The sequence below is a fragment of the Urocampus carinirostris genome, chromosome 19, assembly GCF_059441175.1.
Source record: "Urocampus carinirostris isolate Australia breed hairy pipefish chromosome 19, RoL_Ucar_1.0, whole genome shotgun sequence".
NCBI classification, from domain to species: Eukaryota; Metazoa; Chordata; class Actinopteri; order Syngnathiformes; family Syngnathidae; genus Urocampus; species Urocampus carinirostris.
Window position 1 is genome coordinate 29,182,082 of NC_142367.1, and position 288,358 is coordinate 29,470,439.

The window sequence follows — 288,358 nt, forward strand, 5'->3', positions numbered from 1 at the left end:
ACCCCTTACGTTTTTTTCGATATTTTCGACATACTAACCCCTTACGTTTTTTTCGATATTTTCGACATACTAACCCCTTACGATTTTTTCGATATTTTCGACATACTAACCCCTTACGTTTTATTCAATATTTTCGACATACGTTTTTTTCAGTATTTTCGACATACTAACCCCTTACGTTTTTTTCAATATTTTCGACATACTAACCCCTTACGTTTTTTTCAATATTTTCGACATACTAACCCCTTACGTTTTTTTCGATATTTTCGACATACTAACCCCTTACGTTTTTTTCGATATTTTCGACATACTAACCCCTTACGTTTTTTTTGATATTTTCGACATACTAACCCCTTACGTTTTTTTCGATATTTTCGACATACTAACCCCTTACGTTTTTTTCGATATTTTCGACATACTAACCCCTTACGCTTTTTTTCAATATTTTCAACATACTAACCCCTTACGTTTTTTTCAATATTTTCGACATACTAACCCCTTACGATTTTTTCAATATTTTCGACATACTAACCCTTTACGGTTTTTTCGATATTTTCGACATACTAACCCCTTACGTTTTTTTCGATATTTTCGACATACTAACCCCTTACGTTTTTTTCGATATTTTCGACATACTAACCCCTTACGTTTTTTTCAATATTTTCGACATACTAACCCCTTACGTTTTTTTCAATATTTTCGACATACTAACTCCTTACGTTTTTTTCGATATTTTCGACATACTAACCCCTTACGTTTTTTTCGATATTTTCGACATACTAACCCCTTACGTTTTTTTCAATATTTTCGACATACTAACCCCTTACGTTTTTTTCGATATTTTCGACATACTAACCCCTTACGTTTTTTTCGATATTTTCGACATACTAACCCCTTACGTTTTTTTCAATATTTTCGACATACTAACCCTTACGTTTTTTTCAATATTTTCGACATACTAACCCCTTACGTTTTTTTCAATATTTTCGACATACTAACCCCTTACGTTTTTTTCGATATTTTCGACATACTAACCCCTTACGTTTTTTTCGATATTTTCGACATACTAACCCCTTACGATTTTTTCGATATTTTCGACATACTAACCCCTTACGTTTTTTTCAATATTTTCGACATACGTTTTTTTCAGTATTTTCGACATACTAACCCCTTACGTTTTTTTCAATATTTTCGACATACTAACCCCTTACGTTTTTTTCAATATTTTCGACATACTCACCCCTTACGTTTTTTTCAATATTTTCGACATACTAACCCCTTACGTTTTTTTCAATATTTTCGACATACTAACCCCTTACGATTTTTTCGACATACGTTTTTTTCAGTATTTTCGACATACTAACCCCTTACGTTTTTTTCAATATTTTCGACATACTAACCCCTTACGTTTTTTTCGATATTTTCGACATACTAACCCCTTACGTTTTTTTCAATATTTTCGACATACTAACCCCTTACGTCTTTTTCAATATTTTCGACATACTAACCCCTTGCGTTTTTTTCGATATTTTCGACATACTAACCCCTTACGTTTTTTTTGATATTTTCGACATACTAACCCCTTATGCCTTTTTTTCGATATTTTCGACATACTAACCCCTTACGTCTTTTTTTTGGACATTTTCGACATACTAACCCCTTACGTTTTTTTCGGATATTTTCGACATACTAACCCCTTACGATTTTTTCGATATTTTCGACATACTAACCCCTTACGTTTTTTTCGACATACTAACCCCTTACGATTTTTTCGATATTTTCGACATACTAACATCTTACGTTTTTTTCGATATTTTCGACATACTAACCCCTTACGTTTTTTTCAATATTTTCGACATACTAACCCCTTACGATTTTTTCAATATTTTCGACATACTAACCCCTTACGTTTTTTTCAATATTTTCGACATACTAACCCCTTACGTTTTTTTCGATATTTTCGACATACTAACCCCTTACGATTTTTTCGATATTTTCGACATACTAACCCCTTACGTTTTTTTCGATATTTTCGACATACGTTTTTTTCAGTATTTTCGACATACTAACCCCTTACGTTTTTTTCAATATTTTCGACATACTAACCCCTTACGTTTTTTTCAATATTTTCGACATACTAACCCCTTACGTTTTTTTCAATATTTTCGACATACTAATCCCTTACGTTTTTTTCGATATTTCGACATACTAACCCCTTACGTTTTTTTCAATATTTTCGACATACGTTTTTTTCAGTATTTTCGACATACTAACCCCTTAACTTTTTTTCAATATTTTCGACATACTAACCCCTTACGTTTTTTTCAATATTTTCGACATACTAACCCCTTGCGTTTTTTTCGATATTTTCGACATACTAACCCCTTACGTTTTTTTTGATATTTTCGACATACTAACCCCTTACGTTTTTTTCGATATTTTCGACATACTAACCCCTTACGCTTTTTTTCAATATTTTCAACATACTAACCCCTTACGTTTTTTTCAATATTTTCGACATACTAACCCCTTACGATTTTTTCAATATTTTCGACATACTAACCCTTTACGTTTTTTTCGATATTTTCGACATACTAACCCCTTACGTTTTTTTCGATATTTTCGACATACTAACCCCTTACGTTTTTTTTGATATTTTTGACATACTAACCCCTTACGATTTTTTCGATATTTTCGACATACTAACCCCTTACGTTTTTTTCAATATTTTCGACATACTAACCCCTTACGTTTTTTTCGATATTTTCGACATACTAACCCCTTACGTTTTTTTCGATATTTTCGACATACTAACCCCTTACGATTTTTTCAATATTTTCGACATACTAACCCCTTACGTTTTTTTCGATATTTTCGACATACTAACTAACCCCTTACGTTTTTTTCGATATTATCGACATACTAACCCCTTATGTGTTTTTTTGGACATTTTCGACATACTAACCCCTTACGTTTTTTTCAATATTTTCGACATGCTCACCCCTTACGATTTTTTCGATTATTTTCGACATCCTCACCCCTTACGTTTTTTTCAGTATTTTCGACATACTCACCCCTTACGTTTTTTTCAATATTTTCGACATACTAACCCCTTACGTTTTTTTCAATATTTTCGACATACTAACCCCTTACGTTTTTTTCAATATTTTCGACATACTAACTCCTTACGTTTTTTTCGATATTTTCGACATACTAACCCCTTACGTTTTTTTCGATATTTTCGACATACTAACCCCTTACGTTTTTTTCAATATTTTCGACATACTAACCCCTTACGTTTTTTTCGATATTTTCGACATACTAACCCCTTACGTTTTTTTCGATATTTTCGACATACTAACCCCTTACGTTTTTTTCAATATTTTCGACATACGTTTTTTTCAGTATTTTCGACATACTAACCCCTTACGTTTTTTTCAATATTTTCGACATACTAACCCCTTACGTTTTTTTCAATATTTTCGACATACTAACCCCTTACGTTTTTTTCGATATTTTCGACATACTAACCCCTTACGTTTTTTTCGATATTTTCGACATACTAACCCCTTACGATTTTTTCGATATTTTCGACATACTAACCCCTTACGTTTTTTTCAATATTTTCGACATACGTTTTTTTCAGTATTTTCGACATACTAACCCCTTACGTTTTTTTCAATATTTTCGACATACTAACCCCTTACGTTTTTTTCAATATTTTCGACATACTAACCCCTTACGTTTTTTTCGATATTTTCGACATACTAACCCCTTACGTTTTTTTCGATATTTTCGACATACTAACCCCTTACGTTTTTTTCGATATTTTCGACATACTAACCCCTTACGTTTTTTTCGATATTTTCGACATACTAACCCCTTACGTTTTTTTCGATATTTTCGACATACTAACCCCTTACGCTTTTTTTCAATATTTTCAACATACTAACCCCTTACGTTTTTTTCAATATTTTCGACATACTAACCCCTTACGATTTTTTCAATATTTTCGACATACTAACCCTTTACGGTTTTTTCGATATTTTCGACATACTAACCCCTTACGTTTTTTTCGATATTTTCGACATACTAACCCCTTACGTTTTTTTCGATATTTTCGACATACTAACCCCTTACGATTTTTTCGATATTTTCGACATACTAACCCCTTACGTTTTTTTCGATATTTTCGACATACTAACCCCTTACGTTTTTTTCGATATTTTCGACATACTAACCCCTTACGTTTTTTTCAATATTTTCGACATACTAACCCCTTACGTTTTTTTCAATATTTTCGACATACTAACCCCTTACCTTTTTTTCGATATTTTCGACATACTAACCCCTTACGTCTTTTTTTTGGACATTTTCGACATACTAACCCCTTACGATTTTTTCGATATTTTCGACATACTAACCCCTTACGTTTTTTTCGACATACTAACCCCTTAGGTTTTTTTCGATATTTTCGACATACTAACCCCTTACGTTTTTTTCGGATATTTTCGACATACTAACCCCTTACGATTTTTTCGATATTTTCGACATACTAACCCCTTACGTTTTTTTCGACATACTAACCCCTTAGGTTTTTTTCGATATTTTCGACATACTAACCCCTTACGTTTTTTTCGATATTTTCGACATACTAACCCCTTACGTTTTTTTCAATATTTTCGACATACTAACCCCTTACGATTTTTTCAATATTTTCGACATACTAACCCCTTACGTTTTTTTCAATATTTTCGACATACTAACCCCTTACGTTTTTTTCGATATTTTCGACATACTAACCCCTTACGATTTTTTCGATATTTTCGACATACTAACCCCTTACGTTTTTTTCGATATTTTCGACATACGTTTTTTTCAGTATTTTCGACATACTAACCCCTTACGTTTTTTTCAATATTTTCGACATACTAACCCCTTACGTTTTTTTCAATATTTTCGACATACTAACCCCTTACGTTTTTTTCAATATTTTCGACATACTAATCCCTTACGTTTTTTTCGATATTTCGACATACTAACCCCTTACGTTTTTTTCAATATTTTCGACATACGTTTTTTTCAGTATTTTCGACATACTAACCCCTTACCTTTTTTTCAATATTTTCGACATACTAACCCCTTACGTTTTTTTCAATATTTTCGACATACTAACCCCTTGCGTTTTTTTCGATATTTTCGACATACTAACCCCTTACGTTTTTTTTGATATTTTCGACATACTAACCCCTTACGTTTTTTTCGATATTTTCGACATACTAACCCCTTACGTTTTTTTCGATATTTTCGACATACTAACCCCTTACGCTTTTTTTCGATATTTTCGACATACTAACCCCTTACGTTTTTTTCAATATTTTCGACATACTAACCCCTTACGATTTTTTCAATATTTTCGACATACTAACCCTTTACGTTTTTTTCGATATTTTCGACATACTAACCCCTTACGTTTTTTTCGATATTTTCGACATACTAACCCCTTACGTTTTTTTCGATATTTTCGACATACTAACCCCTTACGATTTTTTCGATATTTTCGACATACTAACCCCTTACGTTTTTTTCAATATTTTCGACATACTAACCCCTTACGTTTTTTTCGATATTTTCGACATACTAACCCCTTACGTTTTTTTCGATATTTTCGACATACTAACCCCTTACGATTTTTTCAATATTTTCGACATACTAACCCCTTACGTTTTTTTCGATATTTTCGACATACTAACCCCTTACGTTTTTTTCGATATTATCGACATACTAACCCCTTATGTGTTTTTTTGGACATTTTCGACATACTAACCCCTTACGTTTTTTTCAATATTTTCGACATGCTCACCCCTTACGATTTTTTCGATTATTTTCGACATCCTCACCCCTTACGTTTTTTTCAGTATTTTCGACATACTCACCCCTTACGTTTTTTTCAATATTTTCGACATACTAACCCCTTACGTTTTTTTCAATATTTTCGACATACTAACCCCTTACGTTTTTTTCAATATTTTCGACATACTAACTCCTTACGTTTTTTTCGATATTTTCGACATACTAACCCCTTACGATTTTTTCGATATTTTCGACATACTAACCCCTTACGTTTTTTTCAATATTTTCGACATACGTTTTTTTCAGTATTTTCGACATACTAACCCCTTACGTTTTTTTCAATATTTTCGACATACTAACCCCTTACGTTTTTTTCAATATTTTCGACATACTAACCCCTTACGTTTTTTTCGATATTTTCGACATACTAACCCCTTACGTTTTTTTCGATATTTTCGACATACTAACCCCTTACGTTTTTTTCGATATTTTCGACATACTAACCCCTTACGTTTTTTTCGATATTTTCGACATACTAACCCCTTACGTTTTTTTCGATATTTTCGACATACTAACCCCTTACGCTTTTTTTCAATATTTTCAACATACTAACCCCTTACGTTTTTTTCAATATTTTCGACATACTAACCCCTTACGTTTTTTTCAATATTTTCGACATACTAACCCCTTACGTTTTTTTCGATATTTTCGACATACTAACCCCTTACGTTTTTTTCAATATTTTCGACATACTCACCCCTTACGTTTTTTTCAATATTTTCGACATACTAACCCCTTACGTTTTTTTCAATATTTTCGACATACTAACCCCTTACGATTTTTTCGATATTTTCGACATACGTTTTTTTCAGTATTTTCGACATACTAACCCCTTACGTTTTTTTCAATATTTTCGACATACTAACCCCTTACGTTTTTTTCGATATTTTCGACATACTAACCCCTTACGTTTTTTTCAATATTTTCGACATACTAACCCCTTACGTTTTTTTCAATATTTTCGACATACTAACCCCTTACGTTTTTTTCGATATTTTCGACATACTAACCCCTTACGTTTTTTTCGATATTTTCGACATACGTTTTTTTCAGTATTTTCGACATACTAACCCCTTACGTTTTTTTCAATATTTTCGACATACTAACCCCTTACGTTTTTTTCGATATTTTCGACATACTAACCCCTTAGGTTTTTTTCAATATTTTCGACATACTAACCCCTTACGTTTTTTTCAATATTTTCGACATACTAACCCCTTACGTTTTTTTCAATATCTTCGACATACTAACTAACCCCTTACGATTTTTTCAATATTTTCGACATACTAACCCCTTACGTTTTTTTCAATATTTTCGACATATAACCCCTTATGTGTTTTTTTGGACATTTTCGACATACTAACCTCTTACGTTTTTTTCGAGATTTTCGACATACTAACCCCTTACGATTTTTTCAATATTTTCGACATACTAACCCCTTACGTTTTTTTCAATATTTTCGACATACTAACCCCTTACGTTTTTTTCGATATTTTCGACATACTAACCCCTTACGTTTTTTTCAATATTTTCGACATACTAACCCCTTACGTTTTTTTCGATATTATCGACATACTAACCCCTTATGTGTTTTTTTGGACATTTTCGACATACTAACCCCTTACGATTTTTTCGATATTTTCGACATACTAACCCCTTACGTTTTTTTCGATATTTTCGACATACTAACCCCTTACGTTTTTTTCGATATTTTCGACATACTAACCCCTTACGTTTTTTTCGATATTTTCGACATACTAACCCCTTACGATTTTTTCGATATTTTCGACATACTAACCCCTTACGTTTTTTTCAATATTTTCGACATACGTTTTTTTCAGTATTTTCGACATACTAACCCCTTACGTTTTTTTCGATATTTTCGACATACTAACCCCTTACGTTTTTTTCGATATTTTCGACATACTAACCCCTTACCTTTTTTTCGATATTTTCGACATACTAACCCCTTACGTTTTTTTCAATATTTTCGACATACTAACCCCTTACGTTTTTTTCGATATTTTCGACATACTAACCCCTTACGTTTTTTTCGATATTTTCGACATACTAACCCCTTACGTTTTTTTCGATATTTTCGACATACTAACCCCTTACGATTTTTTCGATATTTTCGACATACTAACCCCTTACGTTTTTTTCAATATTTTCGACATACGTTTTTTTCAGTATTTTCGACATACTAACCCCTTACGTTTTTTTCGATATTTTCGACATACTAACCCCTTACGTTTTTTTCGATATTTTCGACATACTAACCCCTTACGATTTTTTCGATATTTTCGACATACTAACCCCTTACGTTTTTTTCAATATTTTCGACATACGTTTTTTTCAGTATTTTCGACATACTAACCCCTTACGTTTTTTTCAATATTTTCGACATACTAACCCCTTACGTTTTTTTCAATATTTTCGACATACTAACCCCTTACGTTTTTTTCGATATTTTCGACATACTAACCCCTTACGTTTTTTTCGATATTTTCGACATACTAACCCCTTACGTTTTTTTCGATATTTTCGACATACTAACCCCTTACGTTTTTTTCGATATTTTCGACATACTAACCCCTTACGTTTTTTTCGATATTTTCGACATACTAACCCCTTACGTTTTTTTCGATATTTTCGACATACTAACCCCTTACGTTTTTTTCGATATTTTCGACATACTAACCCCTTACGATTTTTTCGATATTTTCGACATACTAACCCCTTACGTTTTTTTCAATATTTTCGACATACGTTTTTTTCAGTATTTTCGACATACTAACCCCTTACGTTTTTTTTGATATTTTCGACATACTAACCCCTTACGTTTTTTTCGATATTTTCGACATACTAACCCCTTACGTTTTTTTCGATATTTTCGACATACTAACCCCTTACGCTTTTTTTCAATATTTTCAACATACTAACCCCTTACGTTTTTTTCAATATTTTCGACATACTAACCCCTTACGATTTTTTCAATATTTTCGACATACTAACCCTTTACGGTTTTTTCGATATTTTCGACATACTAACCCCTTACGTTTTTTTCGATATTTTCGACATACTAACCCCTTACGTTTTTTTCGATATTTTCGACATACTAACCCCTTACGATTTTTTCGATATTTTCGACATACTAACCCCTTACGTTTTTTTCGATATTTTCGACATACTAACCCCTTACGTTTTTTTCAATATTTTCGACATACTAACCCCTTACGTTTTTTTCAATATTTTCGACATACTAACCCCTTACGTTTTTTTCGATATTTTCGACATACTAACCCCTTACGTTTTTTTCAATATTTTCGACATACTCACCCCTTACGTTTTTTTCAATATTTTCGACATACTAACCCCTTACGTTTTTTTCAATATTTTCGACATACTAACCCCTTACGATTTTTTCGATATTTTCGACATACGTTTTTTTCAGTATTTTCGACATACTAACCCCTTACGTTTTTTTCAATATTTTCGACATACTAACCCCTTACGTTTTTTTCGATATTTTCGACATACTAACCCCTTACGTTTTTTTCAATATTTTCGACATACTAACCCCTTACGTTTTTTTCAATATTTTCGACATACTAACCCCTTACGTTTTTTTCGATATTTTCGACATACTAACCCCTTACGTTTTTTTCGATATTTTCGACATACGTTTTTTTCAGTATTTTCGACATACTAACCCCTTACGTTTTTTTCAATATTTTCGACATACTAACCCCTTACGTTTTTTTCGATATTTTCGACATACTAACCCCTTACGTTTTTTTCAATATTTTCGACATACGTTTTTTTCGATATTTTCGACATACTAACCCCTTACGTTTTTTTCGATATTTTCGACATACTAACCCCTTACGTTTTTTTCGATATTTTCGACATACTAACCCCTTACGTTTTTTTCAATATTTTCGACATACTAACCCCTTACGATTTTTTCAATATTTTCGACATACTAACCCCTTACGTTTTTTTCAATATTTTCGACATACTAACCCCTTACGTTTTTTTCAATATTTTCGACATACTAACCCCTTACGTTTTTTTCGATATTTTCGACATACTAACCCCTTACGTTTTTTTCGATATTTTCGACATACTAACCCCTTACGATTTTTTCGATATTTTCGACATACTAACCCCTTATGCCTTTTTTTCGATATTTTCGACATACTAACCCCTTACGTTTTTTTCAATATTTTCGACATACTAACCCCTTACGATTTTTTCGATATTTTCGACATACTAACCCCTTACGTTTTTTTCGATATTATCGACATACTAACCCCTTATGTGTTTTTTTGGACATTTTCGACATACTAACCCCTTACGTTTTTTTCGATATTTTCGACATACTAACCCCTTACGATTTTTTCGATATTTTCGACATACTAACCCCTTACGTTTTTTTCAATATTTTCGACATACGTTTTTTTCAGTATTTTCGACATACTAACCCCTTACGTTTTTTTCGATATTTTCGACATACTAACCCCTTACGTTTTTTTCGATATTTTCGACATACTAACCCCTTACGTTTTTTTCAATATTTTCGACATACTAACCCCTTACGTTTTTTTCGATATTTTCGACATACTAACCCCTTACGTTTTTTTCGATATTTTCGACATACTAACCCCTTACGTTTTTTTCGATATTTTCGACATACTAACCCCTTACGTTTTTTTCAATATTTTCGACATACTAACCCCTTACGTTTTTTTCAATATTTTCGACATACTAACCCCTTACGATTTTTTCGATATTTTCGACATACTAACCCCTTATGCCTTTTTTTCGATATTTTCGACATACTAACCCTTTACGTCTTTTTTTTGGACATTTTCGACATACTAACCCCTTACGTTTTTTTCAATATTTTCGACATACTAACCCCTTACGTTTTTTTCAATATTTTCGACATGCTCACCCCTTACGATTTTTTCAATATTTTCGACATGCTCACCCCTTACGATTTTTTCGATATTTTCGACATACTAACCCCTTACGTTTTTTTCGATATTTTCGACATACGTTTTTTTCAGTATTTTCGACATACTAACCCCTTACGTTTTTTTCAATATTTTCGACATACTAACCCCTTACGTTTTTTTCAATATTTTCGACATACGTTTTTTTCAGTATTTTCGACATACTAACCCCTTACGATTTTTTCGATATTTTCGACATACTAACCCCTTACGTCTTTTTTTTGGATATTTTCGACATACTAACCCCTTACGTTTTTTTCAATATTTTCGACATACTAACCCCTTACGTCTTTTTTTTGGATATTTTCGACATACTAACCCCTTACGTTTTTTTCGATATTTTCGACATACTAACCCCTTACGTTTTTTTCAGTATTTTCGACATACTAACCCCTTACGTTTTTTTCAATATTTTCGACATACTAACCCCTTACGTTTTTTTCAATATTTTCGACATACTAACCCCTTACGTTTTTTTCGATATTTTCGACATACTAACCCCTTACGTTTTTTTCGATATTTTCGACATACTAACCCCTTACGTTTTTTTTGATATTTTCGACATACTAACCCCTTACGTTTTTTTCGATATTTTCGACATACTAACCCCTTACGTTTTTTTCGATATTTTCGACATACTAACCCCTTACGCTTTTTTTCAATATTTTCAACATACTAACCCCTTACGTTTTTTTCAATATTTTCGACATACTAACCCCTTACGATTTTTTCAATATTTTCGACATACTAACCCTTTACGGTTTTTTCGATATTTTCGACATACTAACCCCTTACGTTTTTTTCGATATTTTCGACATACTAACCCCTTACGTTTTTTTCGATATTTTCGACATACTAACCCCTTACGATTTTTTCGATATTTTCGACATACTAACCCCTTACGTTTTTTTCGATATTTTCGACATACTAACCCCTTACGTTTTTTTCGATATTTTCGACATACTAACCCCTTACGTTTTTTTCAATATTTTCGACATACTAACCCCTTACGTTTTTTTCAATATTTTCGACATACTAACCCCTTACGTTTTTTTCGATATTTTCGACATACTAACCCCTTACGTTTTTTTCAATATTTTCGACATACTCACCCCTTACGTTTTTTTCAATATTTTCGACATACTAACCCCTTACGTTTTTTTCAATATTTTCGACATACTAACCCCTTACGATTTTTTCGATATTTTCGACATACGTTTTTTTCAGTATTTTCGACATACTAACCCCTTACGTTTTTTTCAATATTTTTGACATACTAACCCCTTACGTTTTTTTCGATATTTTCGACATACTAACCCCTTACGTTTTTTTCAATATTTTCGACATACTAACCCCTTACGTTTTTTTCAATATTTTCGACATACTAACCCCTTACGTTTTTTTCGATATTTTCGACATACTAACCCCTTACGTTTTTTTCGATATTTTCGACATACGTTTTTTTCAGTATTTTCGACATACTAACCCCTTACGTTTTTTTCAATATTTTCGACATACTAACCCCTTACGTTTTTTTCGATATTTTCGACATACTAACCCCTTACGTTTTTTTCGATATTTTCGACATACTAACCCCTTACGTTTTTTTCGATATTTTCGACATACTAACCCCTTACGTTTTTTTCAATATTTTCGACATACTAACCCCTTACGATTTTTTCAATATTTTCGACATACTAACCCCTTACGTTTTTTTCAATATTTTCGACATACTAACCCCTTACGTTTTTTTCAATATTTTCGACATACTAACCCCTTACGTTTTTTTCGATATTTTCGACATACTAACCCCTTACGTTTTTTCGATATTTTCGACATACTAACCCCTTATGCCTTTTTTTCGATATTTTCGACATACTAACCCCTTACGTTTTTTTCAATATTTTCGACATACTAACCCCTTACGATTTTTTCGATATTTTCGACATACTAACCCCTTACGTTTTTTTCGATATTATCGACATACTAACCCCTTATGTGTTTTTTTGGACATTTTCGACATACTAACCCCTTACGATTTTTTCGATATTTTCGACATACTAACCCCTTACGTTTTTTTCGATATTTTCGACATACTAACCCCTTACGTTTTTTTCGATATTTTCGACATACTAACCCCTTACGTTTTTTTCGATATTTTCGACATACTAACCCCTTACGATTTTTTCGATATTTTCGACATACTAACCCCTTACGTTTTTTTTCAATATTTTCGACATACGTTTTTTTCAGTATTTTCGACATACTAACCCCTTACGTTTTTTTCGATATTTTCGACATACTAACCCCTTACGTTTTTTTCGATATTTTCGACATACTAACCCCTTACGTTTTTTTCAATATTTTCGACATACTAACCCCTTACGTTTTTTTCGATATTTTCGACATACTAACCCCTTACGTTTTTTTCGATATTTTCGACATACTAACCCCTTACGTTTTTTTCGATATTTTCGACATACTAACCCCTTACGTTTTTTTCAATATTTTCGACATACTAACCCCTTACGTTTTTTCAATATTTTCGACATACTAACCCCTTACGTTTTTTTCAATATTTTCGACATACTAATCCCTTACGTTTTTTTTCGATATTTTCGACATACTAACCCCTTACGTTTTTTTCAATATTTTCGACATACTAACCCCTTACGTTTTTTCGATATTTTCGACATACTAACCCCTTACGTTTTTTTCAATATTTTCGACATACTAACCCCTTACGTTTTTTTCAATATTTTCGACATACTAACCCCTTACGATTTTTTCGATATTTTCGACATACTAACCCCTTATGCCTTTTTTTCGATATTTTCGACATACTAACCCTTTACGTCTTTTTTTTGGACATTTTCGACATACTAACCCCTTACGTTTTTTTCAATATTTTCGACATACTAATCCCTTACGTTTTTTTTCGATATTTTCGACATACTAACCCCTTACGTTTTTTTCAATATTTTCGACATACTAACCCCTTACGTTTTTTCGATATTTTCGACATACTAACCCCTTACGTTTTTTTCAATATTTTCGACATACTAACCCCTTACGTTTTTTTCAATATTTTCGACATACTAACCCCTTACGATTTTTTCGATATTTTCGACATACTAACCCCTTATGCCTTTTTTTCGATATTTTCGACATACTAACCCTTTACGTCTTTTTTTTGGACATTTTCGACATACTAACCCCTTACGTTTTTTTCAATATTTTCGACATACTAACCCCTTACGTTTTTTTCAATATTTTCGACATGCTCACCCCTTACGATTTTTTCAATATTTTCGACATGCTCACCCCTTACGATTTTTTCGATATTTTCGACATACGTTTTTTTCAGTATTTGACATACTAACCCCTTACGATTTTTTCGATATTTTCGACATACTAACCCCTTACGTCTTTTTTTTGGATATTTTCGACATACTAACCCCTTACGTTTTTTTCAATATTTTCGACATACGTTTTTTTCAGTATTTTCGACATACTAACCCCTTACGTTTTTTTCGATATTTTCGACATACTAACCCCTTACGTTTTTTTCGATATTTTCGACATACTAACCCCTTACGATTTTTTCGATATTTTCGACATACTAACCCCTTACGTTTTTTTCAATATTTTCGACATACGTTTTTTTCAGTATTTTCGACATACTAACCCCTTACGTTTTTTTCAATATTTTCGACATACTAACCCCTTACGTTTTTTTCGATATTTTCGACATACTAACCCCTTATGCCTTTTTTTCGATATTTTCGACATACTAACCCCTTACGTTTTTTTCGATATTTTCGACATACTAACCCCTTACGTTTTTTTCAATATTTTCGACATACTAACCCCTTACGTTTTTTTCAATATTTTCGACATACTAACCCCTTACGTTTTTTTCAATATTTTCGACATACTAACCCCTTACGCTTTTTTTCAATATTTTCAACATACTAACCCCTTACGTTTTTTTCAATATTTTCGACATACTAACCCCTTACGATTTTTTCAATATTTTCGACATACTAACCCTTTACGGTTTTTTCGATATTTTCGACATACTAACCCCTTACGTTTTTTTCGATATTTTCGACATACTAACCCCTTACGTTTTTTTCGATATTTTCGACATACTAACCCCTTACGATTTTTTCGATATTTTCGACATACTAACCCCTTACGTTTTTTTCGATATTTTCGACATACTAACCCCTTACGTTTTTTTCGATATTTTCGACATACTAACCCCTTACGTTTTTTTCAATATTTTCGACATACTAACCCCTTACGTTTTTTTCAATATTTTCGACATACTAACCCCTTACGTTTTTTTCAATATTTTCGACATACTAACCCCTTACGTTTTTTTCGATATTTTCGACATACTAACCCCTTACGTTTTTTTCAATATTTTCGACATACTAACCCCTTACGATTTTTTCGATATTTTCGACATACGTTTTTTTCAGTATTTTCGACATACTAACCCCTTACGTTTTTTTCAATATTTTCGACATACTAACCCCTTACGTTTTTTTCGATATTTTCGACATACTAACCCCTTACGTTTTTTTCAATATTTTCGACATACTAACCCCTTACGTTTTTTTCAATATTTTCGACATACTAACCCCTTACGTTTTTTTCGATATTTTCGACATACTAACCCCTTACGTTTTTTTCGATATTTTCGACATACGTTTTTTTCAGTATTTTCGACATACTAACCCCTTACGTTTTTTTCAATATTTTCGACATACTAACCCCTTACGTTTTTTTCGATATTTTCGACATACTAACCCCTTACGTTTTTTCAATATTTTCGACATACGTTTTTTTCGATATTTTCGACATACTAACCCCTTACGTTTTTTTCGATATTTTCGACATACTAACCCCTTACGATTTTTTCGATATTTTCGACATACTAACCCCTTACGTTTTTTTCAATATTTTCGACATACTAACCCCTTACGTTTTTTTCGATATTTTCGACATACTAACCCCTTACGTTTTTTTCAATATTTTCGACATACTAACCCCTTACGATTTTTTCAATATTTTCGACATACTAACCCCTTACGTTTTTTTCAATATTTTCGACATACTAACCCCTTACGTTTTTTTCAATATTTTCGACATACTAACCCCTTACGTTTTTTTCGATATTTTCGACATACTAACCCCTTACGTTTTTTTCGATATTTTCGACATACTAACCCCTTACGATTTTTTCGATATTTTCGACATACTAACCCCTTATGCCTTTTTTTCGATATTTTCGACATACTAACCCCTTACGTTTTTTTCGATATTTTCGACATACTAACCCCTTACGTTTTTTTCAATATTTTCGACATACTAACCCCTTACGTTTTTTTCAATATTTTCGACATACTAACCCCTTACGTTTTTTTCAATATTTTCGACATACTAACCCCTTACGTTTTTTTCAATATTTTCGACATACTAACCCCTTACGATTTTTTCGATATTTTCGACATACTAACCCCTTACGTTTTTTTCGATATTATCGACATACTAACCCCTTATGTGTTTTTTTGGACATTTTCGACATACTAACCCCTTACGATTTTTTCGATATTTTCGACATACTAACCCCTTACGTTTTTTTCGATATTTTCGACATACTAACCCCTTACGTTTTTTTCGATATTTTCGACATACTAACCCCTTACGTTTTTTTCGATATTTTCGACATACTAACCCCTTACGATTTTTTCGATATTTTCGACATACTAACCCCTTACGTTTTTTTCAATATTTTCGACATACGTTTTTTTCAGTATTTTCGACATACTAACCCCTTACGTTTTTTTCGATATTTTCGACATACTAACCCCTTACGTTTTTTTCGATATTTTCGACATACTAACCCCTTACGTTTTTTTCAATATTTTCGACATACTAACCCCTTACGTTTTTTTCGATATTTTCGACATACTAACCCCTTACGTTTTTTTCGATATTTTCGACATACTAACCCCTTACGTTTTTTTCGATATTTTCGACATACTAACCCCTTACGTTTTTTTCAATATTTTCGACATACTAACCCCTTACGTTTTTTCAATATTTTCGACATACTAACCCCTTACGTTTTTTTCAATATTTTCGACATACTAATCCCTTACGTTTTTTTTCGATATTTTCGACATACTAACCCCTTACGTTTTTTTCAATATTTTCGACATACTAACCCCTTACGTTTTTTCGATATTTTCGACATACTAACCCCTTACGTTTTTTTCAATATTTTCGACATACTAACCCCTTACGTTTTTTTCAATATTTTCGACATACTAACCCCTTACGATTTTTTCGATATTTTCGACATACTAACCCTTTACATCTTTTTTTTGGACATTTTCGACATACTAACCCCTTACGTTTTTTTCAATATTTTCGACATACTAACCCCTTACGTTTTTTTCAATATTTTCGACATGCTCACCCCTTACGATTTTTTCAATATTTTCGACATGCTCACCCCTTACGATTTTTTCGATATTTTCGACATACTAACCCCTTACGTTTTTTTCGATATTTTCGACATAGGTTTTTTTCAATATTTTCGACATACTAACCCCTTACGTTTTTTTCAATATTTTCGACATACTAACCCCTTACGTTTTTTTCAATATTTTCGACATACGTTTTTTTCAGTATTTTCGACATACTAACCCCTTACGATTTTTTCGATATTTTCGACATACTAACCCCTTACGTCTTTTTTTTGGATATTTTCGACATACTAACCCCTTATGTCTTTTTTTGGACATTTACGACATACTAACCCCTTATGCGTTTTTTTCGACATTTACGACATACTAACCCCTTATGCCTTTTTTTCGATATTTTCGACATACTAACCCCTTACGTCTTTTTTTTGGACATTTTCGACATACTAACCCCTTACGTTTTTTTCGGATATTTTCGACATACTAACCCCTTACGATTTTTTCGATATTTTCGACATACTAACCCCTTACGTTTTTTTCGATATTTTCGACATACTAACCCCTTACGTTTTTTTCGATATTTTCGACATACTAACCCCTTACGTTTTTTTCGATATTTTCGACATACTAACCCCTTATGCCTTTTTTTCGATATTTTCGACATACTAACCCCTTACGTTTTTTTCGATATTTTCGACATACTAACCCCTTACGTTTTTTTCAATATTTTCGACATACTAACCCCTTACGTTTTTTTCAATATTTTCAACATACTAACCCCTTACGTTTTTTTCAATATTTTCGACATACTAACCCCTTACGTTTTTTTCAATATTTTCGACATACTAACCCCTTACGATTTTTTCGATATTTTCGACATACTAACCCCTTACGTTTTTTTCAATATTTTCGACATACGTTTTTTTCAGTATTTTCGACATACTAACCCCTTACGTTTTTTTCAATATTTTCGACATACTAACCCCTTACGTTTTTTTCGATATTTTCGACATACTAACCCCTTACGTTTTTTTCGATATTTTCGACATACTAACCCCTTACCTTTTTTTCGATATTTTCGACATACTAACCCCTTACGTTTTTTTCAATATTTTCGACATACTAACCCCTTACGTTTTTTTCGATATTTTCGACATACTAACCCCTTACGTTTTTTTCGATATTTTTGACATACTAACCCCTTACGTTTTTTTCGATATTTTCGACATACTAACCCCTTACGTTTTTTTCAATATTTTCGACATACTAACCCCTTACGTTTCTTCAATATTTTCGACATACTAACCCCTTACGTTTTTTTCAATATTTTCGACATACTAATCCCTTACGTTTTTTTCGATATTTTCGACATACTAACCCCTTACGTTTTTTTCAATATTTTCGACATACTAACCCCTTACGTTTTTTCGATATTTTCGACATACTAACCCCTTACGTTTTTTTCAATATTTTCGACATACTAACCCCTTACGTTTTTTTCAATATTTTCGACATACTAACCCCTTACGATTTTTTCGATATTTTCGACATACTAACCCCTTATGCCTTTTTTTCGATATTTTCGACATACTAACCCTTTACGTCTTTTTTTTGGACATTTTCGACATAGTAACCCCTTACGTTTTTTTCAATATTTTCGACATACTAACCCCTTACGTTTTTTTCAATATTTTCGACATGCTCACCCCTTACGATTTTTTCAATATTTTCGACATGCTCACCCCTTACGATTTTTTCGATATTTTCGACATACTAACCCCTTACGTTTTTTTCGATATTTTCGACATACGTTTTTTTCAGTATTTTCGACATACTAACCCCTTACGTTTTTTTCAATATTTTCGACATACTAACCCCTTACGTTTTTTTCGGATATTTTCGACATACTAACCCCTTACGATTTTTTCGATATTTTCGACATACTAACCCCTTACGTTTTTTTCGATATTTTCGACATACTAACCCCTTACGTTTTTTTCGATATTTTCGACATACTAACCCCTTATGCCTTTTTTTCGATATTTTCGACATACTAACCCCTTACGTTTTTTTCGATATTTTCGACATACTAACCCCTTACGTTTTTTTCGATATTTTCGACATACTAACCCCTTACGATTTTTTCGATATTTTCGACATACTAACCCCTTACGTTTTTTTCAATATTTTCGACATACGTTTTTTTCAGTATTTTCGACATACTAACCCCTTACGTTTTTTTCGATATTTTCGACATACTAACCCCTTACGTTTTTTTCGATATTTTCGACATACTAACCCCTTACCTTTTTTTCGATATTTTCGACATACTAACCCCTTACGTTTTTTTCAATATTTTCGACATACTAACCCCTTACGTTTTTTTCGATATTTTCGACATACTAACCCCTTACGTTTTTTTCGATATTTTCGACATACTAACCCCTTACGTTTTTTTCGATATTTTCGACATACTAACCCCTTACGATTTTTTCGATATTTTCGACATACTAACCCTTACGTTTTTTTCAATATTTTCGACATACGTTTTTTTCAGTATTTTCGACATACTAACCCCTTACGTTTTTTTCAATATTTTCGACATACTAACCCCTAACGTTTTTTTCAATATTTTCGACATACTAACCCCTTACGTTTTTTTCGATATTTTCGACATACTAACCCCTTACGTTTTTTTCGATATTTTCGACATACTAACCCCTTACGTTTTTTTTGATATTTTCGACATACTAACCCCTTACGTTTTTTTCGATATTTTCGACATACTAACCCCTTACGTTTTTTTCGATATTTTCGACATACTAACCCCTTACGCTTTTTTTCAATATTTTCAACATACTAACCCCTTACGTTTTTTTCAATATTTTCGACATACTAACCCCTTACGATTTTTTCAATATTTTCGACATACTAACCCTTTACGGTTTTTTCGATATTTTCGACATACTAACCCCTTACGTTTTTTTCGATATTTTCGACATACTAACCCCTTACGTTTTTTTCGATATTTTCGACATACTAACCCCTTACGATCTTTTCGATCTTTTCGACATACTAACCCCTTACGTTTTTTTCGATATTTTCGACATACTAACCCCTTACGTTTTTTTCGATATTTTCGACATACTAACCCCTTACGTTTTTTTCAATATTTTCGACATACTAACCCCTGACGTTTTTTTCAATATTTTCGACATACTAACCCCTTACGTTTTTTTCAATATTTTCGACATACTAACCCCTTACGTTTTTTTCGATATTTTCGACATACTAACCCCTTACGTTTTTTTCAATATTTTCGACATACTCACCCCTTACGTTTTTTTCAATATTTTCGACATACTAACCCCTTACGTTTTTTTCAATATTTTCGACATACTAACCCCTTACGATTTTTTCGATATTTTCGACATACGTTTTTTTCAGTATTTTCGACATACTAACCCCTTACGTTTTTTTCAATATTTTCGACATACTAACCCCTTACGTTTTTTTCGATATTTTCGACATACTAACCCCTTACGTTTTTTTCAATATTTTCGACATACTAACCCCTTACGTTTTTTTCAATATTTTCGACATACTAACCCCTAACGTTTTTTTCGATATTTTCGACATACTAACCCCTTACGTTTTTTTCGATATTTTCGACATACGTTTTTTTCAGTATTTTCGACATACTAACCCCTTACGTTTTTTTCAATATTTTCGACATACTAACCCCTTACGTTTTTTTCGATATTTTCGACATACTAACCCCTTACGTTTTTTTCAATATTTTCGACATACGTTTTTTTCGATATTTTCGACATACTAACCCCTTACGTTTTTTTCGATATTTTCGACATACTAACCCCTTACGTTTTTTTCGATATTTTCGACATACTAACCCCTTACGTTTTTTTCAATATTTTCGACATACTAACCCCTTACGATTTTTTCAATATTTTCGACATACTAACCCCTTACGTTTTTTTCAATATTTTCGACATACTAACCCCTTACGTTTTTTTCAATATTTTCGACATACTAACCCCTTACGTTTTTTTCGATATTTTCGACATACTAACCCCTTACGTTTTTTTCGATATTTTCGACATACTAACCCCTTACGATTTTTTCGATATTTTCGACATACTAACCCCTTATGCCTTTTTTTCGATATTTTCGACATACTAACCCCTTACGTTTTTTTCGATATTTTCGACATACTAACCCCTTACGTTTTTTTCAATATTTTCGACATACTAACCCCTTACGTTTTTTTCAATATTTTCGACATACTAACCCCTTACGTTTTTTTCAATATTTTCGACATACTAACCCCTTACGTTTTTTTCAATATTTTCGACATACTAACCCCTTACGATTTTTTCGATATTTTCGACATACTAACCCCTTACGTTTTTTTCGATATTATCGACATACTAACCCCTTATGTGTTTTTTTGGACATTTTCGACATACTAACCCCTTACGATTTTTTCGATATTTTCGACATACTAACCCCTTACGTTTTTTTCGATATTTTCGACATACTAACCCCTTACGTTTTTTTCGATATTTTCGACATACTAACCCCTTACGTTTTTTTCGATATTTTCGACATACTAACCCCTTACGATTTTTTCGATATTTTCGACATACTAACCCCTTACGTTTTTTTCAATATTTTCGACATACGTTTTTTTCAGTATTTTCGACATACTAACCCCTTACGTTTTTTTCGATATTTTCGACATACTAACCCCTTACGTTTTTTTCGATATTTTCGACATACTAACCCCTTACGTTTTTTTCAATATTTTCGACATACTAACCCCTTACGTTTTTTTCGATATTTTCGACATACTAACCCCTTACGTTTTTTTCGATATTTTCGACATACTAACCCCTTACGTTTTTTTCGATATTTTCGACATACTAACCCCTTACGTTTTTTTCAATATTTTCGACATACTAACCCCTTACGTTTTTTCAATATTTTCGACATACTAACCCCTTACGTTTTTTTCAATATTTTCGACATACTAATCCCTTACGTTTTTTTTCGATATTTTCGACATACTAACCCCTTACGTTTTTTTCAATATTTTCGACATACTAACCCCTTACGTTTTTTCGATATTTTCGACATACTAACCCCTTACGTTTTTTTCAATATTTTCGACATACTAACCCCTTACGTTTTTTTCAATATTTTCGACATACTAACCCCTTACGATTTTTTCGATATTTTCGACATACTAACCCCTTATGCCTTTTTTTCGATATTTTCGACATACTAACCCTTTACGTCTTTTTTTTGGACATTTTCGACATACTAACCCCTTACGTTTTTTTCAATATTTTCGACATACTAACCCCTTACGTTTTTTTCAATATTTTCGACATGCTCACCCCTTACGATTTTTTCAATATTTTCGACATGCTCACCCCTTACGATTTTTTCGATATTTTCGACATACTAACCCCTTACGTTTTTTTCGATATTTTCGACATACGTTTTTTTCAGTATTTTCGACATACTAACCCCTTACGTTTTTTTCAATATTTTCGACATACTAACCCCTTACGTTTTTTTCAATATTTTCGACATACTAACCCCTTACGATTTTTTCGATATTTTCGACATACTAACCCCTTACGTCTTTTTTTTGGATATTTTCGACATACTAACCCCTTATGTCTTTTTTTGGACATTTACGACATACTAACCCCTTATGCGTTTTTTTCGACATTTACGACATACTAACCCCTTATGCCTTTTTTTCGATATTTTCGACATACTAACCCCTTACGTCTTTTTTTTGGACATTTTCGACATACTAACCCCTTACGTTTTTTTCGGATATTTTCGACATACTAACCCCTTACGATTTTTTCGATATTTTCGACATACTAACCCCTTACGTTTTTTTCGATATTTTCGACATACTAACCCCTTACGTTTTTTTCGATATTTTCGACATACTAACCCCTTACGTTTTTTTCGATATTTTCGACATACTAACCCCTTATGCCTTTTTTTCGATATTTTCGACATACTAACCCCTTACGTTTTTTTCGATATTTTCGACATACTAACCCCTTACGTTTTTTTCAATATTTTCGACATACTAACCCCTTACGTTTTTTTCAATATTTTCAACATACTAACCCCTTACGTTTTTTTCAATATTTTCGACATACTAACCCCTTACGTTTTTTTCAATATTTTCGACATACTAACCCCTTACGATTTTTTCAATATTTTCGACATACTAACCCCTTACGTTTTTTTCGATATTTTCGACATATGTTTTTTTCAGTATTTTCGACATACTAACCCCTTACGTTTTTTTCGATATTTTCGACATACTAACCCCTTACGTTTTTTTCAATATTTTCGACATACTAACCCCTTACGATTTTTTCAATATTTTCGACATACTAACCCCTTACGTTTTTTTCGATATTTTCGACATATGTTTTTTTCAGTATTTTCGACATACTAACCCCTTACGTTTTTTTCGATATTTTCGACATACTAACCCCTTACGTTTTTTTCGATATTTTCGACATACTAACCCCTTACGTTTTTTTCGATATTTTCGACATACTAACCCCTTACGATTTTTTCGATATTTTCGACATACTAACCCCTTACGTTTTTTTCAATATTTTCGACATACGTTTTTTTCAGTATTTTCGACATACTAACCCCTTACGTTTTTTTCAATATTTTCGACATACTAACCCCTTACGTTTTTTTCGATATTTTCGACATACTAACCCCTTACGTTTTTTTCGATATTTTCGACATACTAACCCCTTACCTTTTTTTCGATATTTTCGACATACTAACCCCTTACGTTTTTTTCAATATTTTCGACATACTAACCCCTTACGTTTTTTTCGATATTTTCGACATACTAACCCCTTACGTTTTTTTCGATATTTTTGACATACTAACCCCTTACGTTTTTTTCGATATTTTCGACATACTAACCCCTTACGTTTTTTTCAATATTTTCGACATACTAACCCCTTACGTTTCTTCAATATTTTCGACATACTAACCCCTTACGTTTTTTTCAATATTTTCCACATACTAATCCCTTACGTTTTTTTCGATATTTTCGACATACTAACCCCTTACGTTTTTTTCAATATTTTCGACATACTAACCCCTTACGTTTTTTCGATATTTTCGACATACTAACCCCTTACGTTTTTTTCAATATTTTCGACATACTAACCCCTTACGTTTTTTTCAATATTTTCGACATACTAACCCCTTACGATTTTTTCGATATTTTCGACATACTAACCCCTTATGCCTTTTTTTCGATATTTTCGACATACTAACCCTTTACGTCTTTTTTTTGGACATTTTCGACATAGTAACCCCTTACGTTTTTTTCAATATTTTCGACATACTAACCCCTTACGTTTTTTTCAATATTTTCGACATGCTCACCCCTTACGATTTTTTCAATATTTTCGACATGCTCACCCCTTACGATTTTTTCGATATTTTCGACATACTAACCCCTTACGTTTTTTTCGATATTTTCGAAATACGTTTTTTTCAGTATTTTCGACATACTAACCCCTTACGTTTTTTTCAATATTTTCGACATACTAACCCCTTACGTTTTTTTCGGATATTTTCGACATACTAACCCCTTACGTTTTTTTCGATATTTTCGACATACTAACCCCTTACGTTTTTTTCGATATTTTCGACATACTAACCCCTTACGTTTTTTTCGATATTTTCGACATACTAACCCCTTACGTTTTTTTCGATATTTTCGACATACTAACCCCTTATGCCTTTTTTTCGATATTTTCGACATACTAACCCCTTACGTTTTTTTCAATATTTTCGACATACGTTTTTTTCAGTATTTTCGACATACTAACCCCTTACGTTTTTTTCAATATTTTCGACATACTAACCCCTTACGTTTTTTTCAATATTTTCGACATACTAACCCCTTACGTTTTTTTCGATATTTTCGACATACTAACCCCTTACGTTTTTTTCGATATTTTCGACATACTAACCCCTTACGATTTTTTCGATATTTTCGACATACTAACCCCTTACGTTTTATTCAATATTTTCGACATACGTTTTTTTCAGTATTTTCGACATACTAACCCCTTACGTTTTTTTCAATATTTTCGACATACTAACCCCTTACGTTTTTTTCAATATTTTCGACATACTAACCCCTTACGTTTTTTTCCATATTTTCGACATACTAACCCCTTACGTTTTTTTCGATATTTTCGACATACTAACCCCTTACGCTTTTTTTCAATATTTTCAACATACTAACCCCTTACGTTTTTTTCAATATTTTCGACATACTAACCCCTTACGATTTTTTCAATATTTTCGACATACTAACCCTTTACGGTTTTTTCGATATTTTCGACATACTAACCCCTTACGATTTTTTCGATATTTTCGACATACTAACCCCTTACGTTTTTTTCGATATTTTCGACATACTAACCCCTTACGTTTTTTTCGATATTTTCGACATACTAACCCCTTACGTTTTTTTCGACATAGTAACCCCTTACGTTTTTTTCAATATTTTCGACATACTAAGCCCTTACGTTTTTTTCAATATTTTCGACATACTAACCCCTTACGTTTTTTTCAATATTTTCGACATACTAACCCCTTACGTTTTTTTCGATATTTTCGACATACTCACCCCTTACGTTTTTTTCAATATTTTCGACATACTAACCCCTTACGTTTTTTTCAATATTTTCGACATACTAACCCCTTACGATTTTTTCGATATTTTCGACATACGTTTTTTTCAGTATTTTCGACATACTAACCCCTTACGTTTTTTTCAATATTTTCGACATACGTTTTTTTCAGTATTTTCGACATACTAACCCCTTACGTTTTTTTCAATATTTTCGACATACTAACCCCTTACGTTTTTTTCGATATTTTCGACATACTAACCCCTTAGGTTTTTTTCAATATTTTCGACATACTAACCCCTTACGTTTTTTTCAATATTTTCGACATACTAACCCCTTACGTTTTTTTCAATATCTTCGACATACTAACTAACCCCTTACGATTTTTTCAATATTTTCGACATACTAACCCCTTACGTTTTTTTCAATATTTTCGACATATAACCCCTTATGTGTTTTTTTGGACATTTTCGACATACTAACCTCTTACGTTTTTTTCGAGATTTTCGACATACTAACCCCTTACGATTTTTTCAATATTTTCGACATACTAACCCCTTACGTTTTTTTCAATATTTTCGACATACTAACCCCTTACGTTTTTTTCAATATTTTCAACATACTAACCCCTTACGTTTTTTTCAATATTTTCGACATACTAACCCCTTACGTTTTTTTCGATATTTTCGACATACTAACCCCTTACGTTTTTTTCGATATTTTCGACATACTAACCCCTTACGATTTTTTCGATATTTTCGACATACTAACCCCTTATGCCTTTTTTTCGATATTTTCGACATACTAACCCCTTACGTTTTTTTCGATATTTTCGACATACTAACCCCTTACGTTTTTTTCAATATTTTCGACATACTAACCCCTTACGTTTTTTTCAATATTTTCGACATACTAACCCCTTACGTTTTTTTCAATATTTTCGACATACTAACCCCTTACGTTTTTTTCAATATTTTCGACATACTAACCCCTTACGATTTTTTCGATATTTTCGACATACTAACCCCTTACGTTTTTTTCGATATTATCGACATACTAACCCCTTATGTGTTTTTTTGGACATTTTCGACATACTAACCCCTTACGATTTTTTCGATATTTTCGACATACTAACCCCTTACGTTTTTTTCGATATTTTCGACATACTAACCCCTTACGTTTTTTTCGATATTTTCGACATACTAACCCCTTACGTTTTTTTCGATATTTTCGACATACTAACCCCTTACGATTTTTTCGATATTTTCGACATACTAACCCCTTACGTTTTTTTCGATATTATCGACATACTAACCCCTTATGTGTTTTTTTGGACATTTTCGACATACTAACCCCTTACGTTTTTTTCGATATTTTCGACATACTAACCCCTTACGTTTTTTTCGATATTTTCGACATACTAACCCCTTACGATTTTTTCGATATTTTCGACATACTAACCCCTTACGTTTTTTTCAATATTTTCGACATACGTTTTTTTCAGTATTTTCGACATACTAACCCCTTACCTTTTTTTCGATATTTTCGACATACTAACCCCTTAGGTTTTTTTCAATATTTTCGACATACTAACCCCTTACGTTTTTTTCGATATTTTCGACATACTAACCCCTTACGTTTTTTTCAATATTTTCGACATACTAACCCCTTGCGTTTTTTTCGATATTTTCGACATACTAACCCCTTACGTTTTTTTCGATATTTTCGACATACTAACCCCTTACGTTTTTTTCGATATTTTCGACATACTAACCCCTTACGTTTTTTTCAATATTTTCGACATACTAACCCCTTACGTTTTTTTCAATATTTTCGACATACTAACCCCTTACGTTTTTTTCAATATTTTCGACATACTAACCCCTTACGATTTTTTCGATATTTTCGACATACTAACCCCTTACGTTTTTTTCGATATTATCGACATACTAACCCCTTATGTGTTTTTTTGGACATTTTCGACATACTAACCCCTTACGATTTTTTCGATATTTTCGACATACTAACCCCTTACGTTTTTTTCGATATTTTCGACATACTAACCCCTTACGTTTTTTTCGATATTTTCGACATACTAACCCCTTACGTTTTTTTCGATATTTTCGACATACTAACCCCTTACGATTTTTTCGATATTTTCGACATACTAACCCCTTACGTTTTTTTCGATATTATCGACATACTAACCCCTTATGTGTTTTTTTGGACATTTTCGACATACTAACCCCTTACGATTTTTTCGATATTTTCGACATACTAACCCCTTACGTTTTTTTCGATATTTTCGACATACTAACCCCTTACGTTTTTTTCGATATTTTCGACATACTAACCCCTTACGTTTTTTTCGATATTTTCGACATACTAACCCCTTACGATTTTTTCGATATTTTCGACATACTAACCCCTTACGTTTTTTTCAATATTTTCGACATACGTTTTTTTCAGTATTTTCGACATACTAACCCCTTACCTTTTTTTCGATATTTTCGACATACTAACCCCTTACGTTTTTTTCAATATTTTCGACATACTAACCCCTTACGTTTTTTTCGATATTTTCGACATACTAACCCCTTACGTTTTTTTCAATATTTTCGACATACTAACCCCTTGCGTTTTTTTCGATATTTTCGACATACTAACCCCTTACGTTTTTTTCGATATTTTCGACATACTAACCCCTTACGTTTTTTTCGATATTTTCGACATACTAACCCCTTACGTTTTTTTCGATATTTTCGACATACTAACCCCTTACGCTTTTTTTCAATATTTTCAACATACTAACCCCTTACGTTTTTTTCAATATTTTCGACATACTAACCCCTTACGATTTTTTCAATATTTTCGACATACTAACCCTTTACGTTTTTTTCGATATTTTCGACATACTAACCCCTTACGTTTTTTTCGATATTTTCGACATACTAACCCCTTACGTTTTTTTCGATATTTTCGACATACTAACCCCTTACGTTTTTTTCGATATTTTCGACATACTAACCCCTTACGATTTTTTCAATATTTTCGACATACTAACCCCTTACGATTTTTTCGATATTTTCGACATACTAACCCCTTACGTTTTTTTCAATATTTTCGACATACGTTTTTTTCAGTATTTTCGACATACTAACCCCTTACGTTTTTTTCGATATTTTCGACATACTAACCCCTTACGTTTTTTTCGATATTTTCGACATACTAACCCCTTACCTTTTTTTCGATATTTTCGACATACTAACCCCTTACGTTTTTTTCAATATTTTCGACATACTAACCCCTTACGTTTTTTTCGATATTTTCGAAATACTAACCCCTTACGTTTTTTTCGATATTTTCGACATACTAACCCCTTACGTTTTTTTCGATATTTTCGACATACTAACCCCTTACCTTTTTTTCAATATTTTCGACATACTAACCCCTTACGTTTTTTTCAATATTTTCGACATACTAACCCCTTACGTTTTTTTCGATATTTTCGACATACTAACCCCTTACGTTTTTTTCGATATTTTCGACATACTAACCCCTTACGTTTTTTTCAATATTTTCGACATACGTTTTTTTCAGTATTTTCGACATACTAACCCCTTACGTTTTTTTCAATATTTTCGACATACTAACCCCTTACGTTTTTTTCGATATTTTCGACATACTAACCCCTTACGTTTTTTTCGATATTTACGACATACTAACCCCTTACGATTTTTTCGATATTTTCGACATACTAACCCCTTACGTTTTTTTCAATATTTTCGACATACGTTTTTTTCAGTATTTTCGACATACTAACCCCTTACGTTTTTTTCAATATTTTCGACATACTAACCCCTTACGTTTTTTTCAATATTTTCGACATACTAACCCCTTACGATTTTTTCGATATTTTCGACATACTAACCCCTTACGTTTTTTTCGATATTATCGACATACTAACCCCTTATGTGTTTTTTTGGACATTTTCGACATACTAACCCCTTACGATTTTTTCGATATTTTCGACATACTAACCCCTTACGTTTTTTTCGATATTTTCGACATACTAACCCCTTACGTTTTTTTCGATATTTTCGACATACTAACCCCTTACGTTTTTTTCGATATTTTCGACATACTAACCCCTTACGATTTTTTCGATATTTTCGACATACTAACCCCTTACGTTTTTTTCAATATTTTCGACATACGTTTTTTTCAGTATTTTCGACATACGATTTTTTCAATATTTTCGACATACTAACCCCTTACGATTTTTTCAATATTTTCGACATACTAACCCCTTACGTTTTTTTCGATATTTTCGACATACTAACCGCTTACGTTTTTTTCGATATTTTCGACATACTAACCCCTTACGTTTTTTTCAATATTTTCGACATACTAACCCCTTACGTTTTTTTCAATATTTTCGACATACTAACCCCTTACGTTTTTTTCGATATTTTCGACATACTAACCCCTTACGTTTTTTTCGATATTTTCGACATACTAACCCCTTACGATTTTTTCGATATTTTCGACATACTAACCCCTTACGATTTTTTCGATATTTTCGACATACTAACCCCTTACGATTTTTTCGATATTTTCGACATACTAACCCCTTACGATTTTTTCGATATTTTCTACATACTAACCCCTTACGATTTTTTCGATATTTTCGACATACTAACCCCTTACGTTTTTTTCAATATTTTCGACATACTAACCCCTTACGTTTTTTTCAATATTTTCGACATACGTTTTTTTCAATATTTTCGACATACTAACCCCTCACGTTTTTTTCGATATTTTCGACATACTAACCCCTTACGTTTTTTTCAATATTTTCGACATACTAACCCCTTACGATTTTTTCAATATTTTCGACATACTAACCCTTTACGTTTTTTTCGATATTTTCGACATACTAACCCCTTACGTTTTTTTCGATATTTTCGACATACTAACCCCTTACGTTTTTTTCCATATTTTCGACATACTAACCCCTTACGATTTTTTCGATATTTTCGACATACTAACCCCTTACGTTTTTTTCAATATTTTCGACATACTAACCCCTTACGTTTTTTTCGATATTTTCGACATACTAACCCCTTACGTTTTTTTCGATATTTTCGACATACTAACCCCTTACGATTTTTTCAATATTTTCGACATACTAACCCCTTACGTTTTTTTCGATATTTTCGACATACTAACCCCTTACGTTTTTTTCGATATTATCGACATACTAACCCCTTATGTGTTTTTTTGGACATTTTCGACATACTAACACCTTACGTTTTTTTCAATATTTTCGACATGCTCACCCCTTACGTTTTTTTCAATATTTTCGACATACTAACCCCTTACGTTTTTTTCGATATTTTCGACATACTAACCCCTTACGTTTTTTTCAATATTTTCGACATACTAACCCCTTACGTTTTTTTCAATATTTTCGACATACTAACCCCTTACGTTTTTTTCAATATTTTCGACATGCTAACCCCTTACGTTTTTTTCAATATTTTCGACATGCTAACCCCTTACGTTTTTTTGAATATTTTCGACATACTAACCCCTTACGATTTTTTCAATATTTTCGACATACTAACCCCTTACGTTTTTTTCGATATTTTCGACATACTAACCCCTTACGTTTTTTTCAATATTTTCGACATACTAACCCCTTACGTTTTTTTCGATATTTTCGACATACTAACCCCTTACGTTTTTTTCGATATTTTCGACATACTAACCCCTTACGTTTTTTTCAATATTTTCGACATACTAACTCCTTACGTTTTTTTCGATATTTTCGACATACTAACCCCTTACGTTTTTTTCGATATTTTCGACATACTAACCCCTTACGTTTTTTTCAATATTTTCGACATACTAACCCCTTACGTTTTTTTCGATATTTTCGACATACTAACCCCTTACGTTTTTTTCGATATTTTCGACATACTAACCCCTTACGTTTTTTTCAATATTTTCGACATACGTTTTTTTCAGTATTTTCGACATACTAACCCCTTACGTTTTTTTCAATATTTTCGACATACTAACCCCTTACGTTTTTTTCAATATTTTCGACATACTAACCCCTTAGGTTTTTTTCGATATTTTCGACATACTAACCCCTTACGTTTTTTTCGATATTTTCGACATACTAACCCCTTACGATTTTTTCGATATTTTCGACATACTAACCCCTTACGTTTTATTCAATATTTTCGACATACGTTTTTTTCAGTATTTTCGACATACTAACCCCTTACGTTTTTTTCAATATTTTCGACATACTAACCCCTTACGTTTTTTTCGATATTTTCGACATACTAACCCCTTACGTTTTTTTCGATATTTTCGACATACTAACCCCTTACGTTTTTTTCGATATTTTCGACATACTAACCCCTTACGTTTTTTTCGATATTTTCGACATACTAACCCCTTACGTTTTTTTTGATATTTTCGACATACTAACCCCTTACGTTTTTTTCGATATTTTCGACATACTAACCCCTTACGTTTTTTTCGATATTTTCGACATACTAACCCCTTACGCTTTTTTTCAATATTTTCGACATACTAACCCCTTACGTTTTTTTCAATATTTTCGACATACTAACCCCTTACGATTTTTTCAATATTTTCGACATACTAACCCTTTACGGTTTTTTCGATATTTTCGACATACTAACCCCTTACGTTTTTTTCGATATTTTCGACATACTAACCCCTTACGTTTTTTTCGATATTTTCGACATACTAACCCCTTACGATTTTTTCGATATTTTCGACATACTAACCCCTTACGTTTTTTTCGATATTTTCGACATACTAACCCCTTACGTTTTTTTCGATATTTTCGACATACTAACCCCTTACGTTTTTTTCGACATACTAACCCCTTACGTTTTTTTCAATATTTTCGACATACTAAGCCCTTACGTTTTTTTCAATATTTTCGACATACTAACCCCTTACGTTTTTTTCAATATTTTCGACATACTAACCCCTTACGTTTTTTTCGATATTTTCGACATACTAACCCCTTACGTTTTTTTCAATATTTTCGACATACTCACCCCTTACGTTTTTTTCAATATTTTCGACATACTAACCCCTTACGTTTTTTTCAATATTTTCGACATACTAACCCCTTACGATTTTTTCGATATTTTCGACATACGTTTTTTTCAGTATTTTCGACATACTAACCCCTTACGTTTTTTTCAATATTTTCGACATACTAACCCCTTACGTTTTTTTCGATATTTTCGACATACGTTTTTTTCAGTATTTTCGACATACTAACCCCTTACGTTTTTTTCAATATTTTCGACATACTAACCCCTTACGTTTTTTTCGATATTTTCGACATACTAACCCCTTAGGTTTTTTTCAATATTTTCGACATACTAACCCCTTACGTTTTTTTCAATATTTTCGACATACTAACCCCTTACGTTTTTTTCAATATCTTCGACATACTAACTAACCCCTTACGATTTTTTCAATATTTTCGACATACTAACCCCTTACGTTTTTTTCAATATTTTCGACATATAACCCCTTATGTGTTTTTTTGGACATTTTCGACATACTAACCTCTTACGTTTTTTTCGAGATTTTCGACATACTAACCCCTTACGATTTTTTCAATATTTTCGACATACTAACCCCTTACGTTTTTTTCAATATTTTCGACATACTAACCCCTTACGTTTTTTTCAATATTTTCGACATACTAACCCCTTACGTTTTTTTCAATATTTTCGACATACTAACCCCTTACGTTTTTTTCGATATTTTCGACATACTAACCCCTTACGTTTTTTTCGATATTTTCGACATACTAACCCCTTACGATTTTTTCGATATTTTCGACATACTAACCCCTTATGCCTTTTTTTCGATATTTTCGACATACTAACCCCTTACGTTTTTTTCGATATTTTCGACATACTAACCCCTTACGTTTTTTTCAATATTTTCGACATACTAACCCCTTACGTTTTTTTCAATATTTTCGACATACTAACCCCTTACGTTTTTTTCAATATTTTCGACATACTAACCCCTTACGTTTTTTTCAATATTTTCGACATACTAACCCCTTACGATTTTTTCGATATTTTCGACATACTAACCCCTTACGTTTTTTTCGATATTATCGACATACTAACCCCTTATGTGTTTTTTTGGACATTTTCGACATACTAACCCCTTACGATTTTTTCGATATTTTCGACATACTAACCCCTTACGTTTTTTTCGATATTTTCGACATACTAACCCCTTACGTTTTTTTCGATATTTTCGACATACTAACCCCTTACGTTTTTTTCGATATTTTCGACATACTAACCCCTTACGATTTTTTCGATATTTTCGACATACTAACCCCTTACGTTTTTTTCAATATTTTCGACATACGTTTTTTTCAGTATTTTCGACATACTAACCCCTTACGTTTTTTTCGATATTTTCGACATACTAACCCCTTACGTTTTTTTCGATATTTTCGACATACTAACCCCTTACCTTTTTTTCGATATTTTCGACATACTAACCCCTTACGTTTTTTTCAATATTTTCGACATACTAACCCCTTACGTTTTTTTCGATATTTTCGAAATACTAACCCCTTGCGTTTTTTTCGATATTTTCGACATACTAACCCCTTACGTTTTTTTCGATATTTTCGACATACTAACCCCTTACCTTTTTTTCGATATTTTCGACATACTAACCCCTTACGTTTTTTTCAATATTTTCGACATACTAACCCCTTACGTTTTTTTCGATATTTTCGAAATACTAACCCCTTGCGTTTTTTTCAATATTTTCGACATACTAACCCTTTACGGTTTTTTCGATATTTTCGACATACTAACCCCTTACGTTTTTTTCGATATTTTCGACATACTAACCCCTTACGTTTTTTTCGATATTTTCGACATACTAACCCCTTACGATTTTTTCGATATTTTCGACATACTAACCCCTTACGTTTTTTTCGATATTTTCGACATACTAACCCCTTACGTTTTTTTCGATATTTTCGACATACTAACCCCTTACGTTTTTTTCAATATTTTCGACATACTAACCCCTTACGTTTTTTTCAATATTTTCGACATACTAACCCCTTACGTTTTTTTCAATATTTTCGACATACTAACCCCTTACGTTTTTTTCGATATTTTCGACATACTAACCCCTTACGTTTTTTTCAATATTTTCGACATACTCACCCCTTACGTTTTTTTCAATATTTTCGACATACTAACCCCTTACGTTTTTTTCAATATTTTCGACATACTAACCCCTTACGATTTTTTCGATATTTTCGACATAGGTTTTTTTCAGTATTTTCGACATACTAACCCCTTACGTTTTTTTCAATATTTTCAACATACTAACCCCTTACGTTTTTTTCAATATTTTCGACATACTAACCCCTTACGATTTTTTCAATATTTTCGACATACTAACCCTTTACGGTTTTTTCGATATTTTCGACATACTAACCCCTTACGTTTTTTTCGATATTTTCGACATACTAACCCCTTACGTTTTTTTCGATATTTTCGACATACTAACCCCTTACGATTTTTTCGATATTTTCGACATACTAACCCCTTACGTTTTTTTCGATATTTTCGACATACTAACCCCTTACGTTTTTTTCGATATTTTCGACATACTAACCCCTTACGTTTTTTTCAATATTTTCGACATACTAACCCCTTACGTTTTTTTCAATATTTTCGACATACTAACCCCTTACGTTTTTTTCAATATTTTCGACATACTAACCCCTTACGTTTTTTTCGATATTTTCGACATACTAACCCCTTACGTTTTTTTCAATATTTTCGACATACTCACCCCTTACGTTTTTTTCAATATTTTCGACATACTAACCCCTTACGTTTTTTTCAATATTTTCGACATACTAACCCCTTACGATTTTTTCGATATTTTCGACATACGTTTTTTTCAGTATTTTCGACATACTAACCCCTTACGTTTTTTTCAATATTTTCGACATACTAACCCCTTACGTTTTTTTCGATATTTTCGACATACTAACCCCTTACGTTTTTTTCAATATTTTCGACATACTAACCCCTTACGTTTTTTTCAATATTTTCGACATACTAACCCCTTACGTTTTTTTCGATATTTTCGACATACTAACCCCTTACGTTTTTTTCGATATTTTCGACATACGTTTTTTTCAGTATTTTCGACATACTAACCCCTTACGTTTTTTTCAATATTTTCGACATACTAACCCCTTACGTTTTTTTCGATATTTTCGACATACTAACCCCTTACGTTTTTTTCAATATTTTCGACATACGTTTTTTTCGATATTTTCGACATACTAACCCCTTACGTTTTTTTCGATATTTTCGACATACTAACCCCTTACGTTTTTTTCGATATTTTCGACATACTAACCCCTTACGTTTTTTTCGATATTTTCGACATACTAACCCCTTACGTTTTTTTCAATATTTTCGACATACTAACCCCTTACGTTTTTTTCAATATTTTCGACATACTAACCCCTTACGTTTTTTTCAATATTTTCGACATACTAACCCCTTACGTTTTTTTCAATATCTTCGACATACTAACTAACCCCTTACGATTTTTTCAATATTTTCGACATACTAACCCCTTACGTTTTTTTCAATATTTTCGACATATAACCCCTTATGTGTTTTTTTGGACATTTTCGACATACTAACCTCTTACGTTTTTTTCGAGATTTTCGACATACTAACCCCTTACGATTTTTTCAATATTTTCGACATACTAACCCCTTACGTTTTTTTCAATATTTTCGACATACTAACCCCTTACGTTTTTTTCAATATTTTCGACATACTAACCCCTTACGTTTTTTTCAATATTTTCGACATACTAACCCCTTACGTTTTTTTCGATATTTTCGACATACTAACCCCTTACGTTTTTTTCGATATTTTCGACATACTAACCCCTTACGATTTTTTCGATATTTTCGACATACTAACCCCTTATGCCTTTTTTTCGATATTTTCGACATACTAACCCCTTACGTTTTTTTCGATATTTTCGACATACTAACCCCTTACGTTTTTTTCAATATTTTCGACATACTAACCCCTTACGTTTTTTTCAATATTTTCGACATACTAACCCCTTACGTTTTTTTCAATATTTTCGACATACTAACCCCTTACGTTTTTTTCAATATTTTCGACATACTAACCCCTTACGATTTTTTCGATATTTTCGACATACTAACCCCTTACGTTTTTTTCGATATTATCGACATACTAACCCCTTATGTGTTTTTTTGGACATTTTCGACATACTAACCCCTTACGATTTTTTCGATATTTTCGACATACTAACCCCTTACGTTTTTTTCGATATTTTCGACATACTAACCCCTTACGTTTTTTTCGATATTTTCGACATACTAACCCCTTACGTTTTTTTCGATATTTTCGACATACTAACCCCTTACGATTTTTTCGATATTTTCGACATACTAACCCCTTACGTTTTTTTCAATATTTTCGACATACGTTTTTTTCAGTATTTTCGACATACTAACCCCTTACGTTTTTTTCGATATTTTCGACATACTAACCCCTTACGTTTTTTTCGATATTTTCGACATACTAACCCCTTACCTTTTTTTCGATATTTTCGACATACTAACCCCTTACGTTTTTTTCAATATTTTCGACATACTAACCCCTTACGTTTTTTTCGATATTTTCGAAATACTAACCCCTTGCGTTTTTTTCGATATTTTCGACATACTAACCCCTTACGTTTTTTTCGATATTTTCGACATACTAACCCCTTACGTTTTTTTCAATATTTTCGACATACTAACCCCTTACGTTTTTTTCAATATTTTCGACATACTAACCCCTTACATTTTTTTCGATATTTTCGACATACTAACCCCTTACGTTTTTTTCGATATTTTCGACATACTAACCCCTTACGTTTTTTTCGATATTTTCGACATACTAACCCCTTACGTTTTTTTCAATATTTTCGACATACGTTTTTTTCAGTATTTTCGACATACTAACCCCTTACGTTTTTTTCAATATTTTCGACATACTAACCCCTTACGTTTTTTTCAATATTTTCGACATACTAACCCCTTACGTTTTTTTCGATATTTTCGACATACTAACCCCTTACGTTTTTTTCGATATTTTCGACATACTAACCCCTTACGATTTTTTCGATATTTTCGACATACTAACCCCTTACGTTTTTTTCAATATTTTCGACATACGTTTTTTTCAGTATTTTCGACATACTAACCCCTTACGTTTTTTTCAATATTTTCGACATACTCACCCCTTACGTTTTTTTCAATATTTTCGACATACTCACCCCTTACGTTTTTTTCAATATTTTCGACATATTAACCCCTTACGTTTTTTTCAATATTTTCGACATACTAACCCCTTACGATTTTTTCGATATTTTCGACATACGTTTTTTTCAGTATTTTCGACATACTAACCCCTTACGTTTTTTTCAATATTTTCGACATACTAACCCCTTACGTTTTTTTCGATATTTTCGACATACTAACCCCTTACGTTTTTTTCAATATTTTCGACATACTAACCCCTTACGTTTTTTTCAATATTTTCGACATACTAACCCCTTACGTTTTTTTCGATATTTTCGACATACTAACCCCTTACGTTTTTTTCGATATTTTCGACATACTAACCCCTTACGTTTTTTTCGATATTTTCGACATACTAACCCCTTACGCTTTTTTTCAATATTTTCAACATACTAACCCCTTACGTTCTTTTCAATATTTTCGACATACTAACCCCTTACGATTTTTTCAATATTTTCGACATACTAACCCTTTACGGTTTTTTCGATATTTTCGACATACTAACCCCTTACGTTTTTTTCGATATTTTCGACATACTAACCCCTTACGTTTTTTTCGATATTTTCGACATACTAACCCCTTACGATTTTTTCGATATTTTCGACATACTAACCCCTTACGTTTTTTTCGATATTTTCGACATACTAACCCCTTACGTTTTTTTCGATATTTTCGACATACTAACCCCTTACGTTTTTTTCAATATTTTCGACATACTAACCCCTTACGTTTTTTTCAATATTTTCGACATACTAACCCCTTACGTTTTTTTCAATATTTTCGACATACTAACCCCTTACGTTTTTTTCGATATTTTCGACATACTAACCCCTTACGTTTTTTTCAATATTTTCGACATACTCACCCCTTACGTTTTTTTCAATATTTTCGACATACTAACCCCTTACGTTTTTTTCAATATTTTCGACATACTAACCCCTTACGATTTTTTCGATATTTTCGACATAGGTTTTTTTCAGTATTTTCGACATACTAACCCCTTACGTTTTTTTCAATATTTTCAACATACTAACCCCTTACGTTTTTTTCAATATTTTCGACATACTAACCCCTTACGATTTTTTCAATATTTTCGACATACTAACCCTTTACGGTTTTTTCGATATTTTCGACATACTAACCCCTTACGTTTTTTTCGATATTTTCGACATACTAACCCCTTACGTTTTTTTCGATATTTTCGACATACTAACCCCTTACGATTTTTTCGATATTTTCGACATACTAACCCCTTACGTTTTTTTCGATATTTTCGACATACTAACCCCTTACGTTTTTTTCGATATTTTCGACATACTAACCCCTTACGTTTTTTTCAATATTTTCGACATACTAACCCCTTACGTTTTTTTCAATATTTTCGACATACTAACCCCTTACGTTTTTTTCGATATTTTCGACATACTAACCCCTTACGTTTTTTTCGATATTTTCGACATACTCACCCCTTACGTTTTTTTCAATATTTTCGACATACTAACCCCTTACGTTTTTTTCAATATTTTCGACATACTAACCCCTTACGATTTTTTCGATATTTTCGACATACGTTTTTTTCAGTATTTTCGACATACTAACCCCTTACGTTTTTTTCAATATTTTCGACATACTAACCCCTTACGTTTTTTTCGATATTTTCGACATACTAACCCCTTACGTTTTTTTCAATATTTTCGACATACTAACCCCTTACGTTTTTTTCAATATTTTCGACATACTAACCCCTTACGTTTTTTTCGATATTTTCGACATACTAACCCCTTACGTTTTTTTCGATATTTTCGACATACGTTTTTTTCAGTATTTTCGACATACTAACCCCTTACGTTTTTTTCAATATTTTCGACATACTAACCCCTTACGTTTTTTTCGATATTTTCGACATACTAACCCCTTACGTTTTTTTCAATATTTTCGACATACGTTTTTTTCGATATTTTCGACATACTAACCCCTTACGTTTTTTTCGATATTTTCGACATACTAACCCCTTACGTTTTTTTCGATATTTTCGACATACTAACCCCTTACGTTTTTTTCGATATTTTCGACATACTAACCCCTTACGTTTTTTTCAATATTTTCGACATACTAACCCCTTACGTTTTTTTCAATATTTTCGACATACTAACCCCTTACGTTTTTTTCAATATTTTCGACATACTAACCCCTTACGATTTTTTCGATATTTTCGACATACTAACCCCTTACGTTTTTTTCGATATTATCGACATACTAACCCCTTATGTGTTTTTTTGGACATTTTCGACATACTAACCCCTTACGATTTTTTCGATATTTTCGACATACTAACCCCTTACGTTTTTTTCGATATTTTCGACATACTAACCCCTTACGTTTTTTTCGATATTTTCGACATACTAACCCCTTACGTTTTTTTCGATATTTTCGACATACTAACCCCTTACGATTTTTTCGATATTTTCGACATACTAACCCCTTACGTTTTTTTCAATATTTTCGACATACGTTTTTTTCAGTATTTTCGACATACTAACCCCTTACGTTTTTTTCGATATTTTCGACATACTAACCCCTTACGTTTTTTTCGATATTTTCGACATACTAACCCCTTACCTTTTTTTCGATATTTTCGACATACTAACCCCTTACGTTTTTTTCGATATTTTCGACATACTAACCCCTTACGTTTTTTTCGATATTTTCGACATACTAACCCCTTACGTTTTTTTCGATATTTTCGACATACTAACCCCTTACGTTTTTTTCAATATTTTCGACATACTAACCCCTTACGTTTTTTCAATATTTTCGACATACTAACCCCTTACGTTTTTTTCAATATTTTCGACATACTAATCCCTTACGTTTTTTTTCGATATTTTCGACATACTAACCCCTTACGTTTTTTTCCGATATTTTCGACATACTAACCCCTTACGTTTTTTCGATATTTTCGACATACTAACCCCTTACGTTTTTTTCAATATTTTCGACATACTAACCCCTTACGTTTTTTTCAATATTTTCGACATACTAACCCCTTACGATTTTTTCGATATTTTCGACATACTAACCCCTTATGCCTTTTTTTCGATATTTTCGACATACTAACCCTTTACGTCTTTTTTTTGGACATTTTCGACATACTAACCCCTTACGTTTTTTTCAATATTTTCGACATACTAACCCCTTACGTTTTTTTCAATATTTTCGACATGCTCACCCCTTACGATTTTTTCAATATTTTCGACATGCTCACCCCTTACGATTTTTTCGATATTTTCGACATACTAACCCCTTACGTTTTTTTCGATATTTTCGACATACGTTTTTTTCAGTATTTTCGACATACTAACCCCTTACGTTTTTTTCAATATTTTCGACATACTAACCCCTTACGTTTTTTTCAATATTTTCGACATACGTTTTTTTCAGTATTTTCGACATACTAACCCCTTACGATTTTTTCGATATTTTCGACATACTAACCCCTTACGTCTTTTTTTTGGATATTTTCGACATACTAACCCCTTATGTCTTTTTTTGGACATTTACGACATACTAACCCCTTATGCGTTTTTTTCGACATTTACGACATACTAACCCCTTACGTCTTTTTTTTGGACATTTTCGACATACTAACCCCTTACGTTTTTTTCGGATATTTTCGACATACTAACCCCTTACGATTTTTTCGATATTTTCGACATACTAACCCCTTACGTTTTTTTCGATATTTTCGACATACTAACCCCTTACGTTTTTTTCGATATTTTCGACATACTAACCCCTTACGTTTTTTTCGATATTTTCGACATACTAACCCCTTATGCCTTTTTTTCGATATTTTCGACATACTAACCCCTTACGTTTTTTTCGATATTTTCGACATACTAACCCCTTACGTTTTTTTCAATATTTTCGACATACTAACCCCTTACGTTTTTTTCAATATTTTCAACATACTAACCCCTTACGTTTTTTTCAATATTTTCGACATACTAACCCCTTACGTTTTTTTCAATATTTTCGACATACTAACCCCTTACGATTTTTTCAATATTTTCGACATACTAACCCCTTACGTTTTTTTCGATATTTTCGACATATGTTTTTTTCAGTATTTTCGACATACTAACCCCTTACGTTTTTTTCGATATTTTCGACATACTAACCCCTTACGTTTTTTTTCGATATTTTCGACATACTAACCCCTTACGTTTTTTTCGATATTTTCGACATACTAACCCCTTACGTTTTTTTCGATATTTTCGACATACTAACCCCTTACCTTTTTTTCGATATTTTCGACATACTAACCCCTTACCTTTTTTTCAATATTTTCGACATACTAACCCCTTACGTTTTTTTCGATATTTTCGACATACTAACCCCTTACGTTTTTTTCGATATTTTCGACATACTAACCCCTTACGTTTTTTTCGATATTTTCGACATACTAACCCCTTACGTTTTTTTCAATATTTTCGACATACTAACCCCTTACGTTTCTTCAATATTTTCGACATACTAACCCCTTACGTTTTTTTCAATATTTTCGACATACTAATCCCTTACGTTTTTTTCGATATTTTCGACATACTAACCCCTTACGTTTTTTTCAATATTTTCGACATACTAACCCCTTACGTTTTTTCGATATTTTCGACATACTAACCCCTTACGTTTTTTTCAATATTTTCGACATACTAACCCCTTACGTTTTTTTCAATATTTTCGACATACTAACCCCTTACGATTTTTTCGATATTTTCGACATACTAACCCCTTATGCCTTTTTTTCGATATTTTCGACATACTAACCCTTTACGTCTTTTTTTTGGACATTTTCGACATAGTAACCCCTTACGTTTTTTTCAATATTTTCGACATACTAACCCCTTACGTTTTTTTCAATATTTTCGACATGCTCACCCCTTACGATTTTTTCAATATTTTCGACATGCTCACCCCTTACGATTTTTTCGATATTTTCGACATACTAACCCCTTACGTTTTTTTCGATATTTTCGACATACGTTTTTTTCAGTATTTTCGACATACTAACCCCTTACGTTTTTTTCAATATTTTCGACATACTAACCCCTTACGTTTTTTTCAATATTTTCGACATACGTTTTTTTCAGTATTTTCGACATACTAACCCCTTACGATTTTTTCGATATTTTCGACATACTAACCCCTTACGATTTTTTCGATATTTTCGACATACTAACCCCTTACGTTTTTTTCGATATTTTCGACATACTAACCCCTTACGTTTTTTTCAATATTTTTGACATACTAACCCCTTACGATTTTTTCAATATTTTCGACATACTAACCCCTTACGTTTTTTTCAATATTTTCGACATACGTTTTTTTCAGTATTTTCGACATACTAACCCCTTACGTTTTTTTCAATATTTTCGACATACTAACCCCTTACGTTTTTTTCGATATTTTCGACATACTAACCCCTTACGTTTTTTTCGATATTTTCGACATACTAACCCCTTACGTTTTTTTCAATATTTTCGACATACTAACCCCTTACGTTTTTTTCAATATTTTCGACATACTAACCCCTTACGTTTTTTTCAATATTTTCGACATACTAATCCCTTACGTTTTTTTCGATATTTCGACATACTAACCCCTTACGTTTTTTTCAATATTTTCGACATACGTTTTTTTCAGTATTTTCGACATACTAACCCCTTACGTTTTTTTCAATATTTTCGACATACTAACCCCTTACGTTTTTTTCAATATTTTCGACATACTAACCCCTTGCGTTTTTTTCGATATTTTCGACATACTAACCCCTTACGTTTTTTTCGATATTTTCGACATACTAACCCCTTACGTTTTTTTCGATATTTTCGACATACTAACCCCTTACGTTTTTTTCGATATTTTCGACATACTAACCCCTTACGCTTTTTTTCAATATTTTCAACATACTAACCCCTTACGTTTTTTTCAATATTTTCGACATACTAACCCCTTACGATTTTTTCAATATTTTCGACATACTAACCCTTTACGTTTTTTTCGATATTTTCGACATACTAACCCCTTACGTTTTTTTCGATATTTTCGACATACTAACCCCTTACGTTTTTTTCGATATTTTCGACATACTAACCCCTTACGATTTTTTCGATATTTTCGACATACTAACCCCTTACATTTTTTTCAATATTTTCGACATACTAACCCCTTACGTTTTTTTCGATATTTTCGACATACTAACCCCTTACGTTTTTTTCGATATTTTCGACATACTAACCCCTTACGATTTTTTCAATATTTTCGACATACTAACCCCTTACGTTTTTTTCGATATTTTCGACATACTAACCCCTTACGTTTTTTTCGATATTATCGACATACTAACCCCTTATGTGTTTTTTTGGACATTTTCGACATACTAACCCCTTACGTTTTTTTCAATATTTTCGACATGCTCACCCCTTACGATTTTTTCGATTATTTTCGACATCCTCACCCCTTACGTTTTTTTCAGTATTTTCGACATACTAACCCCTTACGTTTTTTTCAATATTTTCGACATACTAACCCCTTACGTTTTTTTCAATATTTTCGACATGCTAACCCCTTACGTTTTTTTCAATATTTTCGACATGCTAACCCCTTACGTTTTTTTCAATATTTTCGACATACTAACCCCTTACGATTTTTTCAATATTTTCGACATACTAACCCCTTACGTTTTTTTCGATATTTTCGACATACTAACCCCTTACGTTTTTTTCAATATTTTCGACATACTAACCCCTTACGTTTTTTTCGATATTTTCGACATACTAACCCCTTACGTTTTTTTCAATATTTTCGACATACTAACCCCTTACGTTTTTTTCAATATTTTCGACATACTAACTCCTTACGTTTTTTTCGATATTTTCGACATACTAACCCCTTACGTTTTTTTCGATATTTTCGACATACTAACCCCTTACGTTTTTTTCAATATTTTCGACATACTAACCCCTTACGTTTTTTTCGATATTTTCGACATACTAACCCCTTACGTTTTTTTCGATATTTTCGACATACTAACCCCTTACGTTTTTTTCAATATTTTCGACATACGTTTTTTTCAGTATTTTCGACATACTAACCCCTTACGTTTTTTTCAATATTTTCGACATACTAACCCCTTACGTTTTTTTCAATATTTTCGACATACTAACCCCTTACGTTTTTTTCGATATTTTCGACATACTAACCCCTTACGTTTTTTTCGATATTTTCGACATACTAACCCCTTACGATTTTTTCGATATTTTCGACATACTAACCCCTTACGTTTTATTCAATATTTTCGACATACGTTTTTTTCAGTATTTTCGACATACTAACCCCTTACGTTTTTTTCAATATTTTCGACATACTAACCCCTTACGTTTTTTTCAATATTTTCGACATACTAACCCCTTACGTTTTTTTCGATATTTTCGACATACTAACCCCTTACGTTTTTTTCGATATTTTCGACATACTAACCCCTTACGTTTTTTTTGATATTTTCGACATACTAACCCCTTACGTTTTTTTCGATATTTTCGACATACTAACCCCTTACGTTTTTTTCGATATTTTCGACATACTAACCCCTTACGCTTTTTTTCAATATTTTCAACATACTAACCCCTTACGTTTTTTTCAATATTTTCGAAATACTAACCCCTTACGATTTTTTCAATATTTTCGACATACTAACCCCTTACGATTTTTTCGATATTTTCGACATACTAACCCCTTACGTTTTTTTCGATATTTTCGACATACTAACCCCTTACGTTTTTTTCGGAATTTTCGACATACTAACCCCTTACGTTTTTTTCGACATACTAACCCCTTACGTTTTTTTCAATATTTTCGACATACTAAGCCCTTACGTTTTTTTCAATATTTTCGACATACTAACCCCTTACGTTTTTTTCAATATTTTCGACATACTAACCCCTTACGTTTTTTTCGATATTTTCGACATACTAACCCCTTACGTTTTTTTCAATATTTTCGACATACTCACCCCTTACGTTTTTTTCAATATTTTCGACATACTAACCCCTTACGTTTTTTTCAATATTTTCGACATACTAACCCCTTACGTTTTTTTCAATATTTTCGACATACTAACCCCTTACGTTTTTTTCGATATTTTCGACATACTAACCCCTTACGTTTTTTTCAATATTTTCGACATACTCACCCCTTACGTTTTTTTCAATATTTTCGACATACTAACCCCTTACGTTTTTTTCAATATTTTCGACATACTAACCCCTTACGATTTTTTCGATATTTTCGACATACGTTTTTTTCAGTATTTTCGACATACTAACCCCTTACGTTTTTTTCAATATTTTCGACATACTAACCCCTTACGTTTTTTTCGATATTTTCGACATACTAACCCCTTACGTTTTTTTCGATATTTTCGACATACTAACCCCTTACGTTTTTTTTGATATTTTCGACATACTAACCCCTTACGTTTTTTTCGATATTTTCGACATACTAACCCCTTACGTTTTTTTCAATATTTTCGACATACTCACCCCTTACGTTTTTTTCAATATTTTCGACATACTAACCCCTTACGTTTTTTTCAATATTTTCGACATACTAACCCCTTACGATTTTTTCGATATTTTCGACATACGTTTTTTTCAGTATTTTCGACATACTAACCCCTTACGTTTTTTTCAATATTTTCGACATACTAACCCCTTACGTTTTTTTCGATATTTTCGACATACGTTTTTTTCAGTATTTTCGACATACTAACCCCTTACGTTTTTTTCAATATTTTCGACATACTAACCCCTTACGTTTTTTTCGATATTTTCGACATACTAACCCCTTAGGTTTTTTTCAATATTTTCGACATACTAACCCCTTACGTTTTTTTCAATATTTTCGACATACTAACCCCTTACGTTTTTTTCAATATCTTCGACATACTAACTAACCCCTTACGATTTTTTCAATATTTTCGACATACTAACCCCTTACGTTTTTTTCAATATTTTCGACATATAACCCCTTATGTGTTTTTTTGGACATTTTCGACATACTAACCTCTTACGTTTTTTTCGAGATTTTCGACATACTAACCCCTTACGATTTTTTCAATATTTTCGACATACTAACCCCTTACGTTTTTTTCAATATTTTCGACATACTAACCCCTTACGTTTTTTTCAATATTTTCGACATACTAACCCCTTACGTTTTTTTCAATATTTTCGACATACTAACCCCTTACGTTTTTTTCGATATTTTCGACATACTAACCCCTTACGTTTTTTTCGATATTTTCGACATACTAACCCCTTACGATTTTTTCGATATTTTCGACATACTAACCCCTTATGCCTTTTTTTCGATATTTTCGACATACTAACCCCTTACGTTTTTTTCGATATTTTCGACATACTAACCCCTTACGTTTTTTTCAATATTTTCGACATACTAACCCCTTACGTTTTTTTCAATATTTTCGACATACTAACCCCTTACGTTTTTTTCAATATTTTCGACATACTAACCCCTTACGTTTTTTTCAATATTTTCGACATACTAACCCCTTACGATTTTTTCGATATTTTCGACATACTAACCCCTTACGTTTTTTTCGATATTATCGACATACTAACCCCTTATGTGTTTTTTTGGACATTTTCGACATACTAACCCCTTACGATTTTTTCGATATTTTCGACATACTAACCCCTTACGTTTTTTTCGATATTTTCGACATACTAACCCCTTACGTTTTTTTCGATATTTTCGACATACTAACCCCTTACGTTTTTTTCGATATTTTCGACATACTAACCCCTTACGATTTTTTCGATATTTTCGACATACTAACCCCTTACGTTTTTTTCAATATTTTCGACATACGTTTTTTTCAGTATTTTCGACATACTAACCCCTTACGTTTTTTTCGATATTTTCGACATACTAACCCCTTACGTTTTTTTCGATATTTTCGACATACTAACCCCTTACCTTTTTTTCGATATTTTCGACATACTAACCCCTTACGTTTTTTTCAATATTTTCGACATACTAACCCCTTACGTTTTTTTCGATATTTTCGAAATACTAACCCCTTGCGTTTTTTTCGATATTTTCGACATACTAACCCCTTACGTTTTTTTCGATATTTTCGACATACTAACCCCTTACGTTTTTTTCAATATTTTCGACATACTAACCCCTTACGTTTTTTTCAATATTTTCGACATACTAACCCCTTACATTTTTTTCGATATTTTCGACATACTAACCCCTTACGTTTTTTTCGATATTTTCGACATACTAACCCCTTACGTTTTTTTCAATATTTTCGACATACTAACCCCTTACGTTTTTTTCGATATTTTCGACATACTAACCCCTTACGTTTTTTTCGATATTTTCGACATACTAACCCCTTACGTTTTTTTCAATATTTTCGACATACGTTTTTTTCAGTATTTTCGACATACTAACCCCTTACGTTTTTTTCAATATTTTCGACATACTAACCCCTTACGTTTTTTTCAATATTTTCGACATACTAACCCCTTACGTTTTTTTCGATATTTTCGACATACTAACCCCTTACGTTTTTTTCGATATTTTCGACATACTAACCCCTTACGATTTTTTCGATATTTTCGACATACTAACCCCTTACGTTTTTTTCAATATTTTCGACATACGTTTTTTTCAGTATTTTCGACATACTCACCCCTTACGTTTTTTTCAATATTTTCGACATACTCACCCCTTACGTTTTTTTCAATATTTTCGACATACTCACCCCTTACGTTTTTTTCAATATTTTCGACATATTAACCCCTTACGTTTTTTTCAATATTTTCGACATACTAACCCCTTACGATTTTTTCGATATTTTCGACATACGTTTTTTTCAGTATTTTCGACATACTAACCCCTTACGTTTTTTTCAATATTTTCGACATACTAACCCCTTACGTTTTTTTCGATATTTTCGACATACTAACCCCTTACGTTTTTTTCAATATTTTCGACATACTAACCCCTTACGTTTTTTTCAATATTTTCGACATACTAACCCCTTACGTTTTTTTCGATATTTTCGACATACTAACCCCTTACGTTTTTTTCGATATTTTCGACATACTAACCCCTTACGTTTTTTTCGATATTTTCGACATACTAACCCCTTACGCTTTTTTTCAATATTTTCAACATACTAACCCCTTACGTTTTTTTCAATATTTTCGACATACTAACCCCTTACGATTTTTTCAATATTTTCGACATACTAACCCTTTACGGTTTTTTCGATATTTTCGACATACTAACCCCTTACGTTTTTTTCGATATTTTCGACATACTAACCCCTTACGTTTTTTTCGATATTTTCGACATACTAACCCCTTACGATTTTTTCGATATTTTCGACATACTAACCCCTTACGTTTTTTTCGATATTTTCGACATACTAACCCCTTACGTTTTTTTCGATATTTTCGACATACTAACCCCTTACGTTTTTTTCAATATTTTCGACATACTAACCCCTTACGTTTTTTTCAATATTTTCGACATACTAACCCCTTACGTTTTTTTCAATATTTTCGACATACTAACCCCTTACGTTTTTTTCGATATTTTCGACATACTAACCCCTTACGTTTTTTTCAATATTTTCGACATACTCACCCCTTACGTTTTTTTCAATATTTTCGACATACTAACCCCTTACGTTTTTTTCAATATTTTCGACATACTAACCCCTTACGATTTTTTCGATATTTTCGACATAGGTTTTTTTCAGTATTTTCGACATACTAACCCCTTACGTTTTTTTCAATATTTTCAACATACTAACCCCTTACGTTTTTTTCAATATTTTCGACATACTAACCCCTTACGATTTTTTCAATATTTTCGACATACTAACCCTTTACGGTTTTTTCGATATTTTCGACATACTAACCCCTTACGTTTTTTTCGATATTTTCGACATACTAACCCCTTACGTTTTTTTCGATATTTTCGACATACTAACCCCTTACGATTTTTTCGATATTTTCGACATACTAACCCCTTACGTTTTTTTCGATATTTTCGACATACTAACCCCTTACGTTTTTTTCGATATTTTCGACATACTAACCCCTTACGTTTTTTTCAATATTTTCGACATACTAACCCCTTACGTTTTTTTCAATATTTTCGACATACTAACCCCTTACGTTTTTTTCAATATTTTCGACATACTAACCCCTTACGTTTTTTTCGATATTTTCGACATACTAACCCCTTACGTTTTTTTCAATATTTTCGACATACTCACCCCTTACGTTTTTTTCAATATTTTCGACATACTAACCCCTTACGTTTTTTTCAATATTTTCGACATACTAACCCCTTACGATTTTTTCGATATTTTCGACATACGTTTTTTTCAGTATTTTCGACATACTAACCCCTTACGTTTTTTTCAATATTTTCGACATACTAACCCCTTACGTTTTTTTCGATATTTTCGACATACTAACCCCTTACGTTTTTTTCAATATTTTCGACATACTAACCCCTTACGTTTTTTTCAATATTTTCGACATACTAACCCCTTACGTTTTTTTCGATATTTTCGACATACTAACCCCTTACGTTTTTTTCGATATTTTCGACATACGTTTTTTTCAGTATTTTCGACATACTAACCCCTTACGTTTTTTTCAATATTTTCGACATACTAACCCCTTACGTTTTTTTCGATATTTTCGACATACTAACCCCTTACGTTTTTTTCAATATTTTCGACATACGTTTTTTTCGATATTTTCGACATACTAACCCCTTACGTTTTTTTCGATATTTTCGACATACTAACCCCTTACGTTTTTTTCGATATTTTCGACATACTAACCCCTTACGTTTTTTTCGATATTTTCGACATACTAACCCCTTACGTTTTTTTCAATATTTTCGACATACTAACCCCTTACGTTTTTTTCAATATTTTCGACATACTAACCCCTTACGTTTTTTTCAATATTTTCGACATACTAACCCCTTACGTTTTTTTCAATATCTTCGACATACTAACTAACCCCTTACGATTTTTTCAATATTTTCGACATACTAACCCCTTACGTTTTTTTCAATATTTTCGACATATAACCCCTTATGTGTTTTTTTGGACATTTTCGACATACTAACCTCTTACGTTTTTTTCGAGATTTTCGACATACTAACCCCTTACGATTTTTTCAATATTTTCGACATACTAACCCCTTACGTTTTTTTCAATATTTTCGACATACTAACCCCTTACGTTTTTTTCAATATTTTCGACATACTAACCCCTTACGTTTTTTTCGATATTTTCGACATACTAACCCCTTACGATTTTTTCGATATTTTCGACATACTAACCCCTTATGCCTTTTTTTCGATATTTTCGACATACTAACCCCTTACGTTTTTTTCGATATTTTCGACATACTAACCCCTTACGTTTTTTTCAATATTTTCGACATACTAACCCCTTACGTTTTTTTCAATATTTTCGACATACTAACCCCTTACGTTTTTTTCAATATTTTCGACATACTAACCCCTTACGTTTTTTTCAATATTTTCGACATACTAACCCCTTACGATTTTTTCGATATTTTCGACATACTAACCCCTTACGTTTTTTTCGATATTATCGACATACTAACCCCTTATGTGTTTTTTTGGACATTTTCGACATACTAACCCCTTACGATTTTTTCGATATTTTCGACATACTAACCCCTTACGTTTTTTTCGATATTTTCGACATACTAACCCCTTACGTTTTTTTCGATATTTTCGACATACTAACCCCTTACGTTTTTTTCGATATTTTCGACATACTAACCCCTTACGATTTTTTCGATATTTTCGACATACTAACCCCTTACGTTTTTTTCAATATTTTCGACATACGTTTTTTTCAGTATTTTCGACATACTAACCCCTTACGTTTTTTTCGATATTTTCGACATACTAACCCCTTACGTTTTTTTCGATATTTTCGACATACTAACCCCTTACCTTTTTTTCGATATTTTCGACATACTAACCCCTTACGTTTTTTTCAATATTTTCGACATACTAACCCCTTACGTTTTTTTCGATATTTTCGAAATACTAACCCCTTGCGTTTTTTTCGATATTTTCGACATACTAACCCCTTACGTTTTTTTCGATATTTTCGACATACTAACCCCTTACGTTTTTTTCAATATTTTCGACATACTAACCCCTTACGTTTTTTTCAATATTTTCGACATACTAACCCCTTACATTTTTTTCGATATTTTCGACATACTAACCCCTTACGTTTTTTTCGATATTTTCGACATACTAACCCCTTACGTTTTTTTCGATATTTTCGACATACTAACCCCTTACGTTTTTTTCAATATTTTCGACATACGTTTTTTTCAGTATTTTCGACATACTAACCCCTTACGTTTTTTTCAATATTTTCGACATACTAACCCCTTACGTTTTTTTCAATATTTTCGACATACTAACCCCTTACGTTTTTTTCGATATTTTCGACATACTAACCCCTTACGTTTTTTTCGATATTTTCGACATACTAACCCCTTACGATTTTTTCGATATTTTCGACATACTAACCCCTTACGTTTTTTTCAATATTTTCGACATACGTTTTTTTCAGTATTTTCGACATACTAACCCCTTACGTTTTTTTCAATATTTTCGACATACTCACCCCTTACGTTTTTTTCAATATTTTCGACATACTCACCCCTTACGTTTTTTTCAATATTTTCGACATATTAACCCCTTACGTTTTTTTCAATATTTTCGACATACTAACCCCTTACGATTTTTTCGATATTTTCGACATACGTTTTTTTCAGTATTTTCGACATACTAACCCCTTACGTTTTTTTCAATATTTTCGACATACTAACCCCTTACGTTTTTTTCGATATTTTCGACATACTAACCCCTTACGTTTTTTTCAATATTTTCGACATACTAACCCCTTACGTTTTTTTCAATATTTTCGACATACTAACCCCTTACGTTTTTTTCGATATTTTCGACATACTAACCCCTTACGTTTTTTTCGATATTTTCGACATACTAACCCCTTACGTTTTTTTCGATATTTTCGACATACTAACCCCTTACGTTTTTTTCGATATTTTCGACATACTAACCCCTTACGTTTTTTTCGATATTTTCGACATACTAACCCCTTACGTTTTTTTCGATATTTTCGACATACTAACCCCTTACGTTTTTTTCAATATTTTCGACATACTAACCCCTTACGTTTTTTTCAATATTTTCGACATACTAACCCCTTACGTTTTTTTCAATATTTTCGACATACTAACCCCTTACGATTTTTTCGATATTTTCGACATACGTTTTTTTCAGTATTTTCGACATACTAACCCCTTACGTTTTTTTCAATATTTTCGACATACTAACCCCTTACGTTTTTTTCGATATTTTCGACATACTAACCCCTTACGTTTTTTTCAATATTTTCGACATACTAACCCCTTACGTTTTTTTCAATATTTTCGACATACTAACCCCTTACGTTTTTTTCGATATTTTCGACATACTAACCCCTTACGTTTTTTTCGATATTTTCGACATACGTTTTTTTCAGTATTTTCGACATACTAACCCCTTACGTTTTTTTCAATATTTTCGACATACTAACCCCTTACGTTTTTTTCGATATTTTCGACATACTAACCCCTTACGTTTTTTTCAATATTTTCGACATACGTTTTTTTCGATATTTTCGACATACTAACCCCTTACGTTTTTTTCGATATTTTCGACATACTAACCCCTTACGTTTTTTTCGATATTTTCGACATACTAACCCCTTACGTTTTTTTCAATATTTTCGACATACTAACCCCTTACGTTTTTTTCGATATTTTCGACATACTAACCCCTTACGTTTTTTTCAATATTTTCGACATACTAACCCCTTACGATTTTTTCGATATTTTCGACATACTAACCCCTTACGTTTTTTTCGATATTATCGACATACTAACCCCTTATGTGTTTTTTTGGACATTTTCGACATACTAACCCCTTACGATTTTTTCGATATTTTCGACATACTAACCCCTTACGTTTTTTTCGATATTTTCGACATACTAACCCCTTACGTTTTTTTCGATATTTTCGACATACTAACCCCTTACGTTTTTTTCGATATTTTCGACATACTAACCCCTTACGATTTTTTCGATATTTTCGACATACTAACCCCTTACGTTTTTTTCAATATTTTCGACATACGTTTTTTTCAGTATTTTCGACATACTAACCCCTTACGTTTTTTTCGATATTTTCGACATACTAACCCCTTACGTTTTTTTCGATATTTTCGACATACTAACCCCTTACCTTTTTTTCGATATTTTCGACATACTAACCCCTTACGTTTTTTTCGATATTTTCGACATACTAACCCCTTACGTTTTTTTCGATATTTTCGACATACTAACCCCTTACGTTTTTTTCGATATTTTCGACATACTAACCCCTTACGTTTTTTTCAATATTTTCGACATACTAACCCCTTACGTTTTTTCAATATTTTCGACATACTAACCCCTTACGTTTTTTTCAATATTTTCGACATACTAATCCCTTACGTTTTTTTTCGATATTTTCGACATACTAACCCCTTACGTTTTTTTCCGATATTTTCGACATACTAACCCCTTACGTTTTTTCGATATTTTCGACATACTAACCCCTTACGTTTTTTTCAATATTTTCGACATACTAACCCCTTACGTTTTTTTCAATATTTTCGACATACTAACCCCTTACGATTTTTTCGATATTTTCGACATACTAACCCCTTATGCCTTTTTTTCGATATTTTCGACATACTAACCCTTTACGTCTTTTTTTTGGACATTTTCGACATACTAACCCCTTACGTTTTTTTCAATATTTTCGACATACTAACCCCTTACGATTTTTTCGATATTTTCGACATACTAACCCCTTATGCCTTTTTTTCGATATTTTCGACATACTAACCCTTTACGTCTTTTTTTTGGACATTTTCGACATACTAACCCCTTACGTTTTTTTCAATATTTTCGACATACTAACCCCTTACGTTTTTTTCAATATTTTCGACATGCTCACCCCTTACGATTTTTTCAATATTTTCGACATGCTCACCCCTTACGATTTTTTCGATATTTTCGACATACTAACCCCTTACGTTTTTTTCGATATTTTCGACATACGTTTTTTTCAGTATTTTCGACATACTAACCCCTTACGTTTTTTTCAATATTTTCGACATACTAACCCCTTACGTTTTTTTCAATATTTTCGACATACGTTTTTTTCAGTATTTTCGACATACTAACCCCTTACGATTTTTTCGATATTTTCGACATACTAACCCCTTATGCCTTTTTTTCGATATTTTCGACATACTAACCCCTTACGTCTTTTTTTTGGATATTTTCGACATACTAACCCCTTATGTCTTTTTTTGGACATTTACGACATACTAACCCCTTATGCGTTTTTTTCGACATTTACGACATACTAACCCCTTACGTCTTTTTTTTGGACATTTTCGACATACTAACCCCTTACGTTTTTTTCGGATATTTTCGACATACTAACCCCTTACGATTTTTTCGATATTTTCGACATACTAACCCCTTACGTTTTTTTCGATATTTTCGACATACTAACCCCTTACGTTTTTTTCGATATTTTCGACATACTAACCCCTTACGTTTTTTTCGATATTTTCGACATACTAACCCCTTATGCCTTTTTTTCGATATTTTCGACATACTAACCCCTTACGTTTTTTTCGATATTTTCGACATACTAACCCCTTACGTTTTTTTCAATATTTTCGACATACTAACCCCTTACGTTTTTTTCAATATTTTCAACATACTAACCCCTTACGTTTTTTTCAATATTTTCGACATACTAACCCCTTACGTTTTTTTCAATATTTTCGACATACTAACCCCTTACGATTTTTTCAATATTTTCGACATACTAACCCCTTACGTTTTTTTCGATATTTTCGACATATGTTTTTTTCAGTATTTTCGACATACTAACCCCTTACGTTTTTTTCGATATTTTCGACATACTAACCCCTTACGTTTTTTTTCGATATTTTCGACATACTAACCCCTTACGTTTTTTTCGATATTTTCGACATACTAACCCCTTACGTTTTTTTCGATATTTTCGACATACTAACCCCTTACCTTTTTTTCGATATTTTCGACATACTAACCCCTTACCTTTTTTTCAATATTTTCGACATACTAACCCCTTACGTTTTTTTCGATATTTTCGACATACTAACCCCTTACGTTTTTTTCGATATTTTCGACATACTAACCCCTTACGTTTTTTTCGATATTTTCGACATACTAACCCCTTACGTTTTTTTCAATATTTTCGACATACTAACCCCTTACGTTTCTTCAATATTTTCGACATACTAACCCCTTACGTTTTTTTCAATATTTTCGACATACTAATCCCTTACGTTTTTTTCGATATTTTCGACATACTAACCCCTTACGTTTTTTTCAATATTTTCGACATACTAACCCCTTACGTTTTTTCGATATTTTCGACATACTAACCCCTTACGTTTTTTTCAATATTTTCGACATACTAACCCCTTACGTTTTTTTCAATATTTTCGACATACTAACCCCTTACGATTTTTTCGATATTTTCGACATACTAACCCCTTATGCCTTTTTTTCGATATTTTCGACATACTAACCCTTTACGTCTTTTTTTTGGACATTTTCGACATAGTAACCCCTTACGTTTTTTTCAATATTTTCGACATACTAACCCCTTACGTTTTTTTCAATATTTTCGACATGCTCACCCCTTACGATTTTTTCAATATTTTCGACATGCTCACCCCTTACGATTTTTTCGATATTTTCGACATACTAACCCCTTACGTTTTTTTCGATATTTTCGACATACGTTTTTTTCAGTATTTTCGACATACTAACCCCTTACGTTTTTTTCAATATTTTCGACATACTAACCCCTTACGTTTTTTTCAATATTTTCGACATACGTTTTTTTCAGTATTTTCGACATACTAACCCCTTACGATTTTTTCGATATTTTCGACATACTAACCCCTTACGATTTTTTCGATATTTTCGACATACTAACCCCTTACGTTTTTTTCGATATTTTCGACATACTAACCCCTTACGTTTTTTTCAATATTTTTGACATACTAACCCCTTACGATTTTTTCAATATTTTCGACATACTAACCCCTTACGTTTTTTTCAATATTTTCGACATACGTTTTTTTCAGTATTTTCGACATACTAACCCCTTACGTTTTTTTCAATATTTTCGACATACTAACCCCTTACGTTTTTTTCGATATTTTCGACATACTAACCCCTTACGTTTTTTTCGATATTTTCGACATACTAACCCCTTACGTTTTTTTCAATATTTTCGACATACTAACCCCTTACGTTTTTTTCAATATTTTCGACATACTAACCCCTTACGTTTTTTTCAATATTTTCGACATACTAATCCCTTACGTTTTTTTCGATATTTCGACATACTAACCCCTTACGTTTTTTTCAATATTTTCGACATACGTTTTTTTCAGTATTTTCGACATACTAACCCCTTACGTTTTTTTCAATATTTTCGACATACTAACCCCTTACGTTTTTTTCAATATTTTCGACATACTAACCCCTTGCGTTTTTTTCGATATTTTCGACATACTAACCCCTTACGTTTTTTTCGATATTTTCGACATACTAACCCCTTACGTTTTTTTCGATATTTTCGACATACTAACCCCTTACGTTTTTTTCGATATTTTCGACATACTAACCCCTTACGCTTTTTTTCAATATTTTCAACATACTAACCCCTTACGTTTTTTTCAATATTTTCGACATACTAACCCCTTACGATTTTTTCAATATTTTCGACATACTAACCCTTTACGTTTTTTTCGATATTTTCGACATACTAACCCCTTACGTTTTTTTCGATATTTTCGACATACTAACCCCTTACGTTTTTTTTCGATATTTTCGACATACTAACCCCTTACGATTTTTTCGATATTTTCGACATACTAACCCCTTACATTTTTTTCAATATTTTCGACATACTAACCCCTTACGTTTTTTTCGATATTTTCGACATACTAACCCCTTACGTTTTTTTCGATATTTTCGACATACTAACCCCTTACGATTTTTTCAATATTTTCGACATACTAACCCCTTACGTTTTTTTCGATATTTTCGACATACTAACCCCTTACGTTTTTTTCGATATTATCGACATACTAACCCCTTATGTGTTTTTTTGGACATTTTCGACATACTAACCCCTTACGTTTTTTTCAATATTTTCGACATGCTCACCCCTTACGATTTTTTCGATTATTTTCGACATCCTCACCCCTTACGTTTTTTTCAGTATTTTCGACATACTAACCCCTTACGTTTTTTTCAATATTTTCGACATACTAACCCCTTACGTTTTTTTCAATATTTTCGACATACTAACCCCTTACGTTTTTTTCAATATTTTCGACATGCTCACCTCTTACGATTTTTTCAATATTTTCGACATACTAACCCCTTACGTTTTTTTCGATATTTTCGACATACTAACCCCTTACGATTTTTTCGACATTTTCGACATACTAACCCCTTTTGTTTTTTTTTTTCGATATATTCTACATACTTACCCCCTATGTCGTTTTTCGGCATACTAGTCAAGTCAAATTTATTGATGACGCCCTTAATCACAAAAATGTCTCAAAGTACTGCACAGGATTACAATGACCTGATCTTAAAGCAACATGCGGGCAAGGAACAACTCAGAAACCTCAGCGTGAGGAAAAAGAGAAACCTTGAGAAGGGACCTCACAAGTGGCAATGCCCCTTCCAGGAGGACCAGGGTGAATTACATTTAGCTTAACAGTACACAAACATAGTAAACACTAGGTAAGATGTTAAAAATTTGTCCGGAAAGTGCATGACAGCAGCAACGCCCCCAGCCTGTAAACTAGTCCAGAAAGTCTATGACGGCCACGACGCAGCTTCCCATCTCTGCCAGCTGGTCCATGCAGGCGTTCACATGCTTCAGGTCAAACGCTGACTCATCTCAAATCGTTCTTCTCCTTTGTATCACCGCCAGGCAGGCAGTCGGAAAAAGACAGGACAAAGGGGGGTAGTGTCGAAAATATTGAAAAATAGGTAAGTGTTTAGTATGTCGAAATTCTCGAAAAATACGTAAGGGGGGGTAGTGTCAAAAATATTGAAAAATAGGTAAGCGTCTAGTCTGTCGAAATTCTCGAATAATACGTAAGGGGGGGTAGTGTCGAAAATATTGAAAAAAAACGTAAGTGTTTAGTATGTCGAAATTCTCGAAAAATACGTAAGGGGGGGTAGTGTCGAAAATATTGAAAAAAAAGGTGAGTGTTTAGTATGTCGAAAATGTGGAAAAATACGTAAGGGGGGGTAGTGTGTCAAAAATATTGAAAAATAGGTAAGTGTTTAGTATGTCGAAATTCTCGAAAAATACGTAAGGGGGGGTAGTGTCAAAAATATTGAAAAATAGGTAAGCGTCTAGTCTGTCGAAATTCTCGAATAATACGTAAGGGGGGGTAGTGTCGAAAATATTGAAAAAAAACGTAAGTGTTTAGTATGTCGAAATTCTCGAAAAATACGTAAGGGGGGGTAGTGTCGAAAATATTGAAAAAAAAGGTGAGTGTTTAGTATGTCGAAAATGTGGAAAAATACGTAAGGGGGGGTAGTGTGTCAAAAATATTGAAAAATAGGTAAGTGTTTAGTATGTCGAAATTCTTGAAAAATACGTAAGGGGGCGTAGTGTCGAAAATATTGAAAAATAGGTAAGTGTTTAGTATGTCGAAATTCTCGAAAAATACGTAAGGGGGGGTAGTGTGTCGAAAATATTGAAAAAAAGGTAAGTGTTTAGTATGTTGAAATTCTCGGAAAAGTAAGGGGGGGTAGTGTCGAAAATATTGAAAAAAAACGTAAGTGTTTAGTATGTCGAAATTCTCGAAAAATACGTAAGGGGGGGTAGTGTGTCGAAAATATTGAAAAAAAGGTAAGTGTTTAGTATGTTGAAATTCTCGAAAAATACGTAAGGGGGGTAGTGTGTCAAAAATATTGAAAAATAGGTAAGTGTTTAGTATGTCGAAATTCTTGAAAAATACGTAAGGGGGCGTAGTGTCGAAAATATTGAAAAATAGGTAAGTGTTTAGTATGTCGAAATTCTCGAAAAATACGTAAGGGGGGGTAGTGTGTCAAAAATATTGAAAAATAGGTAAGTGTTTAGTATGTCGAAATTCTCGGAAAAGTAAGGGGGGGTAGTGTCGAAAATATTGAAAAAAAACGTAAGTGTTTAGTATGTCGAAATTCTCGAAAAATACGTAAGGGGGGGTAGTGTCGAAAATATTGAAAAAAAAGGTGAGTGTTTAGTATGTCGAAAATGTGGAAAAATACGTAAGGGGGGGTAGTGTGTCAAAAATATTGAAAAATAGGTAAGTGTTTAGTATGTCGAAATTCTTGAAAAATACGTAAGGGGGCGTAGTGTCGAAAATATTGAAAAATAGGTAAGTGTTTAGTATGTCGAAATTCTCGAAAAATACGTAAGGGGGGGTAGTGTGTCGAAAATATTGAAAAAAAGGTAAGTGTTTAGTATGTTGAAATTCTCGGAAAAGTAAGGGGGGGTAGTGTCGAAAATATTGAAAAAAAACGTAAGTGTTTAGTATGTCGAAATTCTCGAAAAATACGTAAGGGGGGGTAGTGTGTCGAAAATATTGAAAAAAAGGTAAGTGTTTAGTATGTTGAAATTCTCGAAAAATACGTAAGGGGGGTAGTGTGTCAAAAATATTGAAAAATAGGTAAGTGTTTAGTATGTCGAAATTCTTGAAAAATACGTAAGGGGGCGTAGTGTCGAAAATATTGAAAAATAGGTAAGTGTTTAGTATGTCGAAATTCTCGAAAAATACGTAAGGGGGGGTAGTGTGTCAAAAATATTGAAAAATAGGTAAGTGTTTAGTATGTCGAAATTCTCGGAAAAGTAAGGGGGGGTAGTGTCGAAAATATTGAAAAAAAACGTAAGTGTTTAGTATGTCGAAATTCTCGAAAAATACGTAAGGGGGGGTAGTGTCGAAAATATTGAAAAAAAAGGTGAGTGTTTAGTATGTCGAAAATGTGGAAAAATACGTAAGGGGGGGTAGTGTGTCAAAAATATTGAAAAATAGGTAAGTGTTTAGTATGTCGAAATTCTTGAAAAATACGTAAGGGGGCGTAGTGTCGAAAATATTGAAAAATAGGTAAGTGTTTAGTATGTCGAAATTCTCGAAAAATACGTAAGGGGGGGTAGTGTGTCAAAAATATTGAAAAATAGGTAAGTGTTTAGTATGTCGAAATTCTCGGAAAAGTAAGGGGGGGTAGTGTCGAAAATATTGAAAAAAAAGGTAAGTGTTTAGTATGTCGAAATTCTCGAAAAATACGTAAGGGGGGGTAGTGTCGAAAATATTGAAAAATAGGTAAGTGTTTAGTATGTCGAAATTCTCGAAAAATACGTAAGGGGGGGTAGTGTCGAATATATTGAAAAATAGGTAAGTGTTTAGTATGTCGAAATTCTCGAAAAAGTAAGGGTGGGTAGTGTCGAAAATATTGAAAAAAAAGGTAAGTGTTTAGTATGTCGAAATTCTCGAAAAATACGTAAGGGGGGGTAGTGTCGAAAATATTGAAAAATAGTTAAGTGTTTAGTATGTCGAAATTCTCGAAAAATACGTAAGGGGGGTAGTGTCGAAAATATTGAAAAATAGGTAAGTGTTTAGTATGTCGAAATTCTCGAAAAATACGTAAGGGGGGGTAGTGTCGAATATATTGAAAAATAGGTAAGTGTTTAGTATGTCGAAATTCTCGAAAAATACGTAAGGGGGGGTAGTGTCGAATATATTGAAAAATAGGTAAGTGTTTAGTATGTCGAAATTCTCGAAAAATACGTAAGGGGGGGTAGTGTCGAAAATATTGAAAAAAACGTAAGTGTTTAGTATGTCGAAAATGTGGAAAAATACGTAAGGGGGGGTAGTGTGTCAAAAATATTGAAAAATAGGTAAATGTTTAGTATGTCGAAATTCTCGAAAAATACGTAAGGGGGGGTGTGTGTCGGAAATATTGAAAAAAAGGTAAGTGTTTAGTATGTCGAAATTCTCGAAAAATACGTAAGGGGGGGTAGTGTCGAAAATATTGAAAAAAAAGGTAAGTGTTTAGTATGTTGAATTTCTCGAAAAATACTTAAGGGGGGGTAGTGTCGAAAATATTGAAATATAGGTAAGTGTTTAGTATGTCGAAATTCTCGAAAAATACGTAAGGGGGGGTAGTGTCGAAAATATTGAAAAAAAAGGTAAGTGTTTAGTATGTCAAAAATGTGGAAAAATACGTAAGGGGGGGTAGTGTCAAAAATATTGAAAAATAGGTAAGTGTTTAGTATGTCGAAATTCTCGAAAAATACGTAACGGGGGGTAGTGTCAAAAATATTGAAAAATAGGTAAGTGTTTAGTATGTCGAAATTCTCGAAAAATACGTAAGGGGGGGTAGTGTCGAAAATATTGAAAAAAAAGGTAAGTGTTTAGTATGTCGAAATTCTCGAAAAATACGTAAGGGGGGGTAGTGTCGAAAATATTGAAAAAAAGGTAAGAGTTTAGTATGTCGAAAATGTGGAAAAATACGTAAGGGGGGGGTAGTGTCGAAAATATTGAAAAATAGGTAAGTGTTTGGTATGTCGAAATTATCGAAAAATACGTAAGGGGGGGTAGTGTAGAAAATATTGAAAAAAAGGTAAGTGTTTAGTATGTCGAAAATGTCGAAAAATACGTAAGGGGGGGGTAGTGTCGAAAATATTAAAAAATAGGTAAGTGTTTAGTATGTCGAAAATGTCGAAAAATACGTAAGGGGGGGTAGTGTCGAAAATATTGAAAAAAAAGGTAAGTGTTTAGTATGTCGAAATTCTCGAAAATACGTAAGGGGGGTAGTGTCGAAAATATTGAAAAATAGGTAAGTGTTTAGTATGTCGAAATTCTCGAAAAATACGTAAGGGGGGGTAGTGTCGAATATATTGAAAAATAGGTAAGTGTTTAGTATGTCGAAATTCTCGAAAAATACGTAAGGGGGGGTAGTGTCGAATATATTGAAAAATAGGTAAGTGTTTAGTATGTCGAAATTCTCGAAAAATACGTAAGGGGGGGTAGTGTCGAAAATATTGAAAAAAACGTAAGTGTTTAGTATGTCGAAAATGTGGAAAAATACGTAAGGGGGGGTAGTGTGTCAAAAATATTGAAAAATAGGTAAGTGTTTAGTATGTCAAAAATGTCGAAAAATACGTAAGGGGGGGTAGTGTGTCAAAAATATTGAAAAATAGGTAAGTGTTTAGTATGTCGAAATTCTCGAAAAATACGTAAGGGGGGGTAGTGTCGAAAATATTGAAAAATAGGTAAGTGTTTAGTATGTCGAAATTCTCGAAAAATACGTAAGGGGGGGTAGTGTGTCAAAAATATTGAAAAATAGGTAAGTGTTTAGTATGTCGAAATTCTCGAAAAAGTAAGGGGGGGTAGTGTCGAAAATATTGAAAAAAAAGGTAAGTGTTTAGTATGTCGAAATTCTCGAAAAAGTAAGGGGGGGTAGTGTCGAAAATATTGAAAAAAAAGGTAAGTGTTTAGTATGTCGAAATTCTCGAAAAATACGTAAGGGGGGGTAGTGTCGAAAATATTGAAAAATAGGTAAGTGTTTAGTATGTCAAAAATGTCGAATAATACGTAAGGGGGGGTAGTGTCGAAAATATTGAAAAAAAACGTAAGTGTTTAGTATGTCGAAAATGTGGAAAAATACGTAAGGGGGGGTAGTGTCGAAAATATTGAAAAATAGGTAAGTGTTTAGTATGTCAAAAAATGTCGAAAAATACGTAAGGGGGGGTAGTGTGTCAAAAATATTGAAAAATAGGTAAGTGTTTAGTATGTCGAAATTCTTGAAAAATACGTAAGGGGGGGTAGTGTCGAAAATATTGAAAAAAAAGGTAAGTGTTTAGTATGTTGAATTTCTCGAAAAATACTTAAGGGGGGGTAGTGTCGAAAATATTGAAATATAGGTAAGTGTTTAGTATGTCGAAATTCTCGAAAAATACGTAAGGGGGGGTAGTGTCGAAAATATTGAAAAAAAAGGTAAGTGTTTAGTATGTCAAAAATGTGGAAAAATACGTAAGGGGGGGTAGTGTCAAAAATATTGAAAAATAGGTAAGTGTTTAGTATGTCGAAATTCTCGAAAAATACGTAACGGGGGGTAGTGTCAAAAATATTGAAAAATAGGTAAGTGTTTAGTATGTCGAAATTCTCGAAAAATACGTAAGGGGGGGTAGTGTCGAAAATATTGAAAAAAAAGGTAAGTGTTTAGTATGTCGAAATTCTCGAAAAATACGTAAGGGGGGGTAGTGTCGAAAATATTGAAAAAAAGGTAAGAGTTTAGTATGTCGAAAATGTGGAAAAATACGTAAGGGGGGGTAGTGTCGAAAATATTGAAAAATAGGTAAGTGTTTGGTATGTCGAAATTCTCGAAAAATACGTAAGGGGGGTAGTGTCGAAAATATTGAAAAAAAAGGTAAGTGTTTAGTATGTCAAAAATGTGGAAAAATACGTAAGGGGGGGTAGTGTGTCGAAAATATTGAAAAATAGGTAAGTGTTTAGTATGTCGAAATTCTCGAAAAATACGTAAGGGGGGGTAGTGTCAAAAATATTGAAAAAAAAGGTAAGTGTTTAGTATGTCGAAATTATCGAAAAATACGTAAGGGGGGGTAGTGTAGAAAATATTGAAAAAAAGGTAAGTGTTTAGTATGTCGAAAATGTCGAAAAATACGTAAGGGGGGGTAGTGTCGAAAATATTAAAAAATAGGTAAGTGTTTAGTATGTCGAAAATGTCGAAAAATACGTAAGGGGGGGTAGTGTCGAAAATATTGAAAAAAAAGGTAAGTGTTTAGTATGTCTAAATTCTCGAAAATACGTAAGGGGGGGTAGTGTCGAAAATATTGAAAAAAAAGGTAAGTGTTTAGTATGTCAAAAATGCCGAAAAATACGTAAGGGGGGGTAGTGTGTCAAAAATATTGAAAAATAGGTAAGTGTTTAGTATGTCGAAATTCTCAAAAAGTACGTAAGGGGGGGTAGTGTCGAAAATATTGAAAAAAAACGTAAGTGTTTAGTATGTCTAAATTCTCGAAAAATGCGTAAGGGGGGGTAGTGTCGAAAATATTGAAAAATAGGTAAGTGTTTAGTATGTCGAAATTCTCAAAAAGTACGTAAGGGGGGGTAGTGTCGAAAATATTGAAAAAAAACGTAAGTGTTTAGTATGTCTAAATTCTCGAAAAATGCGTAAGGGGGGGTAGTGTCGAAAATATTGAAAAAAAAGGTAAGTGTTTAGTATGTCGAAAATGTGGAAAAATACGTAAGGGGGGGTAGTGTGTCAAAAATATTGAAAAAAACAGTAAGTGGTTAGTATGTCGAAATTCTCGAAAAATACGTAAGGGGGGGGTAGTGTGTCAAAAATATTGAAAAATAGGTAAATGTTTAGTATGTCGAAATTCTCGAAAAATACGTAAGGGGGGGTGTGTGTCGGAAATATTGAAAAAAAGGTAAGTGTTTAGTATGTCGAAATTCTCGAAAAATACGTAAGGGGGGGTAGTGTCGAAAATATTGAAAAAAAAGGTGAGTGTTTAGTATGTCGAAAATGTGGAAAAATACGTAAGGGGGGGTAAAGTGTCAAAAATATTGAAAAAAACGTAAGTGTTTAGTATGTCGAAATTCTCGAAAATACGTAAGGGGGGGTAGTGTCGAAAATATTGAAAAAAAAGGTAAGTGTTTAGTATGTCGAAAATGTGGAAAAATACGTAAGGGGGGGTAGTGTGTCAAAAATATTGAAAAATGAAAAAAAGGTAAGTGTTTAGTATGTCGAAATTCTCGAAAAATACGTAAGGGGGGGTAGTGTCAAAAATATTGAAAAATAGGTAAGTGTCTAGTCTGTCGAAATTCTCGAATAATACGTAAGGGGGGGTAGTGTCGAAAATATTGAAAAAAAACGTAAGTGTTTAGTATGTCGAAAATGTGGAAAAATACGTAAGGGGGGGTAGTGTGTCAAAAATATTAAAAAATAGGTAAGTGTTTAGTATGTCGAAATTCTCGGAAAAGTAAGGGGGGGTAGTGTGTCGAAAATATTGAAAAAAAAGGTAAGTGTTTAGTATGTCGAAATTCTCGAAAAATACGTAAGGGGGGGTAGTGTCGAAAATATTGAAAAAAAAGGTAAGTGTTTAGTATGTCGAAATTCTCGAAAAATACGTAAGGGGGGGTAGTGTCGAAAATATTGAAAAATAGGTAAGTGTTTAGTATGTCGAAAATGTCAAAAAATACGTAAGGGGGGGTAGTGTCGAAAACATTGAAAAAAAAGGTAAGTGTTTAGTATGTCGAAATTCTCGAAAAATACGTAAGGGGGGGTAGTGTGTCAAAAATATTGAAAAAAAAGGTAAGTGTTTAGTATGTCGAAAATGTCGAAAAATACGTAAGGGGGGGTAGTGTGTCAAAAATATTGAAAAATAGGTAAGTGTTTAGTATGTCGAAATTCTCGAAAAATACGTAAGGGGGGGTAGTGTCAAAAATATTGAAAAATAGGTAAGCGTTTAGTATGTTGAAATTCTCGAATAATACGTAAGGGGGGGTAGTGTCGAAAATATTGAAAAAAAACGTAAGCGTTTAGTATGTCGAAATTCTCGAATAATACGTAAGGGGGGGTAGTGTCGAAAATATTGAAAAAAAACGTAAGTGTTTAGTATGTCGAAATTCTCGAAAAATACGTAAGGGGGGGTAGTGTCAAAAATATTGAAAAATAGGTAAGTGTTTAGTATGTCGAAATTATCGAAAAATACGTAAGGGGGGTAGTGTCGAAAATATTGAAAAATAGGTAAGTGTTTAGTATGTCGAAATTCTCGAAAAAGTAAGGGTGGGTAGTGTCGAAAATATTGAAAAAAAAGGTAAGTGTTTAGTATGTCGAAATTCTCGAAAAATACGTAAGGGGGGGTAGTGTGTCAAAAATATTGAAAAATAAGTAAGTGTTTAGTATGTCGAAATTCTCGAAAAATACGTAAGGGGGGGTAGTGTCGAAAATATTGAAAAATAGGTAAGTGTTTAGTATGTCGAAATTCTCGAATAGTACGTAAGGGGGGGTAGTGTCGAAAATATTGAAAAAAAACGTAAGTGTTTAGTATGTCGAAATTATCGAAAAATACGTAAGGGGGGTAGTGTCGAAAATATTGAAAAATAGGTAAGTGTTTAGTATGTCGAAATTCTCGAAAAATACGTAAGGGGGGGTAGTATAGAATATATTGAAAAATAGGTAAGTGTTTAGTATGTCGAAATTCTCGAAAAATACGTAAGGGGGGGTAGTGTCGAATATATTGAAAAATAGGTAAGTGTTTAGTATGTCGAAATTCTCGAAAAATACGTAAGGGGGGGTAGTGTGTCAAAAATATTGAAAAAAACAGTAAGTGGTTAGTTTGTTGAAAATATGGAAAAAATACGTAAGGGGGGGTAGTGTGTCAAAAATATTGAAAAATAGGTAAGTGTTTAGTATGTCGAAATTCTCGAAAAATACGTAAGGGGGGGTAGTGTGTCGAAAATATTGAAAAAAAAGGTAAGTGTTTAGTATGTCAAAAATGTCGAATAATACGTAAGGGGGGTAGTGTCGAAAATATTGAAAAAAAACGTAAGTGTTTAGTATGTTGAAAATGTGGAAAAATACGTAAGGGGGGGTAGTGTCGAAAATATTGAAAAATAGGTAAGTGTTTAGTATGTCAAAAAATGTCGAAAAATACGTAAGGGGGGGTAGTGTGTCAAAAATATTGAAAAATAGGTAAGTGTTTAGTATGTCGAAATTCTCGAAAAATACGTAAGGGGGGGTAGTGTCAAAAATATTGAAAAAAAAGGTAAGTGTTTAGTATGTCGAAATTCTCGAAAAATACGTAAGGGGGGGTAGTGTGTCAAAAATATTGAAAAATAGGTAAGTGTTTAGTATGTCGAAATTCTCGAAAAATACGTAAGGGGGGGTAGTGTCAAAAATATTGAAAAAAAAGGTAAGTGTTTAGTATGTCGAAATTATCGAAAAATACGTAAGGGGGGGTAGTGTCAAAAATATTGAAAAATAAGTAAGTGTTTAGTATGTCGAAATTATCGAAAAATACGTAACGGGGGGTAGTGTCAAAAATATTGAAAAATAGGTAAGTGTTTAGTATGTCGAAATTCTCGAAAAATACGTAAGGGGGGGTAGTGTCGAAAATATTGAAAAAAAAGGTAAGTGTTTAGTATGTCGAAAATGTGGAAAAATACGTAAGGGGGGTAGTGTCGAAAATATTGAAAAATAGGTAAGTGTTTGGTATGTCGAAATTCTCGAAAAATACGTAAGGGGGGGTAGTGTGTCAAAAATATTGAAAAATAAGTAAGTGTTTATTTAGTATGTCGAAATTATCGAAAAATACGTAAGGGGGGGTAGTGTGTCAAAAATATTGAAAAATAGGTAAGTGTTTAGTATGTCGAAATTCTCGAAAAATACGTAAGGGGGGGTAGTGTCAAAAATATTGAAAAAAAAGGTAAGTGTTTAGTATGTCGAAATTTTTGAAAAATATGTAAGGGGGGGTAGTGTCAAAAATATTGAAAAATAGGTAAGCGTTTAGTATGTCGAAATTCTCGAATAATACGTAAGGGGGGGTAGTGTCGAAAATATTGAAAAAAAACTTAAGTGTTTAGTATGTCGAAAATCTCGATAAATACGTAAGGTGGGGTAGTGTCGAAAATATTGAAAAAAAGGTAAGTGTTTAGTATGTCGAAATTATCGAAAAATACGTAAGGGGGGGTAGTGTCGAAAATATTAAAAAATAGGTAAGTGTTTAGTATGTCGAAAATGTCGAAAAATATGTAAGGGGGGGTAGTGTAGAAAATATTGAAAAAAAAGGTAAGTGTTTAGTATGTCAAAAATGTCGAAAAATACGTAAGGGGGGGTAGTGTGTCAAAAATATTGAAAAATAGGTAAGTGTTTAGTATGTCGAAATTCTCGAAAAATACGTAAGGGGGGGTAGTGTCAAAAATATTGAAAAAAAAGGTAAGTGTTTAGTATGTCAAAAAATGTCGAAAAATACGTAAGGGGGGGTAGTGTGTCAAAAATATTGAAAAATAGGTAAGTGTTTAGTATGTCGAAATTCTCGAAAAATACGTAAGGGGGGGTAGTGTCAAAAATATTGAAAAAAAAGGTAAGTGTTTAGTATGTCGAAATTCTCGAAAAATACGTAAGGGGGGGTAGTGTGTCAAAAATATTGAAAAATAGGTAAGTGTTTAGTATGTCGAAATTCTCGAAAAATACGTAAGGGGGGGTAGTGTCAAAAATATTGAAAAAAAAGGTAAGTGTTTAGTATGTCGAAATTCTCGAAAAATACGTAAGGGGGGGTAGTGTCAAAAATATTGAAAAATAAGTAAGTGTTTAGTATGTCGAAATTATCGAAAAATACGTAACGGGGGGTAGTGTCAAAAATATTGAAAAATAGGTAAGTGTTTAGTATGTCGAAATTCTCGAAAAATACGTAAGGGGGGGTAGTGTCGAAAATATTGAAAAAAAAGGTAAGTGTTTAGTATGTCGAAATTCTCGAAAAATACGTAAGGGGGGGGTAGTGTCGAAAATATTGAAAAAAAAGGTAAGTGTTTAGTATGTCGAAAATGTGGAAAAATACGTAAGGGGGGTAGTGTCGAAAATATTGAAAAATAGGTAAGTGTTTGGTATGTCGAAATTCTCGAAAAATACGTAAGGGGGGGTAGTGTGTCAAAAATATTGAAAAATAAGTAAGTGTTTATTTAGTATGTCGAAATTATCGAAAAATACGTAAGGGGGGGTAGTGTGTCAAAAATATTGAAAAATAGGTAAGTGTTTAGTATGTCGAAATTCTCGAAAAATACGTAAGGGGGGGGTAGTGTGTCAAAAATATTGAAAAATAGGTAAGTGTTTAGTATGTCGAAATTCTCGAAAAATACGTAAGGGGGGGTAGTGTGTCAAAAATATTGAAAAAATAGGTAAGTGTTTAGTATGTCGAAATTCTCGAAAAATACGTAAGGGGGGGTAGTGTCAAAAATATTGAAAAATAGGTAAGCGTTTAGTATGTCGAAATTCTCGAATAATACGTAAGGGGGGGTAGTGTCGAAAATATTGAAAAAAAACGTAAGTGTTTAGTATGTCGAAAATCTCGATAAATACGTAAGGGGGGGTAGTGTCGAAAATATTGAAAAAAAGGTAAGTGTTTAGTATGTCGAAATTATCGAAAAATACGTAAGGGGGGGTAGTGTCGAAAATATTAAAAAATAGGTAAGTGTTTAGTATGTCGAAAATGTCGAAAAATATGTAAGGGGGGGTAGTGTAGAAAATATTGAAAAAAAAGGTAAGTGTTTAGTATGTCAAAAATGTCGAAAAATACGTAAGGGGGGGTAGTGTCGAAAATATTGAAAAAAAAGGTAAGTGTTTAGTATGTCAAAAATGTCGAAAAATACGTAAGGGGGGGTAGTGTCGAAAATATTGAAAAAAAAGGTAAGTGTTTAGTATGTCAAAAATGTCGAAAAATACGTAAGGGGGGGTAGTGTCGAAAATATTGAAAAAAAAGGTAAGCGTTTAGTATGTCGAAATTCTCGAAAAATATGTAAGGGGGGGTAGTGTCGAAAATATTGAAAAATAGGTAAGTGTTTGGTATGTCGAAATTCTCGAAAAATACGTAAGGGGGGGTAGTGTGTCAAAAATATTGAAAAATAAGTAAGTGTTTATTTAGTATGTCGAAATTATCGAAAAATACGTAAGGGGGGGTAGTGTGTCAAAAATATTGAAAAATAGGTAAGTGTTTAGTATGTCGAAATTCTCGAAAAATACGTAAGGGGGGGTAGTGTGTCAAAAATATTGAAAAATAGGTAAGTGTTTAGTATGTCGAAATTCTCGAAAAATACGTAAGGGGGGGTAGTGTCAAAAATATTGAAAAAAAAGGTAAGTGTTTAGTATGTCGAAATTTTTGAAAAATATGTAAGGGGGGGTAGTGTGTCAAAAATATTGAAAAAAAAGGTAAGCGTTTAGTATGTCGAAATTCTCGAATAATACGTAAGGGGGGGTAGTGTCGAAAATATTGAAAAAAAACGTAAGTGTTTAGTATGTCGAAAATCTCGATAAATACGTAAGGGGGGGTAGTGTCGAAAATATTGAAAAAAAAGGTAAGTGTTTAGTATGTCGAAATTCTCGAAAATACGTAAGGGGGGGTAGTGTCGAAAATATTGAAAAAAAAGGTAAGTGTTTAGTATGTCAAAAATGTGGAAAAATACGTAAGGGGGGGTAGTGTCAAAAATATTGAAAAATAGGTAAGTGTTTAGTATGTCGAAATTCTCGAAAAATACGTAACGGGGGGTAGTGTCAAAAATATTGAAAAATAGGTAAGTGTTTAGTATGTCGAAATTCTCGAAAAATACGTAAGGGGGGGTAGTGTCGAAAATATTGAAAAAAAAGGTAAGTGTTTAGTATGTCGAAATTCTCGAAAAATACGTAAGGGGGGGTAGTGTCGAAAATATTGAAAAAAAGGTAAGAGTTTAGTATGTCGAAAATGTGGAAAAATACGTAAGGGGGGGTAGTGTCGAAAATATTGAAAAATAGGTAAGTGTTTGGTATGTCGAAATTCTCGAAAAATACGTAAGGGGGGGTAGTGTCAAAAATATTGAAAAAAAAGGTAAGTGTTTAGTATGTCAAAAATGTGGAAAAATACGTAAGGGGGGGTAGTGTGTCGAAAATATTGAAAAATAGGTAAGTGTTTAGTATGTCGAAATTCTCGAAAAATACGTAAGGGGGGGTAGTGTCAAAAATATTGAAAAAAAGGTAAGAGTTTAGTATGTCGAAAATGTGGAAAAATACGTAAGGGGGGGTAGTGTCGAAAATATTGAAAAATAGGTAAGTGTTTGGTATGTCGAAATTCTCGAAAAATACGTAAGGGGGGGTAGTGTGTCAAAAATATTGAAAAATAGGTAAGTGTTTAGTATGTCGAAATTCTCGAAAAATACGTAAGGGGGGGTAGTGTCAAAAATATTGAAAAAAAAGGTAAGTGTTTAGTATGTCGAAATTTTTGAAAAATATGTAAGGGGGGGTAGTGTGTCAAAAATATTGAAAAAAAAGGTAAGCGTTTAGTATGTCGAAATTCTCGAATAATACGTAAGGGGGGGTAGTGTCGAAAATATTGAAAAAAAACGTAAGTGTTTAGTATGTCGAAAATCTCGATAAATACGTAAGGGGGGGTAGTGTCGAAAATATTGAAAAAAAAGGTAAGTGTTTAGTATGTCGAAATTCTCGAAAATACGTAAGGGGGGGTAGTGTCGAAAATATTGAAAAAAAAGGTAAGTGTTTAGTATGTCAAAAATGTGGAAAAATACGTAAGGGGGGGTAGTGTCAAAAATATTGAAAAATAGGTAAGTGTTTAGTATGTCGAAATTCTCGAAAAATACGTAACGGGGGGTAGTGTCAAAAATATTGAAAAATAGGTAAGTGTTTAGTATGTCGAAATTCTCGAAAAATACGTAAGGGGGGGTAGTGTCGAAAATATTGAAAAAAAAGGTAAGTGTTTAGTATGTCGAAATTCTCGAAAAATACGTAAGGGGGGGTAGTGTCGAAAATATTGAAAAAAAGGTAAGAGTTTAGTATGTCGAAAATGTGGAAAAATACGTAAGGGGGGGTAGTGTCGAAAATATTGAAAAATAGGTAAGTGTTTGGTATGTCGAAATTCTCGAAAAATACGTAAGGGGGGGTAGTGTCAAAAATATTGAAAAAAAAGGTAAGTGTTTAGTATGTCAAAAATGTGGAAAAATACGTAAGGGGGGGTAGTGTGTCGAAAATATTGAAAAATAGGTAAGTGTTTAGTATGTCGAAATTCTCGAAAAATACGTAAGGGGGGGTAGTGTCAAAAATATTGAAAAAAAAGGTAAGTGTTTAGTATGTCGAAATTATCGAAAAATACGTAAGGGGGGGTAGTGTAGAAAATATTGAAAAAAAGGTAAGTGTTTAGTATGTCGAAAATGTCGAAAAATACGTAAGGGGGGGTAGTGTCGAAAATATTAAAAAATAGGTAAGTGTTTAGTATGTCGAAAATGTCGAAAAATACGTAAGGGGGGGTAGTGTCGAAAATATTGAAAAAAAAGGTAAGTGTTTAGTATGTCGAAATTCTCGAAAATACGTAAGGGGGGTAGTGTCGAAAATATTGAAAAATAGGTAAGTGTTTAGTATGTCGAAATTCTCGAAAAATACGTAAGGGGGGGTAGTGTCGAATATATTGAAAAATAGGTAAGTGTTTAGTATGTCGAAATTCTCGAAAAATACGTAAGGGGGGGTAGTGTCGAATATATTGAAAAATAGGTAAGTGTTTAGTATGTCGAAATTCTCGAAAAATACGTAAGGGGGGGTAGTGTCGAAAATATTGAAAAAAACGTAAGTGTTTAGTATGTCGAAAATGTGGAAAAATACGTAAGGGGGGGTAGTGTGTCAAAAATATTGAAAAATAGGTAAGTGTTTAGTATGTCAAAAATGTCGAAAAATACGTAAGGGGGGGTAGTGTGTCAAAAATATTGAAAAATAGGTAAGTGTTTAGTATGTCGAAATTCTCGAAAAATACGTAAGGGGGGGTAGTGTCGAAAATATTGAAAAATAGGTAAGTGTTTAGTATGTCGAAATTCTCGAAAAATACGTAAGGGGGGGTAGTGTGTCAAAAATATTGAAAAATAGGTAAGTGTTTAGTATGTCGAAATTCTCGAAAAAGTAAGGGGGGGTAGTGTCGAAAATATTGAAAAAAAAGGTAAGTGTTTAGTATGTCGAAATTCTCGAAAAAGTAAGGGGGGGTAGTGTCGAAAATATTGAAAAAAAAGGTAAGTGTTTAGTATGTCGAAATTCTCGAAAAATACGTAAGGGGGGGTAGTGTCGAAAATATTGAAAAATAGGTAAGTGTTTAGTATGTCAAAAATGTCGAATAATACGTAAGGGGGGGTAGTGTCGAAAATATTGAAAAAAAACGTAAGTGTTTAGTATGTCGAAAATGTGGAAAAATACGTAAGGGGGGGTAGTGTCGAAAATATTGAAAAATAGGTAAGTGTTTAGTATGTCAAAAAATGTCGAAAAATACGTAAGGGGGGGTAGTGTGTCAAAAATATTGAAAAATAGGTAAGTGTTTAGTATGTCGAAATTCTTGAAAAATACGTAAGGGGGGGTAGTGTCGAAAATATTGAAAAAAAAGGTAAGTGTTTAGTATGTTGAATTTCTCGAAAAATACTTAAGGGGGGGTAGTGTCGAAAATATTGAAATATAGGTAAGTGTTTAGTATGTCGAAATTCTCGAAAAATACGTAAGGGGGGGTAGTGTCGAAAATATTGAAAAAAAAGGTAAGTGTTTAGTATGTCAAAAATGTGGAAAAATACGTAAGGGGGGGTAGTGTCAAAAATATTGAAAAATAGGTAAGTGTTTAGTATGTCGAAATTCTCGAAAAATACGTAACGGGGGGTAGTGTCAAAAATATTGAAAAATAGGTAAGTGTTTAGTATGTCGAAATTCTCGAAAAATACGTAAGGGGGGGTAGTGTCGAAAATATTGAAAAAAAAGGTAAGTGTTTAGTATGTCGAAATTCTCGAAAAATACGTAAGGGGGGGTAGTGTCGAAAATATTGAAAAAAAGGTAAGAGTTTAGTATGTCGAAAATGTGGAAAAATACGTAAGGGGGGGTAGTGTCGAAAATATTGAAAAATAGGTAAGTGTTTGGTATGTCGAAATTCTCGAAAAATACGTAAGGGGGGTAGTGTCGAAAATATTGAAAAAAAAGGTAAGTGTTTAGTATGTCAAAAATGTGGAAAAATACGTAAGGGGGGGTAGTGTGTCGAAAATATTGAAAAATAGGTAAGTGTTTAGTATGTCGAAATTCTCGAAAAATACGTAAGGGGGGGTAGTGTCAAAAATATTGAAAAAAAAGGTAAGTGTTTAGTATGTCGAAATTATCGAAAAATACGTAAGGGGGGGTAGTGTAGAAAATATTGAAAAAAAGGTAAGTGTTTAGTATGTCGAAAATGTCGAAAAATACGTAAGGGGGGGTAGTGTCGAAAATATTAAAAAATAGGTAAGTGTTTAGTATGTCGAAAATGTCGAAAAATACGTAAGGGGGGGTAGTGTCGAAAATATTGAAAAAAAAGGTAAGTGTTTAGTATGTCGAAATTCTCGAAAATACGTAAGGGGGGGTAGTGTCGAAAATATTGAAAAAAAAGGTAAGTGTTTAGTATGTCAAAAATGCCGAAAAATACGTAAGGGGGGGTAGTGTGTCAAAAATATTGAAAAATAGGTAAGTGTTTAGTATGTCGAAATTCTCAAAAAGTACGTAAGGGGGGGTAGTGTCGAAAATATTGAAAAAAAACGTAAGTGTTTAGTATGTCTAAATTCTCGAAAAATGCGTAAGGGGGGGTAGTGTCGAAAATATTGAAAAATAGGTAAGTGTTTAGTATGTCGAAATTCTCAAAAAGTACGTAAGGGGGGGTAGTGTCGAAAATATTGAAAAAAAACGTAAGTGTTTAGTATGTCTAAATTCTCGAAAAATGCGTAAGGGGGGGTAGTGTCGAAAATATTGAAAAAAAAGGTAAGTGTTTAGTATGTCGAAAATGTGGAAAAATACGTAAGGGGGGGTAGTGTGTCAAAAATATTGAAAAAAACAGTAAGTGGTTAGTTTGTTGAAAATATGGAAAAAATACGTAAGGGGGGGTAGTGTGTCAAAAATATTGAAAAATAGGTAAGTGTTTAGTATGTCGAAATTCTCGAAAAATACGTAAGGGGGGGGTAGTGTGTCAAAAATATTGAAAAATAGGTAAATGTTTAGTATGTCGAAATTCTCGAAAAATACGTAAGGGGGGGTGTGTGTCGGAAATATTGAAAAAAAGGTAAGTGTTTAGTATGTCGAAATTCTCGAAAAATACGTAAGGGGGGGTAGTGTCGAAAATATTGAAAAAAAAGGTGAGTGTTTAGTATGTCGAAAATGTGGAAAAATACGTAAGGGGGGGTAAAGTGTCAAAAATATTGAAAAAAACGTAAGTGTTTAGTATGTCAAAAAATGTCGAAAAATACGTAAGGGGGGGTAGTGTGTCAAAAATATTGAAAAATAGGTAAGTGTTTAGTATGTCGAAATTCTCGAAAAATACGTAAGGGGGGGTAGTGTCAAAAATATTGAAAAAAAAGGTAAGTGTTTAGTATGTCGAAATTCTCGAAAAATACGTAAGGGGGGGTAGTGTGTCAAAAATATTGAAAAATAGGTAAGTGTTTAGTATGTCGAAATTCTCGAAAAATACGTAAGGGGGGGTAGTGTCGAAAATATTGAAAAAAAAGGTAAGTGTTTAGTATGTCGAAATTCTCGAAAAATACGTAAGGGGGGGTAGTGTCGAAAATATTGAAAAAAAAGGTAAGTGTTTAGTATGTCGAAAATGTGGAAAAATACGTAAGGGGGGTAGTGTCGAAAATATTGAAAAATAGGTAAGTGTTTGGTATGTCGAAATTCTCGAAAAATACGTAAGGGGGGGTAGTGTGTCAAAAATATTGAAAAATAAGTAAGTGTTTATTTAGTATGTCGAAATTATCGAAAAATACGTAAGGGGGGGTAGTGTGTCAAAAATATTGAAAAATAGGTAAGTGTTTAGTATGTCGAAATTCTCGAAAAATACGTAAGGGGGGGTAGTGTGTCAAAAATATTGAAAAATAGGTAAGTGTTTAGTATGTCGAAATTCTCGAAAAATACGTAAGGGGGGGTAGTGTGTCAAAAATATTGAAAAAATAGGTAAGTGTTTAGTATGTCGAAATTCTCGAAAAATACGTAAGGGGGGGTAGTGTCAAAAATATTGAAAAATAGGTAAGCGTTTAGTATGTCGAAATTCTCGAATAATACGTAAGGGGGGGTAGTGTCGAAAATATTGAAAAAAAACGTAAGTGTTTAGTATGTCGAAAATCTCGATAAATACGTAAGGGGGGGTAGTGTCGAAAATATTGAAAAAAAGGTAAGTGTTTAGTATGTCGAAATTATCGAAAAATACGTAAGGGGGGGTAGTGTCGAAAATATTAAAAAATAGGTAAGTGTTTAGTATGTCGAAAATGTCGAAAAATATGTAAGGGGGGGTAGTGTAGAAAATATTGAAAAAAAAGGTAAGTGTTTAGTATGTCAAAAATGTCGAAAAATACGTAAGGGGGGGTAGTGTCGAAAATATTGAAAAAAAAGGTAAGTGTTTAGTATGTCGAAAATGTCGAAAAATACGTAAGGGGGGGTAGTGTCGAAAATATTGAAAAAAAAGGTAAGTGTTTAGTATGTCAAAAATGTCGAAAAATACGTAAGGGGGGGTAGTGTCGAAAATATTGAAAAAAAAGGTAAGCGTTTAGTATGTCGAAATTCTCGAAAAATATGTAAGGGGGGGTAGTGTCGAAAATATTGAAAAATAGGTAAGTGTTTGGTATGTCGAAATTCTCGAAAAATACGTAAGGGGGGGTAGTGTGTCAAAAATATTGAAAAATAAGTAAGTGTTTATTTAGTATGTCGAAATTATCGAAAAATACGTAAGGGGGGGTAGTGTGTCAAAAATATTGAAAAATAGGTAAGTGTTTAGTATGTCGAAATTCTCGAAAAATACGTAAGGGGGGGTAGTGTGTCAAAAATATTGAAAAATAGGTAAGTGTTTAGTATGTCGAAATTCTCGAAAAATACGTAAGGGGGGGTAGTGTCAAAAATATTGAAAAAAAAGGTAAGTGTTTAGTATGTCGAAATTTTTGAAAAATATGTAAGGGGGGGTAGTGTGTCAAAAATATTGAAAAAAAAGGTAAGCGTTTAGTATGTCGAAATTCTCGAATAATACGTAAGGGGGGGTAGTGTCGAAAATATTGAAAAAAAACGTAAGTGTTTAGTATGTCGAAAATCTCGATAAATACGTAAGGGGGGGTAGTGTCGAAAATATTGAAAAAAAAGGTAAGTGTTTAGTATGTCGAAATTCTCGAAAATACGTAAGGGGGGGTAGTGTCGAAAATATTGAAAAAAAAGGTAAGTGTTTAGTATGTCAAAAATGCCGAAAAATACGTAAGGGGGGGTAGTGTGTCAAAAATATTGAAAAATAGGTAAGTGTTTAGTATGTCGAAAATCTCGATAAATACGTAAGGGGGGGTAGTGTCGAAAATATTGAAAAAAAGGTAAGTGTTTAGTATGTCGAAATTATCGAAAAATACGTAAGGGGGGGTAGTGTCGAAAATATTAAAAAATAGGTAAGTGTTTAGTATGTCGAAAATGTCGAAAAATATGTAAGGGGGGGTAGTGTAGAAAATATTGAAAAAAAAGGTAAGTGTTTAGTATGTCAAAAATGTCGAAAAATACGTAAGGGGGGGTAGTGTCGAAAATATTGAAATAAAAGGTAAGCGTTTAGTATGTCGAAATTCTCGAAAAATATGTAAGGGGGGGTAGTGTCGAAAATATTGAAAAAAACAGTAAGTGGTTAGTTTGTCGAAAATATGGAAAAAATACGTAAGGGGGGGTAGTGTGTCAAAAATATTGAAAAATAGGTAAGTGTTTAGTATGTCAAAAATGTCGAAAAATACGTAAGGGGGGGTAGTGTCGAAAATATTGAAAAAAAAGGTAAGTGTTTAGTATGTCGAAAATGTCGAAAAATACGTAAGGGGGGGTAGTGTCGAAAATATTGAAAAAAAAGGTAAGTGTTTAGTATGTCAAAAATGTCGAAAAATACGTAAGGGGGGGTAGTGTCGAAAATATTGAAAAAAAAGGTAAGCGTTTAGTATGTCGAAATTCTCGAAAATACGTAAGGGGGGGTAGTGTCGAAAATATTGAAAAAAAAGGTAAGTGTTTAGTATGTCGAAAATGTCGAAAAATACGTAAGGGGGGGTAGTGTCGAAAATATTGAAAAAAACAGTAAGTGGTTAGTTTGTCGAAAATATGGAAAAAATACGTAAGGGGGGGTAGTGTGTCAAAAATATTGAAAAATAGGTAAGTGTTTAGTATGTCGAAATTCTCAAAAAGTACGTAAGGGGGGGTAGTGTCGAAAATATTGAAAAAAAACGTAAGTGTTTAGTATGTCTAAATTCTCGAAAAATGCGTAAGGGGGGGTAGTGTCGAAAATATTGAAAAAAAAGGTAAGTGTTTAGTATGTCGAAAATGTGGAAAAATACGTAAGGGGGGGTAGTGTGTCAAAAATATTGAAAAAAACAGTAAGTGGTTAGTTTGTTGAAAATATGGAAAAAATACGTAAGGGGGGGTAGTGTGTCAAAAATATTGAAAAATAGGTAAGTGTTTAGTATGTCGAATTTCTCGAAAAATACGTAAGGGGGGGGTAGTGTCGAAAATATTGAAAAATAGGTAAGTGTTTAGTATGTCGAAATTCTCGAAATTACGTAAGGGGGGGTAGTGTCGAAACTATTGAAAAAAAACCTAAGTGTTTAGTATGTCGAAAATGTGGAAAAATACGTAAGGGGGGGTAGTGTGTCAAAAATATTGAAAAATAGGTAAATGTTTAGTATGTCGAAATTCTCGAAAAATACGTAAGGGGGGGTAGTGTCGAATATATTGAAAAATAGGTAAGTGTTTAGTATGTCGAAAATCTCAAATAATACGTAAGGGGGGGTAGTGTCGAAAATATTGAAAAAAAGGTAAGCGTTTAGTATGTCGAAATTCTCAAATAATACGTAAGGGGGGGTAGTGTCGAAAATATTGAAAAAAAACGTAAGTGTTTAGTATGTCGAAATTCTCGAAAAATACGTAAGGGGGGGTAGTGTCAAAAATATTGAAAAATAGGTAAGTGTTTAGTATGTCGAAAATCTCGATAAATACGTAAGGGGGGGTAGTGTCGAAAATATTGAAAAAAAGGTAAGTGTTTAGTATGTCGAAATTATCGAAAAATACGTAAGGGGGGGTAGTGTCGAAAATATTAAAAAATAGGTAAGTGTTTAGAATGTCGAAAATGTCGAAAAATATGTAAGGGGGGGTAGTGTAGAAAATATTGAAAAAAAAGGTAAGTGTTTAGTATGTCGAAATTCTCGAAAAATACGTAAGGGGGGGTAGTGTCGAAAATATTGAAAAAAAAGGTGAGTGTTTAGTATGTCGAAAATGTGGAAAAATACGTAAGGGGGGGTAAAGTGTCAAAAATATTGAAAAAAACGTAAGTGTTTAGTATGTCGAAATTCTCGAAAAATACGTAAGGGGGGGTAGTGTCGAAAATATTGAAAAAAAAGGTGAGTGTTTAGTATGTCGAAAATGTGGAAAAATACGTAAGGGGGGGTAGTGTGTCAAAAATATTGAAAAATAGGTAAGTGTTTAGTATGTCGAAATTCTTGAAAAATACGTAAGGGGGGGTAGTGTCGAAAATATTGAAAAATAGGTAAGTGTTTAGTATGTCGAAATTCTCGAAAAATACGTAAGGGGGGGTAGTGTCGAAAATATTGAAAAATAGGTAAGTGTTTAGTATGTCGAAATTCTCGAAAAATACGTAAGGGGGGGTAGTGTCGAAAATATTGAAAAAAAAGGTAAGTGTTTAGTATGTCGAAAATGTGGAAAAATACGTAAGGGGGGGGTAGTGTCGAAAATATTGAAAAAAAAGGTAAGTGTTTAGTATGTCGAAATTCTCGAAAAATACGTAAGGGGGGGTAGTGTCGAAAATATTGAAAAATAGGTAAGTGTTTAGTATGTCGAAATTCTCGAAAAATACGTAAGGGGGGGTAGTGTCGAAAATATTGAAAAAAAAGGTAAGTGTTTAGTATGTCGAAAATGTGGAAAAATACGTAAGGGGGGGGTAGTGTGTCAAAAATATTGAAAAATAGGTAAGTGTTTAGTATGTCGAAATTCTTGAAAAATACGTAAGGGGGGGTAGTGTCGAAAATATTGAAAAATAGGTAAGTGTTTAGTTTGTCAAAATTCTCGAAAAATACGTAAGGGGGGGTAGTGTCGAAAATATTGAAAAATAGGTAAGCGTTTAGTATGTTGAAATTCTCGAATAATACGTAAGGGGGGGTAGTGTCGAAAATATTGAAAAAAAACGTAAGCGTTTAGTATGTCGAAATTCTCGAATAATACGTAAGGGGGGGTAGTGTCGAAAATATTGAAAGAAAACGTAAGTGTTTAGTATGTCGAAAATCTCGATAAATACGTAAGGGGGGGTAAAGTGTCAAAAATATTGAAAAAAACGTAAGTGTTTAGTATGTCGAAATTCTCGAAAATACGTAAGGGGGGGTAGTGTCGAAAATATTGAAAAAAAAGGTAAGTGTTTAGTATGTCGAAAATGTGGAAAAATACGTAAGGGGGGGTAGTGTGTCAAAAATTTTGAAAAAACCAGTAAGTGGTTAGTTTGTTGAAAATATGGAAAAAATACGTAAGGGGGGTAGTGTGTCAAAAATATTGAAAAATAGGTAAGTGTTTAGTATGTCGGAATTCTCGAAAAATACGTAAGGGGGGGGTAGTGTCGAAAATATTGAAAAATAGGTAAGTGTTTAGTATGTCGAAATTCTCGAAATTACGTAAGGGGGGGTAGTGTCGAAAATATTGAAAAAAAACCTAAGTGTTTAGTATGTCGAAAATGTGGAAAAATACGTAAGGGGGGGTAGTGTGTCAAAAATATTGAAAAATAGGTAAATGTTTAGTATGTCGAAATTCTCGAAAAATACGTAAGGGGGGGTAGTGTGTCGGAAATATTGAAAAAAAGGTAAGCGTTTAGTATGTCGAAATTCTCGAATAATACGTAAGGGGGGGTAGTGTCGAAAATATTGAAAAAAAACGTAAGCGTTTAGTATGTCGAAATTCTCGAATAATACGTAAGGGGGGGTAGTGTCGAAAATATTGAAAAAAAACGTAAGTGTTTAGTATGTCGAAAATCTCGATAAATACGTAAGGGGGGGGTAGTGTCAAAAATATTGAAAAAAACAGTAAGTGGTTAGTTTGTTGAAAATATGGAAAAAATACGTAAGGGGGGGTAGTGTCGGAAATATTGAAAAAAAGGTAAGTGTTTAGTATGTCGAAATTCTCGATAAAATACGTAAGGGGGGGTAGTGTGTCGGAAATATTGAAAAAAAGGTAAGCGTTTAGTATGTCGAAATTCTCGAATAATACGTAAGGGGGGGTAGTGTCGAAAATATTGAAAAAAAACGTAAGCGTTTAGTATGTCGAAATTCTCGAATAATACGTAAGGGGGGGTAGTGTCGAAAATATTGAAAAAAAACGTAAGTGTTTAGTATGTCGAAAATCTCGATAAATACGTAAGGGGGGGTAGTGTCGAAAATATTGAAAAAAAGGTAAGTGTTTAGTATGTCGAAATTATCGAAAAATACGTAAGGGGGGGTAAAGTGTCAAAAATATTGAAAAAAAACGTAAGTGTTTAGTATGTCGAAATTCTCGAAAATACGTAAGGGGGGGTAGTGTCGAAAATATTGAAAAAAAAGGTAAGTGTTTAGTATGTGGAAAATGTGGAAAAATACGTAAGGGGGGGTAGTGTCGAAAATATTGAAAAAAAAGGTAAGTGTTTAGTATGTCCAAATTCTCGAAAATACGTAAGGGGGGGTAGTGTCGAAAATATTGAAAAATAGGTAAGTGTTTAGTATGTCGAAAATGTGGAAAAATACGTAAGGGGGGGTAGTGTGTCAAAAATATTGAAAAATGAAAAAAACGTAAGTGTTTAGTATGTCGAAATTCTCGAAAAATACGTAAGGGGGGGTAGTGTCAAAAATATTGAAAAAAACAGTAAGTGGTTAGTTTGTTGAAAATATGGAAAAAATACGTAAGGGGGGGTAGTGTCGGAAATATTGAAAAAAAGGTAAGTGTTTAGTATGTCGAAATTCTCGATAAAATACGTAAGGGGGGGTAGTGTCGGAAATATTGAAAAATAGGTAAGTGTTTAGTATGTCAAAAAATGTCGAAAAATACGTAAGGGGGGGTAGTGTGTCAAAAATATTGAAAAATAGGTAAGTGTTTAGTATGTCGAAATTCTCGAAAAATACGTAAGGGGGGGTAGTGTCAAAAATATTGAAAAAAACAGTAAGTGGTTAGTTGGTTGAAAATATGGAAAAAATACGTAAGGGGGGGTAGTGTGTCAAAAATATTGAAAAATAGGTAAGCGTTTAGTATGTCGAAATTCTCGAAAAATACGTAAGGGGGGGGTAGTGTCGAAAATATTGAAAAATAGGTAAGTGTTTAGTATGTCGAAATTCTCGAAATTACGTAAGGGGGGGGTAGTGTCGAAAATATTGAAAAAAAACGTAAGTGTTTAGTATGTCGAAAATGTGGAAAAATACGTAAGGGCGGGTAGTGTGTCGAAAATATTGAAAAAAAAGGTAAGTGTTTAGTATGTCGAAAATGTGGAAAAATACGTAAGGGGGGGTAGTGTGTCAAAAATATTGAAAAATAGGTAAGTGTTTAGTATGTCGAAATTCTTGAAAAATACGTAAGGGGGCGTAGTGTCGAAAATATTGAAAAATAGGTAAGTGTTTAGTATGTCGAAATTCTCGAAAAATACGTAAGGGGGGGTAGTGTGTCGAAAATATTGAAAAAAAGGTAAGTGTTTAGTATGTTGAAATTCTCGGAAAAGTAAGGGGGGGTAGTGTCGAAAATATTGAAAAAAAACGTAAGTGTTTAGTAAGTCGAAATTCTCAAAAAGTACGTAAGGGGGGGTAGTGTCGAAAATATTGAAAAAAAACGTAAGTGTTTAGTATGTCGAAAATGTGGAAAAATACGTAAGGGGGGGTAGTGTGTCAAAAATATTGAAAAAAACAGTAAGTGGTTAGTTTGTTGAAAATATGGAAAAAATACGTAAGGGGGGGTAGTGTCGAAAATGTTGAAAAAAAAACCTAAGTGGTTAGTATGTCGAAAATGTCAAAAAATACGTAAGGGGGGTAGTGTGTCAAAAATGTTGAAAAAAAACGTAAGGGGGGGGTAGTGTGTCAAAAATGTCGAAAAATACGTATGGGTGGCAGTGTGTCGAAAATGTCGATAAAACCGTAAGGGGGGGTAGTGTGTCGAGAACGTTGAAAAAAAACCTAAGTGGTTAGTATGTCGAAAATGTCGAAAAATACGTAAGGGGGGGGTAGTGTGTCAAAAATGTTGAAAAAAACCGTAAGGGGGGGGCAGTGTGTCGAAAATGTGGAAAAAAAGGTAAGTGTTTAGTATGTCGAAATTCTCGAAAAATACGTAAGGGGGGGTAGTGTCGAAAATATTGAAAAATAGGTAAGTGTTTAGTTTGTCAAAATTCTCGAAAAATACGTAAGGGGGGGTAGTGTCAAAAATATTGAAAAATAGGTAAGCGTTTAGTATGTTGAAATTCTCGAATAATACGTAAGGGGGGGTAGTGTCGAAAATATTGAAAAAAAACGTAAGCGTTTAGTATGTCGAAATTCTCGAATAATACGTAAGGGGGGGTAGTGTCGAAAATATTGAAAAAAAACGTAAGTGTTTAGTATGTCGAAATTCTCGAAAAATACGTAAGGGGGGGGTAGTGTCGAAAATAATGAAAAAAAAGGTAAGTGTTTAGTATGTCAAAAATGTCGAAAAATACGCAAGGGGGGGTATGGTGTCAAAAATATTGAAAAATAGGTAAGTGTTTAGTATGTCGAAATTCTCGAAAAAGTAAGGGTGGGTAGTGTCGAAAATATTGAAAAAAAAGGTAAGTGTTTAGTATGTCGAAATTCTCGAAAAATACGTAAGGGGGGGTAGTGTCGAATATATTGAAAAATAGGTAAGTGTTTAGTATGTCGAAATTCTCGAAAAATACGTAAGGGGGGGTAGTGTCGAATATATTGAAAAATAGGTAAGTGTTTAGTATGTCGAAATTCTCGAAAAATACGTAAGGGGGGGTAGTGTGTCAAAAATATTGAAAAATAGGTAAGTGTTTAGTATGTCGAAATTCTCGAAAAATACGTAAGGGGGGGTAGTGTCGAAAATATTGAAAAATAGGTAAGTGTTTAGTATGTCAAAAATGTCGAAAAATACGGAAGGGGGGGTAGTGTGTCAAAAATATTGAAAAATAGGTAAGTGTTTAGTATGTCGAAATTCTCGAAAAATACGTAAGGGGGGGTAGTGTCGAAAATATTGAAAAATAGGTAAGTGTTTAGTATGTCGAAATTCTCGAAAAATACGTAAGGGGGGGTAGTGTCGAATATATTGAAAAATAGGTAAGTGTTTAGTATGTCGAAATTCTCGAAAAATACGTAAGGGGGGGTAGTGTCGAATATATTGAAAAATAGGTAAGTGTTTAGTATGTCGAAATTCTCGAAAAATACGTAAGGGGGGGTAGTGTCGAATATATTGAAAAATAGGTAAGTGTTTAGTATGTCGAAATTCTCGAATAGTACGTAAGGGGGGGTAGTGTCGAAAATATTGAAAAAAAACGTAAGTGTTTAGTATGTCGAAATTATCGAAAAATACGTAAGGGGGGTAGTGTCGAAAATATTGAAAAATAGGTAAGTGTTTAGTATGTCGAAATTCTCGAAAAATACGTAAGGGGGGGTAGTGTCGAATATATTGAAAAATAGGTAAGTGTTTAGTATGTCGAAATTCTCGAAAAATACGTAAGGGGGGGGTAGTGTCGAATATATTGAAAAATAGGTAAGTGTTTAGTATGTCGAAATTCTCGAAAAATACGTAAGGGGGGGTAGTGTCGAAAATATTGAAAAAAACGTAAGTGTTTAGTATGTCGAAAATGTGGAAAAATACGTAAGGGGGGGTAGTGTGTCAAAAATATTGAAAAATAGGTAAGTGTTTAGTATGTCGAAATTCTCGAAAAATACGTAAGGGGGGGTAGTGTCGAAAATATTGAAAAATAGGTAAGTGTTTAGTATGTCAAAAATGTCGAAAAATACGTAAGGGGGGGTAGTGTGTCAAAAATATTGAAAAATAGGTAAGTGTTTAGTATGTCGAAATTCTCGAAAAATACGTAAGGGGGGGGTAGTGTCGAAAATATTGAAAAATAGGTAAGTGTTTAGTATGTCGAAATTCTCGAAAAATACGTAAGGGGGGGTAGTGTGTCAAAAATATTGAAAAATAGGTAAGTGTTTAGTATGTCGAAATTCTCGAAAAAGTAAGGGGGGTAGTGTCGAAAATATTGAAAAAAAAGGTAAGTGTTTAGTATGTCGAAAATGTCGAAAAATACGTAAGGGGGGGTAAAGTGTCAAAAATATTGAAAAAAACGTAAGTGTTTAGTATGTCGAAATTCTCGAAAATACGTAAGGGGGGGTAGTGTCGAAAATATTGAAAAAAAAGGTAAGTGTTTAGTATGTCGAAAATGTGGAAAAATACGTAAGGGGGGGTAGTGTCGAAAATATTGAAAAAAAAGGTAAGTGTTTAGTATGTCCAAATTCTCGAAAATACGTAAGGGGGGGTAGTGTCGAAAATATTGAAAAATAGGTAAGTGTTTAGTATATCGAAAATGTGGAAAAATACGTAAGGGGGGTAGTGTCGAAAATATTGAAAAAAAAGGTAAGTGTTTAGTATGTCGAAAATGTCGAAAAATACGTAAGGGGGGGTAAAGTGTCAAAAATATTGAAAAAAACGTAAGTGTTTAGTATGTCGAAATTCTCGAAAATACGTAAGGGGGGGTAGTGTCGAAAATATTGAAAAAAAAGGTAAGTGTTTAGTATGTCGAAAATGTGGAAAAATACGTAAGGGGGGGTAGTGTCGAAAATATTGAAAAAAAAGGTAAGTGTTTAGTATGTCCAAATTCTCGAAAATACGTAAGGGGGGGTAGTGTCGAAAATATTGAAAAATAGGTAAGTGTTTAGTATATCGAAAATGTGGAAAAATACGTAAGGGGGGGGTAGTGTGTCAAAAATATTGAAAAATGAAAAAAACGTAAGTGTTTAGTATGTCGAAAATCTCGATAAATACGTAAGGGGGGGTAGTGTCGAAAATATTGAAAAAAAGGTAAGTGTTTAGTATGTCGAAATTCTCGATAAAATACGTAAGGGGGGGTAGTGTCGGAAATATTGAAAAAAAGGTAAGCGTTTAGTATGTCGAAATTCTCGAATAATACGTAAGGGGGGGTAGTGTCAAAAATATTGAAAAATAGGTAAGTGTTTAGTATGTCGAAATTCTCGAAAAATACGTAAGGGGGGGTAGTGTCAAAAATATTGAAAAAAACAGTAAGTGGTTAGTTGGTTGAAAATATGGAAAAAATACGTAAGGGGGGGTAGTGTGTCAAAAATATTGAAAAATAGGTAAGCGTTTAGTATGTCGAAATTCTCGAAAAATACGTAAGGGGGGGGGTAGTGTCGAAAATATTGAAAAATAGGTAAGTGTTTAGTATGTCGAAATTCTCGAAATTACGTAAGGGGGGGGTAGTGTCGAAAATATTGAAAAAAAACGTAAGTGTTTAGTATGTCGAAAATGTGGAAAAATACGTAAGGGGGGGTAGTGTGTCGAAAATATTGAAAAAAAAGGTAAGTGTTTAGTATGTCGAAATTCTCGAAAAGTACGTAAGGGGGGGTAGTGTCAAAAATATTGAAAAATAGGTAAATGTTTAGTATGTCGAAATTCTCGAAAAATACGTAAGGGGGGGTAGTGTGTCGAAAATATTGGAAAATAGGTAAGTGTTTAGTATGTCGAAAATGTCAAAAAATACGTAAGGGGGGGTAGTGTGTCAAAAATATTGAAAAATAGGTAAATGTTTAGTATGTCGAAATTCTCGAAAAGTACGTAAGGGGGGGTAGTGTCGAAAATATTGAAAAAAACAGTAAGTGGTTAGTTTGTTGAAAATATGGAAAAAATACGTAAGGGGGGGTAGTGTCGGAAATATTGAAAAAAAGGTAAGTGTTTAGTATGTCGAAATTCTCGAAAAATACGTAAGGGGGGGTAGTGTCGAAAATATTGAAAAAAAACGTAAGTGTTTAGTATGTCTAAATTCTCGAAAAATGCGTAAGGGGGGGTAGTGTCGAAAATATTGAAAAAAAAGGTAAGTGTTTAGTATGTCGAAAATGTGGAAAAATACGTAAGGGGGGGTAGTGTGTCAAAAATATTGAAAAAAACAGTAAGTGGTTAGTTTGTTGAAAATATGGAAAAAATACGTAAGGGGGGGTAGTGTCGAAAATGTTGAAAAAAAAACCTAAGTGGTTAGTATGTCGAAAATGTCAAAAAATACGTATGGGTGGCAGTGTGTCGAAAATGTCGATAAAACCGTAAGGGGGGGTAGTGTGTCGAGAACGTTGAAAAAAAACCTAAGTGGTTAGTATGTCGAAAATGTCGAAAAATACGTAAGGGGGGGGTAGTGTGTCAAAAATGTTGAAAAAAACCGTAAGGGGGGGGCAGTGTGTCGAAAATGTGGAAAAATACGTAAGGGGGGGTAGTGTGTCGAGAACGTTGAAAAATACGTAAGGGGGGGTGGTGTGTCAAAAGTGTTGAAAAAAACGTAAGGGGGGTAGTGTCGAAAATGTCGAAAAAAAAACGTAAGGGGGGGTAGTGTGTCGAAAATGTTGAAAAAAAAACAAAGTGGTTAGTATGTCGAAAAATACGTAAGGGGGGGTAGTGTGTCGAAAATGTTGAAAAAAAACCTAAGTGGTTAGTATGTCGAAAAATACGTAAGGGGGGTAGTGTGTCGAAAATGTCGAAAAATACGTAAGGGGGGGTGGTGTGTCAAAAGTGTTGAAAAAAACGTAAGGGGGGTAGTGTCGAAAATGTCGAAAAAAAAACGCAAGGGGGGGTAGTGTGTCGAAAATGTTGAAAAAAAACCTAAGTGGTTAGTATGTCGAAAATGTCGAAAAATACGTAAGGGGGGGGTAGTGTGTCAAAAATGTTGAAAAAAACCGTAAGGGGGGGGTAGTGTGTCGAAAATGTGGAAAAATACGTAAGGGGGGGTAGTGTGTCGAGAACGTTGAAAAAAAAAACCTAAGTGGTTAGTATGTCGAAAATGTCTAAAAATACGTAAGGGGGGTAGTGTGTCGAAAATGTCGAAAAATACGTAAGGGGGGGTGGTGTGTCAAAAGTGTTGAAAAAAACGTAAGGGGGGTAGTGTCGAAAATGTCGAAAAAAAAAACGTAAGGGGGGGTAGTGTGTCGAAAATGTTGAAAAAAAAACAAAGTGGTTAGTATGTCGAAAAATACGTAAGGGGGGGTAGTGTGTCGAAAATGTTGAAAAAAACCCAAAGTGGTTAGTATGTCGAAAAATACGTAAGGAGTGAGTATGTCGAAAATGTCGGAAACAAGACATAAGGCGTTACTGTCCTCTCGTGGTTTAGGTCTTGCCTGTCAGACAGGATGCAATGTGTTAACCATGGCAATCTGACCTTTAAACAATTTAATGTCCCCTGTGGTATTCCACAGGGCTCTGTACGTGGCCCCCTTCTTTTTAGTATTTTAATGATGCCGCTTGGTGACATTATCCGCAAGTATATTATTTTCCATTGCTTCGCACATGACACTCAATTGTATGTGCCATTGGACACAACTGGACAGTTAAGTTGTAGAAGTGTAGAAGGAGGCTTGCTTTACTGAGATTCAAACATTGATGTCACTTCATGTTTTGCGCCCTTAACCCAGAATGAAACTGAAATGTTGATTATACAGTGGTCCAACTCACTGTCCTGAGTTGTTTTCAAACGCTACCCTGAACCAAGACAAATGTAATATCACCCATAGTGACTCAAAAATCTAAGTGTTATATTTGGTCCTAATCTGTCGTTTCAGTCACACGTGAAAAATATGACTAGAATAGCTTTCTACCACCTCCGTAATATTGCGAAGATTCGTTCGGTGATGTCCCAATCAGATGCAGAGGTTTTAATTCATGCGTTTATTACTTCTTGGCTCGATTACTGTAATGTATTGCTTTCTGGTCTACCGATAGCTAGCATTAAAAGTTTGCAGCTGGTTCAGAATGAAGCAGCTAGACTTTTGACTAAGACCAAAATGTTTGAGCATATTAATCCTGTATTGGCCAACTTGCACTGGCTCCCAGTCCACTTAAGATGTGACTTTAAGGTTCTCTTTTTAACATATAAATGTTTGCATGGACTCGCACTCTCTTATCTGATTTAATTTCCCCTTATGTTCCTGTACGGAGTCTGCGCTCGGAAAATGCCGGTCTACTTGTGACTCAGAGAGCCAAGAAGTCTGCAGGCTTGAGAGCGTTCTCCATCCGGGCCCCGGTGCTATGGAATGCCCTGCCTCCAGAGATAAGATCTGCAACCTCAATGGAAGTTTTTAAAAGTCAAGTCATTTTTTTTTTGTATAGCTCTTAATCACAAAGAGTCTCAAAGGGCTTCACAGGTTATTACACATGAGAAGTTTAGGTTATTCATATGCTATAGAGTAGAAGTGAGTTTAAGTTTAGATTGAAACATTTCCACCGAGGTTGCAGATCGGATCTCAGGGGGAAGAGCATTCCACAACACCGGTTGCCCGGATGGAGAACGCTCTCGAACCTGCGGAACACTTCTTGGCTCTTGGGATCACCATAAGACCGGCGCTCTCAGAACGAAGGCTTCGGGCCGGAACATAGGGGGAAATCAGATTCGAAAGACATGAGGAAGGAAAGTCCATGTATGATTTTGTATAATAAGAGAACCTTGAAATCACATCTTAGGCTAACAGGGAGCCAATGCAGGTTAGCCAAAATTGGGGTGATGTGATCGGACTTTTTTGTCCTAGTTAAAAGCCTGGCTGCGGCATTTTGAACCAGCTGAAGACTCTTGAGTCTGGTCATCGGAAGACCAGAGTGTAGTGCATTACAGTCATCGAGACGGGAGGTAACAAACGCGTGAATTATAATCTCTGCATCCGACTGAGACAGTATAGGGCGAATTTTAGCAATGTTACGAAGATGGAAGAAAGCTTAAGACACACTTCTATTCCAAAGCCTATGATTGATGCCCACCTCATATTCTGTATTGTCCTGTCTTTTTCCAACCGCCTGCCTGGTGGTGATGATACGAAGGAGAAGGACGATTTGAGATGAGTCAGCGGACCGGCGTCTGAACTGAAGCATGTGAACGCTTGCATGGACCAGCTGGCAGAGATGGGAAGCTGCGTCGTGGCCGTCATAGACTTTCTGGACTAGTTTACAGGCGGGCTGCTGTCATGCACTTTCCAGAAAAAATTTCAACATGTTACCTAGTGTTTACTATATTCGTGTACTGTAATGCTGAATGTAATTCACCCTGATCATCCTGAAAGGGGGATGACCACTTGTGAGGTCCCTTCTCAAGGTTTCTCTTTTTCCTCACGCTGAGGTTTTGAGTTGTTCCTTGCCCGCATGTTGCTTTAAGATCAGGTCATTGTTATTCTGTGCAGTCCTTTCAGACATTTTTGTGATTAAGGGCGTCATCAATAAATTTGACTTGACTAGTATGCCGAAAAACGACATAGGGGGTTAGTATGTCGAAAATGCTGAAAAAAAGACATAAGGGGTTAGTATGTTGAAATATGTACTTCTATTGATTTTGATCTTTTTATATTCCCGGATGTCCATAACACGGAGGAGTTGAGATTCAAACCTGCATTTTGTTTATCACAAGACGAGCGCTCTACCTCCTGAGCCAATGCCGCAAACTTTCTTGTCTTAGATAAAAGCCTGGCTGCAGCATTTTCTACCATCTACAGGCTCCTGATGGACCCATGTGGAGGAGGCAGAAACTGGAGGCGGAGGTATTTAATAGCACAGGAAGGTAAAGTGGCAAACAAGGTTATCATACAATGACACGTCCAAACCTGAAAAAGTCCAAGCCAGAAACAGAGACAGAAACTGAAAAGGGAAATCATAAGCAGCAACCGGAACCAAACACACACAAACATGGCATTTTGGTGGAAATTCAAACGTTTCGACGCAGTGTGCTGTCCAAGCAGAAGTCTTGGTGTAATTAGGGACAGGTCTGAGGATATTGGACATACCTGTGCCCAGTTCTAACAAGCACAGCGCCCCCTGGTGGACAGAGGAGCACCAGGCCCTAACAGGACTTCTTTTGTTTTGTACACAAGCCGGTGGTAAATAATACACAAAGTCGCTTTTAAAAAATGCTTAAAAGTCAAAAAAGATCCCAATTAGATTTGGTTGATTTTTTCATGGCAAATTGCAAAACGTCTCCGTTTTAGTCAAGTCTTCGAATAACGCACTCGGAATTTGTCCCCAACCACACACCGGGCATCATTTTATTATAAAAAGTGGTCTTAAGCTGCTGCAGGGGAGTCACCGTCTGGCCGAGGGCGCCGCGGTCGGCCTGCTCCACGGCGTAGAAGTTGAGAATACCGGCCGGATGGTCCATGTAAACGCCCAACACCGAAGTTTCGGGAACGTCCCGGATCTCGGAGATATGGCCGCCGTGCCAGGCGTGGTAACCGGGGCCGCTCCACCCCAAACACCAAGAGTCCTCATTATCGCCGAGGCCGCAGGAGCCATCTTTGTTCCTTCTGCCGGCGCTTTCGCTGGCCACCCCGACCATGACCCAGCCAGAACACTGAACTTCGTAGTAAGCCCGGCGACCCGCGATGCCTTCTTTGCAGAGAACCTTTTGAAACCAAATTCAAAGTCAGGTCGCAGCCACCGAACCGGAGATCTACACATTTACTGTCGATGCGCATAGAACCGGTGACAAGGGAATCGGGTCATGCGGCGTTTCATCCGTCATTATGAAAACATCAAAGTTGCTTCTCGTTTAATCAATCACTCTCTCCTATCACTCTCAAGCTTACTTTCCAGGATCCTTTTTCCTCCTCAAACCTGCGGTCACTTGTTGCGTTTTCCCGTCTTCACCAACCCCCTTCTCTTTACTATTTAAACACCGTCTCCATGGGTCTGCGCTAGTTCCTTATATTGCATCCCGAGCACTCTTGGCTCAACAGCTCGTTATTCCAGAGTACCTGACCCTTGCCTGGCCTTCCGGATCACGAGTACCGCTCGGAGCTCTTGGCCCGTCACCGTCGCTGATTGAGATAACTGGCCCACCGACCTCTCTCCTGCATCTTGGCCCACGCTACCTGACGTTCTGTGCTCCCAACCCTGCCCGGATAAAAGACCACTGTTTGTTGTACTAATCAGCATTTCTGCACTTTGCTCCTGAGAAAATTCTTGACGCAATTAGTATAAAACTTTTTGCTGTCTTGAGCGACTACAATTGGTAAGACCAGGGAATCCGATTTGGCGGAAACCTCAGCGATGGTATTAGCGGGCTAAAAGCAAATCAATCCTACCAGTCATTTGTTTTGTTTTTTTATCATAATAACCCATTGATGCTTGCGTTCAAAAGAAGCAGCGCATAAACTTCGTTTTCAAGTTTAGGTAGGACAATAGTTTTTTTTCTATCCTAGAGTTTATCTCTGATAGTGAGCGGCAGCCTTTCCAGCAGCTCCGTGTTATTTCACTCTTTTTGCGATTTATTGTTTGAAGTTTTTTTCGTCCCGTTTGACAAACGACACTTTGGATGACTTTCTATCCTATGGTGATGGCTTTTAAAGCAGAAAAATGCGTTGATTCGAGGAATCGACTCCTTGCCCTGAAGAATTCTTGTGCCGGCGTGATGAGGGGGCCCTTTAGCGGATGCAGAGCCGGATCTAGCTAAGCGGCTAGCAGTGTTATAAGTCTTTGGTACCGTCCGTAGTCATGGTAAATGTGAATTCTCTACCAAATAAGACCAACAAACTGGCTGTGCTGGTGAAAAACATCAAAGCGCACAGGGAGTGTGCAGTTTGCTGTGTTTAATGGAAACGTGGCTCACGTTTAGCATCCCTGACGATAACGTGGAGCCACCCGGAGCTACCCGGCTTCAGCGCTGTTAGGGACAGAGACGCAAAAGCCTGCGGGAAGCGGAGAGGCGGTGGACTCGCTATCTACATGATCACGAGGTGGTGTCACCCTGGGCAAAAAGATTTCCATCTGCTGCAGGGCATCCAACTTTTGGCCGAGCGTGTGACGTCATCCACGCCGCTGTTGCTAAACTACATCACAGCACCCCGAGGCCATCCTGTTGATCTGTTCATAAACAACAAAAGGATACTGCTGGATGTGAGAATTTCCCTACGGGGATGAATAGAGTATCTATCTATTGCTTTCTTGCTCTTGTAAATCTGACTGTGCCCTGCCAGACAAGAACCTCACTGCTTTTTACTGTGATGTTTTCAACATCACATGAATCAAAACGGTTTCGACACAAATAGACGGGACTCACGTGCTATGGAAAAAAAGAAAATAAGAGTTGTTTTGCAACTTTGCAAGTTCAGGTAATCAAACGTTTTTTTTCGATGATTTCTTGCTCTCCCGTTCAAATGAATAGGATGTCGGTTGATTTCTTTCAAAATGTGACTGTGCCTCAGCAGACAGGAACCTCTCCGCACGTCAGTGCTCATCACAATTCTGCTGCCTCGTTTCAAAGGTGGTCCAGTTGGCGACTGGACTGTTATGAAACGGCCTTTTGGGTCCGCTTTTAGTAACAAATGAAATCTGAGCTTCGTTCGGCATCACGGCCAAGTACCTGGGGCATGAACTCAAATCTCTTGGGACCTTCCAAGACGGGGCAAGTCAGGTCATCGGTCAGGCGAGACACCTTAGCGCCACCGTCGGTTACCCACAACATCTTGTTGGCCGTCCGGGTGTCGAAGGAAAGGTTCATCCAATCTGTCGGTTAAAGGGGTTTTTTTTAAGGTGAAAAACAAATTTGAACACACCCTCTCAAACAGAAAGGCCCCTTACATTGAACGAGGTCAGTTCTGGTCTTCGGCTCAGGCATACCTGGCTCGTAGGCTGGGATCTTTTCTGGGGAAGAGACGTGATTGGACATTATCCACCAAACCTAAAGAGCTCTTCGTCCGTTTGTAAACCTTGTGACGTATCCAGTGGGCGGGTCTTAAACAAGCAAACAAAACTTGGAAAATACCTACGATTTTGATTTTCTGTGGTGTTGTTGTTGCGGAATGAAACTGTACTGTAATAATATTGCAGGGAAAAAATGTATATTGATATACCTTGTGAATTCTATTCTTTTTTTGCTTCTTCGCCATTTTGTCAATCACGGTCGCCGTCTTTGATATTTTCGGCTATCCGTACACCTCCTTCCATTTTCATCTCCGACCTCGACTCATCCGGTAAGCTTTCCGCAATCGTTAGCAGTTTTTGTGAGATAACTACAAATGTTTCTAAATCATGCAAATAACGCATCTCTTGCAAAAATCTTTCACGGAAGTGCAGCTACTCCAACATTTTTTTTGCCAAAATACCTTTTTTGAGGGCTGCAAAACCGCCGCTGCAGCTCTGCATTTTTTTGGAATCAATATCTTGTAATCAGCCATTTTGACGGATGTGTTCTTTTTTTATATTTTTAACTTCACTTCAATTTTAGGACTTTTCCTAGATTGAGGAATTGTTTTTATTCACATTCATAAATAAGCCGTACAAAAAAAGTGACGACGGTATTTGTGTGGAAATACCATTGTGGAAAAAAAAAAGAACCTTGTAAAAATGCGTCCAGAAACACATTTTCGCACAAATTTCTGTAGCTATGAAAATACAGGTGAAGAGGGAGAATTAAATCTAACATTTTGTGGTAAAAGGAAAAGTTGTTTCATTAAGCAATATGAAATTTAGTGATTTCAATTCATCTGTGTATTTGACGGCTACGTGGCGATAGGTCATTTTGAACCAGAGGACATGGGGTGTATTCAGTAAATTAGAAGAGCTTTCAGCTGCTCTGCCCCCACAGCTCTGGAATTCATTACCGCCTGACCTCCGGAATTCTGCCACCCTGTCCATCTTCAAACGCGTACTAAAAAGCCACCTCTTCCGACTTGCCTATTTATAAAAAACGGACTCACGTACCACCCCCCTTCGGTAACAGTACTTGATTCTATTTTGATATGAATTGTTTGTTTGTTTCATTGTTATTTGATATTCTGCGACCCTTGGGTGTCCTGAAAGGCTCTTTGACATCAAATGGATTATTACTACATCAGGAGGGTTCAATCAACTTGGCCTGAAGAGCACTTTGGTTTGATAGGATGTGAGACGGAGGAAGCTGAGCCATAGACGAGGCTCTCATGTAAACAACATCAGATCTGATTTTTATGTCTGCCGGTGTTCGATTTTACGAGATTACAACATGCCGTGACTATTTTTCGCGGCTAACGCCAAAAAGGTTCGAGTGAGGTTAGAAAATAGCGCAACTATTCTGGGCACCGAGCAAGTGTTAAGCAGACAGCGAAAGCGACTATATTATACAAGATGACATTCGCGATAACATTCTTACAATATGACATAAGGAGCTAAGAAAAGTTGTCAGTGTTTTTTTTTTGTTTCTTCAGTTTTTGGAGATGAGGCTAAAACATACCATCCTGATGATATCAAAATCCCGACATAGGCAAAATCTATGTGATCAATATCTTGTTCAAGCATTCAATATAAGGCCTTGGCAACGTTGGCAAAAGAAAAGGCAAAGTGAATGGTCAGGGTTTTCTTTTTAGCACGAGAAGCATGCCATAGCTGACATTTCTCTTGCTGTCAAAGTGATGCCCGGCCTCACATGAACTGCAACCTTCCCTTCATTCACCCGACTAGGACGCAATAGCAGTTCCTTGTCAGATAAGGGAACCAAACACATTGCAGCTTCATCGCGTTGAGGCCATTTTTATACTGTGATTAGAGTTAGCCAGGATTTTTTGGGAAGAACACTGGGTATACTTTATCTGTTATTCTTACATGAACCCCCAATATTATTCCTGTCTTTCATATAAATTGGTTTGAAGATGCTACTGGTAGTTATTGTCTAAAGCTGCCAATATTATATGTATTGTAGGCAGGTAGGTAGAAAGAGGGATAAAGTAATTTTATTTTATTTTTAAGACAGAGTACCTCTTTTTAACCATTGATATAGCCATTGTATTTGTTTTCTCTATTTCCCAAAGTATTACATTAGATAAACAGAGACAGACAGAAGGGGAAATGGAGAAAGAAAGAGAGGGTAAGAGACACAGACAGAGACAGTGAGAAATAGAGAGCGATGGAGAGAGAGACAGAGACTGGCAGGCAGACAGAGTGGTAAATAGATAGAGAGCGAGGGAGACACAGACACAGTAGGAATTAAAGAGAAACAGACAGACACGGAGAGAGAGAGACAGACAGTCAGAGAAAGAAAAAAGAAAATCAAAGAAAATGCTCACCATCATCTGAGCTGCGTTTTGTGGACATGATTGTGCGAGTGGCGGTCATCTGGATATCCGTGAGGTGTTGTTGTCTGAATGAGTCCCTCTCGTCGCTGCAGACCTATAAGGCCGGATGAGAATCCTCCCCGATACCGGGAAAGGTGCAACCGGATCGGCCTTTTCCCCTTTTTTCTTTTGAAACGGAAAGGGGGGATGCCCGGGGGCACCCTGTTGCGCCAGGGGGGCCAAAATAGCTCGGGCTCTGCTTCACCGCCATCCTTTCCAAGGTGGCACGCTTTCAAAAATGACCCCAGAGGACGGCCGCAGCCTTCCAAAGGCTCTGTAGCGCACCGCCGATCCGTCAGATACTGCCGGACGATTGCCGCAAGACCAAAGGGGGAAAAAAAGGGGGGAAAAAAAGAACGAAAGAAGAAAACAAAAGAAAAAAGCTGAAAAAGTACGTGAAACAAACCAAGAAAAAAAAATACAAACAAGACAGCAAGACAAAAGGAAAAAAGAAGAGTTCGATTTTTGGGGGTCCCTCTGATCACTATATTACCAAGAATAATGTTATAAATTCAATATAATAAAAACTTTGAAGCTTCAAGCAACTGGGTGAAACAACAAAATGTCAATTTAAAATACATATTGACTTTTAAATACAAGAAGAAAAAGCTAAACTGAAAAACACTGGTAAAATCAATTGAAATATTTACATATATATCTAAAAAAAACTGATGTAATCCAAAGCAAGTGTCACCTTTTATATAGTCAAGAAGGCAGAAATACATTGAGAAAATGCATATTGAGCAATAGCAAGAGGGTATCAAGGTGTCTGGAAGGGGGCCGGATGTCTACTGTTTGAAATGATGAAGCTTTAGCTGGATCTACTGCCAACAATGACACAAGCCTTCACTCAGCATACAGATGGATACGGGGTGGACAACTATTCGGAGTCATTAGGGGGCCACGGTGGGGGAAAGGGCCCATCCTGGACACCTTTACCGTTTTTTTTCCTTCTAGTAATAAATATTCAGGTTATGTTCCTTATATTTGCCCTCAATAAATTGGGTTGGAAATAATCACAAATAAAATAATAGATTAGGTTGCTGAATAAAAAAAATATATTTTTATTATGTCTGTAGCATTATTGTCGTTTTATTTTTTGTTGTATTTCCTTAGTAGCATTTACGTAGTCATTTTGTAGTATTATTCAATTTTTGTAGTATTTCCTTAGTCGTATATCCGTGGTACTTCAATGTAGCATTTATTTATTAGTATTTTGTTCTAACATCTTCGTAGCAGTATTCTTGCCTTGTGGTATTATCGTGGTTGTGATTTGATCATATTTCTGTCATGATATTTTAGTATTTTGTTGTATTCCGGATAGAATATTGCTGTATTAGTATTTTTGTATTATATTACCGCAGAGGTATTTTCGTAGTGTTTTAATCATATTCGCATAGTATTTTTGTTATATTACCGTAGTATTCCCAGGGATCAGAATGGAGATTTTCATTTTCAGCTGAAATAGCCAGGGTCCAGGAATAAAACAGGGCGGAGCTTGAGCAACAATGCGGCCAATTTTTCTAACGGCCGCCAGGGTGCGCCAGAGCAATAAAGGAAAGAGTGAGACAGTCGGATTTTGAATTTGTTTGCTACGCAAGAGAAAAAGTGAAAAAGTCGGAATGCCTTTGGGGTTCAAAAACAGCGGAAATCCGCGGATCCGCGGAAAATTCTGATCCCTGTATTCCTGATGTAATGTTACGTTACTGCTATCGCTTCATAGTGTTTTCCTTTTTGGAACGAAAGCAAACTATGTTTTTAGCACTGCATTTGATATTTTGTCTTCTAGTCGTTTTCTAATATTTATTTCCCATAGTAGTATTTTTGCTGTACACACACAAAAAGGACAATAGGGACAAAGTTGGCACATAAATGGTAAATGGTCTGCATTTATAGTGCTTTTCAAGTCAATGAAGACCTTACAAAGCACTTAATAATGTGCTTCACACTTATCCATTCTCATGAAGCATATGTAGACAAGGAAATACCGGAGTAGTTGCTGTGTTAAAAGTGTTGGCAGCGGACAGCATGAAGCCAAATGAGTTTTTAAATGAATGACATTACACAGAAATCACGCTGATAAGATGCTTGAGTGGAGTTGTTTTTACGGGGGTGAGAGCCTTTCTTCCTCCAAGGGCGGTGGGACAGAAAATACTAAATAGGGCTGATTGAAATTATTTAGCATTTATTGTAAAAAACAAAAAATGTGTGTGCTAGTAGTGGTACTATATTTGCTATTCTATATTGCCCTTATACTTGGAGCATTTTCATTTGTCAGACTAGATGAAAAGGCCTGTACTAGTGCATACCGTTTCCCTCAGTCTGCCCAAAATGATGAATTGCCTGTAAATTCAAAACATCATACCATCAGAATTTTGCATGCAATTTCTCTCAATTCATTTCCTCAGGTTTTTAAAATGTCCATGTCTACTGCGAGAACCAATACCCAATATATAAAAAAATGATATCACAAAAGTCTATTTCCGGGGGGGGGGGGGTGCGCCTTCTAATCCCGTGTACCTCATAGTACGTAAAATAATATTAAGATGCGGTTCCTCAAAGTTGGCTGGGTGAAAAAAATGATAGTTTGTGAGTGGCTTTGGAGACATCCATCGGACATATTTGAAGCCGCGAGTCATTGTTTGATAGGAGGAAGCTCATTTTCCCTCGTCCTTTTCCCAGCATCGTCTCGTGGGCCACATAAAATGATGCGGCGGGCCATATTTGGACCGTGGGCCACGGACAAAAGGCACAAGAGAGCATTAAGGCACAACAGAGCATTTTCTGATCTCTCGATCAAATCAAAGTTGAAATCGAAGCTGGGCCGTCATCTGTCGGGGCTGCCGGCGGCCACCAAGCCCAAGTGGACGGGTCCGCCCTTAGGCGCCGCCCACCCGGGCTGCTGGCCCGAAGAGCTGTCGGCACGGTAGCCGTAGGCTCGTGTTTTGCACAGGCCCAAGCGCGCCGCCAGGAGGACCGAGTCGCGCCGGAAGGCCCGCGTGAAGAAGGCGTAGAGGAAGGGGTTGGCGCAAGAGTTGATGGGGTAAAAGAGCACCAGCAGCAGCTTGGCGTCCGACACGGTGATGAGCGGACGCTTGAGCGCCGCCGACACGGCGAAGAAGGAAATGGGCGCCATGCACAGGAAGTCGGTGAAGACCAGCACGGCCATGCGCTGCGCCACGCGGGCGTCGGCGCCGACGCCCGCCCCCGAGGGGTGCCGCACCGCCGCGTAGATGCTCAGGTAGCAGGCGCACACGCAGGCGAAGGCGGCCATGTTGAGCAGGAGCAGGGACACCACGTAGACCTGAGACCGCACCGACTCCACGTCCATCGGCAGGCAGATGCTCACCTGCGCGGGGAGCTTTGATTAGGAACCTCCGCCCTCTTATTGCGACGCATCTAAACAAAAGCGTGTGCGGGCAATCATTTCACATTACTAGAACGTGGATTCATAATAATACTAATAACAAGTGTCCCTGACTTTAAAGTTAGGGTAAGGGGGTTCAAAGGCATCTTGCCGATGAAAAGTCTGAACATGGAAAAGTGTCAATGAGATGCCTGATCGTAGCTGTTGCCCTAAGATATTCAATTCCTACAATGGCAGCAACCTTCAAACCTGTTGATGGTCACTGGTGGTAAAAGATGCCGTCAAGCTAAAGGAGGAGTCTAATCCGGTCTTCCTGGCCAGCGGGACAACGAAAGCAGCTGGCATGTATCGGTTAGCTGAGCCAAATGCACCTTCAGTAGTCACAAAGGCAGGAACTCAGGCACGGGAGGAGCTTTGTCAGGCCATGGAAGAAAATTCTGTTCCACCATTCGACATCTTAGGGGAGAAAGCCGTGTGCTATCAACGCTGTGTATAGTGGAGACGGGGCGCCGATGTCCTCCAACCAGGACAACGTGAAACAGTGGGTAGAATAGTTTAAAGACCTCCTCAATTCCGCAAAGACGTCCTCCTGTGAGGAAGCAGAGCCTAAGGACTCAAAGGTGGGCTCTCATATTTAGATGTTATTGAGGTTTGCCCCTCCAGTCTGCATGTCTTTTATAGATTTGGAGATGGCATTTGACAATGTCTCCTGGGTATGTCTCACCAACAGGATGTTCCGGGTATGACCCAGGAAACGCTGGAGAGACTACATCTCTAGGCTGACCTGGGAACGTCTCGGGCTCACGTTGTACGAGCTGGATAAAGTGGCTGGGGATGGGATGCTGCTGCCTCCACGGCCCAAGCCCAGATAAGTGGAAGATAATGGACGCATGGATGAAATTAAACTGCATTTTGGTGTGTGTGTGTGCGCCACCTTGCTGTAACTACTGACGCCCAAGGTAGGCATGGTGGCAGCCAAGCAGGAAAAGATCCAGCCAACCGCCATGACGGCACAGGCGTGCCTCAGACGTAACTTTCGGTCCAGGCGCGGGGCGTGCGTGATGGTGTGCCAACGCTCCAGCGTGATGGCCGTCAGCGTGAAAACGGAAAGCTCGCTGGCAAACACCTGCCGCACAAAGGCGAACTTCAGCCGGTGGAATTTTTGGGCTAGGTGGCGTACTCACGGTAAAAAAACCGGCCGCCCCGCATCCCGGGCCGGTCTGCCAGTCGATGGCGTGGTTGTGATAGTGGCCCCGGGTAAAGGCGTCGGTGGCAGCGATGACCAGAAGGTACACGCCCATGCACAGGTCAGCCAACGCCAAATGGCACATGAGGAAGCGCGGCACTGTTAGCTTGGACGCGCTGCCTGCAGGGAGCGCATCGTCTTCAGAACTGAATAAACCAGCAGAATTAACCGTAGAACCGAAAGAGAAGTTCTAGAGCAGGGGTCTCAGACGATAGGTTCCTAAAACCACCAAAGTAGCCCAATGACTGGTTCTAAAATGGATCACGGGTCATTATGTTTCAAGGCAATATGGACTTCTAACTGATAATATTTAGTGGTTAAGTGAGCTTTTTTTAACCTACAACCTGGTTTTAGGGTAGAATGAAAATGCATCTGACACCGTTAGCCATCGGTGCCAATCGGTAACAAAAAGACGTTATCGGCTTTGAATCAGGTCTGTGACATCTGTTCTAAAGATATATTACCAATGGCTCAATAAGATTTCCAATGAAATCAGAAAAAAAATAAACAGCGGGAGGGATTTCTAAAAATATGCTTTTGGATATCAGTATGCCGGTTACCAATTACAAATTGGAGAGTACTGACACTGATATTGTTTTTTTTTAAAGGGACAGTGCATATTATTTTAATGCCTATTAGTGATTCAATAGAAACCAAACACAAACCCAATATTTAAAGACAATTTTTAAAATCCTTGTAGGTCGAGGAGTTTGCATTTATTTGACATAAAATGAAACTCACCTACCACGAGCTGACATAATTCTCCAACATCTTGCTGCTACAGTACCCCAAAATTCCCCAAACCTTGTATAAGGCCGGGCAACAAATGTGGGAAAAAATGCAGTTTAGTTATCCCATTGGTGGTGGATTTTTCTCCTTTTAAGTATTTCTCTTGTAAATTCTTGATTTTAGACATATTTTCTTGATTTACCTGGTGAAATAGGGAACATTTATACTTAGAAGGTGTTTTTTTTCTAGCAGTGGATAAAATCAATTTACTCTTTTTAAAGAGATATTGTGTATCATTTAGAAACCCCTCAAGGTAAAAAATAACTTTATTGATTTGAAAAAAAAGCAAACAAACTATCATATAAATACGCATTATTCTTTCAATAATTGTATGTCAAGAAATAAGTATTTATTTTCCATAACATGAGGTTCATATTGAGTCAAGTTTGTATAGTCGGGAATGCCAGGAAGACTCAAATGGTACTGCAGACTAGCATGACAGCATCCCCTGATCTAGAACCGACATGAGGGCAAGGAAAAACTCAAAAAGCTCAACATGAGGAAAATGAAGAAACCAAGAGGAAGCTACCTAACAAAACCAGCAGGACCAGCACGTTCCCCAGCAGAGCCAGCACGGACACCACCCAGATGAGGGCCCTTAGAGGGGTCCCGGCCATGATGTCCTCGCACGGGTTGAAGGCATCTGGGGCCGGGCTGCAGCTAGTGTTGTGGCCCCCCATGCAGTGGTCCCAGAAAAAAGCCGCTTCCTGGCGGGCCCCCGGACGTGAGCACAGCGGATGCGTGGAACTCAAAAATAGAAAAGCTGGCAAATTGCTTCCATTCCATCCATCGAAAGAGCCGAATGTTTCTTTCGTGCGCTCATTTAAAAGCTTGAAACCAAAATTCTTCATCAAATTAAGATCGTTTTGGTCCAAAAGAGGAACTTTAGCGTCTCTATTAGTCATTGGCAGTTCAAAAATTCAGCGCCACCGATGACTCTAAAGCGTCCATGAACTTCTACATATGGACGACCGATCCGATCATTATTTTTTATTTGATCATTTATTTTCGTTTTTTTTCTGTATTTCTGCAGCACTTTCTGTTCCTCTGTGATTAATTCATGTCAAAATGGTTTGTAATAAGGCGATGTTCTCTAAAAAAGGAATTTTTTTTTTAAATAAATGTTTGCTACTTGTTTTATAAAAAGGGTCCGGAGGCACTCTCTGCTGGACCAAAGTGGTACTACAACTTTTAACTTCACAAGGAAAAGCAATGCATTTCTCCGGCTGACACGTGCTTAGAGGCTCATAAATCGCGAGACACAACCAGTTCAAGGGGAAATTAGTCGCTGACGCTTTTAATCAATTTGTTGTTGCGGCCCTACAAAAAAAACACAGACATACAGTCTTTCCTTTTATGTTTTATTTTATTCTTTTGTTTTTTTCCCTAACTATCTCGTCCTTTCTTTTTCCTCTTTTCTTTTACTCTTTTGTTTCTTTTCCCTTCTTTATTCTTGCTTTATTATTATTGTAGTTTTTTCCAGACCACTCTCACCACTACATCCAATTTTTCTCTGGGTGGGCAAAGCATGTCCAGGGGAGGGCGATGTAAATCAGGGATGTGATTTGACCAAAGTGAAATTATCTGAAAATTAGGCGGGGGTCTGGAGGCCACGGGCACCCAGCTAGGTCCAGGGCAGTGCCCTGGTGGGGGGACAAGTGGGGCGAAGCCCCCCGGAGCTCATGGGTTTTACGTATTTTTAAGTACTTTCAATGCACTCAGATGACAAAGAAATAGACAAAACAACAGCATCAATTTTCAATGTATTTTGAACTATCCCATATAAAATGACAGTTTAAGTCAACTCAAAATCAGTCACATTAAAAAACATTGGACTGCCTTTGCTTTTAAAAACTATCACTGAGAATATCATCATATCTAACTCATGTGATTACTAAGTTAACACATAAATCATGTTGAAGAGTTCAAATTTCATGAAGAAATAATTGTATCATGACCAAATGAAAAGTAACTCATATTAGAACATACCACAAATGTCTTTGTTATAGCAGAAGTTGTCATCTATAAATGAAAGTACAATAAGTATAGGCCCTACAGTAAAGTGTTGGTGTAATGTACACATGAAAATCTATTATTGTAATTGTTAAATATTTATGGCCATTTTTATTACGTTATAATATTTTCGAAAAAAATGGGAAAACTGTCAAATAAATTTGAAAAGTTTACCACCTACCTCAAAATTCACGACTCTATCAGCAACTGGTACAGGTTTTTGGGGTGGATCACGTCTCTCTATTACCGCTTCCGTTTGTGGTGTCAATAAGGGATGGAGGCCTTAAAGTTTTGGAGTTTTCGTTTGGGCACCGAAACTACCAGCGATGGAATAATTTGTTGTTCTTGACTGGAGTTCTTTCACGTGTTTTTTGCTCTTTGCCTGACTTTCAAGAGCTTTGAAACCTCTCCCACCATAGACAATGGTATCATGGCATCAAATGCAAAGCGCTTTCCCGGCACGATCGATCTTCCGAATAAAGTCACTGAACAAATTCGTCACAGTCTTCTTTCCGACATTTGTAGATAATTCCTTCTCCAACCAGTCCGATCGAAACTTGTTTTTTACGATCTTATCAATTTCTTTACCTCGCGGAGCATCTTTACGTTCGATCTCGGACATCTTTCTTTAAACACTCGGCAAAAACGAGTGAGAAATGAACAATGGCATACTCCTACGCCTTTATAACAAGCGCGTTTATTGGTCAACACGGAGACTTCAACCAATCGCAAGTACGTTTCATTTCAGTTACGGAAACACTAAAATGGAATGCTGTAGAGACGAAATCGTTTTTTTTACCAATTAAAAAATCGGAAATCTTAAAATTTTATTTTTGGAGATAAAAAAAGCGGAATTCCGCGAATTAGCGGAAAAAATCACATCCCTGTGTAAATGGCCTAATAATTATTACAGGATTTACCGATGTGTTTCTTTCTTTATCGCTACAGATATATTTGGCTATTTATTTAATCATACATTTATTTCCACAAATGTCAGGCTCGGGGCCCTCATATCTACATAGTGCGGAGTAAAACTCCATTATGATCCGGTAAAGTTGGTACCTGTTCCTGCGCATGTTAAGGAAGACGCAGCAGTGGGACGGGTAGGTGAGGCGCGCCTCATGCAGCCTGCCAAACGCTCGCTGAGGAGGAAGTTCCTTCAGGCGAACGGCCGATTCCGCCACCAAACTATGGAGGTTGCCCAAGATGGCGTCGGGCAGCGAGCTCACCGACGTCTGCGAGACGTCGCTAAAGGCACACACGACAAGTTAGTGCTCGGAAGACCACGCAAACTACACGTCATTGCTCGGAAATCCCCTCAAACTACAAGTTGGCGCCACCAAATGAGAAACCACCTTAACCTACAAGCGAGCAGACTTGACTTGAAATTGGAATTTTAGAGAGCCACTGGCAAATGCCGGCAGGCCTCAAAAGGCCCCCTGACCGTGATTTGCACATCTATGCTGTAAAGCATCAGGTCATTTGCATCAACGCAAACTCTTTTCAAACACCTTCACTTAAAGGGACAGTGTGTACAAAAAAAACCTTTGTTAAGTGAAAAAAAAACAAATTTGAATAAAAGGCAATTATACATGAACCATCATACCAATGTTCAACGGTAATTAGTCGTCCCTGCCAGGTTTGTCTGCCATTTTGCTGCTACACTGTACTCATTTGGCAGTTTTTCTTTGCATTAGACAACAGTCCCATCTAGTGGTCAAATATATACATATATATATATATATATATATATATATATATATATGTTACATAATTGTTATTTCAATTTTATGGAAGACATCAATAAATGGTTTACAGTCCACACTGGTTTAAAGGGACAGTGTGAAATGCATATCTAGCACATTCTAGAGGCAAAAAAAAACATCAATTGAATCAAGTCCTGTTTATTTGTTTGGCCCTTAATCACAAAAAGTCTCAAAGGGATGCACACACCAATGACTAGTACATAGGGGTACTACAGACTATTACTACACCACCCCCTGACCTAAATACTACTGTGGAAATACTACAAAGTACTTCAAAAATAAAAGTACAGTAATACTATACACATACTACAGAAATACAACTGCAAAAATACTACAGAAAATACTACAAAAATAAAACTGAAGTTATACTACAGCAATAATACATAATCATGACGACAGAAATACTACAAAAATTCAAACACATTAATACTAGACATGTACAACAACAATTCTCGTATAGGAAATACTTCAAAAATCACGGATCTTTCAACAACTTGGGTCGTCGTGGCACCACCTCCTGTGGTGTGCTCGAATCAAATGGACTGAACCATTTCAAGGCAGTGAAGTATTTGTAAAGCTGCGTTCACATTTTTCTTAAAAAAAAGATCGACTGTATATGTAGCGATTTATTATCATCTTTTGGCCTATCCTGTCCTTTATAAAGGAAAACAGATTTAAATGTTACATGAAGCATGCGATAAGCATGTGTTTTTTCAAAACTTCTGAGAAATGTGTCTTTATTTACACAACATGTAGCTAAAGGGGGCTGACTATTGTCCATCTTGCTGCTACAGTAATTCCTAGTTAATCATTGAAAAAAAAAACGTTCATTTGATATATCACTAGTGGGCTAGTGGTCAGGTTTCAGTACTCTCACCGCTGCAACTCCGGTTTGATTCCCTTTGTGATATTTCAACTGATAATTCATCTCACCACTACGGTTGATCTACTATAGTAAGAGCCGGAGTTCTCTTTTGGGGAACAAACAACAGATTTGAGTTCAAAATGCAATGGATGAACGGAACAAGCTTGTAAGTTAAGGTCAATTTGCCCATTGGTCAAATGGTGACGTGGATCTGCGTACTCACAGTAGGACCAGGTGACTGGAACCGGCGAAGGCGTTTGGGTGGATGTGACTCAGTTGCCAGTTGCCTTTCAGCGACCTTGGAGGAAAATGGCGACACAAGGTCATGATTTGTGGCTTCCGGCAAAGTTTGGAGCCAGGCCACTCACAATCGGTGCATTTTGGTGCCATTGAAGGCGTCGCTCGCCACCGTCTTGATGCCGTTCCTGCTTAGCCGTCTGACGCCGCCAAACACAAAAATCATCCGGCAGTTGCAAGTGCTCCCACTACAGTATTGTGAAAATGTCTTCCTCGTGTCAGGATTTGTTGTATATTTATCACTAGCAACCAACCTCAAACCAACCATAATATCACACAGATACCACCCAGGGAAATACACCATGAGACATGTTGATTCCGTTCATTAAGGCACAAAAAGTTAAAATCTATCTGGCCCTATGTGAAAAAGTCATTGCCCCCTGAACCTAAAAGTGAATTGGGCCACCCTATAACAAACGTTTATGATTCTTTTGGCTCACTCTTGTTTGCTGAACACAGACCAGCGCTTCAGAGCATGTTCCTGAGCTAGGCCAGATCCGTCGTTCACAAAATGAGTTCATTTGAGCTGCGGATGGCCACCGACAGCTTCGTCCGGAATTGCAGTATTTTTGTTATCACGGAGTCTTGGCTTCCCCGACGCCGCAGTGCAACGAGCAGGACGCACGCTACACCGGCACGACAGAGACCCCGGTAAAAACAGGGGTGGGGGACTATGCGCTGCGATAACACCAGAATCATTGACACACACTGCTCACCCGATACAGAGTTTCTAGCAGTATCATACAGACCTTTCTATCTACCGAGAGAGCTAAATGTCGTCATTGCGATTGCTATTTACGTTCCACCGAATACTAACGTTAGCATAGCGCTAAATCTCCTGCTCGCTGCTATCCATATACAGCAGCTTGCACACCCCGACAGAGCTTTTATCATCGCGGGCGACTTTAATCAGGCATGCTTAAGGACTGTAATTCCCAAATTCATTCAATACGTGGACTGTGCAACAAAGGGGGGGAAAAAACACTGGACTGTAAATCTCATTCATGTCGAGCAACTCAGTGTCTCACAACAAAATGTTCATTAACAATATATAAGGAAACACATGTACAATATAACATGTTAAACTACATAAACACGTTTAAAAAAAAATATGGTGTAAGATTTTTTTTTTTTTTGTATTTTGTAAGGGAAAATATGACAGTTTGTAAGTGCATGGAGCCGTGGAGGTTGACGGGTATGAGTATGCCTCCGAAAAAACAGCATTAGGTGAAAATCAACACAAAATCGGTGATTTCTTCAGTGTCAGTAATAAGTCGAAACATAATGCAAAAAGTGATAACAACTGCAATAATTCCGACAGGAAAAAACGGCAGATAAATTCTTCGGAAGATCGCAGAGGCAAGGAATACTAGTGTGTTGAAGCCAACGAATCGATGAAAGAAAATAAACAAAATAATATAGATGAATATAATGATTTCAGCAATATTATTTTGTATAATGTAAAATATTGTTGTGAACTAAAAAAAATCTTGAAGTGATAACCGATTTGTATTACTAATAAACCTTGATGATTAAAACTGACTGAATATATAGATTTATATGATATATTTGTCGCCGATTTACAATTTCAACCTGGATAAGACTACATTTTGGGGAGCCATAGATTTTTGAGCATGCGAGTCCCCGGGACCCATCACTTTTCAACTGTAAGCTTTCGATTTCGACTTGCTGTTCAGGGGGCAATGACTTTTTCACATGGGGACAAAGGTTTTTGTGCCATAAAGGGACAGTGTATCATATTGACTTCCTTATAATGATACGAAGCACGTTTCAGATTTGAATACTAGTCAAAAAAATATTAACGATCATGGCAATGATTATAGGTGGAGAAATGTGTTTTTCTTTTACACCATCGGGTCGCCATTATGTTTGTCCGGCATCTTACTGCCACGCTGTGCAGTGGCACTGGCCCTCGCTTGCACCAGATAACATAGTACCATCTCGTGGAAAAATATTACACGTCGGGGCTTAAATAAACAAAAATAAATGAAATAATACATGCATAAACACAAACAGGAGGGGGCACCGTAGGCTCGGAGATGGAAATGCGTGTTCCTCACATGTCTTGGATGGCTTGCGTGCAGACGCCGTTGAAGGCGTTTGCCGGCACTTCCTGGATGAGGATGTTGTCGTGCAGGTCGCTAAGCAACGCAAAACAGCTTCAAACTCGCGTCGGCGTAAGCTTGGTTTCGCCCACTTACAGCAGCAAGTCGTCGGCGGCCGAGTGCATCTTGGACAAATCCGGCAGCGTCGCGATTCCCGTGTTGGAGATGATCCTGTCGAGTACACCGCGCCCAAAGTGGGTATTAGCACGTCACGTTGGGTATTTGTATATTGTATCCTTTTTGCTTTACTATTGTATTGTTCTCAGCGCAGAGATGCTGCTGGAAATGTGAATTTCCCAAAGGGGATGAAGAAAGTATCTATCTCTCTATCCATCTTTTAAAGAGGCAAAGTATTCAATGTAAATCGACTATACAATCGTAAGGAAGCCGTATTGAAACTCTGAAATCGGGGGTCGGCTTATATGCGCAATGATCACAATGGGGCGTGAAACAGGCAGAGCCGCCAGAGTCGGACTGGCTCTGCCTTGTGAATCAGACGACCTCACCGGCTCTGGTGCCTTTGCCTAGCCCCGGTATCTCAGCCTCCGTCTTGTGTCCTAGACGGTCCCTCACCGGATCTTTGGCTCTGTTTCGATTGTTTGACAGGAGCCTCCTCTCATTTTACTGTGGTTCAGTGTGTTTTATTGCCCATGATAATGGGTTCCAAGAAAGTTAGTCAAGTCACATTTATTTATGACGCCCTTAATCACAAAAATGTCTCAAACGACTGCACAGGATTAAATTCGTGAGAAGGAAAACAGTGACAACAACAATCGAGTAAAGGAAATTATTAGGAAATACAAAAATTGTGCTCAAGTGTCTATATTAGAAGCGCTGTTTAAAAGGTACAGTGAATGGTTTAAAATTGTGTCATTTTAATCTTGATTACTCTTTAGTATTTACACACTTGAATAATCCCCATTGCACGGGTAGACTTTTCAATTATATTTTAGGCATTTCTTTTAGGACGTGCCTATTTAAAAGCAGTTTTCGGGGTTGAGCTTAAAGCCAACGTAGGCTTGCTTCTACGCGTGTAGATGCACGACTTGAGTGCATTTTTAGGTGTTTAATTTGTAGAAGCGCTTCTTGTTTTCACTTGCTAAATTTGACAACAGCTGAACTGCATTCTAATGATCACAATGGAACGAGACTCAGGTGGATGGTCTAGCTCCAGCTGGTGTTACACATTTGTTTGATATATTTTTGATTTTTTTTTTTTGGTTGTTGTTTGACCTCATCTGAAAAATAGATAATAAAAGTCAGTGTCACACGACACCATTTCATTGTTGACATTAAGGATCGCTTATTGAGCAAGTCTCACTCAATCACGTGAGGTCCCTTTAATATTGAAATCCAAAATAACATTGCCATCGATTGGTACGTTTCAAGAATCAATGAACAAATCACCATAACTGTACCTTCCAAAACAACTCACCTGGTCTTATTTGGCATGAAAATATAGAAATGAACATCACAGTACACTCTTAAACCAGTCCAGCATAACATAGAATACATCACCCAAGGCCCTATTTTTTGCTTATATTAACGGGTGACAATTTCACTTTTTCTAAAGTTTACAGACATCACAAACAACCTTTACACACATATTTTAACCTATTATCATCCTCACAGTAAGTGTGTTACATCTCACCTGCAAAATAGATGATGGATGTCATTCTCACACGACGCCATTTAATTGTTAGCATTAGGTTAATTGATTGAACAAGAATCACTAAATCACGTGAGGTCCCGCGAGACTTAACCCAAGCACCCTTTTTCTGACCTCTGAGACTTTGCCGTCTAGTGGTGATATACTGGTACTTCACTTACTCTTTCTGCTATACAAAACTCAATACCCTGAAAAATACTAATACACTTCCCCTAACAGTCAAATAAATACGTATTACACAACATAAAAATCCCAAAATATAAGATTTTAACTAGTCAGCAACCCCTGTTGCGCCACATTAAATGGATTACCCATTTTCGACCTAGCTAACCGAATACACTAAGTGAATGTTAGTCCAATGTTGTTTCGGCTTTGTGAATGATACAAAATTCATTTAAATTCAAGCGCAGTATTTTCTTTAATTTTCCTTTTTTCGGCACTTTTTTGTATAATGCGACTGCTGTCATGATTGCACCTGCGACTGCCCCGTTGGCGCCAACAGCCCTAGTCGCCGATTGGTTCCCTGACTCTTCTTAATCCCCCGTCTTCCAAGATGATGCTGTCAGACTGTCTGCGAACCTACGCTTTCAGCTAGGCAAGCTCCGTACTATCCGACATTCTCCTGCCCCGTTTTCTCCTGCCTGATACCCGTTTCTGCCTCGCTCCTCCGTCCCGGCCATTGACCCGTTTTGCCCCGTTACCTGCCCGATACCTGTTGCCGACCTCTTTTCTGGACTCGTTACCGCCCTTGCTCCTCCGTCCCGGCCATCGACCCGTTTTCCCACTGCCTACGACGATTCTCGCTCGACACGAAAGTGCCACTTCCGCGTTCCTGCCGTCTGTTACTCGTGACTGAAGAAAGCACTGCTCCCTTTCTCAATAAAACTGAGTAAAACGAACGCTATTGGGTCCCGTCTCTGTTCCTGGCTTGTGACAACTGTCTCGTTGACTTGAATTGACTGAAACGTGTTCCATCAATTGTCAATTCGATCCGAGACCATCACTTTAAACTGACTGACTAGCTAGTGAGCTAAACAACAACATGTTTCAGTAGTTCCTCGAGGAAAAAAAAAAGAGAAAGCCCCAAAACGCCAACGGCCACTTACAAACGTTGTAGCTTGACGAGGTCTTTGAAGGCATCTCGGTGGATGAACGTGAGACGTTTGGACTTGGTGATGGTCCTGGAAGATGCACAACAGCGCGGCGATATTGGCTTACTTCAAAACAAACATACTTTTTCTTAATAATATGCGATCTACTTTGTTGCGACTATTTTGGGAGGAGCAGAACTCACAGCTCGTTGAGTTCAGGGAGATCTGAAAAAGCGAAGGCTTCGATCGACTCCAAAGCGCTGTTTTCCGAAATGAAGCTGAAAGAAAACGAGCCCGTTTTATCTAAAGGGACAGTGCGTGTCATTAGAGCCCCCTAGTGGTTAAAATTCAAATCATTCAAACATACAATCGTGATTGAAATAAAAAGCAAAAATACAAGAACTAGCATGTATTTTATCCCAAAATTCTAGGTCGAAAATTTAGCATTTACACAAAATGAGTTTCACCTACTGGGAGCTGACATAATTGTCCAACATCTTGACGCTAAAGGTACATCTAAAAGGGTAAAAGAGATATTAACTAGTGCATTTTGGTCCCTTTGAGTCTCTGTCGTTTGCTTTTTCTTTTTAGCACTCTACGGCAGCATCTAGTGCTCAATACAATACACACGGTTCCAAGTGCCAGAAAACATCCATAGATGATTCATTCAGAAAGAGGGAAATGATAACTTAAGGGGCTGTGGTCAATTCATAATCCCAAAGGTGAGAACCACCAGGAAAAGTATGTGCGTGTCTGTCTGTGGACTAAAACTTTGGAACAATTTACGAGACGAGATCAAACAATGTCCAACGACTCACGTGTTCAAATTGAAATATAAAAAAATATTCCTGGCGGAATACAGAGATGAAGAAAATGGGGTACGAGTGATACGAGAGTTTGGGAATAGTGCGTCTAGTTAACGTTGTGTTCTTGTTGCTATTGTTATATCATAACTGTTTTGATTAATATTATTACTGTTGTTGTTATGATCATTAAATAGGGAAGGGGTAGGGGAAATAAGCATCTGCTTCTTACATCCCCTTTTTGAACATATAATGTCACATTATTTTGTTGTTGAGTTTTTGTTTTTTCCTGTTTTTATTTTAATGTTCCAATCAAGTTTTCATTCATTCATATGTGACTTTCACATTTTCAGCTCCAAACATTCAGGAAAAATATGTCAGACCATCCTATTTTTTTCAGTCATTTTCATTAATAAAAATTCAACCCAAAATACACCTAGATGGATAACTCTTTGTTTTTTTTAATTTGACCAGACAGTAATATTCTAATAAATCATAAAAACCAAAGTTATTGTTGTCGACTGAGCCTATTTAATGAACCCTGCTTCGAATCGATTGGTAAAAATATAATGAGTTGTTATTCAAGAAATGATCTCGAACCAAGGACCCCATCGTGCCGAACCGTAAATCTTCAAAACAGGTCGCTGAGAAAAAACAACTGTTTGCAAACAATCCCCCGAGTGCCTCCTGCAGGATCGGAATGTAACTGCACCATCTGGTTTTTTTTTTAGTTCACGGACAAAGCGAAATAACCGCTCGCCTTTGTCGGAAGTCTCATTCGTTCAGGATACTCTGGAGTTTCTCACGGGACGACATTCTCCACTTCCTGTTTTGTCTCTCTCCTTTTCGAGTCGGCCACGTTCCGTTCCAAAGACAGAACAGCAGAGTTTCCAGTCTTCCCCCCCGAAATATGGAACGACTTACATGTTGGCCAGACGAGGGAGACGGGAGAAAGCGAAGCCGGCCACGGTCTTGAGGACGCCGTTGTCCACAATGTTGCTAAATTCAACAAACAGAAACACCTCGCCGTTAATAAGAAGAGTTTTTCAAGGATTTCCTCCTTCAACGCTCAGGAGGGAGAGTCGATGATTTGTTACGGCGCGGCACGGCGAAGGATTTCCAGGGCGTCGACTCACACTCGGCCGAGATTGCGAAGGTCGGCGAAGGCGCCGCGCCGGATCTCTCGGATTTGAGTCCTCTTGGCCTCCCTGTTGGCACGGACGCACATACTCGTGAGCGTGTTTTTTGCACCGTGGTGTGCGTGTACGTGCAATGAGGGAGGTTCGCCCTTGACAATTTTGTTTTCTGGCGCTAACCAACACCTGCGCTCCTGCACCCAGCCGCCTCGACCTTGAAGGGAACACACACACGGCCATCTCGGACCCGCGTGTTTTCGGATGCTCCACAAACGTGCAAATACAGTCGTGTGGTTTTCTTTCCGAGCTCCCTCCTTGGAACTGTTTACTACAAGTAGCCTGCTCTCATTTTTTACCCATTGATAAAATCGAAGATTCCCTTTGCATGTTACGTTTTTTGGGGGGGATAACTGACCCATGCGGGGGAGGTATGGACGTAGTAAGTAAGTAAGTAAGTAAGTAAGTAAGGAAGGAAGGAAAAAAGAAACCAGGAAAGAAAGAATCAAAGAAATACGGAAGAAGTGAAGTAGGGAAGGAAGAAAAGCGTGAAGAAGAGACAAAACAAAGAGGCAGCATTGTTGATATTAACGTTAAAACACAGAAACATTGTAAACATATACCAATTTATCTATATATATATATATATATATATATATATATATATATTCAACTAAAAGGACGCTCTCATCCAAACAATATACCATTAACTTAGAAGTAGAATAAAAACTCACAGTTCAGCATTCCATTAAAAAAGAAAGAGTAACTTTATACTAAAGGATTAAAAAAACGAAATAAAGCATATCTATATATATATATATATATATATATATATATATATATATATTGTCGTTGCACAATTTGACGTGCAACGACAAACAAGTCCCCGGAGAGTCACGGCTTCCTCCGACGTCAAGACGTCCTCTTTTGAAGAAAGTCCTCGTTATTTATTTATCTATTTAGAAAAGTAGATAAAAAAGCACAAAATAATGAATAGAATCAACATACATAAGTCAAGTGAATAAAATGTTTTGAAAATAAAAATAGAGAGACTAAAACAAAATCTATACCTAATCCAATGAAACCAATTTTTTAAACAAACCCGAATGTAAATAGCTTAATTCTTAAAAAAACAGGTCAATCGCCTTGCCCGCCCATAACAACTGAAAACTTCAAAAATGGAACTTCTAAAAACATCATAGTAGTCCCTCAAAAATGACACGGAACAACAATATCACCAAAAAAAACAATAAATAGGAAAGAATCCCTTTCACTTTTAAAAATAGGATTAATGAGGGGGAACACATGATCTTCTGTGTTCTTCAAGGAAGAAATAGTTTGAGACGGGCGTTCTCACAGGCATCGCGTCTCAGAAGAAAGGTCGGTCGGGATCCCATCGTCCGACGGTCGGACGCGGTGACAGGAGGCCGCCGCCCGTTTAGGCCGAGCGCTCGTCACGGTGACGAGCAGCATCGTCATCAAGGTCATCGTGGTCAACAAGGTCATCCCGAAGGTCGTCGCTCTCCGACCGCCGTCGCTCCTCCGATGTCTGGCGCAAATACCCCGGCACCGGAACGAGGAGCTTTTTGTTTGGGATGGGGGGGACGGGCTTTCCTACTGCCCCTCCCCTCTACGAGGCCAACTTTGCATTTGGAGCGAAAGGATTTCATCTGAGGAAAAGCCACAAATGCTATCCTTGCGTACGACTTTTCTTCCGCTGCTCGGCCGAGGACCCGAGGTGCCAGCGGATTTGGCTTTCCTTTATCCAAAGTACACTATCTGCTCATGAAGTAGGACGAAAAATCGCCATTCCATTATCTGCGTCCTCAGTAGGGTTGCGGGGGTGGCGGAGCCCATCCCAGCCATCTTCCAGCAGTGGGCAGGGGACACCCTCAACTGGTCTCAGGGCACACAGGGACAGACAATTCATTCGCTCTTTCACACCTAGGGACAATATGGACCGGCCAATTCACCTGAAATGCATGGGTTTTTTTGGAACGTGGGAGGAAACCCACGCAGGCGCGGGGAGAACATGTAAACTCCACACATGAGGTTCGATCTCATGACCTCAGAACTGTGCCGCTAACCGCTGCGCCGCCGTGCTGCCCGAGAAATATCTTCGATCACCTATTTTGTTTCATAGAGCTGTCACTGAGAAAAAATAATACATCAAATAAAGTCAACACGTTGTCAGAATTTTGCTCTTTTGATTATAATTTAAAAAAATAAATAAAACGTTGGGACATTTGGAGTGTCATTTGAATTCCTTTTTTTCTAGAAAGACAAAATAAAAGATTCTAAAAGCGTTTAAAATAAAGTCCAAATGACTGATGAAAATGAATCACCTGCACCTCCTCACCGCACTGCAAAAAATCAGTCAAATCAATCAAACGATAGAAACTGAATTCATTTGTCACGATTACCGATGCGGGGCACCCGCGTCTGCTCCGTTGGCGCCGACAGCCGAGGACGCCGATTGGCCGCTTCCTCTTTTTTAAAGCCCCGCCTTCGTCGGATCGTCTGTGAACCTACGCTACACGCTAGGCAAACATTTGTGACTCCTGACTCTATCCTGCCCGATACCCGTTGCCGACCTCTTTTGTGGACCCGTTTATGTTTTTGCTCCGCCGTCCCGGCCGTCGACCTGTTCTTCCCCGCTCTCGACACTGCCCGGTCTGACCCGGAAGTGCCACTTCCGCGTTCCAGCTATCTGCTAACCGTGACCGGCGATCATCGGATCGTGAATGCGAGTCCTTTTCTCCTTCTAAATAAAGCTGAGTAAAACGAATGCAATTGGGTCCCGTCTCCGTTTCTGCTTCGTGACATCGTTATCATGAAATGAAATGATCTGCATTTCTCTAGCGCTTTTCAAGTCCATGACTTCCCAAAGCGCTTTACATTGTGCTCCACATTTTCCCAATAGCGGCCTTGCAGCCATTCAAGGCGCTAACCTGCTTATTGGGGGCATCAGGGGTTCAGTGTCTTACCCAAAGACACTTCGACATGTTACACGCACGAGCCGGGATTCGAACTGGGATCCCTTGATCCCGAGACGAGCGCTCTACCTCCTGAGCTACTGCCGCCCCTTAAATCATTATTTTCTATTAAAATTCGTTAGCCGTGGTGAGCGCAAATGATTCCAAGAAAAACCTTTATAAAGGCAGCATGATAAGTTCAAGCTTTACACATTTTGAAAACGTTTTTAAAGGGACAGTGTGTAATGTTTAGTGCCTCCTAGTGGTTAAAAAAAACCTTTCAGTAAAAAGAACCAATTTTGATTTGAATATTGGGAAAAAAATGTTGATGCACAATCATAGGTGGAGAAATTTCTATTTGAAAGAAAAAGACAAGAAATATAGGCTTCATGACAATGTGTTTTTACTTATTATTCAAATCAGTATTGGTGCTTCAATAAATCACGCTTTTAAACCATGAGGATGTCACGGTTGCCACGGCGGCCAATAAGCCCCGCCCGTGTGGCGCCAGCTCATTAACAGATTGGATTTCCGTCTTTTTAAGCTCAGTGCGCTCTCTCTTTGTCAGTCCGTCAACGAACCTCTGCCCCGCGAGACGTGGGTTCGGACTCGGTCCCGTTTTCCTGTTGATATTTCCAATCCGGTATTGTTCCCATTTATTTTTGTTTGATATTGGTTTTCTGTTTCGTCCCTTTCTATTTTTGTCCTGTTTATTATGCTCTCCAGTTTTTGTTCCGGTCTCGTTCTGTTTATTTTCGATATCCCGTTTCATTATCGATCCCGTCTGTCTGTCCTGTCCGGTATCGACTCCGTCCGTCCGATATCGACTCGGGCAAGTGGAATCGATCTCGTCGGTCTCTGGCGTCCTGTCTTTCCACGCCAGACTGCTGGCTAATGTGCACGACTCCCCATTTCCCCTAAAATAAAAGGCTTGTGTGAGAACGTCACGCGTTTGGGTCCTGATCCGGTTCTGGTTCATGACAGAGGAGGTGCTAAATTTCACCACCACATAAAACATACAAATATCAATACATATACGTAGATTGGAGAAAATAAGTGAATCCTAAAAACAGCATACAATCCATGTTTTATTTTTCTGCGATGCGATTTGTGGTCAAAAAGGAGCCAAGAGACTCTCTGGCTTTTTGAAGTGAGCATTCCAAACCTTCATGAGACGGATGCGCTAAACTCAACCGTCAAGCGCTTCAAGCATTTGTCGGGTCGCCTCGTAGGCAATGTTGCTAACTACGGGCATAACGGGCTCAAGCACCCCCAAATTCCACAAAAGCGTCCCCAAAAACAAAAAGATAAGGAAACACCACTGTCTTGAAACGGTCCGGTCCGTTCTATTCCTATTCTGCGGATGTGTCACAAACCAGAGCAGGAAACAGGAAAGAGAACCCAATCGCGTAACGATACTCGCAGTTTATCGGGGAGAAGAGGAACGAGCGCACGCTCGATCCGTGGATCGTCGGTCGCGGAAGTAGATCGATCGCAACGAGGAAGTGGTCAAAATCAAACGGGTCGGGTCGAGAACAAAACAGGAGCAAAACACGGGCAAAAAACGGAGATTCGTAGGGCTTGACAAAACAAGAGCAAAAACACAGGCAAAACGGGGATTCACAGGGCTTGGCCAAACAAGAGCAATAACACTGGCAAAAACGGGGATTCGCAGGGCTTGTCGTGTCAAAACAGAGTTTGGCAGACGCTCCGACAAAAGGCGACTCACAGACAGCGTTTAAGTAGTCGGGGAGTAATCTGTCAACGCGTTTCAGCCGGTGTTCATGGGCGGGGCCAATTGGGCGCCGTGGCAACCGTGACAGGATGCTCTGGGCGTATCTCTGTAAATGTCACAGTTGCCACGGCGCGCAATTGGCCCCGCCCACGGACACCGGCTGAGACGCATTGACCGATTGCTCCTCGGCAGTACTTAAATGCGCTCCTTTGAGCTGTTAGTTGTCTGAGCGTTTGCGAAACTTCTGTGATACTTCTGTGAAATTTCTGCAAGACTCCCTTTAAACTCTGTATGAAATACCTAGTTCTGTGATTTTGCCTGCGTTTGATCCCATTTTATTTTCGGCCTGATCCGTTTGTTTTTGACAACTTTTCTTTTTTTTAGGATTTGAGTCCACTTCCGCGACCATGGATCCCCGGATCGAGCGTGCGCGCGTTCCTCCTCTCCCCAATAAATTGTGAGCACGTTACGCTATTGGGTTCTCAATCCCGTTTCCCGCCCCGCTTCGTGACAGTGAAAGTATGTTAAAGGACAATTTTGCCACTTTATACCGTGACTTTGTTATCACGGACAGATGTTCGTCCTCGTTGAAGCTCCGTCGAATCCCGAACCCGAAATGGCCCGCGGCGCTAACATTTCACGAGGCGCCATAAAACAAAAAAATAAAAAAAACCAGACGGCGCCGTTCCAGTCGGAACAGTCCGACCCGGGGTCGGGGTCCGCTGTCGGACAGGCGGCTCGTTACGTCTGGCTTTCACGCTAGGCCGGGGGAACGGATAAGGAGAAAAGAAGAGAAGGGTTTTCTGCCCGATTTTGAGCCGTCGCGTCGGTTCCGGCGTGTTGAGTCTCGCGCTCGCTAGCGAGGACGGCGCGTACGCGCAGATGGGCGCAAGGACGCACGTGAAATAGACACCTGCTCCTCACTAAATCTCATATAGCTCCCGTTTGCCCAAACCGGCCGTGTCCAGAGACTCTTTCTTTTTCGCGGTGCTCGAAAAAAAGTGCCATTACCACCCCGCCGCTCTAGGGTGTGACAAGGGGGTTAGCCGACCCTCCGCTTCAACCAAGGGTGTCCAACTCATTTGAATTCGGGGGCCACACCATTGAACAAACATTCTGTCGGGGGCCGAACTAGTAGATTGGAGAGAAAGAAAAAGAGACAAAGAAATAAGAGAAAGAGGGAGGGAGAAGGAGAGAGGGAGGGACAACGAAAGAAAGAGAGAGAGAGGGAGAGAGCGTGAGAAACAAAAGATAAAAAGTTGTGAGAGAGGGGGAAAAGAAAGGGAGAGGAAGAAAGGAATCCAAAGAGAAATAAAGAAGACAGAAGGAGAGAAAAGAGAAAAGAAAGCGTGAAGGGTGGGAAGAGAAAAAGGGAAAAGGAAAAAAGGAAGTTAGAGCAAAAGAGGTTAAAAGACACAGAGAGTGAAAGAGACAAAGAGCAACAAAGAAAGAGAGACACAGAGAGTGAAAGAGACAGACAGAGTGGGAGAAAAGGGGTGGAAAAGAAAGAGAGAGAGAGAAATAAATACAAGTAGAGTGTCTTTGTGAGAGGCACCTGGCTTTGGCAACATCAAGTGGACATATTTCAACCCGCAGCTTGTTTTTCTCGAGTGTTGTCTGGCGGGCCGGATCCCATCCCTTAGCGGGCCTGAGGTGGCCCGCGGGCCGCCTTTTTGACACCTGTGACTTGAACTATGAAAACAATACTCACCAGCGATGAGAAGACAGGCAGAGAGAAGCGGAGATAAAGACAAAACATGACAGAAGGATCCGTTCCGTGTCTTCGCTGCGCCTAAAAATGTTGACGGCGGAGAGATTCTTTGTTCGGACCCAAACGCGGACGCACGAGAAGCATTGACCGTTTTATTTTGGAGGGAAAGGAAAAACACAGACAAGAAGCACAGCCCGAAAAACTCGGGCCTAAAGGAATAACGGAAGTCTATATGTCGCGATGGGGCTTCGAAGCGTGTGTCGAGTCAGAGCGGGCGTGACAAATGAAGCCCCGCTTGAACCGTATATCCGTGACGTAGCGTCGCCTCAAACGATTGGGAACTACAAAGTGATGGGAACCGGGCTTGTGGGGGGAACGGAATACATGTAACAACGTTATCCCATTTGAAATGAAAATGATGATCTGCATTTCTATAGCGCTTTTCAAGTCAATGACTTCCCAAAGCGCTTTACAATGTGCTCCACATTTCCCAATAGCGGCCTTGCAGCCATGTAAGGCGCTAACCTGCTTATTGGGGGTATTAGGGGTTCAGTGTCTTACCCAAGGACACTTCAACATGTAACACGGACGAGCCGGGATTCAAAGATGAGCACTCTACCTCCTGAGCTACTGCCGCCCCATACAGTATTTCATTTGAATATAAAAAAATGTAAGTGGATTTTGTCACAAATACCCCAAAAATGTCATTAACTTATAGGTTTGTTCAAATAAGGATGACTTTACAGGGTTACAATTGGATTCAAAACTAAATTGAAATATACATCACGACCAATGTTCCCTCTAAGCTGCGCGCGTGCGCAATCGCGCACTGCCTGCACATTCTCGGCGCACAAGAAAATCCAGCCGGCTCACAAAAATCGGGGCTCCGAATTGCTAATTAAGAAGTGACTCAAGTCAAAGTTACAGTGCATGAAGGTCAAAATACACGGCTTCCCCTGACGCTGTGTTCTAAACGCGCTATTTTGAAGTCGAGTCGAAGTAGAACGAAGTTGAGTAAAGTCAGTAGAGTTTTTCGAGAACCGGCTTCTTCGGCTCGGCTCGCTCAAAGGAACCGGCTCTTTCGGGTCCTAAACGGCTCTTCGGGTTGTTTTTCCTTCTTTCATCACAACATGACCAAATATGATGTAAAATGATGCACAAAATGACTTAAAGTAAGGGGAGGAAAAAGAACAAAAAATAAAAAAAAACACCAAAATGAAAAAGTAGTGAAAAGCTGAGAAAAAAAACAAAAGGAAGAAAAAAAAGAAGCCATGCCTCGGGGGTAAGTATAACGAGTTCCCGCTCGCGAGGACACGGCCGGCACAAAGAAAAAAGAAGAGAAAATCGTTCGTCGCCGTACCAGCTGCACAGATGGCGACTCGTAAAAAGCCTTCGGGCCCAAAGAAGGAAAAGAAAAAAAGGAAAGTTGAGAAAAAAAGTCGAAAAGGGATGCTGAACTTCTTCAATTTAGCCACACGCGCACACACTCAATTGGGTAATATTTTATTGACTCATTAATCTTCAAAACTATTTTTTTTTTCCCATAATAAATTTCCACTTTGAATGTTCCTCAAAGAACCGTAACAATAAAAATCAACGCAAGATACCGTAGAAAAAGTGTACGCGTGTAGAAAATCATAGCATGGGCCGTGGGAACAACCTACGGCGGAGAAGAAAGCGGGAACATGAAGCGGGAGAAAAAAAAAGGGAAAAAGAAAGAACGAAGACGACAGGTCGGTCCGACCTGGTCCGACCTGGTCGGTCTCACGCGTGGGTTATTTTGTTCCGCCGGCATGCATCGCGTGGAAGAACTGGAACCCTGATAAGGACGGGAATCTACTCCAGGAACCCTGACTTACAATTTGGGACATTTTCCTTTTGCTTGCAGACAAAAAGGTGGACTTCACCGGGGTGCCGGTTGTCCTCACGTTCTCTTTCTTGCGCGCTATCGAAGGAAAACGTGGACGGATGCCGTGGCGCCCGATCGGCCCTGCTCGTGTGGCGCCAACTGCAGCTTATTGACGGATCGGCTCCCTGTCAGTATTTAAACTCTGTCCTGTCAGTCCCCTTTGGTCAGTGTGTCCGCAGATCCCTTTTTTGCCTGTCCTGTGTTTTTGCTCCTGTTTTCCCCAGCTACGATCCGTTTGAAGCTAGACCGCGTCTGCTCTCCCGTCCCGAACGACGACCCGTTTCGATCTCGACCTCGTCCGCTCTCCCGTTCCGAACGACGATCCGTTTTTTGATCTCCACCACGTCGACTCTCCTCTCCCGGCTTTCGACTTTTTTCCGTTCCCGACACCGCCGTCGCTCGCCACGAAAAACCCACTTCTGCGTCTGCCCAACCTACTCCCTGCGACCGGCGATCTCTGGATCGTGTGTGCGCTCTTTTCCCTTCTTCCCAATAAAACTGTAAGTTATGCAAGTGGGTCCTGTCTCCGTTCTGGTCCTGATGAGGCCATTGTTAAGTATCTTTGTTTTCTTCCAGTTATCCACATGAACGGGCGCCAGCAGATGACCTCTGCTTCGTTTTATATGCTAATTATCAGTACAAAGTAGCATTTTTCTAATTCAGTAACTGTGATTGTTTAGCAAACAAACAATTTTCTTATTTTCAATGGACGTTGCGCTTTTTCAATGAAAAAAGCGTGCCGTGGCTCAAAAAACGCTTAGCTAATAAGAGCCCTGGAAGCGGATTAGCTTGCGTGTTAGCCGGTGGCTAGCGCCTTTTGTCGGGAGGTTTGGCACAGTAGAAGACACGAAAATGATGGTACGTGCTAGCACCGTACCTACGTATTTCAATCATTTGGCATCTATGATTAAGCCGGATCGTTTGGGTGTACTCGGCTAGAAAAGTCTTTTTGTAAGTCAAGGTTCACCGTCCGTCACATTCAGGGGTGTCGGGGAAAGGGCCGCACAAAAAACAAAAATGAGGAGAGAGCCTACGGTATCCACCAAGTCTTCTCCGCAGGTACGCCGAGGACATTTTGTCTCTTAAGATGTCCACGCTATAAATCCACAATTTGACGTGCAACGACAAACGAGTCCCCGGAGAGTCACGGCTTCCTCCGACGTCGAGACGTCCTCTTTCGAAGAAAGTCCTCGTCCGCTATGTCGAGTGTGTAGGTAGCGTGTGACGTCTGCCAGGGGGAAGTCCTCCCGCACATTTTTTGTCCAAAACCGTGCGTCCACACCCTGATTTCCCGGCCCCTCGCTCATCCGTTTCTTTCTTTTCGTCTCGGCTCGATGTTTAGAAAGGGGCTCTGATTTTTTCCATGCTTTGGATTTTTGGTCTTTGTGGCGCTCTCGCTCCACGCATCGTCTCCGCCACATCCGCTCTCTCGGCCGTGCGCTTAGTCCATTTAATATTCGACTCAAGGATAAAAACGATCCCGACGGAGCACGAAACGATCGCTGTATTGAGAACCGGGCCATCGTTGAGCATTTCTGAGTATACGGGAGTGAAAAAGGCTAAGGGGGCGAGTTCAAATGGCTGTGGAGGAAATTCAGAATATATTTGTGAATAACACAAAAAAAATCAGTGTCAAATTTTGTTTCACTCGTTCTCAGCTCAAAGTAAGCATTGTAAGTGAATAACGTGATAAGGTCAATAAAAAAGTGTGTTACACCATGGCAGCCACAGTCCCCCCCATTGAATAGACATAGAGTTTGATACATAGCCTTTCCAGCAGCTCCGCGTTATTGAGCTCTCTTTGTGATTTTTTGTTTTAAGCGTTTGCTTCTATCTTCGCTGCTTTTCCATTCTGTTTGACAACGACACTTTGGATGACTTTTTATCCTATTGTTATGGGTTTTAACGCACAAAAGTGCGTTTATTGGAGGAATCGACTCCTTGACCTGAAAAATGATGCGGGGGCCCTAGCGTGGATGCAGAGCCAGAGCCAAGGCTAAGCGGCGTTATTAGTCTTCGATACTGTCCGTAATCATGGTAAATGAACTCTCTACCAAATAAGACCGACGAACTGGCTGTGCTGGTGAAAAACATCAAAGCGTACAGGGAGTGCCGTTTGCTGTGTTTTACGGAAACGTGGCTCACGTCCGGCAGCCCGGACGCTAACGTGGAGCTTAGGCGTTGTTAGGAACAGAGACACAAAAGCCTGCGGGAAGCGGAGAGGAGGCGGACTCACTATCTACGTGAAGACGAGGCGGTGTAACCCTGGGCTCAAAGATTTCCATCGGCTGCTGGGACGTCCAACTTTTGGCCTAGCGTCTGACTTCATCCACTCCGCTGTGGCTAAACTACAACACAGCACCCCGAGGCCATCCGGTTCATCTGTTAATAAACAACAAAAGGATATTGCTGGAAGTGTGAATTTCCCTACGGGGCTGAATAAAGTATCCGTCTATTTAGTCTGCCCTCGGGAGTCCACGAGGGAGCAAACCAGATGCCAATACCACGAGCGAAGCAACTCAGGCCTCTCTGGCTTCCAGACTAAACAGTCAATACGGCCCCATGGACAGAATACGCTGGCGCTGTGACCGAGGACCGTCCCCTTACAATGCTCACTTTGAAGAGAGAAAAAGTCCAACAACATTTGATACCCGTTTCTCATTGAAAATGAGGGTACTCCAATAAATAGGGTAGCGAGTGATTTTCCTACGGATAGATATTTCCTCCCTGATTTCCTTTGAGAACTGGATCTGTTAAACCCGTTTAATATTGTCAACCTCGAGCCAGTTCGTCTATCTGGTGAAATAGACTTCGACATGAAAATCGATCATTTTCACTCCGTTTTCGTGCCAGAAAATTGTAAATGTGCTGCCCGTGTTAAATGTGGGTGACCACAGACCAAAACGCTCGGTGAAAACAGCACTCAGTCCCACCCAATTCCGCAAATCTAGAGTATGAACTCGTTTGAAACTTTGATCGATTACAAATGTATTTACTTCTGCACCGGTGAACCGGTGAACGAGTTCTTTTCCATTTCTTCTAAACCGTCTCCGTGTCCAAAAAGTCCGCTCGGTATCCCGATACAACGTTTTCACTTCCGATACTATGGCGAAACGGCGTCCCTGATTACTGAGACTATACATGCTACTGAAAAGCAGGGCCTGAATTTGATCGCGATTCCAGTTCCTGGAGCGGATTTAGAGTCTTTTTCCCGTCGGGCGAACACAAAAAGCGAATTCCGTCGGACGAAAGGTGGTTTAGATCATGTAGTCTCTGCATGCTACATCCAGAACGGGCTGTTTGTATATAAGCGCCCATGTGGGATACAATCCGCTCGATTCTCACACAGTATTTTGGGGTTGCTGTCTTTTGAGACGGAACCAAAAGTCTGAATATCTGGCTTTTGGTCGGCGACGGGTCTAAGGCGTAGGCCCGCCTCCTTAGTCAAAGTCAACCGGGATAGGCTACCAGGACTTGTCTGAGAACAAGCGGGTTAGGGTATCAAGAAGCCAAAACGGACCATTGACATTTTGAAGCCGGTCATCCCTCGGAACTTTCGTTTCTGGACTTGAGCGCGTTCCAAAGTGACACGGCGGGTGGCGCCGCCGGAACGCTTTGCAGAAAGGTCCGGCACGGCTTTGTACATTTTGTCTCTCCAAACTCCAGTTTGGGTTTGTGCTTGAACGCGCGTGTGCTGTCGAGTCAATGTTCTGTTTTGTTGGGAAGAATATAGCTATTTATGTACACGGAGCCTTCATCTTTTGAATCTATATATAGAGATATATATAGAGATACGAGTAGAAAAGGTTAGACGTAGTACTCCTTGTCCTTGTTCTTCTTGTTCTTGGAAATCTTGGTGATGCCGAGCGGCTTGTCCTTAGCGTTGCCGTTGGGTTGCGTCGCCGAGTTGCTGATGTAGTTGCGGCTCTCGTCCACGTGGTAGGAGCCTTCGTCCCGGTTGCGGTACTTGTACATGGCGTAGAGCAGGATGAGGATGCAGAGGGCCGCCGCCGCCACGATGCCCACCACCATGCCTGTCGTACTGCTGCTCTCGCGCACCACCTCCGACGGGCCCGGGAAGACTTTCACCTCCGGCAAGGGCGGCCGCGCTGTTCGACGGAAACACATTGCCCCATTAAAAGCGCCTTTTTCCGAAGGAGGGTGGCCGAGACACAAAATAACACTTGGCGTTCCTGCTCGGAGCCTTCGCGTGTGGTCCTTTCTCAAGGTTTTTTAGTGTCCTCGTGAGGAGCTTTTCAGTTTTGGCTTTTAGATCAGGGGACGGCATTAGGGTGCCCTTTTTGTGATGAAGGGCCAAACAAAAAAACAGGACCTGAATCGACTTCATATTTAGTGCCTCCTAGTGGTACAAAAAAACTCTCATGGAGTAAAAAAAAACAACATTGATTTGAATAATTGGCAAAAATACATCAAGATTTATAGATAAAAAATCAAATTGTATTTCTTTTACATTGTGGAATCCCTACCTAGAATTTGCTGCCATATTTTTCTATCATCTACGCTGTGCTCTCAGCACAAATTTTGGTTTGCATGAGTAAATAGAGCTCCATCTCGTGCTCAATCAAACATTACACACTGGGTCTCCAAAGGTGGAGAGACGTAAGGCTGCAATGATCACTTTGTGCCACGCGATGGCAGTGCAGAACAACACGTTATTTGCGTGCAAGTACATTTCTCTTTTTGGGGTTTGGTTGGAGTTTGACTTCTATAGAAGCTGGCCCTTTTTTATTTTCAACATTTCTGTGCTCCACTGACAAATACAAATAAATACAAAAAACGTGCGGGTACGAGCATAAACTCAGTCTCCAGCACTCCTCCTAAACTCCCATTCCCCCGACCTCATTTGTTCTACCCTGAACAGGTCTAGAAAAAAATATGATCACATAGGCGCAGTAGAAAATAAAGCATGAGGGCTCTCATTGGGCGTCGTTAGCCTATACCCAAGGTGAGTCTTAGTCAATGATTTCTATATAACTCGCTGTCAAAATTGTGAATTCTGTATGTTATTTGTTTCGGTTTGTTCTCACCAGATCTACAATTGTAGTCTGTTGGAAAATTCAGAAGGTGAAATCTGACGTACGCTGAACTTTTGCCAAGGTAGGAACAGAAGTCATTCAGGTATCGAGGACTTACTACATTTATGGGGTTCCCCCAGGATTTTTCCATTTCAATGTAAGACTTTAAGACCTTTTGAAGACCACAGCCAATGAAATTTAAGACCGCACCTATTCTGGTAAACGCTTATGAAATAATGCAAAAGAATCTATCAGAACAACTAAGAATGATTGTTAAAAGACAGGGACAAGTTCCATACTTTTGTTAGTTTACCGCTACTTATGATTCAGCTCACGCAGATAAAACCGGGGAAAATGAAGAGAATCGGGGTTGTCAAATTGAAGACATTTTCAAGTTTGGAAGAGCCCGCCGGAACCCCCAAGATAAGATCGGTTTTATAATCTATGGCTTTGTTACGTAAAGGTTCTGGATTTGATGGCAGAGTCACAGAAACAAGGTCTGCTCCCCAACGTGATTATGTGGCGAGAGCGCTGCACAGCTACAGAATGCACGGCGTGCCGGCGCATAAAAGGCAAAATCATTTGCGTGCAAATCCTCTCGGGGCTGACAACGGCAGCGCAGAAGAGAACAGAAAGGAAGTGGGAAAGTCAGGAAAGCACAAAAAAAGGATGAAGGATGCGGAAGGTGTTAAGTAACCGCCTCGCTTGTGAATGGTTGATGGCGGCTCCGGAAAAGAAGAAAAAACAGAGGAAAGGACGTGCGTGAGGAAAAACGGGGCTCACCTGAGCTGGGATCGCAGGGGTCGATATCCTCGTCGTCGCTCGGGCACTCGGCCGAAGCCACCAAAATGTCATCGGCCGACTGGAGATACAAGAAAAGGCGTCAACTTTTGTGAGAAAGACGGCTTTACGATACACACCATTTCTTTGTTTCGGTACGGGGGCGGAAATGGGCAGTGGATGTCGTACTGGCGGTAGTCATAAGCTATCTTCTAATAATTTGGGTGTCCGCAGACGCTCGTCAGACACTGTCCCCACAGAGGGAGCACTTCTGACCCCATGGGAACTCCGTCGCTTTTTACAAATTCGTCTCTTTCGACTCGGCTTGCAAAAAAAATAGACGGCTCTTTCGACGACCAAATGTCTCTTTGGATTGTTTTTCTTGAAAAAATCCCCCCAAAACTAAGAGGTAAAAACAAAAGAAAAAATCAAAGGAAGAAAAAAAGGGATTAAAAAGAGTAGAAAGCTAGGGGGGGAAATACTAAAACAAAATATAAAAAAGAACAAAACCGGAAAAAGGAAAAAAAAATGTTTTTGGGGGCTATCCCTTTGATCAGTATACAATGTAATATTACACAACATTAAACTATACAATATCAAGCACAAAATCATGGAATAGTGTTTAAAAAAATCGAGTATTCTAATAAATTATACTAGCATTTATTAATTTGAACTCATTTAAATTCATACCAGAAAACTTGAAAGTGAAACAAGTGAAATCCTTGCATAACGCAACAAAATGTCAAATAAAAAGATTGACTTTTCACTGCAATAGCGAATAAACTACAAAATACAAGAATAAACCATAGCCATTTTGAAAAAGCTCATAGAGAAACATATCCCTCAAGAACAATGGAAACAAAAACAAAAGATTTACACATCCAAGTAAAAGAGACAGTACAAAACAATTGTAAGCTTTTAAAAAGTCAACAAAATAAAAGTCAACAAGAGAGATTATTTACAGATTTTTGTTTCGTTTCATTCTTTTGGATAAACACAGCACCCCGAGGCCATCCTGTTAATCTGTTCATAAACAACAAAAGGATACTGCTGGAAGTATGAATTTCCCTATGGGGATGAGTAACGTATCTATCTATCTCTCATCCATATCCATATTTTTGTTTTTGAGACGTTGTAGCCTACTTGACTTTGACGAACAGATTCAATCGAAGCGATTTCGTGATTCGACGCAGGTATCGGCAATCCTATTTAGATTTGGCCTCGTGGAATTGAACTCCCCAGGACGAGGTCCCAAACATCTGCTATGCAGGTAGACTCCTTCCATAGCTGACACTGCTATAGGTGCGTATTTAATGATGTGAGTGTGAAGCACATTGTAAAGCGCAACAGGAGCTCTTCAGTGACTGGAAAAGCGCTATAGAGATGCAGAGCATTTACCGTATACCAAAACTTTGGTGAGTCACATTGACTTTGTGATTTTCAACATTTGAAAAGTGCTTTTTGTATTTCCTTGCGTTGACTCTTTTGAATGAATGAAAACTTGATTTCCAACATTCAAATAAAAACTCAACAAAATAATATGACATGATGTGTTCGAAAAGGGGCAGCACGGCGGCGCAGTGGTTAGCGCGTGTGCGGCACAGCTCTGAGGTCGTGGGAACCTCCTGCGCGGGTTCAAATCCAGCTCCCGGCCTTACCGAGCGGAGTTTGTATGTTCTCCCCGTGCTTGCGTGGGTTTCCTCCGGGCACTCCGTTTTCCTCCCACGTTCCAAAAACATGCATTTCAGGTGAATTGGCCGGTCCAAATTGTCCCTAGGTGGGAATGAGCGAATGAGTTGTCTGTCCCCGTGTGCCCTGCGATTGGCTGGCAACCAGTTCAGGGTGTCCCCTGCCCACTGCCTGGAGATGGCTGGGATGGGCTCCAGCCCTCCCGCGACCCTAATGAGGATAAGCAGTACAGCTAATGAGATGAGATGTTGGAAAAGGGGTAGTTCGAAGCAAATACCCCTTCATCTTCCCTGTTAAATACACCAATGATCATAACAACAATAGTAATAGTATTAATAATAAGAGTTATGACATAACAATAGCAACAATAACACAAAGTTAACTAGACGCACTATTCCCAATCTCTGGTATCACTCATACCCCATTTTCTTCATCTCTGTGTTCCGCCAGGAATGTTTTTTTGGATTTAAATTTGAACACAGGAATCCTTGGACATTGTTTGATCTCGTCTTGTAATTGTTCCCTTAAGTTATAATTTCCCTCTTTCCGTATGAATAATTGATGGATGTTTTCCGGCATTATGTTTTTGTTGAGCTGACGTAGCAGTTGTGCAGTGAAACATTTGACTAAATCATCCAATTTGAATCATTTGGACCGCAGAAATAAAATAGGAGTATGATCTGGATATCCTACCCTGGGTATGGTTCTAATGACACGTCCTGACCTGAGTGAAATATATGCAAAAAAGTCCGGAAGGGGGCAAATACTTTTTCACAGCGGCGTACGTTGTGGTTTCTTATTTTTAATTCTCGGTGGATGAGATTTGTTTTTGCTAGAAAGGCCAAAACAAACAATGCGGCTTCCATCGTGGAGGCCCGCCACTCACTGTCTTCTACCGCTTTCATCCATGCTGCAATGCATCACAATCCAATTTGAACGTAGCAGCGGCGGGAGCGCGCGCACTCTCGTTCACACTCCGGCACTCCATCTCACGCTACGGCTATCGCTAGCACGCCCGTCGCGGCCATTTTGCGCCTCTCCTCGGCTTTTTGTTTATCATTTATTCATACGTTCGGTTTTGCGGCCCGGAGGTCTCGTCGCCACGGCAACAGGAAGAACCGACGAGGAGGGGTTTCGGATCGATGAGGCTTAAAGTGGGACGCGGAAAAATCAAAGCCGTATTTGTCCGCTCGTTTGAAAAACATCAAAAATACCGGCGGGGTAACAATAGTACCTTGGCGGAAGCATTCACACATTTTTCGTTGCAAATCCATTTTGGACTTTTATTTGGTGTCAAATGAGAACATTTAGGCCACTGGGGGCATTGCATGTTGAGGACTTTAACTTATCTGCTCTCCTCAGGATTTGTCAATTCTTTACAAATTGCTTGAGTTTTATCAGACATGTGGTGGAATTTAAAGGAACAGCGTGTATTATTACACTACTATTCATATACTGCTTGGATTCCTTAAGCAGATGGGCCGTAAGAGCATTGTTTCCTGTGGTGTCTATTGGGCAACTACAGCCTGGTGGCACCCATCCCTCTCCAGGCCAGTGCAACCAAAAACAATGCTACAAAGCACAAGGAAGAATGCAAACTATAGAGGCTCAGAGTGACCAAATTGCTCCATTTTTCCTGGATATTCTTGTCCCTTTGCAAGCTTTTTGTTTTTTACGGGTATCCGTAGTAGCAAGATGGCAGACAATTCTATCAGGTCCTCACTAGGTGAAACTCATGTCATGGAAATAAATGCAAATTTCTCTACTTAAGGTATTTTAAGCAAAGCACATTGATATAGTAGCTCATGTATTTATGCTTATTATCTAAATCAATAATGAATACACAATGTCCTTTTGAAGGTTACTGTTACTCGCAAAGCGTTGCAGACACTAAAGTATTATCGACTGCATTCTAGTGGTTGTTTTACATTCATAAATTCAAAATTGAAAAGACATAACCTTGTGGATCACTTTTATACTTTTTTAAAGGGACAACGTGTATTTTTTGATGTATCGTGTGTTACGAACAAAAACGAGTGCTACCGAGCACAAGGGAGAATACAAAAGGACCAAATGGCATCATTTTTCTTCTCAAATTCTAGCCAAGCCCTTCACAAGCTTTTTCTGTTTTGTCTGGGTAATGATGGAAAAACATGTCACATCATTTTAGAGGAGGCCCACGTTATTTAAAATAAATATAAGGTTTTTCAACCTGCGAAATTTCCCAAAAATGTTGCATGCATGTTAATATGATAGTTTGTGTTTTTGATTATTATTCAAATCAATATGCAATCAGTTTATCTACCTATTGTTGATCGATTTTAATATTATTTTAATGAGTTGTTATGAATCTTATTTTTTATAGGAAATTATCAATTAAAAAAAAACACAATATGAGAACAGTGGGATATTTTTGTATGTTGAGCCTTGTAAAAAGATTGAAGAATGAGAACAAAATTCCCCAAAATGTCATTTCTGATGCCAGATGTTTCGAACCCGACGCAGAATCCTGCTTGACGCTACCCTTTGGCACTCACATAAGACTTCTATTCAAGAAAAAAAACTGCTTTGTCCCCTGAGAAATTGCTTTCGTATCGTTTCTGCCCTGCAAAGTGTGTAAAAGTGGGCCAGCATATAGCTACATCCATCCATCGCTTATCCTCAGTAGGGTCGCGGGGGTGGTGGAGCCCATCCCAGCTATCTCGGGGCAGTGGGCAGGGGACACCCTCCACTGGCTGCCAGCCAGTCGCAGGGCACACAGAGAAAGACTACACACTCGCTTATTCCCACCAAGGGACAATTTGGACCGGACGGTTAAGCTGACATGCACGTATTTGGATTGCTGGAGGAAAGGAGAGTGCCTGGTGGAAACCCACACAAGCACGGGGAGAACATGTAAACTCTGCACAGGAAGGCTGTCAGCTGGATTTGAACCCACGACCTTAGAACTGTTCTGCAGACGCGCTAACCACTCAGCTGCTGTGCTGCCTTATATAGCTACATTTACGTACAAAATACCACTGAATACAGTTATGGCGGTGCCGTTTCAAGCACAGCACGAGGCCGCTGAATGAATCCTCAGGTAGATATTCTTCCTACTGTATATACTCACATTTATAACTCTAAAATGAAATACTGAATTCAAAGGGGTCAGCTTGTATGTGCATATCTAGTCGTTTGTCACCAGTAGTGAATGGGAGGCGGGGTGTGCGTGGCTTTTGGAGAAAAACAAAATAAAGGAAAATCAGTGGAGAAAGTGGGCAAAGAATTGAGGGTATTCGTTTGGTCTTTTTTAATTGTAAACTTATTTTTACAAAAAACAAAAACATCTTGGACAGTACCCAAAAATGGAGAAGAAAGCTCTTAGAGTGGTTTGAAGTTCAGAGACAAAATGGATATGGAGTGTCTCGGCTTGTGTTGGTTTGCAAGCCGTCAAGACTGCAAAAGAAATATGAAGGCTTCCTGTTTCCATATGTTGGTGTACAACTTTTTCTACATTTATTTTATTTTGTGCATATTTTAAAGCAGTAAAGTAGGGGCGGTGTCAATACGAGTAGGTACAGTAGTATGAACCGCGCTACTGTTTGGTGACAATAATCTCGGGGGGAACGGAATCACTTTTTAAGCAAGAAACCAGTAACTGTAACGTTCCAGAAATGCGCCCAATAGCTCTCTAACCCCGCCCCCCTGACCCAACTCAATAAATATCCTGTGAGCCGCAGACAAGCCAGGACCGACATAGGCATGCTTGCAAACATTCGAGCACTTTGCCCAAATAGTGATGATCGTTCAAAATCCTTTCATACAGAAACCTTGCACAAAAAAACAGCGAGAGCTTTCTACCTGAGCAGCTGAACAGTGCCAGCGACCGTCCAAGCCTCCCTGACTGCCAAGTTCACACATGGTGGCCTCACTTTGGATCCATGGCTTTGTTTTTATCCGCCCGGATGGAAAAAGTCAGGACGGACGAGCCGCGGCAGGAGAAAAGGCGAAGGTGCGATGCCGAGAAGAAAAGGAGAGAAGCCAGCGCTACTAGCGCAGATGGAGAGATAGAAGAGCTCCGCCAATCGGGAGCCTCCGTTCCGCAAAGTGCGAGGGAGGAGGAGAGTGTAGGGGACGACCGGGGAGGAGGAGCGCGGTTTTCCATACCAGAGTCTCATAAACTTTGATTTAAAAAAAAAAAAAAATCGAATCATATTTCGAAATACATACTTATGAAAGATCCTCGAAATAAATGTTGGATTGTTTTAGCGTATAAATGATGATGATAAATGCCATGGTAGGAATTTGCGCATCCGGTGATCTTGTGGTTTTTGCGGAGAACAAAATGTTCTCCCGGGGCAACGTACTCTTTTCCACAGCATCCTTTCATCGCTTCATGCGTTCCGTCCCGACCCTGCTGCTCACTTGCATTATTTAACGGTTCTGGACTAGCCCCGTTGCATTTTGAGCTCTTTAAATTTAGTGCTATTATACTACTTCAATGACTTTTACGATTGTTTTTATTCATATAGATGTTTATCTAGAAATTTGGAGTGTTTCAAAAGCAATTGTCACGATTGCCAACTGAGCCCACCCGACAGTCACTCTCTCTCTTTTTAAACCAAGAGGAAGCTGTCAGATTGTTACGCCAACTGTTGCCTTCAGCTCAGTAAGCCTTTTTGTCCGACTCTGTTCCCGTCCTGCTTTTTCTGCCTGATCTTTGTTGCGAACCCGTTTCCGGACTTGATTACGCCCCGTTCCGCCTGCCCGTTACCTGACCCGTTTTGCCCCGTTATGCCCGCCTCCCGCTACCGACCTCGCTTACGAACTCGACACCGCCTTTGATCTCCAGCCGCGGCCAACAACCTGCTAATCGTGCCCGTCTCCGATCCTCCTCGCTCGACACGGAAGTGCCACTTCCGCGTTCCCGCCACCTGCTACCCGTGTTAGTCGATCCGCGGATACGTGGAAGCAAGCCTTTCTCTCCCTCTTTTAGCAATAAAAACGGAGAAAATGAGCGCTATTGGGTCCCTCTCCGTTCCTGGTTTGTGACAACAATTGGGTGAAATGTTCCCGTTATAAAGCAATATACAATGACATACAACTTTTGCATAAAAATGCTCAAGAGAAAAAAATGGGCTTTCATAGTCTTTTTGCCCAAGTATTGCCGAGATATCGGATTCAAGTCTCTTTATCGGTCCAAATGATTTATCCTCCCGGCTCGGCGGCCCTCCAGTCAATTCTTTCCGCCAAATGAGCTTGCCCACCTCTGCCATAAAGTATCGCTGAACCTGGACGTTGACCTAAGCTTCCCTCCCCGGCATCGGGTCTCGGCCAGGCTTCCCCCTTGTCGGTCGTCCTCACCCGCCTTGCTTTTTTTCTTGCCCCAAAACAAAATGGCCCCTTAACACACCCGCCCCCCATCTTGGTGCAGGTGCTGCGATGCAAGGATGCTGCAATCCTATTCACTGAATCTTTGTGTGTGTGTTGCCAGGCAACAAGCAATAAGAGCTGCTTCAAGAAGACATATATGTTTTTCCAGAGCGAACGGGGGCAAACGCTCCACGTTATGGAGAGCGCGTGACCCAGTTCGCACCACAGCCGGCCCCGGGCGCTGCCGAGTCCGACTTAAGAAGTTGGACTTAAGGAGGCCATCTTGTGCTATATGGTAACATGGTCTCCATTTCTATAGCGCTATGACCAGTCACTGAAAACCTCTCAAAGCCCTTTGATATTTACTTCCCACTTTACCCATAACACACTTAACTCCGAGGAGCTGGGAATCGAACCCGTGACCTCGTGAGCTGCCGCCGTCCCCGATTCTCGGTGCTCGAAGCCGAGCGGGCGGGCGATCCATTTTTCATGGGAAGGGAGAAATGTACAGAGCAGCGACACCACAAGGGGGAGGTGTAGCAGATCGCAGGGTTTGCCATCGCCATGGCAACTTGCAAAGGAATTCTCTTCGTGAGGCAGCTGCCGAGCGTAGTGAGCATCTCGCCGGTATTTTTATGATTCTTAAAGGGACACTGTGCGCTCTTCGGGGTTCGTACCGGGGAAATCCTTGAAACGACTTGCGTTTTAATGTTTTATTGTCAGGGATTGAAAAGTGCTTGAATCTTAGCTGAACTGCGTGTAAATGCTTGAAATTGTTGCCCTGTTTCTCAACAAGTCTGCCTAAGATTGATCTCGACACTGCTCCATCGTGGCTCGGTGTAGCCATTGCATTTCTTTTCCTCTGGTGGTAACTGCTGCTGGCATGAGTTTGTATGGCATTGTCCTATGAAGCGTCGTCACTCATCTTTTTTTGGCACTTACTTTTGAAAACATATTGAAGCCTCACGGCACTGAATGAGTTAAAAGGGCATTTTCTGCGCTAGTTTTGTTTTTTCGTCAGTACTTAATCATATTGACATGCTTGATCCTTAAGAAAACAGAGCCCATCTACAAGGGTCTTTGTTAGGGTTGCTGTCTGCTCACACGAGGCTCCAAGTGGGCACGGTGTGCTGCTTGCAAACTTGCCTTTATTGGCTAATGGCCTTAAAACTTGCCTCTGATTGGCTTGCACGGTTTGAACCCCAATGGCGACAATTATTGTTGGCCAACCATTCCATCGCTTACAAACATGTCACTATAAATGTTGGGGCTGACACATCTCCTACGACCAGAGGGCCCCAAGTGGGGTTTGAACTGGGCACAGGTGTGTCCAATTATCCTGCACCTGTCAAACATTTTGAATCGCACACGTTTGTTGGGTTATTATCCCAAATTTTCTTCCTGGTTTTAATTGTCATTTCATTCCACCACTGTGACAGGTTTGTATCTTTGCTCACTGCTGTTTCCACTTGTTTCTAGTTTGTTTTTTGTTTTCTTTCCGATTTAGATGTTCCATTAGTTGCTTTAAGCCCACTGCTTTGATATCGGTGCTGTAAATGATATCAGTTCCTGCCTCCCCCAAACGGGTCCATCATTTACCGTCAAATCATAACAAGAAATGGTTGAAGAAAAAGCACAGTGTCTCGCGATGACGGGATTTTCGGTCGGACGGAAGCGGAAGCTGACCTGCTGCGTAGCGCCCTGCTTCCTGTTGCTGGCGGTGGTGGTGGCGCCCACGTCCCCGGGGGCGGGCGCCGATTCCGAACGGTTGGCTCCCCCGCCGGCCGCGGCGCTGGATTGCGGCGTGATGGAGGAAGAGGGCATGTCGCCCACCAGACGGGCGCTGCCCTCCACCCGGATGTGCGGGTGGCTCTCGGCCGCCATGTTGAGGATACGCAGGCCGTTGTAGTACAGGCCCGACAGTTGGCCTTGGAACATGGCCGCCCGCCGTTCGCCGCCGCCCACCCGCACCGTCGTTTGGCTGTTAAAGATGGTAAGCTGCCGGCCTACCCGTTCGCACGTACAAAAGAAAAAAAAAAACGGGAGAGAAAACGCACACAAACACACACACACACACAAAACAGGTTTGAGCGTTACACAATCTCATAACGCTCCGGGTTTTGGTGAGAGCATGAGGAGAGATGTAGTAAAGCCGAGAGAAGGGAACGAGGAGGAGGTGAAGATGCCGGGGAAGGGGGAGGCGGATGGTTGCTATGGTGATGGGTCAACAGCAGTGTTGGGACTAGCGCGTTACAAAACCTTTACTTTTCTCAGGGACAGGTATTCCAACGCCCTATTTGTAAAAAAATGGTGACTTGCGGTACTCCTTAATAAAGGGAGAGTGTGTCATATTTAGCGCCGCCTAAAGGTACAAAAGAATCCATTCCTAGTAGTCACTGCCGTGTTGGTTTGGCATCTTCCTGTTCTCATTTTGCGCCGCTTTTTCTTCACATTTGACAATACAGTGCCGTGGAGCGGACAGATATTACATAATATCAGTCACTCCAGACTGACTATGTTGCGGCAGCCGAAAAATTAAGAAGGAAATGTTTTTGATCCAATTTGACACCAAAAACATACATGTGATCTTTAAGGCAATAAAAAAAAAAAAAGACGGAGAACAGGCCGATTTAGTGTACGGAATACTAACGTTACAAATATGTGAATCGCTTACGTCAGGAATGATGTAAGAAGATTGATTCAGATATCTTACCATAAAGAGCATGCTCATCAAACTATCAGCTTCACCGCAAATCGCTACATCCACGGAATTGTTCATTTCCATCGATAAACAACTCCTCCAATTAGGGAGGTAGACGATAAGCCACTTCGTTACCTCGATCCATTGGTTGAAATGATCAACACGGGCCTAGAGCGCCCTCTTGAGGTTTATTGTGAAAATAACACGTGAAACTATACACAGCACCGGTAACACCAATGTCAAACTCAATGATAAAATCATATGGCATATAAGTTTCGCCGAAATCTAGGTGGGACCCCTGGCCGGACTATGATACCTTTAAACGCAGAATTTCAAGGCCGTCCAAACATTCATTTCCCCCCTCACTCTAGACAGATTAATGAACCTTTAATACGCCATCGCTACTCACGTCATACAAGTGGATGCTTATACGGCCCTAAGGATCACCACTGGCACCGTCTCCAAGCACAGAGTTCAAGAATCGATTTCCACCGATATTCTCCCTACCATAAATACTAGTATCTTAGCTGTATTTTGGAGTATAAAATACTAAAATCAGGGGGCAAGCTTTGTAGCATTCGGAAGGCAGAGCATGGGAGGGCCTCAAAACCTAGCTTATCCAGAAAAAAACAAACCAACGGGAAATCTCTATCAATATGGAAATCGTGAGCACAAAAATGACGGCGAACGCGCTCTGAGTTTTGCCCTTTTTTTTTGTAAAACTACGTTTGCCTACAAAAAAAGAAAACGGAAATCTGACCGGTTTCAAGCCTATAGACAAAATGGATTTGGAGGGTCTCGGCGAAGTCTTTGTTTGCGAGCCCTCGAGACGACATAACATAAACGAAGGCTTCGACGACGACGCAGGTCGGAGGTCCGCGGTGACGGGTTAAAGCGCTATCGAGACGCATTTACCAGTCGAAGGGGGTATATAGGGTAATGGATAACTTTTGAAAGGGAGGAACTAATAAGTGGCGTGACTTCTCTCAGTAACGCGCCCAACACTGGTTGACGGACAGACAAACAATCCTGAAAAGCATGCACATCATCTTCATCAAATGCTGTTAAAGGGACTAGAGGCCATTGGAATGGCTGAGGTTTCGGACGCCAAGCGAATTCCCATTTCATTGGGCTACACAAGAGTGTTCAAAACAAGCATTGTTTTATCAGTTTTATCTCTATGGTCCCTTTAACCTGATATTATCAGATCCACATTAACAACAGGCACTAGAGTTATAACACAAGTATTACACACTACAGCTGCCCAACTTTTAAAGACTGAATTATGGATTTAAAGATTAAAAGGTTAGTTGATGGTGCCCAAGAGAAACTAGGTCAAGTCATATTGAATTCTTTTAAAGCTTTTAAGGAATTTTAATCAGGGTTTTTACCTTTGTCGAGTAGCCAATCGTCAACTACTCGACCGAGCCGATAGGGGATTCGCTGTCTGGCGATGGCCAGGCGCTCGTTATCAATGTTGCCTTTAATTTAGAGATGAGAACACAGTAGTAATTACGCACATCCCAAAATCGTGGCACAGGAGCTGGATACAAAAAGAAGAGCGATGAAAAGAAAGTAAGGGTCCGCTCACGCTTTGCCTGGGGGGGGAGTTTTTGGGCAGGGGGGGATACGCGGCCACGAAGAGAGGCGCCCGGGCCGCGCCTTTGGCGGCGGTGGAGCTGCCATCTTGGATGTGTCACATCTCCGCTTCACATTTATTCTTATTTTATTTGAATCCCGTCGCTATCGGAAATGTGCGTCTTCAAATGGCTTGTGGAGGGATGCGATAACACCGTATCGGTGCTGATACCAGCATTAATTTGAACCTGAAAACTAATTTTATGCCGATTTGACATGCTTTCTTGTCATGACAACTGTTTTCATCTTATTATTAAGTTGTTATTATTTTGTCATTGTTGGTATGAATAGGGCCCGGTTATTTATTGACTTATTTTTTTAGATAGGATATCTGCAAAAGGAGATTTCATAGGATGCCAATTGATTATGTGACTCACTGTTGTTTACTGTTTACACGATGGTCGTTATCAATCAATTCTGGTGCTGTGCTTCGATTTTTTAAAACTTAAGGAGTAATTCAAAGAAAGGACTCAAGGGAGGACTTTAATGAGCGTTTTGAATTTCTTATCCGAAGTTTGCTGCCCTGTCCTTGCAAGTCCAACAACCGTTGATGTCTTTTCTCTTTATGGTGAGTGTCTACTACACTTTCAACGCATCAAATACTATTGGCAACCGCTAAAACGGGGGCCGGCTACCAAAGGCCAGCAGGCCACATGCCGAATGAAAATGCTCAATCGTGATCATGACAATAAACATAAGAAATAAATAAATTACATTTCTTTGGGTTCCAGTTTTGTCCCCATTTCCCCCTTTGTGTCAAATTTAGTGCTTAAAAAAGGGACCTACGATATGATTTGCTTATATTCTAAAAAGAATACCGTAGAAGTACTATAAAAATACTATTGCGGAAATATTACTACAGAAATAATAGAAATATACAACTACAGTAATGCCGCAAAACACAAAATTATACGACAAAAGTACTATTATAGAACTATTACAAAATGACTACAGAAATGCTACAAACATACCACCACCGTAATAATATAATACAAAAATACATATTAAGGCAGAAAAACGACAAAAATGCTACCAAAAAAAATACAACTACAGCAATGTTACAAAACTAAATATGAAATTTAGTGCTAAAATGGGAACCCAATATATTATTTTGCTTTGATTTTGAGCGTTTCAAAACCAATTTGATGAAATCATCCATTTTAAAACATGCATAAAGTATTGGCTAAATCTCCAGGATGGGCCCCCTCGGCCAAGATTCTCTTTCAATTTTGAGATTTCAAGTATATTAAGCAGGGGCTATGGAGCAGGGTCTATGGAGCATTAAAACAAACATAAATAAATATAACATGCAAATGCATGGTATCTTTTCATAAAGTATTGGCTAAATCTCCAGGATGGGCCATATTTTTGAACTTGATAGCGCCCCCTGGCAACTCCAAACAATTGCCCACCCCTGCACTAGAGAGAGCCAGAAAAATCACTAGAGCTTAAAAAGTTTCTCTTTCGATTTTCAGATTTCAAGTATATTAAGCAGGGGCTATGGAGCGTTAGCTTGACTTTTGAGTCGTTCCCATCCAAGATGGCGGCAACACAGACGCAGGGTACGCTCGGGAATGTACGGCAGCGGCGGCTGCGTCGGATTGTCAATGGAGCGGCGGCCGTGTTGGCGGCGAGCGGACTCTCACACTCTGTTCATCGGCTTTCATCTAAAGAAACATTTCAGGGGTTAACATCTGCAAGAGCACATAAGGTTACATTTGCCGCACGGCTGGCTTTGGTTCTTACATTGTTACATGTACAGGACACACAGCTCACAACAGTTAGCATCTGGCACTTGCTTTTAGACGAACAGCTAAAGATTTAACACTTTAAATAGAACAGAACAAAAAAAAAAAGAAGGAAAAGGAAAACAAACAACATCTTTTTTGGTCTTTATTTTTCCCACTAGTTGAACATAAACATGACTTTTTAAAAGGATTTATTTCAAAAACTAGCACCGTTATTATTAACTGCATTATGGAGATTACATTTATGACTATTTAACAGGGCTAAGGATCAAGCAGAAACAGTGTCAATCCAAGGGTTTAAAAGGTTTGAATGGTGCGCGGGGGTCCTGGCGGACGCCACCTACCTGACGGGTAGCGTTCGATGACGGGAAGCTCGTCCAATTGGAGCGTAGCGTTTCCGCCACTTCTGGTAAAGCGTACTATGTGGTACTTCCCGTCGTTGACGAATTTGGAGGCTTCCTCGATATTGATGTCGTCCGTGCCCACGTTGAACACCACGCGGATGTTGCCTTTGTCCTGCCGGAGAGAAAGGATTTCGGTGTAGACCGCTAAAAGCTCCGGACCCGATGCAAAACCTTGGCGCGCCACCTCGATCAAAGTAATCGGCAAACGCATAGCGCTCGTTTATGCTCGGATTAATGTGAACTTTGCTTATCGTGTCGCTGGAGGACTCGTGACTGTTCTGTCCGAGTTGCATGCTTCGATCATCAAAAGATGCGTGTGGCAAGTTTACCTGCCGTCATGTACGTCGTGGATTCCTTTTTGCCTTTGCCACCTTTTAGGTATGTGATGGTGACTCCTCATTTTGTGTTTTCTCAGTGTGTCTATCTTAATATAATATTGTCCAGATAGTTCCCTCTACGCGTGCAGGTCTCCTGAAGGCTTCTAGGTTAGCTCCGTTAGCAGTTGGCTGGCCTGCCTTGCTAAAAAAAAAATCCCAATTTGGGTTTGTGTTTCTTGCCGCAATTCTTTCTTTTGTTAGCGTCTCCCGGTTATTCTTGCTGCCTACTGCATGCTTTTGCTCAGCACCTCCTGTTTTTCTGCCGATTGGTTCCAGTTAGCCCTTTTTAGCAGCCGGCTAGCCTGCATTATCCCGATTGGTTTAGCGCTCGTCAGCTCCTTGAGTGTTATTCTTTGACAGTCAGCCCCATTTTGGCCGCTTGCCATTTCTTGCTGCAGTCACCTGCGATACAACGTCGAGGCATTTTCCACGAAAACTAGCAAAACATGGCTTAAAACACTCAAAACTGTATTGACGAGTTAACACGTAAACCAATAGGGTGACTAGTTTGCTAGGATGCTGGTTTTCTTCACATGACGTCACAGCTCAGGAAGTCCAAGACGATACAAGCCGTCTTCTAAATGCTTATAATTGGAATATACCAGTGACATATAAATAGTATTCAAAAAACATTGTATAATGAGGGGTATCCCTTTGGGTTTTTACCTGATTTTTGTGTTCAACAGTATTTCATCAAACGTGTTATTCAGGGACCTTGGTGGCAGATGCAAGGGATTTTTAATGCTTAAAAATGTTGCTGTAAGCGTGCTAATAGGCACTCGATTCTATTGTTTGGGGCGGAGGTGTACACCAAATCAGAATCCTTAGTCTCACTATCGCTCTCCAAGAATATTTGAATGTCAAGCAGACGAAGTGCCGGATGTACATCTTTTCAAAAATACTCGTGTTAGGTATCGTACTATCTGTAGCTGAAGGTAGTCTCCGAGGCCGGAGGCGCTGTCCACCCGCAAGAGGACGGCGTGCTTCTGCTGCGTACTGAAGCCGAGGGCCAGCCGGTCGGCCCTGGTGCTGGGGCGCTCGTTGGGGGGCCACGTGTAGACCACCACCCCGCCGTCGCGTCCAAAAATGTACGTGGTGCCGGCTGAAAAAACACCCAACAAAAAGAAAGAGTCAAGGAACGAGTCCAACTCGGGAAAAGTAACTGTATGAGCAGACTCTTTGGAGTGAGCAGCTCCCCATTGACCTGAAGCCGGAGTTGTTTCTAAAAAGGTACCTACCCCCGCATGAAATGCATAGTCGCTCACTTCACTAATATGACTTTAGATCTCAGTTTTGGGGGTTTGTCATCAAACTGTTATTCAATGCCCCAGCCAAGACAGGGGGCGGGTGCCCCCTACTGACCGTCATTACTAAAGAGTCTGGCGTAGGATGTCATGCTGCAGTCGCAGGTGAAGCCCTCCCATTGTTGCCTTTTCTCCTTAGTACGAGTGTCTACTAAAGTTTTGCGTTAGCAAAAGGCGCCCCCTACTGACCGTCGTTGCAAAGGGGTCCGGCGTAGGATGTCATGCTGCAGTCGCAGGTGAAGCCCTCCCATTGTTGCAGGCAAACGCCTTGATTGGAGCACGAGTCCTCTTGGCAGGTTGTGCTGGGACCTGCATTGGACAGGTGAGTCGGTGCAAACGGGTCATTTCATCTGACCACACGCGCCGGCTTCAAATATTGAAGCAATTTTGGGTCATTCGTTATACAAACTATGACAGAAGATCATCGTAAATAATGCTTTTGGCATTAAAACAAAGTGAGCAAATCGTGATGTATCGAGTATGTGAGGGCGTACTCACACCAGGCCGCTCATTGGATTTCATTTCTATCGCGCAATTGTAGGATTTCTCCATTTGATGTGACTGTATCGTGTAATATAACCGTAAATGAGTGCTACAAACCACAAGGAAAAACAAAACCTACAAAGACTCAAAGTAACCAAAAGGCACCATATTACTTCTCATCTTTTTGCTCAGCCTTTTTTAAGGTTTTGAGATGGCAGACAATCGTGTCGGCTCCCTTTAGGCGAGGCCACTTCAATAAAACCAATGCTAAAGCCTCGGCATAGTAGTGTTTTTTTTTTAAATGCATGTCTATACGATAATGTATGTATTTTTGCTAATTATTTCAATCGATAGTGTTTTCCTCAATGGAAGAAGTTTGTTTTATCAATTGGGAGCATGAAGTAAAACACACCGTATCTTTAAGAAGAAATGTAAACTTTATGAATGAGGCCTTGTTATTATTTCACTCAAAGTGGTGGTTGTCACAAATAACAGGTAAGAAAAGCACTACATTTTAAAAGACGTTTTGAATAAAGTTGATCAAATTGTAAATATAATGTAGTATACATGTTATGCCGAAAAGCTGTTTTTTTTCTTCATTTCTTTGTGGGCACTCGTGGCGCACGACAAGGCACTTTAAAGAGGCCGTTGCACGGTCCTTGTACAAATGGCTTTGATGGAAACTCAAATTCCCTTCATTTTATCCGTCTTCTCATCAAGCGTGGCTTACGACGAGGCATCCGTAGAAAATCAAAGGGTGTAAGTTTAGCTCACTGTTGGGCATTCAAATCAAAGTTGCCATTTTCCTACTATGGGTGAGCGTTTCCATTTGATTCTTAAAGTGTTTTTATTCCGGTGATCTACGAGTGTACTTTAAGGAGGCTCGGTCACCCTGGACCCCATCTTTCATCTTTCATGATGTGCAAGCACTAGCGACCTCAAACGAGGCATCTACAGCATTGATGCAAAGAGAAGTATATACCCAAAGCTACCTGGCCAGCAGTTAACCCAGTGCTCTTTTGGGAAAAAGGACTAACAGGCTCAGAGACCATTTCTCGTCCACTAAATGAAGAGTATGCTTAGCCCATGTATAGGAAAGTGAGAATTCCTTTCTTATTTCTCAGCTTATTTTGGAATGATGTTGCTGCTAAATGTCATCGCACTATTTTACATTGTTTTATTGTTACAATGCACTTAAAACGGAGGCCAGTCCCCAAGCACTACCTTCAAAAAAAAGGGGTTGCCTATTTCGCCCGACATTCTTTTTATCTTGATTTTAAACCCTCATGTTTTGTTAGGAATTGACACCACTAGTTTTGGTTTTTGACCGAGGGTCTAACTCTGTCCTGACCACCAAAAAGAAAGGAGTATCGCTCAAGAACAAACATATATATCTGACAATTTGTTTGGTTTGATTTCATTTTGGCCTCAGTTTCCACTCCAACTTACAAGAGTACATATGCTTCAGGTATATTTAAAAAAATAAAAAAATAATACATTCTGAATCACTAATTACAAATAACCACTAATGAAATTCAATGACCAAGTAGCTTAAAATTCAAAGCTTAGCATCGGGTGGGCTCAACACAGACATCTCTAGGTTTGAGATTGAACTAAACTTGAAGGCAAGTCACTCAAATAACCATCAAACATATGCGTCATTAATCTAGTAAATGTACAGAGAAGCGATTCAATTGATCATTTCCAAGCAAACTCATTTCTGTCTTTAAGCATCTCAAATAATCGGAGCCATCAATGAAATCAGTATTAGTTCCTCAAACTAAATATGTCATTAAAACTACAAACTAAAGGAAAGTAAAAGTGAAAGTATGCATGATATTTACTTTCACTTACCAATTGCAAAGAAAACCTGAACACACATCTTCTACAACAGAGATGAAAAGCTCTTCTTCAACAAGGCAAGTCATATCTCCTGACAGTTGCATTTCATCTTCAAACCGAGGATATTTACTATTTAGTTTCTTCAAGCTCCGCTTGGTTTTCCGAATAACTTTTTGTGTTCTTTCTTCCCGGACCACATGCCGGTTTGAAGCCAATATGGCTGTCTTTCAGGATGTTCCTGTCGCCTGACCAAAAGTTGGGAACTTTAGGTCACAGATTCTTGTACTGGCCACTGCAGGTCCGGATGAAGACAAGTTTTGCGAATGGGAACGAAGATGCGGGTGATTTTCTTTTCTGTTCAGTGACGGTATCCATGACCCTATTTTCTCATTGTAATTTGATTTTATGGCCCCTGAGCTACATCAGTTATTACATTTTATATCCTTGAAACGGGTCACTGGAGACCCTAACACAACGGAAGGGTTAAATCTTGATTACGTGCTTATCCTGGAGTTCCATGTCTAATTTAGTTGTAGATGATGTTCAAAATTAGTATTCTCAAAGTGTTGCCTTTTTACTTTTGTAAATGAACATGCCAAGGCCTATTTAAAGCGCTCCGTTGTTTGCCACGAGTGTGTGCAAATCTGCAGGTATCAAGCAGTTGCCATGTCCCGGAGATGTGGATTAAGCGAGTTCACGCGACAGAAAATCATCCGTTTTTCATTATTTTGATGCCTTAGCTTGGATATCAAGTTATTCTTCAGCACTCAAATTTGGTACGGTTTTCTATTGTTATGTATTTTTTTGTCAACGAACACAGATCGGATCATTTATGCAAAGAGGGTAGAGAGTCGGAGAGAGTAGAGCGTACTAACTTCATGCAATTGCGTGTACTTTGAAAATGACGTGAGCACGGACGGCTTGATGCTTGTCAGTACGCCCAAAAGAAAGCAAAATGGAGAACATGCAGGTGCTGAGTCCGGATGAGGACAGCAGGAACAGAGCTATGTTTAAAAGCCCCGGTGGTCTTCTAGATGGCCGTTCTCTTCCTGCCTCATGCTAGCCACGGGTCTCTTCAAAAAAGGGGACGGGGTGCGGGATGACTGGGATGGTGGAGGTGCTTTTAAGAAGGTTAAGAAGAGGTGAAGAAGATAGCATGCGACTTTAGCGGTTAAAGCTGTGCTCGTCCCCAGACCGGTCGTGACCGACTGAGTGAGCGCGGGATAGGTTTCCTCAACCTTCTCCTCTCCGGATCAGCAAGATCCACACAAGACTGCACAGTACTGGGTAGTTTGGGGCGCGAGCGGATGGACGTGGCGGGGAGGGCAAAACCTTCAGCTCAAAGACCACGTTCCATCTTGCAGATTGGAAAAGACCTCCTTAGACGGAGCCTATTATAAATATGTAATTGTTTGTCGTTGTATTCATGGAAATGTGCTATTTTGTTCCAACCTACAATAATTTGATGTAGAGAAATGCAAAACAGACAATAAGTCCGTAAATGGAAGCAGAAAAGGAACAACACGGGTTGGTAGGAAGTGAAGTAGGTGAGAAGAAGGAAAATGAAGGATGTAGATTAAAAGATAGGAGGCAGGATGGAAGAAAGCAAGTAGGGAAGAAGTAGGAGAGAAGGAATCAATAAGGGTAAAACAAAGACAGGGAGGTAGGTATAAAAGAGGGTGGGTAGGAAAAGGTACGCAAGATGGAACGAGTAAGACAGGAAAGAAGATAGAAGAAGGACAGGTGACTTGTGAGTTATGTAGGGAGGAGGAAAGTGAGATCAAGAAGGAAGGGAGACAGATAGACAAGCAGGCTTGCATGATGGAACAATGAAGGACGTGAGGATCGACGAGGAAGCACAAAAGGAAGAATGAACTACTGTTAAAAGAAAGATCTGAGGAAAATAATTGACAATGGGGAAACATACACCGTGTATACAAATGTAGACCATATGGAGATGTGCATTCCTTCTATCATCTTAGTGGTCAACACGGGTGACTCGAACTGTTAGGAGCGAAGGCGCGGTCACTCCCGGTGGGCCCACTTTTGCCCTCCACGGCACGTTCAAGCGCGCAGGAAAAGTCCAATACCTTGCAAGTCAGCTTTCATCAATGTAACTTTTGCCAGACAAACAAAAAGAAAATAGAAAGCAAAAAAAGCAAACCAAAGTTAGACGGTTAGTCCATGTGCACGGATGCCTGTCCAGTGCAGAAAGATGATCAAACCTCAAGTCGGGGTTAGTGGGTTAAGCGGTTTCCCACCATCGGAATGGAGAACGAAAATAAAAGATGGCAGCCACGCCCGCCCTTTCGAAGCGCCCTCCCGCCCGATCGGAAGCCGGCTCGCCTTACCTTCGCAGCCTCGCTCCACCTGCCCCACCGTGGCCAAGGCGTCGGCCAGGAGGTCGGGTAGACGGCCGTTGAGGTCCAGGGTCGCCAGGCAGCCCTGAAAACCCTCCCGAGAGTGCACCAACTTGGGAAGGTCGCGGTACATCTCCTTGGACACGCCCCCGATGTAGAGGTCACCTGACAAACCAAGCGTCAAACAATCATCCGTTATCTGCCCCGCTCATCCTCAGTAGGGTCGCGGGGGTATCGGAGCCCATCCTCGCTATCTTGCGGCAGTGGGCAGGGCACACCCTCGACTGCTTGCCAGCCAATCAGAGGGTACACGGAGACATTCGAGGAAACCTGGGGACGATTTGGAGCGGCCAGAACATGGAACGTAATATTGTGCCAAGCATCTACGGATGTAAAGTGAGGTACGAAATCCTGATTTGGCGCACAACTTGACCCCAACCATACAATTAGTGATCGTATTTACAAGGTTATAGCAAGTCAAGCTATCCGGCTTTTTTTTTGTTACATGGCCTTTTTTTTCTCAATAATGGTCGATCACATATGTGTGCCTTACCTGTCAGCATTCAAATATCAAATGAAACGTAAAAATAAATGCTTCTATGTATAGTTACTTAAAGTTATTTATCATTTAATGTTCCAATTTTTGGATTTCTTTTTTCAAAATGTTCCGCAACAATAGAATTGGAAATGGAATTAAATAGTACAGAAGATTGCCAAATGCTTACAAATATATGTCATATAAATGAATGGACACACAAATAAACCATTTAATACCTAACTACTGTATATCAGACAAAGGCCAAGTATTCATTTATGTATGCATTTTGAGATGAATTCATTTCAGTATTTATTTTGTCATGGGTTTTATCGTGTAAAGAAAATATTAAAATGAGGAGGTGAGCTTTTCACCGATTGGTTCATCCGTGATGTTTACTCTTTGTTCGCCCGCTCGCTGAGGAAAGAAAAGCAACAAAGTTGATCGCCTGACCCGTCGAATCGGTGAATAACTCAGCCGGTTTGAGCCACTCCCCTCATTTATATCACGTTTTCTTGCGATAAAAATACACAATGAAAAAAAATTACAAATGAAATGACATAACAAAAGGGAATCCATAAATATATGACGACAATGCATCAATGTCATTATTCTGGTATGAGAGGATTGAGGTGGTCAAGAAAAGCCAAGTACTGGCAACTGGCTGTCGAGTACCGGGAAGCTGGTCGGAAGACAACAATCTACCCGGTGGAGATCTGCTGCCGAGGCTACGTGGGGCAGTTAGCCGCACCCCTCATGAAGGGTGCGAGGGGGACGGGGGGAAATCAAAGCATGGCAACGAAAGAACCTGCCAGAGGAGGCGGAGAAGAGAAGCTTTTGGCTCCGGTCGAGGAGGAGGGACTCGGGAAAGAAAACCTAAAACCCCAAAACAGACGAGGGCCGGGGGATATCTATCAGCTGCAGGGGGTGGCAGGGAGACTTTCCGGTCACTACACCGCCACCGGGAGACTTTCTGAGAACGAAAGGAGGAAAATGTTGAGGATCGTTGCTTCCTAGCTGACGACCCTGAAGCTAAGCCAGGGGCACCGGAGGAGGTGGGACAGGCAGCAATGCCAACAACCTTTACTTTATTTTGCTACATGTTCTTAGATACCATAACTATTTATTTATTTGGTGCTCCATAGTACTTGCTTAAAAATGGAGAGGCGTACCTTTCAAGTCGAGGTTCTTGGCGCCCATCGTGGTCTGCGTGGTGACCTTGGTGTCGATCTTGACGGTGTGAAGGTTGTTGTTGTCGCGAGAGATGTGAACGTTATGCCAGTGGTTGTCATTGAGGGGGCTGTTGGAGTTTCCCTTGATCAGGTGGGCGCCGTTGCCCAAGTCCGAGATGTAGTGGAGATAACTAAAACGTTGAAAAAGAGAAAAGATTTGTGAGTCCGCCCTTAGAATGTGGTGGGTGGACGGTCTAGGGGCGCCAGTGGGCATGCTACCCCATAACAAAATCATAACTGTATTTTAAAATCAAATTCATCCATCTGCTGCATTTTTAGAGCAAGATCAAGAAGGTAGATTTATGGGGAATCTTGAATACACTAGTTTATGAAAGACAGACACAGCAAACAACTCACACCCACAAAAATCTGCTTTTCTTCTAATAAGGCTGAAAAGAAATAGTGTTGTGCTATACTATTTTAAGGTAACGTATCTGCAAATAAATAGATCATATCACCAATATGAGTTTAAATTTAATTCAATGTAATACTCATATCGGTTATTTGGTAAATGACATTATTAAATCTAAGTACCGCGGCTTTTGTGATCGCTGTTACCACAGGTTGTCGGTTCTTCTTCGATGGTTTGCAGGAGGTTATTGTAACGTGCAACTTATAAGTTACAGTTAGGGGCCGTGTCCGCCGAAGCGTTTTTTTCTAATCGCTTGCAACGGCAAGGCCGCGTTTTTTGCGGTCTGTTGAAATCATCGGCGGGTTTTCTGCACGGAACGCTCGACGCTAAACTTTTTTTTCTGCTTGACGAGAGTTGAAAATGTACAACAGGGGGAAAACGCGATGTCTGTCCATGTCCCGTTTTACCCAGCCGTCCGGGCAGGGCGGGACAAAGAGCGGAAATGCAGTCAGAGTGCGCCCTTCAAACGGGGTGACTGTCCAAGGTTTCTTCTTACTGACAACGATATGTGGCAGAAATACACAGCACAGGGTTCATTTGATTCACTTCACATTTCTATATATTTAAAAATAGGACCATATTTCCAAACAATAAATGTTAACGAGACCGTAGTGGGACCAGCGATTCCCCGACATATTTAGAAGAGCGGGCGAATACCGGTTGGGGTACGGCAACTCACCCTTTGACCAACTCCACCACGATGAAGTCGTTGCCGTCCCCGCGGTTGAAGAGGACCAGGCCGTCGGGCGAGGTGGTCTTAAACTGCAGGAAAAGGTGCATGGAGTAGTACGCCTGCAGCGTGGGCAGCGTGACAAAACTGGAGCGCGAACGAAAAGTGACGGGGTCGGCCACGATGCTTTTGTAGCCGATGACGGCGTTGAGTTCGCAGTAGTCGATATCGCCGTTCTTGCACAGGTCGATGTAGGGCATGCCGTTGAGCGCCAGGCCCTGGAGGTGCCCGATGAAATTGGAGGGCACGGCCGGCATGAAGCGCTTCTCCGTCACGATGCCCGTCTCCACGTTGTGGAACTCCAACTGGGTGTGGTCGCCTGTCATTTGACCTGGGGGAGAACCGGGAAGGGGCACACCTGAGACCGACTCCGTGGTCGAGCGTTCGGAACTTTTCTCAAGATCGTCTTCTTTATCCGACGACCGCATTTTTAATCTCAATGACTGTTCGCACGTGGTTTTAGTTTTAACTTGGTTGATTGGTTTCTGATACAAGGGCTCAATCAGGGAAGGAAGGATTCTGGCACGCGGAAGGGCCGCTCTGTTAGAATAGTTACCTTCGACGGGCTGCAGGTCGTCCACAGTCAGCTTCAGACCTTTCCCGCGTCGGACCACTCGAACCGTGTGCCACTCATTATCATTGAGACCCGAACCCGCAAAGATGGTCTCGGGCCCTTTACCTACACATAGTCCACAGAACCGTTACACACGCGCCCACAAGAGGGTGCCGCAGAGACAGGACAGGAGATGCCGGAGAAGACGGAAAACGAAGAAGAAAAGCGGCCGGGTCGGATTGATGGCGGGGATGAAATGAAAATGAAAAATAGGATCTAGAGGCCACATTTAAATTGGCAGCAAACTCCTGCTTCAATTCCTCTTGCGGTGCAGTTCATCAACAAACCACACGTTGGTAATAGGAAGCCGCGACGTCTTTAAAATATGGAATGCAAAATTCCCGATGAGTGTGTGCGTCTGATTGGATGTGGCTTATATGCTCCGAAATGGCTGAACCAATTATTGTGAAAATTGACACACTTAGACTTTAGGGCTCTTGGAGCGATTTTTCTAGGTTGTGTGTCATCCCCAATAAATGCCAACTCCATTGATAAACCTGGTGTTATGACACGCCCCTGCCAAGACAAGAGTTGTTTTTCGTATAGGGTAGTATCGGGAGCCGGATGTCTACATTCAAACTAATTGGTGCTCTACCCTCCAAAAATGGAGCTATTTTTGCACAAAAAAAAACAAAACTTAAACTTAGCCAGATGCCTGGCTGAGCGGGATGGGCGGCCATCTTGGCTACTCTGGCACAAACAGGAAGCATCATTTCCAGGGATATCTCAAAGCTGCCATATATTGAAAATCATATTCTATATTTCAGTAAGGAAAGAGAATTTTAAGATTTGAAGTAGCTTAACAAAATGCAGAATTTTTCAGTTGAAAGTGATTTGAAGACAAAAAGAAACCAAACTAGTTTACGTGCTATTTTAAAATGGCAGTCGTTTTGGTCGAGTTGGCCATTTTGTTATTCGAAGAAAAAGGTGAATATATTCTACATACCCTGCTTCAAATCGCGCGATCATTTCACTAGATACTTTTGAGAAGTGGACATTTTTTCTTGATCTAGGTTGTAGATTGTCATCAGGCTGGATTGAAGTCCTCAAGTCAAACGAGATAAGAAGCAATGCATTAGAGCACGTCGGTTCATCTTCTCGAGTGCAATACTGCAGCACACCTCAGGATGGCGCTCTTCACGCACGCAAACACTCGGCAAATAAGGATGCAGAGGCAGCCACCGCGCAATCGCCACCCTCCGCTGAGCACTTGTCAGCCGCAAGCGGGCCGCAGACCTCCCCCCAATGGCAGAAGCTCCACGCCGGCACCGGCCCCCAACCATCCCCCCTTGGTATGGGGGGAGTGTGCTCACCTCATTATCGAGCGCCGAAAAGGTCATAAATCACTCATTCACACATGCCTCACTCTACCTGCATTTGAGAACTGCCACATAAGAGTCACTAAATCAGGTCTCCGACGTTTTTGAAGCCGATACATCTTTTTGTTACTAATTAGCGCAGAAGGCACCTAGTTTGATATGCATTTTCCAAAATAACAACTCATCATGATCTACCCTCATAGTCAGATCCAAATGCAAATCGATTGAATGCCGTTCTTGGTCTCTTTTGTACTCTCAAAGTTTGATGCCCCACCGCAAGTGCTACTGCCATCGAGTCATCGATGAACGCACAGAAATAGAATGTTTTTATTCCCGCCTGGGGGAAACGGAACGCCCGCAGATGAGTGTAGCGCGGGCATCCGAGCTGGACAAAAGCTGAGACAATAGCATAAAGCCGGCCTGCTTCCAGCTCAAATGCCTCTGGTGACGACAGGCGCCGCGTCGGACACCCCTGCTCTAAGTAATATACACTGCCCCTTTAAAGGTCTTTTTTCTCTGTTGCTTGTCCGATATTCAATTCATAAAACAAACATTTTGACCTAGTGGGTGGTTGTGCCTCACGGTGACCCAAACAGGTAGAGAAATATGGAAATACAAAATTATATATATACCGCAGCCATATCCCCCTAGTGGGAGGTGGCTAGAGTCATTTCTGACCCTTTTGGAGAGATTGATACAGAGGAGGGGATTCCCAGCCCCCTCGCTCAACCCAACTGAGGTGTTGGGAGTCATTAGGTGAGCCAGTCCAACCCCTAATGCTGAACGCCAAGCAGGGAGTCAACGGGTACCAATGTTTAAGTCTTCGGTATGACTCGGCCGAGGCTTGAAACACAACCTCCCGGTCTCGGGGCGGGCGCCCTACCCCCGAGGCCACCGAGCTGGTTTAAATAAAAAATAAATATAGAAATAAATATAAGAAATCACACAATCAAGCCAACTGTTTTTACACGATTGTACAAGCTGTAATAGCAGGTTTCATAGAGCTTTTCATTGCCAAATTAGCCAGGCCACTGGGGATCAGCAGCAGCATCATTCTCAAGCAGAGATATATGGCAACCATTTCAGGCATATTCCAGCACTCTATCCAAAATTCAAGCACTTTCTCATCCTTGAAAACACATTAAAATTCAAGAATCGACAAGGATTTCAAGCACCTGAACCCACCCTGTAAGTAATCCTTGCTAGAATTTCACACAGCCCCCTTTAGCTGTAGCACGGACCGGTCCCGTAAGGGGCGATGACGCTTCTTAGGACAAACTAATGCCAGTTGCCGTTAATCACGAGGGAAGAAGCGAAGCAGTGGCGGCATCATTTTTAAACAGACTTGCTGAGAAACATGGCAACCATTCCAAGCGTTTACAAGCGCTTCACCCTAAAATGTAAGCACTTTTCTATCCACGTTAAAATTCGGTCATTTTCAAGGATCTCGAGCTCTCGTACGAACCCCGATGACGAGTCGCGTAGCGTTCCCCCGAGAAGCCTCAGCTGTGCCGGAGGCCCGAGCATCTCATCCGGTTAGTACGGATCACTGCGCTGCGCCGCGCCAGGCGAGCGGTCCGGAGAAAAACCTTCCCACCGACATGTGTGAGTAAGGGAGGCCATTTTTGGCGACGTATGAGGGAATTTGGCCCGAGTGTTTGTGTGCGTTCTTGCGTTGCGAGGAAAAAAAACCCCAAAAAGATCATCTGTGACCACCGGGGCAGGACACATCAAGAAAACATTTGCCGAGCTAGAAAGAGACCCAAATACATACAGTTTGGAGGATTCACTTTGCCGGATGCTTTTGACAAATACGCCTTCTTTTAGACCTTCTACATCTAATATGTTTATAGGGATGTTGGATTTAGGACTGTCCAATTTTGCCATTTTTCGGACCAATATAGCAATTTCAATGTGATTTTTAATTTATCTCTGCCGTTTTTTTTAAATTTTTTGTGTGAGTACTTAATACGAGTGACATGCTTCGAAGCAGAGGTCTCAGGCCCGCGGGCCGGGGGGCCAATTACCGTCCCCGCCGACGGGGGTTAATGTGTTTGAGTGTGTGAACTTTGGCTTGTCCCGCCTGTTTTCAACTTCTAACTGACTCAAGTAGTCAGGGAACCAGCAGAGGTGATTTCCATGAAAGGATAGGAAGAGGGGCTGAAGTCAAACTCATGATTATATTGTTCAGGGTTTCAATGATCGGTATCAGCAACTTCTTCAAACATGCAATACTGAAGAATAACTAACGTTGGTCGTTTTTCTTGTTATCAGGGTGAAAGAGTTAGGTATTCCCCTGTCTTGTCACACTGTGATGCAATCCCTCGTTTTTACTATATTGAAAATGATAGAAAAAATGTTTTGAAACTATATGCTTAAAGAATGTAGAATACAGAATTTTCCTCCTTAAATGTTTTTTTTTAACCAGAAACTTAAGTCACCTATTCCACAGCGCAGAGTGAAAATCCTCTCTTTGGACTAATAACGTGTCTGCGTGCACTTTAGTTGAAACGGAATTCCCTTTCATGGCGTTTGCGAACGTTAGTCGAATCCTAGACGAAATCGAATTCCCCGGCGAGGCGCACGCAAAGGGGAAACGGGAGAAGATGGCAAAGCGGCAGCAAAATGGACGACTACAGTTGCCATGGAAACAGTGCGAGCCTGCCCAACGGACCACAGGCGAGCTCTATTCCGCGCACGTTTCGGGGAAAAAAAAGACCACCGAATAAATACAATCGAGTTTTTCATTTCTACCGAGAAGAATCAGGAAACTTGTTTCGTAGTCTAATGACATAGATTGGTTTAAAAATAAAATTGAATTTAGAGTGGATTCATTCATGAAACATTCAAATAAAGCAGCCGTAGACTAAAATACTCGAGTCAAGATATTTCTTGGGCGTTAACATTTGAAAATGGGGGTAGCCGTTTTAAAGGGGAGAAAAGTGGTATGCCTTACAGGGTTTGAACACATTTTCATGGCCAAATTCAAGCACTTTTTTTAAAGCCTTTAAAGCCAATTTTTCAATTTCTCCAGTACCGATAAAATAAGGAATCCCACGGGAATGATGTGTTTTGCCGAGCCACAGATATACAGTATCTGCCATTTTTGATTTTGCGTGTTTATTCATCGAGACACATTCGTTTTAAATCTTGAGTAAATAGAGAATCAATTTGTGGATCCACGTGTAAATCTTTGAGAAAAATCTCTCCGCATAAAGGTGCTGTTGGGTAAAACGACAGTCATATTTTTATGTAGCTTCCATTTTAAGGTGCAGGATGTTCTTTACATGACACTTTACCCCTAGGAAATGCTACCTTCATTTTTTTTTTGCACAGCTTACGACGGATGAGTAATCCTTGCACACGGACACAGTTTTAGTTCCTTGTTTAGGTGTAGCATGCACCTGTCCTCATAGGGTAGCGCCCTACGAACTAATGCCGGCTGCTGTTAGTCACGAGGGAAGGAGCAAAGCCGCCGGAGAGCACCTCTACAAATCCGGACTTATTTTGTGTTTTTTGTTTTTTTTAATCTTTGTTCTCGATGCCTTCGCTTGGACTCTTTTCATAAAGGATTTTGTGCTATCTCAGTAACGCAGATAATAGCCTCAACTCGCCAATCGGGTGCAATAAGTGAGCGCGGGGGCCGAGCGAGCAAGAGGAAGAAAGCCGGGATGAAGATGCTGATGAAGAGCGGACGTGAGATGGAGGCTGACTTACTGGCAGTACAGTTTATCCTGATACAGTCTGGAGGGAGAAGAGAGCAGAGGGGTTAATGCCGCAAAAGGCCCAAAAGATTTTCCACGCCGCCGGGGACGCGGACCGCCACGCACCGCGGCCGGCGCGCCCGGTGCCGCGCTGAACCGCCAGGACGCGCCAGGGCGCACCGGGGCCCGCCGCCCGCGCTCCCTTGGCCCCGTCCAATAAGCCCCTCCCTTTTCTGGGGCGGGGGTTCGAGCGCTTACGGGCGCGTGGCGGGGCGTCAACCGCAAAGGAGGCGTGGCTGCAGACAACCAGAGACCCCGGCATGCGCCCCAAACTCAGACCTTTTGGGGTTCCACGCTCATACCGATATTTGGGAAAATGATAGAATAAAAGGGGATTATCTTGACAACTAGAATGGTTTTGCACTTGATGGTATTGCACTCCAACAATTGATAGCGAGTGAATGATGGAATATGGCGTACCTATCCATTTATACGTTTTCCCCGTATTCATTTTGTGATCGTTTCAAATTGCATAAATCAGTTTGTATGGAAAACCAGATAGATAAGCATATATTTATAAGTGCGTCTCTAGCTGTAATAAGCAAGACTGAGATGATGAAAGAAAGACTTGTGTTGTTTATTTGGTAAAATATATATCTATTTTCCTTTTACTCTAGATTGTCTGTCTTGCTGTGAGTAAATCGGAGCCTCGTGTGTTTTTTTATGGCTTAATAAGAGAAATTGCACCCATTCATCGGGGGAGCAATTGGCTGAGCCTGACAGGTATGTGTTATTCTTTATCTGGAGTCAATCGAATCCACTTTTGCTTTAATAGAAACTCAATCTATCGGAGTTAAAAATATAACAAACACTGTTACTTGAAATAACCAAGAGGAAGATAATAGATTTCAACTGAAGTTACTCTTCTACCTAAATTGAAATATTCCTCAAAAGAGCAATTTAATGGATTTATTGTTTTTTTAACACAGTGGAAGAGCAAAGCAGTTTGCATCTTAGCTAACAGTTAGTCTGCAGTCGCACTCTCCTGCCTCTCACCGGTTAGTGCTGGCACTACGTGTAACATTATCGGGTGTGCGTCATTGTGTTGTTGTTCTTTTTCTGCGGGTTGCTTTTCATTGTGTAGCCATTTTATTTTGTTTTTGGACATGAAACGTGTCTGTGGGGGCTGCTGCAGGGGTCTGCTGGCAGTGAGCAGAGAGTGCAGCCTGAGGCTCGGACCCTCTGTTCCAACATAGTACAAAAACAGCTCAACTTTGATGACATTTTTCAAATACGGCGGGGAAAATACATTTTGAAACTCGTACGAGACCGGATGATACTCTTCTGCGGAATGCTAACGTGGCGGAGAATTAGCAGAACTGCTAGTTATTGGTCTTAAAGTGTCAGAATCGAGTGTCTGTTTCAAGTGACTGGATTTGTAGTCAATTACCGACTATAGAGCCCGCCTGACCTGTTTGCAACCATAGCTCCCTGAGAAGGCCTGATCTCAGGAAGCGAAGCAGGGTCAGGCCTGGGCAGAACTCAGATGGGAGACCCTCAGGTGCTATGAATAGGTCATTTGCCGCACGCTCTGCTGTGATAGCACTCCGTGAAAAGGAATTTTCTTAAAAGGACCAAATCATTTGAATTATTAATGAATGATCTCAGATTTAAGAATGAAACTTAATTTCGTCTTTGTACAAGTTGTAGGTCGAGGAGGTAGAGCGCTTGTCTAGGAACCGAGAGGCTTCAGGTTCAATTCCTGTCCCTCAGTTAAATGTGGAAATGTCCTTGGGCAACACACTGAACCCCTCATGCACCTGATAAGCAGGTAGGGGCCTTTTATTGGTATGTGAAGTACATTGGAAAGCACTTTCGAGGTCCTCAATGACCGCTTAAAGCATTCAAGAAATGCAGTCCGTTTATCAGTTAGCATGTATTACATGATTAATAGTAGTAAACACACGGACTTGTTTTTTTTAAAGGTGTCCTAAATGTTTCCAGACATCAATGCAGTGTTTTGTATTTCGAGCGCACGAGTCGTGGAAAAGAGCAGCTCGCCATTTTCCTCCGAATAAGCGTCATCGTATTTGAAGTCACAGTGTTTGAAATGTAGCCCGTCGTCTGGAGTCTACGGTAGATGCCTCGTCATTATAAATTGGTGTTTTTAGTGTTGGTGTAGGAGCATGTGACTCATCAACTATCTGTTGAGCCATCCATGGAGCCATTGTTTTTAAACCAACAGATGATTGTTCTTCCAAACGATTCATTTTGCACGCCTGTGCGGTCTAGCAGAAGCGATCTTTCATTTGGATTTACTTTTATCGGAGATGCAACAGCAGAAACTGGTGGTGTGTCGCGGGATTTTTTTCCAATGAAAGAAATGTACCTTGGCTCAAAACGGTTGAAAACCACTGCATCAAGCCAGAAACGTAAAAAATGTGTTTTATGCGTTTCGTGGAATCGATTTGCTACGACAGCCAAGGACCTAAGAGGGATGGTCCTCCTGGTCCGATGGGAATCCCCGTGAGGGCATTGGCCGTTGCGCGGGGTTACCTAGATTGACAGTGAGGCGCACTCGTCCGCCGTCCAGCTCCAGGCGAAGCGTGTCGGCCGAATTTCTCGAGGTGGTGGCCATGAGGACCCCGTAAGCCCGCTGAGAGCGAAAACGAAGCGAGACGTCCTCGGCTTCCGTGTGCATGGCCATGGGAAGCTGCACCTTCATGAACTTGCTGCCGTCGTACGAGAGGATGGTGGCGTCTACGAGCGGGAGGAAAGAGGGACTGTGTTAAGTTCTGGAGGTGATGGACCCGTGTGGGGGAAGCAGGAACTCGCATAAACAATAAATAAGAAACCAGAAACAAAAAAAATACAGTCGCTCAGGCGATAGAGCGGTCATTTTGGGACCGAAAGGTCGCAGGTTCGATTCCTGGCCCCTTTAAGTCAAATGTGAAAATGTCCTTGGGCAAGACAATGAACCCCAGGTAGACGCATTGCCTGACGGACTCGGCTATCGGCGTGTAAGTGTGCGAATGGATGTAGGTTTTAGTTCAGGGGATGGTGTCGTGAGAAGTCTGTAGTTTGCAATAATCTGTGGTCCGTGCAGCACTTTGAGACTCCTTGTGATTAAGGGCCGTCACAAACAAATTTGACTTGACTTAAAAGTGTGAAGTACATTGTAACGCTCTCATTTTGGGAGCAAGGGGTTCGATTTTCAGCTCCCCTAAGTTCAACGTGCAAAACACAGAAGCCCAAATACCCTTGATACACAGATAGGCGCATAAGCATGCCAGCGTGTTGGTATAAACTATGGAAGGCGCCGCCACAGAAGATAACGTGCTGTGTTTGGCGTATGCGCTGAAAATAGCTCGGGCTGGCTGTCGGCTCGCGCTCGTCCAGTTGCATCGGAATACGCGGCAACGGAGAAAATCGGGGTCCTGCGGCCCAAAAACCCCCGCAGCTACAAACAACCAGCTCAGGTGATCCCAACCCCGGCCTCATTTACATAACCATCACAGTGCTACCTGACAAAGCTGATCCTCACCCGTTAAACCAGAGATCGGGAACCCTTTTCCCCCAAAGAGCCATCAAAGCAAAAGGATTTGGATTTTTCTTTTGAGAGAGACACAGCATATACAGTATTTCAAGACCAAAGCTGATTTCCCTGCCTTATGTTTGATGATTTAAAATCAATGCCATAATAAATATTTTAGAGCCCGTATCCCACGTCAATATAAATATGCCAAGGATACCGACTTATTTAGAAAGAAGCATGTGCTTGCGCTATGTAAGCATAGCTCCGCCCATCTCTAACTTCTCACCCATTGTTTTGGGTGCTTTGCTGGCGTTTATGGGTATGGGTGTTTACAGTCTGTTCTGTGGGTGTCTCAAAAGTAAACATTGTTTAATGCAGTGTTTGTAACCCCCTTGCGGCGCCAATTTGTTTTATAATCAAATTTGTGTGCCTGTGCAGTCTAGCGCCGGGCAGAGTAAGCGTGTAGTACTTTTCCATACCATAAGCGGCAACAGCAGCAGTAGGTAGGTAATTGCCTTAGCTTGGAGAGCAGCCAATTAGTGAGAGAAAGCGGAGGTGCATCGTGTGTCTTTCATTGATATCTGCCAGGATATCAGCCCTGTGTTCATCCAAACGGGTGCGTGTTTCACACTTAGGATGAAGATGATGAAATACTTTGTTCTTTGTGTTTATTCCATAAAAGAGGAAAAGCTTGAAAAACACGGGTTAATGAGCTTCCATATCAAAGGATTCCTTCGTGATGTACAGCCGAAAAGAGGTATGTTGCTGTGACACGGTGATTGTAAACTGTAGTTGAGACTGTGGCTTCTAATATATTGACTCAACTGTTAGTTGAATGATTGTGGCTTTGGCTTCTCATGCTTTATGGTCATCATTGCTCCGTTCGCATTTGAAACCATTACGGGAAGTAGAAAAGCTCTCGTTTGATCTCTGAGCCAGATGTACTCACGTAAAGAATCGTATCTGGCTCGCGAGCCATATGTTTCCGACCCGCGCTGTAAACCGTTTACCTCAGAAGACGCCGTTATTCATTGCACGTTTACGAACAGGCCTAAGCAGAACCGCTCTTAATTTCTTTATCTTTTTTTTCTCTCGCTCACTCGTTCTGTCTCTCTCCGTTTTCACTTCGCCTTCTCCCTTTTCGCGGAGGAGAGGGATGCGCATGCATACCGATGAGGAAAGCCAATTTGCGGGTGTGCGTCCGTGTCGGATTTATGTGTGAACACGGGAGGATTTAGTTAAGTGAGAGAGGCGGGAGCTCTCGCTTGAAATGCAAATGAAGCCTCGTTAAAATGGCGGAGGATGAAGAAGACCCGAGCGTAGCAGACGCCGTCCGCCGGCGACGCCGACGGCCACGGAAAAATTCCCTTCGGCGGCCGCTGCCCGCTCGGAAACTTTGGGAGAGGAGCGGCACGGTGCCGTACGTAAGCCTCCGGGAACCGACATCTCCCGTCTTTTCCACCGCCGGATTCTGCACCTTCGCTGCTCCTTTGCGCCACGCATGCGCTCTAAATACAGTATTTGCTCCCTTTTTTGCCGTATTTAGCACTCACAAACATCCAACCCGATTTACTATCACACAGAGAACATCCAAGGAAATACAAAAAGCACTTTTCAAATGAATTCTTCCATCTATCTACCTCGGTCCTATCCTTTAAGAGGGGTGACCGACTGCAAGACAAAAACATACAGCAACAAAGAAAATAAAAAAGGGGAAAAAATAGCAAAAAACACACACAAATATTTTTGGACCATGGCCAACCCAAATACCCAAACAAGTTGGGCACTTAAGTCGGTTATTTCTTTCGTCCCTCCGGATGAAACGGGACACGAGAAAGCGGCCGTGTCACTCGGGTCAGGGTGACACAACACACTCTTCTGTATGACAGCTTTCACCGGTTTACCCCTGCCTCATCATAGAAGTGCCCCGCCCATCCCTTACAACATGTCCAAACATCAGACTATCCTTTTACAACACCTCTCTACTCATCCCTATCACCAACAAATGTATTAATGAACAAAAGTAAAACCTATGTGAAAATGACGGTTTTGCAGTGGCCATGTCAAAGTCTGGATCCAATTGATATGCTGTGGTGTGACCTTAAAACGGGCAGTTTGTGCTAAAAAACCCTTATAAAGGACTCATTACCCATTAATGTAACGGTTTGATTTCTGTTTTAAGGTGGCCAAATTCTCAATTAGGTACAGGGGGCAATGACTTTTTCAAATGGGGCCCTAATCAATGGAATTCAAGAAGTCAAGTCATGTTTATTTGTGACGCTCTTAATCATAAAGAGTCTCGAAGGGCTGCACGGATCAAAGACTATTGCAAACTATTATTACAGACTATTATGACACCATCCCCTCAAGGCCCACATGAAACCACACCCCCTACATTGCATATGACCGTACCTTTATTGCAGTGTGTATTTTATGTAGCACTATTAAAATACTTTATACAACACGCTACAGTGGGTATTAGCACGTCACATTGGGTATTTGTATATTGTATTCCTTTTGCTTTATTATTGTATTGTTTTTAGCGAAGGGATGCAGCTGGAAATCTGAATTTCCCTGCGGGGATGAATAAACTATATATCTATCTAAGACCTAGATGAAGGCAAATAATACACAGATACAAAATAAAATAGAGCTTAATCATATGCTATTGAATAAAAGTGTGTTTTAAGCTTAGATTGAAACATTTCCACTGAGGTTGCCGATCGAATCTCAGGGGGAAGAGCATTCCACGGCACCGGGGCCCGGATGGAGAACGCTCTCTAACCTGTGGATCTTTTCTTGGCTCTTGGGATCACGAATAGACCGGCGCTTTCGGAGCGAAGGCCCCGGACCGGAACATAGGGGGAAATTCAATCTGAAAGGTATGAGGGAATAAGTCTATGCATGATTTTGTATACTACCAAGAGAACCCTAAAATCGCATCTTAAGCTAACAGGGAGCCAATGCAGGTGAGCTAAAATCCGGGTCATGCGATCAACCTATCTTATCTTAGTTAAAAGCCTTGCTGCAGCGTTTTGTACCCGCTGAAGGCTCTTGATTTTGGACGTCAGGAGACCGGAGAGTAGTGCATTACAGTCATCCGGACGGGAAGTAACAAACGCAGTGCACTTTGTATTTCCCAGTGTTTTCTCTCTGAATATTGCTTTGATGAACTGAAACCTTTGTGAATATGACAAAAGCGCAGAAATCAGGAAGGGGCGGTTACTTTTACACGGCAAAATATTGACCTCTGAATTCATTTCTTTTGGAACACCTCAAAAGGAACCTTTCATTATAGATCTCATTTCCCGCCATTGACGGCTATAGAAGTCAATTCTACAATTTGTCGTCGCAACGCCCGTCAATGCCACTTAAAGATATATTTCAAAGAGGACAGAGAACGGGTCCGATCTTTGGAGAATAATCGCAATAAAGGTCGAAGAAAAGAGGGGGCGGATTCAAAAGTGAGACGGAACAACCGGGAAAGAGCGAACGACGCGAGATAGAAAAGAAATGCAGAACAAAAGAAGCGATGAAGGAAGCGCAGGTAGAAGAGGGCCAACGACTCCCTCCATCTGCTTCTCCATCTGTGCTTCCTTGAACTCGGCCATGCTGCAGTCAGCATCCCCTGTGCCACGTGAGCGCCCGCCCACGCGCTTCAAAACACTCGGGAGCGGAATCCGGAGTAACGGGTATACTTTCCTCGGAAACGGATTCGCGGTAACGTGTGAAAATCACATCGTTTGATGGATAAAACATGTATTTCCAAATTAGAGTGAACAACAAGGTCACCTACAAACCTTCTGTCAAAGAGGTCTAACCAGGTTCCACGTGTTACCCGTCTTAATGGCACCTGTCAGCTTAAGATGTGATTTTAAGGTTGTGATAGGGTTATACAAAATGATGCATGGACTTGCTCCCTCATATCTTTCAGATTTAAGCAGGCTTTGTTTTGACCCGCCTTAGCCTATGCAAGCCTGTAAATGCTAAAAAGGACCCGCTTTCATGGTTGCCATGGCGCCCAATTAGTCCCCGCCGTGCGCCGCCAGGTTCTGTCACAGTTGCCTTGGCGCCCAATTGGCTCCGCCCATGGACACCGGCTGAAACGCGTTGACAGATTGCTCCCCGACGACGTAAACGCTGTCTGTGAGCAGCCTGGTGTCGAAACGTCTGCTAAACTCCTGCTAAACTCTGTTGTGATATGTAAATCCCCGTTTTTGCTCTTGTTTTGCCAATCCCTGTGAATCTCCGGTTTTGCCTGTGTTTTGCTCCTGTTTTGTTCTGTTTGATTTTGACCACTTCCTGGTTCCGATCAATCCACTTCCGCGACCGACGATCCCCGGATCGAGCGCGCGATCGTTCCTCTTCTTCAATAACCTGTGAGTAACGTTACGCAAATGGGTTCTCCTTCCCGTTTCCTGTTCTAGTGCGTGACACCCGCCTCCTTCACCTCCCGATAACTTTAGCCGATAGTGACCGATTCAAATGACGATTGACACATTGGTTAGGAAATGAAACACAGATCTATATATCCCAGCATACACCGCTCACGACTTCGTCTACGGGGGAAAATCGAGTCGGCGGCCACTTGCCTTAGTTGCGACTCGATATTGATCCCTATATAAGGCGCGTGGTCAGGATAAAGGCTTTTACGTGCGCCATATAGTCATGAAGATAGGGTAGATAGTTACTTACGAGCTTTGGGTGTCAGTAATCTGAAATGTAACGTAATCACTTTTCAAAGGAAGTCCCTTTTGCTTATTCCAGCTTTGAAAAGTCCCGTGCGGATCGCCGCCGTCGCCGCTTCACCTCGTACGAGCCGATCTCGACGCCGATACCATTTCAGCTACGCTCTCGGGACGGTCCGAGCCGGCGACTCACCCGCTGTCGCGTCGCCACGGTTCCGAGCCAGCGCCTCCGTCCGCTTCGCTGCTCGGGTTTTTTTTGTCGCGTCTCCGAATCAAAAGGAGATATCCAGCCGTTCTTACAAAATGGAGGGAGGAAACGGGCAACAGCACGGCGGCGCAGTGGTTAGAGTTAGGGTTAGGGTGTGCGTGTGTGCGGCACAGTTCTGAGGTCATGGGTTCAAATCCAGCTACCAACCTTCCTGTGCGAGTTTTGCATGTTCTCCCCGTGCTTGCGTGGGTTTCCTACAAGCACTCCGGTTTCCTCCCACATTCCAAAAACATGCACGTCAGGTGAATTGGCCGGTCCGAATTGTCCCTAGGTGTAAATGAGCGAGCGAATTGTCTGTCCCTGTGTGTCCTGTGACTGGCCGGCAACCAGTTCAGGGTGTCCCCTCCCCACTGCTCGACGATAGCCGGGATGGGCTCCAGCACCCCCGCGACCCTACTGAGGATAAGCGCTGCAGATAATAGATGGATGGAAACAGGGAAGCGTTTCGCCATCAGCCTTTAGAGAGATCGACTTTCCCTTTGGGATTTTGGTCAGTCCGAAATAAAGACTACGGCACCAATCTGTTTTCCGCGTCGTGCTCTCGCAGCACTTGCCGAGAGCGTACCAAATTCCCTAACCCTCTGCAAAAACGTCGGATATTTTGAAGGAAATCCCAGGAAACACACAAATTGCCGGTAGCTCACCTCTCTCGCAGGAGCGTCCCAGGTAGCCGGTACCCGAGCAGTCGCAGACGTAGCGGTTCCAACCCTCGCGGCAGACGCCGTTGTGTTGGCAAGGATTGGACAGGCACTGCTTGGGCAGCTCCCTAGAGCAAGAAGGCTTAACGCCCACCGCTCGCTGGGCCTCGGCCAAGCGTCGGATGTCTTTGCTCTGCCCGTCCACAAATAAGTCGCGGATGCAGCCCACGTAGCCGTAGTTGAGCAGCGCCGTCCACACCTGAGCTCGGCAAAAAGAAAGAAAAAGGGCGATAAAGGACTTTGACATTCTGCAGTTTATGGACATTTAATTGCCGCCGTAGCTCGGACATGAATTTTAACCGCCGTGCTCACTTTAATGAGCTGCTACTTTAGCGGGAACTCAAGAGCCGCTAATGTCCCCGATGAAATGTGCGTTAAGGGTGGGCGGTTCAAAACAAATATCATTATTATTTTGTTGTTACTCTCTCTCCTGTACTTCTCTCATTATGTGACACTGAATCCTTAATGCCCCCAATAAGCAGGTAGGCGCCTTGCATGGCTGGCTCAGGTATCGGTGTGTAAGCGTGTGTGTGAATGGGTAAGTGTGAAGTGCATCTTAAAGCATTTCAGTGAGCGTTTGAAGCGCTTTGGAAACGCATTCCATTTACCCAGAGGAACACGAACGTGACACAAGATCTTTGATATCAATGAGAAATCAAACCTCCAAAGTCGACTTTTCTTGCGGTTTCTCTCCCGAAAAAGAGCTTTAAAAACGCACCTCGGTGGGAAAGATGAGTCCGGCGCGGTCTTCGGGGAGACCGCCCAGGTAAAGCGTATCGTCCAGGTCCAGAATTTCGCTGTCGCCGGGCGCCGTGTACGCCGTTCTCACGCTGTTCACCGAGATGGTCCCTGAACCCATCGTCAGAATCACCTTCACTCATCCTCGTCGCGGTCATCTCTTTGTACTCCTACGGACCGCGAGGCACGTCGCCGCCGTGCCTCGTCGGTGAGTCATGGTCGGCAGCCGGGGAGTAACGGCCGCCATCTTATCATCAATAAATCAACCCCCCCCTTGTTTATTTTTAGCCCCGGCGTCTGCAGACAATGCGAAAGTAATGAGGCCGAGATGAGAAAAGCCAGCCTGTCGTACGCAAGTCCTAAACGATTCTAGCGCGCATCGATGTTTGCGATGTCGGATCGAATAAGCCACCCTTGTTCGGAACTGCGGACAGACACGATGACGGCTTTTTTCCACCGAGGAATGGCCAAAATGGCCGCCATCGAGCTCACGCTCGCCAAAAAGTGAGAAGCGAGGGAGAGGCCCCGTCTCCCACTCGGGAATCTATCGTCCCGTCGGGATGTTAATACGGAGGGACTGCTTTATGGATCCCCGTCTTGACCTTCTGTTTTCACAGTAGATCAGTGTAGGCAAAGCGGACGCGGAGCATTAGAAGTCAAATGGCTTTGTTTAATGCAGTGACGTGCGGCGTCTGCCGAGGCGCAGTCAGATTTACAAAGGAGTTACCGACATCGGCAATAAAGCAATATGCGGGATCAACTGTAGCGTTTATTTCCTTCGTCTTCATTTAACCTAAAAATGAAATCTATACGCTGTTCCTTATCATAAAAGCATCAAGGAATAGGAAACGCTCCGTGATGAGAAAGATTGTACTAGATGGCTTTCTATGCTATGACCCTTCCAATACTATCACTTATTCTATTGTTTGTGGCTGAGGTGTATACGAGCTCAGAATCCTAGTGTTGGAGGGGGCTTTGTGACCTTTTTCAGACAGATAGATTTTAATCAGTTTATTTCCCATTTTTTTCTGGGATTTCTTTGGATGGTGGCACGTGGATTGCGTTCTTACAATTTTGTATCCTACTTGTCTTTGTCTAACGCATGCAAATAAGGTCCTTTTTGGATTTAAAACAGATGGCGGCAATCCTTTTTGGTCATCTCTTTAGTCAGTGAAAAATGCATTTTGCATTTCCTTAGGTGTGATCCCAGTTTGATGATTTGAGACCTTTGCGAGTGATAAATATGCCATAAAGACAGAATTTAGGAAGGTGGGAAATACTTGTTCTCGGTACTGTACAAAAGGACATAAATGGGGGCCTACCCGAGCGTCCGTCCCTCTGGAAGTCAACGTGATACCACTCTCCGTCGTTGACCTTCCTATCGATCGCTTTGGTCTTGGTGGTGCCCGAGCCCATGTCCAGCAGCAGGTACAAGTGGCCGTCCAGCATCTCGATGGCAAAGAAATCCACCTAAAAGGGGAGGCGCTTAAGATGATTTTATCCATTCGGTCCCCCCGCAGGGAAATTCATTGACACCGATTGTACGGTGGGGAGGGAAGGGCAGGGGGGGGCAGGGGGAGCAGCGCTTTACTGCAAATCACACCTAAAAGCTTCTCAGCACTAAAAAGAATCCTTTTTTTACATGCATTTTTCACTTCACTAATAAGCCTGCTTATGGTTAGGTTTTTTTTTTTTTTTTTTACATTTTTTAAGAAATATGTATTATTATCTTTCTTCAGTTCCGCAACCCAAAAGTTGATTTTTCAAGTGCATGTAGTAAATCTATTTTGAAGTATATCCTAAAATAAAATAAATATTCATATTTTCGATCGTCTTGTTCCTTGGCAGATCGTTTTGTTGAATTATTTCCTCGATTTAAATCACATATTTAAGTTGTCGAAATCTACTATGAATGGCAAAAACGGCAAATTCATTTGTCAAAAAGGCATCCCCGTTTACTCAGAACACGACTGTTTTTTGTTTAAAGATAAGAAAGACATCGTGCGGCGTAGAAACGGGACAAAACGCCTTTGAGCCTTCCATAGGTCACAAAAGCAAAGGACGTATCGTCATCCCACAACGTTTCTGTAACCATGGAAACCAGTCATCGGTTCCATGTGTGGAAGAAAACCCCAACGCAGGAAATCGGCCCACAGAGGAATGGGCATCACCCCTGTACTTGCCCAAGACACACCACAGGAAGTGGTGCCCCATGACCCTGGCAGTTAAGGGATCTGTGAATCATATATTAAGGAGTAGGGTTCGATGAATTGAGAAATACTCAAAGAATTGGCCTGGAGAGGGATGGGCACTGTACGACCCCGGCACGTGAGGGACCCATGAACCGTGTATAAAATGACAAGTTGTTATTCTAGACACGCTTATCCAACGTGCAGCCCTTTGAGCTCATTAGAAAAAAAGGGAGCTCTCCATTTGAAGAAGGCCATACAATAAACTTTCACTCGCTACCGGCGTGTGAGCGTGTGTGTGAATGGTGCATTGTAAAGGGCTTAGGGAGGTCATCATTGACCAGTTCAAAAAAAGCGCTCTGGAAAGGCGGTCCATTTAGCGTACCTTGACAGTAGGCGGCGTGCGGGGGTCCTTGCGCTGCATCTGCCGAGGTTTGCCGTGGCTGAAGAGCATCAGGCCGTTTGGCTCGGTGGTCCTAAAGTCCAAAGATATGGAGCCCGCCTTCTTGGCCGTCCACTTGCTGAGGGCCACGAAGGACTCGGGCGTGTCGAAGGTGACCGGATCCAGCGTGGCCACGCTCTCGCACTTGAAGGACACCACGCCGCTAACCTGGGGGGGAAAGGGGGCCAATCTCCATAAACCAGACATCAGAGGGGTCTCCGTTTAGACGGTGGAAAGTCTTAAAAGGGAAAAAACTATGAACACAGAAGGCCAGCTAGCTGCTAACAGGGCTAACCTGGAAGTCTTCGGAGCCCGCATGCTAACGGGAGAGCTATCTGGACAACATGATATGAACTGCAAAACACGTAGCGAAAAACACGAAGGAGAAGTCACCATCACGTACCTAAAAGGTGGCGAAGGCAAAAAAGGAGTGCATGCTGTACATGACGGCAGGTACACTAGCCACACGCAGCTTTTGATGATCAATGCGCGCGGTCAAAATTCCCCAGCGACACATTAAGCAAAGTTCACATTACTCCAAGCATAAAGAAGCGCTATGCATTTGCTGATTACTTCAATCAACGGGGCGCGCCATTGTTTTGAGTCCCTGTTGTCATCCGGTGACGTCGCAGCTCTAGGGGATGGGGTCAAACCGTCAACTTTGGGAATTATTTTCTGGAGAGCCATGGCGCCTAGAATATATCTAGGGTCCTCTCCTGTTCTCCTCGGATGTTCAAAATTCATTGATGTCTTCTCTCCTTATTTTGAGTATCTACAAAAATATAATTGTATCGACCAGTAATCGCACAGGATCCGTGATAAGTGGCTTCTGTTTTTATTATAGGACACCTGTAAAGGAGACTGCACACCTCGCTGTGTTTTTTTGACTATCATGCACTGTTTCCATCATTCTCACGATAAACCATTAATGTTGCTATTCTTTTTTTTCCCACACCATTTAGAACGGGTCTTTTTATCATCTTTGAGATTTAACCAAACAGGCTGGAATTTGGCATTATGAGGATTTCCTGTACAGCGATCTTCTGTTCAAAGTTCAAAATAAATTGATGTCTTCTCTCTTTATTTCGAGTGTCTACTAAACTAGTTGCTCTGAGGATTCGATTGATTTCTTCTGTCAAAAATGGTAAAACAAATCTTTTTGGCTGAATTTAACTCCATGCGATGAATTCTTACTTCAACAAAATATTTGTATCGGCACTGATACCTTGTACTGGTACGGGGAATCGTTTTTGCCTATTTCTGATAACGTTTTTTTCTCAGATTTCGCTTTTAAGTCCTCATTAACTGTGCTCGTTTATCCCGGAGAGGGCCACGTCTCGTCTAATGCAAACAATGTTCCCTACCTTGTTATCAATGACAATAAAGACTATTCTATTCAATCGTAAACCATGTACTCGTTCAAAAGAAAATACATTTAGAAGTGGATAGCTCTGTGAAGACATAAAGAGACAATTGTTATTACTCCCTGGAAATCAATAAACTGCTACGGACTACCCCGGGAACTTTGGATCTCCATTGCACAATACAAGAGCATTTTGCAGTACACTGACTAACTCTATTTTGATAAGCGTTTGATTAAAAAAAACAAAAAACAAATACAAAATACGAGATGTCTGCTGGTTGTGTCTAAGACAGGGGTGTCAAACTCATTTTAGTTCTGGGGCCACATGAAAAAACCTCACGGGGGCCAGACTCGTGGAAAGGGAAAAAGGCAAAGTCGGAAAGATAGGAAAGTGGAAGAGGGATAGGAAGAGGAAGAGGAAGAAAAGCGATAAAGAGAGACACCTCCGGTTGCAACATCAAGCGGACACATCCCAAAGTGCAGCTCATTTTTCTCTTGCGCTTCTCCCTGCATGGTCCGGCGGGCCCGATCCAGAGCCCCGGCGAGCCCGATTGGGCCAGGGGGCCGCATGCTCGACACCCTGTGGTCTAAAAGAGCAAGTCAATAAGGCCGCCTTTACCTTCATCTTGGGATCTCCTTGTTTAGCCAGCCTGGACAGCTCCAGTCGCACGTCGTTGTTCTTGTACACCACCTTGGCAAAGAACAGAGAAGGTTTACAGTCCAATGCATTTCTATTGCACTCTACCAGTCACTGAGGACATCCGTCCCGCTTTACGATACACTTTGCACTCACACCCGCGGCAGAGTCCATCGGCTTAGGGGTTCAGGGTCTTGCCCGACCGGGGAAGAACCGGGAACGGAACCTCCCGGACCGGACACTTTTCTCTGCATCCGAGGCGCTCGTCACCAGACGTGGCCGAGATTCCCTTTTAGCGTGGCTTTTTATCCCACGGAACAAATTGCTCACCTCGGTCAATCAATGCAACATTCAACAGCTTCTCAGGTCCAGAAGAAATCGACACTTGAACCGCAGAAGTTGTCGTCCGTTTTGGAGACAAATGCAAAACGTTCCGATGGATTCACACAAAATGAGACTCCGATTACACCTCATCATGGATCAGTGTTTTCCTTTAAAAGATTTGTATTTTTATCTGCTCTTACGCAACAAATGATAAGGGAAACAACTCTTTATTGCAGGGGTCTCCGACTCACAGCCCGGAGGCCAATTGCGGCACCTTAATATGAAAGTTAAAGGGACAGCGTGTATCCTTTCCCCACTAGATGTCGCCGTATTTTGTTTTGCCGCCGAAAACGAGAGCCTAAAGAGCAACAGAAGAAGACATAATACGGAGACTCAAAGGGTCCAAAACATACCCTGTTACTTTTGTAACGAAAATAAATAAGAAAAGAAAAAAGACAAAAAAGGACATCCATCCATTATCTGCACCGCTTATCCTCAGTAGAGTCGCAGGGGTGCCGGAGCCCTTCCCAGCCATCTCCGGGCTGTGGGCAGGGGACACAGGGACAGACAATTCGCTCACTCATTCCCACCCCTCAATTTGGACCGGACAATTTACCTGACATGCATGTTTTTGGGAGAGCGGGAGGAAACCGAGGTGCCCGGAGGAAACCCACGCAGGCACGGGGAGAACATGCAAACCTCACACGGGTCGCTGCGGCAAGAAAAAAAGAACAGAGGGGAAAAAAAAGAAAAAAAAATTGACAAAAAGTTTCATCTCTTCCACATCCTGTGAGAAAGCCCAACCGTGCGGCCTAAGCCCCGCCCCTTTTAAAGGAGCTGCGTCACAAGCCGGGCAGGTGGAAAAACGCTAAAAAACACGCGAAAGGAAGAAAAACGTGTGGTCCGTTCACTTTGAGTATCCCTAGCTTGTGTCATTTGTTGTTGATGGCTCTAAACTATACAGAGACATCTAGTGGCATCATATTGCCGTGTGTAGGATATTGGCGGATATTGAGAAGAGCTTGTGTTGCGTGGCCCAACACAAAATGCTCTGTGAGCAAGTAGAAGGAGACGGCGCTTGTGCACGGCATTTTGATGCCACCGGTGCAAAACACAAGCTGGGCTTTATCAAAGCTGGCCGGGCCTCCCTATCGCCCTCCCTACCGCCCTCTTCCGTCCGAACCCCCTTACCCATTAGCCTCTTTGTGCATTTCGCAAGCAGGAAGAAGAGAATACGCAAAGAACGAACCAACACGGCGAGTCGAATGGATAGCGGCAGAAGCTTCAAATATAAAAAAGGAAATGAATTGCGTAACGTGCTGTGGGCTAAATGTTCAGAGTTAGGATGGGAAGAGCCAATTGGAATGAATATTTAGTTGAATTGGAGTGTCTTCTTGACTCTCGCCACCGCCCACCAGCGGGGTTATGACTTGAATGGACGTATCAAAACAATGCTTCAAAGTTTGTACATGTTTTTCATGCTCAAATTCAAGGACTTTTTCTGCAGCCCGATTTTTGTAGTACAGTATTTCCATAGCGGCCATTTTTTCCTACTTTTGTAAGTATTTTTGTAGGTGATTTCTTGTTGTCGTAAGTCGGTAGTATTACCGTAGGTTTATTTTTGCAGTATTTCTGTAGAAGTCGGTTTTTTTTGTATTTCTGGCGTGATATTTCCGTTGTCGTATTTTTTATGTGATATTTTTGTAGTGGTATTTTTGCATAATGTATTATTGTAGTGGCATTTCTGTAGTACATCTTTAGTATTTTTGAAGAATTTCATGAGTATTTTGTAATAATACTGTAGTACTGTATTTTAAGTAGGATTTCTGTTGTAATATGTATGTATGTATTATTTTGTGTACTAAAGTATTACTCTAATAATATTTTTGTAGTAGTTTTTTATTTTGAGAATGAAAGCAAAACAATGTTAAGTCTCTGTTTTTATCATTAAATTGGATAATCAGTTTATAGGACAGTGGCATCAAATCTGCAACCTGTATGTCTGAATTGACTAGAAAAGTGGCGGGCATCGTTTTCTCCCACATTCTTCTGAATCTCCCCCCCGGCCGTCTTCCTGTTCACACAATTCCGGCTCGCCATGCAGGGCTTACTCTCGGGGCCTCCGACCGGGTTCAGTCCAGGTGCCCGTTGCCCTGTTCTGAAAATAGCTACCAGTGCCGGCTCAATAAGTGTTTCTAGTAACTGGATTTTTTCTGAGTTGAGCCTTACTTTTAATAAGGGCATTCATTAATACGGCATTTACACGGTGACAGCATAGTCATAACGTGCTAAGTTGTTATTTCAGAAACTCAAATCAATCCAAAAAAAACATTCAAGTGTTAATATTTATTTTCACAAAAGTAATTGAGAAAGTAAAATGAGAATCTTTTTTTGTATTAAACACATTGAGTCAAAACTTCAAACTCAGATCTTATTTATGGGTTTTATGAAGCCAATGAGCAAAACAATTGTAGTCTTTTTTTAACTCGCTATCTGGCTACCTGTCTGGCTTTGTAGCTAGCTATCTTCCACCCTTTTTAGCAAGCCAGCTAGGTCGATTTTTAATTTTTTTGCATGATGTCTAGCTAACATTTGACCTTTTTTCCTAAGCATTTAGCAACATTTTGGGCTTCTTTCTAGCTAGCTTTCTTTTTAGCATTCTATCCAAATATTGAGATGACGTTTTACTCTTTGAGCAAGCTGTCTAATGTATTGTTAGTCTTTTACACGTTACCTTTCTAGTTAACCATTAAGCTAATGACGAAAAAATACTAATGACATCATATCATAAAGACGTTTAATAAGGAATACCTGGAAGATGATACTATTACAACTTTTGCATCTAAGAGTTCAGGAGAAAATGCAGAACGCCTCCGGCTCAATATTTGGCACCTCGTCTGTAGCCCGAAAGACCCGTGCTAACGCGCCGTTTGTGTGTTTGCATCTCCCCGGCCAATCACGTGAGTCGCGGCTCGGCTAATTAGCATCTCGTTAGTCCCCTTCACGGCGGCCCGCATTAGCAATTCTCTCTGATGTTGGCAAGGTGTCTGCGAATTTTGGTGAGGATCTGCCAGTTGGAAGCGCCTCTGTTTGCCGGCGTGCTTTTTGCTTGTTTGGAAAATGTGTGGAAATCCATCAACAGTAAAAAAAAAAAAAAAACACTTGTGGTCAAATATACATGAGTAATTTGTCCAAATGTGATATTGTGAAAGGGACAGTGTGTATTATTTAGCATCTCCTAGTGGTTTGACAAAACTTCAATCATTAAAAAAGAATATTGATCTAAATAATAAGCAAAAATACGTGAACTATCAAATAAACGTGCCTCATTTTAAATACTCGTCGGTCGAATCATTTGTTTTTATCGACATTACACGAGTCTCACGGATAGGTTTATCCTGTTTTTGATATTAAAGACCTACAAAGGAGATTGCATAGGATCCCAGTTTGTTATCATACCATACTGTTGGTTATTTTGACTACTATGCACTTGTGTAACATCATTGTCACCATCTGCCAATGAGGTTGCCGTTCTTTGATAACCGCACCCCTGAGAGTGGATCTTTTATTGTAACCTACGAGATTGAATAAAGAGGTCTTTAAAAACAAGGATTTCCGCCAAAAAGGTTGAGGAACCCCGGGTTAGATGAGGCGCAGTGGTTCTTTTTCAATTTGGCAACGCTAAACGCAGCGAGCCGCAACATGAGGGATGTAAGTCAAAGAGATTTGTGAGAGGATTAGTCCCGTCCAGGGACACAAAATCTATCGTAAGCGACCGACTCAGTCCAATGGAAGATGTAACAGAGATAAGGAGTACACAAATACATCATTTATACGTTGCGTATTTGACGATCCTGTAAAGCGTATGCAGACATTTCTTTTACGATACATCAGACGTTTTAGAGGATAAACCTTCAAGAGGCAAAGAAGACGTCAGGCAAAAGGGATTCCGCGAAACAAGGAACGCTCCTCAAAACCTCCCCACCTCTTTCAAACAGCCCATGAAGTTGTTGCTGACTGGGGAGCCGGGCAGGTCGGCGGTGCTGGGGCTCCCTCCCACGTAGAAGAAGTCGTCGGACCCCAGCATGGTGTAGTCCTCCTGGGTGTAACCCGTTGTGGTCAGGATGCCGTCCACGGAGATTGTCACCTACACAACAAAGCACAGGGAAAGGACACGCTATATACTCACACCCGAAGGCACTGCTAGAGCGCTAGCTAGGTGTAGACCAGCCAAATTAGCCCCTGTTACTCTGGCAACCCAGTGTGTTTGTGGCAGGGAGGTGACCTCAATTGCTGTGGGGAAACGTGTGTGCTCCTGAATTTGATGAAGTAGCGTGTATTTTGTGTCAGAATCAAGGCCGTCGGTGGAATTCCAGGTCGGCGGTGGGATGGCACTGCTGTTCTAGGTAACTGGAATCAGAAGCCCAGGTTCTAAGGTTGGTGATTCCACCCTTATCCTAACCTATTAGCAAGTTCCAACTTCAGGGATCTTGGTCAAGGTTTGTGGACAAAATTGTTTGAATGACTTAGAAGACCACCCGTCCTATGGATCTGAAGCAAGCTAATTCGACAACAACTGCACTTGGGAAAGGTTACAACAATGGGGTTATAGTAATTGCACATAATACCTAACCCGAAAAACCACTTGGGTTAAGGGTCTGTTTTGGTAAGGACATAGCTGATCCAAAGGGCAAAGTTTTTGATTTACTAATCTTTCTACAGTCCTATATATCATTTCATCTCATCTCACCAGCTGCACCACTTATCCTCAGTAGGGTCGCGGGGGTGCTGGAGCCCATTCCAGCAATCATCGGGCAGTGGGCAAGGGACACCCTGAACTGGTTGCCAGCCAATCGCACAGTCCTATATATATATATATATATATATATATATATATATATATATTGTTTTTTTTTTCCTGATCATGAGCTCAGTGTAGTGACAGAAAGAAGAATATCCTGAATGATTTTCTTCTGCGGGTGTCTGGGCTCAGTCATCTGGGAGGGATTCTGTGTGCCAGGGAGAGGAGCTTGCTGAGGATGCTTGGGAATTAGGTTCTGATGCCTTCCAAATGTTTCCCAGGAGAAGTGTTGCTGGCATGTCCCCCCAGCAAGCGGCCCAGGGGATAAATCAAGAAGCAGTTGAGAGACAAAGTCTCGGGTCGAAAGGGAATGATTCCGGATCGCGTTGGAGGCGTAACACAAAGATGGCTGGCGACAGAAAGGTCTGGGTTTGCCTGCTATAGCTGCTGCCAAATTGATTTATGGATTGGACCGTTCTTCAAGCTGTCTGGAATGGGAGGGTAAGTAATGACAAGAGTTGGATAGTGTGTCATAGCTACTTTGCCAAAGACTCTGGGACTTGGTGTTTTGATCAGTGCATGGTGATAAAGTCTGAATTAAGTCCGGGTTAGAGCTCTCTTCATTCAAGTTTCTTCAACCTAAAAGCCTTAGTCAAATTAAGGAAAGAGTCTGTTCATAAGAATTTAATGACTTATGGTCTTGGCGGACAATAAGACATGCCTTAGGAACAGATATCATCAGATGCTATGAAGCCAAAGAGTGATTTTTCAATACGTACGGATTTAGGAGGCCAGATTCCATCTAGTCTAGATCAAGTAGCCTTGCTTTCAGTTATCCAGAGAAAGGTGATTCAACTAATGAGACATTTGAGTGGTATATTCTCCTTAAATTGATTGGGTTTTCATCTTAGTTGAGGGATGCCAAAGGGGAAGGTTGGCGCTGATAGAAAGATGTGGCTAGATTGACTGCGAGCAGTTACTTTCGAGGGTTCTTTAGCTTAAGAGACTCGTGTATCTGGTCTTAGAATTAGGGCTCTTTGTTGTCAATTTAGCCAGACAACCCCTGACAACACTAAACATGCCTAACTAGACCAGCTTCAAAAGCTAACCAGGACATGTTACTGGACGACGACAACACAATTATTCAATTATCAATCTTGGGGCTGAGAAATCTAAGCGCTACAGCAGATATTTGTGTCCACTACAAGGGTCACTTTGTCATCCGAGGCTTTCATAAACAATGTAACGGAAGACTGGCTTACGAATGCTGACTCTGCCTTTGCATAAAACGCTCGCCCGTGATTCAATTTACCCTCCGCTGCAATTTTTAACAGCTCGCCGCGAACTACGGACGCAAGCAGCTCGTTTTGCCGACCGATCCTGTAACCTGAAGTCCGTCGTTGGCATTTGTTAGCGGCAGGCCGGAGGCGTTAGTACAGTCCGCAAGCCTCTTGGTGCTAGTTAGTAGTGTTTAGTTATTGAAGTGAGGGTCGATGATGTTAGTAAGCTGCTATGTTGTTAGTAGTGATGATGTTGTTAGTAGGGGTTTGCCATCTTGGGGGTGAAACTTGTTTTCTTCAATTCTGGTGACAAACACTCGTATCACTTGATACTCACACTTACACAAACATTAGATGGATCACAGCTCATTCCACAAGTAGCTCTAAAAACATGCAGCGTGGATGCTCATTCCACATGCGAGGACGATGGGATGGTAATGGAAATCAAGCCACGATGAGGGGGGCATCGCACAGATATTTTCATGTCGAAATCATAACAATTTGATCGGTTTGGTCCTCTGAGGGAAATTCGTTTTCGCCAACTCTAGCGGTGGAGTACAGTCAGTGCTGTTGCCGCAGAATGCGGGCCAAATGACCTATTTACAGCACCCGGTATTCCCAGGCCGTCTCCCATCCGTGTACTAACAAGGCCTGACGCTACTTAGCTTCCGGGTTATTTTTACGTCATACCCCCAGTACCACCGTTTACTCTGGAAAATGCTTCATAACTAGGTTCCGGACAATTGGTTTGGGATACTTGCTTCAGTTCTTTTTACAAAATGGCAGTTAAACGTATTAACTGGGCAAGTCTGAAATTTTGGATGGAGCGAATAGGACAACCGAATTTTTTGGATGAGTGAAACAGATGCCCATATTACAGGCTGATGTCTAACACGGACTGTCAGGCTTACATCTTTTTGACTGGGGGAAATTTCAACTGAAATGCAAAAGATTGTAATCTGCCCAACATTTTCAAAACACAGCCAATTTCCTCTCTAATTTTGAAAGCTTGTGAACCATCCATAAGATACATCGGTCTTCAAATGAGTTTATGGGTCATTCTATCTTTAGAAAAATGGGAATTCACATCTTATTTCTTTCTGAAGTATGTTGCTAAATATTATTGCACTATTTCTTACTGCACTTACAACTTAGGAAAGTTTCTAAGCATTACCTAGTAAAAATTTGGCCTAACATTGTTTTATTTTATTCCGCTTTATGAGATGTTTATCCTGGAGTGCCGTGCTTAATCTTGTTATAAACATTTCCATTACGTTGTTACCAACGACAATTTCGCAGAAAAAAATACTCGACACATAACCTTGGGAGTTGGCCCAAAATGATCCCCTTAAGCATGCTTTCTTTTGACTTTCTTTTGAGTATTAGCAGGACAACTTGGATCAAGGACTTCTTGTTTATGTTCAGACATGGGTCCTCCTTGAGACGTGATCGTGCTTTCACCGGGGTGTTTTTCAACCTTTTTTTGAGCCATGGTACATTTCTTTCATTGAAGAAATCCCAGGCGGCACCACCAGTCAGGGCCGTTGCATTTGTCGGCAAAATTAAAACCAAATGAAAGATAGCTGTCGCTAGACCGCACAGGCACACAAATAGTATAATTTCCTACGGCACAGTACCACAATTCATGATGTCAGTTTGCTGTGGCACAGTGGTTGTAAAACACTGCAAAAGATGACATATTTTAGGAGTGATTTCTATAATCCATGGCGGGGTATTTTGCCTTGTGAATGTGAATTTCCTTGCGGGGATGAATAAAGTATCTATCTATCTATCCGTCTATCTTTCTCGTCCACCTAAATGCGCAGTGGATGCTAGCCTAGATAATGCTCGTAAAAATGGTTGACGTTTCAAGCATGTCGAGGTGCTCCCAAAAGGCCACCGGAAGGAAAGAAACCATACTTGTTTTTATCATTTCAAATTGTGTATGTCATTTTTACACTGGATTTTTTTTCTAATTTAATTTTTGGTTAGAGCGTCTTCGTCTCGCCCACTTTCGGTTGTAATGGATGGTATCGGTCACTGGTAGCAGACCACAATGTCATCGTAGATTGCTCATATTGTCGCGGTAAACCAACAGATGTTATCCTCCAACAAGTGTTTATGTTCTACGTGGAGTGTTTACTCAAATTCTTTGTTATTCGACATATTCCGTCTCATTGACACTAAATAGGTGCGTTTGTAAGGTTAATTCATCGATTAAAATGGACAATCGCAATCACTAATCTCTGCATAATGCGATCGACAGGTAGCGCCACCTCGTACGAGCCCAGTTGAACAAATTGCGAGGTGGGAAGTATGCAAAAAGGGCGGTACACTTGCATGCACGTGAGGCGGAGAAAATCACAATTCATGAGTTGGGGAAAAAACAAGGGAAGAGAAAGAGGAATTAAGGGAAAACACGTTCGACAACGAGAAAGGGAGCGTGAGGGCCGTGTGAGGAGGAGATCGGGTTTGATTAAGCTGCCAAAAAAGAAATTCAAAAAAATAGCCACGGCAGTTATCCTTTTATCGCTTACTGCTTTTGTTGTCGTAAAAAGGAAATAAGACAAACTAAGAAAGAATTGGAACGGCGTCTACCGAACAACAGAGTTTGTTTACCATAGCGTGTCCAATGCCTGAGTGCTTTGTAGGAAAGGGGGAAAGAAAGGAAAGCAAATGCAAAAATTAAAAAGAGAAAGAAAACTAAGAAGGCCTTCTGCAGAGGGAGGCGTGTTTTCGCTAGGAGAAGGGCACAGGTTAGGTTAGTAGTATGAATCATTCCATGGATGGTGTTAGTTTGTTGCTTCCACTGGCAGGTTAGTAACAAGTTAGTAGTAGTCACACACTGCTTTTGTTTGATGACAGCAAGCATTCACCTACCGGAGCTGCTAGCAAAACTAGCCAAACGTTCGGGAGTAGCGCCAGCTACTCGGTTAGCGTCGCTTCCATGCAAGCGTTAGCCGCCTTGTTTTGGCTAATGGTTCATGTTAGAAACACAACTTTCAATCGTTTCGATCGCTTGGATTTTTTTTCTTTTCTTAATGTTTGGATTCGTCAACGTGTACACTAGAAGCAGCAGATAAATACGAGTTCGTTCTGTTTTTGATATTAGACACATGCAAAAGAGATTGCACGGGAGGCCGAATTGTAATCATTTTGACTATTATCCATCTTTGTTGTTTGTTATTTTGACTGACTGTGATGCACCTTTTTCAACATATTCACTCTCTGCTAATCGATTCTCTGAAATGCACACCCTTTAGGGCGGATCTTCTATTGTAACCTATTGAGATTGAAACAAAAGAAAGTGCTCAAGGGATATCAAAACCCGTTGCATTTTCTACTATGAGGGTTTGGACCTCTCCTGGTCCATTGATATCATCTCTCTTTATTTTGAAAACTATACATTTATCAAAAACAACTCACTAAACGGTATTAAAAAATTAGATTTATATCCTAAATCGTTACTTGCTGTTACGATGTGCTCATGTGGCACTGGGTTTCGTCTGCATCAGAAAAAACAGCGCCATCTGGTGCTGAAATATTACTCACAGGTTCTTTAAAAGATTAAATGAGTAACATAGTAACAAAGAATGGGACTCTTAGCAGTCTCACCTCTCTTATTTTGCAAAATTTGTATAAGTTGCGTTTTTTTGGGGGGTGTACCAGTCTACTGCTACCAATATAGGGAAGCCACCAAAGATTTGAATAGAAACAATTTCAAAGTTGTTGTTTTTGACGTATACGACTCTTTATATAATGAGTATTTTTGCACAATCCAAAGGAAGGAAACGTCACTGTAATGATTAGTAAGCAAAATCGACCGTCTTGACACGGCAGTCCTCGGTTAAACAGCGAGGTTAATCGGTTAAGCGGCGAGCCGAAAGCCCGGCGGGGGTCGGCGCCGTCCGTTACGGGGCGCATGCGGGGGGGCGGGGGTGCGGCTTTAAGCCTTTACCTGTCGCAGGTTGCGGGTGACCTTGACGTCGTGCCAGGCGTTGTCGTTGAACTTGCCGTTGACGGGTTCCACCAGGGCCTCGAAGGCCCCCGAACCCAGGTTGATGACCAGCGAGACGGCGCCGTTCTTCAGAGCCAAGTTGACGTAGTCGGCCGACTTCCCGGTGTGTAGCATCAGCCCGTTGCGCTGAAGCGTCTTGAAGGAGAGCGTGATCTCGTCGCTACTGGACTGGATGGGGTTGGGCGACAGGTCGTAGCAGAAGAACTCCGAACCCTTGAAGGTGGCCAGGAACTCCTCGCGGGCTGTCACCCCCAACAAAAAGACAGCGCTTTTCAATAACCGCTACCAACTACGGTAAAGGGAAACCGATAAGACGAGATGCGATCAGAAACCTTGCTTTCCTTCCTCCTCCCGTGATGTGACGAATCGACGGCTGCCCGCCGAAAACCGAACGGGCGACCGCCGTTTGTTATTTGGAAGTAAATCGGCATTCCGGATATTAAAATCCCATCCGCGCGCACGGCAAGTTTCACGCGTGGCACTCATTGTCGCTAAGCGCATCCCGGAATAACGTCAACGAGCTTCGAACCGTCGTGTCGCTTCGCGGCTTATGTTACAAACGACAACAGAGACCAGAAATCCCATTTTAAAGGGACAGTGTGTATAATATATGAAGAAACGGGTGCTCAAAAGCACAAAGAGGAATACAAAGTACAGTGACTGAAAATAACTAAAGGGCATCGTATTTCTTCAAATTTCTTTGCTCAGCCTTTCGCAAGCTTTTTGGTTTATTGGGTAGCCGTAAAAGCAAACCGGCCCGTATGTTAGCTCCCTCGATGTGAGCCTCAGCAAATTTTTCCACAAGATCTGGAACTCGCCAATTCTTGGACATAATAAAATGAAAAAAGGATGAAAAGTTTAATGTCGGGTTCATCGTTTGAAATGTCCTTAAAGAGCTGAATGTAGAATCGGATAACTGGTTTCAGAGAGCCTGTAAATATTTGTCTCCACTGGCCCATCTGCTTTCACCCTCGGTGTTTTGGCCACAAAGTGCATTACGCTGGAGGAAAGGAGGAGGAGAGTGAGTTCAGGTGCGGGCTCACTGTTTACTGTCATTCTAGGATGAAAATGGCGAAATTAAGAAAAGAACGGTTGCAAATACAGTCGATACGCTAACCCGACCCCCCCAAAACAGATGAAGCGTCGAGTCGAGCGTGTCTAAGAATTTCCGATACTTCCGCGAGGAGCAAAAACGGCCGCAATGTCGATTTCGGCCAGAAGATGGCGTCGGCGAGCGGAATATTTCAAAGTGACGGCCGCCATCTTTCGGACGCTATCGGGCAGTGTTGCGGAGGCGAAGGACGTCGGCCGCCAAGAATACTCCGCCGCGAGGAGCCGACCAATAACGGTTTTGCTCTCACGCTAAGACATTATTCCGAGCCTTCGCCATCCATCATCCTTAAGCTCGAGCCGGGCCGCCATTTTGCCAACCTTCCGAGGGGGAAGGGAGGCGGAGGCGTAACGAACGAGAGCGACGGCCGGCGCGCTCGAACGGAGACGGCAAACGGCATAGAGAAGCCGGGAAATAATGAGGAAGAGGAAGGGGGCTGCGCTAAGAATATGTCACGACTCAACGGGCAATTAGAACAAACTGTCTTCTCTTATGTATGAAGAAGAGCAATAGCGCTAATTAAGCGCGGCGCCCGTGTGTTTGAGCAAGATAACTATTACCCTTTAGCCGAAGACGGCGTGGGCAGCGCCAAAAGACAAACCGGATCGTGGATCTGCATTGGAATACGGTATTCCGGTCAGCGGGATCAAACGCTCATTGAGCCGCCAAACCGTCGCCATCCTGTTCAAAACCAGTTTGAGGTCCGCTTGCACACGACCTCATGACGGATAGGCATCGCTATCTGCCCTGTTGCTTATCGCAGGGCGATGAAACCCATTTTGGGGCCGCGTGCCAGCAAACATCAAAAACAGAGAGAGAGAAATCGAACTTTGCTTTGGGAGTGGCACTTGACTCTGGAGACATCAAGTGGACATATTTTAAACTGTTGTTGTTCTCTCGCGGGCCAGATTCAATCTGTTGGCGAGCCTGATCCGGCCCATAGGACACATGCTTGACACCCCTCCATACCAGTATCACTTTCCAATGTTTTTGAGATTTCCCAAACTTTAGAAGAAAATGATGAATTATTGTGTGTCCGTTTAATCCAATTTCATACATTTAAAAAATAATGATAACGACATGATTATACAAACCTGTGACATTTTTCGGAGGTCGTTTAAAAAAACAAAAACACTTATGCATCAGAAACGGTCTCCCTGCACATGATCATTCCTTCCCATATTGAACTTCACTATCGGTTGAATGGATTCATGCAGGTGTGCATGGAACCATGACCACACCTGAAGTGATTGGGCTTGTCCACTTCAAGTGGCTCTCATTTGAGCCACTCCATAAAGTCAAAAAAAACCCCACAACATTGACTTCAAAATATAATCAAAAGATCATGAGGTCTGACAGGGTCGAGAAAACTACGGCCCCCGGGCCTCATGCGACCCCTCAGGCATTTTCATCCGGCCCGCCACATATAGTAACAATCGACGATAGTAAACAAAGTACTAGTAATAAAAGAAATGTTTTTGTCCCGTTGTGTGGAGATTGCGGCCAACCACCCACCTTTCCCCCCCGGACACGATGCCCGGTCCGACAACGCAAGAGAACGCAACAGACCGTTTTCGGTGCCGGGTATAAATATCATTTCTGACCATCGATTACCTTAAAATCAGACTTATTGACAAGGACGTTCATTCTTGCTACAGAATGACTTGATTTCTCCCCTTTTTCCACACGGTTTCCCTTTTGGTAATTGATTTATTTATCTTGCCATGTAAATAAATCGTAGTTTGATAGAATCAAACCATATTTGTCACGATTACTTATGCGGGGCACCCGAGTCTGCTTCGTTGGCGCCAACAGCCGCGGACGCCGATGGGCTGCTTCCTCTTTTTAAACCCCCGCCTCCTGACAACACTCGTCGGATCGTTTGGGAACCTACGCGACACGCTATGCAAACTTTTGCGACTCCTGACTCTATCCTGCCCCGTTGTTCTGTTTGATTCCCGTCGCCGACCTTTTTTCTGGACCCGTTTATGTTTTTGCTCCTCCGTCCCGGCCATCGACCCGTTTTTCCTCGCTCTGGACATTGCCTGCGCTCGACACGGAGGTGCCGCTTCCGCGTTCCCGGCGATCCGCTACCCGTGACCGACGATCCCCGGATCGTGGGTGCGAGTCCTTTCCTCCTTCTAAATAAAAGTGGGTAAAACGAACGCAATTGGGTCCCGTCTCCGTTCCTGTTTTGTGACAATCTTGCGTCATTTATTTTTGTGTCCATATACTTTTCTTTTGGACTGATTTATCATAATCATTTTCAATAAACTGCAGAATTAATAATATTAAGCTAAAATGAAATATGCTCAGAGTATTGTTTCCTTTATAATAAATACTACAGAGACAAAATGAGGTTATTTTGGAAACTAATTTGTGTGGAAATCGTGACGTGAGCACTACCTGCTGGGTGAATCGGTAACTACCGAATTAGATTCTGAAACAAATAAATATAATTGAAACATTCTGTAGAGAAAAAGAAGAATACTATAGGAATACTAAAAAAATACTGCTCCAGAAATATTACACTAGACATATTGGAAAAATACAAATATAGTAATATTAAAGAAATCCTACAAAAATACCACAACAATAATACTGTAGTACAAAAATACTACTTTAAAAATATAACAGCAGACATACTACAAAAATACCGTGGGTATACTAAAAAATTATAAAAGGGAAATACTAAAAAATATCTCAGGAAAAACGGCTCAAATATTACAAAAATAAGACTAGAAAAAATGAATATAAAAATACTGCTACAGAAAATATGACAGCAGACGTACTACAAAAATACCGCGGCTATGCAAAAAAATTATACTATGGAAATATAAAAAAATAACTGAAATAATACAAAAATAAAACTGGAAAAACCAATATAAAAATACAACCAAAAAACGACAGCAAAAATACAACAAAACTGCAACAACTGTTATACTATAGAACTAAATATCAAATTTAGGGCTTGAAAACGTATTTTATTGATTTCATTGTGAATCGATTTGAAAACAAATATAAAAAGAAATGTAACAAATAAAAAGCTACATTTACATTGATCCTAAATGTAGTCATGTTATTTTGATATATCTAGGTATAATAGAACGCAAATGTACCGTGTGAAATGACATTTATCATTAGGTAACTTTATTTTCTATACCGCTCAATGACTTTTAACTACAGTTCTTTGAGGAGCATTTGCGCTCCCGGGTGAAAATGAGTTTGACGGCGCTGCACTACGTAACAAGGCAACATCTTGCGGTCCAATCGTTCACAAAGTATCGCAAAGATCTTATCCAAATCAAGAAAGATAAGGTGAAGAGCAAGACTTAGTTCCCCTTGATAATTAACTACGTGTGCAGAAACAAAGGTGTGCGTAAAACATACGTGTGCAAAAACATATCTGTGCTGAAACGTGTGGAGAAACACAAGAACACAAACTTGGCAATTTTTTACACCTTGGAGTGAATCATCTCCGATGAATAGAGACCGTCGGTTTTAGCCGGTGTGAAAAGCCTTCGAGGGAGGAATAATGGAATTTAGAAGGAGAGGGGGGAAAAAAAAAAACACACCTTCAGTGAAATCTTGATCTACAGCTAAGGAATACGTCCTGGGCAAATGGGCAAAGCAAATCCAAATTGTCCTTTTTTTATAGTGTATTCCGATTTTTTGGTGGTCTTGGTTGGCTTACTTTGTCACATAAATCGCTCGATCCGCTAAAGAAAATCTCTCTACCTACAAAATACAACTTAACATGGTCATGGTGGGGCTCTCTCCAACACTGAATTTATCCTTATGTAGATATTCGACCTAAGGTTTAGACTCACATCTAAGCTGAATTTACAACTACAAAATAAAATACTGAACTCAGGGAGTCGGCTTGTATGTAAATAATTGGTTTTGTGTCACCAGTAGCGCGTCGGGGAAGGGGGCGCGGCTTATACAGGAACTCAACGGGGCAAAAACGCGAGCACAAAATTGATGGTAAAAGTATGCTTAATGATAGTATTTTGAATCGGTACAAATATTTTGGAGAAGGAAAGAAAAAGACTCGGACAATACCCGGAAATGGAAAAGAAGAGCTTTGAGTGGTTTGAAGCCCAGAGACAAGACCGATATGGAGTGTCTCGTCCAAGTATTTGTTTGCAAGCTCTCAAGGTCGCACAAGCCCTGAAATAAGAAGGCTTCCACAGTTTGGTGTATATATTTCCCTAAACCAGTTTTAAGGGGGTATATAGAGTATATTAGTAGTTCTGTTCGAAGTAAACGTACTACTTTTTGCCGTCAGTCATCCGGAGCGTGACAGAACTACTTCTTAGATGATGTCACTGCAACTGTAACTCATTGTTGTTTTTCAGCGATTGATTGTTATTTAAAAAAAAAAAACCGTATCAAGACATTTCCACCAATGTCTTGGAAAGTTTTGGACTGTTATTTTTTTTCTCGGTTGCCACAGTAACTGGGGGTTCAGGCGTCCGGGGGTGCGAAAAGAAAAAAAAAGCCTGATTGAGTGCGGCGCGCACCATGGCGGACAGCCGTACTGAATCAAAATGGCGGACAGGGGGGAGAGGGGGGGCTCGCACCTGATGGCGGCGGGCTTTGCGTAGGAGGGAGAGCCTTTAATAAGACGGGACGGCGGGTGGACAAAATGGAGGGATGGGGAAGGTGAAATGAAGAAAAAGAAAAAAAACACCGCTCCATCTCCAGTAAATCCCAGTGTGGCGAGCTTCAATCATAGCAGTCCTGTCATTCCGGAGATAGTGGGCTTCCATCGCGACCCCCCCACCGCTGCTGTTTTTTTAGCCCACCGTGCAATTTTGCTATCACGAGCACGCACTCCGGCACAAACCTCGCAACGGCTTCTTTAATAAGCGGCGGCCGGACGTAGCGCAGGCTTAACTGGCACAAACACACATCCAGAGGCAAAGGCTGGCAAAGCCATGCAAATGAGGGCAAACGGGTGCGCTGCGCTTCCACCCGCTCAAAAAAACGCAAAAAAGAAATAAAACCCATCAGAAGTCGCTCGCCGGCAGCCGCTCGACGGGATGCGACGCTATGCTGGCGGATATTGCTCGTCGCCATGACGATGACAGATTGCTCGCCGCAGACTTTCTTTGTACCGTCATCTTTTATGTGCCAGTTAGAAACCTCGTTTAAGGCGTCTTGATCCGTCATTCACAGGTGTAAAAAGAGATATAGGAAGTATTTGCCCCCTTCCCGATTTCTGTGTTTTAGGCACGTTTCACATCATCGAAGCGATCTCGATATCGCACGGAGACAACCCGAGAAAATACGATATGCGCTTTTTCAAACCAATCGTCGAGGCCATGTGTGAAAAAGTCATGCCCTTTCCTTGTGAAATCACAAAGTAACAGCAGAGTTTGGGTAAAGCCGAGTTCAATTCCAAAGGATTGCCACCACCTGAGTTGAATGAAGAAAATCACTTCCATCGAATCTGTCAGACAAAGTCAAGTAGGCTACTAAATCTCAGAATCACAGTTGACATCCAACGAAATTTCAGAAAAATCAACAACAAAAAAGGATTGAAATCTATCAGTCCAGAAAAAGTTACAAAGCAATTTCCAAGTCATTTTCCACAAATGGAGAATCCTGGGAAGTCATTTTTATTGGTACAGTGGCAAACCATCCAAGATTACTGCAAGAGTGCGACAAGGGCTCATCCAAGAGCTTACAAAAGAACCTCAATAAAAAAACGAGGAACCGCAAGCCTCACTGGCCTCCGTTCAGGTCAGTTTTCATGACTTTACTATAAGAAAGACACTGGCCAAAAATGGCATCCATGGGAGAGTTCCCAGGCAAAAACCAGTACCGTCGCAAAAGAACCCAAAGAGTTTTTTTCACATTTTCCAAAAAGCATTTTCATCATCCCAGAGACTTTAGGATAAACGTTCTGTGGACTGTAGGTTAAAAAATGAACTTTGTGGAAGGTATGCAGCCCTTTACATCTCGCGTCGAAATGGCACAGCGTTTGAGAAAAAACTAAATGATGCCAACTGTACAGCATGGTGGTGGCAGTGTGATGGTCTGGGGCTGCTTTGCTGTCTCAGGAGAAGGACAACTTACTATGATTGACGCAACCATGTCTTTTCCAGAAGCTACTTGAGGAGAAGGTCCCGCCATCAGTTGGTTCCCCTAAACTCAAGCGCTTTTGGATCATACGGCAGGACAACCATCCGAAAAAAACACTAGCTAGTCCACCTTTGAACGGCCAAAATACAAAACGAAGGCTTCGCCTGCCTCTCGGAAACCAACTCTGCCTCTGATGTCGTAGATACCGTTGTCTCCAAATCTGACTCCGCCTGTACCGAAGCCTGTCCCTTTTAAAGACAATCGCACTCTACCGTTTTCTGTATTGTGCTTCTGCGCACCCAAAGTGATTGAACTGCAGTTTTTCATATATTTTGCCCAGCCTTCCACAAGGTTTTTGGTATTTGGGGGAACCCGTAGCAGCAAGATGGTTAACAATCAAGTCAGCTCACTCTGGGAGAACCTCATAATAATGAAGCGTATGTGAGCTACAAGTATTCTTTTTTAAAATGCCGGTTTATATGGTGGTTCATGTATTTGTGCTCATTCTTCAAATGAAAATAGTTTTTTCCAATGAAGTTTTGCAACCACTAGGTGGTGCTATATTATACCCAATGTCCTTTAAGCTGAATTAAAGAGCGAGCGTCGAGAGGCTAATTGGCACTTGTTATCGGCTAAGGTGATTTGATTCGTTGGCAGGTGACGGAAGCGCGACGCTCTGATTAGCGCTGATTAAAATGGCCGCCGTGAGGAGCCGTACGGATTCCTGCCTTGATTGTGGCTACCGGCGAGCGGCAAAGATTTCAAAAGAAGTTCAACGTTTAATCGGCGGTGGACCCACGAGACAAAGGTTCGAAGAGCCGCGCGGATTTCGAGGTTGACATGTTTTTACGTTCAGCACCGCCAGAAACAATTCTTTTCAACGAGTGAAAGTACTCGTTACCTTTCTAAGCTAACGACGCAATCGTTTTGGTTTCCGTGACAGGCATGGTTCCTACCTAAACGTTATATTCCAGGTAAATGAACTATAACTGTATTAATTGTGTTGAAGCCCAGAGACGTCATGGAAACGTCTCGGCTAAATGTATACGTGTACGTCAAACTAACGGGAAATCCCCGTGGCAAACGTGAGCACGAGATTTACGGAAAAAAGCATTTGATTTTATATTATTAACGCTTAACTCTTTCTCACGATGCTCCGTTACAACATTGTATAATGTGGCGCTATTCCAAAAGCAAAATATTTGGCTGCCAAATTAAAAAACAATTTGTTTTTTTTTGTTTTTTCCTTTTTTGCCTTTATAGAATATGAACATTGTAAAAATTATAAAGACAAAAAACAGCAAAACAAGGCAGAAATGGAGATACACGTATTAAAAATCGAAATGTTTCGGGTGAGTTTTTGGGGTAAAACAATGTGTGTATGGCATTAGCAAAAAATAAAACAACTACCATTTTTTTCTGTCTTAAATTACCCAAAGCCTGGAACCAATCCACGGCCTAGTGGTTGCTGACCACTGATTTAAGTTATTCATCGGGAAACCAATAAATAGAAGAAAACAAGAAAAAAATAACGCAACAATCAATCTACGTTGTAAGAATTTGCACTCGATTTTATAGTTTATCACTTGCTTACTCTTTAAATGATCATCTAGGACGACCAAAATAGGTCTATACTGCAATGTAGGTTAAGTGAGCTTTTCCCATCCATCTATCCATTGTTTTGCGCTTATCTGAGGACGGGCGGCAGGGGCATCAGCCTCAGCATTGAAGCCCAGACCTGCTTGCCTATCCCCAGCCACTTCATCCAGATCACCCGACGGGAAGCATCTATGAGGCCCGAGCCACCTCAGCTGGCTCCTATCTCCAAGGGGGAACCCAGCTACCCTGCGTAGGTAACTCATTTCAGCCGTTGGATCGGGGATCTCGTTCTTTCGGTCATGACCCACAGTTCATAATCATAGGTGAGCGTAGGAACGTATATTGACTGGTTAATTAAGAGCTTTGTCTTTGGGTTTATCTCCTTCTTCACCACAACTGGGTTCGCATGGCTGCAAACACTGCAGCGATCTGACTGTCAATGTCCCGTTCCGTCCTACCCTGCCTCGGGAACAAGAACTTAAGATACTTGAGCTCTTCCACTTGGGGCTGGATCTCATCCCCACCCCGGAAAGGGCATGCTACCCTTTGCTGCCTCAGAACATTGTCTCGGACTTGGATGCGCTGATCTCCATCTCGGCTGCATCGCACTCAGCTGTGAACCGCTCCAGTGAGCTGGAGATCACGGCTTGAGGAAGCCATCAGCACCGATTCCTCAACAAGAAGATGGCTATACCCCTGCCAAGGGTGAACCTAGAAGTTCTGTGCGTAAAATTTATAAACAGAATCTGTGGCAAAGGGCAGCCTCGGCGGGGAACCAATCCGACTCATCGCCGACAATGTGGACCAAACTCCGGCACCCGCCATTTAGGGGCCGAACAGCCCAGATACAACTGTCCAGTACCCCAAAGTCCCGGAACTCCCTGAGGAACACGGTCTGATGCCTTCTCCGAGTCCACAAAAGACATGTAGACCTGATTGGCTAGCAAGCTTTTTCGTCCAGGATCATTTAAAGTCAAAATGTTTCTGTCGAAGTCATCGTCTCTCACTCAATTTTTCCCTGCGCCTATTCTTACCAAAGAAGAAGAAAAGATCTACGGACCGGAGAGTTAACGGCGGCTTCTGGACTGTATCTCACACAGAGCCAATGAATTTCAAGAAATAAAAAAAGGCAACGGCCACATGAATCAGCCAAGAAAGCGCTTTGAAGCCCCTCGCGCATTTCAAGGTTGGCCTCCCCTGATACCTGCCGCATTTACTGCCGTATTAAATCTTGGAGTTGCTGTCCCCTTTTGGGGTATTTTTAGGCCCTTCTTTCATCCGCGTTCATTTGGGCTCGGCACCGACGCTTTGCCTGTACTCGACCGGGGAAAAGGGCTCGTTTCCATGACGATGTCTGCAGGCGGAATCATGTAATGGGGTTTAAAGCGGGATGAGATCACAGATACTTGTATCCTTTTTAGTTACACCGTACTTTCACACCAGAAAATCGCTCTCTATTTTCTACCACGGGACGCACGCATCCTGATCCTGCTATATGTATAAATGTATACTAATATATGCAATATCAATAATTGAACATGTAAATAAATCATGCAATACCCAATACATGTCATCGATGCAATTCATTCCTTGTTGTGGAAATTATTGTGCATTTTATCTTTTATTTGGTCGGATATATTTCAGCGTTTATTTTTGTTGTATACGCTGTTGTGTATTTTGTCTATTTTTTTGTCATACCTTTGGTTGTATATTTAGAGGTATATTTTGTCGTTCATCCGTCTTGTATTTTGATGTGTATCTGTTGTTTATTTTGTTACTTATTTTGTTGTGTATTTCTTCACTTATTGGTTGTGTATTTTGGTTATTTATGATATCGTACATTGGGTTGTATAGTTCATCATGTATTTTGAGTATTTCGTCATGCTTTTTGTCGTTGAATTTGTATTTTCTTTTTGTCATTTACTTTGTCTTTTATTTTGTGGGGCATTTTTTTCTAATGTTTCGTATTGTGTTTTTGGTAAATCTTGTTTTGTATTTTGTGTATTTTGTCATTTATTTTGTCATCCTTGAGCTTTTTACCAATCGTTTGATCAGTGATGAACAAATCAGTTACTACACTGATCAACCAATAGATGATACATGACAATATACCCAACAAAATACACTGCAAAATACATAAAATAAATACTGAAATAAATAAATGACAAAATATGTATGTAAATGAATACATTGCATTTATGTCATATATTCAGAGGCCAGGAACCTTTTTGACCCAAAGGAGCGATAACAGTAACACTTTTTTTTTTCCAGAAAAATCACCATGCCCGCTCTCTAGACATTTTTTTTATTAAATTTCACTGTGTGATGTTAGATAATTTGATAAAACGTTATGAAATAAGAATAATGTCAGAGCCTGTGTCCCATATCAATATACATCTACCGCTTTAAACTGAAGATCGGTGAAGCTCATTTTGACCGTCTTTTTTTTCTTTTTTTTCAAATAATGATTTAAAACAGGGTGCAAGCAGAGTTGCTTTGTTAAAGTGTTACAAAATTCGGCAAATGAGGATACCGACATGTTTAACTTCTGTGCAGACCGCGCTGGGCAGAGAAAAGTGCCCTGCGTGCATCGCTTCGCCCACCACTACCGCTCACCCGATCAAATTGTTCTGTGTGCTTGGCATGCGTTTTTGGGTGTTCATTTTTTACGTGGGTTTTGATCAACAAGTGTCTTAACAATGAACGTAGATCGTTTAATGAGCTCCCCATATTAAGGATTCCTTAGCGATGTACGATCAAAACAGGGTCTGTTGGTGTGACACGTTAAATGTAAACGGTAGAGGAGAGTTCACGGTTTCTTGTGTTGGTGCAACTTCGGCAATGTGTGGACTAGTCCCTGCCCTACGCTCATCAGAACTGAAATTCTTTAGACGAAATGTGCGCTCCGATGATTTTATCTCCGAACCATATGTATTTCAGGAAAAGAGCCAAATCCGGCAGGCCAAAGGTTCCCGACCCCTGCTTTAACCGCCAGGGTGGTCAGGGCATCGCTTCCTGTGGTGTGTTTTGTACAGCCTGGTGGCGCCCATCCCTCTCCAGCCACACAAAACAGAACTTACTGGTTTCCATGGTAACTATGTGTTCATATATCATACATTTGTAGGGATTTGTTCATTAAAACATTTATTTCTACCAATGGCAGGATCAGTCCTCCATAGCTCTGCGTTTTGTAGGAGGAGACACACACACACACGACGCATAATATCTTGTGGGGAAACCATAAGCGAAAAGGCAATGTGCCTGTTACTGCGGTCTTAATGCCAGCCAAACGGCAAAAATAATTGACTTTTTGTTTTCCGGCTCGTGAGTTTGAGGGGACAAACGGCAACGAAATGAAGTCGAAATGCCAGACGAGGCAGCGGAGCGAAGCGCCAATTGCAAACGGGCTTAAGTGAAGCCTTCTTATGAATGCGTGGATGCCGCAAAATGGATGCAAAAAAAAAAAAAAAAAAAGCGGTGACACACGGGGGAGTGGATGTGAGAACAAGTGGAAAAACATGCAACGAGGCTCTAAAAAAGCCTGAAAGACAATAGGAGTGTGTGAGAGGCTTTGTGTGAGAGTGTGCGTCAGCATCTTGGGTGAGGTTTCTGCATCGCTGATGAATCCAAGGAGAGTCTCTGCAGTCTTATCTCATTTCCTGTCTCCCTTTTGTGTCTCCGACCTTCTCCTGCCATTTTCTTTCTTGTCGGCCACATCTCGGTCTCATCTGGACTCGCTAGATTTTCGAGGAGTATTATCCTACGACCGGCGCCATAAAGCGTCCTGCGGGTGCCTCGAAACGGCATAGGAGTTTTGATGTCTGCATTCCGGTGACGTACAGTCGGGATCATGGGAAAAAAAAAAACTTCCGTCGGGGAGAATGTTAAGCCAATCAGAATGCAGAACACAATGCAAATCCTTGAAGTAGCGAAAGTGGGAGGGGTAAACTGTGTCATAGTGTGGGATGAGTGCATTTCCAAAATGCAGCGTACTTATTTTGCAACCATTAAAAAGTTTTTGTGTGCAAGGGTTAGTTCGATCGCTCGGGCGGACGTCTCCAAGGACAGCAGGGGGCAGGGCGCCGTCTTGTCACTCCTATTTTCACAAGCTCGACTTGTGAAAATCGCACTTCGCCAATATTGCAAACTCGGCCTTCTGACATGGAAATGCCCTCGCACCTCCCTTCGGCTGCTCTCTTGTGTACTTTTAGCCGTGTTACCCAAGTTATTCCATTTCACCCTTACAGGTATGCTCAAATTCTATCCATCTATCTATCTACCTTGGTCATATCCCTCAAGAGGGGTGACCGACAGCAAGACAAACACATACAATAACAAGAAAAATAAAAGGGAAAATATAGCAAAAAACACACACAAAACCTTTAGGACCATGGCCAACCCAATTGCCCAAACACCCAAACAAGTTGGGCTCCTCGGCACGCGAGTCGGTCATGAAACGGGACACGAGAAAGCGGCCGTGTCACTCGGGTCAGGGTGACACAACACTCTTCCGTCCCGACAGCTTTCGCTGGTTTACCCCTGCCGCATCATAGGGGTGCCCTGCCCAACCCTTACAACGCGTCCAAACACCCCACTATCCTTTCACAACACCTCTATCACTCATTCCTATCACCAACAAGAGCTCTAGCTTCCACGAGATTTAGACCTCTTTCCTGCAGTGCACTCGCAACAACACGCAGTCAGCAGCCATGCTAACCAGGAGCCCACAACAAAAATCAACCAAATCAACCAATGCTAACAGGGGGTACCCGGGACCGATTGTCAGAAAAACGGGATGTTGCCTGACCCAAAACATGCAGTAGGCAGCCAGGGTAACCAGGAGCCAACAACGAGCACAGGATGCGGAAACAAACCCTAACCCGGCAGGGAATCAACCAATAAAAACGGCAGGCTAGCCAGCTGCTAACAGGGGCTAACCAGGACCGATCGGCGGAAAAACGTCTGCCTGACCCAACACAGCAGGATGGCCTGCTTTCTATATATCTATATCCATCAATCCATTATCTACAGCACTTATCCTCAATAGGGTCGCAGGAGTGCTTGAGCCCAACCGAGCCATCTAGAGGCAGGGGGCAAATGACACCCTAAACTGGTTGCCAGCCAGTCATTCTCACCTAAGGACTGGCAAATAAACCGGATATGCATGTTTTCTGAATGTGGGAGTGAACCGGAGTGCCCGGAGGAAACCCGCGCAAGCACGGGGAGAACATGCAAACTCAGCACACATAGGCTGGTAGCTGGATTTGAACCCGTGACCTCAGATCTGTGACGCGGACGCGCTAATCACTTCTCCGCTCTACATAGATAATTACAGTATCTCTTTAAATGTAAATGTTCTGCATTTCTATAGCGCTTTTCAAGTCAATGAAGACCTCCCGACGAGCTTTACAATGTACTTCTCACTGAAGCATTTTTCTGCTTTTCTGTATAGAAATAGAACACATAACACCGAAAATGTCAAATGTATAGTGTTGATTTTCTATAATCATTGAAAACAACTTATGGAGGCTTTTTGAGGAATATCAGATCTGGCGCAAAAGTTTTGGCGAGCAGTTTAGCTTACTACAATTGACCATTCTTTGACTCAGACAAAAACCGTATCGGATTCTAAATAAATGGCCTTTCGTGATCCCTCCGGGATCAGGATGAGTAAAAGGTACAGGACATGTTGTACCTCACCGGTACCCGGCACTTCCCTGCGCTTTGGCGTCTGTTCCTGTCCTCAAGCGGACATACGGCCGAGTCAGCGAAGAGGAGGAGGAGAAGGAGGGACGAGGATGAAGGGGGAAAAAAAACAAACCAAAACCAAAAAAAGAAGGCTCCAATTTTGCAATAGCGCCCGTCCATCTGTGCGCTCCCCACAACACAAGGGCATTGGCCGGCCTGGCTTTACGTGTGACGGGAGGTGAGTCACGATCCGCCTCCCCTCAGCGCAAAGGCTCTCGGCGGCCGGCCCGGTTCCTCGCTCCCGCGACGCCACCGCGTCCCCGTTCCTCCCCTCCCGCAACGTCGCTGACCGTGAAGAATGCCAAGCCTTACTCATGCATATTTACGCCGACTCTCACCTCCTCGACGGCCACTCTTTAAAGGTTATCGTGTGCCAGTGTGGGCGCGTTTGTGTCATTTTGTCCCCCGGTTTATGTACATGTTCAAAGGTCGGCACGCCGGACACTCGGCCACGTGGATTCGTGCGGATATCGCATTCGGGCTGATACCAATACAAAGTTCAGGGCATGGAGTGACGGATACGGGTTTTGGAGGGCCCGGACCGATCACCGATAATGGTATTCAGTGGGGGCCCTGATGACCCGTCTTCATTTGCTGTAAAAGCTTAAGAAAATATCTATAATCCATCAAGAAACAAACAATATTTGAATAGCTCTCTTGAACCTTTTGCAGTAAATACATTTGAATATCAACAAAAGCAACATGAGTCCTATTTCGCTGAACCAAAAACTATGGAAATATATAAAAAAAACTTGTTTAAGGCATTTCAAGAACCCCTTATAAAACGGTATTGTATAAAGCAACGGAAATTCCAACAGAGTTGGCGAATTGAAAAGTTTGGGCACTCCCGCTTTAGAGCCAGATTGACAAACTCATCTTATGGTAATAGCTCATTTCTCAGCCTTCCATTTTAGCGTGTTTTTGATGGCGTCTCTCAATCACAAACACACACGTTTGATCCACTGACTCATGTTTCGATAAGAGCTCATCTATAAGTCTCCGCCTGAACGGTCTAAAACAAGTCGACTCCCTTTTTCCGCGATCTCTTAATCGCAGGCACGCTTTTCTTCCAAGGACTTTTTCAAATCTCAATATTATCAGCAGTCTTAATCGATTCAAACACGTTGGGCCTCAGGATCATGGATCGCTGCCGCTGTTTATTTCCTTCGAACGTTATTCCCCTTTTCATTGTAAAGTCGGTTTCCATGTATTCCCTTGGGAGCTGATAATTGGGAAGAATAAAATAGAAACCCGCTGCCATTTACTGATATGGATGAATGCTAGTTACTCTGGCGATCACGAGAAGAAAATAATAACCGACCAGATCAAAAACATTGCCGCATTAGAAAATCGTTCACGAGCACCCTACATCCATGGAAAATTTGAAATGCAATGCCGTCCGTGGCACCGGACCTGTTCATCGATATTAAAACAAAGTGAATCTATGGCCAGCCCTAGTTTGGATGGCTCTCCAAATGCGAAAATACAAAAGGTTTTTCGAGCTCCTAGCGAACGGAAATCCATTGGGGTCGCCTCGCTGGCACGCAGCATTTCCCGGCCGTGTAATACTACGGATAAAGATAGCGGCGTCTCGTACGTAGGAGGCGAGAGGTCCGGGGCCGAGCCGGGGACCCCGGCGGCCCGGCGCTGCGCCTTTGCAGATAGCGGCGCTCGCTCCCACATCGCAGACGAGGTCGGACGGCAAATAAGGAGCCGGCTTTATCGGCCGCGCTTTGGCTCCCGGCGCTCCGCTCTTCCGCCGTCTATCTTTCAAAGACACCGGTCCCGCCCCCTCAAAGTAACTCATTGGGGTTCCGCGGGCTCCTCGAAAAGCTTCTCCGTCGGCAACGTCCGCGACCTTGGCGTCGGAGATAGAGCGGGGAATTTTCTCCGACGGAAAAGTTTGACTCTTCGCTTTCATACCGTTTGCTACGTCGCGGTCGGACCAAAGCACCCGCTGAATGAATCTTGAATGACAGCGATACCGCATTTACAATGGATCCCTCTCATGAACGTTTCGGTATCCGAAGTCCGCGTCCGACTAAAATCTTCTTTTCCGGTATACCGCATCACCGACGCCACCACTAAAGGTTCCGACAGCGTTCCGGGTGCTTTATTTGCTAGGTGAGACCCTTGCAACCCCCTTGTAACGAGTTCTTTGTTTTTGCCCATCTTGGTTCATTATTGTATCATACGCCAGAAGTTGTTGCGTATTTGTTTTCACTGTACGTTTCTTCTCTTTGCATTTCATTTTATCCCCACAAAGTTTGTCAACCAAAATATGAAAGCCACGTATCGTACACTATATTACTTTAACGTTTTTCCCAAGTGATTTCAGATCAATTATTTGCCGTACAAAGTACGTTTTTTATGCATTTTAAGACGAGTTCAACATTACAAGGAAATATGTACGGAAAAACGCAAATTTGTCAATCGCATGCGTCTGCCGCCTGGGGATCATTCAGAAAAAAAAAAAGATATAGCGTACAATTATTTTCTATTTTACACGGGAAAATACGACAGTTTGTACGGGCATGGAGCCCTGGAGCGCGACAGGTATGACATCATCACATGTCGCTGCCCGTCAATGTAGAAATCCGGCTCCTCCCTGAAGAACGGGACGACGCGTCGCACTGAAGTACAACGGCGGCCGGATGACGAAGGTGCCAGATCAGGATGCTTCTCCTGCTTCTGCTACTAGTAAACATGAAAACCAGTACTTTGCTTCATGCGGGGAGCAAACACCATCCCCCCCAAAAAACGGCCTGGAGAGAAATGGGCAGAAGGTGGTACTCCAACGACCCAAGTGGTTAAAATGATTTTAATAAATGACAGATAATCGCTATTGTTTTCATCTCGAACGTGATTTTAGTTCACTTTACTCCGATGTCTTCGAAAGAACCGACTTCTTTCACTTGATATTCGTGTAATGGCACCTTTATAGCAAGGATATTTGTCTTTTGTGGATGTTGAAAATCAAAGATGATTAACTCCGCTTTAAGAAAATATTAATATCTTTATTTATCTGATTGTATCGCAATTGTTTGTTAGCTTTTTAGTACGTTCAAATAGGTTAACGAGTCGTTTTAAAATGAAAAAAATATTTTCAATTTGTCATAAATGAAAATCGTATGATTATGTAATTGGTTATACGATTTTTCTTCAAAATATTTATACGATATTATTCGACTTGATTTTTTTCCCCATTTAAAATTCTTACATTTTCTCAGATTTTCTTGAAATCATTTCAAAGTAAAGTGAGTTTGAGGCCTGTCAGCTGCGTACAGGCCACATGCAGAAAAGGAGAAAAGCACAAAACAAAAAAATGGCAACGCGGACGCCGTAATTACTAGTTCGGCACGTGATTTGCGCCGCATTCTAGCTATTGCGCTCCTCTGTTCTTTTCATCCAACGGAGCGTCCAGCATCCCCTCATCGCATGCTACCGTCCAATCAGAGCTTGCGCTGGGACAATCAATGCATTCATCAGCGTCATGCCGAGTGCCAACAATCGTCATCTTTCCCGTTGACGCCGATCAGACAAACCGGAGTCGGCCTAAGGCGTAAGTAAGCTAGGCCGCTACTTAGGGCCCCGCGACCAAGAGCGGTGCATAGTTATATACGTATAGAATTAGTATATAAAGCACTATACACGGCTTCATTCCAATCCCCCCTATGCTGAATCTCGTCAATGTACGGCAAAACCATTGATGAATGAAATTGCTGGAATACCTCGAATCTTTCCTAAATTCACACAGTTTACGCTCCAAAGAGAGCACAGAGAAAAATAAAATAAAAATCAATGAAAATGTTAGCATTGTAAGTCAAACAGCAGAATGGCAGTTCTTGTTTCTGGGCTAAGTTCCACCAACAAAAAAAAAAAATCAGACTATATGGAAAATGCTTTTCAGACACGGCAGGAACATCTGCACCTTGCCGGTCACGATGGAAGTGGATGAGACGGCGCAAAAACATGGGAATGAATGCCAATGGTGGGAGAGCTGCTGCACACAAACACCCACACAAAAAGACTGCCGGATGCAAAGGACCGACAAGAGCGTCCATCGAGCAGAGCGATGTGAGGGCGTCTCCTCTCGCGTCACTGAAAATATTCACCATCTCTAAATGTGTGAGGATATAGTACAGAGGTCGAGAACCTTAACACCATAAAAGGAAAAATATATATACTTGTTTTTTTTTTTGAGAGAGAGAGCCACAAACAAACAAAAAAGGAAGCCCCCGCAACCTCAACGCTAACGGGGAGCTAGCCAGACTGTGTTATGGCAAACGTGACGCACACAAAAAAAAAACGAATTAAAAGCCACAATTGCCTGGCTAAAAGAAGGCCAACTTACTTCACGCAGCGTTTGGGGGCAAAGTTCCAATTCCTCCAAACAGAAATGAGCAGTATACAATTGCTGTCGGCGTGTGTTTCGGAAGCGCCTGACAAGTTGTGTTCAAGGAATTTGCCATTTTGAAAGTGACGCCTTCATCCAGTAACGTTTCAGCTCTCGAGCAGACTCGGGCACTCCGATCCTCGACGGTTGCACGTCCTGCCTGATGCCCTGACAAGCTCATGATTTATTTCACCTAAGTTGAAGAAGAGAAACTTTCAAAATCAGGCAGGACATGTGTCCCTCCAGGACCGGAGTGCCCAAGTAGCTTCTGGAGAATATGAGCCAATGGCTCGACTTCCAGGCTGGATTTCTGGAGTCCCCCAGTGGTGCAACATGTCTGCATAATTGTGGGGAGGAACCCTATACTTCTGTGCCCAATTGAACAAAAAATGAGGTTTTTTTGAATACCTTTAATAATGCACCAAGCAAAGTAACCCAGCCATCTCGCATCCCACCAGAAGTAACTCTCTCTCCCCTCAAATTGGCTTTAGAAGCCACAATTTGTCATTTTGATTAAAAAAAATAATAATCAAAAATAAAAAAATTCCAGACAATGGAGTCCCTCCCCACCAAAAAAGGGAAAAGCTGGATGACATCAAAGAACTGACCTTGGTTCAGAGCTTAGAGTAACAACTTCCTCCCATGCGCCGTGCAGTCATGAAGATGGCAAATGGGGCTAATAGTAAGGTAGGCTATTGGGGGTATTGTGTTTGGGTGGTTAGGGTTGGCCTGCTAGATGATATGTAGTGGAGTGAAAACAGGAGTTGAGGTAAAAGAGCCCATACCTTGGTCGCCAATCATCAGGTGTGCCAGACCTTGAGGGGAGACAAGAGCACAGTCAGCACAGCAAAGGATCATGGGAGCTGCAACGTGACACGCTAACTACGCGCGAGCATCGTCCGTGTCCGTCCGGAGTTTGTGACCCGCGAGCACTCACCTGCGAGAAAAACGCTTCAAAGGCCGACACCTTTACGTGTTTGGCGAATAGCTTTGCTCGAATCCACACAAATCAAAACGTGAAAAATCCGGCTTTAAGAATGCAGGACAGAAACGAAACTAGATCGATGCGTCTCTTCCTTATATTGAAGGGGACTATACGTATTATTTCACCATCAGATGTCGCTGAACCAAAAACGACAACTGAAAGGTATAAGGAAGAACAAACTATGGAGATTCAAAGTGACCAAAACACCAGTTAACGGTATGTGTTGTCTTCCCAATAATGCCTGTATAAGCCTTTTTTTGTGGCTCTAAACATTTGTTGTTGTCGTTGTTTATGCTCCAATATGGCACTTTCAACATTTTGGGTTCCCAACCCCAGACTCAAATCAATATTGTCTTTTCAAATAACTAACATGTTTTACCACTTGCAGCTGCTAAATAAAACACATTGTCCCTTCAAAAAAAAGCAAAAGTACATATTTTTGGGGGAGTAAGACTACATTTGTGAAATGAAACTCATAATTGATGGTTTACTCGCTTAATTTGACAAGTAGGGTTCTTGTGTGTTCACTAGGCGTTTTATTTGACAAACAACATTCACGTGGTTTTTCTTTGCCGTTAGGTGCTTCATTTCACAAACGGGGTTCAGGTTTGTTTTTTTTCACATGAACACAAGCCAGATGCTTTTACAAAGAGGCTTCACATCTTAGACCTGGCGTCGATCAAATTGATACATGTTTGCTTAGGCAACATGCAAGGTAAGGCGCTTCATTTTACAAATGAGGTTGACTTGTATTTTTGTACATTCAGCAGATCTTTTCTCCCATTTGGAGGAGATTATATTTTAACAAAATAAAATAAAAACTATGAATCGTGTTTCTCAAAATATCGGCTCGCTGTCTACGAATGTGTTTTCTTACGCATGTCATTTCTAGTATGACGTGTTTACTTACAGTAGCGGGCGTCTCGTACCAGTAAGGTTCTCATTCTTACAAATGACTTTTACCTACTGAACAGCATTGAGGATCAGGCATCCGTATGGAATGAGGCGCTTCTTCATGCGAATGAGTTTTATTTGCATGTACTTACTCAACAACCGGGCGTTAAATAGCAGTAAGGCCTTCACTCATGCCACTGGTGTTTACTTACAAAAAGCAGGAACAGGCCCTCAGTTTAGAGGTCAAGAAATGTGCATTTTTTTAACGTAACCTACTACGGGTACCTAAACGGCTCGAATAGCTGGGCAAGAAAAAAGATCGAGGAGTAAAACGGTGCTTTTTGTTCACTTTGCCTTTCCGTCATTTGTATTCTTTCTTGTGCTTTTAGCAACTGTTTTTGGTGTCCAACGCCGTGCCTGCGGGCACCAGGGTGCCCCCCCAAAACCGCTGAGGTGCCTGTGGACCTGTTCAGAAAATGTGCTTTTATTATAAAATGAGGTTTTTAGCGGTTGACCGAGTCTATATAAGCCTACTTCCAATCATTGACCTCATAATAATGTTGTAAAGACATATTAATAACATACTAAGTTGTTCGTTTAGAAATGCATATCAAACAGCGGCCTTTTGCACCAACAAGTAACAAAAAAGGAACTTTCATCTTGAAGAAATCTGCAGACGCCTGCACTATACTATACAGTGACATCTAGAGGTCAAATAATAAAGCCCAGGTTTTCTGTTAGGAGTAACATTTATTCGATATCCTCCGTAATTGAGAGAGCGCAGTGTCTGTTTGGGATAGGACAATTTATTTTGCAAATGCGTTTCATTTCCGCTCACCAACTCAAATGCATAGTAGTGTTTTTGATATGTTTAGTAATATGGCGCACACTTGTTCTAATATAACTAAAGAGCGTCAAACATCTTTATGTAGCTTATTAGAAGTATGGCTTTTTCTTTTGAAATCAGCTTTGGCAGCCTTTATGCATTTGTGTAACATGTAATTTACTTCCCAATTTATTTTTTCAGACATGCCAAACCATCATTAGGACCGTGGGTACCACTTTGTGCCTTCAAGTAGTACAAAAAAACAAAACCCTCACACATGAAACATTTTAAAAATGGTACTTTTTACAAAAAAAATGATATGTGGAGAAACGTGTATTTCTTTTCCACAGCGGAATCCCCGCTTAGATAGGCGCCATGTTTGTCCGGCATCCTGCTGCCACGCTGTGCCGCGTTTCGCTGGCCCTGGCGCTTTCCGGACAACACGGTGCCGCAGGGGGCCAAAATGACACACTGGGTCTTTAAAGAAATGTGTTCTGTGCTCGGGAACCATTAAGGGGGTACGTCAGGGCGACCTACCTGGAGTGTAGCCGTGTTCTAGGTGGGGTCACGTCCAGGTGAGGAAAGAGAGAGACAGACATTCATTAGCATGCATGCTAAGCTCTCAGGTTAGCATACAGTGCGGTGTGCCCCCTTCTTGATTTTTGTCTTTTTTGCATATTTATATGTATTCACCTTTTCTTCTTTACAAAAAGGCTATTAAATAATTGGAGGGTGTTTTGGCATCATCTGCCCACTTAAGGTCACACCACGGCATCTCAATTGAATTTCAATCCAGACTCTAGAACTTGCATTTTGTTTTGTTTTTTTGAGCCATTCAAAGGTGGACTCGCTAGTGTTTTTTTCGGATGGTTGTCCTGCTTTATGATCCAAAAGTGCCAGAGTTTGAGGGCACCGACTGATGGCTGGACCTTCTCCTTCGGGATCTTCTTGTCAACACCAGAATTCATGATTCAATTAACCACAGCAAGATTTCCTGGTCCTAAGCAGTAAGGCAGCCCATCGAACTGCTTTGTTTTGTCAAATGCTGTGCCATTTTTGCCTCAGATATAATGGGATGCACACCTTCCTCAAAGTTCCATTTTTGACTTATCAGTCTACAGAATGTTTCCATAAAAATCATGAGGATGATCAAGATTTGGAGAAGACTGTCACGAACAGCGACCTTAACTGGGCAATGTGTTCTAAAAAAACGACTTATTTTTTTTCAATGATTTTTTCGCGTAGGGCCAGATAGGATTTGATTTAAACGGAAACAACATTTGAAAAGTGCATTTTGTATTTCCTTGTGTTGTCTCTGTGTAGTATTCAAATTGGTGGGATGATTTGAGACCTTTGTGACACGGAAATCAGAAAGGGGGCAAATACTTTTTCACGGCACTGTAGCGACCACTTACTGTACATGCACAGCGCTCCAGGGTTAGCGCACATGCAGACGCCATCTTTCCATCCAAGCACTCAAAAACGCGTGGAAATACTCACACTCGTGGCTCGAGTGCAACATGGTTCTTACCTGTAGCGTAGGCTTGAAGAGCCAGGTACCCAGAGAACTTACCTTGAGGCCACGCCCTCTCACCTGAGCCCACCCCGCCAAGTAGCATGCACACACTCGGGCCCACATATACACACTCAAATACAAACGAATGGCAATGTCTTCATTATGATTTGTGCAGAAAAGGGCATGCAAGCTTCAATGCTAGTACTACTACAAGCTGCTACTTTTTTATTCTACATTTTAAACACTGCGGCTCACGATACGATGCGGCTTATTCTTTTTTTGTCACTACCCGCCCTGTCCAAGTCGCCTCAGCCGCCACCTAGCAGCCGGCTTAGAACTTGTGCAGAACAGGGAATCTCACTTTTTAATTAAAACAAGCGTCGCGATTTCTGCCAAGTGCCCCGAATGTCACAGTGAAGCGATTCAATGAAGTGAACGCCGCAAGTAACTACGACTCATTCGGTAGCCAAATACTTTGTTATCTAAAAAGTGGCACGCATGACTAGATGAACCATGGAGCAAGATCACGATATTGGCAGACTCCGCGTCTAGTACGAAAAGGTAACCTATTGTGTCGGCAGTAAGATGCTTGTTTTTGGACTGTGTTCACAGCTGTAAATCTCAATGAGCTAGCGCAACAGTCAGTATTAATTGAAGTAGATTTAACTTGTGTGGGACAAAGGCATTCTAAAAAACAAAACCCATATAATCACAAGAGCCTTTGCCATGCGACTGAACTTAAGGTATCCCATCCCTTGCACACTCGCTGCTACTACTACATAAAAAATCTTTCTATATGCCGACACTGTTTAGTAATTGAGGAGGGTTACACTATAATTATTGTGCTGAATGTTATCGGACTGATCGCTGCCTAAGATGATGTCAGTTTTTGGACTGATAAATATACCCGACACCTGCTGCCACTTTAGAATATTCAATAGGGCTACACGACTTGTTTAGGAAATATAATACAAACATTCATGTATCAAAATATATGGTTGATCTTCTGGGTACATGTTAATACCAATTTCATTAATATTGTCTGTTGCTGACACAATGTGCAAACAAGTGTCCTAAAGGAGGCACAATGTGTTGCTTTTCTCTACTAGACATTGCCCTGCTGATTTTTATTTTATTTTTTTAATGTAAGAAATGGCTGTGAGAGAGTTTTTTTTTTTTTTACCGGCTGATCTAGATCTGATCTGGCCAAGATCTGGAGCGGCTTGTAAAAGAACTTGAGTTTTTTTCTTAAATATGCGCATGTGGCCTTTTAATCCGGAGCGCTCAGTAGTCTTTCTCACACGAGTGTCCGTCTTGGTTATGGTGGCAAAAGGACAGGGCGAGAGATTAGCGTGCTAACCGCGCACAGGACCTTTAAGGACGAGGGGAGCCTAACGCGCCGGGTCCGGCACCAATTTTACCGAGGAAGCCGAGTTAATTTCATGTACAAGTTTTCCGTTCATCACGGAGCGACATTTTTTTTTTCAGAGGCTGTCAAAATCCCCGGATGTAACAACAGCAAAAATAAGGCGATACCTGCTCATTGAAATGACAAGAATATTGTCGTTATCAAAGAATGTTTTCAAAAAAGACAGGCTCTTGTACGGCATTTGTGCGCTTTGGTTTTACTTAAGAATGTTGTGGCCGCTGTGGGATCGATAACTCCCTCAAGTCGCCGACTTTTCGACAGCGATATTTCATTTGGACACGACACGTTAAAAGGTATTATAGTGTGAAATTCATATTGCAATATTAAGCATATCTCGACGTCTGTATGTATTTTTACATCCCTACTCTTCGCTAACAGTTATTTCTGTAGGGCTTCGTTCCAACAGACTCATTACATATGGAAAGGACACTGCAGTTATATCAATTTGATTATTTCGATCACATCATTCACCACAACACTTTTAAATTTCAATGAGTCCGCTTATATATTTTGTCTTTTTGGCCTTTATTTACGTTTTTCTTCTACTTATTGTAATAAAATACATCAATGCTTTGCTTTTTTTAATGGTAACGATACCAACATCAACCAACCTTTACCGAGTCAAGTCCTGTTTATTTGCGACGCCCTTAATTGCAATTGCCAGTCCCAAAAGGCTGCACACACACCACCCATCATTGCAAACTACAGACTATTATTCCACCACCCCGAGTCGAAATCATTATATATTTCTTTTTTAATAACAAAAGTGGTGCTTCAACTTTTTTGAAGTGGGCTTGTTGTGTAAAATTGCCATCGTTTGACTTGACTTTCTGAAGGTAAAACTGGTAAACCAAAACACTTTGTTATTCAAAAACTGTTATGAATGGATCTATTTTTTTAAAGGGAACAATCCAAATGAGAGATTTTAAATATTTAAGCTGAGGCACCTAAGTATAGGCGTCTGCACACTACAAAATGACTACCAAACAAAATATCAAATTGAGTGCTTAGAATCATGGACCTAATTTCATATTTTGTTTTGATTATGATATTAAAAAATACAATAGAAATACTACTTACACTACATCTCCAGCGACATTGCATACATCGGAATGCCAGGATCTGGTGCCCTACCTTCCCCTGGAGGGCAGCATCACAATTTGGAAATGGAAACACCTGAGTCCAATCACGGCACACCTGTCCCTAATCATCCTAGCTTTTTTAAGCGTTGGTACAGCGCTCTGATTGGCTGCCATATTGTCAATTTGCATGTTCGTTCCATTCGTCTTCTGTTATCAGGTCAAGTTTGGCTTTGGACACTCTGCAAGTTCTTTTAAGATTCGGTGTGTTTGGTCCTGGTTTTTCTCAATAAACACTAGCATTTGTTGAGCACACCTGCCTCCGGCTTCTTCGCATTTGGGAACACCTTCCAAATCACGACAATGAAAGAAATACTATAAAACTACTATTACGAGAATACTACCAAAAATGGCTACAAAATACGACAAAAATTGTCAAATACGATAATACCAATACAGACATTTTATGACAAAAATACTATGACGTAAATGTTACGACAGAAATAATACCAAAAAAAAAAAGACAATACTACGACAGAAAATGCGACAACAGTACCTGAGATGTACTACAAAAATCCAACAATGGAAATACTTTAAACGTCTTCTACAGAAATACTAAAAATATCAGTACAGTAATGCTAACATGTAAAAATATGACTGCAGAAATATGAGAGAAATTGATTACAAATATATGAAAGAAATACCACAAAAATAATGGAGACATATTACAAAAATAGTACAATAGAAAATTTAAGTTACTCCAACAGAAATACTACAAAAATATTGCTACAGCAATATAAAAATGACAAAAGCGCGACAAGAGAAATACTACTACAGAAATATTGGGACAAACATACTCCTACGATACAACTGCAAAAATATTCTACAAAATACGACAGCAGGAATACTACACAAATACTACAGAAATGAAAGTACATTAATACTACAGAAATACTACAAAAATCCGACTGCAGAAATGTTACAAAAAATGCTAAAAGAAATAATACAACTACAGTACGACCACCGTAATAAGTATCAAATTTAGTGCTTAAAACAGGGACTTTGGTGAAACAAATTTATTCAAAAACAAATATAAAGAAATCTAACATGTAGATACATTTATTAATAAATAAAGAATGTGAATGGTCTCCAAGATCGGCACCTTAGCCACATTTTTTTACCCCAATGTGACCCTAACCCTAACCCTGACTCCAAATCGTTGCCCATCCCTTCTTAAGTGTCATTTTGTTAATATCTCATTTATCCTACGACTTATATTTTCATGTTCAATTCATATTTGAATTAGTTTGAAGTGTCCCTGCGTGAGGATAAGTGGTGCAGATAATGGATCGATTGTTTGAAGTCTTTAAGAAGAAGTGTTTTAGAACTAATTAGGGTTTACATGGATGATTTGGGGAGGCCGGGAACAGATCCATTGGTTTTGAGTTATTTCGCATCGGGAAAATTTGCTCGAGGCACGAGAAATTCTAGATACGAGCGCAATCCGGGCTAGAATACATCCTAATCTAAATATATGTACATATAAACTTCGACGATTAAGTTATGGGTAAAGGTGGCACCAATTTTGGAAATCTGATCCCTTCTGACCGGTTATTTAGTTTCAATTTTGTGGGCCGGTGAAAAACAGATGGCGGGACACGTATGTCCCCTGCTCGTTGTTCAGACATCCTGAGAAAAACAACTTCAACATAAGTTAAATAAGAGATCTCAATCGATTGCCTCGTCACCTTAAACATTTTGAAATGTAAAGACGTGGGCTACTATTACATGGGTACCTAGTCTCGGTAGCTGCGACTCTCCAATAGTTGGAGCACTATAACCGCTATCGTTATTTTATGTTTTAAACTGTTGTCGCAAAATATATTATTCACGGCTGAGATGATCGATTGGATTGTAAAAAGAAAAGAAAAAAAAGTATTTGCCTCCTTCCTGAATGCTGTGTTTTTGCATATTCATTTGATTTTATATCTATTTTGCATACGTTTCAGATCATTAAAAGCTATTTTAATATCTCACAGACGCAAACCAAAGAAATACAAATTTCAAACGTTGTTCCATTTATTAAGGCACAAAATGGTTTCAAATCTGCGTTATCGGAGGGTTTTCTAGCACGAACTGCCCTTTTAAGGTCACACAATTGGATATAAATCCAGACTCTAGAACCTTTTCTGGACCGATCAATGGGAATCCCTTTTTTTCTCATTTCTTTGGATGGTGGCGTGTCATTCGTGTTTTTCTATAACAGATTCCATTGAAGCGATTTCTCGATTCAACGCAGGTGGTGGTCATCCGTTTTGGCTGTGGCTTATGGAATCGAAACTCAGCTCTCTCGAAACTGTCCTTTTACACAGTTGCTTTGTCGTTTAACAATGGGGGGGGGGGGCAATTACTTTTGCACATAGGGTAATATAGGTTTTGATTTCTTTGGTGCCTTAATAAATGGAGTCAACATTTCAAAAGTGTGTTTTGTCTTTCCTTGGGTTGTGAGAAATATCACTCAAACACATAGTAAATCTAAACTGCTGCTAATCTGTACATCTGTGGGTTCTGTTTGACTTTTTGCACTACTGGCAGTTCTGTATAGCTAGCCACTCCTTGCACATCTGTTTCTCTGCACTATCGTACTTACAGTGTTATTGTTCTGTTTACCTGATTGCCCATCTTGCACATCTGGTTGGCTACTCCACTTGCACTATTTGCGCTACTGTAAAATACTATACATAGCCATAATTATTTAGTATATTATTAGCACTCAATACTCCAACTCAATACAACATTTTATTTATATCTGTACATTCAAGGAAACTGTGCGGGTCAGATGTATCGACATTTCGTTCTATATACACGTGTACTAGAATGACAATAAAGTAGATCTGAATCTGAATCTGAATATGCAGAAAAACACAAAAATGAATACTTTTTCACGGCTCTTGAGACTCGAGTATCGCAAAAACCAAAAAACAGAAGTCGTTGGCTCCGATTTTACGTTCATTTGCAATTTCTAGTTGAAAAAGACAGGCTGGCGGTCAGCTCACGAGCAATAATAAGACTTATTCCGCTATCATTGTGAAACGTGCAAATAAGAGTTCTCGACTGGACTCTCATAATGGAGAGTGTGGAAAAAGGGACCCTCGCGCCTGATAATTCACTCCTTTTATTTCCTATAAGCCGGCAGAAAAAAAGAGAGAGGGAATACCTAATGTGTTAGGGTCTAGGAAGCCTCCTTCCACCAGAGGGCCCCGACCGGCCTTGGAACTGAGCAGACGTGTGTCCAACTACACACGCGTGTGCCTAATCCTCCTAGCCCTTTACATTCCACGGTACCGACACCGTACTTGGTCGAGTCATTGTCATTTTATTTCCTGTGCCACGATCCGTTATCGTTCTGGTTTCGTTTAATTTCCAGCACCACAACTGGATTGTTTGTTGTCCGCTTTCTTTGTCACTTTGCTCCGTGCATTTTTCAGTTCCAGTTTCGTTCTTTGTTCCAGTTTGGACTTTCTTAGGTTTGTCATTCACCTTTACATTTTTTGGCTGACCCATATTTTGTCGTCACTTTCTAACCCCTTTTGTTATGAAATGCAATTCCTCTTTTGGAGCGAACCTGGCCTCCAGTTCCTGCTTCCCCCAGATCAGTCCATCATCAAACGTAACAGAATGACCCAACCTGTAAAATGAACCAGGGGGAGGCTTCTACGTTCCTGTCCCTATCCCTTCCGGTTTCAGTCTCAGCAGCAAGGAGAAGAGCTCTCACCCGCATCTGGTTTCGTGTCTTTGCCGCGAGGAGGAAAACCCCTTGGCCGCCCGCTTCCTGTCTCCGCTGTGAGGAGAAAGCTCCTCGCTTTGTCTCGGTTCTTATCTTGGTGGCGCGGAGAAGGCCCCTCGGCTGCGCCCTTGTACCCGTCTCGGTGGCGAGAGGCCAGGACTTTCAGCCGTCCCGTTGCTGCAGCCTGCGTATTTTGTTTTCCATCTTTTGCCGCTGTCTTATGTCCGGCCCTTGAGGAGGAGGTGGCCTAGATGGTAGGGCGCCCGCTCTGAGACTGGGAGGTCGCTGGTTCAAGCCTCGGCCGAGTCATACCTAAGACTTACGACATTGGTACTCATTGCCTCTTATTAAGGGTTGGAATTGGGGGGTTTGGTCACCTAATGACTAAAATGGCTGCGCCCTGTTTGGCTGCGGCTGCATCGGCTCGCTACAGTTTAACTGTACGGGTCAGGTGTATCGACATTTCGTTCTGTGTGCATTGTTACAAAGAATGACAATAAAAGTCAATTATAATTAATTATTAATTATGTTAAGGTCTAGTAACCCTCTTTCTACCAAAAGGTCTCGACCGGCAATGCCCATATGCTTATATGTTTAAGGACTATACTAAAAATAAACCCGCCAAAAAAATTAGCGAGTAATAAAATCAATACTAAATGAAAAATGATATCATTAAAGTGTGTGGTTTTTTTTTTAATTCAATTTTGCAAAATTGTCGCTTATTTAAATATCTGTCTCACCATTAGCACAGTGAATTCCAAACTGGCTATGGGAATTCAGGTCGTTTAGGTCATTCTCCTTTACAAAGAAAACCAAGCATTTGATTGCATCGTCGACATCGGGCTATTACAATTTTTTATTCCTTTGCTTCCGCAACCATTTTAAAAGACGGGCGCCATTAAATGGCTCCCGCTGCGAGGATATGGTTTCCCGCAGGCGACATCAATCGCGATAGGAATGCAAATCCATCTGTATGCAAATAAAAGAGGCCATTAAAAGTAGCCCTAGTATTTATTTATACACATGCCCGGTTAGAAAAGCTACGTGGAAGCGCGTATAGCTGGAAGATCTGCACGGCCGTTTTGACTAAAGGCCCTACGTCTTGATGTTTTGTGTGCCGTCACGCGTGTGCGCGATCGTATGAATTTCTCAAGGTTCCAATCGATTTCGGCTCTTCGTTTTGCTCGCTCGACGCCTTTGTGGATATCGGAGACGCGCATTTAGGGGAATCCTCCTCAAGTCATGTTTTTTTGTGACACCCTTAATCACAAGAATTCTCAAATTGCTGTACATTTCCCTGATTTAAAACTGACATTAGAGCAAGGAAAAACTTGAAAATTCAGTGTGAGAATGAAGAAACCTTGAGAAGGGACCACACATGAGGTCATCCCGCTTCCAGGGTCACCACGCTAAAATGGATGTTTAACAGACAATACACAGACATCGTCAACATGAAACAGAACGACCAGTTCATAAGCTATTAAATTTAAGTGTGTTTTAAGCCTAGCTATAAACACTTGTAGTGAGAGGGCAGAGCATTCCACAGCACCCGGGCCCGAATAGAGAATGCTCACAAAACTACAGATTTTTTAGGGCTCTTTGGATCATTAATAGACCAATAGGCGGAAACATAGGGTTTGGAAATGAAATCTGAAATATACGAGGGGGCGTGTCAGTGCAACATTTTTTATAATACCGACAAAACCCGAAAATCACATCTTAAACTGAGAAAGGGCCAGTGCGGGTCAGCCAAAATTGGGGTCGTGTGGTCAAACATTCTTGTCTTAGTTAAAAGTCTCGCTACACTATTTTGCACCAGCTTTTGATGCTAGACTTGGGGAGATCGGAAAAATAATACATTACAGTCATCGAGACGGGAGGTAACGTACGCGTGAATTCTAATCTCAGCATCTGACTGGGACAGCATAGGGAACATTTTTGCAATGCCGCAAAGATGAAAAAATACTCTTCTAGTCATTATCATCACGTATAATTGAAACAACGGATTAGGGTGACCCCTACATTTTGAAACGGGTCCTCTCAGTGATGTTACATTTGTCAAGTAGTGTTTGGAAACGAGTCACGGCATTTAGACGGACCAATAATTCAAACTTCACTTTTTTTCAGGGTGAGCACAAGAAGTCTTCTTGTATCCGAGTTGGAAGGATGAGCCTGGTTGTTGCACGTTGCATGCATGTTGACCATCGTAGCAGCACTTGGACCCGATGTACGCCATCATCTACAACCTACTTCATCGGTCAAGATCTTGGAACAGGAAGCGGTCGGGCGGCCACTTTGTTATTAGTTATATTTCATGTTGATGATGTCTGTGTCTCTTCATTCTCATCATGTTGAGGTTACAGAGTTTATCCTCGTCCTCATGTACGTTTTAGATCAGCGGATGGTGTAGTGTATTCAAAACGTATATATTTGTTCCGTGTTAAAGTTCTTTCTCATCCCGTCATCTTTATATTATTTCATAAATACAGTAAATATGAATTGTGTAACTGTGCTTAAGAAGCAGAATAAGGCATGCAATTCCCTTGCCTCATAGAAGATGGCAACAGTGAAACCAGGAATTCTAATTTGACGCACACCTCAGCGCAAAGCAATACATGTAGTAATGGTAGTAGCAAGCTAAGGGCAAGTCGTGCCATACTGTAATTATTTTTTTCGCAAGGAGGATTAGCTACCTATTGATACTTTTTTTCGCAAATGCACGGATATGGATGCAATTCTCTTGCCTCATGGGAGAGTCAATATATTGTTTTGGCGCACACATCAGCCCAAAAATTGGAACTCGTGATATATATTGGCAAGCTAACTAACTGCAAGTCGAACTATCAAAGAAATGTGTCTTTCTTGCCTGGTGAAAATTCAAAAAAACAATATAAAATAGGACTTCATTGATCCTATCATATTGTAACACATCCTAATTTCCGGACAATAAGCCGCAACTTTTCTTGAACCTTCGAGAAACCCTCCTTTCGCTGCCAAGACAGGGTACTGAAGCGGCCGAGGGACCCTTCCCCTGCCACCAGTAATATAGAAGATATTGTTTTTTTTAACATTTTTATCCTTTTTTAATTGGTTTGACTTCCACTGAAAGAAAGCCTTACAATGTTGTTATACTTTTGTAATGAGGACAAAGGTCATTCATTTATGAACTACAACATTAGGTAGTGAGTCACACCGTTTATTTATATTTTGAATGTCTCTTTGTATGTGGCTATTTTAAAGCAGTTTAAGGGGGTGGCTTATTACTGTATGCGCGATGCAGGCTTATATGCGATTCATTCATCGGACCATCTCTGGTTTACACAGTATCGTTGCTTTAATCCTCCGATTGGATACATTGGAGAAGTGGATATGCTTTTCCTTTGGGTCACAACTTGTCATCAGGCTGGAATGCCGGCTCCCCGAGTCAAACCAGTTGAGTTCACCGGATGACACGCTATATTTAAAGTGCAATTGTTTACAGGGAACGCAAATGAATCCCATTTTGGATCGGAAAGAGTACTTAGCTCGAGGCAGAAAGTCTAGCATGGCGGCGGCTGGGAGCAGAGAAATCGCCACGGGTGCAGAAAGCACAAAGAGATAAACTCCCTGCATGAGGTTTCCCCTATTAGCAGCATCTCCATGGTAACGCTGGACCGGTTAAGGTAACCTGCGGCTCAGGAGCTGTATATTTAGGTTTTTACAAGAAAATGACCCGCGTTGCCGGGCTTTCTACTCGGGCGGGCTTGTTGGAACCGAGGGAGTGCCGCATGCAGAAGTTGTTTATTGATTTTGGTGGGTTCTTTTTTTCATAAAAGTTATTTGAAAGCAGTGGAATATTTTCTGGAATACCCAATTCAGCCCAATATGGCCCAGAACCACGCTCCAGCAACCCCCAGGTGTATTGAGTTTGAGACCACTGATTTAGAAAGAATGAATACCAATTTGTCGTAAATTGTTCTCTAATTTTGATCTCCGGTGTATGTGTATACATCTATTATATGTATATCCTAATTCTTATTCAGTGTTAAAATTATTTCTCGTTTGAATTCAAAATTTGTTTTTTTTTATAAATCTATACAATACATTTCACTTATAGTTAGTAGTGGTAGTATAATTAGAATGTAAGGTATTGCTGTGCTGAGCAGATGCAGACTGAGGCACACTATTTTTGTGCTTTCCGGCAGAAGGCGATAAAAAGACCAAGGATTCTGATTTGATGCCTCAGCCTCAATAATAGTTAGTGATATTATGGAGATCCAGTTTCTTTTTTTTTTTTATAAGATTCTATATCTATTTAAGATATTATACATGAGAAATAGCTTCCAGTTAAAGTAGGACAATTAAAGATTTTTCTTACTATGCTTCAGTTTCTCTATTGCTTTCTTGCTCTGACAATCAAATGACAACAAGACAAGTTCTATTTATTTGTAAATCGAACACACAAATGAACCATAGGTCATGTCACTGCACCAACCAGTGTCCCTTTGTGCACGCCAGTATTTACATTCAAGCTAAATTGAAGCTAAACTAGCAGCTACCTTTTTCGTGATCCTTTTGAAAACACAAAGATAACGCCGCGTTTGTAAATGAATTCTTCCATATTTAACCCAAATTTTTGCATCACAGTTTGAATGTCAACTAATGCTTGTTGGGGTTAAGTACTTAAGGTACAATTTGTAATATTTGACGACTAAATAGCACGGAGTTGTCTAAGACAAAGGAAAAGCAGCGCCAAATGCAGCATAATGCATGCTGGGGAATACAAGATATGGATTCAGCTATGTAAAAGAAATACCCTTTTTACACCTATAATTTGTCATAATAATCAACATTGGTATGAAAGTTTGTGTATTTTGGCCTATTTCTCAAATTATGTTTTTTTTGATTTTTACCTCATGAAGGTGGGATTTTTTTGGAATCCATTAAGAGGCATTGAATATTACACACTGTCCCTCTAAAATTATTCATGCAAATCTAAGATTTGCCGTAAAAAGAAGAAGGGGCATTTTAAGAAATGTTTGGTAAGCAGATTCGAAGTCGCCGGAAGGCGTAAGTTGCCCGTCGCAATTTGCAGTCCTCGCCGTAAAGTAAGATGTCTTAAAGTGGCATTTGTTTGGGCCTCGGGCACTCAAACTTCCCAAAAGAAATATTTACTTCTGTTGTCATTGTCTGTTTCGGAGCTTGTTTGTGGCCCGTTAACGGTTTGTCCTCGTTTCTGAGTGAATAATGCAGGAATTATTAGGGTCCGAAATGCCTCCAACCACAAGAAGGCCCCGACCGGGATTTGAACTGGGCATTTTTCGCAGGAGATGGACGCATAAGGGGGAGGCAAGAACTAGGGGCAGGGGTGTTCAAAAAGGGGTCCTGGTGTCTGGTAACTTTTTGTCATGAGTTTCAGACACTTGTAAAGGCAAGGAATGAATTAACACAGGAACCAGAAACAAAACACAAACAAACCTGGCGTGTTGATGGAAATGAAAATGAGAATGTCATGACCACCAAAGGACCCAGGGGGGTGGTTCCCACATCCTGGCTGTTTTGGAGGTGAGAAGAAGGGCCCCTTGGCCGGGCCCGGTTCCTGTCCCGGCAACGAGGGGAAGGCCCCTCCGCCGCGCCCTGGTTTCCTGTCTTGGTGGCAAGGGGCAAGGACCTTAGGCCATCCGTTCCTGTTGCCGCAGGCTCCGTAAAAGTCGATTTCTCCGTTTGTTTTTTGAACTGTACCCAGTTCTAACCCCGGTTGGGGCCCTCTGGTGGTAGGAGGCGTGTCAGACCCCAACATGATTTTCAATGCAATTCGGTGCCGGTCCAAATCAGGATTGTTAGGCCTCTCCAAAGCGCTTTTCTGTGTTTAATGGGAGTCTGCTCTTTTATGTGTGAAAGGCAGGCCTCAGCCTCAAGCCTCAGACGTTTTTTTGTTTTTTTATCTCAGAAGCTCGCTATACTAGAAATAAAAACCTGTAGAGTGCAAATTCTCTTTAACCTATTTACTGGATGCCAAAATTATGAAATACACAGATGTGGAGCCTTCTTGGGCATGACATTTGCAATGCACTGTATTCGGTATGTAATCCTGACTTTATTTCCTCATATTTTTTCTTTTGTTTGCTCAGAAATACTCGGACTTTCTAGTAGGAAATCCTTTGCTCTCTTGACACCAACTTAATGTTAGAACACATGTCTAGCTACTGGGAAAGTAGTAATTGGTGTCATAGAACTACGTTGAAGGTTTTTGTATGAAAATGTATTTTGTGTAATATTTGAGGATCAGATGGCGCCGTATTATCTAATGGAAAGTAAAAGCAGTTCCAAATGAGTAGAGCGCATCAGAAAAAATACCAGACAATCATCCTGGCAACCTTAGATTTGGATTGTTGGTATTTATTTATATATTTATTGGGGCTGCCTTGACACAAAACTGAGCTAAGGACACACGTGGAAGCCTAAAGTACAACGGTACAAATTTTCACCGAAATATGTTCAACGCTTTCGGAACCTATAAGTCACATACAAACACAAACACACAAATCGGTATTTATAAAGTAGTTTAGAGCTATATTAGATTAGATTTAAAGATTCAAAGTATTTATTGTCATATGCACAGTAAAGAACCCCGATTCCCTGCACAATGAAATTCTTACTTTGCTGTCCGCGAAGTTGCCGGCGTAAAAAAACATATAGAAGCTAAGAAACTATATACATGTATACATAAAAGAATATTTCGGATATCAAAAAGATAAAAATACAAGATTAACTCGAGATGAGTTAAGGTAATAACATAAAAAAATAAGATAAAACACAGTTGAAAGTGACTACAATGCAAGAATAGTCTAAGTATGGTCCAGTTTGTAGTGTAATAAAGTCTCTGTAGTGTGCTGAACGTGTCTTTAGAGTAGATCAAGGGGTGGGCAAACTACAGCCCGCAGGGCACACGCGGCCCGCCAGGCTTTTTCATCTGGCCCTCAGAACAAAAATGGTCAAAATTAAATGACATTATATTATTAAAATGTTTTATTGGTGTACACTTTGTCCCATGGTCCCTTTGTGTGTCTACAACAAAAAACTAAATGTCAAATTTAGTGCTTAAAACAGGTACCTCATGTATTATTTTGCTTTGATTCTGAAAAGAGAAAAATACCATAGAAATGCAACAAAAAAAATCTACTAAAGTAATACTATGCTACAAAAATTGGAACAGGAAAAACTACAAAATACTCCCCTGGAAATTCCAGTTATATTACACAAATGCTACAGATATAATGCATAATGAATGCATGTCCAACGGTAATGCTTAAAAAAACTGCAAACTACTACTACACAAATGCTACAGAAATATTACAAACACTAAAATACAAAAATTCTGCTTGAGAAATATCGCAGCAAAAATACAACAAAATGACTACAGTGAGAGTACAAAAATACTACTATGGATATACTTAAAAATACTTTCAGAAATACAAAAATAGTACTTGAGTGAAAATTCACCGAAAATACTATATAAATACTACTAGAGAAATATTATGACAAAAAAAACTACAAAAATACAACTAGAGTAATATTTTAAAAAGTTCTACGGCTATACTAAAAAAATTAATCTACGGAAATACTACTCCATAAAGATGACGACCAAAATATTACAAAAATATAACTAAAGTAATACTACAAAAATACCATCAATATACTACAAACATTATTCACTGGAAATACGAAAGAAACACTATGAAAATACTACGGCTGAAGATCACGATACAAGTAAAGTAATACTAATTAAATACTTTAAAACGCTTACAGCATCAAATTTTACAAAAATACTAAAAAGATCTACAGAAATACTACAAATATAATCATGTATTTTAGTGCTCAGAAGAGCATCTTATTTTGCTTTCTTTGAGAGAGTTTGATGGGACTAATGTCAATTAGAAACCGATATTTCACATATCTGCATCGATGTTTATATTCCCGAATGAAAGCGACCGAACGTCGGACGAGATAGATTTAGCTTTGGGGAAGGGGCGACGTGCGGGGGTTGGGGGTTCAGTAAGGTAGGCGGGAGTCTTACCTTGGCTGCAGTCGTGGCCCCGGTAGCCGGTCCGGGAGCAGTCGCAGACGGGCCGGTCGTCCAGAAGGCTGCAGAGACCCCCGTTGCGGCAGGGCTGTTCCGGACCGCAGCCCTCGCTCAGCGTCACGCCCCGGGAGTCCTCCAGGAGGCCCGGGGTGCCGTCCACGCTCAGGGCCCCCAGCCAGCCGCGGAAGGGGGCCCGCTCCCGCACCGAGGGCGCCGTCAAGCGCAGCGGGGAGGCCGTCAACTCGGCCGTCACCCCGCCCACGTAGGTGGGGCTGAAGACCGTCATGTCCCTCCGCTTGCTTTTCACCTGAGCCCAGCCCTCCAACCTCCCGTCCACCTCCAGCGAGGTGTTCTTCCAGTCCCGCCTGACCCGCACGGCGTGCCAACGCCCGTCGCTCAGCGCCACGCCCGAACTCAACTCGGCCGGCTCGGCGCAGAAGATGGAGAAGCGCAGGCGCAAGTGGCCGCGCTGGAGCAGAAGTTCCAGGAAGTCGCAGAAACCTTCGTCGTCCAGGTAGAGGAGCAGACCCTCCTGGCTGTGCGTGCGCAGGCTGAAGCTGAGCACGCTCTCGCAGCAAGCGTTCCATACCGGGAAGCGGCCCCACTGGCCCGAGACGCCCCCGAACTCCAGGACCTGGCCTTGGGCCTGGCCCCCGGCGCTGCACAGGCACAAGCCCAGAAAGAGCAGCGGGGCCGCCGCCCAGACGCACACCGCCATGGCACTCATGCGCAAGCCGCTAGCAGACACGCTAAAGGAGACTAGAGCCCCGCCGATCCTTTCATTGCGCTCTTCTTCCTGTCCTCGGCTCCGGAAGCATCTTCCTACCCGCGGGCCCGCCTTAATCTTCACCTGCGCCGGAAAGGAGAAATGACATGGCAGGAATTTCCGCTTCTTTTCCTCAGGTGCGCGCGTGGAGGGGGGGGGGGGATCAGGTGCGTCTCGTCCTCGCCCGCCTACGGAGAAGACACCGTACGGCTATTTTCACATTTCCGACCCAGAAAAACAAACCTAATGCAACATCATAACATGCATTCCCGTTCTCATTTGATTTCATAGCTCCGGTTGCTCCATTTCATATCTCTTTAACAGGTCATGATGTCAACCTAAATGGACTGCATATCTATAGACCTCCCAAATTGCTTTACAATCTACTTCACACACAGATAGCAGAGGCGCCTACCTGCTTATCGGGGTGCATAAAGGGTTCGTTTTCTTGCCCAAGGACACACGCCGGGAATCGAACCTCGACGAGCGCTCTACCTCCTGTGCTACTGCTACCGATTGTTGCGGTGCCGAGATCGATACGGCGTCTTGCGGCACAGAGGAGCGAGAGATTTTATTTTCTCTCTAATGGCGACCACAAAAGAGCAAAGAAGCGCTGCAGCTGCTGCGGATGACTCAAATGGAAAATTAACATCTCGTTCAGCGCGACGGATAAAAAAAAAACAGCCGTGATGGGGGTGTAAGGGCGGGGAGGGGGGTCTCATTCTGATGACTGCGGTTGAAATATCGATTGTCTGTTTGCGGCCATTGCTACCATTCCATTCACTCAAAATCTCCTTTTTTGGATTTAACGCAGAGGGAGAGAAATAGGGTACCTACCTCACGAGCATCCTCAAGTGCCTTCCCTCACCGCCGGCTCGGTGGGTGGCTAACGACGCGGTGATTGGACTGAAGTGAGGAGCTCCGCGCTGTTTTCCTCACCGACCAAGAAGATTTTGTTCCCCGGAGGAGGGAAAAGGGTGCAGTAGCCGGACGATGCTCCGGCGGAGGACGGAAACGGGAGAAACCAGGAGAAACGAGGAGCGATCACGTGATGGAGAAACCAAAAAGAGAGAGATACGCAGCAGAAATGAAGGGAGGGAGAGAAAATAGTCAGACGTCGTTCGCAAACGAAACGGCTTCATGAGCCGGCTCATGAATTGACTCGCCGTCAATAAGGAGCCGGTTAGTCTGTCTTTCTTCCACTCTCCCATTCTCAGTATCTCTTTCTGTCCGTCCTTCTTACCCCCGTCTCGTTTTCCCTCGTTCTCTCTTACCCTCTCTCTCTTTCCCTTCCATTCTCCTTTCTTTGCCCTCTTCTGCCTTTCCTCATCGACAATAAATTCAATGTAACGCGTCAATTCACATTCATTTGTAAAGCCCAGGGGTGGCTAACCCGGTCCATGTCCTGCACGTTTTGGAGGTTTCTCTGCTCCACCACAGGTGATTCCAATCACCTGGATCCTTATCAAGCTCTTAAAAAGCTTGCTAACGAGCTGCAAATTGGCAAAACCTGTGTTGGAGCGAGAAAGCTCCAAAACTTGCCGAACGTGCGGCTCTCCAAGACCGGGTTAGCCACCCCTGCTATAGCCCTTAATCACAAATATGTCTCAAAGGACTGCACAGAATTACAATGACACCATCGCCTCATTTTAAAATGCGGGCAAGGAACAACTCAAAACCTCTGCGTGAGCAAAAAAGAATCCTTGAGAAGGGGCCTTACAAGTGGTCATAAGTGGAGGACCAGGGTGGAATAGATTTAGCATCGGGTAACAGTACACAATCATAGTGAACATCAATAAAAGAAAACAATAGGTAACATGTTTGTTTGGAAAGTGCATGACAGCAACGACGCAGCTTCCCATCTCCGCCGGCTGGTCCATGCAGGCATTGACATGCTTCAGGTCCAGATGCCGGTCCGCTGACTCATCTCAAATCGTCCTTCTCCCTCGAATCACAGCTAGCCAGGCAGTCGGAAAAGGACAGGACGACGCAAAATGTGAGGTGGGCATCAATCGTAAGCTATTGTATAGAAGCGGGTCTTAAGTCTCGATATAAAAACTTTCACCGAGGTTGCGGTTCTTATCTCCGGAAGCAGATTATTCCGCAGCACCGGGGCCCGGATGGAGAACGCTCTCGAGCCTGCGGATTTCTTCTTAACTCTCGGAGTCACGAGTAGACCGTCATTTTCAGAGCAGAGCCTCCGTGCAGGAAAATAGAGGGGGAGCCGCTTAAAGTGCGCTGTCACCGTTTGTTTTGCGTAGACCCATTGACTAGTGGGCCTGCCCTGCTCTTTGACTAACAGCAGACACCGGCCTATTGCTGAGGGTCACGTGCACCCGACACACAAAGCCCTCCATGACCTCCCCAAAGCTGCAGAACACAATGCACGATACGTTGATATCAATGACAATAAAGAACATTCGAGTAGCATCAATTACTGTACATAGTTTGGCTTCAATTTTCAGAACAAATGTCCTCACATAGATAGATAGATAGATAGATAGATAGATACTTTGTTCATCCCCGAAGGGAAATTCACATTTCCAGCAGCATCCCTGAGCTGAGAACAATCGAGAACAATCGAAAATAACACGGGAGCTGCTGGAGTGGCTGCCATTCGTGACGGCGCCGGAAGAAAAGATTCAATTTGAATCATTTACAAACAAACAAACAATTGAATCATGTACAAACAAACAAACAGAATATTCATGTTTCAATAAGTGGAGTGTTAATAAAATATTTCTGATACTGATATAACCAGATAAAACTAATTTTAAGTTACCTGTCCAAATGAATGTTGTGCCATCTCACCTTTCCCACTCTCTCTCCTGCAGTTGACTTGCTGCTGCTCGCTCCTGAAACTAATACTTACCTCTTTGTGTATTGCCTGCATATACATATATCAGATCCAGACGCTGCATGGGGCAGATACTTAAAATCCGATGAATTTTCGTCCTGGCCAGGTCCCTCTGCAAAATGTTAGAAGACAATGAGGGTTGCAAATCAAAACGTTTGCCCGCCCTTGCTTTGACATTGAACTTGGAGTTGGTCGAAGATGAGGACCACATGATCCGATGATCTCTCCCGTTGTCCTCGTTTAAATAAATTACAATTCCAGTGGTACTTCTACTTACGAATCGAAATCGGTTCCAGCAGTGACGTTGAGTAAGGAAACCATTGTGAATCGAAACGTGTTTTCCCATTCAATGGCGGAATTGAACTGAAACCTGGTGGCTGCAACCGATGAATTAACCGACTAAACCATCTGGCATTGTGATCATGCAGGGGGGTTGCAAGGGTCTCACTTAGGGGATAAAGCACGCAGGACGCTGTTGGCCACTTTTGGGGTCGCGTCACTGACTTGGGATAATGGAAAAGTGATGGTATTACAAGGAAGATTTAAGTCGGATGCAAACTTGGGATCCCGAAACATTCTTAAGAAAAGTCGATTGCAAAACAAAGTACCCCCGTATAAATATAAGTTTGAAGGCTCAGCTCTTCCTGCGCAACAATGTGTAGATATGAGTAGATTTGCGCATCGGGTGTTCCCGAAGCGCCGTTATTTTTCGATCGAGCCTTTGCAAAAGGTCCGAAAGATCATCTCGGCCCGGGGTCGGCAAAAGAGAAGCTGAGCAGTTAGCTCGATTGGGCATCTCCACCGGCGGGCGGGGCCAGTGGCGCTCGTTCCGTCGGGAACGCAAACGGTGCTGATGCTGAGATTGTTACCATAGTAACCCCCGATCAACGTTTTCCCTCTCGCATATCAGATGGCCAGCTCGCATTTCATGTCGGCGCGGCTCCGGGAGGTCTTAAATATGTTGAATATATGCGTCTGTGGGCTGTTAATCAGACCTTAACGTTTCGCTGGTGTAAATACGTCTACGAGAGCACCTATTAGCCCAAAAGGCCACCGAGATGGCCGCTTTAAACGGCGAGCATCCTCAAGTCGACGATTATCGTCTTTGCGCAAGAGAAGAAGCCGCGTGCTCGATGAAGTCGGCACAAAACGTGGACCGTCCCATTGTTTCGAGTCAAAAACTATTAGCTACGGTGCCGACTCGACCTTACTGATGGTCTTCTCGAAATGTACGTATTTAGGACCGGCAGCTGTCGGAACTGTTTTGCCATTCAAACAAAAACAAAAGCTAAAAAAAGACCCTCTAGGGCATTTTCCATTTACAGCAAGGGGTTACTGTACGTATCCCGTATACACAGACCCGCATGTGTAGGACAGCTGCGATAAAGAGACAAAAATAAAAAGGCATCCGTCAGCATTTGCACACATCCCGAGTGTGATCAAGCCACACTCCCAACGTCTCACTTTTCTCTACGCGCTCTCTTTTGCAAACACGCATCAGATTTCAATTGGGATTTATCATTTTTTAATTGATAAGTATGGTGTTTACCCCGCTGTATAATGACAATCATGATCACCCACCGGGGTTGCAGTCGCTCAGGAGCGATCATCTTGGGACCAGAGAGGTCGCACGTTCGAATCCTGGCTCCTCCGAGTTAAACGTGGAAGTGTCTTGGGCCAAGACACTGAACCCCTAATGCCTCCCATATGCAGGTAGTCGCTTGGATTGACTCTGGTATTGGTGTGTGAGTGTGTGTGAATGGGTAAAGTGTGAAATGTAATGTCACGTGCTTTGGGAGGTTTTCAGTGACTGGTTAAAAGCGCTACAGAAATGCAGTCCATAAAGCATGTATTCAACTGCAATTCTGTGTTTACTTGTAGATCTATAGTTGTTATTTTGTCACAGTGGCATACTTTCAGTCGGTACGGTATTCATCTGGAGGGACGCTTGAGCCTTTGGACATTTAATGAGGGTGCGACGCCTCTCGGGGGATTAACCTGAGTCCTTTTGTGCAAACTATGAGCAGAGATCAAAAATCTTCATTATAGCTATCACAATATGTTTCGTGCTTCCGTGCAAATCTGCCAAGGTGGGCCACTTTGAACGCCATTGCACCCCGTCCTAAATGAGATTAAAGGGGAGGTTTGCCTTTAATTGCGCTCTAATGACTTTCTGTGTAGCTCGTACATTTAGAAATTATGCTTGCCAATAGTGCGTTAGCGTGTTTCTATGAATGCTAACAGCATCTCAAAACCCCTCGCGCGCCGCCATCGCTCGCTCATTTAGAACAATAACGGCGAAAATTGCCGCTCGCAGCCGTTAGCGTGTGTGTGCTAGTGGATACACGAAGAGGTACACTTTGTATTTTTGTATAGATTCGCGGTTCTGAGTAGCTTCCGCGGAAATTACAATCGATCAGTTGGCCAAAGACCAAATGTACTGTCAAAAGAAGCGATAAATAAATGTATCTCATATCAATAAAACAAAATCATGTAATACATAGATATATGAGATAGATGTCATTTATTCATATAGCTATGCCTTTTTTTGTTATTTATTTTGTTGAGCCTTTAGTCGTGTACATTGTTGTGTACTTTGTCGTGAATTTGGCCATTTTGTGATGTATTTTGCCATGTGTTTTTGCGTGTCTTTTTTGTTGATGTCGTCTTGTACTTTGGTGGGTATGCTGTTGTGTGTTTTCTCATGTATTTTTTTTAATTTGGCATTTATTTTGTTGTGCCTTTAGTTGTGGATTTTGTCATGTACTCTGTCGTATATTTTGTCCTGTTCTTAGTGGTGTACTTTGTTGTGTATGTTGTTGTGCATTTTGTCGTGTATTTTGCCGTTTAATTTTTTGTGTATTTTTTCGTTTTGTCATGAACAACATTTTTTCATTTATTTTGTTGAGAATGTTATCGTGTATTTTGACATTTTGTTGTCTATTTTGTCGTGTTTTTCGCCATACATTTTTTCCGTATGTTGTCATGTATTTTGTCAGTGAAATACGTGTCAAATTGAAATATTGAAATGAAAAGATGAAACTTAAATAACAAAATGCACACAGAGAATCCTTGGTTTTACTATCACCGCCTGCCACGAGGCAAGAGAATTGTGTGCCTCACTCTGCATCTGCAGACACTCAGCACCGTAATATGTTTTGTACTCATTTTATGAATACTACTCATAATACAATGTAATAAACATACAAAAATTGTGAACTTAAACAAGAAAGAACTTTAGCACTGAATAAATATAACCATCCATCCATTTTATGCACAACTTATCCTGACGAGGGTTGCAGAGGGGGTGCCGGTGTTGTGCCGAGAAATGCATCCCTGCCGAGATTTGCATCCCCTGGCTACTATAACCACTTTTACCTGGTTTTATCTCACTATTATATCACTTTTCAGGAATGTAATGGCGAACATATGACCAAAACAACTTCGTCTGCTTTTGTTGGGAATGTAATACAACATAAACCATTCCGTCTTTGTATTTGTTGTAAATGTAATCGAACGGTAATGCACACCGTATTTATATCACTTTTGAGCAGGTAACATGTTTATTTTGCCTTTTTCTACTCAAATCGCTCGTATTAAAACTGTTATACACTCTACCATAATGCTTATTTCAGCATAATAAGCTTTATGGTAGAGTGCATAACAGTTGTCAAAAGTGATTTATATACGATGTGCATTACCGTTCGATTACATTCACAACGAATACAAAGACGGAATGGATTAAGTTGTATTACATTCCCAACAAATGCAAGACGAAATGGTTTTTGTTATATCTTTGCCACGACATTCCCGAAAAGTGATATAAAAGTGAGATAAAACCAGGTAAAAGTGGTTATAGTAGCGAGGGGATACAAATCTCGGCAGGGATGCATTTCTCGGCATAACACCGAAGCCCATCCCAGACATCTTGGGGCTGTGGGCAGGGGACAACCTCAACCATTTGCAGGCCACACAGAGAGACAGACAACTCACTCACATTCAGGGACAGTTTGGAGCAGCCCATCAACCTGACATGCATGTTTCTGGTATGTTGGAGGAAACCAGAGTGCCCGGAGGAAACCCTTGCAGGCACAGGGAGAACTTGCAAACTCAGAACAAGGAGGCGGCAAGAGCTGGAATTGAACCCTAATCGCCCATCCACCGAGCCACCGGGAAATATAATAAACCATTTCGTATACATAATTTTATTATTCCATGAGTGTTTAGGCCAGGCCTCATTCCCAATCAGAAATATATTTTTCAGGAAATGTGTTTTTGTGCTTGACGGAGCCTATTTTCATTAAATGTTCTACATTTTCAATTTAACTGGCTGATAGATACGTAACACACATACACACCGTGGCATTTGCTATCATGTATATTTCAAAACAAAATCTTAGCATATAGTAAAGTAAATAAAACGACTTTGGTGGGACATATTAAATGCTGGTAGTCTTCCTATGGTATGGGAAAAACTGATCATAGTAATATTGCATATAAAACTGGTTTATTTATTGCAAGACAGATGAGGAACTAATTCCAGCTGCTATTAATATACAAGGAAGAAGAAATGCGATGGCAAGGCAAGCCACCAGAGAGCAGTGTCTGCCATATTTATAAGCAGACTTGTTGAGAAACATCGCAACAATTTCAAGCATTTACAAGCGCTTCACTCCAAATTCCAGCACTTTTCAAACCTTAGAAACACTCTTTTAAATATCAATCACTTTCAAAGATCTCAAGCAGCCACATGAACCCATCTTAGTCATGATTGCGGCCATGATTTGGGTGCAAATACATGCATTTCTTTGAATAAAGTTCCTTTTGCATCTTTTTAGGGTAGGCTTTTTACATTATTTTTGTAGTATTACTGTAGTTTTAATTTGGTCCTTTTTGACAGTAGAACTTGTTGGATTTCCATTGTAGATTTGTCGTAGTAAATCTGCAGTATTTTCTAGGATTAATGTAGTTGTATTTTTGTAGTATTTCTGTTGGAGCATTTCTATAGAAGTATTTCCACAGAAGAATTGGAAGTGTTATCCTAATGCTAACCTTAAACAAAGTCACAAACTAAGTGTTGAGGCAGGTTTGTTGATGTTGAGGATGGGAGTACTTCACACTTCGGGAAAAGAAGTTGGTTACTATGACGACCGCTGAGGAGATGCTAATTGTCCATTTTCTCCACTCCATAAAGTTTAAAGAGCGTTTGTGGCTGCTGGCGATATTCTAACCCAGACAGCAAAACCCCCTGTGTATTTTGCAAAACCCTCCACACAAAAAGACACCCCAGCCCAAGACCTTTGCCACCTCAAGACCACCGGCTCAAGTTTCCTTCACAAGTCTTCTACCTCAGCACTCCCCTGCTCAAAGAAGCACCCAAATCTTCTTTTCAAGACGTTTACCACCCCAAGACCCCCTCTCAAGTTACCTTCTCAAGTCTCTGTTTGGTCAATTACTTTGTATCTGTGAATAGAACACACAATTAAAGATAAGAGATATGAGGAGATGTGTCCCGGCCAAAGCCTGATTTTCATCCGACCAGATCCTCAGCAGCTTCTCCATTTTATTAAAAACAATTCAGACACAGAGTTTTTGGGTGGAGGACAGTTACCATATCAGAGGGACATCATTGTAAAACAAGGAACATCAAACAGACTAGCGTAAAACAAACATGACAGTGCAGCAGGCAAATAGTTAAGAGGTTGATAAGGTAATAAGACTCTTTGAAAAGAGAAAATACTGAACTGTAAGGGTCTCTGTAATGCTCGATTTTTGTTACTAATGCGTTATCAATTTACAATAATCCTATCATGAGTGAATTCCTCTGTGTTTATTGAATAAATGCCTCCTGTTGGGGTTTGATCACATCCCTTTTTTACATCTCTTTGCGTCCTGCATTTGGGTCTGTCCGACATCCCATGACAGAGCAGTTTACCAAGCTTGTGGTAAAAAATAATTTTAACAAATGCAGTATATCAGCTATTCATCCCTTTTGACTCCCCCCACTCCCTTCCCGAGCCGGAGCACTTTGTTACCGCTCGAAGATCAAGATAATTCCGTCAGTTGCTAACGTCGCCATGGCAGCGCAATTTTCTATTTCTGGTGCCATAGTATCAACGCATGAAACCGTGCCGATCGTACGCTCTCTCTAACTCGCTATCGTCCATTTAGTCTTTCTGCGCGTCTTCCTCCTCCTCGGTCCTCGCCCTCGGCTGGTTGCTAGGCAACTGCATCATTGATCTGCAAAGGCAAATACATACACACAGTGAGAGAAGAAGTACCTACAGTCACAGGATAGAGACCAAGATGATGATGGGGTGACCACCTTTCTCTTTATGAATACAGATGAACGGAGATCAATTCGATATTTATCCGTGTTGACCAATGAGGTTTGTGTCTGGTGAAGCACAATCAGATTTACGTTCATCTTATTTAATATTTGATTTGCTGAGCAAGATAGCAATTGAAAAACTCAAGCACGGAATTTATATTGTTTGTCTTCCCTTTTGTACAGAATTTGAAACTTACCGCCGCCATCTCCTGGCTTGTGTCATCGTTGCAGCCTCTGTAAAGCTCTGTATGTTGCGTGTGCAAGTATGTGCATTTCTTAGATGAACAAACTCTTATTTTTTTATCATTCTTGGGGTTGGGGTTTCCGTTTGGACTCTACTCGAAAAAAAGCATGTCTTACTTTGACTATTTTTATGTTACACTGACACAAACAACAGTGGGGACGAGCATGAGGTGATGTTCCACCACTCCCCCGTTCCCCTTACTTAATTTGTTTCGCCCTGTACACCTTTGCCAAGAGTAAGACAAAAGCAGCTTATATTATGAGTGCTCTTTTAACTCAGTCGGCCATTGTTAAGACATACTTAGTTGGAAAATATTCTATTTCAAACTTTTCAAAAGAGGGGTGCGTCGTTTGAGGTTTCCTTAATAAGTTGAAATTTGAATAAAGCCCCAATGTGTAAAATTTGACCACTCAATGGCACTGTATTGTCTGATGTCAAGAAAAACTGTTGTCAAGAGCAAAGCGTTACAGCAAGATTGGACAGGCTTGGTAAGGGGTCAGTGAACATAACCGTGACTCATTTCTTACACTGATCATTGATGGATCTCTTCTTCAAGAAAGGAATGTGACACAAACATCCGTCTCATGTGTCGAGCAATTAGAAACACGAAATATGTTTGGACAAAACTCCCAAGTGGTCTCCAGTGACCCCAATTTTGCATTTGTACTGTAGCTCATTAGAAATAAAATGAAGTAGAAGAGCAATCATTTAACTTGCGACGGAGTTTTTCTTATCTGATATCAGCCGGGAGGGAAAGCCGATTGGCGCTTCTGTATTTGCCCGTAAATTCGCATCAGCGCTAAAGTCTTTGGTTGAACCCCCAAGGCGCTGCAACACATGGAGACAAAAACAAAGACCCTGAGCTCTCGTATGCGTCGTTGTTCCATTCAGTTTCTTGCTGACTTGCACATGTGTCAAACTCATGGCCCGCGCATCATCAATGCCGGGAGAAGTACGAGACGATGACCTTCAGATTGAAACGCGTGCACTAGATGTCGCCAAAGACAGGCGCCACTCGCTAAGCACCCACTGTAGGTGTATATGTACACTACCATAAATCAACCGGAGAACATTGAGGAAACCCATCCCGTTTTTTTTTTTTACCTAAAATAAAAGTGACGGACGCACTGTTTAAGGCTATAAGAAAAAAAAAAAATATATAGCTAATAAAAACACAAAAATAGCACCTTGGTGTCGTTGCAGAAGTTTTAAGAATCCTAAGTTCCTTTCTATCATAGATATGGAATCTAACACAATGTTCCTAGGTAAATATTTTCATCAAAAGTAATAGCAGAAAGACTTGTAATCCATGATTTGAATTAGTGGTTGTACGCTTTCTTGTCACATTCCAGTCTGCATGATTCTCCCCAAGTTAAATAAACTGTAGTTAAAACTCAATAATCGTTATATCATCAAATCTTACATCCCTGAGTCATAATTGAATTGGGAGCCTCCAAAAAGACCCCTTTAGCTCAGGCACACTTTTTTTATGCCATGAATCTACTAATCCCACCCTCAGTGAGAACAGTTTTGACCATGTGCCCCCCGACTAAAATGGCTTTGACCCCCTTGATTGATTCTTATAATAATTTTACATTGATAAAAGGTATCCGATGAGTATTTTTTTTATATTTTTCACACTAAAATACATCATTTGTATTACCTGGCCACATTCTTTTAAAAAATGTTTGCATAGGGTCCGAGCCAGGATGAAATAAAAATGGCTGACTGACTTATCTCATTTTTATATCGAGTTTTCAATCGGATAATTCGGCATTCTGTTCTATACTATTCTTTTCTAAGCTATTCTAAAGCGGCAGTGTTTGTGAGAATCGTAAGTTGCCGTTAAATGTGGAATAAATAGCTACTAAAGTGAAGCTATAATGTAAATGCATTGAGTCTGGGAAAACAATTCAATTGATATTAATGCTTGATTATCTCTATTATTTCTTTACATAACTTTGAGGGGAATGTGTGACCTGAAAAGTGCTGTAGAAATCAATTCGATTTGAGAGTAAATGGCATTTACTATAGTGCCGACAAAAAAACAAAACTGGCACGCTCATATAATGCGTCCCAAAATATCCTAAAACGAGCCAATTACTACATGTTGGTAAACAAAAGGTCATAACCTAGAATAGTTTAACCTATTTTAGTTTAAAATAATACATGAATGTTTGAATTGAGGGAAAACATGCACAATACGTCCCTTCTAAAAGATATTTTGGAAATCCGAAAAGGATAGTTAGCGACCCCTAGTGTCCGACTGCTGAAATAAACAGTTGCGTGAGCTGCACTGACGCTAATATCAAACATAAGTTGAACTTAAGCGAATGAAAGAAAGTCGAAAAACAACACAACAACGTTTTGGAAAATTAAAAAGTTAATAACACACACCACAAATCATAAGATGATACTGTAGCGAGCAGAGACGGGAGTCGTAGGCGGAGTGTCAAACAAAGGTGCCAACGAAAGCTGCTTTAATGACATTTAAACTTCCAATAACAAAACAAACACGAGAGTGGCTCGAGCCGGCCGAATTAAGAGTCCGCCCAGGAACTCGCTAACTAAACAATGGTTCCGTGGGTGAATTATGTAAAACCCACTACAATACAATTTTATCACGCGTTTCTTTTTTTCAAGGCAGGTGCTATTGACATTAGCTTGCACTTCAAATTAAAATTTGGAGCGTTCAAAGAAGCACTAAATTGACATTGTCGGGAATGTTAATTTTTATTTCATAATTGAATATATGATGTCATTTTATTTAGTGATTTTAAAAGGTGTTTAACTCAGATACGTGGATTTTATACAACAATACTTATTTGAATGTGGAATGCGTACAAGAAGTGTTTGCCCCACAGAGATCAACCTTGACATGCACTGTACCCGGTTCTCAATGCTCTGAATAATAGCAATCAGGTCATTCATTTTTCTTAAAAAAGTGTACTTGAGGGAGAAGGAAAGTTGGTATTTTGTGACAGCTTGTCTATTTCGAATGGTGGAGAAACCATCTGTTCCTATTAAAGGCTTCAGTCGTCACTTCTAGCAAGGGGGCATAGACCGACACGGACTTCCGGTGAAAGTATGTGACGTCACCCACGTTATTATCCATTTTGTTTACTTTTTACTTACATTATAAATAAGGAACGGAGTACAAATATTTCAATTATTTCTAACTGGGGTTGATTGGGGTTAATGCAGTTGGACATTTTATGCTCAACATCCTTTTACAGGCTTCATTCAAGTGCTTAAAATTCTTGAAAATGCCTTAATGTTTTGGTTTGTGATTTCAAAGATGAAAAATGCTGGCATTCTGGGTGAAGTGCTTGTAAATGCTTGACATTTTCTACACAGGTTCACATGTCTGCTTAAAAAGTATGCTGACGCTGCTTTCCGGTGGTTTTGCCATTGCATTTCTTCTTCCCTCGTGAATTACGGCAGCTGGCGTTAGTTTGTACGTTATTGTCCGATGAAGCATCATCGCCTTCTACAACTAAACAGGGCACTATGAAATGTGTAGTAGTGTAAGGGTAACGTGTCAATTATGGACATTTATTATGGGGCCTCCAAAAAAAGGGTTTCCCAGTGGTAAATAGTAACGGGAACAACTTCTATTTTAATCTACACATTTCTGGCATTTTTAGCCAACTCCTATACAGGGAGAGATTTGTCTCAAAAAGATTTACACACGTATTATTTACATTCCCAAATATATTCACGATCCCATCAAGATCTAAAAATCATATATCTTGATAAAGGCACAGTCAAAATTAAAAATCACTTATGTAAATCGCTGACATATTTGCGGATCTGCAAAAATACGTGATTCACCCTGGATTTCTTCTTTGAATGGTACCGGAGTCATCGAAAAGATGCATTTAAGGGTCCTGAATGCACCAGTGTGTAATAGTTGATCACTAAATGCCATTATTTAATGCAAATTAACAACCGGTGCCACAGAGCACAGAGTAGCAACACATTTGTGGAAAGAAAAAACCCAAACAGACAATATAACTGATGACATGAAGTACTTTAAATGATATGGTTTTATGTGTTTTTACATCACATATTATTAACTTCTAAAATGGAAAATTTCAATCTATATCACCAATAATTCTATTTTTAATTGGAAAACTTGCCATTTTGCACGGCAGTATTTTACAAAAATAAATCCAACAAAATTATTTTTAATCAGGCACACAAAAGATCACCTGGATCACAGTGTGTTTTATTAGGCACCTGCTTGGGGTAAAAAACATTCCTTGATTGAAAAAAAAAAACCACACTGAATTAATTAATAAGAAGCTGACATCCATCCAAACCATTATCTGCACCGCTTATCCTCAGTAGGGTCGCGGGGGTGCTGGAGCCCATCCCAGCCGTCTCCGGGCAGTGGGCAGGGGACACCCTGAACCGGTTGCCAGCCAGTCGCAGGGCACACAGGGACAGACAATTCGCTCGCTCATTCACACCTAGGGACAATTTTGACCGGCCAATTAACGTGACAAGCATGTTTTTGGAATGTGGGAAGAAACCGGAGTGCCCGGAGGAAACCCACGCAAGCACAGGGAGAACATGCAAACTCCGCACAGGTAGCTGGAACCCATGACCTCAGAACTGTGCCGCACACGCGCTAACCACTGCGCCGCCGTGCTGCAGAAGCTGACATGAACTATCTTAATTAATAAGAAGATGGCATGAACTATCTTATAAATGTTCATTTCTAAAATACTTTTTTCAAGCTGAGAGCTACTTTTTCGGTACTAATTAGTTCAAAAAGCACCCGGTTTGATATGCATTTTTAAAAGTACAACTTATCCTTTTATTACTACCTTGTTACTATGTTATTACCAGGTTAATTATCGGAAGTAGGGTTAAATGATCTCACTCATCCGCTGAAAAAAAAAAAATTACTTGAAAGTCACAATGACCAAGCACCGGTGAGCTATTTTCAGAACAATCAAAACTGTACTGTAATTTATTTATGTGTGTTATGAGTAGTTTATTTTCACAATATTGATGAAAAACAATCAAATCGTTGGGGGCGGGGGGGATGTGACAATAAATTCCAACCTTAGGCAGTTCATGTTTTTATTAGACCGAAGCGGTGAATCTTTGCTAAACGGCTTCATTAATCCCGCCCCCGCGGACGAACATGGCCGACGTTATACCACATCAACTTTCATTCACCTTTCCTATCATAACAGATGAAGATTAATGAAACGGGGCCTCGTTATACTGCCGTAAAACGCCAATTAGCGTGCGATAATGCTAACGTTTACTAGCTTGTAAGCCGTCAACGTAGCGGAGCCTTTTGCTGCGCCATTCAAAGGAGACAAATTGTCAAGGTCACACAAAGACATTATCCCATGTTATGCCTAAACAATAGCCGAGACGAGGCCTTGTATTGCGACCTTGAGATAATTTTCCCGCTGGTCTGAGGGAAGCGATAACGTCGGGGGAAAATCGGCATCAAAGAGGCCGCTGATGCGTATCTGAGAAAAGTTGCGCCAGTCAGCTTCCACCTTGCACTTCGGGAAAACTACAATTTCATACAAAAAGCGTGTTGGCTTTTTGATCAAATTCCACTGTCAACTTCTTGCATTTCTGTAGGTTCTTTCTTTATTTGTCCATCTCTTTCTCCTCTCTATGTCTCTCGAATTTACCTTATCCATCCATCCATCTATCCATTATCTGCACCGCTTATCCTCAGTAGGGTTGCAAGGGTGCTGGAGCCCATACCGGCTATCTTGGGGCAGTGGACAAGGGACACCCCCAACTGCTTGCCAGCCAGTCGCAGGGCACACAGAGACAAACAACCATTCACTCGCTCATTCCCACCTAGGGACAATTTGGACCGGCCAAATAACCTGACATGCATGTTTTTGGAACGTGGGAGGAAACCGGAGTGCCCGGTGGAAACCCACGCAAGCACAGGGTGAACATGCAAACTCCACACAGGAGGTTCGATCTCATGACCTCAGAATTGTGCGGCACACGCGCTAACCACTGCGCTGCTCTCTGCTGCCCGAACTTACGTTATTCAGTCACTCAATTCAGGGTTCAATTTTCCTCCTCCAACCTGTGGTCATATGTCCTGATTTCGCTCCAATCGTGACTTTCCCTCATCCCCATTTCAAAACTCTGTCCCCATTGGCTCTTTACTAGTTGTTTGCCATTCTTGTCTAATGACAAGCACTTTTGTCACTGCCTTCCCGTTTAGATCCATTTTAGCTAAGCTTTCATGGACTGCTATGGACATGAATGATTTCTTCTAGCTAAGCTGCCATTAATGGCAATAGACATCGAAGATCCGTTCTAGCAAAGCTGGCAGAAAATTAGGCTCTTTCAAGCTAAAATAAACGTGCTAGGACCTGGAAAAACAAAGTCCGATACAGTAGCATGGGAAACTAGTCCACCTTGTTATATATGTGTTTTTATGGATTTAAAATGTCTTAAATGTGATTATCCCTTCATTTATATTCATTTATTTGTGGTAAAAATTGAACATCAAATCTTTTAGCAAACCCTCGAGCAGCACTTTATTCTTTGTGATTAAAATCTAACAAGAGGGCTTTTCATTAATTCATGCTAAAAGGTTTTGTGCAAGCCTTGGAATGATTTTGCTAGGGCTGTACAGCGATGGAAAAAGAGAGAGAAATCGAAAGACAGAGAGAGAATATAAAATGGCACCCGGCAGCACAAAAGTCGACATCACAAAGAGTGAAGATGTACCCGCGAGTTATGGAAGGACTCTGTCCATTTGAATAAAGGACATAAGGAAGGGTTGGGTGGAGCTCAGGAAGCCCGTGGGCCGTAATTATGTGGTGTTATTCAGTCCCAGCACCCTGCTATATTTTTTTTTTCCAGGCAGACAAAGTCCTCTTTTTTTGCGTGTGTTCAAACTTCCATATTTCAGTGAAAGTCGTACCTAAACAGATTTTGACCCTGGAGAAAAAACGTCAAAGTGTCGTCTTCAAAATGAGTCCTACATGATGCTGATCCTCCAAATGGTTCAAGTACAACTTCAGTTTTACTTTGGTGCGCCTTTTTAGGCAGTCAGTCAAGTCAAGTCATTTTGTGACGCCCTTAATCACAAAGTGTTTCAAAGGGCTGACCAGATCACCGATGATTGCAAACCACAGACTTCTATTACGCCATCTCCTGATCCCTAACCTACATGAGGCAAGGAAAAACTCAAAAACCTCAACATGAGGAAAATGAAGAAATCTTGAGAAGGGACTGCACATGAGGTCATCGCCCTTCCAGGATGACCAGGCCAAAATGGATGTTGCAATTACAAATAATACACAGATATTGTCAACATAAAATATAGGTTATTTATATACTATAGAATAGAAGTGTGTTTTAAGCCTAGATTTAAACAGTTCTACTGAGGTTGCAGATCAAATCTCGGGGGAAGAGCATTCCACAGCACCGGGGCCAGAATGGAGAACGCTCTCGAACCTGCGGATCCCTTCTTGGATCATGGGATCACGAGTAGACCGGCGTTTTCAGAACGAAGGCTCCGGAACGAAACATAGGGCGAAATTAAATCTGAAAGATATGAGGGAGCAAGTCCATGCATTACTTTGTATAATACCGACGGAACCTTCAAATCACATCTTAAGCCAACAGGGTGCCAATTTAGGTCAGTCAAAATCGGGGTCATGTGATCAAATGTTCTTGTCTTAGTTAAAATCCTCGCTGCAGCATTTTGCACCGGCTGAAGGCTCTTGATTTTGAACTTCGGGAGACCGGAGAGTAGTGCATTACAGTCATCCAGACAAACGCATGAATTATAATCCCTGCGTCCGACTAAAACAGCATAGGCCGAATTTTAGCAACGATGCGAGGACGGGAAAAAGATGTTCTAGTCATATTCTTAACGTGTGTTTGAAAGGACGAAATGGGGTCAAATATGACACCTCCATTTTTGACTGATTCACTCTGTCAATGTTCAGAACAGTCAGGTAAAAATACAAGGTACTGTTTAATAAGGGCAATGAGTACCTGAATGGGCTGCGGGTCATCGAGGTGGTGGCTGTGATCCGTGAGAATGTGTGCCCTTCATTTCCAGACCTCATTTGGGCCGGACAGGACAAATGCGCTCAGGCCGAGGGGTTCGGTGCACCAGAAATGCACAAGACTGGCCGACCCTTAGCACGGCGGAGCAGTGGTTAGCGCGTGTGCGGCACAGTTCTAAGGTCTTGGGAACCTCGTGTGTGGGTTCAAATCCAGCTACAGGACTTACTGTCCGGAGTTTGTATGTTCTCCCCGTGCTTGCGTGGGTTTCCTCCGGGCACTCCGGTTTCCTCCCACATTCTAAAGACATGCATTTCAGGTGGATTGGCCGGTCCAAATTGTCCCTAGTCGTGAATGAGCGAGCGAGTTGTCTGTCCCTGTGTGCCCTACGATTGGCTGGCAACCAGTTCAGGGTGTCCCCTGACCACTGCCCGATGATTGATGGAATGGGCTCCAGCAGCACCCCCGCGATCCTACTGAGGATAAGCGGTACAGCTAATGAGATGAGATGAGATGTATATATATATATATATATATATATATATATATATATATATATATATATATATATAGGGCAGCACGGCGGCGCAGTGGTTAGCGCTTGTGCGGCACAGTTCATGTCATGGGAACCTGTCGTGGGTTCAAATCCAGCTCCAGACTTTCTGTGCGGAGTTTGTATGTTCTCCCCGTGCTTGCGTGGGTTTCCTCCGGGCACTCCGGTTTCCTCCCACATTCCAAAAACATGCATTTCAGGTGAATTGGCCGGTCCAAATTGTCCCTAGGTGTGAATGAGCGAATGAGTTGTCTGTCCCCGTGTGCCCTGCGATTGGCTGGCAACCAGTTCAGGGTGTCCCCTGCCCACTGCCCGAAGATGGCTGGGATGGGCTCCAGCCCCCCCGCGACCCTAATGAGGATAAGCGGTACGGCTAATGAGATGAGATATATATATATATATATATATATATATATATATATATATATATATATATATATATATATAATGTATATATGTGTGTGTGTGTACATAACTATATCTTAAAAAACAAATGGAACTATATACTTTAAAGTACTTTAGATGACACATTTCTGTTGTTTCCATTTTAGAATTTCTTAGAAAAATGACAATCATTTGTGAGCATTCAGAACCGGACCGTGCTACCAGGTTTCTATGGTAAGCCCTGCTCCAGTATGTCCCCCAAACATGTAAACAAAGTATTTGTTATTAGTGTACGTGCATACCGGTATAAGCCAGCTCTCCTCTGGCCTTGAGGATGCGGCTGTGACTCAGCGCTGCAGAAGCAAATGACTTCAGGCCCACTACCTTTTCATCCTTATGTCATAAGAATATTTTTTTGGATCATGATTTTGTTTTTGTCACAGTCCTGGACTCAGGTTGCGTTGTTCTCTCTCTCCCCCTCCTGCTGGTCCTTACTCTATTTGGTCACACTTCCTGGTTCTATTTCCACCCCACACCGCTGCGGACGAAGAAGAAGTGGCACTGCAGAAAACCACTAAGGGTGCCGCCTGCAGTGTCCCTCAGCTCCGCACGGGAACACCATCAACTATTTATCTTGAAAAAGGGTTTGCGGATAGGAATGGAGCTACCCATCTCACTTTGCATATAATACTGTATATAGAAGTACTAATGAGATGTAAAAACTGAAACTTCTTCAAGGATTGGATAGCAGGGAATGTGTAATCCAAACTGGATCAACCAAATCATCTTAGTGCCAAGTCAAAGATGCAACAACAAGATAATAAACTCGTCTCATCCAATCAAAATGTATTTGTATCGCACTTTTTAGGTAACAATTTCGCCTCCTCAGGGTCCGATACCCCTTTTCTTAGAGTTCGGTCACACCTCTCCAGGGATATGACCAGGGTAGATAGATAGGGTTCGATACACTGGGGAGTCAGGAATCTGGGCAACAATATCAAGATCACCAGAGACAGCAGTCGTGGTTCGAGAGGTGGGCAAGGGTTTAGTGATCTTGTAAACTCACTACAGCAAGAGCGACGGTCCAAGGGTTCACCAGGCGGTATTTGTGGTCCACAAAGAAGGCGAGCGTTTGCTTCACTGGAAAAAACAAGGCTGTGACGAGGGTGACGAGGGTGACAAGGCACGCCAGGTGCGGGGTGGTAATACAACCAGGAAGTGAGTGAGCAAATAGTGTAAGGACAAGCAGGAGGGAGAGAATAAACCAACCTAAGTGCAGGACTTTGACAAAAACAAAATCATTCTTTAAAAAAACGTAAGGATGAAAAGGTCATGGGCCTGCAATTCAAACCTGGGGAACCCCTAATTCATTGTATTCCAGAGGAATTAAATTTACTAAAAAATGTAATTCCCTGACAAAGGAATACAAGCATTTTCAAATGGATTTTTTTTACTCCTGTGTTGTTTTTTACTTATGTTGCACTGTGTGTGTTGTATATAAATATAAATACAATCGATTAAAAAAAGTGATCTCTTCTAGGGCTGCCACGATGAGAGGGATGTGCCGAGGTGACAGTAGACCCTAGGACATCAGCAAGCGTCCTGTTTCATCTCATCATAACTCTCATCAATCTCCACCGAGGCAATCTGCAGGGGAGCGAGGGAGGGCATGGGGGAGCAAGCGAGAGAAAATCCAGAAAGAAAGTGTACCATGGGCAAAAGGAGCGAGAGCGAGAGAGAGTAAGAAAGGTAAGGGGGACGGTACTGAGGCAGCATTGTGAGTAAATGAAGAGAGAAATGGAGTCTAATGGCCAAGTAAGATGGAGTGGCTAATAAGGAATGCTTGTGTGTGTGTGTGCTTGCCTTAAAGAGTGGAGGTTTTTGCTGAACAGGCGTGTTGAGAGTCCGTCCCGCGCCCGCTAGCATCCGTTTTAACACTACAACAACAACATTCACAATCGATAACACGCAAAATGAAAAGCCACTTGATGAAATCGAGCCGCCGCTGTGACCTCACTGTGACACTTTCACTAGAACACGACATACATCATCATTTATGACAATTGAGTTAGCGGCGGGCCATGTGGATTTAGAAGAAAAATCTCAAATAAATACAGTGGGACCTCTACTTACAGATTGAATTGGTTCCAGCAGTGACATTGTCTAATGAAACGGTTAGACACCGAAGCACGTTTTCCTATTGAAAAGAATGGAAACAGGTACGATCCGTTCCAAGGTCATCGAATGCCCCCACGAAATCGACTGCAACTGCCTTGTTGTTCAGTCAATTTTCATTCAATTACACTATTCGTCAAAAACAGTACATGAAACAACAACGACTGAATGAAAATGATGTATATTCTTTTCAATTGCGGGGCCACGTTCCTTTTCCTCGGCTGTCTGTCGGTCTCCCTCCCCCATTTCTACACACAAAAACACCCAAAAATAAGCGCCGGAATCACCGAATGTTAGCGTCGACAATTTGCGTCTTGCCGTGGGATTAGGACCAAATGTTTGGATGGGAAAAAAAGCTGAAGAGAGATGTTCATTAGAGGACTTATATCACAACGTTACAACAAAAATATCTGTGATTAGGATGAAGTCGTCCCTCAAATTAGTTTTCGTTGCGCAGTAGTTAGCACGTTCACCTAATACATGAAATGTCCCTGTTCAAGACCAAGTGGAAACGTTTGTGGGCCTGGGGAGGGATGGGAGCCACCAGGATGTACTTGCCCAAGACACACCACAGGGAACCGGGTGCTGAAAAGATCCAACCAACCATCCCTCAAACAGGCAATGAAAAATGGTTTGCCACTTTCTTATAGGAAAGGGACGCGGATTTGAGAAAATGAAAATTCAAAGGTAACCAGGCAAAGTAAGGAAGTCACATCTTCACAAGAGACCTTTTGTCCAGACTGGACCTGATTTTCAAGTTTGTATGATAAGATTAGAAGATTCAAAGCCGGATTTACCACAACATCCCACAGAAACACGGCCGGGAAAGCACCGAAGAAAATAAAGGTTACGTTGCAACAAACGAATACAGCAAATAAATACTTCATTCAAATATGTGAATAAGCGTGATGGGTATTTATATCAACTAAATGGATTGTGTGATTATCAAAGTAATAATGTGATGATCAAATTATAAAACTAAAATAACTGGAAAACTCATGCAATTGTCATTGTATATTCGGTGACACATTTTAATAGTAAACGTTGCAAAGTATTTTATGCAAGGAGATTAGACATGGCACTCCAGGGTAAAACATGTAAGAAAGACTGTGAAGAGAAAAAAAAAGACTAAAGACTATAAGGACGATTGGGCAAAACATAATTACAATGTAGTGCTTAGAAAACTAAAAATATGTTGCTGCTAAATATTATTGCACATCTTTTTATTGCACTGTTGTTACAACACACTATTCCTTTACATTGTGTTAATATTTGTACCGGCGTGCGCATGCGGGCCTTCTTCATTCATCTCTTCATAAGGCAGGTCATCTTTCAGCGTTCGTGAAGGAGCGTGGACCGTCTTTTCTCGACAAAGGATGGAAACCAACGCATATAGAACATGTATTATGAGATGCTCTTTGATGTGCGTTGTATTACTGCCGATTGTAGCGTCATCTTTCGTTGAGAACCGATGTGTAGACTTTTGAGATCCCTTTTTAGATTAAGGCACAAAGGCAGAAGACATGGACAGGGCAATATTCTGTCTGTGGATAAGGCGTGAGGATGAATGGATGAAAAAGTCCATCTGTCAGCAAGTTGCCTGCATCCAAGGACAGGAAGGCCCGCCCCTGTACTTGTTTTATCTGGGCCAGGCTGTAAGTCATCCAGTCAGTCTTTTAATATCCAGGCTGAGCCTTGTGCCTGCTCCATCTGGTTAGTCCCCTGATTCTGTTAAAAAGACATAAAGAGATGCACTCACCTGCCCTCTCTTCCACCTCCCTTAAGCCCAAAAATACCTCAATTTCAAGCAGCCTCTGGCTCTGTCCTCCTCACCTGGGCCAGGAGTAGTATTTTTCTCACATGCATTTATGTCCTAGGCTTCCTCACTAAAGGGAAGGTCATAGCTTGTTGCTGTTTTACATTGAGACTCACGGCAGTGTCTCAGGTGAAGGCTCTACCCTGAGCTCAAAAGTTCTGTGTGCTTTTCGACCCCACCACCAATCGGACTATAGAATAGAGGACGCGCCGGTGAAAAAGTGCGTTGATATTCCCCTTCTTTCGACGATGGCTGAAAGAGTGGGCCAGAAACCAGCTTGGGGCGCAGAAGATTTTTGCTGCAGACCCGTAGGTGCAAAAGCTTAGCGCTCCTGGTCTGTCAAGACCAAGGCATCTCTGCTTTGCGGAATGAACAGATCTAGCCACAGCGTCTGCCTTTGGGAGCTCACTAAGTGCAAATCGAGAACTCATTCCACAGGTTGGGCAGTATATACGCCAACCTCGCTTGCTGACCAACCAGGTTTATCGCCCTGTGAACAGAACATCCTTGCATTGTCAACCAAGCATGCACTGCCTAAGGGCTGGTAAGGTTATTGCTGCGGTACTGGACCCATCCATTGGCCTGCCGGTCCCCAGCCCACAAGCTTCTTGCATAGAGTTATATCAAATGCTGGTCTACTTTTAACTCCAAGAGCCAAGAATCAGGAAGCAGGCAGCAGGCTCGGGAACCTTTCCTATCGGAGCCACGGTGCTGTGGAATGCTCTGCCTTCTGAAATATGATCTGCAATTTGGGTGGAAGTGTTTAAATCTAGGCTTAAAACACACTTCTATTCTATGTCTTATGATTAATACTTTTCTTTTCCTATTCCTTCTGGCCACCAAGCTGGTGGCAAAAGGAGGGAGGAGGACAAACCAGGATTAGTCAGCAGACCAGAACAAAAACTTAGACCGGAAACACAGCCTCCCTTCTCAAGGTTTCTTCATTTTCTTCATGTTGAGGTTTTTGAGTTTTTCATTGCCCTCATGTTGGTTCCAGATCAGGGGATGGTGTCATAATAGTCTGAAAAAATATTCTGTGTAATAACCTGTGAAGCCCTTTGAGACTCTTTGTGATTAAGGGCGTCACAAATAAAAATGACTTGACTTGACTCATCTGCATTGACAGGAAGCTGCGTCGTCGCTGTATGAGACTTCTATAACAATTTAAGTTATGATTTATGTTTAATGTTAATTTTGACTCAACTTTGTGTATTGCTACCCAATGCAAAATCTATTTTGGACTGGTCATCATGAAAGGGGATTATCTCTGGTGTGACAGTTCGCTTTTGGTAGTCTGCATGTTTCGTATCTCTTGTTTTTTTTTTTAAACAGACACATAAAACAGGACAAGCTCGACTTTCAGCATTTGTTTCAATACCGATAGAAAATCACTTTTTGATGGAAATGGAACGCACTGATAATCGACAGAGTAATTGGAATTTTCTCAAGAAAAGACAGGGTGATGGATTTTGAGTTCAAATAAAAATCATTTTGGGTGATAAAGTGTGGCTATATTCCTAAATAATATTGCTAATTTATGAGGGATGTGGGAGTCTCCGCCTGGGTCTTTTGGTGGTCAGAAAATTTTTTAATTGTTGGGGGGGTGATGGACCCATGTGGAGGAGGCAGGAACTGGAAGTAGGAGGCACACACAGCATACTGAAAATGGGACCAGTGCTGTAAGTCATGTCTCTTGTCTCGTTCTATTCCCAGGAGTAATAAAATACAACAGAGAAGGTATCAATATATTCTGCTTAGCGACAAAGTTGCCTGATATTTACGAGCTTGTGATGCGTCGAGAGACTACTGCCAGAAATGTTGCATTGTCATCATTTTTTTCCTTTAACTACAACCTTCGATCTTTCTCGAGCAATATCAAAAACTTGCAGCAGAGATGAAATATCATCTTGATGGATGCCCAAGGGCAGCGGGGTGGACAATTGCTTAGCACACACAAACCTTACAACAATTTACTCTTTCCCCTATCATAGGAAGATTCTGGCAGGCCACCGGGGTTTCATTGGTCCCACCAGAGTCTCATAAACTTGTATTATTCAAGTCAAGTCAAGTCATGTTAATTTGACTTGTTTGCCCCCATAGCATCATGCCAAGGCCTGATCTTGGGAAGCTAAACAGGGTAAAATCTGGTTAGTACACAGATGGGGGACTGCTTGGGAATACCAGGTGCTCTAAATCGGTCATTTGACGCATGCTCTGCTGTGACAGCACTGACTAAAAACAAACACCCCCAACTCAACACAGTGAGGCCAAATGAAGAGAATCGCCAATCCAAAGAAGTTCACGAAGACATTCTTCTAAAAAAAGTCATTGAAATCTATCAGGGAAAAGTCGCAAAGCCATTACCAAGGGTGTAAGGCTCCAGTGAACCACTGTCAGAGCCATTATTCATCAATGGAGAAAAGTGGGAACGGTGGAAAACCTTGCCAGGAGTGGTTGACCAACTAAGATAACTCCAAAAGTGCGATGACGGCTCAAACAGGAGGTTACAAAATAACCTTGAAAATCAAAAATGACATTCATGGGAGAGTTCCCAGGCAAAAACAACTGTCTTCTCAAAAGAATACAAAGAGTCGTGGCACATTTGCCAAAAAGCATGTTGATTATCCTCAAGACTTTTGGAAAAACATTCTGTGGTCTGATGAGTCAAAAATGGAACAATTCGGAAGCTGTGCAGCCTGCTCCATCTGGTGTCAAAATGGCCCAGCATTCGACCCAAAAGACATGAAGCCAATGGTAAAGCATGATAGTGGCAGTGTGATGGTCTGGGGCTGCTTTGCCGCCTCAGGACCGTGAAAACTTCCTGTGGTTGATAGAATAGAGAATTCTCGTGTTTACTAGCAGATCATAAAGGAGAACGTCCGGCCATCAGTTGGTGCCCTCAAACCGAACCGAGCCTTGTGGATCATGCAGCAGGACAACTATCTGAAACACACCAGCAAGTCCACCCCTCAAATGAAGCTTCCGGAGTGGCCGAATCAAAGTCTGCATTTAAATCCAATTGAGAATCTGTGGTGTGACCTTAAAGGTGCAGTTTGTGCTAGAAAACCCTCCAATATGGCAGATTGGAAACCCTTTTGCTATGTAAAGTGGGCCAAAATCTTCCACCGTGTTAAGGAGGACTCATTTCCAATTATGCTCAACCTTAGATTTGTGTTGTCTCTGCCAAAGGTGGCCCAAAGGGGGCAAATCATTTTTTGAAATAAAGCCAGATAGGTTTTTATTTTTTGTTGCGCTTTGATCAATTGAATCAACATTTGAAAAGTGCATTTTGTATTTTCTTGTGGGGGTGTCTCTGTGTGATATTCAAATTGCTTTGATGACCTAAAACCTTTGCAAAGATAAATATACAAAATCTTGGAAATCAGGAAGGGGTCAATGACTTTTTAAGAGCAAAGTAAAGGCATGTTGCTCGGCTTGTGCAATTATTAGCCAAGATTCGACAGATCTTTTGCTACATGAATCCAGAAAACGGAGTTGATGCTCATCTGAGTCGGAAGAAATAGTCCAATAATAAGTTGTAAGAGGAATAGATTGAAATATAGACATCCATTTCTCTGCAGTGAGCAAGTGATGGATTTGGTTTTGGTGGCAACAAAGGTCGACTGATGAATGTTGATGCTGAAATCTGATATTAGTTGACTTTTTTGTGTGTAAACTGAAAACAACTCAATATAGAGTCTAACTGGGAAAAGGCTCGCAATAAAGGAAACCCTTTTGCTTTATAGATTGATTGTATTCAAATTAAACGTAAATTGAATGGTTTTTATTGTCATTGACATCACGTTGTGAAACCTTGTATGCAACCAGATGAAACATGGCAGTCCAGGGTAAATCGTGTACTAAAGACTCGGAAGAAAAAATGAGAAGAGACTATCGTGATAAATATGCAGAATATAATTTCAACATAGTGCTCAGAAAACTGTCCTGATCCTCGGACGACTCTTTCACCGGCTTTACTTTACCTACACCTTCCTGTCGGACTGCGAGTCGTCGCCGCCTCGGACATATTTTGGCAGCACACGTGTCTTATCTAACGTTCTCTTTGCTTTTTTTCTATTTGCGGGTTCACAAAACACACCTTCCCTTTGGGCCGGGACCAAGGGGGGCCGCCTCTGCGTCTTCCGACTGTGGAGCACCGGACGGATGAACCCACCACTGCGCATTCTGTTGAGCCATTGAGCGCTTTGTCCATGTTGTTATTGTATTTTTGGGGGGGTTGTTTGGTATCTGGCTCTTGAGATGGAGGGTATGTTAGGGTCTGACACTGCGACCAGCAGAGGGCTTCAACCAGCGTTTAAACTGGCTACAAGTGTGGCCAATTACGCGTTCCGGACCTAGCTCCTTACATGCATGTGGTATGTTCGGAGGGGACAAAGAATGCTCAATCCTTTCTTGTGGTCTGTCCCTGACAGCCATTTTGCGTTGCCTCGGCTGCCTAACTTGAACACTTCTTGCTTTTTTTAAAAATTTTCCAGTCAGTATTTAAGGTGGGATTTTCACTGGTATAACTTGAAACCATTGAATGTTCCTGGGCCAATACGACACGCAGAATGTTGCAGCCAGGCTCTTTTGTTTTGCGTGTGTGGCCGGGAACACGCATGACCTGATGGATCTTGATTTCTTGACAACATCCTGGACTGCCCATTGTAAAAATATATTCCATTCTACATCAAGATGAGATATCTGGCCTGACGTCACACAGCGCACACGCCCTACACTTTGGCTGACTTTTGGACTCCGACCTCTGAAGGGAGGCCAGCCACTCCCATAATGGACGTGAAGCGCTTCGACTCCGACAGGTTTGTGCCACTCTTTGTTTACTGCGGTACTTTGGTGTTTTTGACCTTTTCCAAATGCGCTCTTTGGCTTGGATTGAGTTAGGAAAGAAGAAAGAAATCCATTAAAACTTTGTCAAGGATGTGTGTGTTCCCATTTGACATTGGATGAGAAATTAAATCAAATGGAGAAAAGTGTAAAAGTAGATCAACTTCAAACTTGTTATATTAAGGCGGTGTTTTGTTGTTCAACTTAAGTCCATGTCAAAGGGAATGCTCCGTAAAATTATTTATTGCCGCGTCCTTGTTGCGTCATAAAATCTCTGCAAGGATTTTTTCCTTTATGTGTCTCTAATTGCAATCGGTTTTACAAATTAAACTTTATGTGCTTTTCATCCCAAATTTTGTTATCAAATGTTCTCACTTTCAAAATAAAAGTGTGACAAGTGTACAAAGATCACGGATGTGCGAAGATCGATACAAGTGTAATTCATAGCGCTCCTAAAGGCATTGATATCAGTATTCGGTCCTTTCAAGTGGCCCTAACTCGATCAGGAACCCGAAACGATTTAAGGAAAAAGGTTACGTTAGTGTTTAAAGTTACAATATCTGTTAAACATTTTAGGCAATTTGCCGATACCACTCTTCAGAAGGTATCGGTACTCGTGCCAACATCAGCATCGATTAGTTTTCTGCGGCCATTCGTTTCCAGAAAATAAACTAAAACTGAAACAAAAGAAATACAGGGAATTAAGGAAGAATATGGTGTTTTGATTTAAAGGATTTTGTTTTAAGATATCACTCAAATTTCGCTGATACCAGCCTTTTGAAGTAGTAGTACTTATGCTGGTATAAGTACATGTTGCTTTATAAAGGCTATTCATTTATTAGGAACCTGAAATTAAAGGAACGGAAGAAAATAAGGATACATTTCATGGTGGAGTTTGTTGTCGGTATGGTTGACTCAAATTTGGGTATCTTTATCGGTCCTAAAGGAAATTTGTATTACAAAGCCATTCATACAAATAATGGATGAGCAAATACTGATACCCGAATATTTTGCAAGTTATTGGCTTTGTAGCTTTACCTAATCCACCGTAAGATCTCCTCAGTCCTTCAATGAATGAACATGACATGAAGCCATCCGCATTGAAAATGATGCTTTAAAGCAACAGTGTATCAAAGCGTAGCCATTTTCATCTCGCAAAAGACACCTTTTAGGCTTTAATAAGGACACTTTTTCTCATGCTGCGATTTTTGGAGTTGCCCTCATCTAGGTTTCAGATAAGGGGATGTTTGTCGGGTGCTCTGTGCCGCCCTTTCAGACTTTTTGTGATGAAGACAAATACATTGGAACTTTTCTTGACAAAAGATGACTGATTGAGGGCTTAGGTGTGGAGAAAAGGGCAGGTGCGTCTTGTTTTCGGGTGAATCATTGGTCATCAATGTGGGCGTGGTAGAGCCGCCTGGAGCCTTCGGACTTTTGGACTCGACTTCTTTTCTAAATCGGAGGCGCCTCTTGTGGTAAGCATCTCTATTTTAAATGCTATATATAACAAAATGTATACACTTTTATACTAAAGGATGTTGTGTTAACACTAGAACCAAACTGTATACACAAATCAAAATAACGAGTGAGTTACATTAAATAGCAAAATGTTTACAAATATTATCGGTTTGAATGACATTTTTGTTGTGGAAAAGCTTAATGGACAAAACTTATGGTTTTACCTCACATAGAATGGGTTTTTTTTATGTTTAAATTAGCACCTATGACTGTCGAAATTTAGCTATAAAGATAATAACATTGACCATAAAGGTTTCTTTTGGCTTTTATTTATGTGTCTTGGAGTCGTATTCCAAACACACTTTCCCGCTCAAAGAGTTCGAACCGGTCGTCAATCTTATCAGCTATAAAATGTCAGATTTGGACCTGATTCTTTTCACCAAAGGGCAGTGTCAACATAAAAGAATGAGTTTCGGGGTCAACAGAAATAAAGCTCATTTGACAACAAACCTTTCAGCAAAATGTACTTTAGAGTGGTGTATCCCAGTAATTAGTTGAAAAGAAATTTCTTGCACGTTTCTTAACAGATAGAATCAGATAGCTTGTTTCCAGTGAATTCATTCAATACATTTCTTTCAGAAGGGCATGACATATACAACAGCCACATTTCCCCTCGTACACAATGTTCTGAAATACCGGTTAGTGCTGAAATGATAACTCAATTTATTGGATCTCACTTTTTTTTTCAAGCTAATTGCTCACCGTAAGAAAAAGACTCCAGGAGCATGGTAAGGCAAAAAAAAAAGCATTTTCTTTGTAAGATAGACTTTTTTATGAAAGGTTTTTTATGTTCGCCAGGACACGGGGAGGTTGGAGATCCCGGCCGAGCTGTCGGCGAGACTCCGCCGGGCTGCAGGTGAGCCGAAAGCGCCCCCAAATAAAAATGACACTTATGGGCCGGGCTTAATAGGGCTCACCTTCCCGCAGAACAGCGTCATCTGGCGGCCGTGATCGAAGTGGGCCCCCCGGAGGTCAGGGCGGCACTGCAGCTCAACTTGCCCCCGGATGTAGACCAGCACACCTTGGCGAACTACGTCAAGTCCGTGATCCAGGTGAGCTCCGGCTGAACTTTGGCTGCCTGTATGCAAAACCATTGTTTGCACTTCTCGACAAAACGTCCTCGTTGTTAATAATTGATTTACCTGTACTGCAGTCAGAGCCGGTGTTCTGCCGAGAAATGCATCCCTGCCGAGATTTGCATCCCCTAGCTACTATAACCACTTTGACCTCGTTTTATCTCCCTTTTATATCACTTTTGGGGAATGTCATGGCGAACATAGAACCAAAACCACTTCGTCTTGCATTTGTTGGGAATGTAATACAACTTAAACCATTCCGTCTTGTATTTGTTGTGAATGCAATCGAACGGTAATGCGCACCGTATATTTGATATATACTATCAAATATGTCTTAAATCATTAAAAAAAATCATATGTTACCAGAGAGTAGTTTTCTTCAGCTTCTCTGCTCTAAAGCTGTTACCAATTTTGATGTCCCTTTGCACATTTATATATTTATCTAAAAAGTAATTTTTTGATTTTAAATTCAATTTTTGTACTTTTGTTGTTGCAGTTAATTTAAAACCAAAATTTATTTTACTTTGTTTCATGTACCTAAGTATGTAACTAAGTATTTGAATTCACCCATTCATCCATTATCTTAACCGCTTATCCTCAGTAAGGTCGCGGGGGTGCTGGAGCCCATCCCAGCTACGTACGGGCAGTGAGCAGGGGAACTGGGTGCCAGCCAGTCGCAGGGCACACAGACAGACAACTCACTCCTTCAGTCACATATAGGGACAATTCGGACTAGCATGCATATTTTTGGAATGTTCCCGGAAGAAATACACGTAGGCACTGGGAAAACATGCAAACTCTGCAAGGGGAGGCAGCGGTAGCTGGGATTAAACCCCGAACCTCTGCAATGTGCAGCAGCACGTTAACCTCCCGGCCGCCGTGCCGCCCCGATTCGGTGTTGTACGCTTTAAATTTGTGGAGTATATACAAAGTTGTTTTGTTTTTGATCCTTGACTTTTGATGTGTTTTTTGTAACAAATTGCGACCATGCCACGCATTTTGAACAGTGACGTTCGTTTTCGATAGAAAGAAAAAAAGCAGTACATTTGCAAACGACACATCGCTATCTTCTACAAGTGTAAAAGTTCCTGAAAAGCAGGAATTTGCAAAAGAAAATCTGGAGCCTATTCCTGACATTTGCATCCGATTGTCTTCGCAGGATGGGTGGCGCCAAGCTCAGGGGCGCCCCCTACAGAAAGCCCTGACCCCCCTAGAAGCCGAAGATGCCCGCACGGCGCTTGAATTGGATCTACTGGTAAGGAGCGGCCTAGGGTTAGCATGCCTGTGGCCCGGCTGTCGTCCCGAATGACTTTGTGGGCGTCAGATGGCGCGCTTGGCCGGAGAAGCCCAACTCGCAGAGGATCAGGAGCGACTCCTCGGGAACTTCGTCATCGAAAAGGCACTGAGGCGACCTGACCTGAGGGACGAGGTCCTGCTCCAGTTGGTTCGCCGCACGCGGGGCCGGGAACCCCGACCCGAGCGCCTCTGGCTCCTGCTGACCTGCTGTCTGGGCACCTTCTCGGCCTCCACGCGCCTGCACAAAGTGCTGCTCAAGTGGGGATCGCTCTAAATCCTAAAACCCTTTCCCTACGCCGGGGGTCAGCAAGCCAAAATGTTGAAAGAGCTATATTACAGGCAAAAAATATGTCTGGAGCTGCAAACAATGAATTGTACTATAGACACAACGGTTGAAAGGTTTGTCATGCAGGCAATTTAGTGTTTGACATGAAAAAGTCTCGCTTTCAAGTTTTCAAGTTTTACAACGTCTGTGTTCTTTTGCCCTCACGAATCTCTTCCTTTTGTGAAGCTTTTTGTTACAGCTTTTTCTTTGCCACTCTGCATCTGAGAGTCACCTCTTCACTAGTATAGATGTTGCAGAGGTGGGTCGTAACGAAGTACATTTACTCCGTTACATTTACTTGAGTTGGTTTTGGGAAATTTTGGACTTATAGGATTTTTTTGAAATCCCTATACATTTCCTTGAGTAATTTCTAGGAAAAAAAAACTTGGACCTTTACTCCGCTACATGAGGCAACATTGAAGTCGTTACTTGGTTACTTAATGGATCCCCTCCACGTAAGTACGCGCCTGTCTTTATTTTGACGCAGAACTCCGGCAGGCTCTACCGTGTTTAACCGATCGAATGTAGCAGCCTCGTCACCTGACCGTATTCAACTTCCGCAGGGGGAAAAGTTGTTGACGGATGAAACAGACGGAAAATGTCGCTTGGCAAAAGCGACTATGAAAGCACGGAGGAGGAGCACCCCTGGCCTCACATCCAAAGCACGTTCCCCTTAAAAAGGCTGCGAAACACCCGTCCTTTGTTCGAGTTCACGGGCTAGCTTGTTGTTCTTCTCGCGGAGCCTTTTAAGATATGTATTGGGGCTTTAAATGTGCTACTTGATGCTACATGTGCTTCATTTCTTGATTTGATTTATCTCATCTCAATTTTATTTTCAAAGCACTGGAATTAACGTTGATCATTTTAATTTATTTTTAAAATAAATGCATTTTTCGGTTGAATTTATGGACTTTGATAATGGGTTGTTTTAAAATGAATCAATAAATATGACATTGCTACAGTTACTAAGTACTTGAGTACTTTTTACTTTTACTCAAGTAAGTATTTTGACAACTAATCTTCCTTCTACTAGAGTAATATTATTATGAAGTAACAGAACCTTTACTTGAGTAAAATATTTGGCTACTCTACCCACCTCTGAGAGGTTGACACTGCTGTTTTACAGCTAGTATTTAACCAAGCTGCTAGTTTAGGACCTGTTGTCTATCTATTTCTCAAACTCCAGTTTAATCTACTTGTCCTCTCTGTTGCTCTTTCCAATTTTCTTTCCACTCTGGTTAGTAATACACACCGTTGTAGGAAAGCTTCAGTTTTTTGGGAAATTTAATAAAAAAAGGATTCGGGGGAGGAATGTCCAGTTTCACATGAAAGTTCTTTTTTTTTCTGCCATTCTGAAAGTTGAATCACACCCACAAATGGGCGCCACCAGGCTTTACTTGCCCAAGATTCACCACAGGAAATGGTACCCCTGCGACCCTAGTGCTTAAGGATCCAACCGACCAATCAACCAACCAACCAATCCACCAACCAACCAAACTGTTGTCAGCTGTGCTAACATCATTGCACAAGAGGTTTTAATCATCTGTTAGCAAACACAATGTACAATTAGTAGACTGGTGTGCTTCTTGTTCACCTATGTCGATATTGCATTACAACACACACATCGCCAAAGAGCTGCATTTGGCTCCCAAGCTGCTTGTTGCTGACCCCCGCCTTAAACCCTAACCTTGTCACGTGGTTTCATATTGGGAAAATGTAAAGATTTCAAAAGATGCCCATCCGTCCTTCCGGTCCAGGTACGTGTCAGGCCAGGGAGCGGCCGAATGGCGCTCCTTGTGCCAGCGCCGACTTCTGACGGCTATGCGAGTGACGCCCTCGGCCTGCCGCCTTCAGCCACCCTCCCGTTTGGAGTGGACCGCCAACAAAAGGAGAGGCGGCATGCTCGTGAATGTCTACACCTCGGACGGTAAGACAGACGCCCCTTCGGACTTAACGATGGGAAAGAGGCCCCTTTTCTAACTGGATTTTCCACCCGCTTGCCCGAAAGAGGAGAAAGTGACGAGCGAAGTGGAGTCGTGGACGACGGGCGAGACGCTGGCCTCGTGGATTCTGCACACCAGGTGCTTACGATCTGGGTCCGAGCCCGGTTCCGGTCAGCCGATAATGTTCTGGCTGTTGCTGACAGTGGTGCAACGGAGGCCACGGAGGGCTGGTCCGTGTCTCTCCTGACTGAAGACGGTTGGTCTGATCTGGCTGGATCGGACTTTATCATGGATCTGCTAGCAGGCGTAGACCACGACGCGGCTCCGCCGGATGCGTCCTCGTCCGTTCGTTCCGAGTACCTGTTCGGCGGCCAAGACCAGAGGTAGCACGAGCCTTACGGCTTTTGCAGCCTATCACCAAACTTGAGTGGCTCTCTTAGGATGGCGGAGAGTGATCTGGAGGAGTGGATCCCGCCGGCACCTGCCTTCCAAGCTCCGACAGTTGGCCATTTTCAGGGAAGCTCCAGTTGGGGAGACGACGTGACAGAAGGTAAGACGGCACACTCTCGGCAAAACATATTCCAAAGCTATCGGCGGTAAACGACGGCCGACCCGATTTGACTTTGTGATGGTTTTTGTGGGTGACAGGCTGTCACGAAGACTTCGGATACGACAACGATGTGTTTGTCTTGGATCGAGGACGACCGGTGAGTGCTGTCAAAAAAACAAAAAAAGTTCTTCTTTGCCCAAAACTTTTGTTAATGGCACACAGAAAATCACGCAGAATCGTCATCGCCTGGGTTGTAAAAAGTTGCGCCGAGGATACTTATTTGGATTGAGTCTTTATTCTTTTTTCACTTGACTTTTGCAAAAACGTTTAAAGTGGCTTTGCGGTTTCTGGTTCTGATCTTGTTCCTTTCGAGCCGACATCTCGAAACACTTTTGCGAGCTTAAAGGTTCCAAATGAAAGTCAACTTTTTGGTTCCACTCAGGATGCCGAACGAGTGGCGGCGCTCAACCGCAGAATGAGAGGCCGTGGCGGCATTGGACCGGCACCGCCCGCCGGCGCCGCTTTCTATGCTTCGGGTACGTGCCGGCTGTCGACGCTCACTCCTTTTTTGTGCGGTGGCCAACCACTCGTTGCGCTCATATCTTGTAGGGATGCCTCCTTACATGCCGACGTATCCGTTGGGTGAGTGGTCCACTTTTCTAGCCACCATGAGGCGGCGTTCTGTCGCTAATGCAATGCCCCATGTCAGGTTGAGCGTCCTCTCCCATCTGATTTGGAGGGCCGCGTTCTTGCATCTGCCTTTTTCTGTGACTTGTGTGCAGGGATGCCGTTTAGCCCTCCCGCGGCCCCCTACGGAACAGGTCACATGATGCCGAGCATGGCCACCATGCACAACGCGCCAGGTGCGGTCCGATCGGACACCGATTTGTCAACGAGGGTCTTGACACTCAGCCGCCGTCTCTTCCATAGGCGCCGCCGCATTTCCTTTGGCGATGGCTGATCCTGTGCAGCTGGCGGCCACGCAGCAAGCCCTCATCAACCAGCAGGCACTCTTGATGGTATGACAGGGCCCATTTGGGTTTTTTTCCTTCCTGCCTTTGACTGCTTTGTGTGCGCAGGCCCAGCAGATGAGCATGCAGGCCATGACGCTTTCGCAGCAGCAAACGCAAGAGCAGCAGCTGCGGCTGCGGGAACAAGAAAGGTTGTCGTCACGAGAGGAGCGCCCTCGACCGCCACCAACTCAACTCAAGGCACCCGTCAACGACATTGTCACTCGTTTTACTGTAGGTGAAGCGCTCGTTCTTCAGACTGCGAGCCCCTCTTAATCTTTGCTGTTTTGGCCTTAGCCACGGGAAGCCCGCACCCCTCCCAAAGACCACCCTGACACCTTTCAAGACAAAAGGGAGTACTTCAACCACATAGGTGAAGAGACACCTTCAAAACACTCATTTCAAATGTTGGCAAAAAAACCAGTTCAAACAATTTTGCTCGTCAAGCCGAAGGCGAGCCGGATGCGCCGCCTCAGCTGTCGCTCGCTTTCAAACCAGAGCCACTGTCGCCTTCTCCTCCCGCTCCCGTGCCCCCTATAGCACCAAAACCAAAAGGTAAGAACCGAAATCCAGCTTTCTTGGGGTATTCATTCTGATTCCATCTGCTTTCCTGGTGGAATTTGCACGGCATTGTCGTTCTTCCATTTCTGTAGTCAAGAAGAGCCCGGCTCCCGCCAGGACACCACAGAGGCCTTCCGAGGCCGACGCCTCGGAGCCCACATCCAACATTCGGGAAATCATCAAAATGTTCAACAGTCGACCTCCGCCGGAGCCCCAAAACTTTGAGCCCGTCAGGTATGGACAACACTTGATGAATCGGGAAGAATATCATGTACTTGCATTTGCATTGCCAGCGTGGCTTTCATCTTCTGGTCACTGCAGAGGTCCCAGCAGGCACTTTGTGAAGAAAGAGGACCCTAAGCAGGAAGCACTGGCCAAGCTGCGAGGCAAAGCCCCTGTGCCGCCACCCCAGGTGAGAAAAGCTCCCTGGTTCCAGAAGCATCCGCCAACGTTCCGGCCACTTTGCAGAAACTCTGGCCGGCGGCGCAGGGGGAGTGCTCGCCGGCTCCCTCGCCAATTCCGGCGGGGGTCACGTCGGGCCCTCGCGTGCTCTCCAACGACATGCTGCAGAAGCAGCGTTCTCTGGAGGACCTCTTCAGCTCAAGGGGCCGGCCTCTACTTCCGCCTCCCGCCTCTCCTCCGCCTCCCGTCCTCGCCGTCATCCCGAAGCCGCCGAGCGTACCGGCACCATCTCTTGGTGGGTCAAAAACGATGTCCACGTCGCCACCTTCTTGGTCCCGCCGTGGATCTGTGATGGCCTTCGTTGCTTCTTTTCCCCCTCCTGTAGCCGCGACATCTGACGACAACGACTCTGACGAGGACGACAACCGCTCTACTCAACTTTTGCCTTTCTCACCTGCCTCGTACTTCTCTTACGAGCGCAACAAGCCAGGAAAACTCTTCCTGCGCAAAGAAGTAAAACAACCGGCACGCTCTTTTAAGTTTTTTTTTCCCGTTTTTATTAGTGCTTACGCTTCCGATGAAAAAGGCTTATCCTTACAAAATGAGAATGCTATTTTGAATTGTTAAATGCTTGCACTAAGAATGCTTACAATATACAGGGATTTGATAGACTTATTCTCTTTGTATCTGTAACTTAAAAATATTCGTTTTGATTCTGTTTTTACTTTTAGACACCTGGGAAGTGCTTAAGATGCCAGGTCTTTTTATTATTTTGACTGTTATTCTGCAACGTCGTTTGTTATTTTGACTCTCTGTTTACATCATTGACACTATTGGCTAACCATGTTTCTTTTCTGTGATTTCCATACCCCTAAGGGCCGCTCTTCTATTTGTAACCCGGGAGATTTTAATAAAAAGAAAGGATTCAGGGGAGGACATTTAGGTCAAGCTCGGTTTTTACATCTTAAGGGTTTCGTATGGTCTTCTCTTGTTCTCTTTACAATCTCTAAATTCGTATGTCCTTCTTACCTCATTTGAGTGTCTACTAAACCATAAGCTTATCAGTCCACCTTTCAAATGTTCTCGTGTGCAGGTCTTTTACCCGAAGGAGACCTTCAACCACCCACAAGTCCTCCATCTCTTATACGAGCAGGTGAGTCTTCCGTAATGACATTTGGTTGGGCGCTGGTCGGTTGGGATCGAAACAGTCATTTCTTCACCAGATCACCAGGGACGCCTTCTCGGAAAGCTGCGTGAGGCTCAGCCGAGAGGAACGACGCAAGATGAAAGATCTGCTGAGTGAGCGGTCCTTCTCGCGATTGTTAATCATACCTTCCGTCGGAGCGCGAACGGTCGCCTGTTTGTCCTCGACAGCCAATCTGAAGGCCACCAACAACATGCAGAGCGACAACATGAAGAAAAGGATCGTGGTGGCAGCGCGGGACAACTGGCAAAACTACTTTGCACGACTCTTTCCTGTTCAGGTGACAACTTTCCTGTCCGCTTTTACAAAAAGAAAAGCGTTCCTCTTGGCTCCACCCACACTTTAGTAAAGGTTTAGCGGTGCAATGGCGTCACTAGCGACGTCTACGGACAGCTCCAGTCTGTCCGGGGAATGAGCTGTTAAGATGTGGAAGGCCATCAGTACCCTTTGTCTTCTCCTTCGCTGATGGCGTGTCACTATTGCAGGCGGACAACGGCGACGATCAGATGTTGAGCGTGTGTCATGGCGGTATACGCTTGCTGAAGATGGCGGCAGCGTCCCGAATGGATCCCGAGCACCTACGCCTCCTTCGGAGCTACGGGTTAGATCAGGCAACAAAACATTGCCGGCTCCTCTCTGACTTCTTAGTTCATATTTTTTCACTCATAGTGAGTTTAGTTTACTCATCTCATCTCATCTCATCAGCTGCACCGCTTATCCTCAGTAGGGTCGCGGGGATGCTGGAGCCCATCCCAGCAATCATCGGGCAGTGGGCAGGGGACACCCTGGACTGGTTGCCAGCCAATCGCAGGGCACACGGGGACAGACAACTCGCTCGCTCATTCACACCTAGGGACAATTTGGACCGGCCAATTCACCTGAAATGCATGTTTTTGGAATGTGGGAGGAAACCGGAGTGCCCGGAGGAAACCCACGCAAGCACGGGGAGAACATACAAACTCCGCACAGTAAGGCCGGGAGCTGGATTTGAACCCACTCAGGAGGTTCCCACGACCTCAAAACTGTGCCGCACACGCGCTAACCACTGCGCCGCTGTGCTGCCCAGTTTAGTTTACTAAACACTCAAAATAAGTACAGAAGACATCAATGGATTTTGCCATGCAAGGAGAACAGGAGAGGGCTGTCCAAACAACCTTCAAGATGTACAATATCTGGCTTAAAGGACCTTTTGTTATGTTGATGGTTTTAAAAAGCTTCGAAAGAAGGAAAGAAAACGAACCAATTCATTTTGAACTTGCAAGAACAGGAGAGGACTGTACCAAAAACTCCCTTACAATGCCATATTCTGAATCATTTCTTAAAACTTCAACTATGCCCTTTCTTTTTAATGAATAATCTATGTTACATGAATCAGATTAGCGCTAAAGGGTGTTGAAGACCAGGAACATGATTGGCTAACAGTGACAATGATGTAAATTTTGCACAATGGTCAAAATAACAAAAGTGAGCACGATGGTCAAAAAAACAAACAACCCCGGCCTCTTAAAAAATCTCCCTTTCCAGTGGTAAAAAAAAAAAAACCCAACTATATTCTTTATCTAGTCATTTATAACTCCTTCACCTATCCAGTCATAACATAACGAATGCTTTTTATGATTAATTATGTATTTATATCTTAACCCCTTATATGTGTCTGTAGGGTGTCACCAGTCAATGAAATGGGTCATGCCACAAACTCTTGCCTTTCTAGATATGATCATTTTAAAATGAACTCATCACAGAAACATCACCGTCTGAAAGAAGATACCTGAAAAATATACACAAACGATATCTTGCAGCCATCACATTCGATGATAGTACAAAACAATGGGCTCCTTATATCCGCGAGTCTGGCGATTCCACCGTGTAAAATATTGACTCCGAAAGCCACGATAATGCCTAACCCTAACCCTGCCGGAAAGCATCCCCGCATCCATGGACATTGCTTGTTTCTGGCCTTCCGCTTAGCGCCATATTTCCTGTTCACAAATAAACAAAAGAGTCAAATGATTTTCTATATGCCGTTAACGTCCGAACTTGTGATTGACATATTATCGGCCGATCGCAAGCGGTTGTTTTACGGTCCGCAACACGCATTAGCCTGTATGGGCCTGTATTGAAAAAAAAAAAAGCCTTCTTTACCTCCGAATAACTTTAGCCGGTAGTAAACAACTCTAATGTTGATTGAAACATTGGCCAAATGAAAGTCTGAATGAATCGCTACAAATATGTCAGCATAACCCCACGAGTCATTCGTTTTTACACACTTCTGAAAAGAGAATTCAAACTTTTAAAACGATTTCACGACGTCTCAAAAATTAGCCAAAGTAAAATGAACATAAGCAGGTATTTGAGTGTTAAACTGGCCATTCACATCCGGTCATCTCCACTTTTGGAAAAGTCTAAACCACAGGTGTCAAACAGGCGGCCCGCGGCCCAGATCGGGCCCGCTAAGGGATTGAATCCGGCCCGCGAAACGACACTCAGAGAAGCGCAAGAGAAAAACAAGCTGCAGGTTGAAATATGTCAACTTGATGTTGCCAAAGCCAGGTTCCTCTCACAAAGACACTGTACTCTCTCTCTCTCTCTCACCCCTTTTCTCCCACTCTCTGTCTTTCACTCTCTGTGTATTTTTCTCTTCATTTGTTGCTCTTTGTCTCTTTCTCTCTCTGTGTCTGTTTAACTTCATTTGCTCTAACTTCCCTTTTTCCTTTATTCCTTTTCTCTTTCTCTCTTCCTACCCTTGCGCTTTCTTTTCTCTTTTCTCTCCTTCTATCTTTCTATTTCTCTTTGGATTTTTCATCTTCTCCCTCTCTTTTCCCCCTCTCTCACGACTTTTTATCTTTTGTTTCTCCCGCTCTCTCCCTCTCTCCCTTTTTTTTCTTTCTTTCTTCCACCTTCTCTCCTTTTCCCTCCCTCTTTCTCTTATTTCTTTATATCTCTTTTTCTTTCTCTTTAATCTACAAGCCCGGCCCCCGACAGAATGTTTGTTCTATCGTGTGGCCCCCGAGTTAAAATGAGTTTGACACCCCTGGTCTAAACCTACCCATGAAAAAATGTGTAAAATACAATTTCTTTAGTTTTTTAGATCATCAAATTTGACAAGGTACCAGGTAAGGCTTCAAGTTTTCGTCTCACCCGTTTTCCATCTAAGATGTCTATGCTAGACTTATCTACAGGCATTTATTTGCAAAAGAAACTTCAGGCCAGAATAAACACTTTTTATTTCTGCGTGTTCCAACTCAAATAACTCATTCTTAGTAGAACTTGGAGCGATTGTTTCAGTTTGGGACAAAACTTCAGAGTGTTACCTTTTTAAGAGCAAAAGCGTCCACATTCTCCAAACGGTTGGAGAAGAGCAGTGTTGATTTTGGGTGCGTCTCAGATTGGGATTTTAGGCGAATTTTACAGAAACGTTGAAGTCATAATTGACTTCTTCATGTATCCATTCATTTAGTTTTTATTCAGTTTGACATTGGTTTTATTTTTCAGTTAGTAGAAGGCCTTGAGTTTTACCAGTAGTGGCCAAATCCAGTCTATAAAAATGGCTGGTGTGAAGTAGGCATTTTTACATGACCTCTAAAGGTTTTGTTGTTTTCCTATCCAGCCCTCCTTGTATAAAAAGGATTGTCTGTCATGTTGACTGCACGCTCGTGACACCGCACAGCCTTACCCCACTTTGCCTAGAATATTCTTACGAATAAAACCATCAACGGACGTGCATTTCAATGGGCGTTCGGTAACCGCGCCTGTCCGCAGCTTTGCGGAGTTGCTACGGGTGGAGCTGTCAGGAAACCAACAGGTCCGACTGCAGCTCCCCACCGAGGAACTGCTGCTCCACTCGTCCCGAGCGCCGCAAATTCACGCCATGCTTTTGCTCTTCCTCCAAATGCTTCAGAAGGTAACCCGGGTGAACGCGATTCCTCGACGGGACCGCCACCTTTTAAGCTCTCTTTGCGCCTTCAGGATTCGGGGCACGTGGTGGCGCTCAAGAGCTTTGTGACGCTAGACAAGAGCCTGCTACGCTTCAGCAGAGGCGACGTTATCAAGTTGCTGCCCGTGGACGCCTTGCCAGCAGGTTGACGAGTGTTGTAAAACAAACGCAACTTATTTTTTCAGTTCAAGAGTTTTAATGTCGAGGAGAAAAAGTACCGTCCTTGGGTCTGCCCTCTTGAAAGGGAGCAGGGTGACTTCTGCTCTTAGTTGCGCTCCTTCCAGAGCTCTCCTTTTTTTCCAGGTTGGCTTTTTGGCACGACGAGAGGCCGCTCCGGTCTTTTCCCCGAAGATCTCACTCAGCCGTCAGCGCCGCCCGACCAACATTTTTTCCAATCTCATCCGAAAGAGCAACGGCGAAGAGGCCCGGCGCCCTACGACCAGCAACAGCAGCGCCTTTTTCTCGCCGGGGAACTCACCGGTAGCGACCAACCCCACTTGAACTGCGAAGACGTTTCATTTCCGAGGACACAGGAGCCGTCCGAAAGACCCGGCGGCCTTTTTAATTGGCACGTAGAGGGCCCGTCTCAGGGAAAAGCGCCCACTCCTGTCCAGGAATGGGTTCAGGACGCCAATGACAGGCTGTCACCGATGGCCCAGTTTGCCAGCAAGTTCTTTAGGTACTGCGTGAGATCGGCCCGAAGCTCTGTTGGCAAAGCGAGGGCAACTGGTGATGCGCGGACTAGCTTTCTCTCAATTTCTGTTTATCAAGGGTGGCAAATGGACAGCAGAGACCAAGCTCCGAAACTCTCACTGAGGCTGTTGAATTCACGGAGGTACGTTTCTGTGCCGTCTCTCGAAAGCGGCGCCCGCTTTGTAACTGCCGGTGGGTCGGACGGATTTGCAGGTGGCCATCCAGCAGTCCCTCATTGAGTACGACGATCCAGACTGCGACCAATCGGCCGTCCGGTGCTTCCAAGGTGAGCGTGGCCACGCCTTGTGCTTCAAACCCGGTTCTCGACAGACGAGCGTGTTTCTTGCAGATGTGATGCAGTCGATGGGAGACGCGGCCATGAAAAAAAACGACGGACAAAAAGAAAGCCTGAAGCGCCTGCTGCTGGTAAGCGCTCGTGTGGCGCCCAACCAAAGGACCCAAAAAGGACTAACCTGGCGTGCTGGTCTTTTCAGCTGGGAAAGGAAAAACAATCGCTGAGGGACGAGATCTACTGCCAAGTGGTCAAGCAAACCAGCAACAACCCCAGCAGGTAGTTACAGCAGTAAGAACATGCCCGCACTGAACTCAAGTCCCTTTTTCCCACGTTCACGGATGTGCGTGCACACTCTCGTGATCCATAAAAAAGTTTGTGGTCGCAGGTCCGGCTGCATCCGGGGCTGGCGCCTGCTCGCCGTGATGGCCGGCTTTTTCCCGTGCTCGCTTCACTTGATGCCCTACCTGAAACGCCACCTTGAAAAAGTTATTTCCGACCAGCGACACCCTCATCCAGGTACGTAGCGCCCGGGAGGAATGAAGCTGCGGCGAAGCGCACCACAAATATGGTGTATCGACGAGGTGCATTTTGAGGTCCTGATGTCACAAAATATGTGAAATGAGGCAATTTATCTTTTGCTTACGGGGCAGAGCTGGCACGCATGTGCCTGGAGAATCTGGAGCAATCCGTCACTTTTGGCGGTCGTCGCAACATCGCCTCGCATGTTGAGCTGGAGGCCAACTTGGCAAGTTTAGAAAAAAAAAACAACTCTGCGTGGCCTGACCTGGAATATGACATACATCTTTTTCAGGCTGGAAAATGGTCACAGCTGGTTGCCGTCCAGCTGCCAGGACAGGTCGACTTACCCATCAAGATCCACAGTTTCAGTGTAAGTGTTACTTGTTCATGTGTGACGATGACATCAGTGAAGCCATTAAGGCAGGAGGGAAAATGACTTACAAAGGTCCCCATTCCACCTCGCCTCCTTTACTTGACTGCCTTTGCGGATCCATTTCTTCGCCCAGTTGGCATCAGACGCCATCAGCCAACTGTGCCAGGAAATGAGCATCTCAGATCCTCGGCAAAGCAAGGAATTTTGCGTCTCGGCCAACCGCCGGCAAGGTAGGGGGTGCCGTCGGTACAACAGAAAAGGACGTGGCGCTTTTTAACCGGCAGTTGCCTCTAGACGGGATGGTGCGCCCCCTTCACTCCTGCGAGTACCTGATGGACTTTCTGTTGGATGATGACAGCATGTTTTTGTCCTTCCGGAGGCTGATGTGGCAAAGTCCCTTGGCGTTCGCCAACAGTCTTTACGTGGACTTTCACTATCATCAGGTAAAGTCGGACGCTGTCCTCGGCGGACGTCAATACTGCTTATGTAATCGTCCTTTCTCGCCCCTTCGGCTCTGCAGCTCAAGGACGACTATTTGAACGGACTCCTGCAGCTTGACGCCGCCGCGTCCTATCCAGTCCAGCAGATAGCAGAGCTGGCGGCCTTGCAGCACCTGTCCCAGGACCCGGGGACACAGCTTTCCCAGTGAGTTCCTCTTCTGCTGGGCCAGCGTTCCACTCCCCCTCTCTGAGATGTGGAAATGTCCCTGGTAATCTCTACCTGTTAATATTTATAAAGATGGTACCAGGGGCAGACACGTGAACTGAGTTGACAAGTTCATTGGGTGACAATTGACAAAAAGCGTGCTGCAGTTTTTAATCGGGCAAAAACTGGCTTCAAGCTATCGGGAAACAAACGCAGGCAGGACATCTACAAGGAAACCAGCAATTTAAGAGCTACGGCTTTTGACAGTCAATATATGCTAAATTCCCAATGTGTGTCAGGTGTGGGTGATTAAAGACAGGCGTGTCAAGTATTCTTGTAAATTGTTCTCCGGCACCCTGTGGAAGACGGTGGCATGCTGGATCCTAAGTCCAGATGGCTCCAAAGAAGCAGCTTATCCTGTTGATAGCAGGACCATCTTTCCTCCATAGCTGCATCAGATCCAACAACAGAAAGGGCAGGAAGGGCAAAACAAACCTTCGTGGATCTTTGTGCGTGGGTCGGCTACAATCGAAACTTCAATTGTGTGCGTCTTTCCAATAGATTAGAGATGAAGCAATATGTGCCCACCCAGGAAGATCTGAACGCCAGCAAAGACGAGATCCACGCTTTGTGTCTTAACAAAGTGGAAGCCATGAACGGTGTAAGCCCACTGGATGCAAAAATCCAATTCATCGGTAAGTGGGAAGGTTTCGTTTTTTCCTCCGGCCCGGCTCCAACCCTGCCGGAGCCGTTCTAGGTGAACTTTTCCGGTGTGTTCGGCAGCGCTCCTGAGCGGTCAACGCGGGTTCGGCTTCGACAACTACCTGGCCCGCAAAGTCAGCCGGCGTGGATGTCCTTCCCCCTGTATGGTCAGCCTCAGCCACCTCGGGGTGCAGTTTCTCGATCCCAAAACGCAGGTACGCCGAGTCCGTCGGACGGTCGACGGAGACAAAGGCCTCGACCGCATTCTGGGTTGTCTTGCAGGCGAAAGCCTTTGAAATCGCGCTGGCAGACGTTCAGGCCATGAGCACGACTCGTCCCAAAGCATCAGGAAAGCTGCCGTCCGTGCACATCACCTTCGGCCCGTCTGCTGCGCCCCAAAAGATAAGCGTTCAAAGCAAGCGGGTGAGCTACACCGGCTTCCTTGAGCTTACCGAATCGAGTGAGACATTTACCTGAATTGATTTTCAGGCCAAGGAGATGTGCCACACCCTCGCCATCATCATGGAAGAGTTGATCCGGCCCTCAGTCAGCAGTTCGGTGCCAAACGGATTTTAGATGGCCTTTCGGTCCGTTGGATTCTTCAATATCGTCTCCACAATAAAATGACCTGATCAATGTCAATCTTCTAGTTTTTGCTTGCATAGCCATTGTGTCAAAGCTAATCAAATACAATTCACCCCGTCATGTAAGAATCAATAAAAAAATTGAAAAAACGGTGGGATTTTTGTTTCCATGACAAGCATTTGAGTACCGTTTTTTACGAACTACTAGGCGCAGCTAAAAACCCCAAATCGTCCAGAAATGTGAAAGTGGGCCTTGGAATCCGGTGGATGCAATCGGCAATGCATAGCTACAAGTAAGTATCCGGTAACTCTTCTGCCTTTGAGAAACAGATAGACAGGGTTGGGAATAACGCAGTCACAAATAAAGCCTATTTCCAATCCAGTCCACATACCAACCCATATCCCAAAAGTTGAAGAAAGAAGAGTTTATTCGAGGGCATCTAAGAATTTTGCATTCTCGCATGCAAGCGACAAAAGGATCTGCGATGGTGTTTTTAGCCAGGCGTCAGCGAGTAGACGGACACCGCCTATGTAGTAACACAGATTTCGGCTCTTTGGAGGCAGATGGCAACCCAACTGAGCTGCCGTAATATGGCAGGAGTACTGCTCTTTCCTATTCATGGCAGCTCCCTAAACTGGTTGCTGACTTGTGCCTTTAATAAGAAGATTTCTTTACAAAAAAGCCATTGAGGTATTCGTGGAGGGGTAAGTTGACAATTGTTGAACAGAAAAAAGAAATGTGTTGTTTTGCCGCTTACACCGTTTTGTTTTTCTTGATTTCAGAAGAATAATCCTGTGTGAAGGTCAGGTGACTTTAGTGACTTTTGGAATTTTCATCCGGCCTTTGCATCTTGTTTCCTTCCAAAAGTCGACGACTAATCTTTGATTTCCGCCGTCTCCGAACCGTACCTGGCAAAAACATATTACCAGCTTTTTTTCTGCCTCTCCCTCACTCTTTCTCTCTTTCTCTTTCTCCCGTTCTCTCTCTCTTTCTTGTTTTCTTTATTTTGCTATCTCTCTCTCATTCTCCCTCTCTATCTCTTTCTCTCTCTGCTTTTTGTTCTACAAAGTTTTTTTTCTTTCTCTCTACACCTCTTTCACTCTCACTCTTTCTGTCTCACTTTCTTTTTGTCTTTCTAGTTTTAGAATAATAATAATAATAATAATGCATTGTATGTCGAAGCGCCTTAAAGGACACCCAAGGCTGCTGTACATATGAGTAAGACAGAACAATAAAGGAAGAGTAAAACAAGCAAGTCATAAATAGCCAATAAAACACATTATCGTTAAATGGGGCAGAGTGTGAGGCATATGGTCAAGAAGAGGCAAGTCTGAAGAGGTGAGTTTTGAGTTTGTTTCAGCTTTTTAAACATTTTTCTCTTTCTGTCTGTTTTTATTTTTCGGTCCCTCTCCCTTTCTCTGTTTTCTGCCTTACTTTATTCCATTCTTTCTCAATTTGTATTTCTTTTCTCCCTCTCTTTCCCCACTCTTTATTTTTCACACTCATTTTCTCTTTCTTTCTCTCTTCCTGTCTCTGTCTCTCACTCTTTCAGTCTTTATTTCATTTCTCTCTCATTTTATTTTTCTTTCTCTTTATTTTTTCTCTTTTTTTGTTTATGTCTTTTATCTGTCCTTTTGTCTTTGACTGACAAGGTTACATTGACAAACTAACATCTATTGTAAATAAGATAGTGCTTTGTTGGATTTCCTTCTCCAGTAAGGAAGTTATCCAGTGGCGTCAAAGTTTTTGGGCGCTGTTTGAGGATGTTTTATGATGATTTGCTTGGATAAAAATCCAGGTCATGGTAGAAGGCAGACATCACACTCGCATGCGTATTCTGATGAATCTCATTGGCCAAGAGAGACGGAAAGAATCCTTTAAGACTATACTTCTTACCATTCTTACCGCTCCTGCAACTATTGGTAGAAACAAGAAGTTACACTCCTGGCCTAAATGTGTTCAAAAAGTCAACCTAGCTAGATGTACTTGTGAAAAGAGCCACATCTGGCTCGCGAGCCATACCTTCCCGACCCCTGCTTACAAAATGTTGTTTTTGTCATAGCCCACCCTCCTAGTTTAAATGGGATTGTCAGCCATTTGACTGCACACTTGACAACTCAAGTCGAGTCATTTTCCTTTTTTTGGCCCTTAATTACAAGAAGTCCCAAATGGCTGTACATAGAACAGACTATTACTACGCTATCCCCTGATCTAAATCCTACATGAGGGCATGGAAAAACTCAACCTTAGTACTGTATGAGGAAATCAAGAAACCTTGAGAATGGGCCGCACATAAGCGAATCCCCCTTCAAGGATGACCAGGGAAAAAGGGATGTTGCAAGGGCATCAACAGAAAGTACACAGACATCATCGAGACCAAATAATGGTCCTTTAAAAGCTATAGAATAGAAGTGTGTTTTAAGCCTAGATTTCAACCGTTCCACTGAGGTTGCAGATGGAATCTCAGAGGGCACCAGTACCTGCGGATTTTTTCTCGGCTCTTGGGATCACTAGCGGACCGGCATTTTCTGAGCAAAGGCAGAAACCTAGGGGTGGATTCAATCTGAAATATATGAGGGGGCAGGTCCATGCATCATTTTGTATAATACCAACAGAACCTTAAAGTCGCATCTTAAACATACAGGGAGCCAATGCTGTTTAGCCAAAATTGGGGTCATGTGATCAAACTTTCTTGTCTTAGTTAAAAGCCCCGCTGCAGCATTTTGTATCAGCTGCAGGCTCTTCATGCTAGACTTGGGGAGATCGGGAGTAGGGCTTGAATAATAATCTCAGCGTCTGAATGGGACATTAAAGAACTCATTCCTGCAACACTGCGAATGGGGAAAATAAGCTGTCTTAGTCATATTCAAAAGAAAAATAAGAAAAGCCAAAAATGTAAAAAGAAAAAAAAAAGATCATCTAGAAGGGAATCAGCTCTCGACTGGCGGCGAGCCGGCCGGTAAATCCGTTTCGTACAAGACGGACACGAGGGGCACCTGTTGCAAACAGACAAGACCCTTTTGATGTTTTTCTTTCATTCGGAGAGTGAGCAGGTTCCAAACGACTGCCCCAAATCATGAAAATCAAAAAGGTTTTTGAAACGGCTTGTTCGGCAACTAGCATGCATGCTAATTGCTCTTGTGATGACAGGGTGTCTCTCTTCCAATGCACGCTTTCCGTTTGCCTGGCTTGGCCTCGGCACGGGTACTTAGTACTTTTTGGAGTCTCCTTTTCCATGTCAAAGAAAAATATTTCTAGGTGTCACGTATACGGTAAACAAATTCAAAATGATCAAAAAGCGTATCGAATAGGGGGGAACAATTTTTGCAGGGGTGTCATGTAATTACCGATGTGTCTCTGGGGCTATAAAATCAAATCACAAAAGGAATATGCTGTCATGAATGTTAGGATGTTGTAACAACTCATTATTTTCTAGCCAAGAGGACATTTTTGTTAAAATTCTTGACTATTCTGAAGAGTTGTATTTTATAGTATTACATCAGTGATATTTTATAGTATTTCTGCAATCATATTTTTGTAGTATTCTCATAAAAGAATCTTTGTAGTATAGCTGTAGAATTTTGTTAGTATTGTGTTACTGTAATTGTATTTCTGTAGTATTTCTGTCATAATACTTCTGTAGAAGTATGTTTTGGTAGTCTTTCTGTTTTAGTATATATGTAGCAGTACCTTGGTATTATAGTATGAATGTAGTGTTTTTGTATTTCTGTAGAAATATTTTTTAAGTATTTCCATACTAGTATTGTTGTTGTATTTCTTAAGTATTTTTAAATATTACTGTAGTTTTTTTTTAGTATTTCTGTCGTAATTATTCTGTAATTGTTTTTTTTTCAAACACAGTGTTACTGTAGTAGTATTTCTGTAGTATTTACATAGTCCTTTTTTATGATCAGAATGAAGACAAAATAATATAGTCGGTTACACCAGCTCGGCCGGAAACGAGGCTTCGTATTTCCGGTCACGTGACGCTTCGCTCGGAGCGCGTCTTCATTTGTAACGCCCACTCGTATTCAAACGCGAACGTCCGAGCGGCGCATTTCGTCAGTCGCCATTGCAGGTCACCCAAAAAAATGCAACTTGATTTTTTTTTCATTATGCAATTCGTGAAGACCAGAAAAAATCTCAACAAGACGACTTTGGTGAGTTTGTTTGGAAACTTTTTCCCCTTTCAAGTGTGACGCACTTGAACGAACGATGTTGCTCGGAGAAACGGCGGATAACGTTTCAAACGCATGTGAGATTTACTTTTAATGTTCGTCGTCTCTGTAGATGACATTTCTGTATTGTCGTCGTTTATTTTCTTTGTAAATGTGATCAATTTAACGATTATCTTGGGGCGACACATTGCCGCCATTTCAGGTCCCGCAGTCCGATAACGTTGCTCCTAGAAACGAAAGGATAACATTAAACTCAAGTGAGATTTACTTTAAATATTTGTCGTCTCTGTTTTGTATCGTCGTTGTTTTTTTAAAAATGTTTTTGCACATTGTTCAGTTTCGACGTTAATGCCAGTGGCTTGGCGCAACAGTTGGCCGCCATTTCAGGTTCCTCTTGTAAGTGGCTTGGGGCGACATGTAAGACATTGTTGCTCATAGAAGCAGGGCCGATTTGAGTTTTAGAGCTTTAAGGGGTGCTGGGCACCCGGATCGGGGGTGGGCGACCTACGGCAAGACGAACACAAATGAATATTACAACAAATTCAACTCCAAAAATACTGCATATACAGTATAATAATTACACCGAGGAAATAGTCTTTTAATACTACTGTAAAACACTACAAAGTGCTATGAAATAAAAGTACGGTAATACTATAAAAACACAACTGCAGATATCATATTAAAATACGACAACAATAATACCAAAACAACTACAGTATTACTGCAGATGTACTATAAGAGTTCTACGATAGAATATACTACAAAATACGACAACCGAAATGATACAAAAAGACGTGTACATGATTATTACAACAGAAGTCCTACAACAATGCTACAGAAGGAAATCGTGTTATAATACTCGTGTAAAACACGACCAAATATTACAAAATAAAACTACAGGACTGCACTACGCAGAAATATTGCAAAAGGACTACTGCAGAAGTAATAGAGGAATGCTTTTTTGAATACTGCATTGCACGCTTTATGAAAGAATACCTCCAACTTTTGATGACAATTATTTCAGAACAACTCAAGAGAGACCTAAACCTACCTCCCTCGACCCGGACTCCTTGGAGCCAACAAGGGACTTCGCCTGATCACTTCCACAACAAGGTGGTGCTACTCTAGGTAGGAATTGGATTATTTCTTTCCTTCTGGCTGTGGATTGCACAACACATGCTCCTGGATTGTCTAAAGTGGAGGGCATTGGAATTTTTTTTCATTTTTTATGATGGTTCGTACTAGCGCTTGAAATACTTGGAGAATGTTCGAATGTTAATGTTGTGTTTTCATGGTTGGAATTTTTTAAGTAGAATTTTTGTTGTAACGGTGGTGTTTTTGTAGTATTATTGTAGTTGTATTTTTGTAAGGTTTCTATTGTCATATATCAGCATACCTAATAACGCGAAAATGATGATATGGCGCGCCCTGGTGGTCATTCTTGGTAAGTGTAATGTGGTTTTATTTGTACTGGATATGGCTCCGTTGTTAGGGTTAAGGTTTTTGGTTGTGGTTGGGGGGATAAGTTTAAGGTTATGGTTTAGGGATTTGGGTTAGGGTTTAAGTGGTTAGGGTTTAGGGTCTAAGGGTTAGGGTTATTCTGTATTTGTGACTGGTGTCGCTTTAGCTTCCTTGAGTAAAGTGTCATGCCGTTTATGCAGACACGTCTCATTTGCGAAAATGATTATATGGCGCGCCCTGTGGGTTAGGTTTAGGGTTTGGGGTTGGGTTTATGGTTTGGGTTAGAGGGACAAGGTTAGAAGGAGTTTAGTGTTAGGAGTTTAAGGTTTGGAGTTAAGGGTTAGGCGTTAAGGATTAGGGTTATTCTGTATTTGCCATTTGTGTCGCTTAAACTCCCTTTTAGCTCCCTCCTGTGGTCACTTGAAATAATGCATCCACGTCTAGGTTGTCGCTTTACCTCCCTCTTGTGGTCACTTGAGTAAAGTGTCAGGCTATTTAATGCAGACACGTCTCATTTGCGAAAATGATTATATGGCGCGCACTGGTGGTTAGGGTTAGGGGTTAGGTTTAAGGTTAGAGTGTTAAGGGTTAGAAGGGTTAGGGGTTAAGGGTTAGTCTTATTCTGTATTTGGGATTGGTGTCGAATAAACTCCTTTTAGCTCCCTCTTGTGGTCACTTGTAAAAATGCATCCACTTCTAGGCTGTCGCTTCAGCTCCCTCTTGTGGTCACTTGTGATAATGCATCCATTGTAGGCTGTCGCTTGAGCTCCATCTTGTGGTGACTTGAAATAATGCATCCACGTCTAGGCTTTTGCATTAGCTCCCTCTTGTGGTCACTTGAAATAATGCATCTACATCTGGGCTGTTGCATAAGCTCCCTCTTGTGGTCAATTGAAATAATGCATCTACGTCTAGGCTGTCGCTTTAGCTCCCTCTTGTGGTCACTTGTAATAATGCATCTACGTCTAGGCTGTCGCTTTAGCTCCTTCTTGTGGTCACTTGTAATAATGTATCAACTTCTAGGCTGTCGCTTTAGCTCCCTCTTGTGGTGACTTGAAATAATGCATCCACGTCTAGGCTGTCGCTTGAGCTTCATCTTGTGGTCAGTTGTAATAATGCATCCACTTCTAGGCTGTCGCTTGAGCTCCCTCTTGTGGTCACTTGTAATAATGTATCAACTTCTAGGCTGTCGCTTTAGCTCCCTCTTGTGGTCACTTGTAATAATGCATCCACTTCTAGGCTGTCGCTTGAGCTCCCTCTTGTGGTCACTTGAAATAATGCATCTACGTCTGGGCTGTTGCATAAGCTCCCTCTTGTGGTCACTTGTAATAATGCATCCACTTCTAGGCTGTCGCTTGAGCTCCCTCTTGTGGTCACTTGAAATAATGCATCCACTTCTAGGCTGTCGCTTGAGCTCCCTCTTGTGGTGACTTGAAATAATGCATATACGTCTAGGCTGTCGCTTTCCCTCCCTCTTGTGGTCACTTGTAATAATGCATCTACCTCTATGCTGTCGCTTGAGCTCTCTCTTGTGGTCACTTGAAATAATGCACCTACGTCTATGCTGTCGCTTGAGCTCCCTCTTGTGGTCACTTGTAATAATGCATCCACTTCTAGGCTGTTGCTTGAGCTCTCTCTTGTGGTCACTTGAAATAATGCATCAACTTCTAGGCTGTCGCTTTAGCTCCCTCTTGTGGTGACTTGAAATTATGCATCCACGTCTAGGCTGTCGCTTGAGCTCCCTCTTGTGGTCACTTGTAATAATGCATCCACTTCTAGGCTGTCGCTTGAGCTCCCTCTTGTGGTCACTTGAAATAATGCATCTACGTCTGGGCTGTTGCATAAGCTCCCTCTTGTGGTCACTTGTAATAATGCATCCACTTCTAGGCTGTCGCTTGAGCTCCCTCTTGTGGTCACTTGAAATAATGCATCCACTTCTAGGCTGTCGCTTGAGCTCCCTCTTGTGGTGACTTGAAATAATGCATATACGTCTAGGCTGTCGCTTTCCCTCCCTCTTGTGGTCACTTGTAATAATGCATCTACGTCTATGCTGTCGCTTGAGCTCTCTCTTGTGGTCACTTGAAATAATGCACCTACGTCTATGCTGTCGCTTGAGCTCCCTCTTGTGGTCACTTGTAATAATGCATCCACTTCTAGGCTGTCGCTTTAGCTCTCTCTTGTGGTGACTTGAAATAATGCATCCACGTCTAGGCTGTCGCTTGAGCTCCCTCTTGTGGTCACTTGTAATAATGCATCCACTTCTAGGCTGTCGCTTGAGCTCCCTCTTGTGGTCACTTGAAATAATGCATCCACTTCTAGGCTGTCGCTTGAGCTCCCTCTTGTGGTGACTTGAAATAATGCATATACGTCTAGGCTGTCGCTTTCCCTCCCTCTTGTGGTCACTTGTAATAATGCATCTACGTCTATGCTGTCGCTTGAGCTCTCTCTTGTGGTCACTTGAAATAATGCACCTACGTCTATGCTGTCGCTTGAGCTCCCTCTTGTGGTCACTTGTAATAATGCATCCACTTCTAGGCTGTCGCTTTAGCTCCCTCTTGTGGTGACTTGAAATAATGCATCCACGTCTAGGCTGTCGCTTGAGCTTCCTCTTGTGGTCACTTGTAATAATGTATCAACTTCTAGGCTGTCGCTTTAGCTCCCTCTTGTGGTCACTTGAAATAATCCATCAACGTCTAGGCTGTCGCTTGAGCTCCCTATTGTGGTCACTTGTAATAATGCATCCACTTCTAGGCTGTCGCTTGAGCTCCCTCTTGTGGTCACTTGAAATAATGCATCCACTTCTAGGCTGTCGCTTGAGCTCCCTCTTGTGGTGACTTGAAATAATGCATATACGTCTAGGCTGTCGCTTTCCCTCCCTCTTGTGGTCACTTGTAATAATGCATCTACGTCTATGCTGTCGCTTGAGCTCTCTCTTGTGGTCACTTGAAATAATGCACCTACGTCTATGCTGTCGCTTGAGCTCCCTCTTGTGGTCACTTGTAATAATGCATCCACTTCTAGGTTGTCGCTTTAGCTCCCTCTTGTGGTGACTTGAAATAATGCATATACGTCTAGGCTGTCGCTTTAGCTCCCTCTTGTGGTCACTTGAAATAATCCATCAACGTCTAGGCTGTCGCTTGAGCTCCCTATTGTGGTCACTTGTAATAATGCATCCACTTCTAGGCTGTCGCTTGAGCTCCCTCTTGTGGTCACTTGTAATAATGCATCCACTTCTAGGCTGTCGCTTGAGCTCCCTCTTGTGGTCACTTGAAATAATGCATCCACTTCTAGGCTGTCGCTTGAGCTCCCTCTTGTGGTGACTTGAAATAATGCATATACGTCTAGGCTGTCGCTTTCCCTCCCTCTTGTGGTCACTTGTAATAATGCATCTACGTCTATGCTGTCGCTTGAGCTCTCTCTTGTGGTCACTTGAAATAATGCACCTACGTCTATGCTGTCGCTTGAGCTCCCTCTTGTGGTCACTTGTAATAATGCATCCACTTCTAGGCTGTCGCTTTAGCTCCCTCTTGTGGTGACTTGAAATAATGCATCCACGTCTAGGCTGTCGCTTGAGCTTCCTCTTGTGGTCACTTGTAATAATGTATCAACTTCTAGGCTGTCGCTTTAGCTCCCTCTTGTGGTCACTTGAAATAATCCATCAACGTCTAGGCTGTCGCTTGAGGGTTAGGGTTAGGGTTAGGGTTAGGGTTAGGGTTAGGGTTAGGGTTAGGGTTAGGGTTAGGGTTAGGGTTAGGGTTAGGGTTAGGGTTAGGGTTAGGGTTAGGGTTAGGGTTAGGGTTAGGGTTAGGGTTAGGGTTAGGGTTAGGGTTAGGGTTAGGGTTAGGGTTAGGGTTAGGGTTAGGGTTAGGGTTAGGGTTAGGGTTAGGGTTAGGGTTAGGGTTAGGGTTAGGGTTAGGGTTAGGGTTAGGGTTAGGGTTAGGGTTAGGGTTAGGGTTAGGGTTAGGGTTAGGGTTAGGGTTAGGGTTAGGGTTAGGGTTAGGGTTAGGGTTAGGGTTAGGGTTAGGGTTAGGGTTAGGGTTAGGGTTAGGGTTAGGGTTAGGGTTAGGGTTAGGGTTAGGGTTAGGGTTAGGGTTAGGGTTAGGGTTAGGGTTAGGGTTAGGGTTAGGGTTAGGGTTAGGGTTAGGGTTAGGGTTAGGGTTAGGGTTAGGGTTAGGGTTAGGGTTAGGGTTAGGGTTAGGGTTAGGGTTAGGGTTAGGGTTAGGGTTAGGGTTAGGGTTAGGGTTAGGGTTAGGGTTAGGGTTAGGGTTAGGGTTAGGGTTAGGGTTAGGGTTAGGGTTAGGGTTAGGGTTAGGGTTAGGGTTAGGGTTAGGGTTAGGGTTAGGGTTAGGGTTAGGGTTAGGGTTAGGGTTAGGGTTAGGGTTAGGGTTAGGGTTAGGGTTAGGGTTAGGGTTAGGGTTAGGGTTAGGGTTAGGGTTAGGGTTAGGGTTAGGGTTAGGGTTAGGGTTAGGGTTAGGGTTAGGGTTAGGGTTAGGGTTAGGGTTAGGGTTAGGGTTAGGGTTAGGGTTAGGGTTAGGGTTAGGGTTAGGGTTAGGGTTAGGGTTAGGGTTAGGGTTAGGGTTAGGGTTAGGGTTAGGGTTAGGGTTAGGGTTAGGGTTAGGGTTAGGGTTAGGGTTAGGGTTAGGGTTAGGGTTAGGGTTAGGGTTAGGGTTAGGGTTAGGGTTAGGGTTAGGGTTAGGGTTAGGGTTAGGGTTAGGGTTAGGGTTAGGGTTAGGGTTAGGGTTAGGGTTAGGGTTAGGGTTAGGGTTAGGGTTAGGGTTAGGGTTAGGGTTAGGGTTAGGGTTAGGGTTAGGGTTAGGGTTAGGGTTAGGGTTAGGGTTAGGGTTAGGGTTAGGGTTAGGGTTAGGGTTAGGGTTAGGGTTAGGGTTAGGGTTAGGGTTAGGGTTAGGGTTAGGGTTAGGGTTAGGGTTAGGGTTAGGGTTAGGGTTAGGGTTAGGGTTAGGGTTAGGGTTAGGGTTAGGGTTAGGGTTAGGGTTAGGGTTAGGGTTAGGGTTAGGGTTAGGGTTAGGGTTAGGGTTAGGGTTAGGGTTAGGGTTAGGGTTAGGGTTAGGGTTAGGGTTAGGGTTAGGGTTAGGGTTAGGGTTAGGGTTAGGGTTAGGGTTAGGGTTAGGGTTAGGGTTAGGGTTAGGGTTAGGGTTAGGGTTAGGGTTAGGGTTAGGGTTAGGGTTAGGGTTAGGGTTAGGGTTAGGGTTAGGGTTAGGGTTAGGGTTAGGGTTAGGGTTAGGGTTAGGGTTAGGGTTAGGGTTAGGGTTAGGGTTAGGGTTAGGGTTAGGGTTAGGGTTAGGGTTAGGGTTAGGGTTAGGGTTAGGGTTAGGGTTAGGGTTAGGGTTAGGGTTAGGGTTAGGGTTAGGGTTAGGGTTAGGGTTAGGGTTAGGGTTAGGGTTAGGGTTAGGGTTAGGGTTAGGGTTAGGGTTAGGGTTAGGGTTAGGGTTAGGGTTAGGGTTAGGGTTAGGGTTAGGGTTAGGGTTAGGGTTAGGGTTAGGGTTAGGGTTAGGGTTAGGGTTAGGGTTAGGGTTAGGGTTAGGGTTAGGGTTAGGGTTAGGGTTAGGGTTAGGGTTAGGGTTAGGGTTAGGGTTAGGGTTAGGGTTAGGGTTAGGGTTAGGGTTAGGGTTAGGGTTAGGGTTAGGGTTAGGGTTAGGGTTAGGGTTAGGGTTAGGGTTAGGGTTAGGGTTAGGGTTAGGGTTAGGGTTAGGGTTAGGGTTAGGGTTAGGGTTAGGGTTAGGGTTAGGGTTAGGGTTAGGGTTAGGGTTAGGGTTAGGGTTAGGGTTAGGGTTAGGGTTAGGGTTAGGGTTAGGGTTAGGGTTAGGGTTAGGGTTAGGGTTAGGGTTAGGGTTAGGGTTAGGGTTAGGGTTAGGGTTAGGGTTAGGGTTAGGGTTAGGGTTAGGGTTAGGGTTAGGGTTAGGGTTAGGGTTAGGGTTAGGGTTAGGGTTAGGGTTAGGGTTAGGGTTAGGGTTAGGGTTAGGGTTAGGGTTAGGGTTAGGGTTAGGGTTAGGGTTAGGGTTAGGGTTAGGGTTAGGGTTAGGGTTAGGGTTAGGGTTAGGGTTAGGGTTAGGGTTAGGGTTAGGGTTAGGGTTAGGGTTAGGGTTAGGGTTAGGGTTAGGGTTAGGGTTAGGGTTAGGGTTAGGGTTAGGGTTAGGGTTAGGGTTAGGGTTAGGGTTAGGGTTAGGGTTAGGGTTAGGGTTAGGGTTAGGGTTAGGGTTAGGGTTAGGGTTAGGGTTAGGGTTAGGGTTAGGGTTAGGGTTAGGGTTAGGGTTAGGGTTAGGGTTAGGGTTAGGGTTAGGGTTAGGGTTAGGGTTAGGGTTAGGGTTAGGGTTAGGGTTAGGGTTAGGGTTAGGGTTAGGGTTAGGGTTAGGGTTAGGGTTAGGGTTAGGGTTAGGGTTAGGGTTAGGGTTAGGGTTAGGGTTAGGGTTAGGGTTAGGGTTAGGGTTAGGGTTAGGGTTAGGGTTAGGGTTAGGGTTAGGGTTAGGGTTAGGGTTAGGGTTAGGGTTAGGGTTAGGGTTAGGGTTAGGGTTAGGGTTAGGGTTAGGGTTAGGGTTAGGGTTAGGGTTAGGGTTAGGGTTAGGGTTAGGGTTAGGGTTAGGGTTAGGGTTAGGGTTAGGGTTAGGGTTAGGGTTAGGGTTAGGGTTAGGGTTAGGGTTAGGGTTAGGGTTAGGGTTAGGGTTAGGGTTAGGGTTAGGGTTAGGGTTAGGGTTAGGGTTAGGGTTAGGGTTAGGGTTAGGGTTAGGGTTAGGGTTAGGGTTAGGGTTAGGGTTAGGGTTAGGGTTAGGGTTAGGGTTAGGGTTAGGGTTAGGGTTAGGGTTAGGGTTAGGGTTAGGGTTAGGGTTAGGGTTAGGGTTAGGGTTAGGGTTAGGGTTAGGGTTAGGGTTAGGGTTAGGGTTAGGGTTAGGGTTAGGGTTAGGGTTAGGGTTAGGGTTAGGGTTAGGGTTAGGGTTAGGGTTAGGGTTAGGGTTAGGGTTAGGGTTAGGGTTAGGGTTAGGGTTAGGGTTAGGGTTAGGGTTAGGGTTAGGGTTAGGGTTAGGGTTAGGGTTAGGGTTAGGGTTAGGGTTAGGGTTAGGGTTAGGGTTAGGGTTAGGGTTAGGGTTAGGGTTAGGGTTAGGGTTAGGGTTAGGGTTAGGGTTAGGGTTAGGGTTAGGGTTAGGGTTAGGGTTAGGGTTAGGGTTAGGGTTAGGGTTAGGGTTAGGGTTAGGGTTAGGGTTAGGGTTAGGGTTAGGGTTAGGGTTAGGGTTAGGGTTAGGGTTAGGGTTAGGGTTAGGGTTAGGGTTAGGGTTAGGGTTAGGGTTAGGGTTAGGGTTAGGGTTAGGGTTAGGGTTAGGGTTAGGGTTAGGGTTAGGGTTAGGGTTAGGGTTAGGGTTAGGGTTAGGGTTAGGGTTAGGGTTAGGGTTAGGGTTAGGGTTAGGGTTAGGGTTAGGGTTAGGGTTAGGGTTAGGGTTAGGGTTAGGGTTAGGGTTAGGGTTAGGGTTAGGGTTAGGGTTAGGGTTAGGGTTAGGGTTAGGGTTAGGGTTAGGGTTAGGGTTAGGGTTAGGGTTAGGGTTAGGGTTAGGGTTAGGGTTAGGGTTAGGGTTAGGGTTAGGGTTAGGGTTAGGGTTAGGGTTAGGGTTAGGGTTAGGGTTAGGGTTAGGGTTAGGGTTAGGGTTAGGGTTAGGGTTAGGGTTAGGGTTAGGGTTAGGGTTAGGGTTAGGGTTAGGGTTAGGGTTAGGGTTAGGGTTAGGGTTAGGGTTAGGGTTAGGGTTAGGGTTAGGGTTAGGGTTAGGGTTAGGGTTAGGGTTAGGGTTAGGGTTAGGGTTAGGGTTAGGGTTAGGGTTAGGGTTAGGGTTAGGGTTAGGGTTAGGGTTAGGGTTAGGGTTAGGGTTAGGGTTAGGGTTAGGGTTAGGGTTAGGGTTAGGGTTAGGGTTAGGGTTAGGGTTAGGGTTAGGGTTAGGGTTAGGGTTAGGGTTAGGGTTAGGGTTAGGGTTAGGGTTAGGGTTAGGGTTAGGGTTAGGGTTAGGGTTAGGGTTAGGGTTAGGGTTAGGGTTAGGGTTAGGGTTAGGGTTAGGGTTAGGGTTAGGGTTAGGGTTAGGGTTAGGGTTAGGGTTAGGGTTAGGGTTAGGGTTAGGGTTAGGGTTAGGGTTAGGGTTAGGGTTAGGGTTAGGGTTAGGGTTAGGGTTAGGGTTAGGGTTAGGGTTAGGGTTAGGGTTAGGGTTAGGGTTAGGGTTAGGGTTAGGGTTAGGGTTAGGGTTAGGGTTAGGGTTAGGGTTAGGGTTAGGGTTAGGGTTAGGGTTAGGGTTAGGGTTAGGGTTAGGGTTAGGGTTAGGGTTAGGGTTAGGGTTAGGGTTAGGGTTAGGGTTAGGGTTAGGGTTAGGGTTAGGGTTAGGGTTAGGGTTAGGGTTAGGGTTAGGGTTAGGGTTAGGGTTAGGGTTAGGGTTAGGGTTAGGGTTAGGGTTAGGGTTAGGGTTAGGGTTAGGGTTAGGGTTAGGGTTAGGGTTAGGGTTAGGGTTAGGGTTAGGGTTAGGGTTAGGGTTAGGGTTAGGGTTAGGGTTAGGGTTAGGGTTAGGGTTAGGGTTAGGGTTAGGGTTAGGGTTAGGGTTAGGGTTAGGGTTAGGGTTAGGGTTAGGGTTAGGGTTAGGGTTAGGGTTAGGGTTAGGGTTAGGGTTAGGGTTAGGGTTAGGGTTAGGGTTAGGGTTAGGGTTAGGGTTAGGGTTAGGGTTAGGGTTAGGGTTAGGGTTAGGGTTAGGGTTAGGGTTAGGGTTAGGGTTAGGGTTAGGGTTAGGGTTAGGGTTAGGGTTAGGGTTAGGGTTAGGGTTAGGGTTAGGGTTAGGGTTAGGGTTAGGGTTAGGGTTAGGGTTAGGGTTAGGGTTAGGGTTAGGGTTAGGGTTAGGGTTAGGGTTAGGGTTAGGGTTAGGGTTAGGGTTAGGGTTAGGGTTAGGGTTAGGGTTAGGGTTAGGGTTAGGGTTAGGGTTAGGGTTAGGGTTAGGGTTAGGGTTAGGGTTAGGGTTAGGGTTAGGGTTAGGGTTAGGGTTAGGGTTAGGGTTAGGGTTAGGGTTAGGGTTAGGGTTAGGGTTAGGGTTAGGGTTAGGGTTAGGGTTAGGGTTAGGGTTAGGGTTAGGGTTAGGGTTAGGGTTAGGGTTAGGGTTAGGGTTAGGGTTAGGGTTAGGGTTAGGGTTAGGGTTAGGGTTAGGGTTAGGGTTAGGGTTAGGGTTAGGGTTAGGGTTAGGGTTAGGGTTAGGGTTAGGGTTAGGGTTAGGGTTAGGGTTAGGGTTAGGGTTAGGGTTAGGGTTAGGGTTAGGGTTAGGGTTAGGGTTAGGGTTAGGGTTAGGGTTAGGGTTAGGGTTAGGGTTAGGGTTAGGGTTAGGGTTAGGGTTAGGGTTAGGGTTAGGGTTAGGGTTAGGGTTAGGGTTAGGGTTAGGGTTAGGGTTAGGGTTAGGGTTAGGGTTAGGGTTAGGGTTAGGGTTAGGGTTAGGGTTAGGGTTAGGGTTAGGGTTAGGGTTAGGGTTAGGGTTAGGGTTAGGGTTAGGGTTAGGGTTAGGGTTAGGGTTAGGGTTAGGGTTAGGGTTAGGGTTAGGGTTAGGGTTAGGGTTAGGGTTAGGGTTAGGGTTAGGGTTAGGGTTAGGGTTAGGGTTAGGGTTAGGGTTAGGGTTAGGGTTAGGGTTAGGGTTAGGGTTAGGGTTAGGGTTAGGGTTAGGGTTAGGGTTAGGGTTAGGGTTAGGGTTAGGGTTAGGGTTAGGGTTAGGGTTAGGGTTAGGGTTAGGGTTAGGGTTAGGGTTAGGGTTAGGGTTAGGGTTAGGGTTAGGGTTAGGGTTAGGGTTAGGGTTAGGGTTAGGGTTAGGGTTAGGGTTAGGGTTAGGGTTAGGGTTAGGGTTAGGGTTAGGGTTAGGGTTAGGGTTAGGGTTAGGGTTAGGGTTAGGGTTAGGGTTAGGGTTAGGGTTAGGGTTAGGGTTAGGGTTAGGGTTAGGGTTAGGGTTAGGGTTAGGGTTAGGGTTAGGGTTAGGGTTAGGGTTAGGGTTAGGGTTAGGGTTAGGGTTAGGGTTAGGGTTAGGGTTAGGGTTAGGGTTAGGGTTAGGGTTAGGGTTAGGGTTAGGGTTAGGGTTAGGGTTAGGGTTAGGGTTAGGGTTAGGGTTAGGGTTAGGGTTAGGGTTAGGGTTAGGGTTAGGGTTAGGGTTAGGGTTAGGGTTAGGGTTAGGGTTAGGGTTAGGGTTAGGGTTAGGGTTAGGGTTAGGGTTAGGGTTAGGGTTAGGGTTAGGGTTAGGGTTAGGGTTAGGGTTAGGGTTAGGGTTAGGGTTAGGGTTAGGGTTAGGGTTAGGGTTAGGGTTAGGGTTAGGGTTAGGGTTAGGGTTAGGGTTAGGGTTAGGGTTAGGGTTAGGGTTAGGGTTAGGGTTAGGGTTAGGGTTAGGGTTAGGGTTAGGGTTAGGGTTAGGGTTAGGGTTAGGGTTAGGGTTAGGGTTAGGGTTAGGGTTAGGGTTAGGGTTAGGGTTAGGGTTAGGGTTAGGGTTAGGGTTAGGGTTAGGGTTAGGGTTAGGGTTAGGGTTAGGGTTAGGGTTAGGGTTAGGGTTAGGGTTAGGGTTAGGGTTAGGGTTAGGGTTAGGGTTAGGGTTAGGGTTAGGGTTAGGGTTAGGGTTAGGGTTAGGGTTAGGGTTAGGGTTAGGGTTAGGGTTAGGGTTAGGGTTAGGGTTAGGGTTAGGGTTAGGGTTAGGGTTAGGGTTAGGGTTAGGGTTAGGGTTAGGGTTAGGGTTAGGGTTAGGGTTAGGGTTAGGGTTAGGGTTAGGGTTAGGGTTAGGGTTAGGGTTAGGGTTAGGGTTAGGGTTAGGGTTAGGGTTAGGGTTAGGGTTAGGGTTAGGGTTAGGGTTAGGGTTAGGGTTAGGGTTAGGGTTAGGGTTAGGGTTAGGGTTAGGGTTAGGGTTAGGGTTAGGGTTAGGGTTAGGGTTAGGGTTAGGGTTAGGGTTAGGGTTAGGGTTAGGGTTAGGGTTAGGGTTAGGGTTAGGGTTAGGGTTAGGGTTAGGGTTAGGGTTAGGGTTAGGGTTAGGGTTAGGGTTAGGGTTAGGGTTAGGGTTAGGGTTAGGGTTAGGGTTAGGGTTAGGGTTAGGGTTAGGGTTAGGGTTAGGGTTAGGGTTAGGGTTAGGGTTAGGGTTAGGGTTAGGGTTAGGGTTAGGGTTAGGGTTAGGGTTAGGGTTAGGGTTAGGGTTAGGGTTAGGGTTAGGGTTAGGGTTAGGGTTAGGGTTAGGGTTAGGGTTAGGGTTAGGGTTAGGGTTAGGGTTAGGGTTAGGGTTAGGGTTAGGGTTAGGGTTAGGGTTAGGGTTAGGGTTAGGGTTAGGGTTAGGGTTAGGGTTAGGGTTAGGGTTAGGGTTAGGGTTAGGGTTAGGGTTAGGGTTAGGGTTAGGGTTAGGGTTAGGGTTAGGGTTAGGGTTAGGGTTAGGGTTAGGGTTAGGGTTAGGGTTAGGGTTAGGGTTAGGGTTAGGGTTAGGGTTAGGGTTAGGGTTAGGGTTAGGGTTAGGGTTAGGGTTAGGGTTAGGGTTAGGGTTAGGGTTAGGGTTAGGGTTAGGGTTAGGGTTAGGGTTAGGGTTAGGGTTAGGGTTAGGGTTAGGGTTAGGGTTAGGGTTAGGGTTAGGGTTAGGGTTAGGGTTAGGGTTAGGGTTAGGGTTAGGGTTAGGGTTAGGGTTAGGGTTAGGGTTAGGGTTAGGGTTAGGGTTAGGGTTAGGGTTAGGGTTAGGGTTAGGGTTAGGGTTAGGGTTAGGGTTAGGGTTAGGGTTAGGGTTAGGGTTAGGGTTAGGGTTAGGGTTAGGGTTAGGGTTAGGGTTAGGGTTAGGGTTAGGGTTAGGGTTAGGGTTAGGGTTAGGGTTAGGGTTAGGGTTAGGGTTAGGGTTAGGGTTAGGGTTAGGGTTAGGGTTAGGGTTAGGGTTAGGGTTAGGGTTAGGGTTAGGGTTAGGGTTAGGGTTAGGGTTAGGGTTAGGGTTAGGGTTAGGGTTAGGGTTAGGGTTAGGGTTAGGGTTAGGGTTAGGGTTAGGGTTAGGGTTAGGGTTAGGGTTAGGGTTAGGGTTAGGGTTAGGGTTAGGGTTAGGGTTAGGGTTAGGGTTAGGGTTAGGGTTAGGGTTAGGGTTAGGGTTAGGGTTAGGGTTAGGGTTAGGGTTAGGGTTAGGGTTAGGGTTAGGGTTAGGGTTAGGGTTAGGGTTAGGGTTAGGGTTAGGGTTAGGGTTAGGGTTAGGGTTAGGGTTAGGGTTAGGGTTAGGGTTAGGGTTAGGGTTAGGGTTAGGGTTAGGGTTAGGGTTAGGGTTAGGGTTAGGGTTAGGGTTAGGGTTAGGGTTAGGGTTAGGGTTAGGGTTAGGGTTAGGGTTAGGGTTAGGGTTAGGGTTAGGGTTAGGGTTAGGGTTAGGGTTAGGGTTAGGGTTAGGGTTAGGGTTAGGGTTAGGGTTAGGGTTAGGGTTAGGGTTAGGGTTAGGGTTAGGGTTAGGGTTAGGGTTAGGGTTAGGGTTAGGGTTAGGGTTAGGGTTAGGGTTAGGGTTAGGGTTAGGGTTAGGGTTAGGGTTAGGGTTAGGGTTAGGGTTAGGGTTAGGGTTAGGGTTAGGGTTAGGGTTAGGGTTAGGGTTAGGGTTAGGGTTAGGGTTAGGGTTAGGGTTAGGGTTAGGGTTAGGGTTAGGGTTAGGGTTAGGGTTAGGGTTAGGGTTAGGGTTAGGGTTAGGGTTAGGGTTAGGGTTAGGGTTAGGGTTAGGGTTAGGGTTAGGGTTAGGGTTAGGGTTAGGGTTAGGGTTAGGGTTAGGGTTAGGGTTAGGGTTAGGGTTAGGGTTAGGGTTAGGGTTAGGGTTAGGGTTAGGGTTAGGGTTAGGGTTAGGGTTAGGGTTAGGGTTAGGGTTAGGGTTAGGGTTAGGGTTAGGGTTAGGGTTAGGGTTAGGGTTAGGGTTAGGGTTAGGGTTAGGGTTAGGGTTAGGGTTAGGGTTAGGGTTAGGGTTAGGGTTAGGGTTAGGGTTAGGGTTAGGGTTAGGGTTAGGGTTAGGGTTAGGGTTAGGGTTAGGGTTAGGGTTAGGGTTAGGGTTAGGGTTAGGGTTAGGGTTAGGGTTAGGGTTAGGGTTAGGGTTAGGGTTAGGGTTAGGGTTAGGGTTAGGGTTAGGGTTAGGGTTAGGGTTAGGGTTAGGGTTAGGGTTAGGGTTAGGGTTAGGGTTAGGGTTAGGGTTAGGGTTAGGGTTAGGGTTAGGGTTAGGGTTAGGGTTAGGGTTAGGGTTAGGGTTAGGGTTAGGGTTAGGGTTAGGGTTAGGGTTAGGGTTAGGGTTAGGGTTAGGGTTAGGGTTAGGGTTAGGGTTAGGGTTAGGGTTAGGGTTAGGGTTAGGGTTAGGGTTAGGGTTAGGGTTAGGGTTAGGGTTAGGGTTAGGGTTAGGGTTAGGGTTAGGGTTAGGGTTAGGGTTAGGGTTAGGGTTAGGGTTAGGGTTAGGGTTAGGGTTAGGGTTAGGGTTAGGGTTAGGGTTAGGGTTAGGGTTAGGGTTAGGGTTAGGGTTAGGGTTAGGGTTAGGGTTAGGGTTAGGGTTAGGGTTAGGGTTAGGGTTAGGGTTAGGGTTAGGGTTAGGGTTAGGGTTAGGGTTAGGGTTAGGGTTAGGGTTAGGGTTAGGGTTAGGGTTAGGGTTAGGGTTAGGGTTAGGGTTAGGGTTAGGGTTAGGGTTAGGGTTAGGGTTAGGGTTAGGGTTAGGGTTAGGGTTAGGGTTAGGGTTAGGGTTAGGGTTAGGGTTAGGGTTAGGGTTAGGGTTAGGGTTAGGGTTAGGGTTAGGGTTAGGGTTAGGGTTAGGGTTAGGGTTAGGGTTAGGGTTAGGGTTAGGGTTAGGGTTAGGGTTAGGGTTAGGGTTAGGGTTAGGGTTAGGGTTAGGGTTAGGGTTAGGGTTAGGGTTAGGGTTAGGGTTAGGGTTAGGGTTAGGGTTAGGGTTAGGGTTAGGGTTAGGGTTAGGGTTAGGGTTAGGGTTAGGGTTAGGGTTAGGGTTAGGGTTAGGGTTAGGGTTAGGGTTAGGGTTAGGGTTAGGGTTAGGGTTAGGGTTAGGGTTAGGGTTAGGGTTAGGGTTAGGGTTAGGGTTAGGGTTAGGGTTAGGGTTAGGGTTAGGGTTAGGGTTAGGGTTAGGGTTAGGGTTAGGGTTAGGGTTAGGGTTAGGGTTAGGGTTAGGGTTAGGGTTAGGGTTAGGGTTAGGGTTAGGGTTAGGGTTAGGGTTAGGGTTAGGGTTAGGGTTAGGGTTAGGGTTAGGGTTAGGGTTAGGGTTAGGGTTAGGGTTAGGGTTAGGGTTAGGGTTAGGGTTAGGGTTAGGGTTAGGGTTAGGGTTAGGGTTAGGGTTAGGGTTAGGGTTAGGGTTAGGGTTAGGGTTAGGGTTAGGGTTAGGGTTAGGGTTAGGGTTAGGGTTAGGGTTAGGGTTAGGGTTAGGGTTAGGGTTAGGGTTAGGGTTAGGGTTAGGGTTAGGGTTAGGGTTAGGGTTAGGGTTAGGGTTAGGGTTAGGGTTAGGGTTAGGGTTAGGGTTAGGGTTAGGGTTAGGGTTAGGGTTAGGGTTAGGGTTAGGGTTAGGGTTAGGGTTAGGGTTAGGGTTAGGGTTAGGGTTAGGGTTAGGGTTAGGGTTAGGGTTAGGGTTAGGGTTAGGGTTAGGGTTAGGGTTAGGGTTAGGGTTAGGGTTAGGGTTAGGGTTAGGGTTAGGGTTAGGGTTAGGGTTAGGGTTAGGGTTAGGGTTAGGGTTAGGGTTAGGGTTAGGGTTAGGGTTAGGGTTAGGGTTAGGGTTAGGGTTAGGGTTAGGGTTAGGGTTAGGGTTAGGGTTAGGGTTAGGGTTAGGGTTAGGGTTAGGGTTAGGGTTAGGGTTAGGGTTAGGGTTAGGGTTAGGGTTAGGGTTAGGGTTAGGGTTAGGGTTAGGGTTAGGGTTAGGGTTAGGGTTAGGGTTAGGGTTAGGGTTAGGGTTAGGGTTAGGGTTAGGGTTAGGGTTAGGGTTAGGGTTAGGGTTAGGGTTAGGGTTAGGGTTAGGGTTAGGGTTAGGGTTAGGGTTAGGGTTAGGGTTAGGGTTAGGGTTAGGGTTAGGGTTAGGGTTAGGGTTAGGGTTAGGGTTAGGGTTAGGGTTAGGGTTAGGGTTAGGGTTAGGGTTAGGGTTAGGGTTAGGGTTAGGGTTAGGGTTAGGGTTAGGGTTAGGGTTAGGGTTAGGGTTAGGGTTAGGGTTAGGGTTAGGGTTAGGGTTAGGGTTAGGGTTAGGGTTAGGGTTAGGGTTAGGGTTAGGGTTAGGGTTAGGGTTAGGGTTAGGGTTAGGGTTAGGGTTAGGGTTAGGGTTAGGGTTAGGGTTAGGGTTAGGGTTAGGGTTAGGGTTAGGGTTAGGGTTAGGGTTAGGGTTAGGGTTAGGGTTAGGGTTAGGGTTAGGGTTAGGGTTAGGGTTAGGGTTAGGGTTAGGGTTAGGGTTAGGGTTAGGGTTAGGGTTAGGGTTAGGGTTAGGGTTAGGGTTAGGGTTAGGGTTAGGGTTAGGGTTAGGGTTAGGGTTAGGGTTAGGGTTAGGGTTAGGGTTAGGGTTAGGGTTAGGGTTAGGGTTAGGGTTAGGGTTAGGGTTAGGGTTAGGGTTAGGGTTAGGGTTAGGGTTAGGGTTAGGGTTAGGGTTAGGGTTAGGGTTAGGGTTAGGGTTAGGGTTAGGGTTAGGGTTAGGGTTAGGGTTAGGGTTAGGGTTAGGGTTAGGGTTAGGGTTAGGGTTAGGGTTAGGGTTAGGGTTAGGGTTAGGGTTAGGGTTAGGGTTAGGGTTAGGGTTAGGGTTAGGGTTAGGGTTAGGGTTAGGGTTAGGGTTAGGGTTAGGGTTAGGGTTAGGGTTAGGGTTAGGGTTAGGGTTAGGGTTAGGGTTAGGGTTAGGGTTAGGGTTAGGGTTAGGGTTAGGGTTAGGGTTAGGGTTAGGGTTAGGGTTAGGGTTAGGGTTAGGGTTAGGGTTAGGGTTAGGGTTAGGGTTAGGGTTAGGGTTAGGGTTAGGGTTAGGGTTAGGGTTAGGGTTAGGGTTAGGGTTAGGGTTAGGGTTAGGGTTAGGGTTAGGGTTAGGGTTAGGGTTAGGGTTAGGGTTAGGGTTAGGGTTAGGGTTAGGGTTAGGGTTAGGGTTAGGGTTAGGGTTAGGGTTAGGGTTAGGGTTAGGGTTAGGGTTAGGGTTAGGGTTAGGGTTAGGGTTAGGGTTAGGGTTAGGGTTAGGGTTAGGGTTAGGGTTAGGGTTAGGGTTAGGGTTAGGGTTAGGGTTAGGGTTAGGGTTAGGGTTAGGGTTAGGGTTAGGGTTAGGGTTAGGGTTAGGGTTAGGGTTAGGGTTAGGGTTAGGGTTAGGGTTAGGGTTAGGGTTAGGGTTAGGGTTAGGGTTAGGGTTAGGGTTAGGGTTAGGGTTAGGGTTAGGGTTAGGGTTAGGGTTAGGGTTAGGGTTAGGGTTAGGGTTAGGGTTAGGGTTAGGGTTAGGGTTAGGGTTAGGGTTAGGGTTAGGGTTAGGGTTAGGGTTAGGGTTAGGGTTAGGGTTAGGGTTAGGGTTAGGGTTAGGGTTAGGGTTAGGGTTAGGGTTAGGGTTAGGGTTAGGGTTAGGGTTAGGGTTAGGGTTAGGGTTAGGGTTAGGGTTAGGGTTAGGGTTAGGGTTAGGGTTAGGGTTAGGGTTAGGGTTAGGGTTAGGGTTAGGGTTAGGGTTAGGGTTAGGGTTAGGGTTAGGGTTAGGGTTAGGGTTAGGGTTAGGGTTAGGGTTAGGGTTAGGGTTAGGGTTAGGGTTAGGGTTAGGGTTAGGGTTAGGGTT

At 40.8% G+C, this 288,358-nt stretch overlaps 4 protein-coding genes and 1 long non-coding RNA gene across 24 annotated transcripts; 1 reads left to right on the plus strand and 4 right to left on the minus strand.

Annotated features, from left to right (window-relative positions):
• Positions 1 to 92,562: 92,562 nt before the first annotated feature.
• Positions 92,563 to 100,872, minus strand: LOC148347942 (E3 ubiquitin-protein ligase TRIM16-like). Its single transcript, XM_088323251.1, has 4 exons — positions 98,067 to 100,872; positions 95,608 to 95,670; positions 95,390 to 95,532; positions 92,563 to 93,430 (listed from the first exon to the last, which is right to left on the minus strand). The coding sequence occupies exons 1-4, from the start codon at positions 98,113 to 98,115 to the stop codon at positions 93,014 to 93,016; spliced, it is 672 nt and encodes a 223-aa protein (XP_088179377.1). The 5' UTR covers positions 98,116 to 100,872; the 3' UTR covers positions 92,563 to 93,013.
• Positions 100,873 to 100,884: 12 nt separating this feature from the next.
• Positions 100,885 to 116,879, minus strand: LOC148347943 (follicle-stimulating hormone receptor-like). 10 transcript variants are annotated; one of them, XM_088323256.1, is made up of 14 exons: positions 116,637 to 116,879; positions 115,283 to 115,354; positions 115,071 to 115,145; positions 113,547 to 113,621; positions 113,359 to 113,469; positions 110,680 to 110,754; positions 110,539 to 110,619; positions 108,529 to 108,645; positions 108,384 to 108,458; positions 106,592 to 106,777; positions 104,046 to 104,263; positions 102,666 to 102,847; positions 102,416 to 102,607; positions 100,885 to 101,463 (listed from the first exon to the last, which is right to left on the minus strand). In XM_088323256.1, exons 1-14 carry the CDS (start codon positions 116,783 to 116,785, stop codon positions 100,942 to 100,944), a joined length of 2,130 nt encoding a protein of 709 aa, XP_088179382.1. In that variant the 5' UTR covers positions 116,786 to 116,879; the 3' UTR covers positions 100,885 to 100,941. The 10 variants fall into 10 exon arrangements, with proteins under 10 accessions (XP_088179382.1, XP_088179383.1, XP_088179384.1 ...); XM_088323257.1 differs by having other exon boundaries at positions 113,359 to 113,433; positions 116,637 to 116,868; XM_088323258.1 differs by having other exon boundaries at positions 108,529 to 108,597; positions 113,359 to 113,433; positions 116,637 to 116,855.
• Positions 116,880 to 123,186: 6,307 nt separating this feature from the next.
• On the minus strand, positions 123,187 to 222,443 carry LOC148347944 (neurexin-1a-like). 10 transcript variants are annotated; one of them, XM_088323482.1, is made up of 26 exons: positions 221,981 to 222,438; positions 220,372 to 221,227; positions 205,042 to 205,059; positions 202,585 to 202,614; positions 182,793 to 183,094; positions 181,454 to 181,477; positions 176,739 to 176,900; positions 172,412 to 172,483; positions 170,373 to 170,597; positions 169,121 to 169,268; positions 167,779 to 167,909; positions 167,007 to 167,259; positions 160,428 to 160,631; positions 157,885 to 157,911; positions 152,792 to 152,914; positions 152,185 to 152,566; positions 151,034 to 151,224; positions 149,318 to 149,491; positions 149,057 to 149,083; positions 144,831 to 144,950; positions 144,258 to 144,439; positions 142,901 to 143,072; positions 140,562 to 140,651; positions 138,156 to 138,475; positions 129,429 to 129,507; positions 123,187 to 127,718 (listed from the first exon to the last, which is right to left on the minus strand). In XM_088323482.1, exons 2-26 carry the CDS (start codon positions 221,102 to 221,104, stop codon positions 127,417 to 127,419), a joined length of 4,491 nt encoding a protein of 1,496 aa, XP_088179608.1. In that variant the 5' UTR covers positions 221,105 to 221,227; positions 221,981 to 222,438; the 3' UTR covers positions 123,187 to 127,416. The 10 variants fall into 10 exon arrangements, with proteins under 10 accessions (XP_088179608.1, XP_088179607.1, XP_088179616.1 ...); XM_088323481.1 differs by having other exon boundaries at positions 220,372 to 221,331; XM_088323490.1 differs by lacking the exon at positions 140,562 to 140,651 and having other exon boundaries at positions 220,372 to 221,331; positions 221,981 to 222,443.
• Positions 222,444 to 229,546: 7,103 nt separating this feature from the next.
• Positions 229,547 to 233,118, minus strand: LOC148347945 (uncharacterized). Its single transcript, XR_015848083.1, has 2 exons — positions 232,973 to 233,118; positions 229,547 to 230,240 (listed from the first exon to the last, which is right to left on the minus strand). It is a non-coding gene; the product is annotated as an uncharacterized LOC148347945 (long non-coding RNA).
• Positions 233,119 to 248,269: 15,151 nt separating this feature from the next.
• On the plus strand, positions 248,270 to 266,146 carry LOC148347946 (unconventional myosin-XVB-like). Of its 2 annotated transcripts, XM_088324086.1 has the most exons (44): positions 248,270 to 248,351; positions 249,720 to 249,851; positions 250,585 to 250,622; positions 250,693 to 250,750; positions 250,822 to 250,946; positions 252,130 to 252,225; positions 252,295 to 252,524; positions 254,349 to 254,518; positions 254,600 to 254,672; positions 254,738 to 254,917; positions 254,975 to 255,084; positions 255,183 to 255,241; positions 255,527 to 255,620; positions 255,694 to 255,726; positions 255,867 to 255,947; positions 256,015 to 256,103; positions 256,164 to 256,328; positions 256,392 to 256,467; positions 256,542 to 256,649; positions 256,748 to 256,889; positions 256,977 to 257,067; positions 257,124 to 257,352; positions 257,443 to 257,570; positions 258,151 to 258,210; positions 258,281 to 258,356; positions 258,432 to 258,541; positions 258,747 to 258,862; positions 262,021 to 262,162; positions 262,228 to 262,339; positions 262,499 to 262,874; positions 262,967 to 263,030; positions 263,102 to 263,174; positions 263,238 to 263,314; positions 263,383 to 263,459; positions 263,569 to 263,699; positions 263,834 to 263,928; positions 263,995 to 264,072; positions 264,209 to 264,305; positions 264,370 to 264,518; positions 264,596 to 264,720; positions 265,282 to 265,415; positions 265,504 to 265,637; positions 265,705 to 265,845; positions 265,912 to 266,146. In XM_088324086.1, the coding sequence occupies exons 3-44, from the start codon at positions 250,620 to 250,622 to the stop codon at positions 265,996 to 265,998; spliced, it is 4,794 nt and encodes a 1,597-aa protein (XP_088180212.1). In that variant the 5' UTR covers positions 248,270 to 248,351; positions 249,720 to 249,851; positions 250,585 to 250,619; the 3' UTR covers positions 265,999 to 266,146. The 2 variants fall into 2 exon arrangements, with proteins under 2 accessions (XP_088180212.1, XP_088180213.1); XM_088324087.1 differs by lacking the exons at positions 248,270 to 248,351; positions 249,720 to 249,851; positions 250,585 to 250,622; ... (1 more) ...; positions 250,822 to 250,946; positions 252,130 to 252,225 and having other exon boundaries at positions 252,378 to 252,524; positions 254,751 to 254,917.
• The last annotated feature ends 22,212 nt before the right edge of the window (positions 266,147 to 288,358 follow it).

What these genes read in the sequence shown, in the direction of transcription:
- LOC148347942 (XM_088323251.1), bottom strand. Translation starts at nt 98,115, where the DNA reads ATGACCGCCACTCGCACAATCATGTCCACAAAACGCAGCTCAGATGAT. An exon ending in AAAACGCAGCTCAGATGATG is followed by an intron (nt 95,671 to 98,066) that starts GTGAGCATTTTC and finishes TCTCTTCCCCAG; the next exon opens with AAAAGATCCCAGCCTACGAG. An exon ending in GATTTGAGTTCATGCCCCAG is followed by an intron (nt 93,431 to 95,389) that starts GTACTTGGCCGT and finishes TGGTTTCAAAAG; the next exon opens with GTTCTCTGCAAAGAAGGCAT.
- LOC148347943 (XM_088323252.1), bottom strand. Translation starts at nt 115,701, where the DNA reads ATGGGTCAGTTATCCCCCCCAAAAAACGTAACATGCAAAGGGAATCTT. An exon ending in CTCGTCAAGCTACAACGTTT is followed by an intron (nt 110,755 to 113,358) that starts GTAAGTGGCCGT and finishes TGTACTCGACAG; the next exon opens with GATCATCTCCAACACGGGAA. An exon ending in TCCAGTCACCTGGTCCTACT is followed by an intron (nt 106,778 to 108,383) that starts GTGAGTACGCAG and finishes GTGTGCCTTTAG; the next exon opens with CGACGTCTCGCAGACGTCGG.
- LOC148347944 (XM_088323482.1), bottom strand. Translation starts at nt 221,104, where the DNA reads ATGAGTGCCATGGCGGTGTGCGTCTGGGCGGCGGCCCCGCTGCTCTTT. An exon ending in TCACCCGCAACCTGCGACAG is followed by an intron (nt 181,478 to 182,792) that starts GTAAAGGCTTAA and finishes TTTCCTACAAAG; the next exon opens with CACTCAGGCATTGGACACGC. An exon ending in CATCGAACGCTACCCGTCAG is followed by an intron (nt 140,652 to 142,900) that starts GTAGGTGGCGTC and finishes TCTAAATTAAAG; the next exon opens with GCAACATTGATAACGAGCGC.
- LOC148347946 (XM_088324086.1), top strand. An exon ending in CGTGGACGCCTTGCCAGCAG is followed by an intron (nt 262,340 to 262,498) that starts GTTGACGAGTGT and finishes CTTTTTTTCCAG; the next exon opens with GTTGGCTTTTTGGCACGACG. An exon ending in TTGAGCTGGAGGCCAACTTG is followed by an intron (nt 263,929 to 263,994) that starts GCAAGTTTAGAA and finishes CATCTTTTTCAG; the next exon opens with GCTGGAAAATGGTCACAGCT.